The sequence below is a fragment of the Talpa europaea genome, assembly GCF_964194135.1.
Source record: "Talpa europaea genome assembly, chromosome: 1".
In the NCBI taxonomy this organism is placed as follows: domain Eukaryota; kingdom Metazoa; phylum Chordata; class Mammalia; order Eulipotyphla; family Talpidae; genus Talpa; species Talpa europaea.
The window spans coordinates 24,034,561-24,322,918 of record NC_140073.1 but is presented as its reverse complement, the minus strand read 5'-3'; the positions used below and the strand labels follow the sequence as shown (position 1 = coordinate 24,322,918).

At 40.2% G+C, this 288,358-nt stretch overlaps 1 protein-coding gene across 1 annotated transcript; it reads right to left on the bottom strand.

Annotated features, from left to right (window-relative positions):
• Positions 1-67,379: 67,379 nt before the first annotated feature.
• MPPED2 (metallophosphoesterase domain containing 2) lies at positions 67,380-232,375 on the bottom strand (the record flags this gene model as incomplete). Its single annotated transcript, XM_084249079.1, has 6 exons — positions 232,156-232,375; positions 187,353-187,534; positions 147,450-147,675; positions 73,868-73,983; positions 70,516-70,629; positions 67,380-67,498 (listed from the first exon to the last, which is right to left on the bottom strand). The coding sequence occupies exons 1-6, from the start codon at positions 232,281-232,283 to the stop codon at positions 67,380-67,382; spliced, it is 885 nt and encodes a 294-aa protein (XP_084105205.1). The 5' UTR covers positions 232,284-232,375.
• Positions 232,376-288,358: the final 55,983 nt, after the last annotated feature.

Genomic DNA, 288,358 nt, shown 5'->3' with positions numbered 1-288,358 from the left:
AAATGTAAATACTAGCTCTGATTATCCCTTGTTAGCTGTTAGCAACAACCAATCAGTTATGCTGGGAAGTTTGAGAAATCCAAATTAAATTTTGGTTATTATCTTATATCCAAATTTATGATTTAGACTTAAAGGTAGTATTTCCTTAATTATTTTAAAACTTAAATTGCTTATTGGGTGACATAAATGATAATGGCAGTACTGGTACCACGTAGATGGATTCTACAAGGTTCTGGATAAAGTACAAATTTAATTTTGATACTAAAATGTCTCAAGTTTGTTCAAATGAATTATGGCATTAAATAACCACCGCATGCCTCTCCAAAGGTGAACCTTTTGATTTGAAATGGGCTTTTTCTGTTTTTCAGTTCATTTTAGTATATATAGTGAGATCAGTTTAGTTATTATATGGGTGCTTTAGCACACCAAACTGAAATGGTCTAGAGAAAAATCACTTGAACAATTTTTTTTTGTAAATGAGCTTTTTAAAAAAGCCAACAAGCTGCTTCTAGTCATGGCTTAGTGAACCATACTATGTAAACAGAATCTCTACATACAATATAGTTCCTACAATCTGGTACATCTAGGTAATGATATTTTTTTTCCAAAATAATATGGCTCATGACATTCCTACATTGGTAGACAAAAAGTTTCCTATAGAAAATGTTTAAAGGGAAATATTTCCAAATATTTTTTGGTAAAAGTTTGCAACTCAGTCCTAAAGGGTGTAATTAAACAAATGCTTAACTTCTCCTTGATGTCCTTTTGTGTCAAAAAACTACACATGGATTTAAGGGTCAGGAAATGGCTCGACACCACTCACAGGCCAAGCCTCACACTTTGTGACATACCCACAACCCAGGCTAGGAGGCTCTTCAGACCTTTTAAGAGAAATGGTCCTAGGAAAATCTTAACTGAAATCTGCATTTCATTTTGGTTCCAACTTTTTGGGGTTGGCAGAAACCTGACCAAAGCAAAACCAATCTTTATCTTGGTCAGAAGAGTTTATAAGTTAGGCAAATGTTAAGGAAACACTGCCCAAATGATGAAGTGATTAAGCGGGCCAATCAGATTATCTCAGGAATTTAAACAGAAGATAAAGAAAGTTTGTATAAGCAGAAATGAAATGACAGAATAGCTAAGGGATGACATGGAACAGTAGGGTTCTCTGCCTACACACTTGGGAGGCAAAAACTGCCTAATGCTTCATCAAAACTGCTGTCCAGATTAGTACCTCTTGAAAACACCCAGTCTCTACGAAGCCTGTACATGTCATTAAGATGCCTGTTATTCTGCTATGCATTCTTGCAAAAAAAAAAAAAATACTCCCTTATCTCAAACCTTAATTAGGACTTTTCACCCAAAGAGCCTGACTAATCCATCTATCCTCCTACTGAAGAGACAGGCAATAATCCACCCCATGCGTTTGCACTGCATCCTCACAGAGGCCTAGGCATATGGCCTCAAATTTGAACATCCATCAGAATCTCCTGAAAAACTTATTAAATCACAGACTGCAGGGTCAGGGTTTAACCCAGGCTTTCTGACTTAGTAGGTCTGGAGTAGGAGTGTTAGCAGGCAAAATGAGGAGCACCCCAGACTCCCATACCTGCCTATTCTAAATGGGTTCAGCCACCCACTGCCTAAAGATAAAACACACTTGGTGTCTAAGACCTTCAATAAAAGAACTTTCAATACAATTAGTGTGAGAAAGAGAGAAGAGAAAGAATATAGTTAAAAATAGTTTCCAATTAAATACACAAAGTTACTCATTCCCTCATGGATAAATGCCAGCCAAACAGAATTGGCCCAAAGCAGGGTCACTGAGGCGCAAAAGCTTGCCACAAGACTAAGGCACCTTCTGGTGGGCACCCATAGGAAAGAGGCAGTAGGGGACAGGCAAGGTAAAGAACAAAATCAAATTACAAATCAAGATAAAGGCTGCCATCATCAGACCCTCAAGGGTCTCTCACTCACATCTGTCTTTCAAGTGTCTCCTTCCATACGCCCCAAGTTCCTGGTGCAAGTCCTCGGCCAAGAAACAAGCATAGATTCCTCTTCGCAGATCTCTTTGCTCCAAGTGCCTGGTCCAGTTCTTTTCTCCTTCCTTCCTTCTCCTTTCACAAGTCCCTCGCACAGTCTTTTCCTCACTACTCAGCTCCACCCTTCTTTGGGTGAAGCAGGAAACCTGCATTGTCTCCTTTCTATGGATATCACACCATTAAAGGAGGGGAGAATTTGCATTTTTAACAAGCTTGCAGGTGAGGTTGAAGTGGCTGATTGGAAACAACATTAAAAAACCAATGCTCTTCACAGAGGTTCTCAATCTTGGGGCACACTGGAAAAACCTGTGGGACATTAATAACACCTTGACCTGGGCCTCACCCCCAGATATTTGATTTAACTGGTCTTGGGTTTGGCCTGAGCACTAGAAAGTTACCTCCCTTTGAGCTCAACATAGGGATCACTCAGAACTCAAGTGCTTGATGTCACCTTAGGTGGACCATGGCATCCAATCAAATATTACTCTAGACGTGCTAGAAAGGTGATTAGATGATTTAGATGAGAGTCACATTTGTATCAGTAGACTGGACCGAGTTAAGGAGATTACCTCCACAATGTGAGTGGAACTCATTCAATCAATTGAAGGGTTAAAGAGATTAAGATACCCCAAGGGAGAAGAAATCCTGCCTCAGCTGCCTTCCTAGTCAAGCTGCAAATAAACTTCCAGGTTCCCAAACCGCCTGCAAGTTTGGAAGTTGCCAGCCCCCTCAATCCTGTCAGCCAACTCCTAACTCTAAATCAAAAGCGCATAAACCATTCAGTAGGCTTTGGGAGTTTGTTTTTGTTTGTTTTTGCAATTTCTGGTCTTAGGTGAGTCAATAAATATATAGCTCATCCATTCTTAATTCCCTTCTCTTGTTCCTATTATTAAATCTATTTTATTCTTCCGTGGTATCTTCTTGTATCTGCCTGGGTGTTTTGTTCTCTCTCTCTTTCTCTGTGTGTGTGTGTTGTTTCCATTCCTCATTTTGATGGTAGCACTGAAATTTGCCTTTGAGCAACCACCCTCATAATCTTAGCCAGTGTGGGGCATTGACTTCCCTTGGTATTTACAGGGGTGGAGACATCACCTGATCCTGGCCTTTGTGGTGTAGCATCTCACTTAGTGAATGTTTCAGGGAAGACACTTACTTGTCAAGTCAATCAAAACCAAAAACATCAAAAAAAAAAAAAACCCAAAAACATCAGCTCTGCTAGGACTAGAGGAAAAGCGATGTTCTTTTCATGAGAATTGCAAGGCTTATAGATTTAAGGTTAGACATATTGGTGGCTCATATGGACACTCACCTCAGTGTGGCCAAAGGCATTCTGCACCAGACAGTCCTTCAGTGGGCCTGGGTGAAACACTGTAAAGGGACCCAGTGAGGTCTCAATGCTCCTCCCTGAGCACGAGCTGCTTCTAGCACAGGGCAACCTTGCCTCTGCAGCCCCAGTGGAGCTGCATGCCCTAGGGCAGTGTGGGGAGGACACTACCAACACCACCACCATCCACTCCGAGCCAGAGCCATCAGGGCTGGCCTCTGCCGGCAGCCTGAGCCCCAGTGAGCCACTGGAGGTGGGCATAAAACGCCTGCCCACAAGCAGCTTCTGGGCCTGGCACAGGAGTCCCGAGGGCTTCTATGTTTATAATTATGATTTTACAGATAAAGAAACTAACACACAAAGAGTTTGATGACTTGCCTCAGAGCACATAGTTTATGAATGGAAGAGAAGAAATTTAGTTGAGATCCATGTGACCCCAAAATGTAAATATTGACATACTCCACACTCTTTTTCTTTTTCTATTTATCTTACACATGGGGAGAACTTCCTGTGCAGAAGTCACTGGAGCTGTTTGATTCTGATGACTTGGGCATTATTACCATTAGGAATTATTACTATTCAGGTTTTATTACTATTTGGTTACTTAAGATATGTCCTCTAGTTAGAGGTTTTATCTGTTTCTTATCTCCAGCACTCAGTCACCTCCACAAATGTATGAAAATTGTTGCTCATCCAGTTCCAAAAAATCTTTTTACTTCCACCAGGCAGAGTCACTTTGAAGAATAAAGCATATACTTGAAAGTGATAACGACAACTTTTATTGCTTCCCTAGGCACATAATTGAACTGTGCTTTTGTTCTAACTTAAAAATTCTTTATCTCCCTCTCCATTGTACGATGTCCATCCTTCCAGAAGAGGGCGATATTTCACTACAAACGTCAACCTGCTTTGGTTAGGTATTTGAGAACCAGATTTCTAAAGGCAGAGTTTGAGTGCTATTTTCTTAAAAACTTGGGGGGGGGGGGGCGTGGAGGCAATGTTTCTTCTAAATATTATGTGGAGAAAACGAAAATTTCCTTTCTCACTCATTTTTATATAATTTTTTCTTTCACTGGACATACAATATTCTGTTGAACTATAGAAGGTAGCGGAATATTACAGAATCAGTCTATACATTCATCTGAAATTCATATTTAACCAGGTGTCATGTATCTTTATCTGATAAACCTGACAACTGAAACAGAACTTCGGCCCAAAGGGGAAAAGATAAGATTAAAATGACTAGAGACTTGAAACTCTATTAGTAAAGGACTTGGCATTTCTAGCATGTGGAAAAATTAAGAGAGGCAATATTCTCCATTTTTCAGAGAATGGAGAACTGCAGAAAAGTTATAGGAAATGTTCCTTAAAATGAGCCTTGGTCATTTACATTCTCCACTCTATTAAGCACAGTGCTTGGCACATAGTACACAGTCCATAAACTTTGGTGAATAAAATATTTTAAAATATGAAAAAAGTATACCTTTTTTATCCTTAGGGAAGAAACTATGAAACCAGAGATAAAACTGGTAGCCTAGCAGGTAAAACTACCTTCTTCCCATTTTTTTCTTTCTCCCTTTCCATAATAAAAGAAGTCAGTCTTCATTGAATGGAGAACATGGGTCCGAACAAGTAAGACTGTGGAGACGAAGGGAGGGGGACAGGAATAAAAGGAGGTGTCTTGCTTGCTGTCCTCTGTTGTCTCTTCGGTGGGGAGGAGGTTACTGCAGCTGCAAAGCTAAGGCTCAGGGCCCCAGAAAGGCAGTGACCCCTGCTTAAGCCCCACCAGTAAGTGCCATGGTGAGCTGGCTCCGGGCAGCCAGCATGAACTCTGCGAGGTGCCGACAGCCTCTGAACTTGTTGGCTGTTCTCTCTACTCAGCTCGTCCCTGCTTCCTCTGAGAAGTCCTCCTGGGGCAGCAGCCTATGGGCAGTAGCTGCAAGATTTGTGATTCTGCCTTGTTGCCCTTTGGTCTGGGCACTCACTCCCCAGGACTGCTGCCTCGGCTCCCAGCCAGGGCCTGGATCAGCCCCATCAACCCATGGTGTGGACTTGATGACTCTTCTTATCTAAAGAAAGTCACCTCTCATGAAAATATGGCCACCATCAGGGCTTAAAAATAGACATTTTCTAGCATGATGTCAGTCATGTCACAGCAGTATTTGCAAACTAATTTTCTTTCTTTTTCTTTTTTAAAGATTTATTTTATTTTTATGCATACAAGAGCTGGGGTACAAGCCAAAGGTGTGGGGGGTGAGAGGATTCACACCAGAGACAGAGTGGGGAACAGAACAGGCAGATTGACTGAAATAACTGCCAAGGGGAGCAGCGGGCGAGTCAGGAGAGGTCTGCTGCACCATGTGGGTAGCTTCCTGCTCGGGGATCGAACTCGTGCTTGCAGTGGCTGCGGATTGTTTCATAGGTTACGTCTTAACCCCTTGCACCACCAGGGAGGCCCTTGCAAACTAATTTTCTAACAAGAGGAAAATCGTTGCATAATTACCTTGTACTAGCCCTGGTTTCTTTGAGTTTTCCTTCTTTCCACCCTCACTTTCTTTATTTCTCCCCTCTCCTGCCCTCCCTCCTTCCATTTCATCCCTCTTTCCTTTCTTCCTTTAAGTCAAACATGTCCATATTGGCAATTTCGTAAAAGTTGATTTGCTTCTTGTTTCACCCAATCTCAAAAATTTGGAGCAAGAAAATGCTCCATCAGACCCTAGTGGGAAATGGATTTCCAATGCTATAAAGACAAAGGAAGGAAAGTGTGATCTTTGGAAATGGGAGAAAGGGGTAGATTTTTGACTGGCACAGAGAGAGAGAGAGATACTGAACCTGAGTCATGCACCAAGGAGGCCAGCGCATGGACTGTGGGTCCTGGGGCATGACAGAGACGCCCAAGAGAGCACAGATACCCAGATGGGGCAGGATGAGACTTTCTGGGTTGGTCAGCATACAACTCAGTCCTTTTCACTAAACCTTGGAGGGCAAGAGGAAAGGAAATGAGTGGGAGCCATGAATATCAGGGATTTAGGTTAAATGCTTTATTTGAAACTTTGCAAAAATGTTCTCATCACACTGAAACTCTAGAGGTAAAATACTATAAGCAGGATCCTTTCAGTATAAAACTGGAAATGAAGCTCTCTTGTGACTGTACCAACGCCACCTTGCCAACTCTGGTTACTTCTGGGTTTACAATGCTTCAAGCTCTCCGCCCCCCCTCATGCCACACCTCCCACCTAAATGGCCTGAAACACCAGAAACTATTGATCAGACTCTCTAGGCCCCACCAAGGGGAGTCCCTCAAGAAATTTCTGAAAAACAGGGCTTGGAGAAGCTCAAAATACAGATAAATGGACAATCTTGAGTTGTTGTAATTGTTTTGTTAAATCTAGAATCCAGGTAAAGATTGTTTTATTATTTTTCATAGCAATAAATATGAGCCAGGTCCCCTGCTGAGTTGTAATCCTTCAGTAACCTTATGAGCTAGGTGCTGCAATTGTTTCCATTTGTAGACAAACAGAAACTTCAGAGGTAGCATTGTTTCCTACACTCCTTTGTCTCAGCACTGACAGGCATTTAGTTAAGTCCTCAGTAAATATTTGTTGAATGAATTAAAGCACAGAGCATAACCCCCACAGTCTGGGTCATACCCAGACTGGCCTAACACTGACACTGAGTTCTCCACTGCTGCCTCTGTTTACCTTTTTCTCCCTGACTGCTTAAGCCTTGGAAAGAAAACAAGGGTTGGCTGGGCGAGGCCTTTCTCGGCATGTCACTCAGAAGTTGCCATGTCCTTGGAAATGACCAGACATACAGGGATTTCTTCAAGGTCAGTATGTTGAATTTACTAATAATCCAGAGCCTCTCTGGTTTGGGACTGTGTTTACTTATCAACTGTGAAAGCTGGACCTTCTTTATTACATAATTCACTAGGCTCTCTTTAATGCAGTGATACATTATAGGCTACTTACTGAAAATCTCTAGATACAGGCAAATGTATTTCTAGTATCACTTAGCAGTTGCTTGAGGGCTTTGAAAGTCTCTTGAAGACAAGCAGTTGAAGAAGTTTCCCTAAAAATTCTCAAAATTAGGGCCTGGGAGTTAAATGCAATTCCTATACCTTTTAGGCTTTATCTATTTGAGAGTGAGCAGATTGAGCTTACATTTTTCTGTGTGATTAACATCAAGCACCCTGTGTTGGTTGAAAAGTCCATTATCTGGAGAAGAATTGAAGAGGCAGGGTGGACAACTTCAATTTAGATAATTGTTGGATGTGATGGAGTGCTCTTCAAATGGTTCTGCATGGGGTGGGGGTGGGGGGCATCACGAAATACAGATAAATGAAGCTCCAGGAAGGCTCTTGGAATCCCCAAGTTGCAAATATCTGAGAGGAGGAGCCATGACATATGGGATCAGAAGCCCTGAGTTTCTGCAACTCCATCACTGACTAGCTGGGTGGCCTTCAACAAAATTGCTCAGTCTTTTTAGGGTTAGCTTTGTCATCCATAAAAGTGGTGCTGGCCATGACTGACTTTCAGGTTATAAAGGTCCCATCGAGAAAGACTTGTAATGTTCTAAACATGGCTTGCAATCATTATCATCATCGTCGTCATTAACACTAAACAAGACTTTGAATTTCATCCCAGTTTTATAAAACCTGAAGTTATTACAATCTTGATGACCTCTTTAAGGAAGCGAATACAAAATGATAAGTAAAAATTAAGTGCAAGGCTTTAGAAAGGGCTACATGATAATTCACGTCTGCCTGCATAGATAGCGGTGTAATAATCATGAGGGGCATGAGCTCAGAAAGGAGCATACTTGCGTTTGAATCCTGGTGTAGCTGTGTGCAATTGGATCAGTTACTAAACCTCCCTGTGCTCCAACTTTTCATCTTGTAGAAAAGGGCTATGAGGATTAAACAACTTGAAATACATCATGATATAGGCACACAGAAAGAAATATATGCATTTACCACCGCCATTTATTTAACCTCCTTTCAAGGATCTTTTCATCTGTAAGATCATATTCTAACGAATGCAACTATTAAGACAGAGGACAGTGTTGTAAGGAAGTACAAACTGAGTTTTGGGGGTCAGAGGAGGAAAAGTCATATCTAACAGGGGAAATCAGGAACGACTTCATAAGGGACAAATTGGGAAGTCTGCAGAAGACCCTCCTTCCAGACAGGAAAGAACCCACACACAGGCATGGAGATGACACTAGTGGGACACATTTGGGGGTAACAAAGTGCATATTTATACAGTAGCGAGAGATAGGCCTAAAAAGACAGATCAGGCCCCTAGTGTGCAAGGCCGTGGGCTCTAGATGAGGAATCACAGGCAGTGGAGAGAGGATGAGAGTATGTGGGCTTGAGGAAGATGGACCCAGCAGTGGCTGGCAGGCGGATGGGTTGGATTCAAGGCCACACAATCATCCCAGCAGTGACTGAGGTGATGAAGTCTTTCTACATTAACAGCACAGATGGTTCTAAATATGCTGCCAATCACATTGGAAAGGGCAATCTTTTCTTTGAAAAATGAAGAGAGAACTCTCAGTTTGTAGTTTTCCCATTTATGTTAGTGGCTGCAACAGGTATCCCATGCCACTCCATCAATATAAGAAATTGAAGGGCTTTTGCTTAAGAGAGAATTGTCACCTTTCTCTCCATGCAAAGCCTTGCACTCACAGGCTCTGACCAAAGGACTGAGAAATGCTTCTCTGGTGTGGGGCTAGTCTTTTGCACAGCAGAAACTTTTCCTAGCCCTTCTCACTAGGACTCACGTTTGGTAAGACTGTTTTTGCGGCCACTTTGGGGGTCTATTTCCTTTGAGAAATAAAGTGCTTTCCTGTGGACGCTGACATTTCATTCCCTTCTCCAGCAGGTGGAGCTGCTGAGTTCAGCACACTGCACAACCTAACAACCAGAGGAGGCCGTCCAGCCTGGAGCTCAGGCCTTTTGCGGAGGACAGTGTTTCCCAAGTGTCTCCTTTTCTATGGGAAAGGCCGTTGCCGAGTGTCCCCCCCAGTAATTCTACCTCACTGGCCTCTCGTTAGCCCATGAGAACATCTCACCTAAACCAAACCAATCAGCATCGTTTTCTGGCTGTTTAAAACTAAACCTAAATAGGGCCTCCCTGGTGGTGCAAAGGGTTAAGCACCACACTATGTAGCAATCCTCAGCCTCTGCAGCATGAGTTCGATCCCCAGCCTGCCAGGAAGCAACCCACATGGCGCAGCAGACTTCTCCTGACTCGCCTGCTGCTCCCCTCAGCAGTGTATTTCAGTTGATCTGCCTGTTCTGTTCCCCATTCTGTCACTGGTGAATCCTCTCACCTCCTGCACCTCTGGCCTATACCCCAGCTCTTGTATGCATAAATAAATAAATCTTTAAAAAAAAACAAAACATAAAACATAAAAGATTAGCTAAATAAAAGATCAGCTCTCATGGGTGATGAGATTGATAGGATCTGACTTTTGGGAGCTCCCACTATCCAGGTTCCTAGAACATGGGAGAAGGCAGGCTACATGGAAGAGGACTTCTCCCAGGAAAAAAAAAGTGACATTCTGGTTGAATTGCAGTCCCTTTTTTCACTTTTCCCTGAGGAACAACTCCACCCTTGTCCTCTTGATTAATTAAGTGTGATGCCTGTTCAGAAAGTAACTTCATTTCCTTCTTTTCCAACTTTTTCTAGTTGGATTTCTTTCACTTTTGATCAGAGGGTCCTGATTCATACATCCATGGTCTCACCCCAGGCTCATCAGTCAAATCTTACTAAATCCATTTCCCTTCTTTTACCCGTGTGTCCTCAGGGTTGAATAGATAACCTCAACAGTGCTAATCCAGAGACCTAAGTATTAACTGTAATCATCACAGCAAGCACTTATATGCGGTTTTAAAATTTCAAAATATCTTTTCAATTAGTGTTTTACTTCATCTAAAATACATAAACAATGCAGAAAGACAAAACAGATGGGTTCTTTCTACTTTTACTTAGAAGACAAGCTAGATAATTAAATTATTATCTAGATAAATTAATCAACTTGTCCAAGTTCCCCTCTGCCAGAAGCTGAATCCCAACCCTTATCTTTTACTTCCAAAAATTTTTCCCAATACCTTCTTGCTTTAGGAAATGGCCATTGCTTATACTTTGGGGTATTGGTAAGTCAATTAGGAAGGCGGTATTGTCAAAAGGAGCTTCATAGGATACCCAGAGCTCTCTAGCTAGACAACTTTGCAGGACACACACATGAGAGTAGTGTTGGTGTTTATGTTTGATGGGACCAAGTGAAAAAATACAGGACCAGTACTAGGGTGAGGGGAATGAGTTGCCAAGGAAAGCAATTTAAGGAGATACTTATTCTTAGAGTTTGTGCAAGGTTTTGCCCTGGTCCTGTATAACAGCATGAAGGTTATAACTACAAAATTCAGACACTAGGGGTATGTGAAATACCTCTTGAAATAAAATACTTCTTCTAGGTTATGTTTTAGGAGATATATTTGGTGGAAGAACCCAACACAGGCACTAGTATTCTAACATCACTGTCTCAATACCTTTGCTCAGGGCCTTTATGTATAATTGATTCATGTGGCTAATGATGCTCTTAATAAACATATTTTTTCATCTACCCTGACACACAAATGCCTTTAAAAATAGACGCTTAAGTGAAAAAAAATTACAATCAGATTCTGGTGGAAAAAGTAGTAGAAGCCAAACAAATACTAAACAGCAATGCTTTATGACCTAAAGTAGATCCTAGAAATAATCTATTTCAAGTTGGAATTCTGTCACTTCTCACCAAAGAGCCCCAATTACTATACTTATACTCTTAGGCTATTCTCATTGATCAAAACTTATTTGTCCAATTTCCTTTCTTCTTGGTGTCCTAAAGGTTTATCAGATCAGTAAATTGAAACAGATAGTGCTTAAGCAGCTTTCTCACCAGTTTGGATCAGAACCCAGGTCTGTAGGCCTATTCCTTCCTCTACAGCGTGAGCCCTACACTGAGCAGTGGGTTGAGGGGGTTATGGTCCAAGATATAAGAAATATTTAATACTAAGCACTTCATATATGTGTAATACCTTGAACTTTTCTGAATCTTTTTGTATCTGTGATTGCATTTACAACTCACAAAAATTTGGCATAAATTATAGCTAAGGTAAGACACACAGAAAGATGATCAGACTTTTCTGAGGAAACTCCTAGGGGATGGTATAGATCTTGTTGCCCCCCGACCACTGTACCCACTTTGGTGGGTTTCCCTACCAAAGTACATGACAAATCACACATACCTAAAATTATTTTTTGAATAACCACTCTCTCTTGCTCTGTATTGTTATTGATGGTCCATAAGAAATTACCATCATGCATTAATTAACAACATTGGGGTTAACAATAGACCACAGACATGGCAGTGATCCCAAGAGTCTATGTCACTTAGTCTAGGTGTGTGGTCAGCCATATCATCTAGGTCTGTGTAGTTCTACTCTTGAGTGCATAACAGCAAAATTGCCTAGTGATGTATTTCTCATAACATATCCTTGTCATTAAGCAATGCATGACTGGATCCCAAAACTTAGCAGCTTAAAAAAACAAACATATTTCCTCACATTTTTTGGTTACTCAGGAGTCCAGGGGTGTTTAGTTGGATGACCCTGTTGTAAGGTCATTCCTCAGGTTATGACCAGGCTTTACCTGAAGTCCCATCTGAAGCACAACAGAGGGGTGATTTGCTCCCAAACTATTGACAATATTGGCATAAGGCCCTCAGTTCTTTGTTGACTATTGGCTAGGGGTCTCCCTCAGTCACCACTCAGCCTCTCCATAGGACAGGTCACAATATGGCAGCCAGCTTCCCTCAGAGTAAGCACATGAGAGGCCAAGCCAGGGAAGCCTAAGGCAGAAGCCTCAGTACTTTGTGTAACCTAATCTTGAAAGTGACATCCCATTATTTTTGCCATGTTCTATTCATTAGGAGCAAGTCAAAAGGTCCAGCCCATGCTCAGGGAGAGATTACAAGAAGGTGTGACTATCAGGAGACTGGAATCACTGGAGCCATTTTAGAGGCTGCCTGTAACATATCACACCAAATGAAAATTACAACTTCAAGATGCTTAAGGTGAAATAAGTATAAAGTTTATTACCCTTCAGTTTTTAAGGAAAAAACATTTTTCATTGTAAGGCCAAAAAAAATTATTCATCCCCAAATTATAGCTAGCAGCTCGTTTGATATTTTAAAGCCATCGTGCAAGTGGACACATATCCCAAAGGGATGGATCTGTGATTCGCCATCCATCTCTCCCTCTCCTCAGAGCATGCTAATTTCATAGTTTGATTTTTTTTCCCATCTGAACGGAAAGTCTTGCCTTCCAGACAGCACAAGTGAATGACACTGCCTGCATGTCAGAAATTGCTACTGACATTTCAATTTTGCTTAATTTTTTTTCTTTCTTTGATAGTATTATGGAGAAAATTTACATTTGAATAAAAAGCAAATAGTGCATGTCAGAGTAAGCATCAGGGAATGTCAAATTGTTTTTTTCCAATTACAACTCTATTTCAAATAGGGTAATGCAATTAAAGGATAATTACTAGAAGCACAAAGCCAAGGTTATGATCAGAAATGGTTACCCTTTCACTTTAAGTCCTGTCTTGCTAAATAAAATATTCCTGAGGGGCAAGTTACTATTTGAAAATAGAATACACTCATCCAGGAACAACCAAACACTTGGCACTATTGACCAAAACATGTATTTGTGCATAAATACAAGTGTTTAAGGAGATGAAAAGATGCTAAAGGTGAGTTGCATTTTCCATGGCTTTATCACTCTGATTAATAATGTGATAAATTAGCTGTAGGATGCAATATTAATTAACAGTATATTAGTTGCATTTTATTGCCAATAACATAACAAGCTCTGAAATAGTAGTCAGACTAAACTGCTGATGTGGGCTTTTCTGCAAACTGAGCTGTAGTTTGATTTCTCATTTGTCCAAGTGAAGCATCAGCAACTGAGTAAAACCAATTACCTCAAAACCCACCAAGCCCTCGGCAGCAACTTAGTGCATCTGAGCTTTGCCCAAATGTTATTACTTTCAAATTAGAGCCTGGTCTGAGATAGGGCACCGAAGAATTTCTACTGCAGAAATAATTCAATATGGCAGTCTAGTTGTATAACACTTTACAGAGCCAAGAAAAGAAAGCAGACTCCCTCCAACTTCATAACACCTTGAAGGCATGTCTGGACATACAAAAGTCCACCACAAAAAGAGAGGAATTGTCCTGATTGCCTCAAGGAAAAATGTGGTAGGAAAATGTCCGTGTTGGAGTGTTCATTTCTGAGGCAATCTTTGGGTTTGGGCGGAGGAAATTTGAGGAAAAGAGCAGCAGGCAATGTGGGTCTGCTAGACTTAAGCGGCCTGTTCAGCCACCATTATGGTTACCTGCAGTTCTGCATTCCTATACAAAGGTCAGAACTTTCCAGTCACAGGCATATGAGCCAAACCTTACAAGGTGCCTTTCATATCAATCCAGAACAGAAAGCTTGATCATTCTGGGAAGGGTATGCATCAAGAGGTATGACCGGGAATGCCCGGGGAGCCGAGGACCAATGTATGACAAGGGACTCCAGAAGCTGATCAGTGGAATGCCTTGTTGATAAGATTAGGACCTTGGCTGGGGGTCTGGGGTCTAGTTTTGATGACAACACTTGGTTATCTGACATGGTCAGCAGACTCATGTCCCCCAAGCCCTAGATAACATTCCTGAGTTTCACCCATCCTATTCCCTTGTCCTCCTAATGCACATAGATGATGCTCTGTGATTATTCTATCAATAAAAATGGCCAGGATCTTGCTCTCAGCAGCATCCTGCTTGTGCAGCCTGCTCCACAACTCCTGTGTCTTTATCAGTGTGGTGTTGCACGACACAACAAGTGGCGCCCGAACCATGCATAATGAGAGTGACCCCACTGTATAGTGAGAAACTTTATAGAAGAAAATATTCATCAGTAAAGAGAGAAGTTATTGAGCTAACTTGGTGAGAGAAATTAAAACAAACTGAGAAAGGAAATTATAGGTACCTGGAGAAATCCCTGATCATTTATTTATTTGCCTGTCTCTTTAATGTCCCCTCACATTTCAGATCTCACTTTCTCTCTCTCTATCTCTCTGTTTCTATCTCTTTCTCTCTCTCTCTCTCTCTCACACACACACACAAACACACACACACAATCATTTTCTCTCCCTTTATTGCCTTTGTCTTAGTAAATTCTTCCACAGCACTTATCACTATTCTAAATTATGTTTCAGATAGTACATCCATTCATTTTCTTATCTACTGCCTGTATCCCCACAAAACTATAAACTCCATGAGGTCAGGGATGCATCTTTCTGTCCACTGCAGACTAGTGTGTGGCACAGAGTAAGCACAAAAGTACTTTAATCAAAGAATGACCCCATTCACTGGACTTTCATTTACCTAATGCCCAATAAGAGCAAAATGTTTATAAAAAATGATAATCACAACTACCATTCACTGGAGGCTTACTATGTGCTCTCAATGAGCTAAAAGCTTTATCTGCAGTATCTTATTTATGTCACAACAAACTTACAAAGCATGTGTTCAATTATCTGGGTTTTTGTTGTTGTTATTGTTCTGCAAAGGAAGACATAGACGTTCAGAGAGCATGATCTGCTTAATGGCACACAGCTAGAAAGAGGCAGTGCCATGAATTAAATGGAATTTGTCATTCTAACTCCAGATATCATCATAGTCAAAGATGAATAAGATAGACTACACATAGTCTCCTGAGACTCTCACAGCCTCAGTTTGAGTTTGAAGGACCATGTCTCAGAGTGTCATCTTTGCCTTGCTTGGCCAGAGGAAGAATCTACAATGACTCCTGGAGAACTGGAAGCAGAAATTTTACCACCCCTGGAATGATAGGAGTGTCCTCCCTCCTTGCAGGATCCGGTGTGCCAGGCAGGCTGTTGTGCCACTGGGCGAGGTCAGATTGTGCTAGAGGTTTATGAGAAGGGACTATATTCTAACAGCCCTGGTTCTGGGTGCATGTTTGAGTATAGCAGCTATCAGGGATCCTGTTTGCTTTTAATAAATCTAAAAAATGGACACTAAATAAATGATGAATCTTCTGCCTCAGACAATCTAGCAAGGGCAGGGTCCAGTCAGGGGCACCGGGAGCCAAACTCCTTTCCAGCCTTGATAACCGAATTCTAAACATCAGACACGACTCCACACTCAGGTCAGACCACAGTGTTTCTGTGTATTTTACAGGAAACAAAAGTATTCCTCTCTTTCGTCCTCCTGTATAAAGTTCCTCAGGGTATTCATTCCATGAACTTAAAAAAAGGGGGATTAAAAATAGGTCTCCCTTGGTTACAATGCCGTTCATGTCCTTTGACCAGAGAGAGTTAGCGAAAAACTTCAAGATTGAAAGGAGGGATGCGGAGCCCAGGTTCCATTAAAGTGTATTAATGCCAAGGTCTGGGCAATTAGTGGAAAGTCAATTCCCATTACTAGTTAACACTATTGAATATCTGCTTTCTTTAATAAAAAGCCATGTCCAGTACAAAGAGAATAAATCAATAGGTTGGCTGCATTTAGATCTATTCTGTCTTCTAAAATGCACAGAGAAACTCCCTGTCAGAGCTCCACTGTCTGTCTGCCAAACTCAGTCTGTGAGCTGGCAGCCAGCCCTGACGTTGTTGCCTAGAACCGTTCATTAGCTCTCTTGCTTTACCTCTCATTTCTCTCATCAGAAGATTTGAGTTTTACCCTGAGACCAAAAATTCTCTGTTTGCACTTGATCTTGAGCTGCCTCTGATTTGGACTTGTTCAGCAAAGAAGCCATGAAGCAGCCATGGACATACTTGTAAACCCTGGTGCTGGCATCAGCTCTCCTTCAGGTGAAGAGAGCATGGGCTGGATCTAGCCCATGAAAAGAGGCCAAGGAATCCCTAGGGCTGAAGAGTCTGTTCCTTCAGATACACCCTTTCCATTCTTTTACAGCTGGTTAATTCTACTTGCAGCCAATTTTGGAGGTACCTGGAATGTTGCAGATTTTTTACTGTGAAGAGCAAAAAGAAGGACCTGTCCTTTAAGTTTACACACACTCTTGGCTCTCATCACCTTCCTAAAGGAAAGACACATCCACCTCCCTACCAAGGAGGCTGTTTCTCTATAGCAAAACTGGGTAATATATCTTCTTTGGTGTGGCCCACCAGAAGGATTAAGCTGTTGAGACACTACTCTCATTATAATGCTTGGGTTAGTACAGAGCAGAAAGCTTGATCACTCTGGGTAGGGTATGCATCAAGAAGTGTGACCGGGAATGCCCAGGGGGCTGAGGTCAGATGCATAAACTTACTCCTGACTCATGCACTTTGAATGCCACAGTCTCTTAAGTACTTGTAATTTTTTTTTTTTTTTGCATACAAGAACTGGGGTATAACCAGAAGTGCAGTGGGGGACAGGGGATGTATATGAGAGGATTCACCAGAGACAGAAAGGGGAGCATAACAAGCATATTTACTGAAATACACTGCTAAGAGTAGCAGTGGGTGAGACAGGAGAGGTCTGCTGCACCATATGTGGGTTAGCTCCCTGGCTAGGGATCCAACTCTGGCCCTAGGGGTGATAGTGCTAAGACTTAACCCTAGTCCACCAGGGAGGGCCTGACATGTAAGTTATTCTTAAATTGGGTATTGCACTTGCATTCATGTATATTACTTTTCCATCAATCATTTCATTTTATTCACCAGAATGCTCAGTCCTTGATTGAAGAAAGAAGATTGATAATATTTTGCTTTAGTTCAGGTTTACTGGGCAGAATTATTGGACCAAAATATTGCCCTCTGGTCCTTATCTTTATTTGTTCCATTTTTCACTGGTTCAATATTTCTCTACCCTCTCTCTCTACCCAGGATATGTGTGGTAGGGTGGGTGGGATTGGTGGTGATATAGATTTGGGTCATGGTTTCAGTGGAAGAAATATTTAAATTCTATTCTTGTCAGGATTCAGCAAATTAGTGTAGACTGTTCTGTGATTTTTCAATTGGTTTGAGTCTAACACAGCGGGTCTTCAGATACTGTAATTTTGTTCAATGTTAGTTCATTATAATGTTCATGAGAGAAAAAAAATCATGTTGGCATCGAAGGAAGCAACTCCAGAACCTAAAATAGCAGTTTCCAAGAGTCTGTCAACTATGTTAAATGAGGATTTACTGTATTTCCCCACTCAAGAATACACACATATCCAGAGACACGCAATACAGTTGTACCCTATCTGCTTATTTCTGTTTCAGGGATTCTTTCATACTGCTTGCCATGATCCCACTCTGGGTCCTGAGGTTTGCTCTGCCATTGCAGAAAATCACAAACCACATCCTACACTGTGAAACTGAAGAATGGCATCCCCCCTCCCCCAACTGTTATGGGTGCTTCTTGAAGTCTGAAATCAGCCACTGTAGTGGGAATTTCCTGCACCACTTCATAGAGCATATTTTGGGGTGACTGAAACTGAAGCAAATGGTGGAAATTTACACATCTTAATACAACAGTGGGAAGTGCTGTGCAGGACCTTATGGCTACACAGATTCTCTTCACATTCAAGGTTATAGATTTTGAAAAGACAGTTTCATTAGGTGATAAGGAAAGGCTTAAAAGTCATCTGACAGGCTGGCAGAGGCATATTAGTTCAGATGTCTCTGATGAAAAAGCATGATTAAGGAACAGGTGATTGCATCAAGGAACAGCAGATCTTTGTCCCAAGAAGATGAAGGCTGCCTATTTGGCCAGAGGCAGTGACTGAATTCCATTTTGGGATGAAGCTCTCATAGCTGGCATTGTCAAGAAATTAATCCAAGATGAAGTATGGTAATGAATTTTGGGAAATGAATGAATGTGGTCCCAAGCAATCTGCCTGCGTGACGTTTATACAGGAAATCTGCTTTTAAAGGATTGGCAGTTGTCTTTGGTCCTTTAGCAAATCCTGCTGTGATAATCCTGAAATGAATAGCAGGAGACAGAATTGGATTAAACAATTTTACTTTTACAAAATAGAAAGAGATGTTTTAAAAGCTTGAGATTCACAGAATTGCCTCAATTACTACAAGCCTTTGAAGCACCAACCCCTCTGCCTCTTCATGACTTCAAGAAAGGGGTTGGGGTCAAAGATGTTCCCCACTCTGCAGGCACTCCTGAGAACCATCTTTTGCAGAATCAAGTTGTCAAGTGAGAGCTGGCAAGAGAGTTGTTCCATAAAATAAGAATGGAATGGAATGCACTCTCACCTTGGAATACAAGTGCATGTTGAGATTTTTATCTGAAATGAATTCTGATTAATATTAACTTGATCTAAAGGAGAAAAAACATTCAAGCATGTGTTTATACTTGTTGACATGCATAAAGGATACACCTAAGTCTGAGTCAGAATATTGGAAGAAGACTGTTGAGAAATGCATACTGTTGATAGAGTCTCACCAAGAAAGTCAACATTTCAAATCCCCCAAGAGACAGGAAAATTGGTTTCAATGATTTATCCAATCACTCTATAGACATAAGAATAAGTTATGCCTGAGTGCACTCAATGCTCCCTGACAACTTTGCTCTTTTTAGTTATTGTATGAGTTCTTATCAAATACTTTAATTTCTAGTCATTTTAGGGAGAAAGAAAAAATGGATATGCCTTCCATGAAGTGATGCTTTAAAGTGATGCTTTAAAACTTTGCCACTGGTACAGAAATAGGTGAGTGGGTTGAGTTCCATATTCTGGAGAATTGTATCCATGACAATGGACATCACACAAACAAGAAAATAAAACAAGTTCATCTTCTTTCAAAATGATGCCAAGTTTACATACCCTCTCTCCTTTTTGAGCCTGACCCTTGCTTTCGGCCAAGTTAGGTCTCTTATGGAGACTTGGAGCTTAGCTTGATAAGCCAGATCAACAAGAAGCAGGATTTTTGGTCATTTTTTTTTAAATTCTCTACTCTCGGTTTAGAGTCTACACCCCTGATTTGAAACTTGTATATTTTCTATTCCTTTGTCAATAATTTCTTATCAGAAAATTACTTTAAAGTGTATAAAACAGTGATAGCTAATGGCTTTCCATATCACTCAGAGTTAAAGCAAAATCTCTACAAGCTCCTCATCATTAAACAGTCATCCAACCACTCAGCCATCTTCAGTCCTTCTCCAGTTTTCTCCAGGCATCGGTGCCTCTGTGTTAGTCCTTAAATACTTTTGCCATGTTACTTCTTCAGGACCTTTGTACTGACTATGACTGTGGATTACTCTTTCTGCAGTGCATACCTGGTGAAATCTGATCTGAACTCAAATACTGTTTTGTCAATAGAGACTTCCTGAGCTACTATACCAGAAATTTTAACCTTCCTCACCTTCCAAACAATTCCTCTTCCCTTTCCTAACATACACTATCCTTTACTTTTCCAATCTTATTTAGCCTGTCTTCCTACTTGAATGTAAGTTCCATGAGGACAGTGTTTTATTCATGGCTGAGTCTTTGGAATCTAAGACAATGCCTGGTATGCAGTACCAGGCTCGACAAATACTTATTGAATGAATAAACGAATGAATGAATATCAGTGATTTATCAAGGGAGACAACCATCTCTCCTTCCTTCACTTTCTTTCATTGGGCACTAGAAACATTAATACCATGATCATCATTGCAAATGACTAATAAATCTTGCCATATTCTAAGCATGATGGGAAATGACATACATGCCTTATATTATTTACTCTATATTGTATACTCAAACCAGCTGAATGTGATCATTCTTGATTTGCAATGAATAAATAATAAGCCAAAGATATCAAGTAACCCTGCCTCATATTAGCATAAGGTAGAGCTTGACTACAAGTTGAAGTCTGGCTAACAGAGTGGGTCTCAATGAAGGGGTGATCTTCTCCCCCAAGGGGACATTTGACATTTCATTGCCACAACTGGGGATTGCTGATAGCATCTAGTGAGTAGATATCAGAGATGCTGTTAATATCCTGTAATACATAGGCCAGTTCCCCACAATAAGAATTATCCAGCCCTAAAGGTCAATTGTGCTGAGGTTGAGAAACCCTAGTCTAACTCTATAAACTGTTATTAGTCACTTTTCAGTTTTGCTTGACTAGTTACTAGTGGTGGTAAAAGCTGCATCAACCCTTTTGTAAACCAATACAATATTTCTCAAGAGTGTGAAATGTTTTCATACCTCTTGATCCTGTGATCTTACTTCTATAAATCTGGGCTTGGGAAATCATCTGAAATGTGGAAAATGTCTCCAAATACTTATCCAGACATTATTTGTAATAGCAAAAAAAAATTGGAAACCACTTAAGGTCTGTAATGAAGGGATCATTAGGTCAGTTCTGGAATATCCACTTGTTTGGACATTAAGCAGTCAGTAAAATGATATTTATTGAGTTTATAAAGAGATGAGAAAAATGCTTTCCTAGAAATTTTAAATTAAAATACTAGGCTTCAAAATTATAGTATGACAAAATTTATACACATAAAAGATGTGAAACAGAAATATACTAAAATATTATTAGTGTGGTAGGACTATGGCTAGTTAATTTATTTTATCTTGCCATATTTCCAAAATGTTCTCTAATAGCAGTACCTTCACTTAAAATAGGGAAAATATAATTTTGAAAAATATGACTTTTTTACTTGTAAAAAGAAGGAATAGACACTAAGGTGTAGTGTCACTAAGGTAAACCTCATCTGTTGTGGTGGGTTTGTCTCCAGTGTGGATTTATGGATCCTGTATTTATTATTATTCCTTTTCAGTAGCTGTCCTTATAGGCAGAAAGACATAGCGAGTTATACATAGTGGTAGCTAGGACTATCAATAGCACCATCTTTGCCAGATTATAGCTACCAAAAACATTTTACTTACTCTTCTTAAATTTGTTTTCTAATGTTTTAAAATCACTGATTCCCTTAGATCAAAAATTTCCACCCTTTATACCAGGACTGCTGTCAAGACAGCTGTGGCCCTGAGGGCCTGGGGAGGGTGAATATGCTTCACCTCCTTCACATGAACATCCAAAATCAGGCAATGAAGCTTGGGCTGTGAGCTTTAGAATACAACTCACCTGGATTCCAATCCTAGCTCCACATCTCCCATTTGTCTTATCCTTTATGTGTGCCCACTGGATCCCAAACCTGTGTTTAAAACCACTGCAAAATGCTGTTAATATTTAACAGACTCCACACTCTTTAGATAATATGACCTGTGACCACCCGCTTGTGAAAACTGGTTACACTTTGTATTACAGTGTTGTTCCTCATCATCAAACTTTGCCCCACTTTTCAGGTGCCTTTAATCTCAGAAAAACGTGAAATTTAATCCACAGATGTTGACACCACTGCGAAAGCCTCATCTAAGATGTTCTCTCATTGGATTTAGTTTTATTTTTTTCCCTATTTTTCCTTTATTTTATTTTATATATTTTTTACATCATTTTTCATTATTGCACAATGTATGCATTTTCATCTTGGTTATTGTCCCCATACAATTCCCACCCCCCACCCTTGTTTTGATCCTATTCCCTTCTCTCCCTTACCCCCAGTGTATCTCTGGTTTACAGTTGTTTGTTGATTTTGATTTTTTTTTGTTAATTCTTTTTTTTTTTAATTTCATTTTTATATTCCCTATACAATTGCAACCCCCTTATTTTGACCCCAATCCCTCCTTCCCCCCCCCCCATAGTGTGTCTCTGGTTCATAGTTGTTTGTTGATTTTGATTTTTACTTTATTATAATTAGGATTTAGTTTTAAATTAAACCTGCCTTTGCCCTGTGGACTGCTAGGGGTAAGGATTGAAGTCTTCCTGGTCAACCTTAGGCTGTGGTCTCAAATAAGTAAGAGCTGCAAGCCTGGCATCCTCACACATTCAGACACTATTTGGGAAATGTAAGAACAGAGAACTCAGTTATTTAATTAACCCTCAGAGTGTCTGGAATGTAAACGTTTTCTTTGTAAAGCTCTGAGACCTCTCTTGTTTCCAGCCAGCATGCCTTTATTTCTCCCTCTCCTTCTTTTCTCTCTGCTCTTGACCCCCCTGTAATGTATTGTTGATGACTTGTTTGCACAGAGGGGCAAGATTTTTTTTCCAAATTCTTGAGGCGTTAGGAATTTTCTCCCTTATCAATTTTCCACGGACTGGCCCTCTATTCCCTAATGGCGCTGGATTGGTACACACTGCAGACACTGGCTCAAAAACAAAAGGAAAAGCAAGAAGATAGAGATACACACAGCCAGCCTTGCTGGCTATTCCCAGAGTGTCCCACTGACAATGCTGTGTGGAAGGGAAATTGTTCTATCAGCGACTGTGTTAGATTCATGACCCCACCACAACCTTGAATTGGCCTTTAGTTGTCGCTGATGGGAACTGAAGAACAGCGCCTGTCGACATGATTGCTACTCTCCAATGAATCAGAACATACAGGGCGAGGAGCAGCACATTAAACCAGCAACAGAAATACATCACTGTACTTTTATATAGATGTATTGCTTTTGCCCAGGCATATAAATGATTGGGCCAGCCACTTATTTTTTTTTTCAAGGACTATAAATTAAAAATAAGCTAAGGGTTTTAAAATGATGTTCTTTTTTAAAAATCAGGGTAGCTATTTTAAGGCAACAGTCAAATATTTAAAGATCATCTTCTATGGATATGTCAGCCACTGTCAGTGGGAGGAAAGTTAGCCCCTGCCACCTGCCCCTGCCAACCCAGGTTGCTTAACACATAAGCCCAGCTCTATCATTGTGTTGTCATTTGCTAATTGATTTTTTTTAAGTAAATGTTTCTCATATTTATTTCCCTGCTGCTTATTGAGGAAAGGAGAGTTCACAAATTTAAGTTGTGGTTTAAATAGATAGCAAGCATATTCATCAGTCTAAAACAAGGGTCAAGCTGTTCAAAGAGAGCTAAGAGCAGGGATCGATGAGTCTTAAATTTAGAGGTTATGGGACTCCGTTGAGAAGATGCTGAAGCCAATAAACCCTCTCCCTAGAGCACACAAGCATGCTCTCATAAGTAGAATTTTGATTCACTTCAAGAGCTCACAAACTCTCTGACACCCTTTTCCAGAGCCCAGTTTGAAATCCTCTACCTTTGAGGTCATCTAATAAAGTTATAAGGTGTGACATAGTGGAATTTGATGATCTGCCATGAAATGTGGCTCAAGTCATTAATTATAACAGGGTGGTCCCCAGGAAAGGGGGAGGTTTCAGGTTCCCTGCCCCACCCAAATTGAGGGTGGAGCTGAGCAGAGAAAGAAGAAGCTGCAAAGGAGACTGAGGAAGGAAGCAGGATGGAGCTAGAAGGAGACCTGGAGGAGGCACATGGAGCCTAGAGACATGTGAAGAAACTGCACTTGTCTTTTGGTCATGGACGGGGTGACACAGATGTGGGTGAGACCCATGGGGAGGTGACAATGGCAGCTTTTATCTTAATCTTGATTTTGCTCTTTTCCTTCGGGCTTGTTTGGTTGTTTCTGACCCTTTTCTGTGAGTCCCCACTGGAAGATGCTTTAGTCTTGTGGCAGGCTTTGGGGACTTGCTCTGGGCCAATCCCATTTGTATGGAGTTTTACCCATGAGGGGATGGGTAACTTTGGGTGCTTGATTTAGAAACTAGATTCTTTGCCTTTCTTGTATTGTTTCCTAATTGTATTAAAGTTCCTCCCATTAAAGTCTCATGTTTTGTGTTAATGCGGCAGATGGCAGAACCCTATATGGAATAGGCAGGTTTGCGGGGTTTGGGCTGCCCCTCTCCCTGTCCTGCAACAGATTTGGTGCCCAACGTGGGGCTGACTAACCACGGATGGCTCTGTCCTAAATCACATTGGACATAATGACTAATACTAGGTAGAGTATGTATGTTTGCAGATGCTTCAATTTTTAGAAGTGTATACAACAGAGAAGATTCAAAGGCTTTCCTCACTCTAACTTATCACCACAGCCAGTAAGACCTCATGTGATCTAGCCACTGCCTATCTTTCTGGTATCACCTCTCATTATTTTTCCCCCCACCCAACAAGTTTCAGTGACAGAGCTTACTTTCTGGTTTATAGCCTTCTAGTTCTTCCCTGCCTTAGGGAAGGTTAAATGCTAGGCAATGTCTAGGCACAGTCTGAAAGAGATTACAAACTGTGGCTATTTTGTGGTGGAATCAGGCGAAAGTCACAAGAATAAATCTATTAAGTTTGATCATTTCAAAGGTTATGAAATAAATAAAATTAAGATAATGATGGGATAGAGAGTGACGGATGAGTGGTTAGGTAAGACCTCTCTCAGGAGAACATAGCTGAGATTTTCACTGAAATGGGAGAAATGAGAAATGAATGCAGGTTAAAGGAAACATTTTGCAGTAGCAAGTGCCCTGAGGCTGAAAAGAACTCAGTGGTTTGGAAGGTCAGAATGGAGGCCTTGAGACATCTGGTTTGCCTTCTCAAGAAGAAGCATAAATGATCTATGCTGCTCAACTCATTCTCACTTCCCAAGTAGTTGTGGTCATTACATGTTAAGCGCTTTATTTCTCTGCAATAATTTTAGGTTTTTGTCAAAATGTGGGCATGGAAAGCAAGGTAATTCAAGATCTAATTGGAGAGATAGTAACAGAAGGTCCAGAGTGGTTAACTACATTACCCAAGGATACACAGTTGGTTGATAAGTTAGCTTAGTGGAAGACACCAAAGGAAAGCCCTGACTTCTGCATTTGTAGTGCAGTCTTCTTGCACCATACTGCTCAGTTTTCCTAGGATTTTCATAGTTTGCCAAAACCTGGTGTCTGGTTCTAAATACAATTGTGGGCTACAGATATAACACCAGTATTTGATTTTTTTAGCTTTTATGAACTTATGTTAAAAATCTAGCTCATGGGGCCTCCCTGGTAGCGCAGGGGTTAAAGACAGCACTATCAAGTTATCGCCAGCCTCTGTAGCACGAGTTTGATTCCCGGTCAGTTGTGGAGCTAACACACATGAAGCCCCAGACTTCTCCTGCCTCACCATCTGCTCCCTTCAGCAGTGTATTTCAGTAGATCTGCCTGTTCTGTTTCCTACTCTCTCTGGTGTATCCTCTCACCCCTGTACCTCTGGATTACACCCCAGTTCTTATAAGCATAAATAAAGCTTTAAAAAAAAATCTAACTCATGGTTCCTGATATCTTAGATTTAATTGTAGCCAAAGGTGAGTTAAAAATCTCTCCTAAAAGACACAAAACTTGACCATACCTACTGGGCCAAGCATTGAGATCAGTGAGACGATTTCATGTTTTTGGTTCTTATCTACCTTTGTTTGGGCTGGCAGTGAGGACAGATGGCCTCCCAGGATTGGATGTCCATTCAAGGAAGAAAACCATGTCCCCAGCCCCCTCTGTCCATCTGGGCCCCAAACAGTAACTAAATTGACAGAAGCTCCTATTCTGAGGAAGTGTGAAATTCTCTGATCTAATGAAATCAAATGTTTTTAAACATTAGAAAAATATTGGAGAAGGGTGAGTGAAATATTTTTGGTAGTAGTAACTGGCAAAGATTGAGCTAGTTCCATTTACTACTTTACCAGTATTGAACTGTCTCATGAAAAAAATTTTTAAGACAGAGTCTAACCTCATCTGATATTGAAATTAAAAAAAAATCAGAACATTCAAAAATTTCAGAAAAATAACCTATCTCCTTTTCTACTACTTCTGATAAAATTCAGGTCCACAGTTTTCTTTTAACATCTGAAATATATCCTGTTTCTAGTAACATTCTCTCTCCTTCCTTATACTCCTGAAAGGAATGCAAACAAACCATCCTTCGTGAACACAATTTGGCTCTTGAGTATCAAGAAACTCTAAAATGTTGACCCAACAATTGTGCTTCTAGGATTTGATCACAAGGAAATCAGTGATACCTATGGAATTATATAGAAAGATATATTATGTATGACTAGTCACAGCACTTTCATTTATGATGGTAAAACATTGAAAATAATGTAAAGGAGATTGTAATCCCCCAAAATAGGTTCTGTAAAAAACTGGTTTCATAATATTCTCTAAACACCCATGCACACATATAAACACACACACACACACACACATTGTATGAGTAAATTGTTTAAGATACACATGCTATCATCTCTCCTCTGAGGAGTCAAAGTTTTATATTTAAATAGCTATGATGGAGGACAAGAATAGAAAAACTGGAAAGGAGGCCTCACAAGACTAAAACCTGACTCACATAAGGAGGTGGGGGTCGAGAGGAATAACATGACCATTAATCCAGCTGTAGAGGTCGTGACCCTTAGGCGCCAGCGCCTTATCACAAGGCATGAGACCCAAGCAGGATCAGACTGCTATAAGGAGTGGTGCACAGGCCTGAGGGCAGAGATATGGAGATTGGGCCCACCCTGGAATCTCTGGTCCCTTTCTAGTTTTGCATGTTACCCAACATCAACAAGAAGCAGGCCACTCCACAGAGGAATGACCCCTCCCAAAGAGAAAAAGACTGTATAAGTGCAGGTTCCACACAGGCTGGGGCAGCACTCCCACTGCCCACCTGTGACTATGCAGGTGCCTCTTTCTACCAACTCTGTCCCACTGCAGGGCAGCAGCTTCCTGCCTGCCTGTGACTGCCTGCCTGCTAGGCCGCCTGCCTGCAACCATGCAGGCCTCTCTTTAGCAAAACCTGTCCCTTTTCCCTTTCCCTAATAAACCTGCTCTTTAAATATAACAAACGTCTCTGTCTCATGGAGAAACTTGCCTGGGGAACTCGCCACACCCCGCTGAAACGGGAGCTTTCGTGAAACCTTTCCCAGAGTGAACCCAAGGAGCCCGCAACTCCACAAAATTCCATCAGCTATACTCAGAGAAATGTCATTTTCCCTCATCTCTGTTCCCTTTTTCTCATTTTTTTCTATCCTATTCCCACCTACAACCTCTCAGTAACTAATTTCATTGGGTTTCAGTTTTCCCTGTCTTTATTTCTTTTGCACCAATGAACAGAAAACTATGTATTTCCTTATATCTCTTTTCTTACATGAAGGGTGATGTATTACAAATACCCTTTACAATTTGCTTTTTTATATTTAATAGTATGTTCCAGAAATTACTGCAACTCTTATTTTTTAAGTACTGGTTAGCATTTAATGAAATTTCCTCCAAGTGGCTTCAAGTTACCAGGACACAGTCCACCCCTCCCTGACCCAGCTCCCACCCCTGCCTCCAACCCTCATCCCCCTACAAGCACCCTTAATCTTCCTCTCAGCATGTCTACTGAAGAATTTGGCTTTCAGATCATGGGCTGCTTTGGGGGCTGGTCCTTCCCTGGAACTTTGTAGTAGCCTGATAGGACTACATCAGTAACAGGAACAGCTCCAGTCTTGTTTTAGGCAGCATTTGCCCAAGTCTGCTCAGTGACCGAGGGCCACAGTTTATCAAGGTTGACTGTTGGGAAGAAGCTGATTTTCTTGAAACCGTAATGCCTCATTCCTACTTCAGCTATTCAGAGTCTTGTGATTACTTTTTGATATGATTGTAAGTGGAATTGTTTTCTTATTTTTTTCTTCTTGCTCATTATTTGCATGTAACGATGCAGCAGATTTTTGTGTATTAATTATACAGCCTACTACTTTACTATACTCATTGTTTCTAGTAGCTTTGGGTGTGGTCTTTAGGTTTTTCTCTCTGTATTTTCACAATGTCTACAAATAATGATAAGTTGAATTGTTAGGGGGAAATGATGTCCTGAGCTAATCCCATACAGGCTTTGTGGACTCCACCCCCACTCCAGACTAAAGCCATCAAGACATTGGGAAAGACAAATCCCATCACCACCAAAGGGAGGGTGGCTGGGACCTGAGAGTGGAGTTGGGCAGCAAGGTTGGATATAAAAACCAAACACGTGGGCCTTGGGCTGGCTCGCTATGGCTTGCCTCCTGGCTTCACGGCTCCTGGCTCGCGGCCAGCTCTCAGAGCGCCATTTTTGGGATTCCTAATCGGCGGATCGGGTAGGACTCATTTAAACTTTATCTCCCACTTTTCTCCCTGAGCTGTACATTTTCTCATTCCCCTTCCCTTGTAAATAAACCTTTTATGAACCTTTTGCGTGTGCCTGCAGTAGAGCATTGATAAGTCCTTTCAAGAGCGCGGGTGAGGACCCACAGTCAGGCACCCCGTTTTGTATCGGGGTTGCTCTACAACATACTCTCTCTTTTCCAATCTGGATTCCTTTTATTTTTTGGCGTTTAATTACTGTGGCAAAGACCTCTCATAGTAAGTCAAATTGAAGTGGAAAAAGTGCACATCCTTGCCTTGTTCCTGACCTTAAAGGAAAAGCTTTTGATTTTTCACCTTTGAATATGATATGGGCTGTAGGTTTATAGTATAAGACCCTTATTATGTTGAGATATGTTTCTTCTATGCTCATTTTTGTTGTGAGTTTTTATCATAAATGGGTGTTGTGACTTTTCAAATGCTTTCTCTCTATCTATTGGTATTGACGGAGGACAGAAATAGAAAAAACTGAAAAGGAGGCACCACAAGACTAGAAACCTGGCTCACAAAATGCCAAGAGCTGGAGGTGGGGGTATTGACATTGACACAGCCATTGACACAGCTATGGAAACCAAGATCCTTAGGTGCCAAAGCCTAAATTACAAAGTCTAAAATCCAAGCAGGTATCAGACTACCATAGGAAGTGTCTAGAGCACAGGCCAAGGGTAAAGATATGGAGATTGAGCCTATTGTGAAATCTCCTGTCCCTTCCAGATGCTGCATAGTTATCCAAAATCAGCAACTAACCCAAAGGCTCACTAGGAGTGAGCCCCTCCCAAACAGAAGACTACTATATATCAGTGCAGACTCTGCGCAGGCTCCGGCAGCTCTCCCTCTGCCCACCTGTGACTATGCAGGTACTTCTTTTCACCAACGCTCCTGCAGGGCAGCAGCCTTCCTGCCTGCCCGTGACCTGTGCCATGCCAGGACTTCTTTTTACTGACCTCCCTCAGATGAGGTAGATCTCCTCAAGGCTGCCCTCCTGCAACCATGCAGGCCTCTCTTAGCAAACCTGTCCCTTTATGGCAGCTTTTCCTGCCCACTTGTGTCTATGCAAGTGTCCTTTACTCTTCTGTCCCTTTCCCTAATAAACCTGCCCTTTTGATATAACTAACATCTCTGTCTCGAGGAGAAACTCACCTGGGAAACTCGCCGCGTGTCACTGAAACAGGAGCTCTGGTGAGACATTTCCCAGACTGAACCCAAGGACCTCGCTCTCCAAACCTACTGACTCCAAAAATGACAATAGTAGGATCATATGATTTTTTTCCCTTCTTTTGTTGGTGTAGTTTTAATGATTACATATCTTTAAATGTGCACCCATCCCACAGATGAATGACAGGCACTATGTCAATGTGAAGAAAAATAAGAACTTATTCTAGGATAGTTTAAATCTGAAAGAGGACAGGGAAGTAGAAAATCAAGGGCTCTGTTGCCGGATTGTTTTCTTTTTCACTTTTTTAGCTGCGGGAAATTTTGCAAAGTTTTTAACTTCTCAGAACCTAGTTTCTCTTATTGGTAAAACAGAATGTTAGACATTACCTTGTATTGCTATGAGAAATTGAATTGCTTGTTTCAATACTTGACACTAAGGTCACATTTTATTAAAATTATTATATTGATGATACATGTAATTTTAAGTGATAATTTAATAAAACCCATAAGAGATGTATGTGATATTTTTTGTCAAAATTATCTCAAGACTTCACCACTTGTATAAGAGCAGAGAATCTGAGAAATTTCTACCAATTCACTTCTATTTTCCTCAAATTTTCTCTATTTGCCTTCTGAAATACTTTATTCTTTGAAATGCTATCATATCTTTGTTCTTCAATGAATTCAGAGAAATATTATGAGGATGAAAGAGTTAAACTTCCATAAGGCCCACTGAGCTAGCAGATAAAAGCATCAAAAATGAGTTCCAGAAAGAATTCTAATTAACCCAATTTATTATCACCTTATCTCTCCAAAGTCCTTTCCTGCCCTCAGCCCCAAGTTCAAAGTCTTGTGGTCACTCCCGAAGGACACATATTCTGTAGAACCAGGAATCTTCAACTGACACTGGTTATTGTCAGTACCACAAAGGTACTCATTGGAATTTCTGTTACCAATGTGCTCTTCCCTTAACAGGCAATCCTTTTTTAGTCTCCCTGTGAAAGGAAACAGATGCCCAGAGGGAAGTCTGATGTCATCTTTGTTTTCAATACCTTTCAAAGCAAACACAACCAAGACTATTGGCAGCTGCTTCCAAATTATTTGAACATGATAAAGTTCCCATTTACCAATAAGTTAGTTAGGTGGATGTGATGTCTTGCAGGGCAAAAAAATGTCTAAAGGCTTCATGGATGGGAATGGATTTTCTTCTAGTTAACTGATGTTTGTTTTTCTCATTGCCTTATCCCCAAAGGGATGATTTGGACATAGCTGTCCTCCCACACTTTTGCAATGCTGCTGCTTCAGGACACATGCAACTGATGGAGGGAAAAAGCCTAAAAGGGACAAATGAAAGGCATCTAATTTTGGTTGCACCTCTATTATAATCTGGGAACTGGCTGAATACTTAAAGGTACATTATTTCAGTTGTTCTTAGACAAGGGGACACCACCACTCCCAATGGCATTTAAAAAATTTGTAAAGACACTTTTTAGTATCATAACAATTAAAGAGTACTACTGACATTTGTGGGATGGTGTGATTCAATAAATAAATACTTGTTCTTTGCTTAAGATTCCTGGCACAGAGCTCCTAAAACTCTTAGAATCTCCTGAGTGATGAAAGTGGTTTTTTTAAATTATAATGGGATGACTTTGGTAGGGAGTGGGGGATGAAATGGGGGGTGCCCTAAATAGCATCAAGATGGGGGTTGATCACCAGAAATTTAAGATATTATTATAAAGCTAGAACTTTCTGCCTCACTCCCTGACCTCTAGGAAGGAGAGAAGGGGTTAGAGATTGAGTTCAATCACCAATGGCCAATGACTAAATTAATCATGTCTATATTGTAACACTTCCATAAAAAAAATCCCTAAGTAATGTGATTTAGAGAGTTTCTGAATTGGTGAACAAATACTGAAGAGTGGGTAAGTTCTGTGCCTTCTACTGCCTCCTGCTCCATACCTTGCCCTAAGTGTCTCTTCCATTTGACTGACTGTTCCTAAGTTGCATCTTTATAATAATAAATATGTGCTAGTAAGTGTGGCGCTATGCTGAGTTCTGTGTGTCATTCTAGGGAATTACTTAACTTAGGGTAGAGAATGTTGAAGTCTCACAAATTTCTAATCAGAAAGGCAGATGTGTAGGCAATCAACATTTCTCCACTCCAAGTTCAATAATTACAATTATCTGATACTGAAATCTGATTTTATTTACCAGGTATGTTTATATTGTTTTTATATACATATAATGCTCTAGAAATGGAACTGTTATGTAAACTGAAGGAAGCAACTGCACTCTATTTTGTACTCCATGGTATTTAAGTTGCTAATGGAACATATGGACATTGGTCTCTGTACTTGACATTTACACTGTAAAAAAAAATGTAGGTGCAAACATCAGACCATTTTATTATATTGTCTAGTGTAGTTTTTCTTGAGCATTTATAAATTACTTTATTATAAATTCCTTTCATATCTTCTTTTTATCACATATGGGCATTACATTGATTTTTCATATAAGCATAAAGGTAATATTATTTATGAATTTTGTTACAAAATCATAGAGGAGACATTGAAAAATATTTGCAATAAAATTGCAGGATTTTTTTTTTAAAGGGTGAGACTCACCAACTCTTCACAGTGATTTTGAAAGGATCTCTTATTAGCCTCATTTTGTTAATGAGCTAAGAACTTTATCCCAAATCACAAGCCAGTAAGTGGCAAAGTGAGAATTCAAGCTATTTCTGTCTACTTCTGAAGCCCCAAATTTGGTTGAAATAAGATAACATAGAACAGAAGGATGAATTAAGAAAGAATGATAAAGAAAGCAAGAGACAGAGGAATAAATGGCAGAGAAAAAAGGCAAATGCATTTTTGTTTCCATTGTTACATTCTGATATGTAATCTAAATATACCTAAAAGGTTCTCAGTGATAAATATTACTTAATATCTGCTACATATAGCACATAGTTTAAACAAACACTGGGACACAAAAATAATTCCAGTGTATGACGTGACTTTAAGAAGCTTTTAACTATGAAGATAGAATACAATTTATTTTAAATAAATAAGCAATCTGGTCTCATTAAATGCAAAAGGAGGGGTACAACAGCATCTCTTCATCTAAATGCAGGCCTAGTCTGGGGCCACAGTAAAGGGAGGGGTTGCAATAGGGCTACATATGCCCACTGAAAACTTAGGACAGGCACACAAGTTTTCTCCTAATATAAACCTGATTTTCGAGTCTGAGGTTGATTCTAACTTTTAAAGATTTATTTACTTATGCATACAAGAACTGGAGTACAGGCCAGAGGTATGGGGGGAATGGTTGAGAGGATTCACCAGAGACAGAGTGGGGAGCAGAACTGGCAGATTGACTGAAATACACTGCTGAGGGGAACAGCAGGTGAGACAGGAGGTATCTGAGCCATGCGGGTAGCTCCCTGACTGGCCTGAGATCAAACTCATGCTGCAGAGGCTGCAGATAGCTTCACAGTGCTGTGCTTAACCCCTTTCGCCAACAGGGAGGCCCTGATTCTAACTTTGAAAGACACAATTTACTGCCAGATTTCCCTTTCCATAGCTGGTTACTTGGTGGGCTTTTATTGGAGGAAACTACAACAGCCCAAAAGAGCGAGGGCCAGGTAGGTCGTTAGTAAGTGCATCGTGCTTTGGGCCAAGGCAAAAAGCCACAGCTGCCACAGGGCAGATAATCCGCTCACTTCCTGACCCTTTGTGATGCTTCAGGTTTCTGCCATTCTCACTCCTACCTCACCCTTGAACTGATCTTTTTTTTTCAATGTCTGTTCTTATTTGTTACTTTTTGAAAATCTCATTTTTGACTGGACTCTGAGGTGGAGGTGGAAGCTCTCAAGAAGACAGCCTCCTTCTTTTGGCAAACTGTTCCTGGTGTTTTGGTTTTTGTTATGTGAAGGTTTTTTTGGCCTCCTCATTCTCTTGGCTAAAAGTTTAGCATGCTCTGCAGCTTCTTCCTTATTTTTCTCAGTATGTGTTTCTTCAGGGTATACGCTGACATTTGTGTTGGGGACATGTGGAGTAAGAAGAAGCTGGATCTTGGGTACTTTCGTCCTGGGTTTCTTAACCTTCTTTGTTTAGGGCTTTTGCACAATATATTGGCAGACATCATCTGTTTTATTTTATTTATTTATTTTTTTAATTTATTATTTATACAAGCACTGGGTACAGTCAGAAGCGCGGGAGGGTGAGAGAATTCACCAGAGCCAGAGAGGGGAGCAGAGCAGGCAGAAGGACCGAAGCGGGTGGCAGGAGAGGTCTTTGCGCCATGTGGGACCCTCTTCCGGTGGCCGGGGAGCAGCCGGGGATCGAACCGGGGCTGCAGAGGCTGTGGGCAGCTTCGCAACCCAGCGCTCAACCGCTGCGCCACCAGGGAGGCCCAGACATCATCTGTTTTAAATAGACTGAAAAGTTTTCAGATTCTGCTAGCACTTTTGGGCCCCAGGTGACAGGGAAAGTGGTATCAGTAACTCCAGGAATATCCTTCTCCCCATTTTTCACAATAACCAAATTGGCAACTCAGATTGGCATCCACAATGCAACCCCAAAGAGATTCCTATTTTCTTTCAGTAGCCCTCCTTGGCCTGTGACAGGAATGCCCCTTACTCATTAGCATGTGAACTTGACCATTTGCAAAGGTAAACTATCACAATTACAATTGGTTGAGGCCACTATCTCTTTGCTTTCAGGATTCCCCTCCCTTCTATTCCCCTTTAGGTGAGGAGAGCACTGAGAATTGTGATGGGTATTTTCAGCTCCAGCTAAAGAAGCACTTGTCTTGTGACATACTTAATTTGGGCGTAGCAATATATATTTTTGTGGGTCACACTCACATTTATTTAAACCTGGTTGTGTGTCTTTGTCCTTTATCCTTTTATTAACTATTAAGATATAATTGACAGGTAATATTATATTTGTTTCAAATACCCAATAAAATGATTCGACAGATGTATACATCACTAAGCATTTGCTCACTTCTAAAGCACAGTTAAGAATGGCTAGTGATAAGAATGGCTTCCAGGAACATTCCTTTCCCTAATTATGTTGGCTCACCCATTGCGGAGCATGTCACAAAGATACAAGCATGGGCTGTGTGACACCCTACCAAATTGTTACAGCGCTTGGCATCACGTTTGTAGGTATTGTGGAGATGCAAGGTATGAAGTGCTTTGAACCAGAAGCTGGTCTGTGGAAAATTCTTCAAAATCTTAGAGTTCATAAATAAAAGAAACATATGGAGTCTTTCCCAAATTTGACAACAGTCCTAAAACCTTATTGATGTTACCCTTCGCAGCTGGTGTAGCTGAAAAAGAAACATCATTTTAATCAATCAAAAATAAGGCACAGCTTGATGACAGAGGAAAGATTGAATTATTTTTCTCTTCTTTTCCGAGAAAATATTACTAAATCATTTCATACACAGTTATTCAGAATATTGATCCAAGACGTGTAAGAAATGAAAGCGTATCAGAAGGTCAAGGTTCTGATCTTCCAATCCAACATGTGGTATTTTCCCACATCACCAAGCAATTCATGGTTCCAGTTGGGTGTCCTCAAATTCAGTTCAATGCTGACATTATTTACCCAGAAAGAACCTCAGATACCATAGGTTAAGAGTTCAGTTCCACAAGACTGCAGCCCACCCCCGAGATGCCAGTCTCGAGCTCAGCTAGTCACCTGGGCTTCTGACTGAGAGGTGTGGATAAGAGGCATCACAACTCCTTCCTCAGCTTCATTCACTTTGGTAAGAGGGTTTCACAGAACTCAGAGAAACATTTTACTTACGAGATTACTGATTCATTACACAATGATAAAACTCAGAAACAGCCCGACAGAAGAGATGCAAGGTATGGGAAAAGGGTGAATGATTTAATATAATTTTCCTCAAAGGGCAACACTCCAATTGCATAAGCTTCAGGTCTCACACAACTTCAATTCATCCCATGAGGCCTGGGTTAGCTATTTTCAAAGTATTGTTATGCAGAGAAAGTTTGTCTTATATGGTATCAAGGGCTGGGACTATAATTAATGATGGGAGTTACAAGAGGACAGACTTGAGGCCAACTTAAGAAAATTATTTTAATATTCTGAGTCTTGCAGGGATAAAGAGGGAAACTGTGGCGAGTAACACAGTCTATGACCATGGAGCTCTATAAGTAAGAGTGGCAATCATCAGCCATGGCCCAAATTGGCAAGTTTGCTGATTGGGTGTATACTTTGAAGCAGAGAGGTGCAGCTGCTGCTCCTGTCTCTGGTATCCCCAGACCCTCTTTGTGCCTCCAACATTGCTCTCACAGTGGAATCTTAGGGAGAAGGGTTGAGATAGGTAGAATAATGAGGGCAGAAAACAGGGGACACAACAGTCTTTTTATGAACAAGAACTGAGGGCTCAGAAGAGAGATTAATAGCTTGGCAAGTTCAACAGTTGAGAGGGAATCCACAGCAGACCATTTCTAGAAACACCTTCTACCAGCTTTCCAAAGACCTAATCATGTCCTAAGGGAAAGGCCCAGCTCCTCACTAACGGTGGAGGTCCATTAACCTTTTCAAGGGGTCACTTCCACATCATGAGCCCAACATGCCACCCAGAAAATGTAACTGAACATCAGTTTTGCCTTTCCTCTTGCTTAACTGTTTTAAATGTCCTTGAATTGCATTTCTCCACTAGGCTTAATTTTATGGATTGTGGATTACATTTACTGCTCAGCACTTCTTGCTCAACCCTGGACAATCGCAGAACCTACCGAGTTGTTAACTCACATGGTCAGCACTAATGTCTGAGACTAGTTTCACCAAATGACTGTAGCACAGTGCGATTAACACTCGGCCTGAGAGTGTCCCTATGAAATCAGCACATTGGTGCTTCTTTTTACCCAGCAAAAACCCAGGAGGAATATACAAGTAATGACTTGGGTTAACGGTGCTTATCTTCCAAAGAGTTCAAATTGCTACCTCAGTCTTACAAGTTGCCTTATTTTGGAAAATTATATTTGAAAACTAAAAATGATTACTTTCCCCATTTTATAGGTGGGTGATAGAATTCCAAAGAGACTGTGACTTCTTAAGGTAACACAGAAAGTCAATAGGTTATCCTGCCCCCAATTTTTTTTTTTTTGTTTGACCTAGCTCAAGTCACTTGGTTAGGACAATTCAAAAATGTGATGTGGAAGCTATAAAATCTTTGGAATCACAGAATCTGAAAGTTGAAAGAGGCCTTCGAAGTTATTTATTATTTACATCTCTACAGAACCTGCCTAGGTGTCACCTCCAGCCAAAGCCACTGGATCTAGTGGTCAGTGCAAACGCTACTCCCAGCAGCTGAATGAACCCAGGAGAGTGGAGCATAATGAATATACATAACCAGCCACAGAAAGGCACTTGAAGTCATTTCTAAAGGGGTCCAGTTCACTGCTAATAACTTTGTCAACTTTCCTGGGTCTTTTTCTTATTTTGTCAGCCCCATTCAGCATAGATTGTTGTTCTGTGAAAGTCTGACACGTGTCGGGCTGCTCAGGTTAAGAATGTCAGCAATTCTATTCAGGAAGAGGATGAACGCAGCTGCTGAGAGTGGAGAGAAAATTCTGAAATGTCCTCTCCTGATTTCCTCTACCATCCCTCCCGTCGCTCCTGTGAAAGGGAGGTTGACAAATTCCCAATATCAAAACCAGCTGTCAGAACAACATAGGGTAATAGCTGTCCTTGTCAAATGCAGCAATTAATTTACCTGACTGTCAATGCTGTGATAATTGATAGACTCCACAATCTGGCTGAGTAATGAAAGTTGAAGGCATTAGTGAGTCCATTTCACCTCCTAACTGGTTTTATAGTAGAACTGGAGTTAGACAATATCAATAAACCTCTGCAAAAATTAAAGCTAGATTTTTTTAAAGTGCTTGTGTAGGCAGACGGAGGGAGGGAAGATCCCTACTTAACTATCTACCACGATGTGAAAAATTCCCAAGAATATTACCAGGAAAATGCTCAAAGGAAAACATGGCAGGTAAGTAAACATTCTACTAGGTTATTTTGAGGTTTGTCTGCATGGAGGCATCTCACTGCTTGGATCCCATTTAAGACTGCAGTAGTCTGGACCTTTCTGCACTCCTTACTTACTTACTTACTTTGAAGTATAAAGTTAGAAGTCTGGATCAACCGAAGTCTAGCTGTTACCTATTCCTTATTCTCTGACAGGTCTGGCTACCCTGCAGTGAGAATGCTCCCATGCTAGAGATCTTTGGTGATCAGATGATGATATACAGAAGATGCCAAGGAAGTCAGCTGAGAAGGAACAAGTAGATACAATAGGTCTAGACAGGCAGAAAGTGAAATATAAGGGTCATAAGGTCTATACCTGGTATGTCATGGAAATGTAATCTACAGCATGGTGACTATAGTTAATAAATGTATTCCATATCTGAAAGTTGCTAAAAGAGTAGATTTTAAAATTCCTCATCACAAGAAAAAAATGTGTAGCTATGTTTGGTGGCAGATATTAACTATATTTATTGTAGTGATTATTTTGTAATGTATATAAATATTGGATCATTATTTTGTACCTCTGAGAATAATATGTCAATTGTACCTCAATTTAAAAATTAAGTGTTAAAGACTAAAACAAAGACCTATGCTTGTGACAAAGGTTGAACTCTGGTCTGTGAATTCTAACTTTTCTGCTTGTTTCTAATACTAATTTGTATTATTTGGTGAGAGGGCAACCTTCTCAGCCCAAAGGTAATAGTGATCATAATAATACAATTATGGAGCAATTTCTGTGTTCAGACACTTTGCTTAAATTTTATATATGCTATCTCATTTAATTCTCACAACGCCCTTATGAGGTACATGTATGTGAATAAACATTTTAAAAGTTTACAGCATCTAATCTAGCAAAAAGACCCCAGTATTCACCACTTGAATTTATCCCTATTTCTCCCTCCTAAAGAGAAGACTTAATTCTTGCTGGAAGAATTCCATGTTGATGGTGATAGGAGAAGTTTTCATTTATCAGGAATATTTGAGGAGAGAGACTTGGAGCAGTAACAGGTAGTAAATTAAGAGGGCGGGAGTGTTTAAAGATGGAATAAATATTTCTTGGAAACAAGTATAAATCCTTCATAAATGCCTTTGAGAGATGCCAGCAAAAATTGGAATATCTCTTCAATTACTTTTGAGATGTTGAAATCAGTGTTTATTATATGTGATATTACTCTGAGCTAAAACTACATGATCTCTGAGTCCTTTAGGATTAGGATAAAAACACTATTCATTCAAAGGCAAGGCTATTGGGACTCTCAGAAATTATGCAATTCACCCAAAGCTTTCAGTACCTTTGTGGAACTGTGATTTTAAGGCAAGGCAGAAAATACCTATATTTATATTCTTCCCCATGCCTTTCTGAAGCAGTTCCATACACAAGGATTTTTGTTGGCCAATTATACCAATATCCCTCAAAGCCTCAGCTCAAAACTTAAATACTTATCCCTCAGTAAAAATAATGATATTACTTTAAAACATTGAGTGCTTACTATGGAACCAGTAATGTCAAACAGTTGACCTGTATTTTCTCATTTAACCCTCTCATAATCCCCTCAAATAGGTATCATTATCTCCAATCTACAGAAGAGAAAAATTGAGGCTTCAGGAAATTAGTTAATTTGCCCAAGGTTGTTCTACTAGCATCCAGCAAGACTAAAGCTGACTCGGGCGCTGAATAACTGTAACTTTGCCTCCCCTTTCTCTTTAGGCTCTTTTTGATGCTCTAGGTAAATGCAAATTGTTACTTTTGGGAGCAGAAGAATCTTGAATCTTGCTCAGAAACACTGGAGGCTTCCTGTTCCCCTTGGTCTCTTTTCTTTCTGATTGTTTGGGATGCCTGTTGGTCTAAAATAGCCACATCATTTGAATAACCTGCCTACTCAAAGAAATGTCCAGCAAAAGAGTGAGTATTGAATTCTGGGGAGCCTGGGGTTCAGGGGATCCAGTGTTGGGGATTAGCTTGCTTGGAGGAGCTGGTTGATACGCTGGGATTTGTCTAGGCAGGCAGTCCTCAATTTGGATTTGTCAGGATCAGGAAGATTTGTTTTCTTCTGTGGTAATGTGAGGTTCAGAGTGAGTTCAGTGAAATGTTTGTTCACCTTGACTATGATCTTTAAAATCTTGACCACAGTTCTCAAGCCGCTCGCCTAGGAAAACACCAGCAGATTGGCGCAGTGTCTGGGTGGAAACAGTTTCTCTTGAAAAGTTTTTCCTTTCTATATTACATTTGAGTGAAATTCTTTTTTTTAGATTTACTTATTTATGCATACAAGAGTTGGGGTGCAGGCCACAGATGCGGGGGGTTAGAAGATTCACCAGAGACAAAATGGGGAGCAGAACAGGCAGACTGGCTGAAATACACTGCTGAGGGGAGCAGCAGGCGAGACAGGAGAGGTCTGCTGTGCCATGTGGGTAGCTCCCAGGCCGGTTGGGGATTGAACTCAGTGCTGCAGAGGCTGTGGATAGCTTCATAGTGCTGTGCTTAATCCCTTGCACCACCAGGAAGGCCCTTGAGTGAAATTCTTCAATGAGAAAAAAGGTACAAAAGAAGGAAGAAAAACAAGTGGAAAAGTCCTTTCTTGATTTTTTTTTGCCACAATGATCATGACCAAGAGATCTAATTGGACCAAGGTTTTGTATTAATGATAATTATACCTAGTAAAATCATTCCTCCTCTTCTCTCCCATCACCCCAATTCCTTCCTTTTATTTTATTTTTACATTAGCAAACTGAAGCTGTCATGTTGAGGAGCTAAATGTGTTGTCCTGCGTGGGCATCACATCTATCAATTAACATTTCTGCCTTCTGTGCTGAAGGAATGATCTCCGAGTTCATCTTGATGAATTTTTCTCTCTACCTCATTACCCAAGCTAGATACAGCAGAGACTTCTCACGTTTAATGACAACCATCTTACACACATTCTGATTCTTTTGAATGCACACATGACTATTTATAGAGACCCATGAACAGCCATGAACTATTTTTGCATTAAAAACACCTATATTGCCACAGCTATACAAAAGCCCTTTGTAAAATAAAATTGAAGATTATAGAAGTGTTTTTAAAAGTGAAAGTGAAAGTCCTTGAATAGAATTTTTTTTCTATATATAATCAAGAGTCAATTCACATACCTTATACACTACTGGGATTTGATTTTTTTTATCACTTTTTTCAAATCTGAATGGACATTAATAACTGACCTTTTATAGTTTTAATTTCCTATAAAACTTGCATTTTTAGTGTACACAGTTTTACAGCATATCCACATTTAATTTCTTAATTATTCCTCCCATAGACCTTTGAGGTTTTACCTGGGGAGGCCCTCTGTCAATAAGATTTCTGAAATAAATTCCTTATATACCTCTCTGTGTTTATTTGCTTTGTTTCTTACTTTCTCAATTGAATGAATCTTCTTGAGGGCAAAGGCCTGTGCCAGGGCTGTTTCCCCTGGCACATGGTAAGTAGTCAATAAATATTTGTGTATAAATAGACAAGAAATATTTTATTCTAAAAGTTACATTTTTTGACAGTTTATTATACTCTATTCAACTGACAGTTTTTATTGAGAAAATGGATTTATTGTTGAGATGTATAAAAGTCTTTCTTGCCTTTTTAAATAGAACATATTGCTCATAATCTAAATATTTCTTGGGAATGCAATATCATTGTCGAATAATTGCCAATTACTTTGCTATATATTTTACCATCATGATTTTAGGGTTCAAAATATATAGACTTTTTGCCTTTACCCTCAATGACCTAAATATTCGTTCTGCTTGAATCTGAGTTTTAATCAATGATAGTGATGAGAGCATCAGTTTTCTTTTCAGCAGACATCTGTATTGCATGCCCATTATTTGTTAGATAGTATAATGATTACAGTAGACATAGCTGCAATGCACAAGGATCATGTAATCATTTCCCTGAGGTCAATGCACAGGAATCCTCCTTTTGGATTTGCTATGTAAAGTTAGGTAGTGAGTTAAGAATCAATAATCAATAAATCTTAAAAAAATCAATAATCAGTGGGTTAGTAATATGTGACAACAGGTATAAAAATAAAGTGTGTTCTATTTGTACTGCTAGGAGGGTTTGTGTTTAGATTGAATAATATCTAACCTGATATTTATGGAGGACTTCTTCAAATACAAATTTGATTCCCAACCATGTTTAGGAAACTTCAGTTCATTTTAGAGGAGGTATTTCTTTATGACCATATGATAGAAATAAAACTGAGAAATGAAAGAGTAAATAACTTATCTAAGTTTGCTTTGCTATTTAGAAGCAGAACTAGACCCAAATTTCATCTTTCTTGGTGGCTAATTCTTTGTACTTCCCACCAGACCAGAGACTGGTAAGAATTTGTTACAGCATGGCAAGGCATAAAAGTAAGTCTTACATGTATCTCTGGATAAAATTCTCTGTAGTTTTCCAGAACAGGAAAGAGAGTCCCTTATATTATTCCCTATAAAAAAGGTGATTTATGTGAATCTGTTAATATCAAATCATATGAGAGTGATGAATTGAGGCAATTTTTGCATTGGTTATGTAAGAGACAAGGACTTAGGAAAGACAGCAACAGACAGGATAGCCAATTCAGAATTTAATCGACAACAATTGCTTACTATTTTCCAGCCTTAAACTTTTATAGTTTCCCTCTGTGTTAGTTTAGGACGAGCAAAAGCCCAAGCCTGTAGAAAATGCATTGTCAATATAACTTCATGTGAGCTTATCCTCAACACAGGCTTTTCTTCATAGTATTTGTATTAGTTTCTAGATCAGAGTCTCTTGTGGCTCAGTTCTCCTGTTGTCCTGGCTTCATGAATTCATTTTCACGATAGGTGGTGGCATTTGTATTGACTGATGCCACAGTGACTCTTCATGCAAGTGCCCTGCTCCCGAGCACAGTAGCCAGAAGGACCTTCCCTACATATAAATCAAATTATGTCATTCCATGACATCAAATCTTCTACTGTCTTTCTGTGGAAACTAGAATGTAATCTGAAATTTGCTAAGAGTACAAATTAAATATTCTCACCAAAAAATGTGTATACACACACATACATAATATATAGTGATGAAATAGGAGTTATTTTCTTCATAGGGCTTAACACAATTTGCAATTATTATTTTTTTTTAATTTATATTCATGTCTTTCTATGAGTTCAATAGGAGTAAGGGCTTCTCCATCCTCATTTACTGCTGTTTATCCAACCCTGGAACAGTGCCCAGCACATAGCCCATAATTTTCCTTCCTGAACTTGGCCTGTGGCTGCTGTGAACTGCTTGCACACACGCACATCAATTCTGTGCTTTTGTTGTTCCCACTACCTAGAATATAACTTTACCCTGATATTCAAAACACTCCTACTTCTCCACACCTGGTTTCCTTATTTTTCAAGACCCAGTTGTCAGGTCAGCCTCTTTCTATAACTTCGTCCCTACAAGTTTGCAGAAATCTCCAGTAAAGCTTTGTACACACTGCAGTGCATTCACCTGTTTGAGGTCTGGCCCTCCCCTTCACTCTTAGCTCCATATTGAATGAATTGACCCAGTGGTTGGTTTCTATATTCCTAACCCCTAACACAGTGCCCACAGGGTTGTACTCAATGAATATTTGCTGCCTGGAAGTTGAACCTAATGAGATAAAAAATTAGAGACTAAATATCATTCAACGCAATTTATGTTATACAGTGCCCCAAAACATTAAAAAATTCTGGCTTTGAAAAATAAGTGGAGTGTCAACATTTGGCTGTTGCATAAATGAGTGAACCGAACACAGATTCATGAACTTCATTAACTCTCATCACTGCTTAGTGCTGCCCTCAAACTCAAAATCCTTTAGAATAGCCAAGCCTCTCTGGTTGAATGTGCTGGATTTATAGTCAATAATTCTGGTCCACACTTATGCCAGTAGGATCATTATAATAAATGATACAGAGGCCATATTAATAAATGTGCTTACAGGTCACATATAACAACAGCAAAAGCAATAATAATAATAATAACAACACTTATTGAATATATGCCATATGCTAAACACACCTGTTTCACTTTTATTTCTAACCCTCACCAGAGTCCTACAAAATAAGTGGTAGAATCTGTGTCTTGCAGAACATGAAAACAAGGCTACACATTTATTATGTCTCAAACTTTCAGATACCCATATTCCTCTCAGCATGTTTATCAATGCTTATTAATAAACTCTTATGCTGAACTGATATTCTGCGAGGGACTGAGGACAAAAGAGAAACCCAGGGAGGCCCAGAAAATGTGAGTGTCCGTGTTGCTGACCACATGGGCCTGGACTGACACTGCTCCCGTCAGAAAAGAACTCAACAGTGGGCATGGGAGGATATCGGTGACCCCCATAACAACCCAGGATTAATAAGTTTCCCATTTGGGGAACAGCACCCCGTAGCTTGCTAAACTTGCCATCTTCCTTAGGATTCTTTGGTGCACAGTTCCATCCTGTTCTTGTTTCTAGTGAACAGTTCTTGCAGCAGCCCCAGCTGTAACAGAGATTTCCCCCTCCACTACTCTCCACTCCATTGCACTCCACTCCGTGACAGTGAAGCCCTGACAGCAAGCAAATACCCTGACCTGGTCCTTTCAGAGTCCAGAGGTGTGGACCGACACGGGAGGGGCAGGCACATCTCATCCTGGCAGATGCCCGACATTGACATGGGCAGCGGGCTTTGTGGGAGGAAGGCTGGAGCTGGGAGTGCCCAGCTGGAAGCCGCCCATAATTTAACACTCGCAGATGGAGACTGAGGGTGATATGATACCCCCAGCTGTCTGCCACTGCCGCCTTCAAGGCCCCCCTTGGCTGCCTGGAACTCAGGATGCTTTGGGAAGGGCCCGGTGCGGGTGGGGGCGGCCTAATAAAGCAGCTGGTCTATTAGAAGATAAGCTTTGTGGAGAATCACACAATCATTCCGAATCCCCCTAATCCCAAACTTTATTGCCCTAGATAATAAGCTTTGGTGGCGACGCTGAATTGAAATATGGAATTGTCTGCAGGCTGGAGGCACCTGCTGTGTCACTCAGTGCAGGGCTGGCAACTGCTGTGCACAATTCAAGGGCAGGTGCATGCCGCCTGGGCTCCCAGAGGGAAGGAGGTCAGACAAGGGGGCCGGGCCTCACTCCCACAGAGGACTCCAAATACTCTGTGCCCAGGAGGCCTCACTTAGGCCTGAGAATGTGTTCTCTTTGCCACTTATGAATTAAACTGTTTTGGGGGACTTGGGAGAAAAAGAGCAGGAGGATGCGATTGTCCTTTGGGGAGGCTAAGGCTTAGGGAGGGAACCCATTTTGTCTGCAGATCATTGTGGTCAATGTTATATCAGCCTCTCCTTTCCTCCTGTAACCCCTTCTTATGCTTGCCTGGCACTGCCTTGAAACAAGCTGTGTCCTCTTAAGGCAGAGACCTTGCCACCCCCTGATATTACAGGCCTACCCAGTACGCCTCCCTGTCCCTCCTCAATGATGCCGTGTCTGCACCAAGAAGATTTATGCGTCTTCTCCTATGTGAGTCTCTAGTTCATGATTCATGTCAGGATTATAACCCACACAACATTAATTAATTAAATTATCTATTAATTGCTTCTATGCTTTTCTTCCCCACTAGATGAGAAAGTCTTTGAGGGCAGGGACCATGTCTCCTCTTTTTTGTCCCTTGTATCTTGGAGATGCTACGAAGGTTTACCAAATACAAAACAAGCAAAAAGAGGAGACAAACTAAAGGCACATAAAATTATACGTGGACATTGAACAAAATGAGGTCAATCTACATCACTCACAAGGATTGACATCCAAATCCTACTGTTAAGTGAAGACAATGCAAGGTGCTAATGAGTGTCAAGAATGTTATCTTAAGTGAAAAACATACTGGTGGTCATGGTTGCCTGCTGGGAAGGATAATGGTAAGGTGGTTACAATGGGAGGAAGGGAGACTTATTTTACAGTTCAAACCCCTTTGCAATACTGAGCTTTTTTTTTTAAAGATTTATTTATTTATACAAGCACTGGGGTACAGGCCAGAGGAGCCAGAGGATGACAGAATCCATCAGAGACAGAGCAGGGAGCAGAACAGGCAGAAGGACCGAAATACACTGCTGAGGGGAGCAGCGGGCGAGACAAAAGCGGGCTGTTGTGCCATGTGGGAATCTCCCTGAGCCGGGCAGGAATCGAACCGATGCCGCGGAGGCTGTGGACAGCTTCACAGTGGTGTGCTCAACCCGCTGCGCCACCACGGAGGCCCGCAAAACTGAACATTTTAACTTGTGTGAATATCACCCTTTAAATGAACACTAATACTTGTAAGTGAATAGTAACTTTCATTTGCACATGTAGAAAGGTATTCGTCAAATGCAGTAATAAATGAAAGGCTTATGCACAGATTGGTCTCACTCTTCTTACTCCTTGTTACATATGTGATCTGGAATAGGGGATAAGTCTGCCCAAAGGCATTTGCATCAGATAAAGGAAATAATGTACAACACGAGTTCTCTCAATGCAACTGAACATTTTGGGCTGGAACAGGAATTTGTCAGTCCCTGTCAATGAGCTTAGAAGCTATAGTTGAGAAGTTTGGAGGGTGCAATGCAGGAATTCACTGACTACTCCAGAATTTTTAACTCTGGGTGTGAAGAAACCAATGTGGCATTTCATGCACCTCTGAGGAATAATAAATCTGGCAAGATTCACTTCCAAAGAAATCTGTCAACTTTTCCCTATTATTCTGATAAAAACCACGCTGCTCAAATTTTCCTTATTAATACATTCTTCCTCCATTTTCCCTTCTTCGCCTTCTCTCTCCCTCAACTATGTTATAGGTGCCCTTCCTAGAAGGTTTGCCCTCTCTCAGATGAACATGACCTAAATTATTTTGTTCCCTCTTGATGGTGTATTGATTATTTCCCCAGTCCCATAAACAACACCTCAGCACCTCTCCAGGGGGCTGACTGCACAGATTAAATTAGGAGCAATCTTGACTTTTAATAGGGCCTCTCCACCAAACAGTTGCCTTGCAGGAGTGATTCATGAGTTTAGTTTATCATTCCAATAGCCTTTGGTAAGGCTGACTCCTTCCTCCAACACAGCCTTTGGATATTTAGCCTGAATGTAGGAAATCTTGATTAAGGTTGGGTATATTCCCAAATACAAGACAGAGAAAATAAGACTACAGTATGTGTGGTCACCCACAGAACATATGTGTGAGCTCCATTCAGGTGGAAGGGGCCAATATTCATCTTTGAAAATGGTGTCTTGGGGATTGCCTATTCTTGGTAGGTTCAAGAGGCAGTAAGAGTATTTGGTGGTCCCCTTGCTAAACTGCCATACCAATTTTTGCTTTTATGTTTTCATAAAATATGTGGCTGCATTCTAATGGACTGAATTTTAGGGACTCCCTGCTTCCTTTTCTGAAGTGGGGTTTGGGTTTAAATAATTCTCAGTAAACCAATAAAGAATTCCATATGCCTTAATGGCTTCATTTGGGTATCCCATCATGCACTGTGCCCCCACAATCCTCTCCTTCTCTAGAAAAGACTATTGATTTTCTGTGGCATCCTTGATGAGTTTAGTCACCCTGACCTGCCTCAAGGAGGTTCTGAGAGGCTGAGGCACTTGTTTTTGGCAATTGCCTTAGTTTTAGAAACTCCACAACTAGCCTTCTTCCCAAGAGCAGCAAGATTTGGGGGCATCAGAGTAGAATTTACTGGCCCAAAGCATAGTTCCAGGGTCCATTAGTAGACAATATGCTCCAGTTACTCAAGTTCTTCAGGGACCGCAGATGATGTAAGTTTTGGAAAAAGCAGCCTGTGCTATTGATTCAAACATACTAGTCTACATTACATATATTTTGTACGTAAGTGTTGAAATGCAGACAACTGGTTGGCAAGTTATTACATTTGCAGACATTCAACTAAATATTTTTTAGTTTTGATTTTCAGCTTAAAAAATGTTGAAATGAGATTTTTTTCCCAATATCTCGAATATTATCAGTCTATTAGTTTGGGCTCCCTGTGTATGTTCAGAGAATAAATAAGTCTGAAAACCTGCCATTATTCTCAGGAGTAGTTTATGGGAATGGAAGCACAATTCTGTACAGCATCATTTTCAATAACTGAGCAGTAGCACCCTTGGAAATGCTCAGAGAAATGTGTTATCCATGTATGCACCCTTACATTGTTCTAATTTCAAGGGGATAGTTACAGTTAGCATTTGCTATGTAACAAACCACCCCCAAATTGGGAAAAAACGGATTTATTCTTTTTCAAGATTATATGAATGGGCTGCTAGATTGTACTGCTGGTTTTGCCTGGAGCTGCTCTAGCAAATACAGTCAATAAGAGGATCAGCAGGTTCCAAGTAGAGATGGTATGTCACCTTGTATGTTGTGTGTTTGGTGGCGGGTGCTGGCCATTGGCTGGGATGTTTCTCTTCTCTCCCAGTTGGCCTCTCACCTTCAGATAGTCTAGATTTGCTCCCTAAAATGCAGGTGCCAGGGCTGCTTTCCAAGAAGATGCAGGTGGATGGACCAGAGCAGGTCACAATGCCAGTTCAGAGTCAGGGGCAGAGAAATAAACTCTCCCCCCTGGATGGGAAGCAAAGTTATAGAGCAAAGGGGCCTGAACTCTGGAATGGAAGGAAATCACAGCCATTAAACAACAAACCACATTCATGCCACAGATGACCTGCAGGTCCAGAAGCAAGGAGAAGGGACTGCCCTTTCCTTCAACTAAGCTGGGGTATTGGATCTGAACCACCGTTGCTGTGAATTTGGACCCCTTTCCTTTCATAAAGTGAATTTCCAGTCATCGGAGGGTAAAATAAAATTTAAAAAGCCCATGGCCCCTGAATGAAATAGTAGATAAGAGCAGGCTCTCAAATCAAAACAAGTGGGTTTGACTCCTTTGATCTACCACATACTGGCTGTGATGTGAATAAGAGAAAACTTTATCCTCCTCTTCTGTAAAATGGGATGATTATTGTATCTTTTCAAGTTTTTTAATCTTGTGTGCATGTAACATGTTTATGTGTGGGCTTAATGAAAAGTCATTTTTTTGCTTCAATGTGTGGCATGTGTGCCATAAATTTCCATTATTGTCCAAAGACACAGAAGTCAAACCGAAAGAGTAGCCGAAATTACTATCGTAATATATATTTATAAAGTCCAAAGTCAATACAAAGGAGTAAAGAAAAAATCAACCTCCCCAATTATCCTGCACGTTAAACACTAACCTTGTGTTTTAATGTGGTTCAGAGAGTAAAAAGGGTTTGCATTTTGCACTCAAGCCAAGCTGGTTTCTAATCCAGCCTCTGCCGTTTACTGTGTAATCATGAGCCCCACCGGCTCTCTCGATTGCAGATTTCTGGTCTGCAAAGGATGTACAGTAACAGCACACACAGTCACATCAAAGGGGTGGATGTGAGAAGTAAAGGGCTTATGTGAAGTGCCTGGTACATAGTAGGTACTCAAAATATACATGTGTTTTTCACTTCACTTTTTGAATTTCTAATTTCTTACTTGAGCTCAAAAAAATTGAATGACATTGTTTGAGGAATGGCATGTAGAAAATGGTGATTGACATTCCTCTAACGTTCTTTTTTGTTTGTTTGATTTTGAGGTTTGTGCCAGGAGTCACAAAAAGAAGCCTCCCCTCTCTTGAAACATCGAATGTGTTTTTTGTCCGTATTGACTGTTCTCACTGTTCTGTCTCTTTAAAAAAAAGAACCTGAACAGGCTGCTCACCCCATTAAAAGGAAAGACTGTGAGTTTTTCAGTTCTACTGAACTCTGCATGACCCTCACAGACAATAATTGCTTTAACATAGGGTTAGGCAACGGCAACAAACTTGTCTAAAAATAAGCCAAGGCTTAAAATACAACTTAACCTGGGAGATTTAAGTAGGTAAAGAAGATGGCTTCTCTCCGGAATTGCTTCTTGATTAATCACCCCATCTGAGGCCGCTGGAAAAATGACACTTTTCAAACAGGGCTTTAAATGTCTCCTGCTCCACTTTTCCACACTGGCAGGAAGCCAGTCCCGGAAAGCCATTGGTTCTTAAAGGGGACCAGTTCCCTTGGATTTTCCTGAGCTCCAGCTCAGGAAGGAAGTAGGATACTAGTGAAAAGACTGATGAGAGGGAATTTTCATGCCCTTCCCATAAGGTTTGCCTATCTAGAAGATAAACTCAGTGAGTAGTCATTAAGCTTGGAGGACACAAGCAGCCATATCTGGAAGAAGTACACGTTTTCAACTGTGCTCTGAGCTTAGACAAATGGACTCCAATATATTCACTAGTTGCTTTCTAGTTATGTCATCTTGTCATCAACACCTGGGTTCTGGCATTTTATTGACTTGCCTTTAACGTGCCTTCAGTCCCTTGTGCTGAGCTCTGTCAACCCTGGGGTTCTTCCCAGACACTTCCTTGGACATCTGTGCCTTGCATTTGGGAAACTTCCATTTGTCTGCTGTCTGATGACTATCTCCCATCTACAGTTGTTTTCTCTTTTTCAAATTAATTCTGATTCATCTGAGTTAGAGTCTTGCCTCTCCACCAAACTTGCTGGGCACTGCCAGCATCACTGAAAGATGTCAAGTCCTTGTTAATAAACAAATCGATTTCTGCTCTTACTACATCCTGGACATAGTCTCTGTGGTATTCAAGTGACTCTGGTTTTATCACCTAGGCCGAAAACATGCCTCCACCTGATGGGATTTTTCAACCAGAGTTTCATCTTGGATTTGGGTGAGGCACTTTTTGTAACCAAGAGAAATTCTTCTTGATCTCAGACTAACAAGCCATGGGTTGGCTTAGTGGTTTTCATAGTATATTGCTCATCAAAACCCTAGGATTCTTCAAATGGTTCTCTGGGGCTCTCGCAATTTATTTCAATGACAGTGGTTCCATTCTGATCAATTTTGTATACTGTATCGGAGTTCTACCTAAGATTGCCCCTTGTCTGCAAATTCATCCCCAAGATATTTCATATTTCTTCCTCTCTTCCTCTGTGTCTATGATTAGTTTTCTATAACAACCCTATATAAAACAGTAACATTACTTCCCCCAATTTCCTGTTCCCTTTTCATAAGTATTTATACCCTTTAACATACTATGTAGTTATTACTTATAGTGATTCAAGCTCCCATGAGTTTTTGTTATGTGTAGTACACCACCCTCTGTACCTAAAGCAATATGGAAACATAGGAGACGTTCAATAAATATTTGTCCAATACATGCAATACATGAATAAACAACACTTAGAGAAAGAGTCCTAAGTTCTAGGGTATTCCATCTGTCTGTCACTAAGTCAGAATGACTTCTTGATTATATAGTTTTCTTTTTATTTTATTCTATTAAAATTAACATACAATTTGACATTTGGGGGAGCATGCAATTCCAATGCAAGTATAGATATGCTTTACCACCACTAGGGTACAAAGCAGTTTCTCCAGCTCCTAAAAACTCCCCCGTACTGCCTCTTTGGGTACTTCAAGGCTAACCCCAGGCAACATGTGACAGCAATTGTTTTATCTTTTATCTTTTTGAAACCCTCTTTTTTTGCTCAGCTAATGCCCTTGAGAATCACCATACTATTGTGTATATTAGGGGTTTTCTCCTTTGCTTTTTTTTTTTTTTTTTTTTTTTTACTGCCAAGTTGTATTCCACTGCATGGCGATTGTTTATCCATTTGCCTGCTGAAGGACATTTGAATTGTTTCCATTTTTTAATGATTATGAAAAAAGATACTATAAACAATTATCTGCAAAATTCCCTGTGAACCTATTGTCATTGTTGTAGGATTAAAAATTTAACAGCGGGATTGCCAGGACACCTGGCATATATTTAAGTTCATAAGAAACTACCAAACTGTGGTATTGGAACAAAAACAGACACACAGACCAATCGAACCAAATAGAAAGCCCAGAAATAAAACCACAATTATATGGACAACTGATCTTTGACAAAGGAGCAAAGAACATGCAATGGAACATGGACAGTTTGTTCAATAAATGATGCTGGGAAAACTGGACACCACATGCAAAAAAAAAAAAAAAATGAAACTAGACCCCTACCTCTCACCGTGCGCAAAAATCAACTCAAAATGGATGAGAACTGTACATAAAACCTGAAACCATAAAATATATAGAAGAAAATATAGGTAAAACACTACAAGACATACATTGCAATAACATCTTTAAAGACTCACCACCCAAAGCAAAGAAAGTCAAGGAAAAGATAAACACCTGGGATTACATCAAACTGAAAAGTTTCTGTACAGCAAAACAGACATTAATCAAAACAGAGAGACACCCACTGATTGGGAAAAAATCTTTGCACTCCAGTCAACTGGTAAGGGACTGATCACAAAGAACTCACAAGACTCAACAAAACAAAAATAAACAATCCAGTCAAGAAATGGGCAGAAGAACTTAAAAGACATTTCTCCAAAGAAGAAGTGCAAACGGCCAACAAGCATATGATAAAATGTTCAACATCCATTATAATCAGGGAATGCAAATCAAAACCACATTGAGATACCACCTTACATCAGTAAGAATGGCACATACCAAAAAAACAAGCAACAACAAATGTTGGCGAGGAAGTGGTGAAAAAGAAACTCTTTGACATTGCTGGTGGTGGGAGTGCAAACTGGTCCAACCACTATGGAAAGCTGTCTGGAGGTTCCTCAGTCTACTAAAAATGGAGCTACCATAGGACCTGGCAATTCCACCCCTAGGGATCTACCCAAAGGACACAAAAACAATGATTCAAAAGACTACCTGCACCACTATGTTTATTGCAGCACTATTTACAATAGGTAAAACCTGGAAACAATACAAATGCCCCAAAATAGATGACTGGATCAAGAAGATGTGGTATAGATACACAAAGGAATATTATTCAGCAGTCAAAAAAGATAAACTCATGCCATTCGCAGCAATGTAGATGGAGATAGAAGGAATTATGCTCAGTGAAATAAGCCAGAAGGAAAAAAAAAATATTGGATGGTTTCATTTATAGCAGGAATATAGGGGAACCAAATAAGACATCAGTGTAAAAAAATAATAACAGTACAAAACACAACAAAGCATAAAACAGACAATTATAAATCAGACACATTCTGCAGGAGAGGAGGAGGGAGAGGGATCAAAGGGAGGGAGGGAGGGGCACAGGGGACTGAGGTGATGTTGCACGGGTGCATTGGTGAAGGAAACTCTATGGGACTACACCTGAGGGGGTGGGGGGAGCAAATAATGTTTAAAAATGAACAATAATGTAAAAAAAAATTTTTTTAAAAAAGAAACTACCAAACTGTTTTCCAGGTGGTTGTACCATTTTGCATTCTTCTTAGAAGAATATGAGAATTCTAGTTGTTCTACCTCCTTGGCAGTACTTGGCTATTAGCAGACTTTCATTTTTTGAAATTTTGTTTTGTTTTTAGCTATTTTAATGAGTATGTTGTAGTAGCTCATTGTGGTCTTAATTTGCAAATACAATAGTGCTATCTCAATTCCCTAGTGACTAACGATGTTGAACATCTTGTGCTTATTTGCCACCTATACAGCCTCTTTGGTAAGTTCTTCTTTTACCCATTTTTAATTTCATTGAATTTTAAGACTTAAAAAATAAATTCTAATTATATGACATAATGTGGTATGCAAGTATTTTATCCCTGCTGTTAGCTTTCCAAATAGTGTTTTGACAAAGCAAAATTTTTAAATTTCAATAAAGTCCAGTTTGCCATTTTTTTTCTTTCATGGACTGTGTTTTTGCTGCCCTATCTAAAACTCTCTATTTCAAGTTATGAATATTTTCTCCATTGTTTCCTTCTGAAAGTTTTAAAGATTTATGGTTAATATTTAGATCAATGATCTAATTTTATAGGCTATGAGGTTTAAGTCAAAGTTTAATTTTATTTTTGCATATAAGTAAATTGTTTTGACAACACTTATTAAAAAGCCTATTTTATTTTCATTGACATCTTTGTACCTGTATAAACATTAGTTGGTCATGATTGCGAGGTCTATTTATGGACTTCTATTGCACTGAAATATCTATCCCTTCACTAGTATCACAGTCTTGATTACTATATCTTCATAGTAATGACTAATATAAGAAATTATGAATCATCCAACTTTATGCTGGGATAATTTTCTATCTGCTGTTGTCCTGTGCTACAGTATAAGGAAAAAAGTAAAGAGGAAAGCTTTTTGAGTCCTATCTATTTGATGGGCAGTGAACCATGGGAATTTACAGTATTTAAAAATTTTTAAAGCAGTGCATTCCAGGTGGGTATTATTTGCCCATTTATGAAGATGAGAGAACTGAACCTCAACGAATTTTAATACTATGCCCAAGGTTATAAAGTTAATATGAGACAGAGTCATGATTTAACTCCAAGTTAGACCTACCTTCAAGTACACACTCTTTCTAATACACAATAGTTCATGTCAACTTTTCTGGATTCTGGAGGCGTGGAATTTCCCTTAGAACACCTTGGCTGCTCTGTTGGATAATTTTTGAAAGTCATTTACACTAAGTAAAAATATCTCTGAGGCTTCCCAAAAGCTCTTTTGTTAGCATGGTTGAGATGCAAACTTATACAGTCAGAATAGAAGGTTTAGTTTGGACTCCTGAAAAACAGTGTTGAGTTAATCATCTAGCAGTAGATTGTCACAATGGCTACAGGAAGATAAATAATCAAGGATTATAAGTCTTTAATTTAATATAACTTATTCTCATTAATTAAATACCAATTACCTGCATGTCTTTCCTGGGAACTGGCCTTTGCAATCAATCTTTTCAGAAATGTTGTACACACACGCTCACAAAGGTATTAATATCATTCTTAAGATTTACAGGCACTGGACTCTTTGGCTTAAACCATCTTCAAACACTCTACACTGTAACAGCAGATAATCGTCATAAATTTCCTGATCTTTGACCTAAGCGGTTCTTAAATTTCCATTCCCTAAGGGCTCGAGGAGTTCGTATTTATCATACTGAGCCGCTTACTTCTAAGGATCAACGTGTTCCAGCAAGACTCTGAATTTCAGATCTCTGACCCAGCCTCCTACTTGGAGATTTTGCTAGTCACAACAGATGAGAATCCTTAGGGACTAAGAAAGTATTCTGTCCTATGACTTCCCTGTGTAAGATCATTCATTCGTGGACAGTGTAACCTTACAAAGTACCTGGAGCAAATTTGACCCTCAGAAATCTTTTGAATATCCCAGTTGCTCTGACTTAAGTATTCAGTGGCGCATACATCTACTGCTGAAAATACTCCCATTTCAGCCTTTAGCAGCTGGCTATGTTTATCTGCAATTTTTATTAAATTTCTTATCCTCAAGACAGCTTATTCCTTATGCTTGTACCTAACTATACATTTTATGGTTGCTATAAATTTAAGTTTTGAAAGTGGCTGGTGGTTTGCTTAAAGGAGCTGGTGTGAATATGTGCCTTCTGATTCCATATTTCAGTTCAACAAAACAAGGCAGAGGAGGAAACCAAATTTAAGGAAGGATTTACATACAAGCTCAGAGTCACAGCTTCCTACATCTGATCAGCTTCCACTCTTTGTTAACACTTTGAGTGACCATAATAGAATTACCTCCTCAATCATTAGTAGAGTGTTCTTTTTTATTTAAAAAACCTAAATGCATACACATGTGAAGTAGAATTTAAAGAGTGTAAAAAACTGAAAGGGAACACGCATACAGCCATTGACATGTACAAAAGGTCTAGTTAATTGATTTGATAATGGTAGGACACAGGTGCCATGTTAAACTCTGCTTCCATTTTCTCGCTGGCTGCTCTCAAAAATCCTGACATCAAATTCTCAGTTCCAAAGAAAATACTAAATATTTGTGCTATTCATCACATTATCATCTCATGTTCATCCTTTCAACTCTGTGACTTAGTCATATGGTTAAAAATGGCCCTATTATGGGTATTTAACGTGGGCAGGGACAAACATACTGTAAAAGATGCCTCATGGCTTAGCCCTATCAAGTCATTTCTTGAGTTTGACCAATTCACTCCTCCAATTTGTAAAACACAAGAGAAACAGGACTGGGAATTTCTTAACTCAGTATTCTTATTAGTAAACTAAACACTACTAATTTCAATTAGTACTCATCCAGGACTATGAATTATTGCAGTTTTTCCCCTTCAGTAGCAGAGATAGAGTTCTCTAAATTCACTTGTATTCTTTCAGCCAATATCTATGGTCATGCTCATGAGTTACTAGTAAGATGACAGAACTGAAATTGTTTGGGGCCTAGAAAATGAGTAATATTTGTAAGGCTCACACCCCAAATTTGTTCTGATTAACACACTGCAAATACCTAATCTCAGTCTATTCCACTCATTACCAAAAGAGTGTAACTCTAGATTTTACACGATACTGTTGGATAGATCTGTGGATACTGTTGGATAGATCAGGTGTAAGTATATGATCTTGGGTACCAATTCATTGACTAGGAAGAAGATGACCAGCTGTATTAGAAAGAAAAGTTCATGAACATATTCAACTGAGGGGCCTGGAGATTCTTGCTTTGTTTCCTACCTGTTTTGTTTGTTTCTTGCTATTGACTACACCCACATTCTATAACAAATCTCTTTTTTCTTGAGTGAAATGGAGTGCATTTTGGTTCTTTGAAATTTATGACCAGTCAGCCAAAAGAGAGTTTTAAGCTTTCTTTAATATCTTAGAAGGCCAAATGGGTAAAGGTTCATCAGTTAAAGCATTTATGATGGTGTTTTCAGATTTGAATGAGTCAACTCACCCACAAATTACTAAAGGGCTGACCCCCTTTTCTTCTGTTGGGCCCAGATTAATTTTGGTTGGTTATAAATGGTGTTTTTATTCACAAGGCATGGGACATATGTGATAAATGTGAAGACTATCATACGTCTTATAAAGAGCTAATTGTTTGTGAAAGATGTTCTCCCAGTGACACATACAAGTCTGATGTTCTCTGGCTGCTGGCTTTTCTATAACAATTTCATTAAATGATCAACCCTTATACCAGAACATAATGTGACAAAGCAGAGATTGTCTTCCTTGACCTTGGCAGGATCTGGAAACATTAAAAAGAGATCAAATACTTTTTTTTTTAATAAACAACTTTATGAAGACCTAATCACCCTGCATACTAAATTCAAGCACAGGACTTAAAGGCCTACCATTTTCTCATTAACACTGTTGTTAATTTTTCATGCTGTATCCAATTTTCTCCATGTCTCAGACTAACCACTTACTCTAATTTATTAGCTTAAGAATTGCCAAATTACAAAGGTAAGAAAAAATTATGTTTTGCCTTTCCCCCAGAATTAGATTCTCATTCCAAGGAACCAGAATTCTTCACTCAAGGAATTTCTTCCCATCCCTTAAGTTGGTATTTTATCAAATCTCTAGCCTCTGGAATGTTGGCAGGAATTACTCAGAGTAGAATGTAATGTACTGTTTTGTGTCTTTGTAAAAGTCATTTGGTATTTATCTTCAGAATTATTTTATCATTTTTTCAAATAGCCTAACATACTTCCTCATGTATAAATGGACAATGTGTGGATATTAGAAAGGCTTCATTTGCAGTGAAAACCTCAACAGAATCTCAAAAAAAATATGTTTGAACACTAGCTAGAGATTATAAATTATGGACATCAATTTATGACAAGAATTTCTAACCTTTAAGATACTGCTTTTAAACAGGACTTAACTTTACTGAAAAAGAAATGCATACATTAAATAGACATCTATCTTTATCCTACATATGTATGTATGTATATGTATGATATATGTAGATTTGTCACCCAGATATGATAGATCTATACCAGCTAGACAAAGAGAGTTCTGAAACTCAACACAGTATTGGAGAAATATTTAACATCCTAGAGTTTGTAGCTAATTCTTTAACAGTAATTAAAGTGACATACTTGTGGAGAGAAACATTTAAAATTAATTACTTAGAAGAAAAGAGACACACCTTAAAATTGTAGGAAACTTTCATAATTGCCCAAAAGCTTTGAAGTGGTCCAGGCTCTGAGCTGGGAAATATATTTCATTCTTCATTTTTGGGGGGTCCTTTTCAACATCACTTTGCAGATGTCAATGCTAGTATAAGTCAAAGAAGTTCTAAACCCTTGAAGAACAGAGAGCACATTATTAGTCTGTTATAAGGTGTGTTATCTGAACAAGGAAAGTTTGAAAGCCCAAAACTTTACTTACATCGATTTAACATTAGCCAGATGTGTCTTACATAGACATATGCTCCTCTCTATGTGAATAACAGATCTGTTACTTTTTATTCTTTTCTTTTTCCAATATAACATATTTATCATCAAATGTTTTTCAATGAATTTATGGATAACTTTTCCTGTTTACATATAAATCATGGCCAAAACTAAGTTATATAAATATAAGTCACCATCTGCAAAAACCACTAGAGAAGCCTGAAAGTGAGTTTTACAGGACAGCCTGTGAAGACAAGGGGGTAGAACCACTGATTTTCATACAAGTCATTTGCAGCAAACTGGGTTCACTGACCCTGGTGTTTGACTACTTGGTTAAGGCTAGTAGTTAAAGCTTTGGTTGGAGCCTTTCTTTGGTCTAACTCTGGACTGAATGTTCTGCTGCTAAGCAGAGTGTCTGTCACAGGGTAGTCTGCATGATAAATACTGATTACCTGTTGCCTGGCTATCAAGGAACAGATTTGCATACCTGACCGCAAATCTAACATCTCCCAGGTGCATGCTTGCTGGCATTAGAAATGCTGGGAAAGATACCTGTTGGGTATGCTATCCCAAGTCCAAACTTAATTCTTACATTTAGAACTAAGACGGAATCTCTTTTCCTCTAGGTAAGTAGCAGAAACATCTTCTGGCAAATTTAAAGAACTGTATATAGATCAAACTAAAGAATGGCAATTATAATTTTACAAAACTTTTAGATGAAAAGAAACTGCGTAAGAGAAAAAAATGGCCAACATACATCTCCCTTCAGGATATTTCTAGGTCAGCAATAATTATTTGAGGGGTTACGAAAGGAGAATGCCTCTACTGAATTGCTTTTAACATTGGTCCAAAGTGGTGGTGATGAAGGGGTTCTTTAAATAGATTTGAGAATGCTGAGCTTTAAAAACAGTAGGTGATGTCCTTAACATCCGAGCCAAGCTATTCACTGCAAATCCTACCAACAACCACAGCACTACTGGCATGGATATAAATATTCATATCAATAAATGGGATACTGCTGAATCCGCAAATATAGCTGGAATGGCCCTCATATTGTCACTTCACTGGAGATACATAATTTATTTCTTGAGAAGTCCTCTTTAAGAATCACATATTCGCAAAACAGTCTTCCATGTGCCACTATGTTGTGTTGAAAAAACCCATCACAGATAGATTGTGATAGGGCTACAATTTTCCTGGTTTCCTACAAAAGTCAACAGATTGCATATGAATGAAATACCAGAATGCCCTTTGTTCAAGGGTGTCTTGTCATCAGAGAAGATATGTCTATCATTTCACATTTAGAGAGAGAAAGCGATCAAAAGACAAATATAAGTCACAACTATCTCTTGCTTTCCTTCCTATTCTCATTCCCCCTCACCTTTTTACTAAGTACATTTCAATCCACAGTCTTTGAGCTCAAATACATTTTACATGTGTTACTGTATGCTCTACCATACACCCTATTCTTTGGGACAGTAATTTATTAAATAAAATGCAAGAGAAATATACCAATCTACCATTGTTTCTGAATCTTCTCAGAACATAGAAAGTCCATTCGTAAGATGTGAGGCCACATTATGTTCCACTGAAACAGAGGTCTTTTGACTAGCTTCCGATTTTTATTTTTATTTATTTATTTTATGAGAGTTTTATTTAATTTTTTTTTTTTTTTTTTTTGTGGGACCCTCGCCGGCGGCCGGGAACGAACCAGCGCTGAAGAGGCTGCGGGCAGCCTCGCAGCCCAGTGCTCAACCGCTGCGCCACCAGGGGAGGCCCAGCTTCCGATTTTTAATTTTGGTTCTCTAGCCCTTTAGAAAACAATGTAAGGCAAGTTCTTATACTTCAGTACACTTTGTTTCAATTCCATTAATACTGAGAATATAGTCAGCCAAGGAAAATGGTTAATTTATTATATACTGGACATAGTAATGTTGAAGTAGACCCCCCAAAGCATACATACACACTGACCAGAGATACTGTAGTAGAAACAAAGTGTGATGAGTATCATCAAATTGATTTTTACAAATTTGCTCAGAGAAAACTGAGTCATATTTTTTAACTTTTTGAAATAAGAACTAAGAAGGTAAGCACATTATTTCAAATTTTGTCACGGTTTATTTATGCTGCTGAAAGAGTGCTGCTTAACTTTCCAGGATTGCTGCACTATTTGATGCATCCAATCTTTTCTTTTCCTATCACCATTAGCTAGTAAGACAAACACTAAATGGACTGGTCCTTCCTGATGTTTGAGTCAGTACCAGACCTTACTTAGAGAACGCGTAGTCTGCCTTTTCTCAAGGAAGTTTCTTCAGATATTTATCTTGGTGCTCTGATTTATCTTTGATTATGATCTATTGATCTATGCAAAACTCTGAGGCGGTGGGGGGTTGGATATGTCCAGCAAGGTGAGATGATGTGCAAGGAAGTGTAAGAAAGAGGAAGAGAAATGCTCTCATGCAGATAATGCCTGTTCTGTTCTTGGTGACTGAGAATTCAAAAAGGTTCGTGTTGGAATCTCAGTGCTTACTCAAATGCCCATTCACAGCTGCAAAGGCCAAAGTCTTGCATTCCATGCATCATAATCAATCCTAATGGCCACTCCCATAGGAACACCACTCTCACATCCCAGACTTACAGACTGCAATGGACATGTGGACCAGTTCCATGGGAAACACTGGTCAGGAGAGTATCCGTGCAGCCTAGACCAAAGTGACCCTTTGGTACAAGTTCAGAGCAGCATAAAGGAACACGTGGTCACAGCAACATTTCTCCAGAGAGCTATTTCAGATTCCACATAAGAGTAACTGGTGGCCTTGGATAAATCAACCCTCTCATTTATGTGCTGAATAGGAGAAAACAAGTCAACAACTGATGCATGCAAAAGCATTTGGAGGTGATGGATGGAGACATTATGGTGCATTTTGTCAATGGTATGCCATTAGAGAAAACTATTTCATAGAGCAAATTAAGAAAACACACCAGCTACGTGATATACTTGGAATTGCCACTGGCCAGACGGATTTTTCTCCTCTAGGAATGAAGCTGCATGGGATTGACATCATTATCAAGCAGACTCCCTTTCCTGGGTTAGCAGCCTGTGCTAGTCTTAGACCCCCCACCTCGCATTACCCCATAATGATGACCACTGATATACTGGAGATAACAAAATCATGGACTCTAATTTTTTTGCTATCTTAAACTATTATTTAAATCTCTTATTGCTCTGTAACTTCATGTGTTAATGTCTTGTTTTCTCCTCCATGTTATAAGGCCCTTCTCTTCATGCCAATAATCTTACAAGTAACTGATATTTACTAGCACAGCACTGGGCTTAGTGTTCAGTAAATATATGTTGATTTCACCAGTGATTAGTTTCTCCCATCTTTCTACCTGGCTATTGTCTGCTAAACACTGATTGATTCATAAGAAAGCATTTCTTTGGACCTTGACATTGGGACTGCAGAGATGGACGACTTGGCAGGTGACCTCCATGAGCTCACAGACAGACATGCAATTAGAACGCGGTGCAGGGAAAGGTACATATAGGAGGTTATGGCAGCACTGGAGGGGGATGTTCTGGGTAGAGTGGGATTCAGGGATGATTCTAGGAAGATATTACCCTTAAGGATTCAGCGGTTGTTAACCCAAGCCTTTTGCAAGGGCATGTTGGTGAGACCAAGCATGGAGCATTGGCTTCCAAGTATTGCTGTTTCAGGAGCTTCTACTGAAAACTATTTGCAAGGTCACCCACGAAGGGCAGGACAGAAATGGGCTATGAATCTCAGGCCCTTTCCCTTGGTAAGTGGGCTCTGAGCACATTCAGATGCACCTCATGGTAACTGTGGCTTCGTAAAAAATCAAAGCAGATTGATGGGAGCAGGCTCTCTGCGTGCGTGTGTTTAGTCTGCTCGAGCTTTTAGTACTGCTGTGGCCATGCTTCCTAATGGAAATGCATTTCTCACTCTCACCATCACCCAGATATAGAAGCTCTCGGCTATGAAAGGCCTTTTACCTCAAGATTTTTGTCTTGTAAGCCATCCTAATTCAGGAAGAAAACAGAGTCCAAAAGAACCCACCACAGATGTTTGGTCAGAGAGTTCAAAGAGAGAGACAGGCATTTAAGAGCTCAAATGATGTAAGGTGTGGGTTTGAGCCCAGTTGGAAGAATTTGCTTTCTCTTTTGAAGGACACTGACTGATATAGAAAAATAAGCTAAATATTTTATTTTGCCCTTTTTTTCACTTTAAGAAATCATGACTGACAGAACAATGAGGGCTTCCATTTATTGTAATATCTCTCAGCCTCTGTTACTATCATATTGACTCTGACAAATCGTGAAGCAGCATTATCCCCATTTTCCAGGTATGGCATCTGAAGTAACAGAAGTAAAAGTAGCACAGCCAAGACCACCCAGATGGGCAATGGTGTAGCTGGGATTTGAAAACAAGCACATCTGATTCCAAAGTTGGGGGCTCTTATCAATGGTCAATATCTCCCAGAATGGAATGTACATGTACATGAGCACACATGACAAAGAGCTGTCAGAGCTCCAAAGCAGGCAAAGTAGAAACCATGCGCCCATCTCTGTCCTACGAGGGAAAGTGGATGCTCATCAGAGTTGTAGGTGAGCTGGTTGACTCTATAGCAAACCCCGAGGGAAACACTTAGAGTCCACATTGGGAGGTTTCTTTTTAATAGTCTAGTCTAACAATAATATACCACAGAGAGGTGGCTTGCTACAAAAATCACATCATGCCCAGTGAAATCAACCTCCTCGCCTTTAATTATTCCTGAAGATCAAAGTGAAAAAACACCTCAGGCTCAACATCCGGAGCCTAAATGCCAAAGTGGGGCTATCTCTTCGATTGTGTGGCAACGGTGGTGACATTGACCCTCCTTGGGCCTGTCATGAGCTGCAGAAGGGACTTTATATGGGCACCAGGGGAGAGAGGGGGGCTTCTCAGAGAGGCTTTTGAATCAAGGGTGGTTTTTTTCTTGCAAGGAAAAGCAGGATCAGAGAGGAAAGGTAGATGGATGAAAATCCACATTAGAGAGCTGGTGTACACACAGCAATTCTGCTACTTTACCATGAATGAGGAGAAAAAATATTTTGCACTTGAGAAGCTGATATGAAGAAGTGGGCCTGGAGCCTTCTGTGAAACCAGCCATTAAGATAATCTAGTCCTGGAACCTTCCCCACATCCAACTGCCTCCTGCATGAGCCCAGCAGTGTTTCCAAATGCCTCAGTTCATGGCCAAATTCTTCAAACAAAGAAGACCTTAATTCACTTTAGTTAAATAAACAAAAAATACCTTAAGACTCTTAGGAAAGTGGGGAGAGGGCATGAGGGAAATCCAAATAATATATGGACGTCAATTCCTCCCAAGCAACGCATCCTTGCTGATGAGGGTGGGGGCGGGGCATTATTCTGGGCACAGCAAGTGTTTTATCTGCAACCGACAAATCTCAAATCCTCCCAGCTTCTGTTTCTCCCTTCTTAAGATCTCAGTCACAGTATTTATTTACGTACGCAATGGAGGTGAAGGCAGGCTTAATGCTGGCCACCTGTCAGAGTAACAGTGACCTGCCTCTTAAGGGGATTTCAGCAACTTCCCCCACTCCATCTTTATAACGCACATGGGAATTGGGAGAAAATGTCCAGGAGAAAATACACTAATTGAGCTAGGAGGTGGTGAGATGCAATGGAAAGACGCCAAGGGGAGAGATGTTGAGAGAACCTTGGGTGGCATTTAAAGCAATTTGAAAGTGTACAGGCCACTTCCTATTCTGAGATTAAAAGGAATTTTGCACAACTATGTTACCCAAATGGAAAAGCCAAGCTCCCTTATGTGTCTCTGGCACATGCCCTTGGGGCTCTTCATGTTCTTATAAGGAGAGCTTCCTTAGTTTCCAAAGAAGGCAGATGAAGTCGCTTTCTTGGAAATAACATCTCTGCTCTGGAGAGTGAAGAGTCAATAGACAGGTTTGTCACCTGGACAATTCCAAAGCAATCTGGTTGACCATAGTTAACAAATACCTGTGCACTACTTACTAGATGCCAGGCAGTGCTCTCCAAATATTAACTTATATATAGCAACTTGCAACTTCATCAACATCATCACCCACCCAGCCAAAGGCTTCGGTGCTAGTCCGAGATGCAACAAAATTGCTCACTCAGGCAGACTCTGTCCCATGAGGCTGTGCCACACCTCAAGGAGCAAAGAGTGGTCCAAGAAGGTGTTGTCATAGAGTCACATTTCAGGAGATTCCAGCACTCTTATATGAGAGACAGAAAATTACCCCAGGACCACGTGAGTTTTTTATCAGTTTTGTGGAGTTCCATCAACCTTTCTGATCCAGAGGCAGGGAGATGAGGACACAGATTATGGGGTCAGACAGACTTGGTTTTGCCCTCCTTTATTCTGGTGAAAGTGATTTTCACTTTAGGAAACTTTGTTTCCTATCTACAAAGTGGGGCTTCTGTGATTTCTCCCAGGGTTTTATGAGGATTAGAAACAAAACACAAGAACTGCTCAGCAGAATACTGGTGATAGAAGAATAGAAAGTGCCTCATGTTTCCTTATTGTAAGGTCCAGTGGAGAAAGTTTCAAGCCTATGAACATTCATGCTTCCCGCCCTCCCCCCCAACCCCACCCCCATCTCCATGACCCCCCACCCCAAGTAGTTCATCACCTGGAAAGGCGAACTTGTGGGACTGGCTGAAGGAAGCTCTGCCCATGAGCCAGTCTGCCCTGCAGATTTAGCAGACTGGATTGTTTTCTGCTCCTGCACAATGGAAAGCAATTTTAGTAAGTGCTTAGCTTAATTAGTTTGTGTCCAGACGTGCTCTCAAGGGTTGTGCACACTTGTCATCATGATCACCACCTGTCTCGAAAGCCAACTTTCCCAGCAGTCTCCACCTTGCTCCATGTACAGAAACCACATGAAGTTTCCATTCAGTCCACCTTTCACTCCAGCTCTGCAGAAAGGGGCCTGGAGTCAACACCCTCTTCTATGAATGAGTTCAGGCTTCTCACAGTACCTCTTTTGCCCATTTTAGCTACTGTAGTCATGGACCAGCTCTGGCTGGGCAGCTGCAGCACCTGATCGTCCACCACAAAGTCTGGATGGCATTTGAGACACTGACTAAATATTAACAACTACAAAGGATTATTTCATCTGGATTAGAAGCTGGAATTCTGGCCTAGAATGTTCTGTTTACTCTGTTCGTATTGAAATCAAAAATTCCTTTCAGGGATTACACCAAAGGGTGGGAAGGAAGAAAAAGATAGATCAGAAGACAACCCAACAGGCATTGGAATGTGGATTCTGGGAGACACTGCAGATTTAAGATCACACTACTTTACTTCAATGGTTCTTCCAGAGAACGTTACAAAAAACATAGTTTCCCCCCTCCTTACCACCTGCTGTTTCTTGGCTGCCACAGCAGGCATTTTTTAGTGGCGGGCATCATTAAAAAAACAGTGGGGGGGCCTCCCGGGTGGCTCAAGGGGTTGAGATGCAACCTATGAGGCTATCCGCAGCCACTGCGGCATGAGTGCGATCCCTGGCCAGGGAGCTACCCACATGGCGCAGCAGACCTCTCCTGACTTGCTTGCTGCTCCCCTCAGCAGTGTATTTCAGTCAGTCTGCCTGTTCTGTTCCCCACTCTGTCTCTGGTGAATGCTCTCAGCCCGCCCCCCTCCGCCTCGCACCTCTGGCCTGTACCCCAGTTCTTGTGTGCATAAATAGATATCTTTAAAAAAAAACAGTGGGGAGGGGGAGATGATAACTGTTCTTGTGGACAAATAACAACGTGAAGTAGTTACTCTAGGATTCACTGGTTCCCGCTCTCTCAAACACACATGCCCTCAGTAGCATCTCCAACCTCCACCTCGAGGTCACGTTGTTCTGTAGAAATTACAATGGGAAAAGACAAAATCTTCACCTTTTGAAATCTACAGGAAGATAGATGAGGGCACAGTGGAAGGAAAGAGTAACAGAGTGCCTGATCGATCTACCTGTCAGCCCAGGAGTGGTGGGTAATAAAAATTTATTGAAAATTAGAAAAAAAAGCCACTTATTTCAATTCTTCTGAAAGGGAATACAGATGTTGCAGATGAATCCCTACCCCTTTTCCCCAGGATTAAAGCACCATCCTCCCACCCACCAGCCAACCTTCCAAAAGCACAGATTTAAAAATCTTGCAATTTTATTTGCATATAAAGGCCGCTAGATATAGAATATCACAATAAATTTAAAGAAACAACTGCTTTCCTAAATTTCATTAACAAGATAACATAAAATAGAATAAAGCTCAACAGCATTTACAATGGGAAAACAGAAATGACTATTAGCGACAATATTTTGTGCTAGCGAAGATTGCATCGACACACAGTGCAAAATGAGGGGAGGGAGAGGAAGTAAGAAGACAATTCGGGGTATTTAAATATAAAGGACAACTAAGCCTTATTTTAGTTAGCTTCCATTGCATCCATTTAAGTCTATACACGCCTGTAACTGTACCTAGATTGAACTCAAGCTCTTTGAGACCGTGAGTTCTCAGAACATGTGTCAGCTCCTTCGGACTTCAGATGCCCTGATATATAAAGCATCCTTCTGTAGTTTACTGTCCTTGGCAACACCCAACTCTGAACTGTCAAAGTACACAGAAAATATTCATATATATAAATCCATATTGAAAAGGAGTCTGCACTTTTAGTTTTAACTGCATGAAATACCTGCTCTTAACAGATTCCATATTTTTAAAGCTAAAATAAGTTAAAAGAAACAAACATACAAGGAGAGACCTCATCTAACCACACTATGGATCTCACTAACTAAGCCATCCTTCAAAACGATGCCGTTTTCTTCCCTTGACACTGCTTTCTTTATAGTGAGAGTGTGAAGAGAAGTCTTTTCCACGCCTACTTGCGCTGAGAAGATTGCTATAAATCCGGGCCATGTCTGCGAAACAGAAGCATTATCGGGAAAACAACAACAACAACAAAACATCAAAAAATAAAATACTTCAAACAATACTCAACAGTTGTGCAAATCTGGGTGGTTTTTTAAAACACTGCCTACCTGTTTCTTTTCCTCTTTTTCTTCCAGCTTAAAGCATATCAAAATAAGATTTTTATCACCTTTTAAAAAGAAAGCTTGGCTGTCCTTTGGCGAACGCTAACAATTTACAATGGCGTGGCCTTTAAGAAAACAGAAGTCATTTTACAAATTCACAAGGCTCCTTTGATTTCAAATGGATGCTCCATTTAAAAAAAAAAAATAAAGAAGCACAACCTCTAGCATCATTTGTGTTCCAGCAATTTACAAAAAGAACTCACAGGATTTGGAAATCAACAAGTAAGAGAATGTAAGTTTATAATTAGAAAAATGGCAGTTTATAGACCTTCCCTCACATTCCAATTGAGTGTTCAGAGCTTTAGGAACCCTGTGGGTTTGGAAGGTCAAATATAATTGGAGGGTTGGTCGGTTGAAAGCTGACTGTACACGTTGAGGCGTTGATGTACGTTGTGTAACCGTCGGTCATAATGCCATAACCTGCAGGGAGAGAAGGTCACGCTTACTGTGATATATACAAATGATATGACTTGAGGCAGGGCTGTCAGGCAAGGAAAACAAGAAAAACTCTTTGCCAGGGGACAGTGAGATGAAATCCAGTTGAGCTAATCCAGATATAGCAGCTTTCAGAAGCTGCCTTCCAATTTTATTCTATTTTCTTGAAAGGGAGAATTCCTGACTTCAAAGAAAAATAATTCTTTTTTTCCCTATTTAAATACTGGATTTGTCAGGAGAGGCTGTGATTTCTTTATTAGTGAGACTAAAGAAAAATTTTGCCTCTTCTTAAAATATGATTTTCATTTCAAAGCCCTGTATTAACTATTGAGGGCAAGGGAATGAAAGGAGTGACATAAGGAACTGCTTAGGGGCACAGAAATGCAAACCCCACAGGGCTTCAGGACAGATGAAGAGAGAAGAATGTTGCATATGGAGATGGGGGGTGTGGTCGCTTGCTTAGCTTCTTGATCAATGAAATCATTTTTAAACTGCCCTAATGAAAATGAATATCAAGTGATCTGAGCTTGCTTGAATTGTGTGGTTTTGACGCTGAGTTCCATTTCATTCAAAAGAGTCAATACTCTGTTGTATACTTGACATTTGCTTACAGGGTAGATTTTAAGTGTTCTCATCCCCCAAAATGATAACTATATCAGTGATGAATATGTTCATTAGCTCAACTATGCTGATTATTTCACAATGTATACAGATGTCAAAATATCAAGTTGTACACCTTAAATATGTATTGTTTTGTCAATCATGCCTCAGTAAAGCTGAAATCAAACTGTTTCACTTTAAAAAAAAATCAAGAGTCAAATAATCAAATGTCCAAGTAATTTGCAGAAATCACAGCACCCTGCTTCCTAAGCTTACCTGGACACAGGCTCAAATAAAAACACTCCCCTTATACAATATAAATCACTTGTAACCTGTTAGAAGAAGCCAAGAAAGGTTCTCAGGGCCTCTGGTATGCCTGTTTCTTTTATAATTTTTAATATGTTGTAATTTGTAGCATGTATATAAATTTACACATTTTCCTAAATAGGTTAGTCTTACAGCCTCTGCAATTAAGTTTGTAATTCTATGATGAGACCAAGCTCTTCGGGCATTAAAAAAGATGCCCATGAGAAAATAAAATTACCGTTACTTATAGAAATAACTGAGAAGGTTTTTCTCCTCTTTTGTTAAAATTTCTCCAAGTAAGTCTGTGGAGCACTTAATGAGGGTCAGTGGAAAAATCTCTTAAGAAAAGAAAAGAGGCATTTAAAATGTGCACTGTTTAGTTCTGGGGTCATAAAGTCTTGTTATCTCTCTCATCAAGAGGTTGGTATGTGCCCTTTCTCTGCCCTCTTCAGCTGTCTTAAGCGAATAAAAAACAGACAAGTTTATTTGAATATGATCTCCTACCTTTTAAGCAAGTTTATTATTTTGGGACTTCAGTGGAATTCTCCAATTGTCAAGCTAGTTTGAAGCTAATTAATGGTTTTTTAAATGAAATGCAAGCTCACAGGCAGGCCTTAGGAATTCAGATCTTCTATCTGCCCCCCAGAAATGTTAGATATGATCTCCCATCACTCTCCCCTTCAGTACAGATCAGGCCTTAAAGAAGTGCCCTCCTTGTCAAGGAATAAGCATACAGTTGGGACAGGATATAGGGCGCTGCACCTCTGCTTTCCATTCTGTCAGCTGGTGCCTGTATTTGGAGCAAACCAAATGTTCTCTGGCTTCAGCAGGATGCTTTCTCAGTATGCACTCTATGACATACATGCAGACCAGGAAGTCGCTAGATTTGTGGGCTTCGAAAAGCGAACTGTGTTCTTTCGTTCTTTGTCCAGGCACATAGGCCTGAACACTTCAGCTGCAGATTTGCCAGTAATTCAGGAGAATAGCTGCAATCAGGGGCTGGAGTGAATACGGCAGCCGGCAGTGGGAAAATGCACCCACTACATCAAGTGTACATAACCAGGAGAGTCTAGGAGGGATAGAAAAATCAAAGCACTGCTTGCTGAAAGAAGCCTTCATGTCTGTAAAGACTTGGACAACCCAGGTTTTAAAAAGGCAGGACAGACAAAACCTAGAGCCCTGAAGTTTCCAGGAGGCTTTCAGGTTCTGTGAACTTGACTTCAGTTTACCTTGAAAGGCAGAGAAGGGCAACTGGACCAATTCCCATTTAGAAAAGATTTAATTACTCTGTTAAACCTCAGCCTGATTTTACAGCACTGATGGCTTCTGAGAAGTCTGAAATGGTCTGCTGAGGTCAGTAAGGAAACATCTACCGGCAAATGGGCAGGTTCCTGCCATTTCTGTTATATATCTTTCATTGAGTGTTCAAAGTTGTATTTCCGAGAACATCTTGTCTTCCTGGGTGTGTGTATGCATTCCATCAGAAACACAATATTTACAGACAGGAAAGAGCCATAGAAACTATGTTGGTTAATATATAAGTCATTGTTTCTAACTTTGGAAGAGAAAATTTGTCTCTTTTTTTTGGGGGGGTGGGTGGGTTGCTCCATAGAGCGGTTATCAAGCATACCTCATCAGAGCCCTGGAATTCCAGAGGGTCCCTGAGGGATAGGGTGAAGGTGGGCTTTCCATCAGATGGGTCAGACCTGGGTCTTACTCTCTGCTTAAAAGAGCAGCTCCAGGGCCTCCCCGGTGGTGCAGCGGTTGAGCGCTGGGTTGCGAGGCTGCCCGCAGCCTCTGCAGCGCCAGTTCATTCCCCAGCCGCCGGCGAGAGTCCCACCAAAAAAAAAAAAAAAAAAAAAAAAAAACCCCAAAAAAAACCCCAAACAAACAAAAGAGCAGCTCCATGTAAAATATTTCTCCACTTTATATGCAGAGGTTTCTCCTAACAATCCATCTCATGAAAGGGTTCCACTGGCAAAAAGAATTTGAAAGCCACTGCTGCTATTATCGTAGTTATTTTTATAGCTAAAGTCTCCAGGGTGGAAGGAGATCACGGATAACACAACACACGAAGTCCTTTCTTCAGGTCTTACCTTCATGGATTCCACCAAACACATGGAGTTTGGGGCGGACTCGCCTCTGGACTGTGTTTAAAAGCTCCACACAACCCACTCTTTGAAGCTCCTTTGGAACCCAGTCTCGAAAACCTAAAGGCAAAATGCAATCAATACTCTTAATTTTCTTTCTTCAGGTAAGGTTTCATTTAGACTTTCAGGAAACCATAACTCACAGAAGGTTTATTACATTATCTGTAATCCTAGCGTCTCCATTAAAGCACACAATGGCTTTTAAGGAACTTTTCACTCATCACTTTGTCTTCTTTAGGGTCTTGAAAAATTTTTTTGGTTTCTATTTTTTTTCTTCCTGTTAATTAATATTTTTTTTTTCTGTAAGGGATTTGATTTATTCAGCCACGGGTTTCAAATCTTCTTCACAGGCTCAGTGACACTTATTCCCGGCAGTCCCATAATAACTCCCTCTTGATTCAGTTACTTCCTCTCTTTAAAATTGTATTTAAAATAGTAGTTTACTTCCAAGATAGCTAAAAGAGAAGGACAGAGAGGGGCAGCTGGTAAGCTGGTCACAAGACCCCTGGCTCTCCTTAGATACATCAACTCTCTACCCTTGGTGGTTCAAGAGGACCAAAACTCGGACATTCCAGCTTCCTCCTACTCCCCGTGTCCTCTCTAGCAAAAGGCAACAATGGGACCTCACCGGGGCATCCAGCAAGCTTGGGCTAATTGACTACTTTTAAAATAAAAGCCACTTAGTTCTAACACTTAATGCAGAAAATCCATAAAACTGACATCAATTAGAGCAAAAGTCAGCTATCAGCATGATTATGGTTGAAATGGAATCCATATGCCTTAGCGCGATGGATAGTAAGAAGGCATGTGGAACAAAGGGTTCCATCGTTATAGGTGGGAATCCATTCCATAGCGTCATTAGGTTATTTAGAAATGATCAGGCAGAAGGAGCCAGTGAGCTTATTCCACTTTGTTTGGCAAAACTGTAAACACGAAGATTTAGCATCTCAGATAAGTCATGTTGGCCAGACTGTAGGGAGTGTCTAGAGAGTGGGAAGAACAGATGAAAGAGATAAAAGTGGGGACCCGGGCAAAAATCCAACCAGAACGAGAGGTCTCAAAACTCAATTAGCAATCCATAGTAACTAGCATAGTCCCTCAAGGACAAGTTCTTCTCAAAGAGGTGGGGGGAAATAACCTCATTTCAGATACAATCACCTGAAAAGCTTCTTGCTCATATCACAATAGTAAATAGTGGTTTCCACTCCCAGCAGGAGAGAATTCAAGGTCAAGCCCCACCATACTCTTCATTCCAATCAGCATTTTCACACGCTCCCAATAACTGTATTGATTAAGGTTCAAGTTTACCTTATGAAAACCTAGCCTGACTTTTACTTTTGGAGATTCTTTATGTAGATATCACTGTTCCCTATGCATAGTCACTCTCTGAATTATTCCATCTTTACTATGAAGAGAGGAATGAACTTTACTATGAACTCCGCGAAGCTGAGGAATTCCTAGGATGTCTGAATTTCCTTGTAGGCTAGAATTCAGACTTATTACTGCCACTCATTTCTGTACCAAAATTAATGACTTGATGAAGTCTATGAATTAAATGTTCTGTTCAAACAATACTTCGATGTTTCTACACTGAGGATGTCCAGGTTTCAGAAAAATCATGCCTGCAGCTAACAGGATTCTCAAGGACCACATAGGCTGTGGTGCAATTTCTGCAGGGTCTCACCAAGTAACTCATGCTGATCAGAATATTTAACGAGCAATTTAATGATTTAATCTTTAGTGACAGCAAATCGGGGAAATTTATTATGGCATGAGATTGTTGATAGGCATAATCTCTTTAAAACAAGGTATGGGGGAGTGTGGGATTAGGGAAGAAAGCTTGGAGATGACGATTCTAAAGACCTGAAAGTGAGGGGCTGCTGGTCTTATGTAAATCTCTATAATTTCAGTGACTGCAATAGAACTGGCCCTCTTTTCTTGTTTCCCCCTTATTAAAATTTGTTACCATGGCTCCCTTCCTGGTGCTCTCTTTTGCTGTTTCTATGTGAAACACAGACTACTTCCCTGGAAAGGGAGGGAAAACAGTACCATGTGAATTGGAGGGGAACTATCTACAAAGTTCATTTAGGAGAGGCATGGTAGATTTTTAATTTTTTTTTCAGGCTGTCCAGGGAGGGAAAATGGCATGGACAACAACCCAAGCCACAGGGAAAAAATCATGAAAATCTTTTTTTTTTTTAATTGAGTTCAACCCTCTCCCCACCCCTCCCTGCCCACCCCACCCCCACCCCCACACATCAAGATAATCAAGAAAATTCTTCCAGTACTGTGAATTAAAAACCTCTTGAGGATAGATTTCATTTTACATGTTTTTCACCACACACACAAAAAGATTGTGTGTGGAACTCTCCTACTAAGGGTGTATTTCCTTAAACACACCTTTGTTTAACAAGAAGGGTCCTGGCATAATATATATACCAAGCAGATTTGGTGGTGGTGGTGGGTCATACTGGTAGCTTGGTTTGGAAAATGTTATAGGGCTCAGTGAAACAGTTAATGAACCCATGAACAATTAGAAGAGAATTATATAAGTTTAGTAATGAGCTTCTGAGCCTTCATCCTGCCAACGAAAGGGATTTTTCAAGCAATAATGGCTGTGTGCTTGGCTCTGTCACTTAGGTGACACTGGGCAATTATTTAGCTTCTGTGAGTTTTGATTTTCTACTCTTAAAAAATAAAATAAATAAAGCATTATGGCAATCTAAACCTGGATGTAAGTGCAATATATCTTTAGGATGAACATCTTTAAGTAAGCCTTCAACATAAGACCTTAACACTTTTGCTGAAAAAAAAAATTCTTTTCTCATATAATCTGTTCAAATGTTAAACTTTAAAGAGCTCCAAGGTTCCACTATTATATGGAAAAGGAAAATGATCTCCTTTGAAGGAAAGTTTCCATCATTTCATTGCCATTCAAAAGCCCTGTGATTGGAAGGACTGTGTCTTCCTTGCTTCCCTCACCCCACCTCCCCTACTCCAAAGTGAATACAGTTCTTAAAATAAATTATCCAGCTCAAAAGACTGTGGTATTCCATACGCATTTGATTTTCCCTGACTTGACTAAATCAAAAAATTTAATTTCAAGAACACCTGTAAGCCCAGCAGAACTGCTGAGTTTAATTATCATACTGGGTATCTTTAAAGACACGGACTTTTCTTTTTGTATTCACTTTTCTTGGAGGGGAGGGGGAAGATTATGTTCCTGAAGCATTATCCATGATGCTTGGGGGAGAAAAGGCATCTGGCAGGACGAAAGGACAACCTTTGCTGCACTTACCCAGAGGAGGTCCGTGTGTCATGAGTATGTCGATGCCCTCAGGGATGAGGTTCCACTTGTCCAGCAGAGACTGACCTCTGGGTAGGTTAAAGCCCCATCCATTAAACCACGGGGTCCTTTGGGGGAGACAATGCACATGGTCTGAGGCCAGCGCAGTCACGTTTCCATTCTGCAATATTTCTCTCTCGCACATTCGCCCACGGTTTGCATTGCTCTCTTTTCTCTTTGTGCTGGTTGGCCCTGGCAGCAGGATGCTTTTTTGTTGACTGCTTCAAAACCCATCCACTTGAAAGCAAGTGTGGAGCCTATGACTTGTTCAACTAGAAAGGGGCACACGAACCTTTGCAGTGAGACTCTCCCAGCAGACCTCTATCAAAATCCTAACAATGCTTTGTCTTCTCCCAAATCTCAGTCCTCCCTAAGATGCCCCGCCCAGATCTAAAGCATTCCCATCCCCCTTGTCGTGCTTCAGAGCTAGAGAACTCCCTCATCACACCTTCCTCCCCATCACCGCGGGGCTGCTGTATGAGGAAGATCCTTACTCCAGTCCCCGAGTAAAGGACAAGTGCTCTGAGGCAGAAGCCTCTGTCCGTGGAGATGTTTTAAATACACAGGTCTGAGAAAGCTGAAGAAATGTGAGGGAGGGACTGGAAATTTGGGAAGGGAAAGAGAACAAGAAGTGAATGTGGAATTTTTCTCCTGTCACCAATGGGACAAGTGGGGCACATCCTGCTCGCCCTAGGACCCACTCTCCTGGCAGTGAACGTGAGCATCCCACCCTCACAGGCACTTCCGCTCCAGGAATGAGCATTCGCTTGCTGATGGACGTCCCTGGTCAAGATATGAGTGACAATCGATGCCAGATGGAGACATGAATGGGGCCTCTGTCCATCCAATGAGCATTTCCCATTTACAGTGGGAGAAGGTCAATGTTTCTCTAGAAACACTACAGATTACACCATATCAGAACAAAGCAGTTCCTGGTGTTGTCCTAGCCCCAAACATCTAGACAGAACCATTACTTTTGGAAACTAACTCTTTTTTGTGAGGTGGGGGTGGGGAGAGCATGAACACAGTCCCCCACTACATCAAATTATGCAACTGAGTTTCCCACATTTGGGGAAATCACAGGGGTCAGCACACCTAGAGTGCAATGTATATACCTCACCCTGGGAAAACCTTTGTGATTAGAGTATCCCCTCTGCCAGGTGAGTGTAAAATAGACTCTCCTTTGCTCTGTAGAAAAATTACAGTTTGTAGGCACATGTAAAAGACAAGTTGGTCAACTCTTCAGTTAATCCCAATGTCCCTCTTTGGCTTAAGCTGCCCCTTCCGTGCTTACAGAAAGAGGAAACCTGGTGTAATGGGACACTGAACAGTGGATCAGTCAAAGCTAATCAAAAGACTACACTCTATTTAAGCCAATTACATATCAGGACCAGACTAATCAGATTTTCCCAAGACTCTGAAGTCAGATACACATACCCAACATTCATTAGGTGATTGACAATGCTTCCAAGAGCATTGGAAGTGAACATAAATAGTAGAATCAGAGTGATTTTGAAAACCATGTAAAAATCCACCTTATTGGTAAGAACCTCAGTCCCCACTGAGATAATAGAGTGTTCCATAGATAAGAGACTGGCCCCCGCTAGAAAAAAAGAAATCAAGAAACTATATGACTTAGCTCCTATAATCACCTTCTAAGCCCCTACACCATCCTCAGGGGATTTATTTGTAATTATAATGACAATAATAATTAGTAAAACTGTTATTTATTGAGTGTTTACTCTGTGTCAAGTGCTATTCTAAGACCTTTATTTTTACTAATGCATTTCAATCTCACAACAGGCTCCTGAAGTAACTACTATAAGTTCATTTTACAGATGTGGAAACCGAGACACAGGTATCAGGTAAACTCAACGAATAAATTGGACATAAACCTCTGATCCCAAAACCCATACTCTTAACTTCTGTGCCACTCCTCTTCTTAAATACAAGTTGAATTAGCCTATTACTTGCCCTTGAGGAGCTATTTCAAGATCGAGTGCCTTGCTGCTTGTAGCCAAGTGAGTTAATATATCAAGTACATGGTCCTAAAATTCAGCAATAACATGGAATAGAAACCAATGGTTCCTGTCCAGCTCTTTACCCCTTCTTCCATTTGGGAAACTCTCCCCTACTCAGCACTGTGCTCTGGGAAAGCCGATATTTCCTGCTCTTGGATGAGGCTTGCATCTCCGTGAACAGAGACTGGTCTAGAGGCCTGTATAGGACTCAAGCTGGGCCAATGAGAGTCATCTTTATGATTTTGCTGGTATAAATTGAAGAGGTCATAACTTTCTTTCTGGGATCCTGAGTCTTAAAAACTGAATATGCCTAGAATTGCCTGGGAGCTCTCTTAGCCACCATATAGGTAGCCTGTGCTTGAGAATCAAACCACACAAAGAAAAAAACAAGCTGAAAACCTTGCTGATGACCTTACTGGACATGTGGACCCAGCGATACCTAAAGATACTTTTCCTTCAAGGGTATAAGCCAATAAAATCCTTTTCTTTTTACTGGCTTGAATTAGGTCCTGTTTCTACAATCAAGAGTCCTAATAAAAACAATATTCAGCTTAACAGTGACCTGTGTACTTATGGTAGGAAATATAGTTTGCCATCCCCTAAATATGTCTATAGCCTATTCCCCACAACCTGTGACTATTGCCCTAAATGGCAAAGGGGGATTAAGAATGCCTGTGGGGTTCCCTGGCCTTAAAATAGGGATATCATCCTGGATTAGCTAGGTGGGTCCAGTGTAATCACCTGAATCCCTGACAGGGATGGAGGGAGGCAAGAGAGATCAGAGGAATGAAATGTAGGGACTCCACCTGCTGTTTCTGGCTTTGAAGATGAAAGAAAAGGCGTGCAAGCCAAGGAATGTGGGCAGTCTGTAGAAACTGGAAAAGGTAAAGACAGTCAATGAATTATCCCAGAGGGTCTCCAGAAAGGAACTCATCTCTGTCAACACCTGGATTTCAACTCAGTGAAACCTTTGACAGATTTTTGACCAACAGGTTATAAGATAATAAATCTGTGTTTTTGTGAGCCACTGAATTTGTGAACTTGTGGTGACTTGCTACAGTAGCAAGAGAAAACTAATATAGTATGCAAAACATCTGACCTGTTTATTCAGTGCATGAACTATGAGTGCCCTGGACCTCACCTAGTACAGGAGTGGATCTACATAACCCTCCCACAGTCATACTGCCCTGCTCAGCTCCAGGCAATGCTTTTGATTTCCTCTGAGGAAAAGGCAGTGCTTGCTTTCTGGTTTCTAGTCTTCTAGAAGCCCGTGACTTGAGGATCTTAAACATTTTCATCAGAGTCTAAAATATAGCACTTTCCCCATTTGGGATGTGCATCCTTCCCCTTCATCTTTCATTGACCCTTTTCCAAGATTTGTCTTAAAAGTAAAAAGGGAAAAAAATCAGCAAGTTCAGAACCCCAGGAAAACTCAGTGAGCATTTTGGCATGAGAGAGAAAAATAAACAAAAGCAGCTGTTTTCCTAGATTTTGAAAATAAGCTTCTGGGCCTATGGTTCCTGTCTGAATGGCAAATGAAGAAAAGTCTGAACGAATCCCAAGCACACCCAAGTGGTTGGTACAATAAGGGGCTCTGAGTAAGTTGCCAAGGTCTGTCCAAGGGCAGTCAGACTCTGAACCTCCAGGACATCCCAGGGGCTTTCTGAGTCAAAGAACAGGACTTAATTTTTTCAGTCTCTCCAGTTTTCCCTCATAGAATTTTCTCGTAGAAAACCACAGCCCTATTCCCCCAGGAAATGCTCCGTTTTACAAGCATTCTGTAAAAGATTAAGACACGTTCATGGATTACAGATACTCCAACTTACATTTCATTAATGTTAGTCTTGTGACAAAATCCAGAAGTTTCCAAGTTATGGGTAAACTTAAAATATGTCTGGCTTTTATTTTGACCTAAACCCATATGGGTATGGAGAGTTAAGTTAGAGAAAAGGGGCCATTGATCAAGTCCCCAATATGCTTTTCCTAGAGATTTTATATAGACTGTTACATTTAATTCCTTGTGACAACTGCTGAGGTTTTTTGGGTTTTTTTTTTTTTTGATAAAAAGCCTTAATATCAGTAATATCAAGTAACTTGTTCATGGTCCCAGGACTGGTAAGTAGAGGGTGCCATGGAATTGTAACTGAGGTGGTCCTTCGTGAGTATAGAGTGTGACTTCAACAAAGTCCTTATAGCTTTTCTGGGATGCTTTCCACCCCTCTAAGTCCTCCAGATAAGGTCTTTCCCACAGACAGTGGCCAGGAAATGGGAAATATAGCCTAGCAATGGGTTCCAGAATTATCCTAGCTTGGGGAAATGAATAGGGCATACAGAAGTTGTGAGCTTATGTTCTAATTCTCATTCAGGTATTAATTCCCTAATTCATGTGGACTTTAGATAAGAGAACGAACCTCAGTGGGCCAGTTCCTTCATCTAAAAAAATTAATGAGTGGGTGGATTCAATTAGTGGATTTCTAGACTGCTTTCAAATGCAGAAATTTTATATGGGAGCCCCATACCCAAAGTGGTAAATGCAAGGTTACTTGCGGGGGGAATGAGAAGAAGGGTTTCCAATCTCCTCACTCAGGCCCTGTCTCCTTTCTTACTTGTGCCTTTGAGCACGGCTGGAACTTGATGATCTTTCTATGATCAAGAAATCCTAATATTCCATAACTGTGCAGACTATCAATGTTCTGAGTAAATGCCATGAATTGCTTTCAATACCTAAATTGCCTCTGTGGGACCAAGTCCAATGTGGGAGAAATACGTACACAGAGCAGAGACCAAATAGAGCAGAGACCAAACGTGTCAGCATCAATGAATAATGCTTTCTCCAGTTGAGTTTCAACCTGAAACATGAAACCCCAGCAGTAAGCCCATCAGGGGTTCACTGGAAAATATGTGCACAGCCAACCTCCTAAGCCCCACAATGGGTTTTGTTCTGCAGCCATCGGGGGGTGAGGAGGGGAAGGAGGAGGGAGAAATCCAAGGGAACAATGTCTATTGCCTGGGCCAAGGACTTAATAATTAGCTGTGACTAACAAATACCACATGGGAACTGACTTGTAAGAAAATGTCCCACAAAGCACCCTATTGCCAGTGGGTCGATCCAAGCCCACAACCTATGCCCTCATGGAGAGGGATTAACAAACCCTGGAAGGAAGGGGGGCCCTTCAGCTCCTTCAGCTGCCTAAAGCCACTGGACTGAAGACTCAGATGGATGGGATGTGGGGAGGCTTTTAAGCACCCTCCCCCCTTGCTTTTGGAAATAGAGGCACTTGGCCTCTCCGGGTTGAAAGTCCAGGGGCAGGCGCTAGGGGAGTTAACGTAGGCAGAACTTGTTCCAACCAATGTCAATACAAAACTGGTTTTCTATATGGAAGCAGGTTGAGATGAAATGGCTGCAAAGGTCATCTGTGTTTGCAGTACATGGTGCTACAGTGTGGACAGAAGGGAGCTGCCGGACTATAAATCTGAGGTTTGGACAGGTGAATGGCTGTTTACTCCTCCACCAACTTCAGCAGGGCTGGCTGTGCCCCAGGAAAGCGGGATTTGGAAATGAATAGCTAGGACTTGTTTGGCTCAGAGGGTCTACTCAGGTTCACAGCCCCGGTCAGTCCTGGTCAGTGTCAACAAATACCCCAAGGGCAGACAGTCCCCGGGCAAGCAGCTTCGCATTAATATAGTGGACACTAGGTCCTAGGTATCTCCTGCAGAGGTGAGGGTGTGGAAGCCCAGCCTTCACTGGGTTTCTGCATGGAAGCTGTGCAGAAGGGGCACATGCAAGGTTCACATACCATCCAGACTTGACAGCTTGTGGCTTAGCCATGCCACTTAGAGCAACAGAACTGGGGTGTTCTGTAAAAGCTAGCCATTCTTGTTTTGGAGATAGTTTTGGGTATGAGCCTGGATGATGAAGTCAAACAGACCTATGTTCAAGTCCCAGGCCTGCTACTTACTGGTTTCTTTGAGCTTCAGTCTTGTCACCTTTCAAACAGAAACAACATCTATCTGCTTAGATGGATAAAGTGAGATGATTTAGGTAAAGTGTTGGCACAGTCCTGGCACTATGTGTTCATATGTGGCTTTTGACTTATATGTGATTTATAGCAGCAATGTGCACATTTGCATATTTACCCATGCACATGCAGAGTTGTTCGTGTTACTTTTTCTGTCTAGAATCTCATCAAGTCACTGAGCCTCCTGCTCAAGACTTTGGAAAAGTCCCCAGTGAATAGACAAGCATGATGAGAGGGCTAGGTGGACCTGATTTCCTCTGGCTGATTACTTATTCAAAGGCACTTCTTCAGCTCACTTCTAAGTGGAAGTTTTTCAGAAAGGCGCTCACATGCTCCCTGGCTCGCTGCTCCATCTTGCATAAGGGATCCGTGGAATGTGAGTGCACAGGGCAGGCAGTTAGTCAAGGCTGCTTAGCTGGCTAGCACAGGTGGTTAGATTTTGACAGGATCTTAAATTGGGGACGTTCGAGGAAAGGGGTTATTCTAGGTCCTTGGAATATTTGTAATCAGGCTCTCAGAGAGAGAGGATCCCTGGAGGAATCCACAAGCTACTAGTTAATGCCATCAACCAGCACCTGGCGCCTCTATGAAGCAAATTCAGAAACGAGAGTCATTTCCACACATACTTTTTCCCCTAAATGGTGGTGCCTCAGAAGTGCAACCTTCTTAAGCCTGGTGCTCGCAACTTCTCCCACTGTACTTCACATCAGGTTTGAGAAAAGCTAATTTAACCACCACTGGTTAACTTGCACCGCACGTCACAGAGCCTCTCACATGCCATGAAGCTGTCATGATAACTCTTGATCTCCAGCTCACCTGACAGCTCAGTCCTCCCTGGACTGCAAAGCTTGCCATCAGTTAAGAACAGCAGTTTTTCTGGCACCGGCTGTGTCTTCCTGAATATCCAGATGAAAGGCAATCCGTGCCCAGCTCTCCTCAGTACCTCATTTTCTCTTCTGAGTTCTGGATTTTGTTTAAGAAGCCAGCTTTTTTTGCCTCAAGTCCCTGCACTTGGCAGCCTGAAAGTCACTCTTGCATGCAATTAATAAGATGTCTCGCATTAGCCTAGTAGGAGCTTCGCACCTTGTGCAGCAAAGATACACACGTACCAATTGGCATCACTAGAAGAGAGGAAAAGCTTAATTCCAGGGCATGATTTACACCCTGTGCAGCTGCCTAGGTAGCCCATCTAGCCCAGACTGTGGGCTCAGGTACCTCTAAAGGGCAGCATGACTTCGGTGCATCAGCTGGCCAGTCCTATCTTTTCATGAGGACTCTGTAGCTTGGTCTTTTGTTACAAGGATCTTGGGATGAAAAGATGCTGCTGCCTGGATAAGGGGACGCCTGGGTGAACAATGTGGCCTCTGGGCCAGGGACAGGACAGGAGCAAATCATACCTGAGTCAGTCACCCGAGGCCCATGAGCTATGAACAGGGAGCTTCGTAAAACACACACCAGTCTCTGCAAACATGCCAACGGTGTCCCCTTCTCATAATAAGAAACCAGTGTCAGAATGTTACTCATTTTTTTTTCCCCAGATGGAAAGGAGATAGTGTGAGCAGAGTTTGCTTAGGAACCAAGAAAAAAATAATGAAACATTGTGACCTGTTTTCAAACTTGACATGTCTTGAATTATTAAAAATAAAGTTAGACAGGGTCTATCTGGCCCTCCCAAGAATACCTGCTTTTAATCTTATAAATAAGTTCATGTGGGGAGAGAAAGATTTTCAATCCCTTCCCTTCCCAGGGGGATTTTCAATTCCCTTCCCAATGCCCACCCATTTTGCAAAGAGAGTGACAAGCAGAGGAAAGACTGTGGCAGGATTTCAGAGTTGGTGGGCAAGGTACAGTGGATTTGGGTCGTGTCCTGGAGCGTCCAGAAAAGGTTCTTTGTTTTTTGGTTGAGGAGATCAGAGAACCAGTACCAGGACACCCTGATCAGACAATGGGTGCTGAAATGAGCAGCCCTGTAGTTTTCCCACTGATATCTAATCCCTTGCAGGGGGAATTCCTCAAAGAGGGACATCATTGCTCAGCTTTGAAAGAAAAATGGATACTCAATGACTGGACAGAAGTAGAAAAAGTAAAGCAACATTCATCCACTTTAATTTTTTTTTATTGTGGTAAAATAAGTGGAACAAAATTTAACACTCTAACCATCTTTAAGCATATGTATCAGTGGCATTAAGTACATTCCCAAAGCTGTGCAGCCATCATCATTCTCCATCTGCAGGATTTTTTTTTATCATCCCAAATGGAAGCTGTGTACTCATGGAATAATCACTTCCCCAGATCCCAGCTCCTGGTAATCACCATTTTATTACCTTCTATCTCTGTGAATTTGACTGTTCTAGGTACCTCTTATAAGTGGAATCATACCTTGATTGTCCCCTCTACCTGGCTTATTTTGCTCAGCATAATGTGTTCAAGGTTCATCAGTGTCGTTACATGTATCAAATTTATTACTTTTTAATGGCTGAAAAATATTCCATTGTATGGGTACACAACATTCATTTTTCATCTAAGGTTTCTGGAAGCGTAATACATGCCAGGTGTTAAGTTTGGTAGTAGTAAAACAGGAGGGATGAGTCTGAGCCCCTTTCTTTCTAAAGGGCACAATTACTGGGTTGAAAATTTAGTGAGGCTTGGCTTACTACGGTACCTGTGGGGCATTTACTCATTCAACAAGACCTGGGTGCCTGTTATGAGTCAGGTTCTGGCAAGGATATTGCTGGGAAAACCAAACTGAACAGCTTCCAGAATAAACCACAGTTCACCATTTTGTGGGTAAAAGTGCTCTGGACAGAAGACTTTAAACTCTGGCCTTCATTGCTAAGTCATCTAATTTCAGAGGTGCTTGGGGAACCTCTGAATGATCTGAGAATTAATCCTCCATTTCCAAGAACAGACCATTTCCCAGGCCAGGAGGTGACCTAGCATACCTAGTAGGACTTCTGGCTCAAGGTCTTCTTCCATTTCCTTCTGCATAGTCACTAGTAAGATTCTGTAGCTGAAATCAGGGCCACAAAACACAAAACCACATCCCACCGGAGACTAAGTCACAGGCCTGGCTGGTTCCAACACTCAGGACAAACAGGACAGGAAAGGCAGGAAGACTGTCAAGTACTCAGGCGACAGGGAGAGGGCACCTTACCTCCTTACCCCCATCCCTGTCCCGTAGGTATGTCACTGAAACCTAGTGTGTGGACATGTTTTTCTAACATAGACAGCCCACAAGAATAAGAACACAGGAAGGAGTCCAGGATTAGCTGGACTTTTATCTTGTTACACAGTGAACTCTTAAGAATTGATGTTAATGACAGGGATGGACTGATCAAAGCTCTGCCCCTCAACAGAAGATACTACAATATTTTATTATGCTTGGATTAGTTCAGAAAGTGTCTGTATGAGTGTGCTGTCATACATCTATATTGCTGGCGCTGGTTTCTTGTTATACTATTTCAGCTTCAGGGCACTGGGGGATATATAGCTGAGGAGGACTATATGGGTAAGAAAGTCTGTCACCTGAAAACTAGACCCAGGGAGAGTAAGTGATAAATGGACAACAAAATACTATGCAGCCAGTCATTAAACACAACAAGGAAAGAAGGAAGCTCAATGACTTCAGTCTGTGTGCTTTGCACCTGGCACAGAGCAGATGCTGGAGTGTCAATTAGATTAAGAATGAGTGTTCATGGAGAAGATATCTGCATCCTTATGTTCATAACGGCATTATTCACAATAGCCCAGACATGGAAACAACGTAAGTGTCCACTGACAACTGACTGGATAAAAAAAAAGTTGTGAGGTATATGCATGCATATATATATATATATATATATATATATATATATATATATATCTCCACAACTGAGTACTACTCAGCTATTAAAAAAAAGATGAAACCCTGTCATTTGCAGCAACATGGTGGAACTTGAGGTAATTCTGCTAAGCAAAATGAGTCAGAAAGTGAACGATGAATACCAGTTATGTGGAGTATAAATAAGCAAAGCAAATGAGCTAACAAAATGCAACAAAATAATTCTCAGACTCTGAGAAAAATAAGGTGGTGATTAGAGGGGCAGGGCAAGTGGGGGTGGGAGAGAAAGGTAGAAAGGTGCATCTGACAGCGAGAATGGCACTAGAACACGCACTTTCTACAAGTGCGGTGTGGTATACACACTTGTCCAAGTGTGAAGCTGTGCTCCAAACACTTACCTAGTGTTGTGAACCAATAGTAAGTTTATTTTAAAGTGATGAAATCAGTGTTTATGAATAATTTGCCTTTTCATGAGAAAATCAGATTGTGGGAAAGGAAAATATTAGTTTGCAAATGAATGTGAATTCAAGTATGTACAAATGTTTAGAAAGAAGAAATGGAGAAAGATGCTGAATGATTCTCTTATGGTGAGAAGAGGATTAAGAGTGATCTTTTCTCCCTTCTTCCTTTCATATATCTTTTTCTATACTGATTTTCATTTAGAAAGAAAAAAATCATTGTGTAAAAATGTCCATATGGCCAAATAGCTAGGTTAGGTATGGATCAAGAGATCAAAGGATTCGTTGTCTACTTAGATACTTCTCATCAGCTATCAGGCCGTTTCCCCAAAGGGTGAAGGAAGTGGTGGATTTGGGGGACTTTTGCTCAGGATGCTGATGTAGAACTTGCCTTCTTTCTCTTCCCTTCCTTACCATTCACAGGAATAGAAAACCTGAAGATGCTTTTGGCTACTGAAATAGTTTCTTCTTTCAAATAATTCATTACACTTTACTGAGCAACTATTATGTGGCAGGTACTTCTCTCTTGGTGGTTCATCTATCATTATACTAAGGAAATTTCAGTTAAAATGTATATATCTGCATAATACTTACTACAAATCATTTTCACATTTACTTGTTCACAAAAAATCCCAAGTGATGGGCAAGATGTTATTAGAGAAAACAATATACAGAAATACGAATTTTAGTGACTTTGCCAAGGTCACCAGCAGCTGAGGTGACATCAGCATAACTTTTTAGTGCTCTGATTACATTACATAGGGTTATTAATATTAATTAATTAGACAGTCAAGGTTCAGTTTATGATTGCCTTCTACTTAGCAATGTGACTTTGGGCAAGTTCACACATCTGATTTTATTTTCCTATAAAGCAGGGATAATACTACTAACCACATAGGTTTGTTGGTAGGATTAAATGAGGCAATATATGTAATGCATTGAGCAGAATGCTTATTCTGTATCAAGAATTAAATGTACACTCTTGTAGTTATCCTCATTATGAATGATCAACCCTTTGGTTCTGGTTTCCAAATATATCTTCTTCACATTACAGAGTATACCTTTTCTCCATTTCTCAGGTGGATGTATCTCAAAGCCATGAGCGAGGGCATCAGGTGCGGGGGGTGCGGGTCAGCAATGGATAGTGGGACAGCACTGACTTGGAATTAGAAGACATGGGTTGGGTTCCAGTCCTGGTTCATCCAGTGTCCTTGGTATATGACCTTGAGCACAGCCCTTCTGATCTTGTTTCCTCAACTTGCATTGGGGATAACAATTCTTATGAAACTTGCAAGATTGTCAAACAAATGCCAATTTAAGTGAGTTTTGACTAAAAGGCAAGTGCCTTCTGGAGTCTCCTAATTCCACATTATTGGCTGTTCAGCTTGCCTGCTTGTGCTGTGTGAAAAGCTCAGAGGAACTGACAGTAATAAGTGACAATAAGTGACAAGTAGGTCAAATGTAAGTTAAAGTGTGGGCCCCCATTTATCTACCATTTTGGCTCTCAACGACTAGTTTCAGTCCAGACTGATTTAGTAAAGTGCAAAAACAGGGACCGCAAACTGGCAGCACACACAATGAGAGGAATGAGCGAAAAGCTTAAGCTGCCCCTTCAATTCAGAGGTTAAAGCAAGTAGACAGACCCCGTGTCTCCCTCGCTGTGTGCCAGCCATCCATATATTATTAATTGGGCTCAGCAGACATTACTGAGCACCTTCCACGAAAAGGCACTGGCCAGGCGCTCCAGGGAGATCTAAACACAAGGTGAGACCACCCCAACGTGTCATCTGCTTTGGATAACATGATAGTCACAGGCAAAACTTCTCCCCTCTCTCTGCCCATTAAAATTCAACTGAGCCCTTCAGGATCCACTCCCATTTTCTTGAAGAAACTTTCCTAATGCTCTGAGCACTTTATTTAAACCTCACTCGTAGAATTTATCATATTCCATATTACCTCTGTGTGTCTCTGTGTATTTTCCCTCCTCATTCTAAACAGCATTTGAGTTAATGCTGTGTTACAGGTATGTCTATCTTACCCAATGGATTGTGAGTCATGTCCTGTTTATATTGGTGTTCCTAAGATCTAGCACAGTGCTTGATACGTAATGAATGTCAAGAAAATATTCATTCTAATAAGACCTGAAACCATAAAATACATAGAAGGAAATATAGGCGAAACACTACGGGATTTGCACATCAAAGACATCTTTACAGACACATCACCCAAAGCAGTGATAGTGAAGACAAAGATAAACAGCTGGGACTACATCAAATTAAAGAGCTTCTGCACAGCAAAAGAGACAATAACAAAAACAAAGAGAAACCCCACCAACTGGGAGAACATTTTTGCACCCAACACTAATGATAAAGGACTGATCACAAAAATCTGCAAAGAGCTGATGAGACCCAGCAACAACAAAGAAAATAATCCAGTCAAAAAATGGGCAGAAGAGCTAAAAAGAAACTTCTCTGAAGAGGAAATGCAAATGGCCAACAGGCATATGAAAAAATGTTCAACATCACTTGTAATCAGGGAAATGCAAATCAAAACTACCATGAGGTACCATCTCACACCAGTGAGAATGGCACATATTAAAAAAACTAGCAACAACAAATGTTGGCGAGGGTGTGGAGAAAAAGGAACTCTTCTGCACTGTTGGTGGGAGTGCAAACTGGTCCAACCACTATGGAGAGCTGTGTGGAGATTTCTGGACCTACTAAACATAGAGCTTCCATATGATCCAGCAATTCCACTCCTAGGTATTTACCCAAAGGACACAGAAACATCAATTCCAAAGAACACCTGCACCCCTATGTTTATAGCAGCACTGTTTACAATAGCTAAGCTTTGGAAACAGCCCAAATGCCCAAAAATAGATGACTGGATCAAGAAGATGTGGTACATATATACCATGGAATATTACTCAGCATTCAAAAAAGAAAAACACATGCAATTTGCAGCAACATGGATGGCGCTGGAAGGGATCATGCTCAGCGAAATAAGCCAAAAAGAAAAAGAAAAATACCGGATGGTCTCACTCATAGCAGGAATCTAGAAAACTTAAATAAGGGACCAGGAAAATGAATATAAGAAAGTGAAAATCAAAATCAACAAAAAACTATGAACCAGAGACACTTTTGGGGGGGTGGGGGGCGGGAGGGGAAGGATTGGGGTCAGAATGGGGCGTTTGCAATTGTATGGGGGAATATAAAAATAAAATTTAATATTAAAAAAAAATATTCATTCTAATGAAAAAAGCAAGCGACTTTAGAAAAGTGCCCAAGGGAGGAATCCACATAAGATGTGACTGGAGGTTAGACTGGGGAAAGGCAGATTAATATTTGGGTTTTTTAAAAAGCAAAGATGATTTAAAAATACTGGATTATATATGTCATAGTCTGTTCTGCAAAATATAACCATTTTGTGGCTACCAAGCACGAGAAAGGTGAGACATACTACATATGCGAAAAATACACTATTCTGGATACTTCAAACAAAAAGTAATATAAAATATCTTAATCTTTACATTGATTACATATTTAAATGATAATATTTTGGATATACTGAATTAAATAAAGTATATTATTAAAATGAATTTTCACTTTTTTTTTTGTTAAAGATTTATTTATTTATACAAGCACTGGGTACAGTCAAAAGCGCGGGAGGGTGAGAGAATTCACCAGAGCCAGAGGGGAGAGCAGAGCAGGCAGAATGATGAAGTACACTGCTGAGGGGAGCAGCGGGCAGCAGGGGAGGTCTGCGCGCCATGTGGTACCCTCGCCCTGTGGCCGGGGATCGAACCTGCTCTGCAGAGGCTGCGGGCAGCTTTGCAGCCCAGCGCTCTACTGCTGCGCCACTGGGGAGGCCCAATTTTCACTTTTTAATTTAACTCTTTCACTGTTTAATTTAACTCTTTCACTTTTCAATTTAACTAGGAAATTTAAAATTGCATATATAGTTCCTGCCATATTTATGTGGCACAGCTCACACAGATGTCTGTACTATGATTCAGTTTGTACTATGATTATATCCTAATGAAATAATCCAAAAGCAAGTAAAAATGCTGAGCAAAAAGGTCTTCACTACAGTATTATTCATAAAAACAAAATATATCCTAAATTCTGTATACAAAGAATAGTTAGGAAATTTATTATTGGATAGCCAATAAAATGTGTATTACGCAAGCATTAATTATGGAAACTAGGTAGCAACACAGAAAACTCTTAAGACATAGTACTGATTGAAAAGTCAGCCCACAGGAACTCCCCAGTGGCACAGCAGTTGAGCGCTGGGTTTTGAAGCTGCCCACAGCCTCTGCAGCGCTGGTTCGATCCCCGGCTGCTCCCCGGTCACCGGAGGAGGGTCCCACATGGCACGCAGACCTCTCCTGCCGCCTGCTGCTCCCCTCAGCAATGTACTTCGGTCCTTCTGCCTGCTCTGCTCCCCTCTCTGGCTCTGGTGAATTCTCTCACCCTCCCGCGCTTCTGACTATACCCAGTGCTTGTATTAAAAAATAAAAAATAAAAATAAATCTTTTTTTTAAAAAAAGTCAGCCCACAGTTCATAGCATGCAAATTACACACAATCTACATGTAGTCATGTTCTTTCATTCACACATCATACTTTGGATGAATGATTACTATACATGGTATCAACACAAGACTAGAACAGGGGATGAAAGGGAATAAGGATAACCAGGTAAACAGGTACCTATGTATGCAAATGGAGATATATACCAGGCGAGATGGCCATCTAGCAGAGGTCACACTGAAGATTTCCTGGGATGAGTAGTGATCAGGAAAAATGGAAAGGAAAACTTCAAGAAAGGTATTCTTTCTAGTTGGCAATGATAGGGGTTTTTCCTCAGATTTCCAAGCTTTCCTTCATATTTACCATAAAACAAAAACCAGAGTGGGGATCAGTATCCAACTCCACATCAAGCATCTAGCACTGAGCATAAGTGTACTGTTGGCTCAAAGAGGAACCAGGTAGCCCATGACAGCTGAGTTCCTGGGTCAGACCTGCTTTTGAGCCAAGACTAACCCTTCCCTCTGCATAGCTCAACCTCAGTTTGCCCATATGTAAAATGGAGACAATTATAGTATCTACTTCATTGATACACTGTTGAGAAAATTAAGTGAAATAATGCATGTGAAATTTTTAGCAGGTGCTTCGCACTTAATAAGCTCTAAATAGATGTTGACTTTTTGTTATTATTAGAAAGATCAGAAGAACATTACTATATAATTGATCAGGATGATAAAGTTGATGGCTGGAGCCGGTCTGCTCCCAGCACCACATTCTCGTTGTACTGGGTCACTTGCTTTCAGTTTTTAGATTCTCTTATAGCCATTGAATTTACTCAACTGAGGTTTCTTCTTCATTTTCTTAATGCCTTGAAGGATGATGAAATTATAAATGTTCTGTATAATGTGATCGCGAAATAATTTAAGCACAGAAATATTTAGGTCTGCTAGTCTCACTTAGCAGTGTAACTCATAAAAGTCAGGCTGTACCCTCATTTCAAATTCCACTCTCTCTTCCTCAACATGCTTTCATTCATTTCGATTCTAACCGGTCAGAATGTTAAACACAATTTATCAATCTCCAGGTGACCTCCTAAAAAGCTAAATCAGGTCAATTGTTTCGTTGTTTCTTGAAGAGTTGTTGATGAATTCAAGAAATCTTGAAAAAGAAACATTTCACTTTTCTGATGCTCAGTTCTGCTCTTTTCTCTAATGAGAGCCTACCGCAAGTTTGTGTGAAAACAGACTCTTTGTTTTATAAATAGAACACCATTCAAGGTTTTTAAGAGGTGTCTGCTAAAAATAAAGAGGTTAGAGCTAACTTCTTCACAGCTTTCAAAACAAAACACAACAAAACAAAAAAGCCTGACTTAACTAAATGTGCTATATTTCTATTTTGAAAGGTATCTTTCTGTGTGTCAGACCTGGTTTCTTGAAGTGAAATTTCCCAGAAATGAGATTTCCTGTGTTTATAGTAGGTGTACATATCTAAAGAAATGACACCAGAGTGGTTTTTGTTGTTGTCTGACCCCACGGTGTTTGTTTCATTTTTTAAAAACAAATGCCCCAGAATCAACATAATATTGTACTTCCTTGGCTGGAAGTGTTTACACAATTCTTCTTTGAAAACTGTTTACTTTGAGAATTCCAATAACCATTTCAATGTATAAGTTATAGGTTATTTGCTCACAAATCTACAGCATTCCTTTGAAACTGAACCCATTTGTCCCCAAATTGTGAACGGACTGTGTTTCAAAATGTTTCAAGGTTGTCTGGCTAGACTTCGTTCAGTGTCATATTGTAGAAACGATTGCCAGGTCCCCCAGAATCCCAGGAGGCAAGTTCGTTCCTCTGATTACTAACACCTGAGACAGTGATTGTGCTAGAGCCAAGCTTCTGCCTAGAACTTGGGAACTCCGGGAAAAGACCTTCTTTTCAGGAGCAGAGACTTTGCTTTGAACAGAGGTAAACTAAAGTTTCCTGGTATCACTTCCAGGCAGTATTTTTCTTTTAAAAGATTTACTTATGCATACAAATACTGAGATATAGGCCAGAGGTTTGGAGGGGTGGGTGAGAGTACTCACCAGAGACAAAGTGGGGAGCAGAACAGGCAGATACACTGAAATACACTGGTGAGGGGAGCAGCGGGCAAGACAGGAGAGGTCTGCTGTGCCATGTGGGTTCTCTCCCTGCCCGGGGATCGAACTCATGTTATAGTGGCTGGTGACAGCTTGACAGCACAGTGTCTTTAACCCCTGAGCCACCAGGAAGGCCTCACTTTCAGGCAGTGTTTACCACACTTTGTCCAGTAGATCTGATCTGCTGAGGTTGTTCTGGATCACAGTGAGTTCTATAGTTACATAAGTTTGAGAAATCCTATTGCATTTCTTATTCATCTTGGGGTATGTAGTAAACATCACCACAATAAAGACTGTGAGAAATCTTGCAGAAAAGAAATCTATTTAACCTGATAGAGCTGAAATACTGCAAACACAAGGCCCCAGTGAATTCTGGCCCCTTTTTTCCACAATGCCTGTTAACAATTGCTAGCATTTATATAAAACGTATGCTATGGCAGGGACTGTTCCAAGCACTTTCTTACATGAAATCGTGTAATGCTCACAGTAGTCTTTGGAGATAAAGGTTAGAATTAACCTTATTTTACAGATGTGGAAACTGAGGCAAAAAGAGGTTAAAGATTTCAAAGTTACATAGTGACTAATGTTTAATCATCAGGGTAAAACAAACCCTGGAAACCAATCACCCCCAGAAAGTCACTTTAGGAAATACTGTCCAATGGGCAGGTGCAGATGGCCCATCACCCCTTTCTTTTCTTACCTGCTCCCCCCATCTCCCATCCATGAGTTTTTTGAAGTTGAATTTTGACATTTTCTAAGGGTTCCAAGTTTCCCTCTTTTGCAACAGAGGGGGTTGTTTTGCACACACTCACACAACCCTAAAAAGAGGGTCATCTATACTTCAGAAGAAAACCGGTGTACTTTATCCTGCTGTAATAGTTTGCTGCTATAACTACCCCACTCTTAGAGGCAAAAAGCAATATAAATGTATTATCTTACAGTTCAATCAGTCTCACTTAACTAAAATCAATTAAAGGCAGAATTGGTTCCTTTTAGAGGCTGGCAGGGAGAATCCATTTCCTTGCTTCATCCAGCTTCTTCGGCTTCTGGTCCTGCATCACTCTGCTCAGCTATGTAGTCATCGCTCTCACTCAGACCCTCCTGCCTCTCTATTACTAGGACCCTTGTGATTACAGTGGACCCACCCAGATAATCCAGGATTATCTTTCCATCTCAAGGCGCTTAGTATAATCACACCTGCAAAGTCAAATTTGCTATGTAAGGTAGCATTCACAGCTTTGGGGGATTAGGATGTAGACCTTTTGGAGGAGCTGTTATTTTGCCTGCCACATTGACACTGCACTGGTTGTGAGCTGAAGAGAACAGGGATCTGGAGTTGGAAGGCAGAGGGAATAAGGTGAAATCTATCACCTCTTGGGCTGCCAGCGGCACTGCAGGGGAAAAGGGCAGAGACAAGATGATAGCTTCTCTCTTCTCACCTGTCCCTTTCACTTGTTCAGCCACCATGATCCCTGAAAAGGAGGGCTAGACTTCTCAAACAGGTGTGTGTGTCTATCCCCAGGGGCATGGCTCTAACTGGAGACACCTGAATCCATAGAGCATCCTGGAGCAATAATTTCCCTTACAGGTATTAAACTAAAATTTTCTAAGATTACAAACACAGCTATATTTCTAGGCCTGCTTTTAAATCTCCCCGGTGGTCAAGTGCAGGGTACACAGGTTCACTGTTAATTCAGGCAAATGGAAAAGGAATCTTGGAACCCTCGATAGATTTGATAGGCCTTTAATGCTGAATCAGGGAACCACATAGAGGCAGACTAGCAGGCAGAGAGGCTGGCATGAAGGACGCTGGCATGAGGGAGGCAGGCAGCAAGGGAGCCTCCAGCCCCCTCAATCTCCACACTCTGGCTTTTCCTCCCTCTCTATCTGCCCTGTAATGATCTCCCCACCCTGGGTATCTGCACTTATAGGTATGTGAGCCCTGTGCTCGCTGGCTTCTTGGCCCGGGTGTCTGTGATTATAGGCTCATGTGCCCTTTTTGCAATAACAAGTTATCACGTGTGGGCAACAAAACCCAAGAGGAAAGCAAAGCTGCAGGTGGTGGCCGTAGAGGCTAGCAACAGGAGACAAAAAGAGCCTACAAGTAACTTCATTTTCCCTGTTTAAGGGAACTCCATTTTTCGATGTTTAAGTAAATTACTATCAAGTGCTCAGCTCTGGCTGGCACATGGGAAGCTCTCAGTGTTACCACTCAATTTGGTTGTTACTCCACCAAAATGTCCAAATAATTATATAGTTACCTGCTAGGTGCTTTCAATACATTAGCTCTTCTAATCTCACAACAAACATAATAGGACTGCTCTCTTCATTTTTCAGATGAATCTAATGAGGTTGAGTGTTTAAACCATGTCTGATTAGTAAAATTGAGACCCACAGGCAGATGTGTTTGCCTCCAGAGTCCACAGCTTTGGCATTTTCCATTTCTCCTTCAAGTGTACTACCCCCATTCCTGTGGGGCCAGCTGAGTGTGTCCTCACGGTGAGTTAAATCAGAGTTAGCAAAGCTTCTGAGCAAGTTGTTTATAGCCTCCCTGAATGATTAATTCTGCAATGAACCTATTTCTGCTTACTTCTTCATCGATGCCAGGGTTTTAGAAAGTAAGGGGCCAGAATCTGTATCTCCCACCCTGCCCCAATCACCTTTCCACTATCTGTGTGAAATGGCCCCAGCCTCGAGCTAGTCAGATACCTTCTTCTCAAAGCCTTTTAATGATCTCTGCATATCAGTAGCAGCGTTACATGACTTTGTCAGTAATTGGAAATTTCTAGGAGTCAGATTTTTGCTGGCTTTCCCTAGAATGGAAAACTCTGAACCTGTAGTCACAGTGACATTCAATCACAGTGGCTCTCCATTTGGAAGACTATCTAGGATACACAAGCTTGCTCCCACTTCTGGGGATCCTGGCTGAGCATACCACAGGGACAAAGAGAGAAAACATATTTCCCAAAACCTTCAGAAAGCGGAAGAACAGGAAGCTTTGCAAGCCCACGAACAGGGACATTCAGCTGACAAAGGCTCACCATTCATCATTTCTATCTTTTCCCTTCACTGGAATGTCTCCTAGCTTTGTAAGCTAGGAGTAGCTGGGGGCTTAGGTTTCCAGCTCAGCCTCTCCCTACAACTGTCAAGACCTCTTTGATAATCCACATGGGATAACCCTCAGTGGCAGAGCAGAGACTTGGCTTTAGGTCAGCCTGTCTGTAAATGACATATATCCCCCCTGACAAGACAGAGAGTGAAGGCGCGCGGGAAAGAGTATTCAGCATAGCTCAGTAGAAAGAGTATGGTCAGGAATCAACAGACCTCAGTTTTAAGCCTGTCTCAGATTATAAACACTTGTGTGCACAAGAAATGGCTGCAAACTCCTTTATGCAGCTGTTCCTTCTTCTGCTCATCAGCGGGCAGAATGCTGGGCTTCAGTCTATTTCTTTTCACTAACTGACAATATAACCTGCCAACCAGAGATAACAGAGCTTGGTAGATAACATTACTTCATTTTCTGTCTCACTCTTTAAACTGTGAACTCCATGAGGGGAGGCATTTTTGTCTTGGTTCTATATCCCATAGTGCCGGTCTTTTATTAGGTACTTGATAAGTATTTATGGAATTCAGGAAAAATTCTGGAAAGGTAGTTTGATATAGAGGTTTCAGAGTAAAAGGTCCACTCCAAAGGTCAGTAGGTCCAGGGGGCCTGAGAATATGCATTTTCTATCAAGGCTCCAGGTACTGGTGGTGACGTGGGCCGTGGGCACCAGCATTTGAGAAACACTGGCACTGTGATAAAGAGGGGGCTTCTGATGTAGACTTCTTAGTTCCAATCCTGATGGTTAGCTCACTTTCTCTCTCCATGCACCAACACCTTCATCTGTAACAAAAACTACCCTTGAGATTCCTGTATGTAAATCACTTCCAACATTTGCTACGATTACTATTGGGGGGATCTTTCCTCCTTTGATGTTTTAGTCTGTATTTATGTTAGTTCTTCAAACAACAAAATGACAGTGGATAAACTGGACATCCTGGAGCTCACCCCGATTGTTACTCTGAATACCACTGGGGCTCACATTTTTTTCACATCAGAATCTGTGTATTTGGGCCTTTGTTGAGGAACAAAGAGCTTCTGACTTAGCTTTAGACTTTTAAGTGATTACCTGTATTTCCCAAATCAGACAATACCTATGTTCCAGTAATAAGGAACAAAGTCACCTCCTGTCAAGAGTGTGGCCACTGGGCCTACCTCGTGGGCGCAGGGGTTAAGTCTTAGTGCCATCAAGGTATTGCTAGCCACTGCAATCCCCAGCCAGGGAGTTAACCCACATGGTGCAGCAGACCTCTCCTGTTTCACCCGCTGTTCCCTTCAGCAGTATATCTCAGTAGATCTGCCTGTTCTGCTCCCCACTCTCTCTCTCTGGTGAATCCTCTCACTCCCTACACCACTGGTCTATACCACAGTTCTTGAATGCATAAATATAAAAAAATTAATCAAAGAAAAATAAGAGTGTGGCCACTATGGTCATCTCAGATGGTCAAAGGCGTGATGGCTTTCAAGTCTAAGAGACAGCCTGGACTGGTCGAATGAGGGGTAGAGAGCTTCTTCTATTTAAACTGAAGGAAATTACCAGTGAAACAAATTAAAACAACAATCAGATTTAAGTGGCCTCTATCAGGAAATTAACTTTAATGGATATTGTCATCACCAGGCCTACCTCAGAGTGGCTGGGCTCACAGCATTGGGATGCAATAAAAATCGGGGGCCTAAACACTGAGTTACCCACCCACAACTCAGAATGGATTTTCTTTTTACTACCTTATGTTTGCTTTAATATGTTCCTTTCCCTGTTCATTCAAGCTTTTCTTTGATTCTATTAAACTGATTACACACCTTTGCAAATGATTACACACCTTACCTGAGACAGCTCAAATGGGGGTTGGGAGATGGATTCCCTTGTTTTGTCACTTTCTTGTAAGATCTGGGGCTTCTCTTTTCTCCATCAAATTCCAAACCTCGGCTTGGAAGGGACTGCTCTCAGTTTCTAAGTAAGTCCTCTCCTTGCAAGAGTAGAAGAACCTGTCTTGCTATCTTGGTATGGCTACATGATCAGGGGGCTCATGTGGAACATTTATTTCAGTTCTAGGCTGAATCTCGTCTCCAGCTTTCCTCTACTTAGCTGGTCTATGAAAGCAAGCTTCCATCTTCATTCAAAACACCTTAGATTCTGAATTGGAATTCAGGCATGGGATTCCACTGTCATCGTTACTTGCTGCAGCAGAATCTAGAGATCAAGATGAAAAGGCAAAGAGCAAAGCAAGGGAGGCAGATAGAAGGAATCTGACTTCATGGGAGAATCCTCTGACTTATTAACAAATGAGCCTCTGGGGCTCAGGAATCTCGGAAACAGAGCTGATGGGCCTGTCCACCCAGGCCAACTGAAAGCAGCACAGACTAAGAACATAAACTCCGGAGCCAGTCAACTGGGTTTAAATATTTACTCCATAGTTTATGAGCTGGGTGAAATCTGCTGAACCTTCCAGGGCCTCAGTTTCCTCATCTGTGTAATTGGAATAATAATAGTTCTTCTACTTCAAGGAATTATTATGAAACTTAAATGACACGGGCAGATACAATGGTGCTGGCACATTGAGTGTTAGGATTTTGCTAAATGAATGAAATGCATTAAGCCCTATTATATTTCAGAGATGACAAAGACCTGGCTCTTATTCTCATGAAGTTGCCGGTCAGGTAAAGGAGACTGACTTAAGAAGCAGTAAGTGACATGAGCGTGTATGGAGGGATGAACCGTAGCAGGAGGATAATTATAACAAGTTCCGTTTATTGTACACCTATTAGGCACTTTCCCCATCTGCCCTCTATCTAATCCCTGTGAGTTCTGCAGGATATTACCATCTCAAATTATCTATGAAGAATAAGACTAAGAAAGCATGTTACTAACCTGAGTCTCAGCCAGGTGGCTGAGCTGAGATTTGGATGCAGAATTGCTGCCTGAGTTCAAAGTTCACAGTCTTTACCCAGAAGAGACAAAGGGATGAGCTACTTGGGAAGCCAGGTGCTGTGCATCCCAGTTTAAACGGGTGGGACCAGAAGGCAAGAGACCAGTTTTTTTTTTTAAGCCCAGAAATAATTGTGTGACCTTTGACCTTTGAGAAGTTACCAAACTCCCCAGTGCTTCAGCTTCCTGAGGTGTGAGACTGTTCTAATATGAATCCCACCCATACTGCCTCGCAGTTACTGGGAGATCAAGGAGGAAAACCAGGGCAGCCCAAGAAAACAGGAGCTTAAATGCCAAACCTTAAATTCTCCAGCCAGCACGGAACCACCTGTCTGTAACCCTATCTCGTTTGGGTTGTTACCACATCCCAAACTCTAGGGGCAGTGTCCTCCTTTATTTTTGTATCACTGGAGCATTTGGTGTGGTGTTAGTCACAGAGAAGGATTACACTAAATAGTTAGGAAACAGGACGCCAGCGAGGGAGAAAGACTGAAGGAGAAAATGAAAAAAATGTGTCCAAGGAACGCATGGAAGGGTATGGGATTTGGTGGAACAGACAAATGGGGACTAAAACAAATGACCTGGGAAAGGACTGTTGTCTGGTTCTGAATTATCTGGGCTTCAGATGAACTCAGGTTAGGCCCTTGTACTTCCAGATTCAGGAAAGAACAAACCCTCCAAATCTCTAAAGGTTTGCCAATCACTAATTATATGGCAATTATTCTATTTTGGGCTTTTGCTAATGAGATCTGGGAAGTGTCTTAATTACCCAAAATTATGAAAATAATTTCAAACTTGACTCTAGGGCTAGTTTTACTCCACTTAGGATGAAAAAATATAAATGAATGTACACGGGGTTATTTTTTATTAAGAAATAGTCTAAACTCCAGCCTCCTATTGTAAAGCCATGTCAGTGAGATCCTATACTTAAGTGTGGGAAATCTGAGCCACATTATGTTCATTTACTAGACTGCTGGTAGATTTTGGCAATTTCCAGAAAAAAAACAATCTCTTTAAATTTCCAGGCATTGCTGAAAAGGAGATGAATAAGGTGAGTCCCCAGGAAATAGCACAGAAACAGGAGTAGAGAGGACGAGAGGGATGTAGTGCTTACTAAATGATACATGGATTTCCCTAGGAATTGCCTCCTACCATCCCAGTCAAAGAGAATTTCCTCAGATAACACTAAATCCTATTTGTATATCCAAGCATACGTTGGAGAAATTGTGGGTTTGTTTTCAGACCACCCCAATAAAGCCAGCATCATCATAAACTGAGTGATATGTTTTCCCAGTGTATGTTATGTTTATGCTATACTGTCACCTATTAAGAATCTGACTGCATTAGGTATTTAGATATATATATATAAATATATATAAACTTTCATTAAAAATACTTTATTGAGGGCCTCCCTGGTGGCGCAGCGGTTGAGCGCTGGTTTGCGAACCTGCCCGCAGCCTTTGCGGCACCGGTTCGATCCCCGGCTGCTCCCCGGCCACCAGAGGAGGGTCCCACATGGCGCGCAGACCTCTCCTGCGGCCCGCTGCTCCCCTCGGCAGTGTGCTTCGGTCCTTCTGCCTGCTCTGCTCCCTGCTCTGGCTCTGGTGAGTTCTCTCGCCCTCCCGTGCTTCTGACTGTGCCCAGTGCATGTATGGACAAAACAGGCAAAGCAAATAAATAAATACATAAATAAATAAACATGCCTCTAAAAAAAAAAAAAATACTTTATTGCAAAAAATGCTACCCATCCTCTGAGCTTTCAGTATGTTATCACCTTTTTGCTGTCACAGGGTCTTGTAAAAAAACAGTATCTGCAAAGTGTAATAAAATGAGGTATACCTCTGTACCTTTGTTATTTTTGACTTGTTCCTTATGACCTGTGAGGTCATATGGGAGTATTGTTTAGAAGATAAGAGCACACTTCTTCCTCCTGCTTATTTACTGTATTGCCTTAAGCAAGTTACTTAACATCTCTGTGCCTCAGTTTCTTTGACTATCAATGGGGGTATTAACCATATCGCCACACCGGGTTAATCAGAGATAATATTGTTAAGTCCTCGACAAACTCTAAAACAAGAGGTCAGTAAATGAGAGCCTGCGGGCCAAATCTGGCTGGGTGACTGCTTTTATACATAATGTTTCCACTGGGACACAGTCACAGACTGCTCCCATGCTGAAATGGCAGAGAAGCAATGATCTCCAAAATCTAAGAGATTTACTCCATGGTCCTTTACAGAAAAGTTTTCCTACCCCCGTCCTGGACATTGGAGCACTGTATGAATGGTGGTTAATAAGGCAGTTGTAGAGTGGGTACTGTAGGGCGCTTTACAGATCAAAGAAGAGAAATTCTCCAGGGTTCTGTTTCTTAGCAAGACAGCAACGCTAGTAGGTGCCAGACCAAGATGAGGCCCCCATTACTTGACTGCAAGTCCAATAATTATTGCCCTATCCTACAGTGACATGCTCCTTTCACTCAACAATCAGGGCTGAGCTGGCACTGCAGCAAACTAGTGCCTAAGGTCGAGGCTTTGACTTCTATATGAGGTGCAGCTCCTTATATAAGTTCACAGGATGCATCCAGAGGATGTTCAGAAGCTGCATTACAGTCATGCTTTCCACAATGTGTCCTGTGGAGTAATAATAGGTCTTTGGTTGAAAACAGGGTGCCTAGGTCCAACACATTTATTAAACCTGAGTTAAAGTGGCCAGTTCCCTGTAGTACTTCTCAGAGCCTCTAGCCCATCAGCACGTACTACAAATTGTCTCCGGGAGGACCCAGGGAGCACCATGTGCCAGGTCAATGTATCCTGTTCCCTTCTCTCCCACGAGTTCTCCACCAGGACCCAGGGGGTCTTCAGATCACTCTGGGAAATGCTGCTTCTTAATCTCAGAAATAGCATTCCCCCATTTGAGGAAAGGATGATACCTTCCTATGCCCTGATGATATATTTTTTAATTAATTAAAAGAAATGAAAATGAAGGAAATGCCCTTTTAATTACAGCTGAAGCATTTACTGACCAAATAGTTCCCAGGAGCTATTACTAGAAACACATGCTTTCCAATGCTGCCCAGAAAGGATTTAAGTAGCAGTTTAAGCTCATTCTAATCTTTCCAGAATTTCGTAATTCTGGGTTGACCAAGAGATCGTTCCATGTGGAAAATCAAAAATGGAACAAGTGAGAGAGCATATTTTCATACAACATTTGCCACAATCCCCCTTCCATGAAACCAATCACTAGTAGAAACATCTGTAATGTATGAAATACAACTGAATACAATCTTGTGGTCATAGCTTAATTATGCCTCTGAAAGATGCCCCCTGATTCCAGGAGCCTGGCAACAGATCTATGATTCTGTGGTTCAGTCTCATATTTCTTTTCCACTTTGTCTTTGAATTCAATCCCAACTCTGAAAGTGGGCAACAGTTCTAAAGCTTTGGTCCCCAAAAGTTCCAGCCAGTAATGAGGGCTGCATTTTCTGGGTTGCCCATTTTTTTCACATTATGCCCCATTCTGAGACCCCATGGGGCACTGGGGCTGTGTTCTTCATCATAGTCTGCAGAGCCCCTCCCTTGAGCTAGTTTAAGCAGTCCTCTTAGTCCCCGCTTACCACTCTGACATGCTTGTGACCCTTGAATTTCTCCTTTATAGGGCTAAGTCCCATGAGCAAGTCTTTTTTAGCCCTGGACCCTTCTAGTCTACCCAGTGGCTGGAACCCAGCTGTTGTAAAACAAAAATTGTTTGTTGATCTCTAGTTCACTGGAATAACTGACTGAAAGAGAGAAAAAAGCAAGCATTTTATGTATGTCAGGGTCTCTAGTTTAGGTAGCAATGTAAGAAATGCTGGAAAATTATGGAAAGAGGTGAAAAGAATCTGAAACAGACAAGACCCTCAAGCAAGGCAGTTTAAGAAAATCCTGAGACTCTGGGAGGTGATAAAGATAGAAGAGTGGTCTCCAGACAGATAGATAGAGGGGATTTTAAAGAAACAAGAAACAGAGTCCAACTAATTAATACCTGCCATGTGGGTACTTAAATAAAACCTGCAAGTGTTTGGAGAGCTGTCTGAGACAGAAGCAACAGGGAAACATTTGCAAATTGCCTACTATGTGCAAAGAAGCATGTCAGGGCAGCAGAGGAAAAGGCGAAGAACCTAGACACCATCCCGGAATGGACCCATCTTGTGATCTGGGAAGGGAACCACACAAGAAGCTTTTTGAAAATAATGTGTAAGTGTTGCTAATTATTCATTACTTCACTTAGCCACATAACAGATGTTACTGAGCACTCACTGTGTATCAGTCAAACAAAGGCTCGAGTGACGGGGCAAATCCCCAGTATCACATGCAAGGTGACATTTCAGCTGCCTATCCATCCTGACTCTTTTTAGTTATCACTATTAAGATTTTATTCTAATCTGCTCCGGATCAATCACATGAGAAATTCCTGAGAAGCAATATTAAAATTATGCCTGTGCATGAAGAAACACTAACTACTAAAATCTCCATACCCGCATCCTCAGCCATTCTGCTGGTGACCTAGTAGGAAATTATTTCTTTTTAAAAAACAAAATAGAAACAGCATTTATGATAAGATGATTGTAAAAATAACAGCAGTGAACAGTAGTGAAGTTTCCTCTGTGTCAGGGACAGTGCTGGAGCTTATGACTACTGCTTTGAAGAACCGTGTCATCTCTGTTGTCAGGGGTGGCGTCTGAAATTCAGCAACATCAAATACCCTGTTCTGGAGGGAGGGAGAGGGTGGAAACAAAAAGGGAGGGAGCCCTAAGGTCAAAGATAAAGGACTTGCAGGTGCTCTGGTGGTGTGGTGTGGTGACATTCATCTGAGGAAGTGTCAACTTATGCCCCTGAATCATATGCAGTTTGTAAACCAATGTTGCTTCAATTTTAAAAAAGTAATTAAAAATACCTTGTCCAAGGTCACCCAGCACAGATGGGTCAAATTCTGATCTGCCTGACTTCAGGGTCAGTGTCCTGTCTACTGAACTCCTTTCACACTGCAGGAGGACAGGGAGGTAGAAGGAAAGGTAAGAGGTGGAGAGGGAAAGAAAGAAGGTAGAGGAGAGATGAAATAAAAGACACAGTCAGAGAGAGACCAAACATTTGCAAAAGGTAGTAAGGGAGAAAGTACACAGACTTTGCAGCCAGACAGATCTGGACTCAAATCTTAGCTCTGCAGAATAAATTTAGAGATAGGCAATATTTTGTATGCACGTGGGGGTAATATAGCAGACCCTTTCTCCAGCACTTCTGTCTCAAGTGAGTGACCAGTAACTAGTTTGATGGATTTCTGTCTACTTGAACACAGTATGAATCAGTGACATTTCTCATCAGGAGGAAGATTGCCTAGCTCAAAAGCAAACTAGTCCACAGCAGAGACAGGCCTAGTTCATGCTTCCCCCAGAACCTAGAGGTTCAGAACTAGGCACTCCCTACAACTCACATCTGGTAAATGGATGAACGCAAATTTCTAAGGGACACAAGATTTTCTGGGAAAAAGCTCTACTTTCCAAGAATACATATCTGGTTTTCGCTATCTCATGAGTATTAAAGAAAAAGCAATTTGAAAGAAAATTGATGAAAGCTTTTTGTTATGTATGCAACTACAAATTATCCAAAAAAAAGTGATCATATACAGGGGAAGTCAAAAGGAAACCAAACAGGATGGAATCCCAGTGTTAGGTGAAATGTCTGCTCTCAGCACAGACGGTAGAATATAGAAAACTGAGAGAGGCCACCAAAGAAGCCTGATTTGCGTTCCACCTGCTCCTTGAAGTAATGAAAATAAAACCACGAGCTTGGGACAGAGCTGTCACTTTCAATTGTTCCAAATTGTTGTGCTTGTCTCACAAAGTACTTCAAGCATATCAGACGTACTGGCCTTTTTGAAGAAGTGGCCCATAACAAGACTGGAAATTAATAGTGGTTTCTGAATGACTCAAATACACAAATGTCGCCCCCCCCTTTTTTAAAGATGTAATTTTCTAAGATGACTTAACTCCATGATGTCTAAATCCATTTAAAATCAACATTCCAAATAAACTCCCTCCAGAGCTGACAGGAGAAATGAAATGTGCATATGTCTGTGATCCCAAATAATATTACAAGGAAGACCAGAGATCTTAAAAAGAATAAACAAATTAATTCACTTAGAAAAAGACATTTATTGTAATCTTGCCCCATTTCATGTTTCCTTTCAGATTTATGTCTGACTTTTGGGACTGCATTGGGTTCTGGGGATTTTTTTCTACTTGTCTAATTTATTCTCATTAAAGAATGTTTAACTTATTCAGTATTGCCCCAAAACATTAAAAAAAATTATAACATAGTCACGACAGCATCAATTTCTTAAGTCCTCATAACTGTGTGAGACGTGGAGCCAGTCCCTCCTGTACTACCTTAATTAAATACATTTCAGCTTGTCCTCTGATTTCATTTGTCAGAATTTCTGGGAGTCAGTGATGAACCACACCAGGATGAAAGACAGGACACACAGCAATTTCTTAACAGCAACTACATTAATTTCATTCCTCGTTGGGAATTGTGAAATTAAGTTTGGGGGAGATGAACAGTTCCTTTAAACTCAATCTTCTCTTGCACGTTCCCACCAATCATCCCCTCCAATCCCCATCCAGACATCACCTACTCCAAGTTTGAGTCATTGCCTGAATGATCTGGGGCAAAGAGAAAACAGAGAGAAAAAAAAAAAAGGTGGGGGGTGGCCTCATTAAATGTCCAGGGGTAACTCAGTGGATGAAAAAGCGCACTGTGGGTAAAGCTGGCAAAAAGGGACACTATCCAACCTCTCATGCCATCCCCATTGGAAATGGTCTCAAAGGGTTGATGTGATTTTTGGAAGATAGTGGACTAACATATGGGCCTAGATTCCAGTCTTTCTGAATCCTGGATTAAAGATCTTTTCATTCCACTAACAGATTGAACTAGAACTCAGGTCTCCTGAGTCTCAATCAATTTCTCATTGGTATCAGCTTTTCAAATTATGGAAAAATAAACATAAGATCCAATTAATCATTTTAACCATTTTTATAAGTGTACAGTTCGGTATTGCTGTGCAAACTCCCCCTTTTTATCTTTCCCAAATGAAAGTCTCTACATTTTTTTTTAATTTTATGTTTTTTATATCATTTTTCATTTTTGCACAATGTATGCATTTTCATCTTGGTTATATTCCTCATACGATTCCCACCCCCCTTATTTTGACCCTTCTCCCCTCCACCCCCCCATAGTGTATCTCTGCTTTATAGTTGCTTGTTGATTTTGATTTTGAGTCTCTACAAATTAAATAATAACTCCTCATTCTTTCCTTACCCCACCCTAGACAGCCATCACCCTACTTTCCATCATGATGAATTGATTTCTCTAAGTATTTTATATCAATAGAATCATATAATCCTTGTCCTTTTATGTCTAGCTTATTCATTTAGCATGCTTTCAAGTTCATCTATGTTGTAGCATCTGTTCCTCTCAAAGGCTGGATAATATTCCACTGTGTGTGTACATATATGTATGTATGTTTCAACTTTGATGGACACTTTAGTTGCCTCCACACTTGGTTATTTTGAACAATGCTGCTATGAACATGAATGTATAAATAACTGTTTGAGCCACATTAACTTTCAATCAATCAATTTCTCCCTTCCCTAGGGTACTATTATCATTTCAAGAATGACGGTAGAGGAGTATATACCTTCTTGAGGACCCAATTTTCTACTGTAGGATAATTTCTCCATGGGCTACTAAATATTGCACTAATTTGTTTGCAGAAAGCCACTAACCTAGCCCAAATTTAGACTGATACAGAGTGAACAGCTTTGCAGTCAAGGTGAAAGGTTGTGAGTTCCTTCTGGCCCTAGGAATTCCAACTGTGTACAGAAAATAGTGTTTGCTCAAGGACACTGGCATGTTCCCTCTCCAGTCCTCTCCTGGTATTTCACCCACTGGGAATGCATCCTGCGCAAACTCTTGATGCAGCTCACCCCAACAAGCATTCATTGAGCACCGTGAGCACAGAGCTCTGTGCTAAGTTCTCACTGGCTTGTTCTTGGCTTAACTAAAACTATATTTCTTTGAAAGACATTGTGATGGAATGGCACATTTTTAGAAGTGTTAGCTGTTATGTGGTGTGATTTAAGATTAACTCTCTGCAAAGGAAGGGAAAAAAAAAAAACAGTATATGTCAGCAGAAGAAACAAACATCCTTCCATCTCTTGGCACCTTTGTCCATGTTTGCTTGCCTGCTGAAGCTTCCCACACTCTGCCCGGCTCCTCCATTCTTCCTTGCAGGCAGGATTTAAAATATCTACAAAGCCGGCTCCACAGAGCAATTAGAGAACCCCTTGTATATTTCAATCTGGCTAATGGCTTCCCAAGCTATTCCCTTGCTCAAGAAGTGCCTAACAGCAAAGGCAGCCGAGGAGCAGCCCTCCAATTCCACACTCACTCCCCATAATGGAAAACAAGCAGCCCAATTTGTTTGCCAAGACTGTGGGAGCCCCCAACAACGAGTTTGAGTCTAAAATGACTTTTTATGTCCAAGTTACTGATTTCCCTGAAAACAGCAATTTATAATGGAAATGTGGACATTTAACTCAAGTGCTCTTTTATAATGGCTCTGCATTAGTGTTCCAAGAGGCAAAGCAGCCACAAAGTTAACATATTGTCTTTTCTAGCAGGGAGGGAGGAAAGAAGGAAAAGAAAGGCTGTTGAAAACAAAAGGTCATTTTATTTGATAACGTTAACAGAACATTAGATTTGTACTCTATGAACTGGGCTGCGTAAACAAAGGGTCATTCTAGACAGGCTGCTGTGATCAGGTGGGCTCTGCCTGCCCTGGGGCGCCTGGCAGCCCTGTCCTATCTGTAAGTGCCCCAGCCCACAGGACCAGAAGCCAGAGTCCTGGGCGGCTGGACACCATGGAATTTCACACAAGTTCGGAACTTCTGACAGTCGTATTTGATAAAAATCCCAAGCCCACAGTAACCCATTATGTGGGCAAACTATTCATTTTATATTCACCTCCTTGTCGTGTTAGTGCAGAGGTCATCTAAAGAGGAGGCCCAATTAATCAAACTGTCAGAGGCAATGAGGAGGAGCATGTTAATAGGACTTTTATATCACCCAGGAAAGCGGCAGCCTGACAGGGACCAGAAAATATGGCCTTGGTGTTGCTGTTTATTAGCAATGCTGAGATCAGTGGTAATAGGAGCCAAGCAGTGTGTGGTTGATAAAGTGCGGGATGTCAAGCAGCAGCAGCAACTCGAAATTAGACTGACAAGAGCCAGCACTCGTGGGATATTGATAGCTGATACATGGGAAGTGCAGCGCAGAAGGGCATAGAGAGGAGGTGGCACAGCTAAGAAGGGTTTGCGTTGTTAGGCGGGGCCATGGCAGAGTTTGGGGGTCTGTCCTTAATGATAGCCATGAAATGAATCTTCATTCAACCAGCACATCCTCAGAGGCAGCGGCACACCTGTCCCGGTACTAGGTGTCTAGGTGGAAAGCAGGAGAGGCCACCCCTTGGGCTTATTATTTTGGGGAGCAGTCCCCTTAAGAATGTTAAGAAAGCTGTCAACTGAGAGAAAATTTGTATTTACATCAAAGAAACAGAATTACCTCACAATTTCACAAATTGATGTACAACTTCAGTGGGTGTCAGGACTGAAGCCCACTCAGGAAAGTTTTCAGAGGGAAACCCTTGTTAAGAGCCCCTCATCTGCCACCATCGTTTATGATTGAGAGGGTGATTTTTTTCCATGCGTGAATGCACATCATGTGGGAAGAGAATGAGATATCACAGGGCACCATTTTTCATAGCAGGGTTTGCATGGAAGAGAATGTCTTCATGTCACTCATACTGAACCCAAGAATTCCATCTTAAGATTCTGCAGGAACATCCCTGTGGCTGAGGAGGGAGCTTGAATGTTCAGAGGTATCATACAGCAAGGAATCAACAGTCCCTAGAGGACGTGTGACTCCCAGATATGAGGGTGCAGCAGGAACACCTGAGGAGTTCCATAAGCCTGGCACAATGCTGGGTGCCCACCTGGGCCTCATTCTCTACTTCTGGGCAGAGGCCCAGGCTCTGATCATTTCAAGGTTCTGCAGATGAGCATGAAGTGCACTGAAATTTTATAGCTTTCTACACTGATTCTTACAACAGCCTCTGGGAAGGCTACTGGTGTGTGTCCAATTTGAACTAGAAAGAAATGGACTTTGAAGGCTAGGCTTGCCCAAGACAGGCCTCCCCACTTTGCCATGTGGATTATTTCAAGCTGAGGTCAACTAAGGCCCTGCAGGCACCTGAGAAACTTTTACCACTCCCTTCACTACCTAGAAGAATAAAAAAGGGAAGTCTTACCCAGAAAAGGGGTTATTTTCAGAAATGACCTTTCCATCAGAGACACCTATCTAAATGGATCATAAACCACCTCCTTGTCATGTGAGACTCCCTCCTTTCTTCTGGAAGTCCCAGATTTCTACCTCATTCCTTAATTCAGGATATATATCTCCATTTTCCCCCACTGGCTTTGGAATCTATTAGGTAATTAAACTTTTTCTCTCCTACGAATCTGTCTCATGTTAATTTGTTTATTCAACCAACCCAAGAACCCAGAGGAGTAGGGAGAAATTTCTTCTCCTCCCAGACAACTAAACCATTTTAGACAACTTTCTTCAACAGTGATGAAATGCAAAGGATTAACTTTTGTTTGTTTGTTTGTTTGTTTTCAGAAGGCATTCCCTGTAAGCCCTGAGGAACATTCCTTCACTGTTAAAATTTTCTCTGTTTCTTTCATAGCACTTACTCTACTACATAATTTGATTTGTTTTACTCATCTGTTTACTTGTTTGTTCTTCAGTCTCCCTACTAGATTTTAAGATAAACAGAGCAGGCACTGTGTCTATTTTATGCCCAATATATCCACTGCCAAGCACAGAGCCTGGCATGTAGTAGGTACTCAATAAATACATGTGGAATGAATGAATGAATGTTCCTAAGTACAGCCAAAAATGACATTTATCAGGATACAGTGACAAAGTTCTGTTTAAAGTGTTTGAAAACGAATTCATTACTTTGCTCCAAAATATTCATTGAGCATGTATTACTGCCAGACCTGTCAGAACTGGGTTTCAGTTAACCTAAGAGTCTTGACCTTGCCTTTATCTCCAAAGAGCCTCACTCCTTGTCTAAATCAAAATAAATAATGACTGAAGCAATATGAGTCATCACAGGAATTAAGTCATTCCTATATTTTGACTGCATTCCTATATTTAGTTGACACTACTGGCTCCGTATTACAGATGAGAGCTGGTGAAATAAGCTGACAATGACTAGCAATGGGCAAATGGGGGATATGACAATAGCTAGATATGATTTCAAAGCGAGCATTTGTAGGATCAGCAATAGGGCTGTACCCAATGCTTCCAAAATACCAAGGAAACAGCCACAGAAAAATTAAAGCCACAAAGGTGAATGTTCTTCGGTCCCAGTCTGTACCCAAGTTTTGTTTCCAAGAGCTTAAAAATGGCATATGTCTTGATGAAGTTTTCCAGTTTGCAAAGAATGTCCACATAAAATGCCACATAACAGCCTCAGAGAAACTCTATAAAAGAGAAGAGAGACAATATTGGCCCCTTTTTTCATAAGAGGTAAAGGCTCAGAGAAGGTCAGCTCAGGGACAGACAGCTGGTACGCAGCAGAGTGTATGAAGCTTTCTAGCTTCCCAGCATCATTTTAATTTTACATTTAAGGAATTTATAAATTATCCCAGTGGATCCCAGGAACACGATCGGTGGCTACTATAGTTTCAAGAGACAGGAGAGCAGCAGTGAGGGGTGATAGCAAAAACTACCTGGGTTCTTTGTCCCCGTCTCACCACTAACCAGCTGTGGGAGTCTGAGCATTAGATGTAACCAAGCTAGCTCCCTCAAAGCTTGACTAGACTGTCAGCTTCCAAACTCCCACTGCTGACCTGACCCACGTGAGTCTGCAGTAGGGGTCCAGAGAGAGGGAGGTGGTGTTCGCCCACCACCAGCACTTGTTTATGGTGGATAATGGAGACTCCAAATGCCCAATGTCCTCGTATTAAATGGGCTTAAACTGGGCTGATCTGGAGACTTTGCTACTGAGGGATCTTTATCTTCGGGCCAGAGATTTAGTCTATTTAGATCAGGCATCCCCACCACTCCGAGGGAGATGTTATTTTAATGCGAAAAGAAGTCTGTACCCCCAAATGTCCATTTAACTTTTACTTTTTTTCATGTGTGTTCCAGCTATGTTGAAGGTACTTTCAAAAGAACACAACTGCTTTGTGCAGTGGGCCTCATTATCACAGAATTTAATGAGGTGGGGTGGGCTATTTTAAAATCTGTAGCGGGGTTCCCAGTTGGAGGCTTGGGGACAGGAGATCTGTGCCTTAGTTCTGGCTCTCCATGTAACTCGGTATAACTGTGGGCAAGTTGTTTAACCTTGATTCCTTATTGAGAATGGAATCACACCAATCAAGCTGCCTCAAAGGAACGTGGGGAGCAGAAAATGGTTCCCATTTCCTGCCTCTTCCCATTGTGCCCTTTCTACTCATTTAATGCTGCCTAAAACCACCTCAATTGATTACTATAGAATAAGAGCTAAAGTCAGATTATTTCACTCCTCTACTTAAAAATATTAAGGGCTCTTGCTACCTGAGAATAAAACCCAAATTCTTTTTTTTTTTTAAGATTTATTTATTTATACATACAAGAGCTGGGGCACAGGCCAGAGATGCAGGGGGTGAGAGGATTCATCAGAGACAGAGTGGGGAGCAGAACAGGCAGACTGACTGCAATATACTGCTGAGGGGAGCAGTGGATGAGTCAGGAGAGGTCTGCTGTGCCATGTGGGTCACCTCCCTGGCCGGGGATCAAGCTCACGCTGCAGTGACTGCAGACAGCTTCATAGTGCTGTGACTTAACTCCTTGAGCCACCAGGGAGGCCCCATAAACCCAAATTCTTGAGCTACACACCCAGTCCTTCCCAGCACCCATTGCTCTGGTTGCTTTGGCACCTATAGCCCTTCACCATTTTGCCCCAATCTCCTGGACCTTGCTGTTTCCTGTTCTGAAAGGCTTATTCCTAGTACTGCCAAGTGGCTATGGTTGGGTCATCCTTGAAGATCTGGCTTAAACATGATCTTGTCTATGGGTCTATGCACTGCCCATTCCCAACTCCCACTGTTAGGGGAAAAGGATGTCCCAAAGCAAATTCCATATAGGCTTTGTGGACTCCACCCCCACCCCAGGTCAAAGCCAAAGACACTGGGAACTCCAAATCCCAGCCACCTCCTGGAGTGGAGGACTTTTTGCTTTCCACAATGGACAAATACCCGGAGAGACTGGTTTTCTTTCACACTGGAACCTGACAAAATGTTCATCTGAGACTGCATCCCAACCTCCATATATTCGATCTTCATCACCATGGAAATGGTGGCAACAAGTGAAAGGGGGGAATTGTTAGGGGAAAAGGATGTCCCAAAGCAAATTCCATATAGGCTTTGTGGACTCCACCCCCACCCCAGGTCAAAGCCAAAGACACTGGGAACTCCAAATCCCATCACCACCAAAGGGAAGGTGGCTGGGACCTGAGGGTGGGGTTAAGCAGCCAGGTGGATACAAAAGGCAGACACGTGGGCTTTGGGGGCTCTCCATTTTTGGGCTCTCCACCAGCTCGCAGCGTCCGGTCAGCTCTGAGGGTGACTTTGGGTTTCCAGGTCGGCGGATCGGGTAGGACGCATTAAAGACTTTATTTCCCTATTTTCTCCCTGAGTTGGACATTTTCCTTATTTCCTTTCCTCTGTAAATAAACCTTTTATTAACCTTTTGTGTGTGTCTGTAGTAGAGTATTCATAAGTCCCTTTAAAGCGCGCGGGTGAGGACCCACAGCCAGGAACCCATTTAATATCGGGGTTGCTCTATAACACCACCACAAATATTTTCTCCTCTGTTCCTCCAGCGTGGACCTTCACTCAGGCAGTTCTGCAGTTTTGCAAGTAATGATGTCTCCATACCCTCCCCGCGGGTGATGAGTGTTTCTTTTGCGGCCCTTGCATCAGAACTACCTACGGTGCTTGTTAGAAATGACCACTGCTGGGTCCCACCCACTCACATCCCCCAGATCACTACCTCTGGGTTGGGGTACGTCTTGAGTACATTAATTTCAAGAATCACATAAGCATGTGAGCTCTCCAGGGGTAGCAATCATGTCTGATTCACCGTGTGCCTCTGAGCTTAGTACAGTTTGGGAAAATGCTAGGCCTTCCTAGACATTTGTGGCTGGATAAGTAACACATGTTTCTAGGACACAGGCATGCAGAGATCTTGTTCTGAGGGTATGACTTGAAGCTATCTCTATAAACACATTTTATCTTGCATTACGGGACTATAAAATCCACTGTCGGATGAAAGAGCATTGCTACATTTCTTTGTCAACATTACACTATGCGGACCAACAAAATGATGGGGACAAACAACAAAAGTGGGGTCTGAGAAAGACAGACTAGGGGAGTGTCTGCAGATGGAGACACTGCAGAGAGACCCTCCCGGCTAAGGATGCACAGCAGGTCCTGGATCTTGTCCAACATGACTTCCCGGTAAAGCCAGCGAAGGCATCCCCTGCAAGGTTTTATAATTCACTTATGTGCTGTGGGTGCTCATGAACACCACCTTTTGAGTTTTTCTTCAATATTTACATTAAATAAATATAAAAGGCTATACTGCGAGCAGCTAAAATTTGTGGAGACCACCAAAAAAGATGCCATGGATTCCCTAGGACATTTTCATTGAGAAGAGAATTCGGGGTCTAATCCTATAACGGAGTCCACTGACAGATGAAACCACAGCCTCAGTCTGGGAAGTTTTCCACACTTTTAACTCATTTCAGGTCCTAAAAAATCTACGGGGAAACTGCAGAGGTGGAAAAGCTGCCTCTGTGTTGTCCGTGGCCCTCAGGCATCCCTTAATTCAGTCTTCTTCAAAACCGATCTCTTTGATTTGAGGCTTTGTGGGGTCCCTAGCAAAATGAAGATGGAGACCACTTTATTTCATTTCTGGGACAATCAAGTTTTTCTCCAATAGGGCAATTTCCAGGCTGACTATTTTTGAAAATAGCGGACTGCTGCTGCAAGACTAACACCGCAGCCGATACACTTGCTTCTGGCTCGTAGGGTGCCATTCCCACCGAAGTTGTTTCCTTAGACATTAGGAAAATAACTGAGTTTCCCATCCCATGGGGAAAATTGAGTGCACCCAAATTTCCAATCATTTTCTACAGTTTGCTCTGCGATGTCAAAATAGCAGATTTCACGAGTTACTGAAAAGACGAAGCGGAGAAGCTGTTTCTTCCACCCTGAGCTTCTCCACTTGGCTTGAAAGTGCAGACACCCTCCAATGCCATCTAACTCAATAACTCCCTTCAAAGGCTCCCAGGACTCTCGGACATGGTCTCTCTGGGGCTGGTTTAGCCTCCCCGAGGAGGGACAGGGACAGCATCTGAAAAGCATCTGCACGGAGCAGGAGCCACCAAGGAAACTCGTGGTGCCCTCTAACGGCTGCACACACAAAAGAGGTCAGGGGAGTGTTCTTTTTTCCCAAAGAGGTCATCCCAATCTTGTCTCTATGCCACGCACCTTTGTTTCAGGCATTTCTCTGAGCAAGCAACTACTACTTCAAAAGATTCCTTTAAAAGAGAAGAGGGTGCTTTTCACCTTGGCAAGACTATTGTTGCTTGAAAACAAAAGGAATCTGCACCTTAAACCCGATGACATTGCTATAGGAACCTTATTTACAGTATGACAAAAACCGGTTCCATTCTTACAGCCTCATTAAATCTAAGCCTCATTTAACTAGTAGGACATTTTTACAATGGGTTTACTGGCGCACTGTGATAAATGGCTGTCTAACAACCTTCCACAATAGCCGGGCTCCAGCCACAACCACCATGTGTGTAAACACAGAATCTAGTGAACAATGCACAGTGCTGAATAGCAGGAAGTGAAGGCAAACATTTTCCCTGAGCGTTTTTTTGTATGTGTGGGGCAAAAAAAAAAAAAGAAAGAAAAGAAAAAATTCACCAGAGAAAAAAAAATATATACATATATATATTTTTTTTTCACAAGTTAAATGTTTCTGCTTTGGACAGTAAAATGACCTGCTTAAAAAAAGTTTCCTGAGGCCTCTCAGGTGGAGCAAGGAGTTAAGCACCGCACTATGAAGCTGTCTGCAGCCTCTGCAGCACGAATTCGATCCCTGGCTGGCCAGAGAGAAACCCACATGGTGCAGCAGACCTTTTCCTATCTCATCCGCTGTTCCCCTCAGCAATGTACTTCAATTGGTCTGCCTGTTCTGTTCCCCACTCTGTCTCTGGTGAATCCTCTCACCCCCCACTTCTCTGGACTGTACCCCAGCTCTTGTATGCATAAATAAATAAATCTTAAAAAAAAAGTTTCCTGAAATTTGATAATTTGTTCTCTGAAAGATAAAAAGGTTTGGTAATAGATTGAAAATGTTTGTTTCTTTCTCCTTTAAAAAAATACCCCATCGCTGAAAAATGAATAGAATGTCTTGTAAATATATGGAATATATGCAGTTCTCCCTTCTAGAAGGTGAAACCCTGCTTGTTTATTCAAGAATATGGGTTAGGTTGCTGAACAAATCAAAACCACCAGTGGTAGATCCTGAAAAGCAGAGAACTTCTGAAAAATTTAAACCAGAGGGTCTATCAATTCTGCATTTTTTCCACTAACAAAAATCTAACCTTCACATTCACAATCAAGACTTTTGGGGTCTCTAACTGCAGGCACTAAAAGGAAGAGAAGCCAAGGTTTACTAAATTAGAGGAAAAACTAAAATGCACTCAACACATTTAGATCCTAGCTGGATTTTCACTGGCCTCTGATTTAATTTCACACCAAATACTATTGCATAACTGGACAGAGCAAAGCCTCTAGTATTTACACTGAGTTTAAGGTCTGACATTCTGTTTAAATGAAATTTCCCAGTTGTCCCAAGCAGTTTTTACCTTGTTTCCACGCTAGCAGCTTGAAATGTCACTACATATTGCTGTAATGACAGGTGAACGAAAGCCAAACCTGACTTGGCTGGTGCTCAGAGCAAACAGGCTTGGAGATCAGGTTAGTGTGTCCTGTCCACTCCCCTCGAGGGCACTGGCCCGTGCTCTGTTCCACCAGGACGCACTGCTAAAAGGGCCCCCAAAGCTCTGCCAATGACTTTCTCAAAAGGCTAATTAGGTGGGACCAGAGACAGTCACCACTGTAAAAAGAGAACATGATCTCTCTCTCTCTCTCTCTCTCTACCCCCCTTCTCTCTGCTTTAAGATAAAAGACTGGTTTGGGAGTGAGTTTTGTCAATAGCTCTATTATAGCTAGATAAGCTAGATAAGCTAGATATACATTTAAAACAAAACAAAACAAAAACCTAGCTCTCCATAAAACAAATTTTCATAGTGCTAAAAAAATTTAAAAACTAAGTATATACCCTTAGGTCACGCCAATGTCTTTTTTCTTCTTTTTAATACCAAAAGGCAGCTTCTACAACCTACGTCTTCCTCCCCATGTGGGATGGCAGGTAATCAGAAGGCATGTGTGTGCTTCATCAACAGTGTAAATCAATTAAGCATTGTGATTCCCCCCCAGGAAACCATTCCTTTGCAGATCAGCCAGGTTTAATATGATGAGATATGGGAGCTCCCCATTCACAAAGGTAAAGATTCCTCACCTGGACAGTTCTGCAAAGATCAGAACAGCCTTTGGGCACATCCAGGATTCATTAACCTGACAGCCCTTCTGCTCTTCTAGACTTACTTACTGATGCTCCAGACAACAGACTCTGTGACTCAGTTGCCCCACTCTAATATGCACTGGTAAAATAGCAGCACATTCTGAATTCAACACCTTTATGCCTTACTTTCGAAGTACAGCATATTTTTTAAGAATTTAAAACCCTGTCCAGACATGACTTTACATGTTCTTCACATATATTGTTTTCTCTATAGAAAACCTGCGCAAGTAGGAAGGATGAAGGAAAGCTTCTAATAATTCCTTCAGTATTTGCTTGCCGTCCCCAATAAAGAGGAACAAATGAAGAATCTGGAAGAAATTCACCTGGAGAAGGGAAAACCAATGGAAACACCAAATTTCTTTCTTTCCTGAGTATCTGAGGAGCTGACATGTGGATGAAGGTGCAGATGGATAAGGGCTCAACCAAAGAGGGGTTGGAAAGCAAAGCCTTGCCTGATGAGTGGTCCTCATGAGAGGAACAAAGTGCAAGAGGAAGGGGGGCCTGTACTCAGTGAAAAATCACCTGAAAAATGACCATACATGGGGTAACAGGTGTCCTGGTCACACGCTATGTTTTACTTGATTTTACATGAGCGGTTAAACAGAGTGGATAAATTCATTCATACTCTCTTGTTCTCTTTTATATTAATAGGCTGTGGTAGAGGCAAAGGATGGCTAGATAAATGTGAAGGTATGAGGCAATCATAGAGTCTATAATCCTAAAAATCAAAATGAAAAGAAATGGCCTACCCTCCACTTCCTATTTTTTTGGTCACCCCCAGCCTCCCTTTTCATAGGTACATTCCTATGTACATTTCATAGAGGTACTTTGGCCCTTTCCAATAAAAGACTTATTTTTATTTATTTATGCATACAAGAACTGGGGTACAGGCCAGAGGTGCTGGGGGTGAGAGGATTCACTAGAGACAGAGTGGGGAGCTGAACAGGTGGATTGACTGTAATACACTGTGAAGGGGAGCAGTGGGTGAGACCGGAGAGGTCTGCTGCGTCGTGTGGGTAGCTCTCTGGCTGGGGATCGGGAATCGCAGTGGCTAGCGATAGCTTGATGGCGCTGACTTTAACCCCTGTACCACTAGGGAGACCTCCTTTCCAATTTCTTAAACAGTGCCGTCAGGGCTTCCCATGTAAGAGCTTTTACACCAGCATGGTCTTTCCAGTGCTTTTTAAAGCACGAGATGAACACCAATACTACACCACACAGATAGCAATATAGCACAAACTGTAGACTGACAATGCACAGCAACTGACCTGATTCACACCTGGAAAAAAGTGATCTATCCTCCTGTTAAAAATTAATGCCTCATGGAGGGAAGAGCACAAGGGACTGTGGTGATGGATCATGGGTGTTGTGGTGCTGGGAGAACTACAGGGACTTCACCTGATGGGAGGAATCAAATATTGTTCAAAATGAATGATGATATAAGAAAATAAATTTAATCAAATAAAAATAATTAATGCATTATGGAGAGAATAAGTGATAGAAAGGAGATTCAGTTCCTGGCAGAGGTCAATCTTCTTGGTTTTTGTTTGATAAATTTTCTTCTCTTTCTTTTACCAGGGAGTTCACGCATATGGTTTTAGCATTTGGGCAATAGAGGCATGTGCTGTGAGCATGCACCCCATTGCTGCTCCCTAGACAAATTCTGAAGGAACTCTGGAAACCAGAAAAAGAGGGTGAGGTTTCTGGTCTGTGGTAGGGTTCTCTGAAGCTGGATCCATAAAGATGACATAAACCCACAATAAGAAAGCTCAAAAAGGAGTTTTTCATTCATATGTTAGTCTGGCATTTCAACTATCTCATTTTTCAAAACGGTCTTTTCTTTTTAAATTGTTGAAAGTGGATATTCTCTTGAGTCACTTGAGAAGCATAAAATGACCCCCTGGCATTTTCAAATTGTGATATGTACCTCACGTTTATAAAGTTTCAGACCCTAATAATATCAAAAAGTAAATAATGGCCCCTGGAAGCAGACTAGCATTTACTCGGTGCTCACTAAATGCCAGGAATCTTTATATCTATGATCGAACTTAATCTGCAAACTATTTTACAATCTTTATGTTGAAGAGACTGAGAGAGGTAAAGAAAGTATACCTCTGTAAGTGACCCTGGATTCAAATAACCAGGGTTCAAACCGTTCTAAGTACAAATTCAAGCTCTTTCCATAACACTAGACTGTCGCAATCAAGTGTGCAGTGTGTGTTGTTCTGATATGACAAAGAGTCACCTTCAGTTTCTTGTGTACCGACACATTCAGATTAGGAGCTTAATTCATGTTTAGTCTCCCCAGAATCTGTTCCCAGAGTAAAGATACAGTTTGATGAACCAATGAACCAATCTGCATTAAATTTCAATTTTCCAATTAGATGCTGCAGTACCTAATTCTGGGTATTCCCGGAGTGAGAAGTGGAGCCCCTCATGTGACATGGAGTTCATGTCACCAAAGGAGGAGCCTGAAATTGATAGCTGTAATCCCTGGGCTCTTGCTCTGACTCTTCCAACCAGCACCCCCATCTGCTTCTTCATCTGCTTTCTCTTATGCTAAATGAGAGGTTCAGATTAGAGGATCTCAAAGCCCTTTCCAGTCCCCTGCATGAGAAAATGTTTTGAGGTTGGGAGAGAAGAAGTTTAAAAATAGAAAAAAAAAAACACATAAAATGTCAGAGATGGAAAGAAACTAAGAGTCCAGTTAGTACAATATTATTTTATATGTGGTGAAAGAAGGGCCGAAAAGATAAGGGGACATCCAATATCACAGGACTAATGAGTGAATCATGGGCTTTCCTTTACACCTCCTTCTCCAACACAGAGCACAAGGAGCTTGAAATGAAACACAGAATCAAGGGAAAGATATTAGAAAAAAAATCATTAAAAATCACAATTATCTATATTCCAAGCAACCCAGACCCTGATTTAACTGGATTTTAATTTCTTTTGCCCTCCACTTTAACCACAAAGATACAAAAACATGTCTTCATTGGGAGTCTATTTACAAGGAGAGTTTTTGGAATAAATGGACAGCCAACTTGCACACGTATAGCTTCAAAGCCAGGGTTTCTCACATTTTAGTGTACATAAAGAGCACCTTGGTGTGAAAGTGCAGATTTCCAAGGTTCTCATTCATGTCGAGGCAGCACCGAGGCAGCAGGTTAATAAAAAGTGAGGTGAAGCTGAGACCTGTACTAGAGAACCACGTGTTCTAAATCTAGATGAATAGAGCCAATAAAATTTATGATCACCTTGAGATCCTAGAAGACCCTGACTTAAAATTCCTAGGGTAATTTTGAACAGTTATTAAATGTTCTTTGTTTAATCCTCAGAAATGTAAACTTACCCACACTCCATGGACCAAAGATGCCTGTGCACCAGTGCTATGCTACTCTCTAGTACAAAGCTAGCATAGCCATAAATAAAGTCATTTTCCTAAAGTTGAACTTTCATGGGGCTGCGGCGCATCTGGTTTAAAACAGACAAAGTCACTATTAACAACTCTAATTTTAGAATAAGAAAACCCAGATACACTCCAGCAGAGAAAATAAAAACTAAACTCTGGCTGTCGAAAGGCTGCATCTCTTGAGGTTTTTCCACACTTGGAAATGGCCAAGGCTTCATAAGAAAGCTGTGGCTGAGTTTTTCAGTCACATTATGGTGAGAGCCCTTGACAAAGAGATCATAAAATATTCAGCAGAGTTGTTTTCAAATCCACGAAGTTGCATACAGAAGCTCTTTCTCTGGGTCATATTCTTCCAAGATGTATCTCAAGTCATATGAAAGTTGAGATAGTGTTGCTGGGTATCCTCCGTGCCACCCAAACCTGCCATGCAAGTGGTTGGGCTGGCTTACACACGCCATTAGCAAGCATTTCTTTCTCTTTGTGAGTCCTGAGCAGAGCATGTGGATTGTGAAAATGAGTTTTGCCCAAGGCTGGCAACTCATTTCAGAAAGCCAAAACAGCACTCTCTTTTTCCAGAAATGAAAGGACATGGCTTGAACTATCTGGAGGCAAATAACAGCAAGGAGTATACTTGAGAATCAGTCCCATGTCTGCCCCTCTTTGTAGCCTGCATGGACACTTGTGAGGAAAGAAAAACACAGGGGGCTCCACAGCTCTGAAGCCCCTGGGGCATTTTGTGCCCGGCACAACCAAGTCCAGGGGTGCCTGATGGTGAAACAGTTTTGGACAGAACAGCACTCATATACCTGCCCTGCAGCACTGTCTATTGAAATCCAAAGGATCCTATGTTCTTTATGAAAGTTGATTTTTCTTCACTGTATTGCTTTGCCAGAGTTTTTATTTACTTTTTATTCTTATTCTTTAAAAAAAAAATACATTTCCACCTCCTTTGGTCACTATATAAGTGTGAGTGCACACACACACACATGCACACACACACACCCAGAGAGAGAGAGAGAGAGAGAGAGAGAGAGAGAGAGAGAGAGAACGAGAGCAAAATGGAGAAAACCTTTAGTGACGAGAATCAGTAGTCTACCAGTCACACATTTTGGGAGATAGAATAGGGGAGGAATTATAGCTTCTAAAAAGCATCTCAGAGATTGCTAGTGGGAAAATAAAATGGTGCAGGCGCTGTGCAAAATGATATGGCAATTCCTCAAGAAATTAAACACTGAATTATACAATCCAGCAATCCACTTCTGCCTACATACCCCAAAAGAAATGAGAGACTCAACTAATCTGTACACCCCATGTCCACAGAGCATTATTCATGATATCCAATGGGTGGAAGCAACCCAAGTGCTGTTAACAGATAAACAGACAAAATGTGGTATGTGTGCACATGTCCTATTAGTCATACAAAGGAGGGAAATTCTCATACACGCTACAACATGGACGAACCTTGAAGATATTCTATTAAGTGAAATAAGCCAGACACAAAAGGACAAATCTTCTATGATTCCACTTATGTGAAGAACCTCAAGTGGTCAAATTCATAGAGATAGAAAGTAGAATGGTGACAGCCAGGGACTGTGGGGCAGGAGAAACGGCAGTTAATCTTCAAGGTTATAGATGTGCTTCCAGTTTGGGGTGACGACCAAGTGCAGGAATTGGGGGTGGTGATGGCTACACAAGATTGCATGCACTTAATGTCACTGAACTGTACAAAAATCATTAAAACTGTACATTGCATGCTATGTATGTTTTACACAGTTGAAAAACAAATCTGCTAGGAAATACCCATTAATGGGACTCAGTTAGTATTTCATTTGTGCTGTAACCAAGTCGAGCCAGCAAGTCTATCCCTGCGGGAGTGAAATGGATGGTCTACCTTCTGCAACTCACATCTCGATGTCTATAGCATAAGAGCCCCAAATACTACCAGGGTTGCTACTGGATGAAGAGAGGGAGACACATGATTCTACAGTACAAAGTCATTCACTCTGAGGCAGGCATCTGATAAAAAGGACCTTAAAAAACCATTGTTCCCTGGAAGCTGAGTACAATGGCTAGAACTTCTTTAAGAATAGTGAATGTTCTTTTGGCCTTTACATATTTTAAGTAAAAATAATCCTGATGATTTAATCTCTAGAATTTTTTCTCCAGCTCTTATTTCAGCTTCTGAACCATGCATCTAGTTCCTCTCACATATAGAAATTTAGTTACACTTCAGCAGATTATCTCCGGTAAACACTCAGGCGGAGATACTGGACATTCACTGTCTTGCATAAATTCACCTAATCAACCTATCAGTTGTAATTCAACAACTTTTCATGCCTCTTTCAAGTGTTGCCAAACCTGGAAAATGGGGAAATGGCTCAGTTACTAATACGACAACCTGCACTTAAGAAGGCAAACACTTTGCGCTGGTTCTGGGCACATTTTGAGAACATAAAACTTCAAGTTCACATTCAACACCTGTTCTTCATTACCCCCTGCTTTCCAGGGTAAAGATGTCCCCAGTACCTGGGAGTAATCAAAGATATAAACATTCCTTTAACTTAAGAATAAACGGAAAGCAGCAAAAAGCAGTATGCAAACAAAACAAATTCTACCATCACCAACCCCCAGGATGAACTCATTTTCGTTATTCTATGACCCACCTGGAAAGAGAGGGGAAAAAAATCACACACAACCTACAGCTTGAACTTGGCTATGAAGGGATTATAAGACTTCAGTCTATCCTGTGCATAAGAAACCACTGCCTAAATAATGCCAATACTTTCTAATAATATAAAGATACTAAAGAGTTTTAAAACCATGTTCAGAAATAGTCTTTAAAAAAACTGGGAAATTAGTCTCGTGTAAGTATTTTTTTTTAAAAAAACAATGACTCCCTTCATTTAGGAGGGAAAAAATCCTGTTTCTATTTCTGGTCCTCCATCTATTTTCCTGGACTGCATCGCCAAGAGAAGTTTACTAATGTACTAGCAAACAAGTTGTTCAAGAATAGCCCATTCCCATCCATTCTAACTCTCACATAACTGATTAAATAAAAAAGCCACTGTAGTAAGTTTAATTGATGGAAACTGAAGTAAATAGATGTATTTATTACCCACATGGCAAAAAGGATGGAAAAGGGCACAGTCCCTATCATCTGGTATTTATTTGATGGATGGAAAGTTTAATAAGAGGCCTAAAATGGCACATATGACGAGATTTTAAATCTGGAAAGAAAAGGGTCAGACAGAAGGGGGGCCAGTTGGGGAAAAGAATATTAACTATTGGAGGGAGGAAAGCATGGCCTTTCCTAAAGACTTGTGGTTTAGAAAATAAGAAAGGACAATAATAGTTGGGTGTCTATGGAATTCAATCTGTTCATTTTCACTCAAATGATAAGCAGAAATAGGAAAACAGGTAAAAATTCCTAGCATTTTTTCTTTGCACAGATTTATGTCCTTGAGAAAGGTTTTTCTGCCATCTGATTCTGAAATAGCAGTTATAATGTTGAGAACCTCAAATAATTGTAATTATGTCATATATTATTGTATATTATGAAAATACGCACCAGAGAATTGTAATTATATAAAGGAAATGGGTGTCAAAAAGGAGCCGTGCACTGCTTATTCCCAGTAAGCAGTTCAGAGTAGACATTTGTTTTCGTATGTTCATACATCCTTTCTGGCTCCCCTAAGCCAGGCTTTCATTTGGAGATCAACGACAAGCTGACTGCCCTTCTACCAGCAAGGCAGAGCTTGTAACCCAGACTAAGACCAGTAATATATTCCAACCCCTTGACCCTGACAATGAGTCCAACCCTTAAAACCAAGTTAGCCAGTAAGGTCGGTTTCAGGATTTTGCTGGGCCTGGCAACCCCCTACATGCAGTCTCCTTTTTTCTCTTAGTTCCTCAAAGCCACTGACAGTCACTGTGAAAGCATGAGCAGACATTATGCCTGAAAATTGATTCAATGTGTAAGACATGGAAATGGAGAAACGGTGTGCCAGTCACATGTTCCAAGCCACATGAAACCTCCTCTAAAGTTGTATGTATCATAAATCTTTTAAACACTTAAGTCAGTACATTCCAATGGTTCAAGCCAGATTTGGTTTTCTGTCACTTGCAACATTGAAATTATACCACTGATAGGGTATAATGCCTAAACTATTGTTCTAGTGAATTTTAGAAAATACAAGTCTGGGAAAGGCTAGGTTGAAATTGACCCAAGCAATTCTTTAAAAAAAAAAAAAAGATTCAAAAAGAACACTTAAATTATTAGATTATAAAGTGACATAGAGTAAGCATTCAATTAAAATTTGATTAATAGAGCTTCCATATGATCCAGCAATTCCACTCCTAAGTATTTACCCAAATGACACAGAAACATCAACTCCAAAGAGCACCTGCAACTCCAAAGAGCACCTGCACTCCTATGTTTATAGCAGCACTATTTACAATAGCTAAGCTTTGGAATCAACCCAAATGCCCAAAAATATATGACTGGATCAAGAAGATGTGGTACATATACACCATGGAATATTACTCAGCATACAAAAAAGATAAACACATGCAATTTGCAGCAACATGGATGGCGCTGGAAGGGATCATGCTCAGCAAAATAAGCCAGAAAGAAAAAGAAAAATATCGGATGATATCACTCATAGCAGGAATCTAGAAAACTTAAATAAGGGACCAGGAAAATGAATATCTATAAGAAAGTGAAAATCATAATCAACAAACAACTATGAACCAGAGACACTTTATGAGGGGTAGGGGCCGGAGGGGAGGGATTGGGGTCAAAATAAAGGGGTTGCAATTGTTTGGGGAATATAAAAATAAAATAAAAAAAACCATTAGATGCCAAAAATAAATAAATAAATAAATAAAATTTGATTAATTATATTCCTATATGATACCATAACCACAGTGCAAACACCAATACAAGTGAAATGGTAAACACATATCAACCTGTTGACTTGATATTTATCAGAGCCAGAGGCTACCAGATTTTTATTGGTGCACAAGTAAAATTCCAAGGAATGTTTTAGACATGAATAAATTTTAATTATTATCTGCCAAGAAAGAATACTAAAACACACACACACACAACCCCATGCCAATCATCTAATACAGTTCATATTTCATTAAAAATATAATTGGGCCAAAATGCGGGGTGAACATAATTTCAGAATAAAGGACAGATTTTCTCAAAAAAGGAAACTGATAATATGCAATGAAAATAACCCACATATACATATTATCTTTTTCCCCCTTACTTCATTATGGTAATACTGTGAATGTTTACCTTCAGTTTCTTGATATACCTATGATTAAAAAAACTGGCTTTTCACCAAGTCACACTGGCTATTTCTCAATCATCTGGATGAATAGTTGGCATTTCAGGCATCTGCTGTGTGGTCCTGGGCAGAAAGTTGGTAATTTGAGGCTATTAAGCCTATAAGAAGAGTGTCTGATAAAGTTCGGAGAGAAATCTAGAAATATACAATAATTTGTTGCTCATCTTTAATAAATTTGCTTTTATAATTTTGTAACTTATGTCTTAGTTTCCCATTGTTAAGATGCAAGGATTTAAACAAGAACGTCCTCATGGAATGGACAGGACTAGGAAGTCAAATCTCATGTCAGCTCATCCACGAGACACCTGGATTAACTCCCAGGTTCTCTGGTAAAATCCAAACTCAGCTAAGAGCTCAGCTTTGGTAGAAATCGGTCTCAGTCTGTTGCCTACTTTGATTACTCAGTAGCTATAAGATCTGAGGTAAGTCACCTCCAGGTCTTGGCTGGGTGCATGAGGGTTAATATACCTTCCTCTCAAGAACGGTTTTGAAGATGAAATAAAATATTCAGCACAGTGTCTGCTGCATGGCAAGTTCTCAAACAGAAAGTGTGACATTATGCAAATTAAAAGGATTCAAGTGGCCAAGGCTGGAACTGCATTTAGAGTTCATGTAGGTTAAGCAGGTACAGTTGAAGTATCAAACTGAAACTTGTGAGGGTTCTATGGCAAACCAGAGATTATGTAGACCACATGAAAACTTTAAAGCTTATGTTAATTTATTTGCTTACCAAGATACAGTCCATGGAAAGTGACACATCTGAAGTTCAAATGTAGACCTAACTCCTAATGTGTGGCTTTTAGGTAGAAGAAATTAAAGAGACAGAAAAAACAGTAGAGATTTCAGAGCATGACATATCACTAAAAGCTCCAAGTTTTAGCCACTCTTGAACAATACACTCTATTTTATTCCTGGCAAGCACGTAAAGATTTTCAATTTTGGTCTGGCAATTTTACTCCTAGAATGGAAGTTCCATGAGAGCAAAGACTTGGATTAAGCCCAGCAAAAGATCGTGTCCCACAAATATTTGCTGAATGACTAACTGAAAGTATCATTTGGTTGGTATTACTTGGTTCTGAGATTTCTACACAGAATCATTACTTTAACATTGGGGCTTTTATGAAATTCAACAGATTCGTCTTCCCCTTTTAGATGAGGACCCAGGTAGGAGAGCAATATGTAATAACTATAAAATTCAAAAAGGACACTGATGTTAATGTGGAAAATAATACACATGTTGCTTAAAAATGGGATGCATTCTGAAATACATTGTGAGGTGATTCTGTTGTGCGAATGTTACAGTATATATTTACACAAACCTTGATGGTATAGCTTACTACATACTTAGATTATATGGTGTAGGACTGTAACAGGGTGGTCCCCAGGAAAGGGGGAGGTTCCCTTCCCCACCCAAGGGAGGGTGGAGCTGAGCAGGGAGAGGAGAAGCTGCAGAAGAGACTGAGGAAGGAAGCAGGATGGAGCCAGAAGGAGCCCTGGAGGAGGCGCATGGAGCCTAGAGACACGTGAAGAAACTGCTCTTGTCTTTTGGTCGTGGACCGGGTAACACAGATGTGGGTGAGACCCGTGGGGAGGTGACAATGGCAGCTTTTATCTTGATGTTGATTTTGCTCTTTTCCTTCCGGGCTTGTCCAGTTGTTTGTGACCCTTTTCTGTGGGTCCCCAATGGAAGATGCTTTAGACTTGTAGCAGGCTTTGGGGCCTTGTTCTGGGCCAATCCCATTTGGATGGACTTTTACCCACGAGGGGACGCGTAACTTTGGGTGCTTCATTTAGAAACTAGACTCTTTGCCTTTCCTGTATTGTTTCCTAGTTGTATTAAAGTTCCTTCCCATTAAAGTCTCATATGTTTTGTGTTGATGCGGCGGATGGCAGAACCCATTTAGAATAGGCAGGTTTGCGGGGTTTGGGGTGCCCCTCTCCCTGTCCTATAACAGGACCTCCAAGGTGTAGCCTATTAGGATCTCTGAAGTATGCGTGGTCAGCTATTGACCAAAACATCATTAAGTGACATGTGATTATAGTTTCAAAGGTGTTAGAAGAGGAACTTGGATTTAGCTATTCTTGGGTCCCACTAGGGGATGGGTGACAGGGGACAGAGAGGCTATTGCTGGGATCATAAAGGCCCAATCAGCAAAAGTTAGGTCCCTCGAGGAAAGCGCTCCCAGGGAAGCCGGGCTGCAGAGCCCTACTGAAGCCTGATAATGCAAGTGACACTGATCGCTCTACCCGTGATGCAGAGAGGATCAGAGCAAGGGCAAGGGGATGGATGTGAATGAATTAGCAAAGGGTCAGTGCAGCCCCTGAGTTTTAGAAGGTTAATACTGGGGGGCAATGATGTAGTATGTGGTTTTCCTAGGCCAGGGAATGAGCTGGTTTTCTGCTATCAACCTCCATTTTAAATGCTTTTGTGAATTTAACAGAAATAGTACCTTTTGGCCCCAGATACCTACTGAATTCTTGGGATAAAATTCATTTGAAAGAGATCATTATTAAGGCCTATACAACCGTGACATTCTCACCACAAGACCAATTCTATTTGGTGAGAGGGGGACATCATGTTTAATATTCTATTAACTTGAACACACGTCTGAGCCTCTGAGTTGAAAAGTGTGTGTGTGATATAACACATTCTTTAAGCATATATGCATTTTTCAAAATTTTACCTTCACACATGATAATAGTTAACAGAAATATTAATCCAAGAAGCTTTTGCCTCAGGAGAGTTTGTAAATCACAGTTAAAGCAGAAGTTGACAGAAACACCCCCTCCCCCTACCTCTTCCTGGCTTTTGTTTGTCCTGAAGGCATGAAGCTAGGTTAACACACTGGGGAGGACAGCTAGGAGAGAACCCTTGGGACAGAGGTCAGGACAGAGGTTCCTAGAAACAGTCCAGATGAGCAGGAGGGGGAACTCCTTTAGAGTGAAACGGATGGTCTACCAGAGTTCTGAGGGCTGGGCCGGAATTCCTGGCAAGAGGGCAGGGGGTTGGGGCAGTAACAGCTCTCCATGAAAGAGCTGTGTGATGTCCTCCCTACCAGCTTGGGCACAGAGGACTCCCAGCCAAGACCCTAGATTGGGGTTCGGGGCAGAGGGAGTCTCAATGATAAATGAGATCTAATTTCTCCCTACACTTGGCGGGGTGAGGGCTCAGATTTAGATTTATCTCAATTTGAAAAGCAAACAAACAAGTAAGTTTATGTGAAATGTTTTGCATCATTACATCATAGTGGGCCAACATTTAACACCTATAACACATGTCTAAATGCTTAAAAACTTAAGTTGCTGGTGCAGTTATTGCTCACCTTGGGTTTTCGTCAGTAGATGTAGTTATTGGGTGCAGGAGAATTGTACTTGGAGAGAATCTCACTAATATGACACAGCTACAATAAGATGGCCTGGGTGTCTCCTAGAGTGGATTAATTCTCACATTCTGCAGAGAAGGCAACAGCACTCCCCAAGTTGAAGCAAAAGCTGTCACATATTACAATAGTGTTTGCCAAGCTTCAGTCGCCATGTACCCGTCATGACTCATGTGCCACATCTGTGTACCACCTGTACTAATATTTACTAAAAATTTCTCTACATATGGACCTACTTTTATTACTTAAATAAATTTATCCTCACCCAAAACAACAATGTCCATGAAATCACAAGTTTGGTGTTTGACACACACAGACACACATTTTTCAATAAGCAAGCAATAAATACAAAATCACTAAAGGGCAACTATTTGTGTGTCCACTGCTTAGGATGATATCATGCTTCATTAAGTGGCACCACCTAACAGTCTGGAAAACAGCATCACGTGCATGTCTATAAAAACTGGTTCTGGAAAATCTGATCCCATTTCCTCTTCTCTTTGATCCCAGTTTCCTACTTTGATAACCTTCTGATGGTGATTGGCCTGAATATAAAATGATAACTGAGAGGCAGAAAGGGGAAAGGGTACAGTCAGAGTGGGCAGGGGGAGGAAGAAGAGATAAAACAACAAGAGAAGCAGAAAGAAAGAGACAGAAGAGAATGTACAGATGCCAAGGCAGGAGCACTCTGTGCATGGGTGTGTGTGTGTGTGTGCGCATGCGTGTGTGTGTGTGAGTGTGTGTATGAGTAATGCGATCACACCAGAAAGGCTGTGTACAACAGTTCCTTCATGAAGGGGCAGTTATGCATATTGGCCCCAAGCATAAATTTGAAAATAGGAAGCACTTATGTTCTAACTCTCCAGATTTTCCCAAAACCACTTGTAATTCACCCTAGCACTTGATCTATGCCTTTTTCACTCTGCAGAGCCGCCCTACTTGCACCCAGCCAGCCTTCCCCTATACCTTCCTCACTTACCTTCCTTATCAACTCAGGAAGAAATTTCTGCAAAACTCTTCCTCTGGTCACTGATATCTCTGGGAACCAAACCCATTAAGATATTTTTGATCCTTACTCATGCTATTTTGAATGTCTGGTGTACAGGAAGGAACCGATAAAAATAGAATTACAATGCCCTTACAGCCAAAGTAGCAAAGAGGCTGATTAAGATTGATGTCTGAATAAATATACAATAGCAGTTCCTACATTGTAATAGCCTTTGATGGAAGCTGAAAAGGAGTGCAGTTTTTATTCACTGTAGGTATGTACATTCCTGCTCCCTTGCCATGTAACTCATTTCTTAAAATACATCCCTTCTTGTTTTTAAATGTTCAAGGTTATGTACAATAATAATCAAAATATAAAATAATGGAAAGTATTCATTAAGCGCTTACTAGATGACAGGTATGGTTCTCAGAAGTTTACATTTACTCATCCAACCCTCATAACAAACAACCTAATAAAGGTGCAAATTGCCAGAAGGACTAAAGGAGGGTTATGTAAAGTACTTCAATGTGCCTCAAACACAATGTGGTACCAGCAATACCACCATCATCACCATGATCAGCAGCAGCAGAAGCAGCAATGATGGTCCTTCAATATCCCCCATTGATTAGGAGAGAAATTTCCCCCCAACCCCATGAATCTGATGATATAAAATAAGTACATTTCAATGAAAGGAAAATGGTTCTAATCCCTAATGCTCTCTCCAAGGAAAGGATCTGGAGCTCACTGTCACTGAGTCCTGGATGGTATCCAGAGAATGCCATGGGGCATACATGCAGCCCAACTTGCAACACATCCTTTGACCAGTAACATACAATTGATTGTTTGCAGTCACTTTAGCTCAAAGAGCCTGGCCTTTTCTGTGGCTGGTTGCATGTGTGTTTCTTTTATCCATCCGTCTTAATCATTCCATATACTTTTATTTTAGCATATTCTTTCATGTAATTTTATCTTTTAATTTCATTTAACATTTTGCGTATATATATATATATCTATATATAATGGCCCATCATGAAGTAGATAGCTGGGTAGACAGCTCATAATTCAAATATCAGAGATTTTGGAAAACTTCACATATCCCCTCCCTAGTGATCAAGCATGGTGGTCCTTTAAGCAAAAAAGCTGCCTGATATAAGCAGGCACCACTTAAAACTAGACTTCTCCCATCTTCATATCATTTACAATCTTAATTAAATCACTGTGCCCCTAGCTACTTATATTTATACTCCAAAAATCTTTGGTCTTTTCAAAAAACGAATTTTAGCTTCATTATTTTCTGTTTCATTGGTTTCTGCTTAACTTTGTAAATTTCTTCATTAAAAACAGTGTTTGCTTGAAACAGTCATATTTTGAAAAAAATTGGGAAAAATAGGCTTATATATTCACCCAGATATTAAGCATTTCTGATGTTCTTCACTCACTCCTAAAGATCTGAATTCCACTCTACAAATCTTTTCCCTTCAGCCTGAAGACTGTCCTTTAGCATTCCCCGTGGCGTGGATTTGGTAGCAATAATTTTTTTTTTATTTCCTGTATCTGAAAATGTTATTTTGCTGTTGTCCTTCAAGGATATTTTCATTGAATGTAGAATCCTGGGTTCACCTTTTTTTTTTTTTCGTTTTCATAAGTTGTTGCACTGTTTTTGGATCTCCATGGTTTCTAATGAGAAGTCTGATGCCTATATGTGGAATGTTTTGTTTTTTAATCTGATTCCCATAACTACTTTCTTGAGTCATCAACATTTTATGATATTCCTAGGCACCGTTTTCTTTTTATTTCTCTGTTAGTGGTACCCTGAATTTATTTCTTTCACCAAATTTGGGTACTTATGGGGTAACATTATATAATAATTTTTTTGGTTCTATTCACTATCCTCTCTTATGGGTCTCAGATTTCATGTATATTGGAGTTTTAATAATGTCCCATAGATTCACTAAGGTTGTTTATTTTCAATAATTTTTCTTTCTCTTTTTAGACTGTATAATTTCTATTAATTTACCATCAAGTTCACTCATTCTACTTTCTGTTTGTTCAACTGCTATTAAGCCCAGGTAGTGAAGGATGTATTCAGCTACTGTATTTTTTCAGTTCCAAAATTTCCATTTGGCTTATTATTTCTTATGACACTTCTTATTTCCAAACTTTGTAACTATTCACTATAAGCATATTGTTTTTATCCTTACATGGCATCATGATAATAACTGATTTTGTGTTCTTATCTGGTAATTCTAATATGTGATTCCTTTCAAACTTGGCCTCTGTTGATTGTCTTTTCACTTAACAATGGGGTCACTTTATCCTGGCTCTTCACACGTTAAGTAATATTGGAGATTTTGACTGTTATGAAGACTCTGGATTCTGTTATATTCCTTCAAAGAATGTTAATGACTCGTTTCATCAGGCAACTCACTTGGCTAGGATCACATTGCAAATGCTGTCATTCTGTGGCACTCTAATCTTAGTAGAGACGGCTTTCATCTTTCCGTCTGATTTGAAAACAAGCCAGAGACTTGGGCAGGTTTATAAAGAATTGCGTATTCCTCTTAATTTGGCTCTCTATTTTCTGGAACCCCCCTTGTTCCCCATGCTGGTGACTGGGTACTCTAAACTCATGTTAATTGTTCCTCCTGTCAAAAAGAGTGCAGGTCTTCTGTTGGAATTTTAGACACCCCATGTCATAACTCTATCCTAGTATAGCCCCCTTAGGCCAAAGCCATAGAAATGGAAAACTCTATGCCAATTGCTCCCACTAAGGTTTAACACCCCTCCCAAAAGTTACCTTCTTATTTTTTGAAGCCATAGGTGATTTTTAATTTTTCCAGAGTTGACAGTTTTTTTGGTGGACAGTTAAATCTGTTAGAAGACTATCCCTCCATAACTAAAGGAAAACCTCCTAATATCTTTTTTAAATGAAGTTCAAAACCTGTTACAGTTTAGGAATATATGTGTGTATGTATACATGGGTACATGCACATATACATGTTAAAACAGATCTAAATAAGTAAAGGGATCAGAGAAAGGAAAACATGTAGAGAAATACAAGTTACTGCCAGTGTTCTAGTTCTTTGGCTATGTGTGGGCTAATGGGTGTTCACTCCATTATTCATAAATGAATAAATGACATGCTACCAAAGTCTTCATATAGACCAATAATGATAGTGTGTCATGAAACAAGGGCTTGGATTAACTTAAATCTGTCCAACTGAAAACAAATATTCATAGTCCTCATCTTGCTCCTAGACTCCTGAAAAGTCTTCATGCTAAAAAGATACTGAGAAGTTCTAGTAATAGTGTTAGGGGGAAAGGATGTCCTGAGATAATCTCATACAGGCTTTGTGGACTCCACCCCCACTCCAGACTAAAGCCATCAGGACATTGGGAAAGACAAATCCCATCACCACCAAGGGGAGGGTGGCTGGGACCTGAGGGTGGAGTTGGGCAGCCAGGTTGGATATAAAAACCAAACACGTGGGCCTTGCTCGCTCTCTGGCTCGCGATCGCTCGCCTCCTGGCTTCACGGCTCCTGGCTGGCGGCCAACTCTGAGAGCGCCATTTTGGGATTCCTGATCGGCGGATCGGGTAGGACTCATTTAAAACTTTGTCTCCCACTTTTCTCCCAGAGCTGTACATTCCCTCATTTCCCCTTCCCTTGTAAATAAACCTTTTATTAACCTTTCACGTGTGCCTGCAGTAGAGCATTGATAAGTCCTTTTAAGCGCGCGGGTGAGGACCCACAGTCAGGCACCCTGTTTTGTATCGGGGTTGCTCTACAACAATAGGACATATGAAATGACTAAAGTTTTATAAAATTCATTTGCAGTTAATATTTAGAGACCATTCAATGTAGGCACATCTTAGACACAGGGTTAATAATGAGAAAACCTCCTCAATAATGCTGTCATTTTGAGTGAGACAGATTAAAAGACAAAAAAAAATGTGTATTGTTTCTTTATTCACAATATATATGGGCTATTTGGCTGAGATAGGAAAAGTTCCTGAAGGTTCAGAAGCAAGAAAAAAGAAGAGGCTGAATGGAAGAATGTTGAAACATTCGCAACAGAGGAGAAAACTTCAGCTTGCATGTCTAAAAGCATATCTACATGTCAAGGACTGCAGGACATTTTCCCAGAGGGGACTGAACTAGAAACCTCTCTGGCCTTGGTATCCTAAACTAGGCTGAATGGAACACCAGGGAATATGTTGGAGGGAGGGAGGGAGATCACCAAAGGGGTGCAAACAGTGATGCAATCAGAGAACTCTTTCCCATCTCTAATTTTGACTCTCTGTAAAAAGGAAGAAGAATTTAAACCACTTCAAAATAAGATTACTGGAGACCTGACTTGGAGGACTGGATCTGATGAGAAAGGGGTTTATAAAGATTTATTTTTTCTGGTTGATATCACATACCATGCCAAAAATATCTCCCTATGACAACTGCTTCATAGACACTATGAGATAAATTTTTAAATTAATGCAGAATAATTTCTTGGGAAATTGGTAATAGGAGGGGAGAATCTACAAACACTATCACTGAAAAGTAAAGGTTTTCCCTCCTAGCAATCAAAAGCTCTGCAAATCATGCTCAATGTTTTATTTCTCTGGATATTTAAAAAAGAACAACAAACAAGATGCTCTCCTCACCTGCTCACTCTCTGGTTTAAGTCTAAGGAGAACGTGCTTCTCAAAAACAAACTTCTGAAGAAAAAAAAGTCACTAGATTTCCTTTTCTTTTTTTGTTACTTGATATCATTAATAATAAACTGTATGCATTTTCCCATGCCAAGGGAAAGCAAACTACTTTTTACTGCTTTCACTGAAACAGCCATAAAAATTTATTTTAAAAGCTATTCCTGATAAAAGCACACTTTTAAAAAGACAAATTCGCTAACTCTTCTAAAATTCAGATCTCATATCAACTGAATAACACCCCCCACACACACACACACACACAAAGGGTGTGAGGAAGTAGGGCCTCTTTGGGGGAAGATAATCCTAATTATGTGGCATGCTACAGAGGCACCCCAGTTTATGTCAGGAGCAGATTCTGATAAAGATATGCACCAAAGATATGCCCAAATCACATCTGGGCTATTTCAACTGGCAGGGTGTTGGTGTAATGTTGGTATTTAGCTGTGATCTCCAGGCCAGCAAAGGTCAGGTTGGACAAAGCACAGCCTAATGAAGCCGCTAGTGTCTGGGGTGAAAGAGCCACAAAGCCTTTCAAATTAGCAGCTGAATCCTGACACTCATTAGTGATTATATATGCAAGGGCTGCAACTTAAGCCCCAACCACTAAAACAGCCCAGACGCCCGCATACACACAAAGGAAATGAAGTATGTACAAAAATAAAGAACTAGAACCTTTTAAATGGCTTCCTTTCACATTTTGACATTTTTTCTTCTTCTTTTCTTTCTTTCTTTTTATATTAATGACAGAACTGCAGTGTGCTTACCTTCCAATTTAGTTCAAAAATAATTACCACCACGACTAAAATGAGACTTTCATTTTTTTTTAATCAAGGAAGGTCTAGTCAGAAATTGCTTCTGCTAAGTTCTGTACAAGACATAATATACTCTTGTTAACTAACAAAACCAATAAATCACGCTGAAGCACTTATTAAAGTATCTTACAGCACTAAATTTATCACTGATGACAAATTTAATTTGGGACTGACAGTGTGCTCCTTGCATATACTTCAACAGATTTCTTCATTTTGGGGGAGTTATTTCACAAGTAGAGAATGCTGAAATTTACTAGAAATATTTAGAGCTATAAAAGATGACTTCCAATAGAAAAATGGTTTCCCAACAGTGCCACTATAGCTGGGAAAACTTAGGCATTAAAATTCTTTCCAGAGATTCCATCCATCGCACATTAGAGTTAGCAGATTTTTTTTTTAATAGTGATAATGAACATTTTACAAAGCGATTTATAATCATCACTCAGTTAACCCACACTCTATCTCCACAGTTAGGTCAGTGCTTGTCCCTTGATAATGAAGATAAGAAAATTGAGATACAGTTCCCCTAACAGGTAGAATAATTTTAATCTGTGGCAAGGTCATTCAGCACAACGGAGGGTAGACAGAAAAAAAAGGAAGGAAATTCACAAAATTGTGTTGGGTTTCTTCTGATAATTACTCCATACTGTGGCGAAAAAGATGATATTTCCACTTTAAAAAGGAGTTACATTTCAAATACACATAAAATTATTTTTAATACACAACCTTTGCTCCACACCATCCACTTAGACTATGTAGGATGAATAATGCCTTACTTTCTGTTTCATTCAACTACATGATACAGTTGATTGTACAATACAAATGATATTACACAAGTTATGTATTCTATAAACTTTCCCTCCTCCTAAACCACAGTGCTACAATTCTACATTAGCATTTTCCTGTTGCCTTTTCAAAGGATATTTTCTTTCTTGACAATGTAATCAGCATATAAAAACCAAATTTCACTGCCTGGTCCCGTTTAAGGCAACAGAGCAGCCTGCACCACAGCCTGACAAGGAGAACGCATTAAGCTCTGGAACAAAAGCATCCAAGTCGACCTGTTTTGCAGACTGATTAATAGAAACAAGCTCCAAGGACTAATCACAAGTCGAGCCCTGTTTTGCAGATTAATAGAACAAAGACACAGGAGAGGAGGGGAGGTTACAGCACTGGAATACAAATAAGCAAAGGTAGGCACCAGGTTTTCCTTCACTGAAGTCACATCCTGTAAAGTCAGACCCACAGACCCAAGCCCCAGGGTGTCCCGACCGGGGATGAATCAAAATGCAGCATTTAGTGGTCTGGCTTCTATCAGTCACCCCAGTACTAAATGAGTCATTTAGATTTCACCTTCTTTGGAGATTCTGACTTAAAAGAGAAAACAAAATTAGGGGCAGAATGAGACAAGGTTCTGGGGGCTTTCGGGAGATCTTTCCAGTTGAGCTGGGCAAACCACAGACAACACTTGTTGATTCAGAAATCCTTCCACCTCCCCATCTTATGCAACGGCCTGTCACACAGGTAACACACAGGGACGCACGAATGTGCAGGCTGCCAAATAAGCAGGCGTGATAGAGGCAATGATGATATAAAGTTAGAGTAAGACAGTCAATTTCCAAATTGCCCTTGGACATGTATTTTACAAGAGAATATGGCCTTTTTTCTAGAGTGTAAAAATAAAATGTACCCACTCTAAGAAGACACAAAATTCCAGGAATGAAACCAAAGAGAAGAGAACATTCCTAAGGGCAAGCTGCTGTTGTCCTGTGGTATATTCCTTCTCCATTTTCACTTTCTCTATATATCGATCTACATTTCTAATCGTATTATGATCTTTCTGTATATTCTGGGGGGTAAGGCTTTTGAAATGCTTGCTGCTAAATATAAGAAAAAAAATACTGTCATTTCTTTCTCATGTCTGATGCTAATTCTTGAATTGCTAAAACCAGGTGAATGCATGTGTGAATTTTTACTGGAATTATAAAATCTCCCCTTGTGTGAGTATTTGGTAAACTGAAGAGAGTTTACATAATGTGGGGAGATCATTTTTAGGAATTGAGATGTCTCCTTTTTGCATGATTTCTGTTCTCGAAGATTTTCTGCAGTAACTATTTTCCTTTCAACCTTCTTTTCTAATCTTACTTGCAGAAACCTAGAAAGACAAAGGCTTTTTTGATTTTCTTCAGAAGAATATAGACAAAGAATGAATTTTCTCTTTGCACTGTTTTATTAATAATCCAATTGTTCCATTTATTACAAAATGCACTGCAACATGTTGCAATCAACAAAGTAAAAACACACTCATCGTGAAAATCATAAATATCAACAGTTACAAAATCCCAGAACTGACTTTTTGCACGGTTCAGTCTTAAGCCTGTGCTTTATAGGCTAGCCAAACTTCAAAATTTCCAAAGATGTTGTTTCTCTCAGGCTTTCCAGAAGAGAGTTCAAATTCTACAGAATGTAATTCCTATAGCAAATAACCTTCAAAAGCAATGTTGAAGGTTATCAGATTTTCCCTTTAGTAGTAACACTGCACACACATAGTGTGTTTGAAAGTAGGGAGCACACTATACCCTGAAAGTCCCTTCACTTTTCTTGGACTTGCACAGCAGCTCTGAAGTCACCATGTCCCCAGCAACCACACAAAATTCACCTCCATAAAAGCTACTTAAATGCACAAAGGTCAGCATTATACACACACTTAGGTTTCCCATTTTTTCCAATATATTCTGCTGGACCAACAGGCAAGTACTTCTTACAGAATTATATCTTGTTAAGAGAGAGGCTGAAGTGGTATAAGTAAAGGAAGTCGTGTTTGCTGTATTATTAGAAAAAATGAAATCACTATGGAATATTTATAGACATATCAGAAGATAACCTAAAATCCTCATTCTGAGCTGATTCCTACATATTAATTAATTTAAATAATTTAAAGCAATACCCATAGGTGAACTCTATGACTGTACTAATTCTCTCTCCACATTTTTTGCCCCTACTTCTTAACACTGAAGGAAAAGAGTAGGGACATAACTAATCACAGGTCAACTGCATATTGCCAACTAATCTTGTCATCAACAATTTCTGATTAGGTTTTAGTCCAGCATCTTTTTTATTAAGTTCTGAGAAGATCAAGGCAAAAAGATTTTTTTCCAATGATTTCTGATTCAAAATAAACATAAGCCCCAATGATGACTAGTGATTTGTGGGTTTTCAAATCATGAAGACAAAACAAATTTTTTTTCTAGTTTCTGTTTTTGATAATCCTCTTTCCAAAATTATGGTACTCCCTGCTACCTCCCATTCCTTGTGAATCCTCCTATGACTTGGAAAGTCAAAACATTTTCTTGGATTCAGTGTTAAGAACTGATATGTCCCACAGTTTCAATATGTACAATAGCTTGAAAAATGGAGAAAAGAACAAAAGCACTAATTTCCAGTTACTAAGACAGACAGGCATCAGAGGCTCTTAGTTTTCATGTATGATCATTTTGTATATACTATATAAAAGAAATGCATAACCAATATTAGGAAATAATGGAAAATCAGTGTCTCACCTTTGACCTTTCCTTTTCCCTTATAAACTTAGCATTGGTTTCACTTAGTCTTCAATATTGATTTACATCGGTGCACATGAAATCTTAGCACCATGTTTTTTAAAACATGATGTATCCTAAACCACCATGCTGAAACATTGGACCTGGAAGTCTCTAAATTACCTAATAAATATCACCAGCACCTTCAGATGCTGACTTGGGAATTTTTATCCTGGGAAGAATCTTATTTAAGCTAATTCTGAACCACTTCCTCTAAATTGCTGTTAAGTGCCAGCTGCTTCTCTTTGTAGTCTTTTCATTTTTTACTGCCAATTTCATACTTGGACATTATTAGTCATAGTAACTATATTTGCACTTTAACCAAGGTGATCTTTTTAATATTTGAGCAAAACAGCCTTTCTAGATCCCCTGAGTTAATGCAGATTGTAATTCATCTTTTCTGTGCTTTACAGAATACACACACATTCTCCTAACCCACAGGCTTTCAAGTTTGTCACTAACTTTCTGTTTGAGTAGCCCTCGTGGAACATTCCACATTCAATTTATAGTCACCATCCAAGACTACCTTTATTTTTCCTGGGTGAAAATGCACTACCAAGCATTATGAATACATTTAAAATGATATTCCATCTAAGTGACCTTAAAAATACCCATATGTCTTCATTTAACAGACATCTACTCACTCTTCCATGTCTTCTGACCAAATGCAGCCAATATATAAGGTTCCTTTCCTAAATGGTTTCCACTTATCCAGATCATAAGCAGCTTGCCATGCAAAGAAACTGCACAAATTTGCTTTTAAAATCTCTCTCTCTCTCTTTTTCTTCCCTCCTCTCCTCTCAGATACATACAGATAATCATTTTCCTACATTAAGTTTCCGATTCCCCTTATTTCTGCCTCTTTTTGTTTCTCCTTGTTACCCTGGGGTAATAGTCTAAACACACACACACACACACACACACACACACACACAATTAAAGTCAAAGCAAAAACAATACAAACTAACAGCATTTTAAAAACTACACAATATCTATTAAGCATTTAGTGTATGTCAGAAGTATAACATCCATGGATCACATTGCACTCCCAGGAAAATTATACTGACTGAAAATAATAAAGGCTTTAGGGTTGATCCAGTTCTGCTACTTAGGAAATGAGTGTCCTTGGGTGAGTTACTTAACTTCTCTAACCTTCAATTTTTATTATCTCCCAAATGGGCATAATATTACTTTCCTAATGGGTTGCTGTCAGGTTTAAAAATATTATATAAGCTACTTGTGTGGGGGTGATGCTCAATAAGTAGTAGTTGTCATTATTTCCAGATCCAGTTTCAGTGGAACTGCAGCTCAGAGATGGAGGCACTTGCTAAAGAAGATAAGAGATTCTAAATAGTAAGAGACTGAAGCTCACTGCAGACCATCGTTAACCCAACCAAAGCTTGCGGCCTCTGGGCCACACTGCCCCTCTCCTTCTGCAGGTGGGACAGGCTGTAGCTGTTTAAGCTGTGTCCAGCTTGGGGATCAGGAGTTTCAAGGGATGTCCTCGTGCTGGGGAGTCCTGTCAGAAATGTTACTCTGAGGAACTAGTGATCAAAAGGAGGGAGAATCATCAAGAAGTGCTCAGTCCAGTTTCATCAAAGCCTCTAGTGGCAGAGAGGGGTCCCTGAGCCTGTTCCCTAACAAGTCTCCCATGGGTTTATAGGCAAATATGTGAGAGAATGAGAGGACATCCTCAGAGGGCAGCTTTCCTGGTGAGCCCCGAACACAGCACGGCTCTGACGACCGTGACTCAATTGTGAAGAACCCTGGCTGCACGAAGCCTCATCAGACAGGGTAGGAGCAGTGTCCTGAGTCTATGCAAAGGGGGTACCTGGTAAGAGGGGAGCATTCAGGGTAGTGGCAACCTCCTGTGTGTGCCAGAGCCCAACTCACTTTCCTCGCAGGTCATGAGGAAGATTAAAGGAACTGTGTAGTTACCTGGACTGAAATCTGAGCATATCTGCCTACATGAGAGAAGAGTCCGCAGGAAGGAGAAGCAGCAGCAGTGACTGGAACCAGGCAAACATGGGGCAAGACTATCAAGAGGGGGCCTCCGTGGTGGTACAAGGGGTTAAGCACAGCACTAAAGCTATCTGCAGCCTCTGCAGATAGCTTGGGCTGATCAGGGAGCTACCCACATGGCACAGCAGACCTCTCCTGACTCGCCCGCTGCTCCCCTCAGCAGTGTATTTCAGTAGATCCACCTGTTCTGCTCCCCATCTGTGTCTGGTGAATCCTCTCACCCCCCGCAACTCTGGCCTATACCCCAGTTCTTATATGCATAAATAAATAAATCTTAAAAAAAATTATCAAGAGGACCACACTGGACTACTATCTTGTGAGACCTGAAAAAATTCATAGCACAGGGGCCTCCCTGGTGGTGCAGGGGTTAACCACAACACTTATGAAGCAATCCACAGCCTCTGCAGCACGAGTTCGATACTCGGCCGGCCAGGGAGCAACAACCCACATGGCACAGCAGACCTCTCCTGCCTTGCCCGTTGCTCTCCTCAGCAGTGTGTTTCAGTCAGTCTGACTGTTCTGTTCTCCACTCTGTCTTGAGTGAATCCTCTCACCCCCTGCACCTCTGGCCTGTACCCCAGCTCTTGCATGCATAAATAAATAAATCTTAAAAAAAATTCATAGTACACTTTCCATTTGGAAGGACATTCTGAAGGCCCACCTGGTCTAGGTCACCTACCAAACTCACACTTTACACTGGTTTCTTTGCAGACTGAAGAGATAGTCTTGAGATCTAGAGCTGTTCACAGTATGGGGATAAGGCACCTGAGGTAAAGAGGTAACAATAAAGATACTAAGAATAGCAGTAAAGCCTTTCTTTGAAAATTCTCACTGCCTTTAAATCAGGTTGGTCCAAGTACTCTCATTCTTATCTTTACTTTACCATGCCCAGCGGGAAAGGTAACATGCTATCTCTCCACCTCAATGTTCAGGAAGGATCTAGATCTGTTCACAAAGCTCACAGACACAGCTCAGGGCTTTCATTCCACTCTACTCTATCATCTCTAGTCCTCCTTGTAGAGTCATGGCTGTGTGTGCCCTGGCATCGGAAATACTTTACTTCCTTTTGTAACTGAGTGTCTCACCCATGAAAACCTTCAGCCCATCCACCACAGACATATCTCTGCCACCACCATCCTTACTCACTCATTCATCTCATTGAGCAGATACAGACAGAGCACCCACTTTGGGTCAGGTGATGAGCCAATCTAGGGTGTTTACAAAGAATAAAGATGTCAGGGCCCCTGCCCTCATGGAGATTATAGTTGTTTATAATCTCCCACATGTAAGATGAGACAATGAAAGAACACATAAGAAATAAGGAAGAAAATGAATGAAAGAAGCTGCTAGCCAATTGGATTTCAACATGAAGGCCCAGGTCTTCTTTGGAGCACAGTGTATGGACCATGCTAGGCTGACTATTCAGCCTGGGGGCACACTGACCTTGGTGCATGTGCCCAAGGCTGCTGTCACTCTGCACTGCTGCTTGGTGCTTCAGAGAGAATGAGCCACATGCAACCAATAATGTGTTGCACACCTCTAAGGTGTGTGCAAAGAAACTGGAAGTTGTCTCTGCAGCAAAGATCCAGAAGTTGCTGATCCACATCGTATAACCCAATGAGACATAGATGTTTCATCTTTATCCCCTGGGTTCTGGAACATCCCATGCAAAAGACGCTAGATCTTTCCTTTGCTCTGTTCCCGCAACATCCTCCACAAGCACCTTACAATTTAATCATGAGAGCCTCTAAGAGTGTTGGTCTGGATTTCTGAATGCCCTTTTTGCAACTAGATGGAAAGTCTTCTAAGTGGCTACTTCCTGAGTTGCCTCAAGTCAAGGAGCAGCGGGACATCACTGGTTATTAGGATATCCTGGTTCAATGTAAAGAGCTCAGCAAAGGAAGGCTGGATTCTAGTCTGTAAATCCCCAAACAACTGTAACTTGGTGATAAGTCACCTTCTCTATCAAAAACTGTATTGGCCTCCTCTATCAAAAGAAGACAATCATGCTCAGCAAAATAAGCCAGAAAGAAAAACAAAAATACCAGATGGTCTCACTCATAACGGGAATCTAGAAAACCTAAATAAGGGACCAGGAAAAAGAATAACTATAAGAAAGAAAAAAATCAAAATCAACAACTATGAACCAGAGACACATTTGGTGGGGAGGGGGGTGGCGGGGAAAGGAGGAATTGGGGTCAAAATCAGGGGGTTGCAATTGTATGGGGAATATAAAAAAATAAAAAAAAAAAAGAACAACAATGTAAGAAAATTAAAAAAAAAACAAAAGAAGACAAGACTGAACAGCATCTGACATATTAGCGCTCGTAGATACTGGCTATTAATGATTATTATGAATATATCCTCTGCTTATTTTAATTGTTTAATGTTGTTTTAATTTTAATTATTTGGATCTAAAGTTAATATTTAATTCTTTCAAATTGCTGTGAAGCCCAAATGAGATAGCACATGCGAAAGTTCTCTGAGTGCACAGCACTATCCAAATGTAAGTTTTTTATTATTAGCTAGTTAAATTCGTCCCTCAGTGAAAATTTAAATGATGCCAACGTTTGTTTTAAGCATTACAGAAAAGTACAAGAAAACGTCTCCACCTCCCTCCACATTCTTCTATACGACCAGCAGCAACGCATCAGAGAAAGCACCACAACAGGCGGGAAAAGCTGGGCTGAAGGAACCTGGCAGAATGGTAGGAGCTGAATCCAACCACACAAGTTCTGCATAAACGGGCTTTCAAAATGGTATTTAATGATACACCTATAATGGGAGGTAGGAAGCAAAATGATCGGTTTTGCTTTCTCCTTTTTCAAATAAACAGGGCAGTTGTTAAATCAGAAGTGAATCTGATCCCTGGTGGCTTTAAGAGCAGTCAGCTGCATTCTGAAACAGGCAAAAATGTAAACAGGGCCTGTAACTCAAGAGCAGGCAGAACAGCCATAGGTTTCATAATGGGAGAGTCGGTGGGCCCCCGGCCAAGAAAAATGAAATGTTAGCCTGGGCCTTTAAACAGAATCATGTAAGAGCAGAGTGCATATTTGTTTAACACACACACACACACACACACACACACACACACACCCCACCCCACCCCCACCCCTGTGCCAATACCTTTCTGAACCCTCCTGAATACAAGCCGGAATCCCTGAAAGCATGATACACACAGAACCAATATTGTTTATACAGTCACGTTTGTTAGCATGACAGGACTTTCCTGGTCAAGTGGAGATGTTTCCCTTTTCTTTCTTTTATTTTTAGTTTTATTTTTTGGCCCAAGTTAATTACAAAGTATGACTGTGGAAATAAAATAAACGAGCCCATTCCCCACCCCATATCTGAATTCTAGCCTAAGAGCTGCCAATTGGTTTTCTAATCCTCTTACTCAGTATCTGCTGTTAATTTGTTGGCTATTTCAAGAACTTGAAGACTGTCAGCAAAATACATGATGCATTACAAAACTTATAATTGGAAATAAAAACATCTGAAGCTTTCCTGACAGGATAAACATAAAGGACCACGGCCTGATCAGAACAAGGACACAAGCAACTTTGGGGCTCTTTGTGTGCAAACACCATCCTAACTGCTGCAGAGAGAGGAAGCAACACTTAACTCCCACTTTGAAAGAGGCTGAGAAAATTACGTCTAAATCAATGAATGAACTCAACATGTTTATGATCTGAAATGAGCGGAGGAGAGGAAATATCCTACTCACGCTTTCTTTGAAAATGCAACTCAGGGAGCTTTCTCTTGCTATTTCAGCCATTTTAGAATTACGCAGCCTGGGCCTGATCTCATTTTCCTGCTGCAGAAGTTAAGACACTTCCTAAATTACTAAATCTGACAAATTACGCCTGGGTCCACTCTAATGTGAAAAACTATGTTCTTTGTTCCTGACCCCTCGGTCAGCATTAGAGATCAAATTCCTGGACATAGGAAGGCCCCACTCATATTCATTAAAAGCCACAGGAGCCCAGCTCTGCCTACTGTCTTAACTGGGGCAAGCTGCAGGCTACTGCTGACCACACAAGTGCTTGCTCAAATCAGAGCAACATGGACTTCTAGTTTGGATTTTTTTTCTACACAGCATCTTGCTTTCAAAAGAGCAACTGAAATCATAAAGAGAGAGAGAGAGAGAGAAGAGAATAGAAGAGAGAAGAGAAGTAGAAGGGAAGAGTTTAGTTGACTTTTAAATGCCAAGTCCCACAACTGAGTTTATTGAAACCTGCTTACACTAAAATGCAGGCAACAGATCCAGTCACCAAAGCTACAAAGATGATTTCCAAGTTCCACCTCTCTTCCACCCTGGTCAGACAAGTAGTTACCACAGTAGCAAATATTTAACAGATTATTTTCTAACCATATTCAACCTTTGGGAAAAACACTGCAGATCTCAGAATGATCACAAAGAGGAAACCAGCAGCCATCTTATCTTGGTGGAGGGGAATACAAGAAACCTAGGCACTCTCCCGAAGTGACAGCCAAAGCCCAGCCTGACCTAGCTCCTATCTCCCAAAGAAGCAGAGGGAAAAATAACATGGAGAAGTTAAGCAATCATATGACTGAATTGTTCCTCACAAAGATGACAATACACTATGTATTGACAATACATTCCTTTCTTCAAGACTCTTACAAGAAGGAGTTGGTGAAGGAAGCCACAGAATCTGCCATGTAGCCTTGCTGAGGAAGTAGCATCCCTGTGAATTTGTCCTTTCTTGCCCTCCTTCTGAAGAAGGAGCTTTCCTTCCAGACCAAGGCATCCCACTTAGAACTTCCTTAGTGTAGACCACTGATTTTGCCCAGACCCATCATAATGCTTCCAAATCCTCTTCCTTAGGGATCTAACAAGCACCACAGGCCACTCCATTGCAACATACACAAATGTTCTGGAATGTAGCACACTGTCTCCCATATAAATTTCTGCTAAATTGTAAAAACTAGGAAACACAGCTTTCATTGTCTCTGGTCTTTAGGACACTTTTCACAGGGCTGTAAGTTATAAACATGCAATGAACACACCAATATTCCTGTTTTGTAATGAAACCAAATGACAAACATTCCTTTTTAAATACATGAGTTATAGCTATCTTCCTGATCTGATGAAAATGACTTCTGAGAAATCTATGACAGGATGAAAATCCTTAGTGTAGGGGTTCATATTTGGATTTCTGCTTTTATATTAAAATCACTAACAATATCAACAAATTGGAAACTTAGTATTTCTTCCATACAAGTCACTGGAAAGCAAGAAAATCAAACTTAACCAGTTTATATTAATTTATGTTTTGAATATTTACTGGATTATGAAGTAGCATTCACCACAAGTTGACTGTCAGGAATGAAAAAACACTAATTTCTGAGGGGAGAAAAGTGATCACTCTGCTATATATGCCCTCATACTTTGCTTCTAGTCAAATGTTTAACAGTGAAAGAATGTAAAAAACTGTACAAGGTATTAAAATAATCAAGAATGGTGGGCAAATACGTATCCTCTTAAGATTCTAACTTTTAAATGAATGGCAGGTGAGAGAGACAAAGGTAGATCTCATTGGTCCAAAGAAACAAATTGATTCCCCTGTGTCAGTCAGCAAAGACCATAGTAGGGCTAGATCCCACCCCAGCCAAGTCCTAGTGCAATCAATAGTCTTCATGTGAAGGTGGACAAAGGTACAGAGTAGATCGGATCAAATGCTTACTCTATGCCAAGAAGTCTTCTACATGTTGCAGATACATTATATCATTTTTCCTCCTAACAGTCATGTGAGGGAAATTGTTATCTCCCACCTTCCAGATGCAAAAGGAGGCATGCGTATTTTCCAAAACTTTCCCAAGGCCCCAGGGCTCAATAAATGGTAAAGCTGGGAACATCTGTCTTCTTGCATAGAAATTCTAATGTGGGTATTCTTAAATCAATTTTGAAATTATCAGCAGTCCTGGGAATATTGGTTTTAACAAATATCTTCACCGTGAGATATAAACTACTGCTGCTTCCAAAATATATGACGAAACCAAAAGTTCCCCTTTGCCAACTTCTGTATTCTTGGCCACAAGACAAAATGCCAATAATTCCTATGGGTGAGAAATTCCACTTTAGGATGTCCCTCACCATGAAGCGCTACTTTCTGGAAACCCCAATAAATTATATGTGACAACAACTTCAGGATAACATTTCATAAGACTAATACTTCCTATTTCTTGAATTTACCACCCTCTTTTATATATATATATATATACATATATATAAATGATATCAATATATAGATATCAATGATCTCTCTCTCTCTCTCTCTCTATATATATATATAAAATGATATCAATCCAATTTGGATATAAACTGTTTAAAACTTGTATCAGAAACATCACAAATTTGAATGACTTTTTTTATTTCTTGAGATATTGCAAGATCTGCCTCAGGACCCACCGCCATTCCCTCATCCATCACAGCCATCATCTGAGTTAGCCTATGCCTGTCCTAAACAGAATTGTATCTGCTCAGATAATGCAAGAAATTAGTTTGCTGCCATCATTTCAGCAACTATCAATTTGGTGATCTCTGAAAGTCCTGCTTGTTCACGAATTGCCCTAAAATGTCCTGCGCTCTGAAGATTTTTCAGAAGTCATCGTTAAGTTACCAAAAAAAAAAAAAAAAAGATCTTAACTCTGTGTGAAGCCTCTCTGTCAGAGGACATCTGTCCACCTCTGCAGAGTAATGAAGAAGTGGGTGGAGGCTGGAAAAGCTCGCTATCTCCTGCTCTTTACTCAGAAATGCTAATTTGGATTACAGTTTGGCACAATGAATTTATGCTGTTTATTCTCTTACCCTTGACCACCTCTTGGAAGTAAAAAATATTAATTGACATATATTCATAAAGTTGGCTACATCCACTGCAGATTATCACCACCAATGACCACATTGCCACTGCCACGACTGCTCAGTCACACCTTCTACCCTGAGTCCGACTCAAAATCGGAAGCTACCATTTATTAGCTATGTGATTCTTGAGCAGTTACTTAACCTTTCTATGACAAATTTTCCAAATGCCAAATGAGGGTCATAATTCTCTCTCAATCAAAATACCACCTCTTAAAAATATTTTGAAGTTATTGTGATGAAGATGTGAGGACTTAGATTAGCGCCTGGCATCCATTGAGTGTTCACTAGCATTGCCAGGTTGATTTTAAACAGAAATATACATCTTATATCCACTCATCAGTCCTTCTGGAGATCAACTAGGAAAGCCAAAAAAAAAAAAAAAAAAAAGAATTACAAAAAGTAATTTTGACAACCAAACAGTGGGGTGGGTATGGCAAATTTGAATTTGCTCTACTTGTCCTTTTCCAGTCCTGCATGCAACTCCTAAAGCAGGAATGAAGTACTTTTCCAGACTGGGAGAATAAAAGTTAGTTCTTCTGCTTTCTATATAGAATAGAGCTCTTAGAAAATAAATACACAAGCACACAAATGAATATCCAAGCCATTTCTAAAGGGGGGGTGCTTTAGAGGTAAAGTGACCATTTCAAGTTCACATAAATACTTAGTGGCAGAGCCAAAGCTAGAAAAATGATGATGATGAGGAGGAAACCATAGGTACTCTTCCAAATCCACTCTAAAATGGGTATTACTCTTACCCTCTCAGAGATGCAGAAACTGAGATTCAAGTTCTGTGAGGTAACTGCTTCAGAATCAGGCTGACAACTGGTGGGGCCAAGATCAAAATGCTTTTGGTCTGGCCCCTCCAATATGGACCTGCTGTGACTTTTCCAGAGCTCGGCAATAAGAATTCTCATCCTGAGCGCTCAGTGGTAACTTTCACACTGTGCACACATCAACCTCATCTGGGGTACTTAAAAAAATACAGATTGCTGGGTTCCACCTCAGGAAGGAGAATCAGGGATCTCAGGGGTTCAGAATCTGTATTATCTGTATTTCTTCAGAGTAGGTCAGGTGACTGTGATGTGCAGCGAGACCCAATCTAAGTAAGCTATTTTGTGGCTGCCTCCAGTGTAGAATGAGAGGAAAATGAGTTACCAAGGCTGATGGAATGTTCGAAGTAACAGAATCTGGTGTGAAGGATAAGCTGGTGCCTTCCTCCATAGCCGCAGATGCAGCCTCCAGGCACACAAACACAGACATAGTTACCCAAGTCCCACCCCCACTAGTCTTGCCTAAAGAAATCTGCATCACAATGCAGAACACAAGCCCTGAATGGCCCAGCAGTGCCAGATTATGTGTTATGTTGGAGATACAGCAATAAGGTTTCCTTCCACCCTAATCCTTTCCCCTCAAGGCACCCTACAACTGTGCCCAGCTTTCTTAGTGTTGAAGAAAAAAAAAAGGGAGGGGGTAAATGAATGAGCACTTACCAAGGTGCACCGTATATCCTGAATCCCTTCACTGTTACCTCCGAGTCTTGTAAGTAAATACTGTTTGTCAGGAGGGACTGAACGTTGTCAAAGTCCTCTGGTTTCAATTTGGACACAGAGGGGAAACGGTAGTAGTCCTGTTTAACAAGGTCTGCCATGAATTCCTTATCAAATGTCAGTTCATGATTCCCAGCAATCACTATTTTATATTCATATGGCAGGTTTCCTGAAATAAGAAAAAAGAGCGCCAATTAGCACGTTCATTTCCCATCACAAAGTACAACAGTTGAGACTGTGTGATTAACAGACAGTATACCCAAATGAAATAGCTCACAGAGCCCTTTATATTTCCATGGGAACCGAAATTTATGACTACTCCTTTATGCTAACAAAAATGACAATAAACCAGAGATAGAAAGCTGCTAAGAAGCTAAAAAGCTACTAAGAAGACATTAAGTTCTAGAGTTTCATTTCCCTTTTCTGTATGCTACACATTTACTGTGATGAATCCATACTTCATAATTACCCAGTGAAAAAGGACTTTAATCACAACCCTTAAAAAAAAGTCTGGACTTAGTTTGGTCCTCAAAAAATAAGCCAACCACCTATTAGCAACTCAGACAAAGGCTTGATTTTAGTAAAGTGCTCATACAAAAGACAGGGCACAGCCAAATCCTCCACATTTACATGAACGAAGGGAATTCTATAGTATAATTTCATATTACAAGTTACAGTTTACCTTCTGGTTTGTGAATAAAAAGACATTATTAATGGTTCCCCAGATTAGAAGGCCAACTTTCCTCCCATTGCAATGGGAGTAGAAACTGTAAAGCTTAACCCCCTTTTAATATTTATGGTATGGAAATTTGTGTTCTCCGTGTGTGCTTTTTATGCAAAAGTTTCCTGATCAAAATGAGATAATTCTGGGAAGAAGAATGAAAGCTATAAAGGCAAACCCAAACACCAGACTTCTGCATAGATTTATAATGTTTGAATAAAGTGCAGATCATACATATTAATAACTCACCGTGATGTTATAAGAACTAAAATCCAAAGGGAGATAGCACTGGGCAGCTGTCCCCACCTGAAATTAATGCCCTTTTCTCTTCTTTTGTCATCACCCATCCCTCAAGCCTCACTGCAGGGCTGCTGCTCATTTCATTTCATTTTGAAGGGAGATAGAGTGGGAAAACAGTGTCTATGATTCCAGCTTCCTAAGACTCCTGAGTCCAAGATGAAATTGTTTCCTGCTATTCCAGGAAGAATAAAGTTACTACTTCCACTTGTTATAATAATTGGTCTTTACCAGCAAGTCAAAGTCCCTGATTTCATTAATAAAGCTTAAGAAGGAAGAAAATAATTTTGGAGGAGGTGGGATTTGTCATAGGTCAGTGTGAATTTCAGCCCTGCAGAGAGTACAAGGTGAAATCCACAATTTCAGCCACACAGTGTAAATGTATCTCCTGATATTGAAGAAGTTTTCAGGATTGGCCTAATATGTTTTATAATGCTACTGATTTTCCTGTAGCTTTCAATTTCTATATTTCTAACTGTAGTATAATTGCATATAGAGAAAGTGTGTTAATGTTGAAGCTTAAGAGAGAAAAGAAAGCAATCAGAAATAACACTGCAGAAAGATGAAACAAAAACAGCATGGCCAAGTGTCAGTGGCTCTCCTAGGCTACTCCCAGCCTGTGAGAGATGCCTTTGGCCTCCGTTATTTGCAAGGCTGTGGTGAAGAGCTTATAGAAAATAGGAAGCCCCCTCTCAAATATGTGTTTCTGTTGAGTTCATCACCTGAACAAGCATAAGGCAACAGGAGTGTGACGTGTGCTGCAAACAACATGCATAGAATGATGGCAATTTGCACAATTCCCTACGCGTACAGTACAGATGACAAGCTGTATTGGAAGGGCTGTAAATTCCCAGCATTGCACACACTGTGCCCCTCAACTCTAGTAATATGGCTTTGTGATCCCCTAGGCCTGATACTGTGTCCCAGATTCACCTGTGCTTCTGAGGCCAGACTGGGATAACATGTCTTCCTGGGTGGTAATCTGTTCAAAGGTGGGTCTTGCCTGTGTGAATCTCTGAGCAACTCTATTTGTCCAAGTCATGCTGTAGCTGCTGGCTGCCCTTTAATCATTCATGATGATGGACTCTTCATGCGCCACTGCTCCTGCAAGGGGAGCCTGACTGCTCACTGGTCCATTTTACAGCTTTGGTTCTGGGATGGCAGAGGCAAGACAGGAAATGGGGCAAAGTAAATACATTTACCCTCTTTGGACCATTTTTTTAAAAAAATTTTTTATAAGATTTTATTTAGTTTTGCAAGGAAGAACTGGGGTGTAGGCCAGAGGTACCGGGGTGAGAGGATTCACCAGAGACATAGTAGGGAGTACAGCAGGCACATGTACTAAAGTACTACTGCTAAGGTGAGCAGTGGGCTAGATAGGAGAGGTCTGCTGCGCCATAGGTGGGCTAGCTCCCTGGCCAGGGATGGAACTCAGGCATTTGCAAAGATAACAGTGCTGAGACTTAACCCCAAAACCACCAGGGAAGCCCCTGTTGTGTTTTGTTTGTTTGATTGCTTGTCTTTTAAAGGCAAAACTGGCAAAGTAAATCTCCCTTTGCAAGACTGACCTCTTCCATATGTTTGAATCAAATTTTGGAGATTCAGCATAAAGTAGTAACCAGGAAAATGAACAGCCACAGAAACATGGTGATATTTACACACTGCGAACAAACTCATCTCTTTCTGAGACTCTAGTAGTTTTCAACTTCCACCCGCTTTTAACTATGTTATGAAATTGTCTGACATATTTTCCTTTTTGTGAACTGACCTTTCATCTCTAATCTGCCAACCTTTATATTTTATATGAAAAGTGTAAGCAGGGCAGCTGACAAATCTCCTGTTACTTGATGGCATTTTAGTTTTTTCCCAGACTAGATTAATTTGGAAGGTTCTGCAGTTAAGCTCCAAACTTCTTGGTATTCAAACCGCATAATTTAAATATTGTCAGACAAGGAGGTGCCTGCCTTTATCCATTTTATTCAGATCAGGCCACTGAAGCTGACCTGTTTGAATAAAAACCAAGGCCATTTACAGTTATTCTAACATGAAAAACCCTTGCTCAAAATGACCTAAAGAACTCAACTAATTAACCAGTTCCATCTTTTTCAACCCATTGTAGGTGTTCTACTGATAATATACAAGATGATTTTATAGGTCAAATCGAAATGAACTTTTGACAAAAATGTCAAGCTGTTTGTGTATTTTAAAAATACGCATTTGGAAAAACTACAATATAACCACATAAGTAATGATATAGAGCTTCCTTTTTTTATTTCTCATTTATCTGTCTTTATATATGAGATGATTTAAAGAAAAGTATTGAGTAAATAATTTAACATAGCAATAAATCACCGATATGGCAAAGTGACAGCTGTAACAAGTGAATGAATGGACATGTGGAACCCAGCGCATGGGTGAGGCTAGAGTTTACAGCCCCTAAGGGAGACCATAAGTTCTAGGTGGTGGCAAGCCAGTCTTACTCAAGTCCGTACCTTCTGTGCCTAGTGGCGTCACATAATTAGATGCTCACTTAGAAACAAAAGGAAAATGAAAATCAGCTGGGCCCCCACTGCTCGTCCATAGTTCTCATTATCCCACACTCTCACTATTACCAAGTCCTGAAGCAGTCCTTAACAGAATTTTTCTAGGTTCCTCAATCTCTCAGGGTGCTTTAGACATCCCATGTGGCATCTACCATGTCCTCTATACCTGAATGGAAAAGAGGAAGTAAGCTTACTTCCCCTCTTCACTTTCCAATCACTCTACTTGTGTCTTCTCTTCTAATAACTGGCCTCTTGTGCCAGTTAATCCCTGGTGGCCTGGGGATTAAGTCTCAGTGCTATCACCTTGATGGCATGAGTCTGATCCCCAGCCAAGGAGCTAATCCACATGGCACAGCAGACCTCTCCTGTCTCGCCCGCTGCTCCCCTCAGCAGTGTATTTCAATCACTCTGCCTGTTCTGCTCTCCACTCTGTGTCTGGTGAATCCTCTCACCCCCTGCACCTCTGGCCTACACTCCAACTCTTCTACACAAAAATAAATAAATAAAATAACTGGCCTCTTAATCCTATTCCTCCCTCCCTCTCCAACTGGTATTTTGGTATTTGGACCTTTCTCTGTTGAAAGCGCCTCCTGTGTGAGTTTGTGTTTACCAGCCCAAGGAAACAGAAACAAGCAGATCTTCACACTCACACAAACACACACACACACACAGAGCAGATCTTCTCACACACACACACACACACTCTCACTCACACACAATCCAAGACCATCCCAATCTTGCTTCTTCTTTGAGATGCTTCCTCATTTCACTTCTATATATCTGCTAAAAGATTCTAAGAGCTCATGGTTGTTAAGCTGAGTTCAGTCCACAGAAATATTAGTCTCAACTGCATATTATTATTTTTTAATTAGACTAACATTTAGAGATCAGGAGACAGCACACCAAAAAAATAGGGATTTGGGGTTTTTTTTGGAAATCAAAAGATCAGGCACTACTGACCTCCCGTCTGCCACAGACCTCCTCACTCCCTATTACTTCTCATGCCTGGTTCACTTATTTCACTGTGTTGCCCAATTGGCTGCTCTATTACTAGAATTAGCAACTTAGAGACAATGGTTACTCATAATTTCCCCAATGCACTCTGATTTTTGTATCTATTTTCTTCCAGAGGCTTCCATGGAATGTTGATGATAAGCCCCCCTCCCCCCATAACCAAACCCAAGACTTTTTCTCAATTCTCATCTCTCTTGTTCACACTACAGTGACACTGTTGCCCCTGAAAATATCTATTCCCTTGATTCCTAATTTGCACTATGCAGTCTCCTATTCCCTCTCAGATATTTCCTTTCCTCTCCCCTCCTTGTCTTCTGCTCTCCTGGCATCCTCTCATACTCAACTAGCTCCATTAGACTCTCTTCACTTCTACTTGTATGGATATTATTTAGTATTTTCTTGTTGTACCGCTCACATTTCTATTCTTCGTGATTCAATTTTTAAACTCTTACAATTTAAATTGTGGAGGCAGCATTTGGTTAAGGCAGCAGGTCTCTGCAGGGCCTGCTATGCATTAGCTGCGTGACCATGGACAGAGTAGTTATATTTACTAAAGGGCACTAACAAAATGGAGACAGTGCTTTATTCACTTTCATACGTTGTGATCAAGATGGCATAGAGCTTCTATAGCACAGACATGGTATAATTAATCTTCATGTTAATTCGTCATACTGTAGATTTTGGGGTTTTTTTTTGCATGGGAGTTTTCTCTCCTTATACTTCAAGGTCCTTGAAAGCATAGATCATGGCATGTGCTTCCTGACACAACCCAAAGGAAGCAGTTTAATACCTTCCAAATGGCAGGTGCACAACCAGTATTTACTGACTAAGCGGAGGAGGGATGGTTGTATCTCCAGAAGATTCCCCAAGAGAGTCCAGATAGGAATTTTAGAAACTAAGCTAATCATCTCTGGTTATGATGAGGTGATTAAACCATGTTACATTTTCCTCAGCATTAAGACCTTCCTGAAGTGTCCTATTCTCAACTCCTGAACCAGTCTAGCCAGAGAATTTCCAATGAACTGTCTTTAAACCTCAAATATAAAGGGAGAATAAAGGATAATAATACCCCCTATTATTATAGATAATCAACAAAATACTGTATATACAGAAGTTGCGCAGTGTCTCACACTTCATAATCATTCAATACATATTACCTGCATTATGATGATTTTTTTTTAAAACCATAGAAAGTAAACAAGTTTCCTCCAAAATTCAATGGATTTTCTAGTGGTATGTTAATCGATGAAAGTTATTCAAAACTTGTGCAGGACCTGGTAAACATTTACGCATTGTCTGCAACTAAGATTTCTTCAAATTTTTTTTAAAGATTTATTTATTTATTTATACAAGCACTGGGTACAGTCAGAAGCTTGGGAGGGTGAGAGAATTCACCAGAACCAGAGCGGGGAACAAAACAGGCAGACTGATGAAATACACTGCTGAGGGGAGCAGTGGACGCGGCAGGAGAGGTCTGCGTGCCATGTGGGATCCTCACCTGGTGGCCAGGGACCGAACTGGCGCTACAGAGGCTGCGGGCAGCTTTGCAGCCCAGCGCTCAACCGCTGCACCACCAGGGAAGGCCCACAATGATTATTATTATGAATACTCCTTTCAGTTGTCATCCAATTGGTCATTAGTTTATCCACAAGTTGAATGACCTCTACATGCCAGTCACAAAGTCATTACTCTCAAAGAAGAGCATTTGAAAACAGAAAAAGAAAAGTTCAATTTTTCCAAAGGCAGAAATCGACAAGGACAGAAGTGTCCTTCATGTGAACTAAAGTATTATTAGTGTCATTTGAGCATCTGGAGGTGATTAGGGTCGGCTATGAGGCCTTCAAGCTATATGCAAGGCAAATCCCACCACCTCTGTCAAGAAGATTCTGATCTTGCAAAATGAACTTCTCTGTCATCCAGATACCCATCTTGCAGTAATTACTTAACATGAAAAAATGCACCATGACCAGCTACTCATTTACAAATACACAGTATAATCTGTGCTAGGTAACATCTAGTTCTATTTCCCCCAAGAGTGACTGCTCATTTAGGATACCCCTGGTATCTTCACAGAAGCAGGTGAGAGTACTCCTCCATGAGTGTGTAGGGAGGACTAAAGTCTAAGATCTTCATCTATGCACATGCCTGAAAAATCCCTAACAACTTTAAAGTGGATATACAGAGAACTGTGTCCAGGTCAGTCTCCCTTCCTTATCAAACTCAAGATATTTAATGTGCCACTTAAAGTGGATCCCATGAATCACAGCACACAAATCTAGAAGGAAAGATGCTGAGACAGCCCGATGTGATGATGTGAAGTTGTACTTCATGAGCCTCCCTGGAGCTGGGATAGGTCAACATGAAGAAAACAAGGGTATAGGGGAGAGACCTACTCCTATGTTCACCAGAGCAGCTTCATTTTTCTTTTATTTTATAATTTGGGGAAAGGTTTCATTTGAAGAAAGTTATCCCTGAATTAAAATTAAAAAGAAAAGCAATTTATTTATCTGATTCCATTCCACTGTATAGAAATTTAGTGCCACACAACTGCCACCACTTGGCAAGCTAAGTCACAGTTCATGTTGGTGGCAAGAGAGGGACAAGAATAGCTCTTTGACTTCTATGCTAGGATTCTTTCAGGTGACTCCAAAGTTGTAACAGCCCGATAAAGTCTGGCCTTACACCCACTGTTCACATGGGGCCTCCTCATACCATTATTTCATCTGCAAGTGATCTTTTCTCTGGTTCTAGGCAGTTATGGCCCTTTTTGTTTATATCTGAAATAGAACTCCCCATTCTAGATGCTTTTCTGGCTCTATCAGGGACTACTCCTCCAGGGGACATGAAGTAGTGTCAGCCTTCCACTATGACAACATAATTTCTGGCTCAACGAACACATTCTCCAAATGCTACTGCAGCTGTGGGTGTCATTTCTTACCAGCTAGCTCTCAGGAGAATTTGGGACCCTACCCAAGGAAGAGAAGGTCATAGAATCAGGAAGGAGAGGGGAGAAAAGCTCCTTTACCCAACTTCATGCAGAGATCCAAAATTAAAAAACTTATCATCTATAGTATAAGAATGAAGATGAGAGTTTGACAGAGAATAGAAATCCAACATAAACCAAAATTCCTAAAGAGACCGGGAAGGTACACAACAACATGAACTGGAGTGGGAAGATAAGAGAGGGGATGGTTTGGACACATGTGTGTTGCCATTTTCAAAATACACATGTAAGATTGCTCTAGCATGTAAGATTCCTTGCTAGCGTGTCCCCACCCCACCACCACTGTAAGCTAATGTGCCAGAAAATTAACTATCATACAATTGCAACCTATTCTTTTCTATCAGTCATTATTAAGCATATTCCTCTAGAAAAGTCAAGTTCAGGTCAAATCAAACTCCAAGGTCAATTCCAGAATAGAATTTTTCCAGAATAGAATTTTTCCAATTTTTCCTGGGAATCTGTCAGCCACCTGCTATTCCACTCCTAGAAATCTACCCAAAGGACACAAAAACATTAATTCAAAAGGATACCTCCAGGGCTTCCCTGGTGGCACAGCGGTTGAGCACTGGGTTGCGCCAGTTCAATCCCCAGCTGCTCCCCGGCCACCGGAGGAGGGTCCCGCATGGCGCGCAGACCTCTCCTGCCGCCCGCTGCTCCCCTCAGCAGTGTACTTCGGTCCTTCTGCCTGCTCTGCTCCCTGCTCTGGCTCTGGTGAATTCTCTCACCCTCCCATGCTTCTGACTGTACCCAGTGCTTGTATAAATAAAAAATAATAAAAAAAATTTAAAAAAGGATACCTGCACCCCTATGTTTATTGCAGGACTATTTACAATAGGTAAACTATAGAAATGACCCAAATGCTTCAAAATAGATGACTGGATCAAGAAGATGTGGTATATATATACAACGGAATATTACTCAGCAATCAAAAAAGATAAACTTGTGCCATTCACAGCAACAAGGCTGGAGCTGGAAGGGATTGTGTTCAGTGAAATAATCCAGAAAGAAAAATATCTGATGGTTTCACTTATAGGAGGAATGTAGAGGAACCAAATAAGTGATCAAGAAAAAAAATAATTATAATAAATTAAAAATCAAAATCAACGGGCAACTAAAAATCAGAGACATTGTGCAGGGGAGGAAGAGAGAGAAGGATCAAAACAGGAGAGGGAAGAGCACAAGGGACTACAGTGATGGTGCCTGGGTGAACTGGTGGTAGGAATTTTACAGGGACTGCACCTGAGAGGATAAACCATATATTGCACAAAAAATGAAGAATGATGTAAAATATATATAAAATAAACAAAACAAAAGATGGCTCCTGCCCCCTATTCTTCATTCTTCATGAATAAAAGTACAGAAATTATGGCAAACAGAGTAGTCCAGCAGATCAAGCAAATGCCAGAGACTACATTTTTCATGTTGTTTTTTTAGCAAGGATCTAATAAGCAAGGTTATTGACTATTATCTTCTATTTCTTTTTCTTAAAGTCAAGGGGGGAGTTGGTAAACACAGAGTAGAGCACTACTTCTTAATGAAGAGAACACTGCAAAGCTAACATGGTTTGCTGGGGTTTGGGAGTAAAAGAAAAGCTACTTCTATAAAGATGACAAATGTTAAGGTCTCCAATTCTTATACCCACCCCCACCATACTCCTAAATAAAACACTTGAAAATATATATGAGGAAACCACTTGTATTAGGTAGAGCTCACTAAGTAGCAAGAAGAAAACACAGAGACAGAGATGACAGGACAGGACAGGGCAACCCATTACGGCTCCAAGATGCTCAGGAAAAGCAAACTCACATGGGACTATCTTCAGGCTCATGTACTCTTGCCAATGTGGTAGGGAAAAAACTTTCTAAGATTAAAAGGATCAAAACAGATATGTAGTCAAATCTGTCATCCTAGGACTGCCTCTAAACAAGAGATTTATTATAATTCAATCATATTTTTGAAGCTTTTAACCTGAGTGGGATGATGCCAGCAGCCTTTCAAAACACTGTGCTTTAATACTGCTATCATAAAAGGACACTGTTATACTCCCACAATGGATAGAGTACCGCTTTTTATGTTTAAAATTATTATTACATTTTTAATATTGTGAATACAGCAGAGAGGGAAAATGTTCAAACTCTTGAAGTCTCTCTATTCCACTGAGAAATGAGTAAAAAAAACTTGGACTTGAAAACTGGCCAAGCAGAAAATTCTGTAGAAGGAAGAATAGAAAAAAATAATACTAGTGACTATGGGATAGAAGAGATATGAGGCCCCAGAACAGACTAGGGAGATATGCCACCTAAATTCCTTGGAAGGAATTTTTGGAAGCTGACAGCAAACAAGAGCTGAATCTAACCTGGAAGCAAGGAGAGGGCTGTGTCAGTCATGAGGAGACCACCTTTCTTTTTCTTTTTCTTTCTTTTTTTTAACTCTTTTTTGTTGTTTTTGTTTTTGGGGTTTTTTTGTTTGTTTGTTTTTTAGATTTATTTATTTATTTATACAAGCACTGGATACAGTCAGAAGCGCGGGAGGGTGAGAGAATTCACCAGAGCTAGAGCGGAGAACAGAACAGGCAGACTGATGAAATACACTGCTGAGGGGAGCAGCGGGCATGGCTGAAGAGGTCTGCGCGCCATGTGGGACCCTTGCCCGGTGGCCAGGGATGGAACGGGCGCTGCAGAGGCTGCGGGCAGCTTCGCAACCCAGCGCTCAATTCAACCGCTGCGCCACCGAGGAGGCTCCACCTTTCTTTTTCTGTTGTACCCCCAGCACCTAGAAAAATGTTTGGTACTTAGTTGTTGCGCTCTGCCTACTAGCTGAGTGAATGACGGGACCTCTAGAAATCCCTTTCAGCTCTATAGTTTGTACTCACTTGCCTCGGCTGCAAAGCCATCAGAAACATTCAATCAGAGCAAGCTCCGTCTCTGACCTCAGTCTGTCCCCCGTCAGGCTCCATTAATTTTCACAAGTCCTGACAGCTCTAACGTTAATACTCACACTTGCTGATGGAGCCACACAGCAGGTTCAGACTGCTACGTTCTCCTCTGAAACTCATGCATTAGGGTTTCTTCCATGCTTGCAATGGGAAACCAAGTCTAAGAAATATTAAACACAGAAAACTATATTACAATAATGTCAGGGCTGAGTTGGAAACCCAGGAGACAGTAAGGAATGCTGAGTGCAAGTCCAGTGGGCCACTGCAGGAATGAAGGCCACAAGAAGCCACAGCTGAAACACTCCCTTCTCTTCTTCAGCCTCCTCCATAAAAAGAATCCCAAGGCACCAAAAGGGATCAGGACACTAGCACCCATACACATTAGGGATCTGAAAATGGTTCAGAGATTTCTCAGCAGCTTCTTTTTTGCATGAATCCCTGTCTCAATGATAGCCTTTTATCAATTAACTTTTTATGATTTTTATGACTTACACACCTCTCTCTCTCTCTCATTCAAACATACATTTTTAATGACAACTACAATGTCGTAAAAACAAATGACAGTCTCCTCTGTCTTCCAACTGAGTATCTCTAATTTGCTACCCAAACCATGGCATGTTCTACATGTGAAGTTGAGGTAGTAACTGAAGTGCAACTCCAATTATACTCAAGTATTACCATCTGGCTAGACAGCTGGAACCACGGGTTATCTCTCCACTGTTAAGTTTTTCCAACTTCTTTCTCACAAATGAGGACATTGGTTTATTTATATTTTTAAGATTTATTATTTATGCTTACAAGAACTGATGTCCAGGCCAGAGGGGGTAAGAGGATTCACCAGAGACAGAGTTGGGAGCAGAACAGGCAGACTGACTGAAATACACTGCTGAGGGGAGCAGCAGGCGAGACAGGAGAGGTCTGCAATGCCATGTGGGTCAGCTCCCTGGCCTGGGATCAAACTCTGCAGTGGCTGTGGATAGCTTCATAGTGCTGACACTTAACCCCTTGGGCCACCAGGGAGGCCCAGGACCTTGGCTTATTGAGGAACATTTACCCACATACCAAAAATCTGATCTAAATAATGAAACCAGCTTTTAAAGACCCAGCACTCTACCTATTTATGCTTCAGAAATCTGGATCCAAATCTAGGTTCCACTGGATATTCATAAGATGAATCAGCAAAGACACTGTCAACTCCACCAGCTGTGGGTATGCTTCTATCACTGGGAGGTATGAGAATGCAGGGATATACAGAATGATGATTAAGAGCATGGGTTCTGGAATCAGGCAGATTTGGGACTGTATGTCTGGTTCTGTCACTTATTACCTGCCAAACTCAAACTCAAAACATACTATTTAACCTTCCTGTTATTCATCAGGAAAGAAATGGGTAACTGGATAACCTATATTACAGAGCATATAGACAGACTGTATGAGCTCAGTAAAGGATCCAATACAAATCTGACATACACAAGCTGATTTTCATTACTATCATCACTACCTTCATTACTTTTATCCTGTATTGTCTTTTGCATTTAGCTTCCTCCAGGATAAGAGGTTCATCTCCTACTTCTTACTACCTTAGAAGAATATTCAACAAATATCTTTAATAAATAGCAGTGTTAACTGACAAGGTCTATGGTGAGCTGAGGAATAATATGTTGCTGTTTTTATCCCCACAAAGTCTTTAAAAAAACAACTGAGAAAAAGGTGTTGCTTCCAGCAATAATTATAAAACAAGTGGCAATTATTCTACTGAATAATTAGAAGAACAAATGCAAATCCTGTGTGTATGCATTTTAAACGATTAAGTATGGGTGAAAATCAAATTAAATAAAAATAACACAAGATATAAAGGCCACGTTCTTTAAGAGAAATACAATTTTAGTGGCTTTTTAGATTCTCTTCCCACCTGAACCTTACAAATAACAATAAAAAAAAATCTTTCTGTAATAACTACTATTATTTTTGTAAGCTGAAACAATACCAGGGCATGTGATGTAGGATTTCACTGTGCAGTGATTCGGGAGGGGCTGGGCCACAGAAGCCAGAAAGGAGGGTTGACAGTGGAAATAAAATCTCTGCCTTAACAGCACCACTGGGGTTAGATGAAAATGGTCTTCTAGAACTTGATTAAAACTAAATTGAAAAAGAACATATTTGGCTAATATTACATTAGACTAAAATATAGAAATGAACCCTAATACTCTCGAAATCTAATAAGAAAAAGCCATCTCAATTTCCAAACTTTCACAAGCATCTCCTTTAAATGCATCACAGATCAATTTACATGGTACTTTTGCCAATAAGCAAAACTGAATCACAGGTTCCAATTGGCTTATATTGGAAAGTGTGAGAGCAAATGCTAGAAAATGCAATTACTGCAAACAAACTCCATTTTCTCCCCTCTGAAGGGAATTTCAGAGAATATTTTATTGCCATCAAATAATATTTCTGAAGGCATCAATACACAATTCTATTTTCTTTTCAGAGTCCCCATTCACTCTATAATCTAATCCATTCTACAGAATATCTTGAAATTTAGAGAAGAGCCTATGAAAGGGGATATTTCTTGCACACACATCCAATGTCAATTTTAATAATCTGCACTCTGGACAGGAAGTCACAGTGGGCAACATGTAGAGTCCAATATTTCCCATTCTATAACTCAAAATTCTAATGAAGCATTTCAAAGATAAAATTTCAAGAGGAATCTCTCAAGGAAGATTATTTTGATCCATAGTAACAATGATGAGGTGTATGCAGTATAATTCCTTAGGAAGAAAGGATTTCTGGAAAGCCTGCCATGGCATGTGAGGCTGACGGTTCCAGGAATAGGAGTTGGAGGTTTATTTCATTTTCTTCATTTTATTCCATACTCACATCTATGGTCTGGTGTTTCTGTTGCCCCCAAAGTCGTGTGGAAATCCTAACCCCCAAGGTGATGGTGTTAGGAAGTGGGGCCTGTGGAAGGTGATCATCCGAGTGGAGACCCATGGCAACAGAGACCTCTGGGAACAGAGACCTTGCTTCTTCCACCATGTGAGGACACAGCAAGAACACAACCTCAATAAACCAGGACGAGGACCCTCACCAAAACACTTAGACTGTTGCCTTGAGCTTGAACTTCCCAATCTCCAGATTGATGAGAAAAAAACATCTGTTATACATAAGCCATCCAGATTGTGGTATTTTGTTATAGCAGCCCCAAAGGACTGAGACACCACAGTGATCTAGTTTCTAAAGATCGAGTCCCCACCATATAAAGCCAAAGTTCAAGACATGAATTTGCACTGTTTTACTGAGTTCATATTTTCTCATAAATAGTGTGTGTAAAGCATAAAAGGTGTTTCATAAAGCTCCCTTTTAAATAATTCAATTAAATGTTTTAAGGAATCTAGGTAACCAGGCCACAGTTGGAAGAACTATCTCCAACTCTATTTGCTGAAAACTATTGTTTCCAGCAACATGATAAATGAAAAAAGAGCAGAAGCAATCTTCCGAAGTTCCCTGTTCTTGAACACTTGAAGTCAGGAGAATACATACTACTTTAGCCCAAACTGTTTGTTAAAATACATATCTATTTCTCTCTCTTATTGTCCACATCCATACCTTCTTCTGGGGCAAGGATTTCCTCTACCTTTTACTTTCTTTTTTTTTTTTTAAAGATTTATTTATTTATACAAGCACTGGGTACAGTCAGAAGCGCGGGAGGGTGAGAGAATTCACCAGAGTCAGAGCAGGGAGCAGAACAGGCAGAAGGACCAAAGTACACTGCTGAGGGGAGCAGCGGGTGGCAGGAGAGGTCCGCGTGCCATGAGGGACCCTCCTCCGGTGGCCGGGGAATAGCGGGGATCCAACCAGCGCTGAAGTGGCTGCGGGCAGCTTCGCAACCCAGCGCTCAAACGCTGCGCCACCGGGGAGGCCCCCTTTTACTTTCTTGATAGGCTAAATTGTGTCCCCCTAAAACTTATATTGAAGGCTTTATCTCCAGTAGCCCAAATTCTTGACTGTATTTAGAGAAGAACCTTTAAAGTGGTGATTAATTTAGGGTGAGGTCATAAGGAGGGACCCTAATCCAATCTGACTGGTGCCCTTATAATAAGAAAAAGTATGGTCACATACAGCGATACCAAAAATGTTCATGTACAAGAAGAGTGTGAGGACATAGTATGAAGCATCAGGAGGGACCACATCCATGGACACCGTTACCTTGGTTTTCTTTTTTCTTTTTAAAGATTTATTTATTTATTTATTTATTTGTATAAGCACTGGGTACAGTAAGAAGTGTGGGAGGGTGAGAGAATTCACCAGAGCCAGAGCAGGGAGCAGAACAGTCAGAAAGACCGAAGCACACTGCTGAGGGGAGCAGCGGGCGGCAGGAGAGGTCTGCGCGCCGTGCGGGACCCTCCTCCAGTGGCCGGGGAGCAGCCAGGGATCAAACCGGCGCTGCAGAGGCTGCGGGCAGCTTTGCAACCCAGCGCTCAACCGCTGCGCCACCGGGGAGGCCCGTTACCTTGGTTTTCTACTTTTCAGAACTCAATTTCTGTTGTTTAAGCCACCCATTCTATGTTGTAGTGACCCTAGCAAATTAAAATAATTTCCTATAAGACAGACTTTGCTTAATCTATTCTTTCCAATAAAGCTGGGGTGATCTTGCCAAAGTATAAACTGATCATATATATTCCCTTCATACACTTCCAACACTCTTTACAATCCTCCTAGAATCTTCATAAGTGCATACAGAAAAAGCCAAACTCCCTGTGTGGTGTGTCTAGTGTCTGTCAACTATTCCTCTATTCACATCTCAGGTTCTGAGCTTGTCAAGTGCTTGCAGTTACAGAATGAGAATTTATCTACATGACTATCTCCCCCCAGCTCAATTATGGACCTCAAGATGGTTCAGATTATATTCTTTTCATCTTTGCATTCTCAGCAGGCTTTAATCATCATTTATAAAATGACTGTGTGAATTAAGAATTAATGTTATCCTGGGCCTCCCCGGTGGCGCAGCGGTTGAGCGCTGGGTTGCGAAGCCGCCTGTGGCCTCTGCGGCGCTGGCACGATCCCCGGCTGCTCCCCGGCCACATGGCGCACAGACCTCTCCTGCCGCCCGCTGCTCCCCTCGGCAGTGTACTTCGGTCCTTCTGCCTGCTCTGCTCCTCTCACCCTCCTGAGCTCTGACTGTACCCAGTGCATGTATAAACAAGACAAACAAATAAATAAATAAAACATGCCTCTATTAAAAAAAAAAAAAGAATTAATGTTATCCTGGCTGAGAAACATGTGACTGTGAGTAGCCAGAACCTCTGTTTTAGACTTCAGGTAGTTGTAAAGCATTACAAACCCTACTTGAATTTTATCCAGCATATCACCAATTATTTGCATCACAAAGTATACCATTCATTTACTACTGAGAAACCTAATCTGATTTTCAAAATCTTTTTGGGTTGGGGAAGGCAAAAGGGGACAAAGTGATTGGCATACACGAAGTAAGGATTCAACTTATTGAATGAGCAAAAAAATGAGTAGGTAAATAATTGAACAACTGAATTACCTATGTTACACAAATAACACCTTGCAAGTCCAAAAAAGAAAAATACTAGTGTTGCATGGTCAACATTACTCATGAAAAGATTGTTCCAGTCTGTGTTCCAGAATTGGGTAGCTTAAAGGAGATAATTGATAAACAGGGTTAATGGAATAGCCATTTATTACTTGAGAAGGAGCCCATATTTCTTCTTTGTTGTACCCCTTCATCTGAAAGATTTTCTCCTAGGCCTCTGAGGCAAATCACTGATGTTTTGACAGCTGGCTTTTTCAGAGGCTACTCTTTACAAATGAGCCTCCCGCTCAAGCCAAACAGGACATGTGTGTGCATCTTCTCAGGCTCCCAAGTCACTGGGTCAGATGAAAGAATCCACACTAACATAGTTGCAGGGCCAACATATTCCTTTTGCTTCCAACAGAAAAATGAAGCAGCAGCAGGGTGCTCCTGACCTCTTCTCCTCTAATTTCTTGCTCAATGAAATCCCAACCTAAGAGAGTCCTCAGAGATCAAAATCATTGCTTCTATGGAATGGGAAATTAGGACTCAGCAAGACTAAATGCTTTCTTTAAGGTCACCCAAGGAGTTAGCAGCAAGGTAACTCCTCATCCTGCAGAACCCATCTTCACTTCTACCATATCTTACAATTATAGTGTCAGAGGTTTTGAATTGGAGGGAGTTGAAATGATTTGCCTTCCAGATCAGGAAATTTAGGCTTGGAGAAACGGAGATGTACCTCCAACCATGAATCCTGTCTTCTCAAATCAATGTTCCACTACTGCCAGTACCCTACGGTAACCCCATGCCATGTGGTTACTAACTTCCTTCATATCTCAGAGACATTTGGTATTGCTCAAATGTTCACTATTGGCATACTCTTTCCTGTTCTTTTTTAAATCTCTTCTATTATTACTTAAGACCATTTTCTTTCACTTGGTCCACAGAAGGCATCCAAGCAGTCACCTTACCTGTAAGCATAAATCATAGGGTAGTTCAAGACGATAAAATGACCTCTCTGGACCTACCCATTGTCCTTCCAAATTTTTCCCATGTCTGACACTAACACTGAGGCACCATTGATGAAACCCAATGGTAAAGATCTTCCATGTGGCCAAAGGAACAATATACACTTATTTTTTTCCAACAATTGTTAAGGGGTTACATTTGCTTACCATCAGCCAATATGGTACCTCTTTTCTCTATCAAATACCGAGGTGGTTTCTCAAGGCTCTAAGCAAAAGATTTTCTAGATGGGCATGATGTTAAAATGCACAGGTTTATCTCAATCACAATATCTCATTTCTGCATGTTTCTGAAATAACAGTTTTCACTTTTCACTAGGATTATTCTTCTCTGAGTGGAAGGCAAGGCCAGGATCAACTGAATCAGAAATGGTGAAATCATTTGTGGAAAAAACATTTTTATTTCTTTCTAAATTAATTCCTTTGGAAGGTCTTAGCTGCAAGTTGGAGATTAGCTACATTAGTAGGAAGAGTGTATGTTTGCAGGTAATAACCTAATTCTCCACAACTTAAAATTCCAACCATTTCTAGTCAAACCCACCCAACGCCTACACAGTTGATTCCTAGGAAGGTCCGATGGATTTCAATTCTTTGGGTTTTCACTCTTTAACTCTATCATATGGCATTTCACTTTCAATTCCACTGTCTCAGATTCATCTATTTTGTCATTCCCTTTCCCTTTTGGCTCATTTCAAGTCTGTTACAAAATCGGGTCTCAACCTAATTTTCTAATCCATCAGCCTTGGGGAAAAGAAATCCTATTAGGTCCAATTAAATCCCATTAGATCTCTGAGCCTCCCCAAAGTCAGGATGAGATATGATAATAAAATAGCTTCCCAGAATGCCCAGGGAACGATGACAGTCTTTCCACCACAGTCAACAACTATTCCCTGAGGTCTGAGGGTGTGACACACAGTGTATTTAGTGTTAGCTAAGAAATAATGATGCACAAGCAGAAGAGGTTCTCTGCACTGTGGAGCTTATACTCAGCTGGGAGCAACAGACAACAAAGAAGTAAATAGCTATTAACATAACTCAGATTATGATAAGTGCTAGGAAGGGAATTAGGTGCTATGAAAAAGAGTAACAGGACATCTACTAAGATACAGTGATCAAAGAAGATGTCTTTGAAGGCAATCACCCAATATCTTCAGTCTTTCAAGCCCTTTATCACTAATACATTAAGATATACAAGAAACAGATTTCCCTGATCATGTGTAACATAATGTAAGATGGTAAAATCATGTGTGCACAAGGCACACGCACACACGTGCACACACACATACACACCCCCCATAGCTTTACAACACTTTATTATGCACACAGTTCCTTTAGAAGTTCAATCTTTATGAGAACATTCAAATACTTCAATCTTCTATTGTTGATTAGCTGAATATTAACTAGAGAGTATTTTTTTCCAAAACCTACCCTTGTGATTGAAAAGCATTCTAAAATGTGTTTATTCAACTTCCTGCCTCAGTAAAAGAAGCATATTGAGGATCTAAGAACATAGCTATGCAGAAGTTAAAAACACACAACACTGGGCTGATTGTGCACACCCAGAAAATAGCCCTACCCGGTGTTACTTGGATATGGTGTGAAACAGTATAATAGAGCCTATTTGCTTATTTTCTTGGGTATTAAACTATTAAAGATGAATCAAGGGGATAATTTATTTTTATCTGCTTTTGTTTTTGCCAGGTATTGCCTTCCAAGCATGGAGGCATAGCAGGGAATTCTTGCTACCCTAAAATGTTAGGTTCAGGTTCCAACTAGATATCTATTTCTTGATGACAAATTGATGGTGACAACTATTGACTTGGATTGTTAAAAAGGTAATTCCTATGCTATCTTCAAGAATCTCTGCAGGCCATCTCTAGGTGGGTAAGTGAGAAAGAAGGTTAAGCATTTGGAGCAGACAGTCATCCAAAATAATACACAATAATGGTTTCAGCCTCTGAAGCTTTGGAATCTGATTATATAACAGGAATTTGTAACCTTCTCTGTTGACATCATTCCTACTGGAAAGGGACAGAATGAATGGAAGCCTATTCTATCCAGTATTTGCAAACTATGAGATGAGCAAGAGATGATACAGAAGAAAAAAGAAAAAGCAATAAAGGGAAAGAGATGAGTGAAAAATTGCGACATGGAAAATAATAAACAGGAGATAGGCAAGGTAGTTAAAAGTGTCACTAAATGCTGTCTCTGTTACTGGCCACATGGCTGACCCCTGAATTACAACCATACCTAACAGACTTTATTCTAGGACAGCAGGCTGGACTCCATTCTAGAAACAGACTATTCTACTATCCTGAAGGTGCCTGACAAAGACTCATAAAGCACATGCTGTTGACAATCTAACTAAATTCTCACCCCAGCTTTCCAAGATATCAGAGACCCAGGCAAGTGGAGTTTGATTAGCAGGTAATTCTATCTTCCTTGCTGGTGGCTGGGTTAAAGAGGTACATGTCACCCAATACTAGCCAATGAGATAGGAGGAGGCATCTGTTAAATGGTTTCTGGGAATGGTAACCACCTACACAGAGAGACATTGCAGTCAAATGCTCTGCCATCACAGAGAGACATATTGGAGACAATAGCCCTCTTTTCCCTAAACATTTGCTGTGTCTTTGTGCTATGCCTGGAGCAGTCACTTCAACAGTCCAAGCATAGAGGCAAAACTGTATGTGTGAACAGGAGAAAGGAATACTTCAACAATTCTGGGTTCCTGATATCATCATTGGGCCCCTGAATTATTAGAACCTGAAAACCATTTTACTCCCAGCCTTGTTCATATATGAGATAATAGATCCCTGTTGCTTAAGCCAAGTTTTCTTACACCAAAAACCTCCTGATTTAACTTACAATGTTTATACATCCACTGCTTAAGTGATAATGTTCCTCCCAAACAAAATTATTTGTATACCTCTTTAAAACTGCCTGTTAAGAGACCCTGGTTTGTGATTTGCTGCCTCTGTCAAGGATATGCAGAGTCCCTATAAACAAAATCAAATGATGATGACAAGTATGAGGCTTAGAACCAACAGATAGAGTACTTAACCTCCACGGGAATGCCTTGAAACACTGTACATTAAACCACGTAATCCTTAGAACAACCCTATGTAGTAAGAGCTGCTGTCCCTTTTTACAGATGAGGTAACTAAAGTACACAGAGGTCACAATAAAAGAGAACGATAAACTTGACAATCAATACCATGGTAAGAACAAAGACAGTGAACTGGCAGAAGAGCCAATGAAGGGCTCAATAAATTGCCAGTTATTCAGATCCACTAATAGATAATCTGATTCAATAGGCTGGAGGTAGGTTCCAGGAATCTGAATTTTTTAACTATCTGCTTGGGACATTGTGATAAGCACTCAAGTTTAGGAGATGGGAACATGAAACTGGAGAAAAGTGAACTGCCCAAGATTTGTTGACTCTAACAAGTAAATTGAGTTTATCCATTTACTCCTTTTTCATTATTTATGCAGAAAGCTTCAAAAGTTAACTTCCATCAGAGTAGTTACATAACCTTAATTTTTTATAGATTAGGATCATAAACCAAAGCTAGTTTTCTTCCTAAATCTTCATAAAAGGTTGTACATGTTTTCTTGTCTCCTTGACAGCCTTCTTCATGTTCTAGCCCGAACTTCCTCAAAGACATGCCAAGAATCTTCTGCACCAAACACAAACAGCCCACAATGTGAAGGAAATAAAAATTCCACCCTGCCAAAGTCACAGTCAACTTTCTAATAGCAATACTTAAGAGTCTGGATTGGCCAGAGAGTGTTACGATAAAACAGGCATATATTTTCACAATGGTGATGTTCCTACCTACCACAGTCAGAGGGCATAAATGTTGATCCACGATAAATGACACTAAACCAGGGACTGCAAATAATACATGGTATGTGAGCAGTGTCCCACCCCGTATCACGGCAGATATTGTTAATCACAAGATGTTTCCCGCCGAATCTGAATCTGGCATGGAATACATTCTTAACAAAGTGCTTCAGGGTTGAGACTTCCTAAGAACATGGATTAAAAATTAAGATCCACCACTATTAGCAAGAAAAAAAAAAGGTGGGAAAAAAATCTGTGTGTTCATTTCCAAGACGCTGTTCTGGTGCATCCAAGTCTCATTATTGTTATTTCTACAGCTCCTCGTTTCTTGTTCATAAAGAGCATTTGAATAAATGTTTGCTTTATTTAATTTCATTTTTTTCCCGACTACTTTGGCCAGAGGATTTAGCATTTCCTTCACATGAATATTAAACTCAGCAGAGCCCATGAAGTACTAGAACCAAAACAGTTAATTAGCAAGTCACCAAGGCTGGAGCAAGAAGCAGGAGGCACGGCTTAGGAAGCTGCCCATTTTTCTTGTAATAAAGAAAATAAAGACAGTAATTCTAAGAACATTTATTAACCCCCCAGTATGGATAATTGCCATCAGATGTGGGTCTGTCAGTCTTGCATTAACATAAGCTACTGCATCTTGGTTTTCAATGGCACAGTAATGCCCACGATACTGCAGATAAGTGCTAACGCTGGAGTTTTGAGAACCAAGCCCTGTGTCCAGCAAATGCTTTTAAAAGAGTTTCACTCTCAATGGTTGCTTGCCCAGAAGAAATTCATTTTATGTTTAAAAAAAAAAAAAGAAGAAGAAAGAAAACAAGGAGGCATTCAATTGCATAAGCATTTTCTTAATTCATTTTAAGATAATCTCTTACATTCACTAACAATTCTTCAACGGGTGGAACCACAGAAAGAGACTTTGTATGGGTTAGCTGTATGCTCCATTCTATATTGGTGTACGACCTAAAATAATGGAATGGCGATAAAACAAAAAAAGAAAGGCTTTATAACAGTCAGGACACGCCGACAAATTTTAAATTGAATTACACAGCCTGCTAATCTTTATGATGGGATAAAATTTCTTTCAACATTATGCATTAGACTAAAATTTGCAGCACTGCCCCCTCCCCACTTTTTGAGCTGACAGCCCCCCACACATACCACCCCGGTGATAAAGCTTCTCTTGGACCCCAAAAGCGTTGTTCCTACTGACTGGATAGGCAGGGCACGGCTTGTGCAAGATTTCATTTTTATAGCTATTGTTAGTTGGTGTGCATCTCTATTTCACACCAGGATATGCACACAGTATTACAAACACTGGAAGTATTTCCCTAACGGCACCAGGACACATTTTTGAAAAGGGTAAAATTCCAACCTACATATAGGGTAAAAGCAATTTTTATAACCAACAGCATTGAGCTTTGTTACATTATTAAAATGGACATGCAGAAAATGTATGCTGTGAATAGGCACACTTCAGAGAAGCGGAGCTACAAGTCTGGAAGCAGTAGCAGCCTGGCCAGTAGAAGTCTGCACCTGAGCCTGGGCTGTGTCATTTGGTGTGTTTCTCTCACTCCTCAGGTGAGGCAGCAGGGCACTAATGAGAGGAGAAAGGACTTGTTCTAGAAGCACAGACAACCTCAGATTTCACCCTTGCTAACCCTGATGAAGAGAAGTAAGAAAGCACCGCAGATACTGCCTTGGCGAATTTCCTGATCTTTCTTCCTGCTGGCCAGGGGAGTGTCCAAACTCACCTTAGGAAAGCCATGGATAAAACATTTCTAGGAGACACGACCCTTCTTAAGTTTGTTCCTTCTTGATACTTTAGACTATGAAATCTTACTCTGTGATGCATTTTGTTCTTATTTATAATAAAAATGAAAGTCACCACCATACATTTGTGAACAGTTGTGTTCCTTCTCACGAGCTATGACTTTTTCCCAACTTTTGTCAGGCCGGCAAAGAAAGGAAAACATACCTAGACCTGATGATTATTCAAAGAGCTTGGGGAAATTGCAAGCTACAGAAAAACTACCAGAAACTGCAGTTTCTGTTTCAGGGCCTTCTAGATAGACTAGGCACTCTTTAAATTGACACTCTCGCTCTCTCTGAGACACATACTGACAGGTGACAGCCACCCATGTGCAGGAGAGACCATCATGGCTGTCCCTAGTGATACCCATGCACGTCTGCTCCCATCAATGACATCCCAGGGACACTTCCATCTACCCCCAAACTCATCTATACCAGCTGCACTTTTTAACTGCAATTATCGAATTTAATTCCATATTACTTAAAATTACTAAGTATGAACATCAACAGACCATCTGGATTTGCTGGTGCAAGTGGAGTGACATCACTTCAAAAAGTAGGGGGAAAGTGATTGCAGGAATCTAGAAGGATTCTGCACTCAGATTGTTTCACCAGCATCTTTCTGTTTTTACTCACCAATAAATAAACCAAAATGGAAAGATAATAAATATGACGAATTTTAGATCAAGATGAGAATTGTGGATGTACTCAGGAGAGACCATGCTAATCTCCAATAGCAAGTATTCGAAGAAAGGCTCTGATCTCAGAAGACTAGCCAAAGCACTATGTCTGTAGCTTCAAGTTCAAATAAAAATATTCAGCAACAAGTATATTACTAGTTTGTTTTCCTGCTTTAGTTGACTTTTTTTTTTTTTTTTTACTAAGAGAAGAAGGACTTACCTGGAGGAGGAGCTGCTTATTCACATCTGAAGAGAGAAGCCATATACCTTTCACTACCTCTAACCCTCAAGTCATCATTACAGAGAACAAAATTTATGGACGCAAAAGCAGTACCTGCACAGCAAAAGACATACAGGTATTTTTTCATTTCTACCTGTTTTTATAGACTGAATAGCTTCCTCACATTACAGGGCTAAATGCACAAGTTTAAAAAATAGATTGTTAATTCCTATATAAATTACTGTTAGGCTTTGTGGTTACATTGCTTTCTATGAAAAAATGGATTCACAAAATGAAGACTAATCAAAGGAAACATGAAAGCATGAGGTTGGTTTTCTAAATCTCCGAGAAACTCAAAAATTACAGCAAATTAGCCCAGCCCTCCTGCCTATCTCTTCCTCTACCACCGCATCTCCACCTTGAGGGCTAATTCTATATGCTTTTAGTTGATTAGCGATTCCAAATTTAGGTGAATTTGAAAAATGAATTTGAAAAATAAATGCTTTTAGTTGATTAGCGATTCCAAATTTAGGTGAATTTGAAAAATAAATGCACAGGGCTTTGATTTGTCACGGGCAATGGATCACAAATGATTCTGCCATATGAAATAATTTAGTCAGTAAATAAAACACACACCCTCATTCTCAACATTTTACAAAGAAATCAAAGCTCAGAGGCTATCTATTTTGCAATCAGACATGTGTCCTCACAGGCAAAAAGTTAGTCTCCTCAAAAATAAAAAGAAAGCTTACCTCCAGACCTTTTTTTATCTAACAAAGGTTAAAAAATACAAGTGATATTCATGTAAGTGGCAGGGAAAGGAGTGACAACACAGTTTAATTGGACTTTACCCTGAGATTAGAGAGGGAAGAAATGCATAGTTTCTTTCCTTCTAAAATTTGAACAGAATATAAGAAACACTAGAGGAGAAAGAGTGGAAGTGGTTTATTTCAGCTTCATAATGCACAGAAAACTTGCTGCAATAACCTCTAAATCTGGCAAATCAATAATGCATGTTATAGTTAGCTGCTTAATTATTCATTTTGAATGTACTAAATAGAGTTTTAAAACAAATTCCAGATGTGAAAAGAGCTAGGAAAAATACACAGTATAATCAAAAAAAAAAGTCACTTTTCCCTAATGCAATTCTTTTCTGGAACAGTGTAAAAATCTCCCTAATTTTCAGAATTAGAAAGACATTTTGATTAAGCACCTGCCCCCCCCACAATTATGTGTTTTATGGGCTATTACAAATGCTGATATAAAATGCCCTAAATACTCTGCCTCCAAATACTGTTCATAAAAATGGCATATATTACCATATATGGTAATGTCACTAGGGTCAAGTGATTATAGTAGATCCTACTACAAAAACATTAACCAAATATACACAATAAAAAGTGAAATTCAAGCAAACAAAAGAATGTTCATTATTGGGGCAAATCAAAATAGAAGACAACTTGAAGGCTGCTGTGTACAGTCGCAAATGTTGTGGACTGCACAAGAGAGGCAGCCAAGGGCGAGTGGGCTGTATGCCATGCACCAGGCATGTACCCACCAGACCTAAGGGACGCCTCTGCACATTTTGTCCAAAAGAAGCTTATGAACAAGCAACAGCCCTGATCAGGACTAACATACCAGTAAAACTGGAAAAAAAAATAAATGAAAATATGAAACTCCTACTTCCTTTGCCAAGTAATAAATACAAAAACAACAAATGAAAACAAAACCAAGTGCAGGGATCTGTCAGTTTTAAACTGAATTCCTCCTCTTTAAATAGCTGAATTATGAATGCCTCCTATCCAATGGCCTTTGTGGGAACTAATTCACAGTTCTAGAATGTGCTTTCAAGTTTCCACCATAACTAGCCAGCAGAGGCCAGAGACACACACCAAAAATCTGAGTGTGCAAGTTGCCAGTACACTGGCCAGGTTATCAATGCTGATTTCATTACTTCGCACACCCTGGCCAGCAGTCTGAAGCCTCCCATCAGACAAAAACTAGGTAAAAAAAAGGCTAACTTTACATAAGATCCAGTTTTCATTATAACCCCTCACTCCTTAAGGATAAGAAAGGGAGAAATAGTATTTCTATTTAATTTGATTTGGTTTGACATTAAAAACTGATGGCAAGGCATAATTCTGGATTGGATCCCAGAACAGTGGGGAAAAAACTGCTATCAAGGACATTATTAGGATAATTGGTAAAATGTGAAAAAGGTTTGTAAATTATATAACCGAATTTTATCAATTTATATATAATTTTGAAAATTATAATGGGCTAATATAGATGAATAATTACGTACTTAGGTAGGTAGGTAGGTAGGTAGGTAGGTAAATAGATATATGCATACATAGATGATAGATAAAAGAGAGAGAATGTGAAAGAGAGAGAGAGAGAGATAAAGAGGAGATAATTAGACCAACCTAGAGAGAGAATGATAAAGTAGATGTAACAAAACATTAACAACTGTGGAATCTCAGGATATATGGGAGTTCATTGCATTCTTGCAACTTTTCTGAAGCCTGAAATTAGATCCAAAGTAAGAAGTATAAAAATGTTAATTAAAAATGATTAATTGATGCAGATCTTGATTTAAATGATGGGCCCTGGAACTATAGAAAGTCACAATGTAATGCTACTTCAAATTTCAAAATTGTATAAAAAAAAAAACACCACCTGATTAACCCACGGGGCTTCCCATGGTGTGAAGTGTGGTCTGCACATGAGTGGCCCCTGTGTGCTCTCACCAGGACTCCGCGCACTCCCTGCAAGCAGGAGCAGCCGCACTGAACAACCTCAACGGGGCTATGGTCACGTGTAGGGTGAGCTAATAATTCGCCAAGTATCTCTGATGAGTACTCTATTATTTGCATCATAATATTTTCATTTCTTGCTCCTGCACATAAAGCCATGTTGACAGCAAGGTCAGTTAAGTTACTATAAGGGGATTTTTAATGAAAACAATTATAAATTTAAAATAACTGTGTTTAAAGCATTTAACAGTCACTAGGGTCAAGTGATTACAGCGGTTACAAGACCCATGGGACATGTTCACACCAAAACAAAGTGAATAAATTACCTCAGCTGGCGCATGTAATCACTAAGTGACCACAGGGGTCAGGCAGAGTGGAACCCTGAAGACGTTCACGCAAAACCAATAATGAAAATTTATCAGTCAAAATGGGGGGGGAGAGAGGGGGGATGTCAAGAAATAGCGAGTCGAGCGATAGACTGGCGGCAGAACTGACTCTCCCCATGCAGCTTGAAGGGCCAAGAAAATGACATTTAAAAACCCAGGGGACAGTTGGAAACATGACTCCAGGAAACAATATGCAGGCAGGCTGGGAGGAGGTGGGAGAGTTAAAACGGAAGTGATCTACCAGCAAGTTCAAAGCCAGACCCAGGACCACTCAGGTATGAGAATGCCTGTCCTGATGCAGCAACCCATGCTGGGGTCTGGAAATGCATTCGGAGATCACCAAGCTAAGCCCAGGAGGGATGTGATATTAATCAAGTGATCATCTCTTAGCATCCCTTTGGAGTGGGGGAGGGGAATGGGTGTAGGGAGAGGAGGGGAGGGCACTGGCACTGGCGTTTTGGTGGGGGATAAGTAGAAATGTAAACATGTCTACTCTCAAAATCATAGTTATGCAAATGACTGAAAATAAGAGAGAAAAAATTTCACATGGTTCTTGACATCTTCTGAGGATGTTGCTCAATCTTCATCCTCACAAGTCTTTTTTTCTTTGTTGTAAAGAAGAGGTGGCTGAAGGTCAGGGAAGTAACACAGTTTGCTCAGGGAAGCACAACTCAACGTGTATGGAAGAGTCGCTATTTGGTAAAGACTCCACATGGAACGTGTTTTCGGGAAATATATCATCCAGAGAGACCAGAAGCTCTAAGAGTAAAGTGTGTCAGTAGCCTGGACACAGCATGGAGTGAAGGTGGAGATGATCACCAATGGAAAAGGCAGAGCCAGCTTCATAATAAAAATAGCCTTTTTACTGGGTTCATTGTCACATGAATCAGAAGGGGAATGCAGGAGAATGAACAGTACTCGGGGAGATAATGAATGAAGGCTTCAAGAATAATCAGTTCACAGAAGAAAGGGAACAAAACTGGTAGGCAGGCAGTGGGGCCAACATGAGCATATTTTTATTTATTTATTTTTTTAAATTTGAAGGCAAATAAATCTTTTCTTTTTTTTTAAGATTTATTTTTATACAAGAGTTGGGGTACAGGCCAGAGGCATGGGAGGGTGAGAGAATAGCTAGAGACAGAGCGGGAAGCAGAACAGGCAGACTGACGGAATACACTGCTGAGGGGAGCAGCGGGCGAGACAGGAGAGGTCTGCTGCGCCATGTGGGTAGCTCCCTGGCTGGCCGGGAATCAAACCCGTGGTGCAGAGGCTGCAGACAGCCTCACAGTGCTGCGCTCAACCCGCTGTGCCACTGGGGAGGCCCTGAGCATATTTTTATTAAAAATGCATTGAGTGTCTAGATTCAAGACACTGCTTTCGATCTCATCACTGATAATGAGCAAGAAACACAACCCCATAATTATGGAGTCTGCTGTCGTTCAGGTGTCCATTTGCTCAGTGCACCTGTTTTTCGCCGCTCTAGGGGTCAGGCTCTGTGGGTGGGGGGAGCCAGTGGTAAACAAGGCAAGTCTAGCCCTCACGGACTTTTGGCTTCACTGGCAGAAGACTAGTAATAAATACGAAGACACAGAGGTAGAAAAAGTAAGATCTCACCAAAGAGTTATTTGAACAGGGACCCATAGATCAATGATTAAATGGTTAGGTACAAAGGTTCAAGGTGGGAAAAATCTTGGGCCAGAAAGATACTGGGACTCTACAGGGGGTGCGGAGGGGCGAGGAGGGATAGGATCAAAACAAGGGGGGGGGTGGGAATGAAAATGCATACATTGTGCAAAAAATGAAAAATGATGTAAAAATATATAAAATTTAAAAAAAAATGAAAAAAAAAAAAAGGAAAGATACTAGGGTCAGCGAGAGGGAACAAATGCTGAAATGTAAGCCCAAAGAGCCAAGGAGAGGAGGGCAGAGAGAAGTATGGTGGGAGTGAGGGGTAGACTGTACTAGCTCATAAAGAATCTTGAATGCCACAGCAGATTTCATTTCATGATCAATTCATGGTTTCTAAAATATATTCCACAAAATATCAGCCTGTTAGTATGTCCCACAGAAAAAAGATCCTGTGTCTTCATTTCTATATCTATGAAAAAGGTGACAAAATAACCACCAACCTGCGTGTTAGCAGGATTAAATGTATCCTTTTTTTTTTTTTAAATAGACTATGCTTTTATTGGGCTTATCAAGGAGAGTTAGGATTGGGTTTTTCTACAGGTAATTAGTAACCTGTCACCAGTGAGCTCCAATTTTCCTACTGTGCTAATTTAAATGGGATTGATCTGGGGTGGTGCATGGATCTAGTAAAATATCTTCTTTGAAGGTCTTATGTCCAGTTTGTTTATTAATGCTCAAGTTCATTAAAGCTCAACTAACAGGAGATAAAATTTAAAATATAGAACAAGATTACAGCGAGCCTGTTAAAACACCTTGTGTCATTTGCCTTTAAACCTTCTTATTGCAATAAACACGAAGCCACACTTTCACAGGAAGTGAGAAAGGAGGGACTTAGGGGAAAGTGTTAGTAACCACATCACGAGCTGTAGGTGTCTGAGAACATCATATCCTTAAGCTGTAGAAATAGTGAGGGAAAGGGACTTAACCAACCAAATCTATGGCAAAGATAAGAGCTGCCCACAGGTTTTACATATAGTTTAGGTGCTGCTCCCCACTCTGTCTCTGGTGAATCGTCTCACCTCTGGCCTGCACCCTAGGTATTATAAACATAAATAACTAAAAATAAATCTTAAAAAAAAAATGCATCCTTCTTATAAAGGGTCAGATCATAATGAGTATCCAGTATATGTTAGTTGTTATTAAATGATTCCAGGAGAGAGAAACGGCAGGCCAGGCCTTGGCAATTTTTAAAAGAAAACAGAGGCCTGGAAACACTCAAGAAATAAAAGTGACAAAATGTAGTCACAGATAGAGGAGGTTTAAGAGCCTGGGTTAATTGTCACATGAATCAGAAGGGGAATTCGGGAGAATGAACAGTATTTGGAGGAGATAATAAATCAGTTTGAAGTATACTGGTTTTGAGATTTGTATACCTTCTAACATCTATGGTAAAATACCTTATCTCTGGTTGGATGCAAGTATCTGGAAAGATTAAGATGAAATCAGCATTTCGATTCATAAACAAATCCTCAAAGATTGAGCATAATTTCCCAGGTTTTGATAAGCAGAATTAACATACGGTGGTAGGAGGCATCACACTCAAACAGAAACCAAAGTCCCTAGTCCTGGGTCCTGCACTAACAGACCTGTGCAAAACTAGGTAAGGCATTTGAACTCTGAATTCTAGCTGTCTAAGGAAGTAAAACTGACAGAAGCTGGAGCTAAGTGTCATGAGTGTCCTTACTTGTTCCTTTCTGAGTTCTCACTGCCTACAACAAAACAGGACCTACCTGCCCCTGCAAGACACTTAGCACATTTGTAAATACCGTTTGAGGATGAAGTCCCTTCATGGTCTGGGATACAAGGTTACAGCTCCAGGATTTAGAATTACATAGTCTGGGGCTAGTTTCCCTCTTTAACCGAATGATTTGGAAAAGCTGGGGACTTTTTTGTTTCCAAAGAACACCTTTAAAATTTATTTTTCAGGGCCTCCCTAGTGGCACAGGGGTTGTCTCAGCACTACAATGCTGTCACAGCCACTGCAGCACAAGTTCGATCCCCAGCCAGAGAGCTAACCCACATGGGGTAGCAGACCTCTCCTGTCTTGCCAGCTGCTCCCCTCTGCAGTGTTTTCACTTGATCTACTACCTGTTCTGCTCCCCACTCTGTCTCTGGTGAATCCTCTTACAATCCCACCCCCACCGCACTTCGGGCCTGCACCCAGCTCTTATATGCATAAATAAATCTTTAAAAAAAATTATTTTTCATAGTGCTATAATGTTCATGCAATAATATGCAGAAAGACTCACTCTTTTCAGGAAATGGTTTATGTCGATTTTTCTGCTGAAGTTAATGGTTCTAAGGCCTCAACCATGTGCCTTGTTCTTTAGGAGCTATTTCAGAAAAGGATAAAGCAGAAAGCTTTGGAAATGAAGGCTGGAAGACTGGAAACAACACCCAGTGCCTTTAACTCTTGGTCTAGCCCTTATGCTGGCTCACTGCATGACCCCAGTCTGTCCTTCCACCTTTCTGGATCTCCATCCATCCATCAGCAAGACAAGGCTAATACTGCTGCCCATATCAACTTCCCTGAGCCATTATAAGCATTAATGATCTAATATACTCAAGGGGACTTTGAGTCCTTTGGAGAAAGATGTCATATAAATTAGAGGCATCATAATTAATGTAATTTTAGAAAATGGCTGGCCATAACACAGAGGACTAGGTTCACGAAGATTGCAAATGACCCCGTCATGTCCTGGGTCACTAATGATTCTTTCTAATGGAACAAAATCCAATCTCACTTATTTGAGCATATTCAACCATTCACTGTTTGGGTTCATTTTTTTATTCAAGTACTTTACTTAATCATTTATAATAAAGTGAACTGTATTTTAAAGTTCATTTTATCCTTATTGGGAATACATGTAAAATGTATCTATATGAGAATTAGACTATGATGTAATTGTCTTTAGAATATGAGATTTTTCCATGTACGAAAGGACAAATAAATAATAAGCATGAATCAATGGCTACTTGGATTAAGCAAGTGTTCATCCTGTACTGTTACAGGCAAGAAAGAGGATGTTGGTTTCTACACGAATGAATATAGAGCAACCCACTCTGTGAAATCTCTGAATCACACTGAGAACAAAAGTCATAAGTAAACTGCTTGAAATAGAAAGCAAAGCTATTAAACAAGAACTAGGACAGTCATTGGGAAAATCAAATTATGAATCAAAAACTGAAAAGTATAGCATGTCTGATACAGATTTTGTGAGCAAACTAGTGATGAAGAAACTTCTCTGATATTAAACTGAACAATAAAAATCAGGGAATTCTCAGCTCTAAGGGACTCTCTGGCATATTCTCACCTGTCAATCAAGGGAAAAGTCATCGGGTTTGCTCTTCTTAAAGCTGCCTACCTTTACCACTTTATTAAATATGACGATTCAGTGGTCATAAAGTTATAGCGCTATCAGATGGGGAACTGGCATGGGCATTCTGGTGGAGGGTGAGTGGTATATGTACACATGTGGAAGAAGAAAAATGTAATTAAATTATAATTTTTTAATTATAATTAAAATATAATTTTCCGGCCTCCCCAGTGGCGCAGCGGTTGAGCGCTGGGTTGTGAAGATGCCCGCAGCCTCTGCGGCACCGGTTCGATCCCTGGCTGCTCCCCGGCCACTGGAGGAGGGTCCCACATGGCGCGCAGACCTCTCCTGCGGCCCGCTGCTCCCCTCAGCAGTGTACTTCGTCCTTCTGCCTGCTCTGCTCCCTGCTCTGGCTCTGGTGAATTCTCTCACCCTCCAGCGCTTCTGACTGTACCCAGTGCTTGTATAAACAAACCAAACAAACAAATAAATAAAACATGCCTCTATTAAAAAATAATTAAAAAATATATAATTTTCCCACAGAATTTATTCTGCTATAAACATTCCAATGAATCTTCCCTGTGCAAATCCTTTCTCAATCATTTCTCTGGGAATGGCCAAGGACCTTACAAGAAGGAACAGTTGACTTCATGCCACATCATTGTTTTTGATTCAAAATGGTACACTGCAACTTGCCTATGTCACAAACTTCAATTCTCATTCATTTTGTATTGTTTCCAAAAAAAAAAAAAAAAAAAGCATCAGCCTTAAATGAACAAAACATTCCTGGAAAGCATTCTGTATAAGATTAAAAAAAAAACAATTAAAATCTGACTGGTCTGCTGTGCTGGAGTAAGACAGGAGTCAGTGGGCAGGAGTGGTTTCCAGAAGGAGGGGTAGTGAACTGGAGGGGACTGAGTGGGCCAGGTTAAAGATGGGGGCAGAAAGGAGATGACAGGAGAGTAAAGAGGCCACCTGTCCCTCTCAGGTGTATCATTCACAGGTAAATTAGACTCTAGAGAAGCCTGTGTGTGTTGGGTCTGGGTGCTTGGACAGGAGACAGCGTTAGGTTTCTGGTGGCCATGCTGGTGCTCACCCCTTTCTCTGCTCTGCAAGCAGAGTGCAAGTGCTATGGCTCACTGTGGAACAAAAGACTGTAAGGCCACTTTCTCTGAAGTTCTGCCCTCCCAGGAAGTCAGAGAAACTCACCCACAGGGTGGGAAGGAGGAGTCACGCCAGCTTAAACAATAGCAGGTGACATTTCATGAACAGTTACTACCTGTACCTATTGGGGATCCATTATCTTGCTTCACCAAACAAAAATCCTTGCAGTTAAACTACACTAAGCTTTAATAATTTCCTTTCACAGATTAATAAATTGAAGATCATGGCATTAACAATGTTGGAGCCAGGATTTAAACCTCAAACTTTATATGCCTGCCCTTAACCTGACAGCATATGGTCTATTGATACATCAGTACACAAGCAAGCATTTGTACACCACCCAACAATTAACAGCAGTTATCTGTGAATTGTGGGATATACTTGTGAACTTCATTTTTTTTCCTGTGCCATTATTTGCAATTTTCATAATGAATCTGTAAACTTTCACAATTAGAAAGAGTTTGTAGTCATTTTTGCAAATGCCTTAAAGGGGGAAGATATTCTGCCACAGGATATTTAAAAATATGTCACACAAACTGTCAAATACTTCTGTGAGTAGTAGGCAGAAATCACAAGCTTTAGGGAAGGAAATCTGATAATAGATAATAAAACTTTTTTTAAGCACATATTGTTTGGATCAACAGTTCTACTTCCAGGAAATTATTCTATGAATAGAACTAAGGGTATTTATAAAGAGAAAGTAAAAAGGATTCATTACAGCAATACCAATAATAATAAAAGAATGAAAACATCGGTGTCCAGTAACAGGGCTCTGGATAATGGAATTAATATTCCCCCTTACAACAGAATACTACAGACCATAAAAAATAGTCAGTAGACAAGAAGTTTTTAAAGGATGAAGATCTACTGCTATTGAGGATACTCAAAATAGAAAATAAAAACATTTCCCAAATATGGCACACCAAATATCCTGAAAATAGGATTATGCACGAATGTGTAAGTTCTGCTTTGCACACATTGTATGTTTCTTATTGATACTGAAAATATTCCTTTACAAGAAAAAGTATTTTAGCCTTATTTAATGATGTGGAAAGGTGTGTTTGTGATATATTTTTTAAAAAAGATTTATTTATTTATGCATACAAGAGCTAGGGTACAGGCCAGAGGTATGGGGGGTAAGAGGATTCACCAGAGAGAGTGGGGAGCAGAACAGGCAGATCTACTGAAATACACTGCTGAGGGGAGCAGCGGGTGAGTCAGGAGAGGTCTGCTGCACCATGTGGGCTGTTCCCTGGCTGGCCGGGATCGAACTCGTGCTGCAGTGGCTGTGGACAGCTTTATAGGTTGCGTCTTAACCCCTTGCACCACCAGGGAGGCCCTGTTTGTGATATATTGTTAAGATCAAAAACAGACTACAGAACGGTTCCACTGTGAGATCTCTATATTTGGCAAAATATGTGTGTGTGGACATATGTACCAGGAGAAAATATTTCAGAGATTCAGGCTAAAATGTTAGCAGTTGTTATCTCACCCACGGGTAATTTTGTTTTCTGCTTTTTTTGTTATCTCTATTTCTAACTTCAAGAATGAACATGTATGACATGTATTCTAAGGGTAAAAAAATAGCTCAGAATATGAAAGCGTTTCCTAAAGACCAGCTCCAAAACTTTGAGCCAATAGCAAGATGACTGGAAAAGGAACACTATCTCCCACGATGATAATTCTGAAAGGGGGAAAACTGACTTGTATGTCTACAATCTGGAATGTTTGTTACAGTCACACTCTGTTATACCCATGCCTAAGACAACACTCCTACAAATACAAATGACCCTCTTCTTGAGACTTTTCTTGGAAGAAGAAACTGAAGGAACTGAAGCTCAGAGCTATTAAATGACAACTGAGACCAAAGGAAAGTCATAATTAAAGGCTCATGGTATTGGTGCTGTGTTAAAAGGGACTTTGACTGACTAGATTTTTTATATATAGACTTCTGACTGAAAGAATAGGCCACCCAAGAAATGTCTTTCTAATTATAAGAGACAAAACAACAAACTCTTTTTAAGTATTTCTGCACATAGGCATCATTATAGACAACTGGATGTCACAAATACTTAGAGGAGAAAAGGAAAAGGAAGGGAAGAAGATATTTTATATTCAATGCTACACAATCTTAAAATCTGGGCCAGAGGTGCAGGCAGAAAAATTGTTGTATCTTTGGGTTCATTTATTCACTCATTATTCATTCAACAACCAGTGTGTATTCTGTGTTTCAGACCTATACTCAGAAGTAGGTATACAAGAGCACTGGTTAGACACCTACCAGTCAAGTAGGAGAGAGGGAAATAACAACTACACAGTAGCCATGAGTAGGCTGCAGAAGCCTGACCAACATGTTAAAGGAAGCAATCAACTCTGAAAGAGAATCAGTCACAAAGGATGAATGGACTGTCCTGGCAATCCCTTAGCAAACCCTGTTCCCACTTCTTGTACTCTAGTCACGTCAAGGACTAAAATGAAGGTGGTGAAATGCTAATGTCGCAATGTAATTTAGATGACACCCCTTGGAGTTTAGGCAACTGGCTGTGTCTTCCATAACGTTTATGGGTATTTGTTTTAATTTACCACCATGGCAATGGTTTATGACAAATGCGTCCCCACCTCCCAGGCCTTCCCATAGGTCAACTCATGTGCAGGAGCTGTGTCACAAAATCGATTTAGCGTGACACAAATCCACCTAAGACCCATGTGTGGGAATGTGTGAGTGTGCACTAAGGAAGGTGGTTATTCCAAGGGCCACAGTTTAACCCAGGATATGGTCCCTCCAGCTGGGATCCTAAGCACTAGCTTGGGAATCGAAAAACATAGAATACATCTAGGTATTGGAATCTTATGGGTCCAAATTCAAATCCTGAGGTTACCTCCTAGTTATATGATAACCTTAAATCCATTAATTTCATCAAGCCTAAGTTTCCTCATATGTAAGAAAGAAGCTATGTATTACACAAGTTATTCTGAGGATTGCATGAAATGTGAATTGGGGGTGTGGGAGAGAGTAGTGTCTAGACCCTCCCCCACAGACACCACATGTTAGTTCAACTGCCCTCCTTGTTTAAGCTGTTAATTCCCTAAGTGATTCTGGGAAATTCATTTCATCACTCCAGCCTCAGTTTTTTATTCTACCAACTTAGGAGGTGGGACCTCCAAGGTCTCTTACAATCCGAACATGCTGTCCATTTGATGTTATTATTAGGAAAGAGGCTTGTTTACAGTCTCAATTTTATACCATCTGGCATTCGCTCTTACACTCTAAGCCCCCCTTTTAAATTCATGGTGCTAGTCCCTCTCGGTTTCTGCTTTCTGGATTCTATCCCACTGGCTCTGCTGAAAGTTGTTCATAGGCCAGCGGCTGTGTTAAGAATGGCACAACCTTTATCACAGAGCATATCCTCACAACCACCATGGGGTATATAATCAGTATTTTTCTATCCATTTTACAATTGAGGAAAGCAAGGCTCAGGAGTTTCAGCAACTTGTTAAAAGTGGAGGATTCAAAGCTGGCTCTGCCTTCTGCTGGTTACATGACACTTCCTTTGCATTCTCAGACTGTACCTAGTTTGAGTTCTTCCTTCTTACGACCCTGTAATGTGCTCACTTATCTCATAAATTACTTCATGTTCCTAACTGTGTGTTACATCTGCTAAGTGACAAAGGTACCTATGCCTGGACCCATCATCTCTGAACCCACAGAGAACTCATGATGGGATTCTCAGATCCTGAAGCTGATGGGTCAGGGTGGGCATCAAGATGGGCATCTTTCAAACAATTGTACATGGTCAAGCAGCTACTCAGCTACCAAAAGCTACATTTTAGCTCAAGCTTAAAATCTGTGAGCTCTCCAGCTGCCATAAACCCTCTCATAATATCACAGAATAGTAATGGCAAAAGGTTCACAGTCGGGGGTCAGACAACTCCAGGGTTGTTAGCCAAGGCAACTTGGGTGGATTATTAGCCTCTCTGAGCTTTTTAATCTGCTAAGTGGCCTTAAGTATATTCACACCATGGAGCTTCAGGTTCCTCAACTGTAAAATAAGGATATCATCGGGAACCTTGGAGGGATGACACTGGAATGAGAATGCCTGGTCCACAGAAACAGGAACAGGAAAGGAGTTTGGGGAAAGGTTGGGTTGTTTCCAATAATCAGGGGATTCTAGACAAGAGCAGAAAGATGGAAATCAAATAGAGGTTCACTGGCCTCTAAGTGCCTGCTGAATCTGTGAGGAGTCTGACCGGTGAAAGAATGCCCTGCATCGGCTGCCCTATTAATGGCAAAAGCCATAGACTATAAGACTCCTGACCCACTTGCTAGGTCACCTGGTAGTTGTTGCTGGGAGGGCTCTTACCAGGTGAGAGGTTCCTGACTGAGCCAAGTGGTCAAATGTAATCACACACCATCTCTCCCCTCTCCCCTTTGGGAGCACCAGGTGGCCCCAATAATGGTTGGGCTATTCTGGGCTATTCTGGGCTCACCAATAGGACTTATTCTCTGTGCATATTCCAGGGTTCCCTTCAGCCTCATGTTCTGCATCTCCTGCCGAGACCTTTTCCTCCTGCCTCACAGGATCAGTGGGGAAAGGGGACGAGGAGGAACTGACCACACAACTGAACCTTAGCATTTTTCTCTCCTTATCATTTTATTTCTTTAGTTATGGTACATTTCCATTTATGGAGTACTTTCCCTTATAAAATCTACCAGTTTTTACTTCTAATCTACTAAGTAATTCCTCTGACCTCTTCTTGTTTTTACCCTTTAAATATCTGTTGATGGTTCATTCACCACATTCCCCATTCGGTTATTAATGGCCCACAAAAACTTAGTAGCAGCAATCATTTACTGATTAATCTGCACAACAATCCGGAAAGACAGGTAGTATTAATCCTTAGTTCTTCAGAGGGAATCCAAGGGGAAAAGAGAGGTTAACTCAGTTGCCCAAGGTCAGTGGCTAAACAAGATTAGATCCAAGATCCAGCAGATCTTGAATTTCTGTGAACACTTCCCAACACATTGGTCCCTTTCTCTACAAACCCACATTTCAATACAACTAGATCCTTTCTGTGTTGAGATCCAGTTGTTACAGAATGGTTTAAAACTGCCAAAATTCAATTTCCAGTAATTTCAGACCTAAGAAAAAAATTGCTAAACCGAATAAAAACTAGAAACTGAAAACAAATTTTACAGAGGCAAAAGTAAAAAGGTCTGGACAATGGTCTGGCTCCATCACAGGGAGACTCTAAGAAAGTCACTGAACTTCTTTGCATCTGAGTGGTTTGGAAAAATGAGACAATGCGACTTACCATATCTTGTTTTAAATGACATGACTGAATGCCTACTAAACAGCGCAAAACATAAAACCTCCAATATTCAATGCTGTCAAGATCACGGTAAAATTGGTATATTCATTCACTGTTAAAAAATACACAGCAACAAGCCCCTTGGAAAACAGCCAATAAATAGCAGGAATCATAAAGAATTTTACATCCTTTGACTTAATAATTTAACTTGTACATGGTTTTGTACCCTAAGAAATAAGTCAATGGAGGCAAATAGACATAAGCAAAAGTGCACATTTCAGTGCTAAGCATCAGAGAAAAAATTGACATCAATGCAAATGTTTACTTTGTAGAGGTATGTCTTATTAAAGAAAAACAGAACAATTTGAGTGTCAAGCTGCTATTAAAAAGAATTCATGTGAAAATTATTTTAAAAATCACTTCAAGTCGTACCAACACTATCAAATAAACACCCAAAACTACAAGAACAGATATGTCCTCTAATGTCAACCATCAACGTGTCGACATCTGTGCAAGATCACATGAAAACTCAAAATTACTCTGATATTGGTTAGGCTTATTATTTTTTTTCTTAGTATTGATATTTTTAACTTTTTAATGAAAACTTTTTCTGTTACCATATTTCCTTAATCAATAATCTTAACATCTCAAACTCTGCTTTAGTCTAATGGAAACAAATTTCAAGTCTCTACCTAAATCTCCACAGTAATATTTATTGGCTGACACATTCACATTATTCTTCCAGAGTGACTTCTGCCCTTTCCTACGTAATTTTTTACTTTAGAGTGTCTTCAGAGATTCCAAAATCTCAGAACACTTGCTTCTTTCCCTCACCTAAGAAGGCTCTTCACAAGCTGTTATCTAAACTAGCTATGAATAGCCCCACGATTGTCTGGTAATGTTAATATTTGGCAACTGCCTGACCCAAGAGCCAATATTTTTATATCACCTCGAGCCATGGGTGTCCCAATAGCAACCACAAAGTTGCCATTATCCTTTCACAGAGTATAAGGTGACTTCATGCCCCAAGGTTTGGGAGCAATACAGCAGGATAGCTTGTCTTTATAGGGGTCGTAGGAATCCCTTCTGGTTCACTTAGGAAAGCCACCCACAAGCAGCACTGGGTTAGGATCTCCCCTGTATAGAGATCTTTACCTCCCCCCTCATCTCCTAGAAATGTTCGCTTCCTAGTAGGTCATTTGTACATCTTTGCTCACAATATCTGGGAAAGACTGCAGAGCCAATGAATTAAAAATATGATTCTAGGTCTCATGTGTGCCAATGAATGCCCTCATTAAAGCAGAATGAGTGAGATGAGATCGGTTTCAAAGCTTTCCATCCCTTTGCCCCAGAGCCGCCGAGGCCAGGCACTGAAAGGATGCACAGTAAAATTAAATATCTAAAAATTCATCTTTAATTAACAGAATTGGATTAAAGCTAGACACCACTGCATATCATACGAGAAATGGCTGAGCTGGCTTCCAAGTGCTCTAATTCAATTAGGACGCAGTGAGTGACACTCGGACGGGAAAGGTTAATTGGGGGCGCCAGAACGCAATCATTCCTTACCTAACCAGTCATTAAACTTCTTAACCTCTGAGGGCAGTCCCAGCTCGGTGAAATCGCCTGTGTGGAGAAGGATGTCCCCATAAGGCATCTGGATACCATCTGTTCTGGAGTGTGTGTCTGAGATGCAGACAAACCGCGTGTGGCCCGCTGGTTTTGGAGTATCATATGGGATGGGGTCGACCCTAAAGTAGACATAACAGATCCCATAACAGTTAAATATATTAGAACCCTCGTATTTGTCATCGCACATACATATCCATTGTTATCCACGAACGCACACAAACTGATGCACAGGCAGAAGGGCCCCTGGTGACAAGGGACACTTTGGGGTGCAAAGGAGACAACATCGCCCATCGACAACCCCACTGGACAAACTCACAGTCTTACTTACCTGGAAGGAAAAATAAAAAGGAAAGAATAATTTATATGTACAGCCAGAAATAACCCAGGAAACTGATAGAGTGATTAATGGTGAAATTTAGCGATATTGAACCCCAACTGGGAAAGCAAAATTATGCTATTTTCTCTCTCATCATGCTCCAATTGATCCCACTACTCATTAGGAAATGGATAACTAATTTATTCCTTCTTAAACATGCATAACTTAAGCAATGAACTAATTTACAGAGAGCAGTCTATAAATGCTTTGCCAACTGAGATGTGGAGCTACAGAGATGGCACTTAGATTTAATTTCCTTTCCACAACTATTCACACCTGTATCTTCATGCTTTTGTGAAGACATCAGCAAATCAATTGTGGGGAGAAAAGGTGATGCCAAAATAGGAGGACTTTAAAAAAGAAAAAGATATTAAAAGAACTTTGTCAAACTCCTTCTTTACCACCATGAATTATCTGCAGACCCAGTTCCTCCTTGGGTTACCAGGAATGCTCAAATGCCTTGGGCATTTCTACTCAGTACAAATAGTAAGCCTTTTAATGGGCATGTATAGATTTACATATGCATTAATATATGTATAGTTTTAGAGACTTAAGCACTGTGAAATTACACTAGGGCATAAGAATCAAAAGGCAAAATGATCAACCCGAAGCAAAGAAAATGAAACAGAACATTCTCATTTAATTGAGTGTAACAAAGTGTACTAAATAAACTTGGTAAAGAAATGCAAATCTAACTCTTCAAGCATACAGTTTTAATTATTTAAAGGGTTTGTAGCAGAGTTAAGGATGCTTTAACTATATTAACTCTACACTGACAGCTTCCTTTAGTTTTTCCACAGGAATGTACACTTATTTTGGATTATGGGTGAAAGAAGCAGTTATAAATCCAAAGAGAAGGTCATCAGAGAAGCAAATATGCACTGTAAAGACTAGAGGGTGAAACATTAAATAAGGACAGATATTTTATATCACAGCCCCACCCTTGATAGTAAACAAACAGCAGAGAACACACTGGAAGCTCAACCCAAGGTTCCCCTTGCTTGTTGCCTCTACAAGCTTTGTTTAATTTTTCTCTCATTTTTCCACTTTTTAAAAAAGAAACAATCTGAACAAGAGCAATTTTATTGTGCGAACAAAGACAACGGTGTGCAATCTGGGTAGCCCAGCAATTCTTTAATAGTTAATCTTTTTATTTTCTCTTTACCAGAGAGGAAGGAGTGTCAGGAAGAAGAAAGGAGAGCTAGAAGAGATAGAAGGCAGGAGGGAGGAACCGTGAAGTGCCTAACACAGTGGGTCCAACAGGAAATCCAAAAAGAAAGTTTAACTTCTGCGGAAAAAAAATGAATGGATTTTTCCTGTACCCTTTAGAAATCAACAATGCTGTTACCATGGAGAAAATTCATGAATCCACTGAAATCTCATGAGTAACCTGGGGACCCTCCTGGTTACATAAAACATGTTGTTTTTGTACATATACATTTGGTGTCTTCCTTCCCATTACTGAGACTCCCTTTCACTCAATCTCAGAGGTTCCCATTATTTCTTGTGTTCTGAAAGTAGTTTTCTCAGAGAATAAATGTTCCATGATGCAGCAGATTGTGACCCTGAGAGCAACAGGTAATATTCCGAAAGTTGAGATGCTCACAAGAATGGGACTGTGCATGTTAATACTTAATCCACCAACATCTGACTGAAAAATTAAAACATAAACTACTAGACTTCTATATATATGAATGACTACAATAAACGACTTGTATATAGACATAAACATGAACATATAAAGATATACATATCTTTATTTTCCATGTCTCATCCTAATGTTAATGTGTAACTCAGCTCAGGGTATAACTACTGTATCAAAATCCTTTATGACAGGGGCTCCCTGATAGCATAAGCAGTGAAGTCTCAGCACTATCAAGCTATTGGCAGCCACTGTAGCACGAGTTCGATTCCCGGTGAGGGAGCTAACCTACATGGCGCAACAGACCTCTCCTGTCTCACCTGCTGCTCCCCTCAGCAGTATTTTTCAGTCGATCCGCCTGTTCTACTCCCCACTCTGTCTCTGGTGGATCCTCTCACCACCCGCACCTCTGGCCTATACCCCAGCTCCTGTATGCATAAATAAATAAAATAAATCTTCAAAATCCTTTATGACATTACCTGAACTTTTCAGAGGGACATTATAGCTATCATTTTGCATTTATTATATAGAAGGTCACACAGACATAAACCTTTCACTGTGAATAGACACTGTTTCATGAGTCTACTCAGTTTGGAAAAGTGAATCATCACTTAGTACATACTTTGTTCTCCATCTAGTTCTATACTCTGCAATAACTTTCTTATACTTTTGGAATACCGGGCAGTTTCTGAACTGCTTCAACTTCCTTCCCCAACCTGCCACTTTTTTTTTTTAAATAAGATTTATCTCATTTTATTTATTATTTTTATTTATACAATAGCTGGGGTACAGGCCAGAGGCATGGGAGGGTGAGAGGATTCACCAGAGACAGAGTGGGGAGCAGAAGAGGCAGAAGGACCGAAATACGCTGCTGAGGGGAGCAGTGGGCACGACAAGAGAGGTCTGTCGCACCATGGGGGAATCTCCCCGGCTGGCCAGGAATCGAACCCACGCTGCAGAGGCTGCGGACAGCTTCACAGCGCTGTGCTCAACCTGCTGTGCTCAACCCGCCACCGGGGAGGCCCCCAACCTGCCACTTTCTCCAAAGAACCATTTAAATGTCCAGCAGAATTAACAAAGAAATAAAGACCAAGGAACGGAAAAACAGAAAGGATGGGAAGAGGAGAAAATGTACCTCTCAGCATTGAGCTGAAATAAAATAACGACTTGGAAGTACGCAGGAAGATTGACAGAGAAGGTTCACCCATCAACACCTCCAACTTGATGTCACTGAAGACAAATAATTAGTAGACCTTTGGGAGAACATAAGGACTGATTCAAGGTAGATGATTGGGGGAGGGGCAGGTATAATGACACAAATGCAACATGTATGTATTTCCCCTCGCCCAAGAACTAAGCAGCAGGCAAGAGACAGCTTCAAAAGGCAAGAGAGCATGTCTGAATCAGGCTGAAGCATGACAAACACCACCTAGGGGTGTTAAGAAGGAAGACATTCTCATCCAAAGACATTCAGTGTTAAAAATAAGACATCTAGTATAGGAGGCAAGTTGCAGTGGCTATGATTAAAGTTGAGACAACCCTAGGGAAATTACTTCCAAATTGGGCATTTGGTAAACACATTGAAAAAAAAGTCAAGATGGTCAAACATTTTTGCTGTAAAAGCATATCTAAGGAAGACCAATCCTGACTGTTATTAGAAGCTCTACCTGTTCATATTAGGCGAAGACCCTCATGCTACATTTTCCCTCTTAGTACCTTTATTGCTTACTGTTTATACTGCTGGCTTCTCAAACGACCTAACATTTCCCCAAAGGCATCTTGTCAAATATCCTAGGAAGTGAGTCTCATACCAAAGCAATCTAACCCCCAGGTTCAGATTCAAATATCAGAGTGAGATTTGCACGTATCCTTGAATACACCCAGGGGAAAACAAGATGACATGGGAAGATGAGAAGAAAACATAGCATCATAAAATCCCAGAGCTGGACAAAACCTGAGGGGGCATCAAGTTCAATGCTTATGTGAAGCTTGAGTCCCCTAAATCCCTTGCCTGCCCAGCTGACATAAATTTTCTTTGCAGTTTCCCAAGAAGGTGAGTTCATGAAGCCCTCTTGTCTCCCATGCAGCACATTCTGGTCTTGGAGAACTTGGTTTGCTAGAAGGTTTTTGATCCAGAGCCTACACCTCTGAGAAAGCTCAGCATGGTCCAAAAAGACTTGGCCTGGAGCCTAAAAACTTTTGGCTGACTTTTGGCTGAGTCACTCGCTTTGGGTTATGTCATTCTTTTGGGCTTCATCTCTTTCTAATCTGTAAAATGGGAATAATGATGCCTAATCTGTGTTGTTCTGAGGATACACAATATCAAGTACATACAGCACATCAAGAATCACAGCCATGTAAGAATGAAGCATGTTTGACAATAAAAGTCAGACTATGTAGCTCTGATTACCACTCCACATTTATTACCTGTGACACTAAGCAAAGCCCTTAACTCCTATGCCTTGGTTTCCTCATCAGTAAAACAAACATAAAAATAGCACCTATCTCATAGGCTCACTTTAAGAATGAAAAGGGATAACGTGTTCAAAGCATTTAGAACAGTGTCCTTCAGACAGTCAACATTCAATAAAAGTTTTTTTTTTACTAGTTATTCATTACTAAACACTGTAAAATACTTTTTTAAATTATGAAATTTTTTTTTTTAAAACTGATCTACCAGTTAGTTTCACTGCTATCAGTTATAGTATCCTTTAACTTCTTTGACTTTCATCTCTTTTTCTACGAAAAGAGATTCTAAGAGCTACCACTGGGACAGAGAGAGAATTAAAGATCACCTGTGCAACTTCTAGCACAGTACCAGACACATAACCTACAATCAACAAATACTTTTAGTTTCTTCCTGCCACTTTCTTTTTATGTGTAGTTTTGCACTCTGTAGTAACAGAAAATAAAAATTCAGTCCTGGGCCTCCCTGGTGCACGGGGTTAAAGTCTCAGTGCTATGAAACTTATCACCAGCCATTGCAGCATGAGTTCTATCCCTAGCCAGGGAGCTAACCCACATGGCATAGCAGACCTCTCCTGTTGCTCCTGCTGCTCCCCTCAGCAGTGTATTTCAGTTGATCTGCCTTTTCTGCTCCCCACTCTGTCTCTGTTGAATCCTCTCATCCCCCCGCACACTTCTAGCCTACACCCCAGTTCTTGTATGCATAAATAAGTCTTTAAAAAAAAAGAATTCAATCCCTATACTAGTCATAGTTCTTGCAGTATTTGAGGACATGTATTCTAATCCCCTGAAATTTTCTCTACTCTAGTTGAGTAGCGACAGTTTCTTCAATCTTTCCTTGTGTGACAAGGAATTCAAGTGCCCTAGAATTCTGGTGATCTCCTTCTAGAGACAGAACGATAGGTCAGAACCCAGCCATCTGTACTGTTGGAATTCAGGGGCCATGTAAATTCACGCACCAGTGGGCTGTTGAGCAGATACAAAAGCTAATTCAGGCAAGGAGAGATTACAGTGGACAGAGCTGGCCTTCCCTAGAGAAGAACTGAGTTAGCATCTTAACTTGTTCTCTAGTTGTCTCCATCTTATGTACCAAGACTCAAATCTTGTTTTGTTTTAAGATTTATTTATTTATGCATACAAGAACTGAGGAGTAGGCTAGAGGTGTCGGGACTGAGAGGATTCATCAGAGACAGAGTGGGGAGCAGAACAGGCAGACTGACTAAAATACACTGCTGATGGGAGCAGTGGGCAAGACAGGAGAGGTCTGCTGTGCCACGTGTGTCTGCTCCCTGGCCAGGGATCATACTCATGCTGCAGTGGCTGGCGATAGCTTGATAGCACTGTGTCTTTAACCCCTGCACCACCAGGGAGGCCCTCAAATCTTGTTTTTGAAGTTTTATTGGTAAAAGTTTATATATCTCCCTGCATATTAAAATACATAAAAAGTTCTAATTTCTTCATTCTTGACACACTGGAATCTCTTACCCATTAAAAACATATGTTATTATTGCTTCCACTGTGGAATCCTCTCTGGCCATATCTGTTTTGTTTTTTTTTTTTTTCTTTCAACAACAAAGTCATAGAATGTTACAGGACCCATTGATAAATCTTCACAAAGCTGTTATCATGTGTTTTGTCATGGCATGGATTTTTTCGTTAGCCCATGAATGCAGTAAAAGCCTTGTGTACACAATTAGCCTATAACTCAGTGTGAGTATAGATTATTGCTCTTACAAAGCATTTTAACAGGATTTCAACATCATTTAAATGGGTTTCAGAGTATTTACCATCCCCCTTTTCAACTTGAAAATCCTGACTTTGTGCTTATGCATTCCACTGACTTTAATCTCTAAAAAGTTTTACAATGTGACATTAAAGCTTTCATTTTTACTCAGAAATTTAAATGGCATGAAAGCTAAAATTATGCTTGTGATCATACATCACCCGCCCTAGACATGCTGTTTGGTAAAGATAGGTAAAACTTAAGAGCAAATAATAAATAAATACCAGGCTTAACTTTGTACAAATACATAATTATACAATCACATTTCATTTTTTGAGATCCTGTTCTAGGCTTTTGCCATAATCATGTTTACTATTATACCATCTTTGTTAAGTGTCTTACAGCTTTTACACAATTTTTTTTAGTTTCGCCTTAAACAATGTCTTCTATGAAGTCTTCATTTGGATATGCTGCCTTTATTTTTCCACTCCACATTAAATTAAATACATAACTATTAAAATTGTGTTTAAGGCTTGTCCACAATAAAGAACTAGAAAGAGCTTTCCTAACTTCTAATTCTTTTCTCTTTCTCCTCTCTTAATTCTGGAAGTTAAAAATATGCCTGCACTTGGAAAATAAAAATTATGAAAAACACAAAATGCCAGCAAATCAATTTCCTAAGCTCTGCTAACCATTAATAATCAGTCTGTTCAAAAATATTGGAATTCACTGTTAAAAATATTCAAGTTGTAGTGCTTTACATTATGGCTCCTTATTTCTCACATTAAGTCATCCAGTTAAATGTTGTCTCTTAAAACCTAAAAAAACCCAAAACAATTTTATAATTTACTGAAGGAGTGAGAAATATAAAAGTCTGACTTTTAGAAGACTGGTAAAGATTACAAGTGATCCTCATTCTCAGGGACATGAAGTCACAAGTGCAAAATGATGGATTCTGGGATCTCATTACATTGTCATCAAATTGCTATGAGACCTTAGATAGGTCATTTCCTCTCTCACCTCTATTCCTCAAGTGTGAAAAGGACAGGACCAAATGGTCCTCAAGGTTTCCCGATAAGCTGCCTCTTTTTAGGCCAGTAACAACCAGTAACAACCTGTGGAAAATTTCAGAAACAAGTCTTTCTCTTAAGCAGCTTATTTTTTTTTCTCTTTGCACTTTTGTTTTTGGCTTTACAGACAATGTAGCATTAAACATACTCAAGCAGATCCATTCACATAATGATCAGAATCGCAAGATTTTACATAGAAAGAGAAGTGAAGTTGCAATTTAGGGCTGTAGACAGAGCCTCCAGGTATCTCTTGTGTCAAAGAGAACAAGGACACCAGGAATCCAGTTACGCCAGCAAAACAAAAACTAAAGGATATTTGATTTAACTAGGTGCTTCAGAAATGGAGTTGTTGCTGTTTTTTCAAAAAGTACAAGCTGGTGAAATTCTTCTAGGTTAGCCATCACCCCCCAAACAGCAATGGTGCTGAAACAGAGTAGACATAACCGAAGCAGATGTATAAATATATTCACATTTGTACCAAGGGCACTGCTTTCCTTTAACTGCTGAACTGCTGTATCAACACTGTTCTATCACCAACTAATTATAGCTAACAAAGCCCACTGCACAGAGTGTGTCTCATCTATTTTTTCCTAGTAAAGTACAGTGCTGACATTCAATGAATATTAAGTGGCAACAATTTAATTCTTTGAGCACTGCATACTATATGAATTCACAGTCCTTCTATTAGTACCATTCCAGGTGTATTTTAGTGTTGAGCAAGCTAGCTACAATTTAAGCCACAGAGGGCTCTCAGATGGCATACTGTTGGGTCATAAATATTCCACTAGAGATGTATCATCCAGGGTTAAATGTTTTCCCCTCTTTTAGCCTAAGAACTAAGTTAATCAGTTTACAACTCTGGGTACTGACCTTGAACTAGAGAAAAGAAGACCATATGATACTCTACCGAATGCCTGGTATTCTACACAGTTGGTCTAGCAGTCAATCAACAATCATTTCTTTTTAAAAAAATATTTTATATAATTCTTACATCATTTTTCATTTTTGCACAATGTATGCATTTTCATTTTGGTTATATTCCCCATACAACTGCACACTTCCCTTATTTTGACCCTAGTCCTTCCTCTCCCCCTCCCCCCCAGTGTGTATCTGGTTTATAGCTGCTCAACAATCATTTCTTAAGCATCTACCTATGAGCAGGAAATTGGTAGGTTCTGAGATGGCAAAGAAACAATAGATGTGGTTCCCTCCAGGATTCAGAAGTCATTTCATTAATCAACAACTACTTATGATATGCCTGGTGTCTGTTCTGTTACTTAGTCATTTCACAAGCATTGATTGAGCACCTTCTATGCGCCACAGATTATACCAGGTGCTGGGAAGACAGCACACAGGTGATTTATGAAACAACATGCAAGCGTTATAATTAAGGGTATGTCAGGGTTTTGTGGGTAAAGATGATGCCTGATGCTGCAGAAGGGATAGGAAGGACAGGGGTCTGTACCGTGTGCATAGAAGACAAGGCATTATGTCAGTTTCAAACAGCTGAGACAAAGGATCTTAGGCTCAGAAAAAAGGCTTAAGAGTGGCTTGAAGCTGGGAATTGAACTGGGCTTTAGACAAGCACTGGACTTGGAAAATCAGGCAGAAAGAAGGGCTGTCCAGACAACAGCAGGAGCAGTATGGAAGCACTTAGCACGTTCAGGCACTTGTGAGTGAAGAGGCCAGGCGGGAGGAGAGTGGCTGTGACCGCAAGCAGAGGAAGGTTTGAGAAGCTGGTAGGATTGGAGGCCAGACTACAGACATCCAGACTGTGGGGCCTAAAGAGCCCTGGGGGCATGGAAAATATTCTCCTCCCCTCACAAGGAGAGGTGCAGGGCTTTTAGGAAACTGATATGGCTCCAGGCAGGATGGGTGGGTGGGGACAGGTGGCCCTGAGGAGCAGTGTATACAAGGAGACTGGCTCAAAATTAACTACAAATCCAGGTATATGATAATAAAGCCAAATCCATTTGAAATAAAAACAGTAAGAATAGGAAGGAAAAACAGGAGAAACCTGTAAATGAGGAAAGGACAAGGAATCAAGAATGAACGACAACAATCTACACTAAGTTCCCTGTAGCTCCAGTCTGGTCCCATTTTTAAAAAAGATTTATTTAATTTAAACATACAAGAACTGGGGTACAGGGCAGAGATGTGGGGAGGGGGATGAGAGGATTCACCAGAGACATAGTGGGGAGCAGAACAGGCAGATCTACTGAAATAAACTGCTGAGGGGAGCAGCGGGCGCAACAGGAGAGTCTGCTGCACCATGTGGGTAGCTCCCTGGCAGGGGTTTGAACTCGTGCTGCAGTGGCTGCAGATAGCTGCACAGGGCTGTGCTTAACCCCTTGTGCCACCAGGGAGGACACCCTGGCCCCGTTTTGATTACATGTGGAGCTATAAATTGGATGTTTATGTCCTTTCCTAAAATTCCAATGTTGAAGCAAGTCCTAATCCTCAGTTTGGTAGTACGAGGCGGGGGGTAGTCTTTGGGATGGAATTCAATCATGAAGGTGGAGCCCTCATGAATGGGATTTGTGCCCTTTTCAGAAGACAAAGGTAGAGGCTTTCTCTCTTCCCCTTTCCCTCCCTCTTGATATGAGAATAGAGCAAGAAGTCTCCTCTACTGAAGGACAAACTTCCCTGAGATATCCAGAACAGACCTTTCTAAGACATGTCATTTTGGCATGTGGATTTTTTCAACTTACTTTCAATCGAGGCTCTCAGGCTCACAAGAAACTTTTATCACTCCCCTGACAACAGGAATAACTGGGGGTATCGACCGGAATCAGGGTTTTTACCAAAAATAACTTTTCTTTCAAAGAAACCCATATATGGCAGGACAAACATCTCCCTATGAATCACACTGTCCCCATCTTGATACGCCTCCTCTCTCTCGGAAACCCCAGGACCTTATCCCATTCCTTAATTCAAGGTATAGGTAGCTTCATTTTGCCCCATTTGCTTTAGAATCGGGATCTATCTAGAGTCTTCATATATGTATGATTAAATTTGTTGTTTCCTGCTAATGATATGATGATTTGCACCCCATGTTGAACAGAACTCAGGAGGGTCAGGAAAAATGTCCTCTCATCGCCTACACTACAACTCAGGAAGTGGGTCTTTCCCAGGAACTGGCTCTAGTTAGCACCTTGATCTTGGACTTCCATTATCTCCACAATTGTGAGAAATGCATGCTTGCTGCTGAAGCTGTTATAGGACAGGGAGAGGGGCAGCCCAAACCCCACAAACCTGCCTATTCTAAATGGGTTCTGCCATTCGCCGCATCAACACAAAACATATGAGACTTTAATGGGAAGGAACTTTAATACAACTAGGAAACAATACAGGTAAGGCAAAGAATCTAGTTTCTAAATGACCACCCTGTTACAAAGCCACCCAGTCTACAGTATTTTTACTAGTCAGCTCAAACTGACTAAGACATCTGAATACTGACAGAGTTTTTTGACTGAAAATCACAATAAAGTGGAGGAAGAACAGCAATAGCTTGCATGTAGAATCCAGGCACTGTGCAATGTACCTTACTGCAAGTTGGTCTAGTCTTTTCCCCCATTTTACAAATGAGGAAACAAATGCTTAGAAAAATGAGGCAATTTGGTAAAGGTTCAGAGTGAGTAGGCAGCCTTGCCCCCGGCTCACTGCCCAGGATCCACTGTCTCTACCATTCTCTGGCTAAACTCCTCTTATACAACACACCCAGATCTAAAAGCTGTCCTGTCCTAAACTGGGGCACACAGATTATAAGCCAATAATTACAATTACAACTTCCAGTACAAGAATTTCCAAACAATGGTCACTTGAAAATATGTTCCATCTGGCTCAGTCTGCTAAAAAGAACTTTAATGGCCATCAAATACATAAGCACTTAGGTTTTAAAATGTTGGGGGTAGGTGATATTCACAGGAGTGAGTAACTGATCACAAGGTGCCTTTTTTTGCTGTTTTATATTAACTCTGCCAAAGGGAAAGGAAAGCTACTCATACTTTACCTTTCTAACTTATCAAAGCCAAGGTTTCCAACATTTGATGTCCAAGATTTAATGTCTTACCAGCATTTATTAAGAGGATTCATTGTTAATTGTGCTTATCAAAAGTGCAGATAACTTCATATTTGCATGGTTAATGGCCCTCCTTGAAAGTGGGTGGTCATTTCAGTTGGGTTTTAATCACCTCAAACTTATGTTTATTTGTTTGTTTTCCAACCTGAGGTTGAGTTGACTTACTTTCAAATCATCAGTCATGCCTAAGGCAGAAAGACCACATTTAGCTACAAATGGGACATCATATAAGTACATCTCAAGACACATATTATTTGGAAGGCCATTTCCATCATTCAACAACCTATCAAAATTAATCTAATACAATAGTTTTCAGACTCGGTATATACTCTGGAGACTGTTCCACAAAAATAAAGAGAACCATTGTAACCTACATGTTTATCCTTTGCTGAAATAACCATATCCAACCATAAAAATTATATAATCCCCACAAAGCAGAAGAAACCATTGAAAATTAGTTTATTCCCTTTCTGGGAATACAGTTACTACCTCAGTAGAGTATTTCCTAGTTTTCCTGTCTCATCATGACTGCAGTGGGTAGTGTATCCACGGCACAGACCTACTAGGTGACTTGCCCATTATCATCCAGTTAGTATGTGGTTGAGAAGAAAATCAAACTTAGCTCTGGTTGCAATTCCAGTAGTAGATTCTTTGAACAATAACAAACAATATCCTCTACCTCATTATATCTTCTCCTTAGCATTGGCCAAAATCTGCCCTGGTTCCCCTGTTGAATGACACTAGCGAGCTCCACCAATAGATAAGAAATTAGTCTTCCACCCTAAAGCTTTTGAAATAACAATTTTATTCATTCAGTCGAGGTGTCAGCAAACTACAGCCCATAGGCTAAATCCAGCCCAATGCATGTTTTATAAAGAATGTTTTACTGGAACACAACCACATTCATTTGTTTAATTATTGTCCATGGCTGCTTTGTACTACAACAGAATTTCATAGTTGTGACAGATGCCATATGGCCTACAAAGCCAAAAATATTTACTATCTGAACCTTTACAGGAAAATTTGCCCACTCCTGATTTTTGTCACTCAACACTAATTATACATTTATAAACAACTGTATGTTAGACATTTGATTAGCAAAAAATAATACCTAATATTTAGCAGGATCTACTTTGTGCCAGGGGTTTTCTTTCCTGTATTACATTTAATCCCCTCAAGATTTCTGCATGATGTGTGTGTGCAAGAGCACTGTCCATTCTCCAAATATTACTTGAAGTCCTATTAAGTGGGAGTTTGGATTTGGAGACTGTCTAAATAGTTTTTGCCCTTTGTTACACAATACTCTTTCTCAGAGGTATTAGGAAAAATTTAAGACTTTGGAATGAGTATCTTACTAATGAAATGCTGAAGTGCCCAGTCACTATCTGTTCCCACCGGGCTATTGGCCTTACTCTTTCACTGGGTCATTTTACAGATATGTTACTTGTAAATAAATGAAGGCCATGCAAACACTACTTGTCTATAGCTGCAAATAAATTCTGTTCAGTGTAGGTCCAATTAGTTTCCACTAGTTTTGCATCCATTTGGAAATTCATGATTTATTTCATATAAATTTGTGGTTCTCCTATGAACTTGTTATAATAACTTCCTTGGTTTCCTCATTAACTAGTAACATAAATAAAAATTTTGACAATGATAGCAACAATTTTTTACCATAAGTTATATATACCTATGCAGGATGGGAGGGGGAGAATGAGAGAGAACAAAGTAATGAAGAGATCATGACAGGGGTCATTTACATCACTTCGAACCATCAACAAGACGTTGGACTAGAGCGCAGTTCTTGCACTGCCTAGCTGTAAGTTCCTAGACAAGTTACTATACTTCCCTGAGGCTCAGTTGTCGCCCTTAGCAACTGGGGATAACAATATTACCTAGCATACAGTTAAATAACTGTTGCTTCTAATGGGGTTGGTCACTAATTAAGTGCTCACTAATTATTAGGCCTCATTACTGATTCTTGTATGAAAAATAATTAATGAAAGGAAGTAGTTCTATCTGGGGATGGGAGGGCTTCACAAAGTGAGTATATTTCACCTGGGTGTTGAAGAGTTGGTAGAAGTGCACCAAAGAGCTAAGATAATGTCATTTGACATAAAAACAACAGTATATTTTTTTTTAAAAAAGGAGAAGTCTAAAAGGGTAAAATAAAGGGGTCAGAATGCCAAATTTGCAATGACTCCCCCATAGATGGTGTATCTGTAATATGACGTGAATTCTCCTAAAATTGTTAAAGCTTAGACTGTTGTACTTTACAGTTGGATAACGATTGCTAAAGCCTTGTAGGAATGTATTATACAGATACCAGACTTTCAGGAAATCCAGATACTAACTCATCATGACTACAGTTATGATGGTACATGGTACATAGTACATCTCATTCAGGTACCATCTCCCTCAAACTTAACAAAAACTATTAGCCAGGAATGAGGGAGGGCAAAGTCTAGATCACATTTTTTATCAAGCTCTACAAAATGCACTTTTACAGTCAGCTTAATACACATACACACACACACACACACGAGACTTGTGCATACACACACTGCCCTATACACCCACAAAAATAACACAAAAATAACACACAATATATCCTGATTCTCATCTGGGGCAGATCCGATTTCCTTCAGTGCCTCATTTTAGGGCATTTCTGTATTTTTTTATTGGTCTCATGATTATTCACATATAAAATTACCCCATTTCATTTCAAGTCAGCCACTTTCCTGGAAAAGGGGACTAAACTTCAGATAATTTCAGTTCACTATCAACATTTGCTAAAAGTCAGTAGAAAGTCCTGATCCATCAGGTCTGCATAATTCTGTTTGCTCCTTTTTACTCCCACATACACCCACTTGAATGCTAAACTAAGTAGGTCCCACTATTGTAAGAAGGAATTGTGCAAAAGTGTCAACCTTAATGACCTCCAGGTCTACTAAGACTCAGGCATGCCAACTATCGCTTTCTGTTAGAGTACTGATGGAGAAGATGAAAAGGCGACGGGACCACCTCAAAAAGTCTTCTTTCAGAAAAAAAAGATATCATCCCGGGCCTCCCCTGGTGGCGCAGGGGTTGAGCACTGGGCTACGAAGCTGCCCGCAGCCTCTGCAGCGCCGGTTCGATCCCCGGTCACAGGCGAGGGTCCCGCATGGCATACAGACCTCTCCTGCTGCACCCGCTGCTCCCTGCAGCAGTGTATTTCATTGGTCTACCTATTCTGTTCCTCACTCTGGCTCTGGTGAATTCTCTCACCCTCCCACGCTTCTGACTGTACCCAGTGCTTGTATAAATAAATAAATAAATCTTTAAAAAAAATCATCCTACCCTCAGTCCCTCAGTCTCCTGAGATTCTGCTGTGCAACTGTTTTGAGCACTCTTCCTGATGAAGCAAACACGTGACCACCTCCATCCATAAAGGCTGAAGCGTGTGTACTTAGCTAAAGGGCATTGCAATAATTTTTCTCTTCCACGTGAGAAAGTTAGCCTTAAAAATTCTCTGGCTCACTGACTGTTTTTAAATCATCTTTTAGGGAGGGGTGGCCAAGGGGGCATATTAATTTGAACCAGTTCCTTTCCCACTCCCATATCAATTGCTCTTTAAAATAACAACAACAGTAGAAAGGGGGTGCCCCTATCAAGCCTCCAGTTTGTCTTTCCAGGCAGTGCTCAAGTCTCAACATTTTAATAGGCAATGCCTCCAGCTACCCTCCATAGAGAAGCGGCCCTCACTTGATTAGCATCAGGGCTGAAGCTGTTCAGCACAGACGTGATCTGTTAGAATTTAGGGTGAATGGTGGTCTGAGAAAGTCACTGATAAGATTTATAATTCCCAACTACAAATCATTCTCTGATTGCAAAGAAATTATCGTGTCTTTCCCTCTCATGTTGTAGCATGTTACAGTACTAGGAAACTCAGTGAGGATCATAAACCCATGTCAATAAGTGCAGCAGGACTAGAATATCATTTCTCATTTCTCTTTGTCCTGACTCTTAAATGTTTGCTGCAGGATCCAAAATGAGGAAGTATTCCCAGTACAGTCTGGCAGAGGGGAGGTGAGAATAGCCAGGAATTTTGATGTGAGTTTGCCAAAGCAACTTCATGGAGCACTGGTGGCAATTTAGCACATGGACCATTTTCATAAGCACTTGGCGGGCAGGGTATAGAGTTCACACACATCTACACCTGCTGCTTCCACAGCTTACAGAGCAAAGAAATGGACTCCTTGGTTCTTCTTCTCATTCAAGTGAAAGGGGAAACCTCATCCAGACCCCCCTGTCAGGGGTGTCCCTAAGAGCCAAAGGCACAGCCCTCCCTGAGAAAAGACACAGTAAGACTTCCCTCTCACAAGGTCCAGCTCAGGGCTGGTGCTGTCTTGACAAAAGGCTACAAAATCAGGCGAATCTGTGAATCGTGCTGCAAGGTTTCTGGGCTAAAGATTCTTTTTCCACAGGAGATGAGTATAACTCACTACTTTTCTCCACAAACTCAGTTCCAACTGAAACTCAAGAAAGGTGAACGGCTGTGCCCGTTGTGACCTGCCCACTGTTGCCTCCACCTTTAACTTGTCGACGGGTTGAATCCTTCATCCTTTTTCAAAAGGCTGCCTCAGATATAATCTGATTTCATCCTCACCTTATAGGTCAAAAGGACAGTGTTATTACTCCCATTGCCTCTAAGATCCCAAGGGGCTGAGTGACTGGCTCATGTGTCAATGTGAATGGCAGAACAGGATCCAGGCTCATGCTTTCTGACTCCCAGCAATAAAAATCATGGCTCTCATCAATGTACGCGATTTGCCATGCATCAGGCACTGTGCCAAGCATTTTATGAACATTACCTCATCTCGTCCTTGCCAGAACCCTACAACATGGGTATTATTAATCCCATTTTACAGATAAGAAATACTGGGTTTATGAGGTTAAATAATTTCCCCAAGGCCAGAGATGTCATAAATGGTGAAGCCTCAATTACCAGGGGAGTCTGTCAGACTCCTGGCGTATTCTTTTAAGAGTCCAGTACTTTTTGCTATGAAAAGCCAAAGTTAATTAAGTCTTCTCCAGTTCTGAAGATTTCAAATATGTACCTAACAAACTTTTGAAATGCAAATCTTATCCACTTTGATACTGTTCAACTGAAATCATTCTAAGAAACGATAAAGTGCTATCTCTTGTCAGGTGTTTTTACTGGCCCAAATATCGTTTGCTTACATCTCCTGCTTCATTTAAAAGAAAACCAGATGGTTCAATATAAATTCCTGCATGAAATTTACTACAATCCCCCAGAAAACTTTATGAGCATACTAAGTTCTCAAGACAAACAGGAGGATTCAAATCCCAAATTCACAAACTGAGAAGCTCTGGAATGTGGGTGAGTTACTGAACTTCATGCTTCAGTTTTCTCTCATTTACATTAGGGGTAAAAATACCTCGCAGAGATGTTGTGAGGACGTAATGAGAATGCACTGAGCGCAGCGTAAAGGACCAATAATTATGTAAATTATTACTGTTTCGTTGTTATTTCTGTCTCTGCAAAATTTCTCAGGATTGCCCTAATTCCAGGAGGTTTGACAGAACCTGAAGACTCCCTTAACGGCTTTCCAAATACGGCTCTTACAGATAAAAAAGCACCCTGCACCCTATCGGAGAAAGAACATACCATTTTGTAATTCATAATTCTACTCTGTCTCTTAAAATTATTATCCACCGGTTACTATTAAAAATGTCAAGTCTTTTATATCACCTTAGTGCTCTGTCAAATAGGTGTTATTTTACACAAAGTAATGTGTTAATTCAGTCAAGTAAGGGTCACCTGAGAAACCAGAATCACAAAGGATAAGTGAATTTCCTTAAACTTCCCCCCAAAGATGAGAAATTATTATTTTACTGTTTAAAAAAAAGCTTTTTTGCTCCTAATTATAAAAATATATGCTTTACTAGGGTTAGGAATAGCTAGCATTAGTAAAATTAAGAATGTGTATATAAATGCAAAGAAAGGCCCACATTCAGCTACACGGCGATACCTACTAACCACTAACATTTTGGTATCTTTCCATTTTTGTCTTTGCGCTATGCATTTTTAAAACATAATTGGGATCATTCTGCATTCAAAATGTTATATTCTGGGATTTTTTTCTCCACTGAAACCATTATAACATCAGCATTTTCGATGTTACTGCAGACTCTTCATAAACGTTTTCACTGGCTGCAGGGTATTTCACGTTACTTTTGTCATAATTTTCTAAACCGTTTCCCATTGCTGAACTCCCCCCAAAGGCTTTTAAGCTGTCAAGCCCAGACAAGATTTCTAGACACACAGCCCTAACAATGGGGCCTGCCTGTGGTCATGAATTGAGCCATTTGGGTAACTAGCAACATAACTTCTCCCCCTAAGTGAGAGGTGCTGTGGGTCCTAGTCTTCAAATACCAATAGTCCAAGAGTTCAGTGATGTGTAAACCCCAAATGCCCAGAGTTCTGGGCAACAATTACAACAGCTCCTCTAAGATAAATAAAATAAGGTTCTGTGTGGTCCTGGTCACCCTCAGTGAGCCCAGGAAAGAGCACAAGCCTCCCCCACCTTTGCAGCCTGCACTCAAAACAAACTGGGCAGGGCCTCCCCAGTGGCGCAGCAGTTGAGCGCTGGGTTGCGGGTCTGCCTGAGGCCTCTGCAGTGCCAGTTCGATCCCTGGCTGCCAGCGAGGGTCCCACATGGCACGCAGAACTCTCCTGCTGCCCGCTGCTCCCCTCAGCAGTGTACTTCGTCAGTCTGTCTGTCCTGCTCCCCGTTCTGGTGAATTCTCTCACTCTCCCATGCTTCTGACTGTGCCCAATGCTTGTATAGATAAATAAATAAATCTTTAAAAAAAAAAAAAACTGGGCCTATACAGTGTCTCCTTTCTCCTCAGCTCCTACATCATTTACTTGCAAACATCGCTGTTCAACACCACTCAACACCATTTGCTGCCAACTGCATCATAAAACCAACTTTTTACAGTAATCTACCATGTTTATTGTATTTTCTTGGGGGCGGGGGTAAGAGGAGGGAGGCAGAAGGGTAAGGGTTAACATAGGAAAAAAAAAACAATGGTGATCTTGCTTCTTCTAGTTACAGACTGTGTCTCCGAGGTCAGAAAACACAACTGTTAATGCTTACTCCTTACCCTCATGTTCAGGCATGGCTGTGGGCTTAAGATCTAGAATTTAAGGGCCTCCCTGGTGGCACAAGGGGTTAAGACACAGCACTGTGAAGCTCTCTGCAGTCACTACAGCAGGAGTTCTATCCCTGGCCAGGAAGGTGACCCACATGGCACAGCAGACCTCTCCTGTCTCGCCCGCTGCTCCCCTCAGCAGTTATTTCAGTTATCTGCCTGTTCTGCTCCCCACCCTGTCTCTGGAGAATCCTCTTGCCTCCCCTTCCCCCACCTCTGGCCTATATCCCAGTTTTTTGTATGCATAAATAAATAAACCTTTAAAAAAAAAAGATCTAGGATTCAGTACCATACCTTTCAATTTAGGAAGGATGGTGTGGTCTCAAGAACATGTGAGTTACATCTGCATTCCCCCAAGTTAAAACAAGCAAGCAAGCATGGAGTTTTGTTTTAAGCAGCTAAAGGTTAAGTCAAGAAAGGACAACGTTCATGAACTTCAAAGCACAGTAGCTGCAATTTTGAAAATAATCATTGTTCCTGTTAAAAACCAGATTAGGAATAGAGAAGAATTAACATCAAGTCCAAAGTCAGAATAAGATAAAAGAAAAGAATGGGTTTTGTGACAAGAACTGGGTTTGAGTTCTCACTCAAGCCCCATGACCTAAAATGGCCACTTCAAAGGGTTCTTCAAGTATTACATACAGCATCTTCAACTTCCAAGGATCATCAGTGGCACAGAGCTTGTGTTTCTGATGTTGTGAGAAGTTCAGTATTATTGACACTAAGAAAAGCCTATACTGCAAGAGCTGTCAGGTAGTCAGATTACACTGACAATACATGAGTGCCAATAATTATAAACATAAGGTCCACAATAAAAAATTAAGAAATTTTGGCCTATTTTTTTTGTTTGTTTTTTTTGTTTTTTTCACTTCATGAAGCAAACTAGGAACTAGGGAGACAAACATTACCCTTCTAGACTTCTTAGTTTGTAATAGGGCAGTTTGTCCAATGTAGGATCTATCTCCTAGGAACTGTGTGAGTTTCAGGAAGCACAGAGCACATTGCCTGTTCCAGGCCAGTCCCCAGGCAAGACCATGGCAGTTTTATGTCCTCCACTCAGCTGAGTCCCAGGCCAGATATCTGAGCCAACCCAGCCCAGCCCTGACTGCAGAGGGCATTCAGAAAACACTAATCCAAGGTGTTCCTGGTAGCTCAGGGGTTAAAGTCTCAGCACTATCAAGGTATCAATGCCAAGGCCTGAGTTCAAGCCCAGGCCAGGGAGGTGACCCACATGGCGCAGCAGACCTTTCCTGTCTCACCCGCTGCTCTCCTCGGCAGTGTATTTCAGCCAGTCCTCCTGTTCTGCTCCCCACTCTGTTTCTGGTGAATCCTCTCACCCACCCCCTGCACCTCTGGCCTCCACCGCAGTTCTTGTATGCATAATAAAGATAAATCTTTAAACAAAAATAAAGCCCTAATCCATGTCCCAGCAGCTTAGAGGCAGGCTATTCTGACATCACCCTCTGCTTTGCCTTTCACTTTAGTTCTAGTTAATGGCTCTCTCCCTCTTTCCTCATTCCTGTTACTAATCTTTATAACCGACACAATTCCAGCACAGCAATGACTATGTCCTTGCCCTAACCTAAGACTAGACTCCTATTTTTAAATTTCTGCCTCCAAAAGCAAGAATATCCACTAGAGGTCTGCCATCTACTGCCACACCTTCTTGGGGTTAGAAGATTCCCCCACATTTGCCTGCACTGAGGCTGACACTAAGACGGGGTTGAGGTGGGGATGGGGTATAACCACCAATGACAGCGCCAGGGGAGGACAGGTCACTGTGGGTTCTTCAGCTGCAAGACCACTTAGCCTCACAGAACAACTAACAGGGGAAACAAAAGTCTCTAAGGCCACGAGGGCTGGTGATCTCACCCCAGGTAATATCCACAGTATCCAAAAGTCCTAACTAAAAAGCCACTCATCCAAGATGGCGCCCGGTCAATGAAGTCCTGGAGCTCGTGACAATAGCAGGCCAGGGGCTAACTCACCACAGCTGGAGGTGATCATAGACAGGGCCAAGGAGATGATGCCGCAGCAGCCCACAGCCACAGTCTGAAGGTCAGATGGATAGCACCAGGCGTTGGACCAGACAGCAATGGAGACAGCACTATCAGGAGATGCTGCCACATGATCAACAGCTCTCAGAGGTGACCCAGACACAGAGTGCCTGTCACCCATTAACAGAGCTGGACAGCACTGGCCACCAGCATCACAGCTTCCCGTGAGCCACACCAACAACAAACAGCTCTTCGAGACCCCAGGCCCAAGACCTGCTGCTCCTTTCAAGGAGTGTCTGAGACAAGTCAGAGGCAAGTGCGGCCATCCCAGCCTCTGCGAAGCTCTTTGACTTCTCCCTTTGGAAGTCGGCTGCTGGATGTGTCTGGGAGCATCCAGTCTGAGGGAGCAATTGTCCAGCCCAAGCCAGTAAGCCCAAGCAAGCAAGTCCAAGTACCCCAGAGTGAGATGTACAAGCAAGCCTTGTCCAGGAGAGAGAGTGAGTATGTTTATCCCAAGCTGGCTTCCCTCCCGCCCTATTACCCCTTTCAGGGTCCTCCCACTTACCCAACTGATTAGACCCACTTCAATCTTATGGCTGATTGGACCATTTACTAACCAGCTCATAGCTAACACCTGATCAGTCCATCCCAAGATCCAGACACCAAATGCACAGGCCCCTCTACTGCCTGCAGCTGGAGACTGCCCTGTGCGGCGACCTGGTAGGGGAACCACTGCCATCTAACATCACTGTTGGACACTGTTGAGGATAGCAGCCTGAGCCCCAGTGGTGACAGTGAAATGCCCACTACCTGCTGCCACTTGCACTGCCCTCAAGCAGTGCTCTGGGGCTAAGCACTGGAGCCCCAGGGGGCAAAAGGGGTTCCTGGTTTCAACATCATGTGCTGGCCTCCCTGACACCAGTTCACTAGTAAACAGGTCTGCACAGTCATCTCCAGACCTGACCTCACACCTCCCGTAAATGTGGACAGTCCCCAGAAAACCACAGCATGCGGGGCTATCTGGCCTGCTCCCCCTACTTCTAGACACCACTCAGTAACAGTTATCATCACCTGTTTAATTCATCCCAGAGGACAAACTATACCCACTAAGCTGCAAATTATTGTGTTTATGTTGGACTTTTCTTCTTCTTCCCCAAAGGAACAACTTCGGTCCTGGCCCTCTGAACTGGTCACTCAGTCGTAACTCACACCACTTGGAGTACAATCGCTCCAGACACTACCTCACTCTCTTGCCTTACCAGTTTAAAACATAGACTGATTCACTAATTTCTAGCAGAAAGCAATTTGAGGAACTTACTTTACATCTGACAGATAAGGAAAGGAGGCTCAGACCCTGAGAGGCTTGTGTCGTATCATAGCGTGAGTCAGCGGAAATTCTGAAACTAGAGGCTCCCAGACAGGATAACTCATGCCACTGGCCAACTCTTATATGGATATGTCTATGAACTAGTGGAAGAAATAAACCCTCATCACACTTCCCTGGAATCTCAAATTCTTCATTCCTGCCAATAAAGGGCCCAGTCTTCACAGTATTATTTAATACTTCCATATGAGAATGTTCCTTGAAGGAAGTTATTTCTTCCATAGGTTTCCAAATAACCTCAATGTAGAGAAAATCTCTTTCTTCTTAAATTTTTACACTCATCTGTTGGTGTTTAATTGACTGGGTTAATAGTTTCGAGGGTTCCCTCTGGAATTCCATGTCCTGTGAGTGTGATGTTTCCATTTGTAATTCTTTCCTGCATTATCTTCCAATCCCAGCGCCCCTTCAGTGGAAAATCCAGCAACTAAAACAGGAATTCCAAGTAAATTTGGCCTAAAATCTTAAGAGTGTTTGAAATGCAAGGTTCCTTGGAGACCATCTGTCTTAACCCGTCAGTATCAGATTTATTTTACAATGAAGAAACTGAGGTCTACTCCACCTCAATCCAATGTGCTTTTCGCAATATAGTTCCCTCAGCCTTCTAGAAATGAACTCTTCCATATTTGTGATTCCATCAGAGTGAAAAAGTCATCCCAGGTCATGCTTCTGTACAGAGCCTCAATCAGTGGAACTATTCCAGAAATGTTTGTGGATCTGGATTGTATTTATTTCTTGTTTCTTCATGACTTCAGTTCCACATGGTCATGAGCATTGTTTTATAAAAGTAAAGATCCAAGGCTTTAACCATGGATCTGTGGCTGCCTCACTGACAAACCAGCCAGATCCACACGCTCAGGCAAACTTTTGTTTCCTGACCAACTACGAAACCATGACACTCTGGGCAATCTCATTTAACCTTGATTTTCTCATCTGCAAAATGGGAATTCCACCACCTAATTTTGAAGGTTATGGTGAAAATTAAATTAGCTGATATATCAAGAAAATTAGCACTTAGTTTGGTACACAATAAGGACTCATTAAATGGTAGCTAGTGTCTTATTGTGATTAACCAATGTAGGACAATAAGATAAGGAAAACATCGTCAGAATGGAAAACTAATCAATTAATAATGCTTAGTTTTATATTTTAGGCTGTGACAAATTTTGTATCAAGGATAATGTAAATGATCAGTGGGCATTATATTGAATCACTCTTCCCTATAATGAATTTATGAGATTATCATTTTACTTTGTTAAGCAGTCCCAGACTTAGGCAGTTTGTTTGCATAGAACATAGCAGGGATTCAATAAATATTTAAATAAGTGAATGAATAAAAATCTCACTATGCCAAATAAGCAAATACATATCAAAACTCTGGGACAACTGTATTCACCATTCTATTTACAAGACTTAGTTTTATAATATTGCTATCTAAACTAGAGGTATTAGCCCAAACATTTTTTTGAAGACAATGTATAATTTTGTATAAGACAAAATATAATAATACAATTGTATTTTTTTGAAATTCATGTATATTTTAATTTGAGATCCTCCCAAAAGCAGCCAATGTGTCAAGACAAATTATTAACATTCATAATAGTGTAATAAACAGAACTATAATTCATGTTCATTTAGAAATGATCTTGCCTAGTTGTTGTGAGATTTAACACACATTCATTGTCAGATAATCTGTTATGATCACTGGTTTTCTTTAAAAAACAACAACAATGGCTTCTTGTTAAGTAACAAGTCAGCAAACATTTAATCAGCCATCTTGGTCTCCAGAATGAAAGAAATGCAATTATTTTAATCTCTAAGCTGATGATTCCCATAAGATCACTTTGGTCAGCTGTTGGATCAGCTTTCCAGTAGTGAGTCTAGTTCCTTTGCCGATCAGTAGAAGCTGCTGTAGTAACATGTACATGAGAACTTTTAATGGCAATGGCCAACAGGGGTCCAACTGAAGGCATTTAGCCACTAGGTCTAAAGAGTACTGTAGTCAGAGGAAGAAATCAATGGTGAGAACTCACGAATGAATATTATTCCTTGGGTAGATTGAACAGGATCTATAGGAGCCTTGCCAAGAAGGTATGAATGATTATGAGTGAAGATGATTTCTGTAGCTGGAGATGTAGAGGGCTCTGTATATAAACAGTCTCCAAACAGAGCCCCTAAAAAGATGGTTTCATAACTGTTATCAGCAATGCAGATATTGCAAGGGCAGATGAAAACAACACCACAATAGAACACACACTTGCACACACATGTACACATACATATTACATGTATTTTGTTATTTTGCTTTAATACTTATTCTGGTGAATTTGTTTCTAAAAAACGGGGAAAAAATGAGTCAGTTTATCATCGCGTTTCAAGTCTAATAGTCTTTCTCAGGTTAAACTTCTGGGACCATCCTCTCTCTCCGTCCTCCAAATCCAGTGTCAAGCTATTTCTAGGTAAGAGCTGCCTTGCTGATAGGTGCTTTGTAAATTGTTTCCCTTCTATTTCTTATGTTGCCTTCTTTCCTCCTACCCTTCTTCCTTGTTTTCTTTCCTTTTTATAGCTTGGGAACACACCAAAATTTGCAGAGAAAAAATTCGAAAGCATGAAAATGTTTCACAGTCACAACCAATTCTTTTCAAATAGTTAGCAAACCTGGTCTTCCTCATTTGGACAATTACAGCCAAAAGAAGGATCTAGTTTCAAAGTGCAGCTGCTCATTTGAAGTGGGATAAGCATGGTTAATTTTTTCAATGAGAAAATGGTGATGAATGGAATAGAAAATAAGGATATCTTAAAGCTAGACTAAAAAAAAAATATTTCAACTCAAGCAGGTCATCAATTTGGAAATATTATCCAGACAATGTTTCAATTCACAGAGATGAGTTTTCAGGAAATCTTAAGTGACTACAAATGAAAGTATGCCTTGGAGACCACTTTAAATAAGTCACAGTAGTCACACAGGCAACTCTAAACCCTGCAACATCCAGCTGCAGTGGAATCTACAGGAGGCCACTGGGATCCCCAAGCACACAATTATCTCCTTTGTAAACCACACAGCAATAGTAACAAAGGTCTCTACAATTTTCATTAATAAAAGTTCATTGCAGATTGCAATAATAGTTATTCTTATGACCTCAGAATATTAGTTTGCAGACTAAAACAAACAAATGATCTTTAAAACTACCTCCTAAGACACCAGTCATACAAGTATATTCCCTTTGTGAAAATTCACTGTTAAATACTATTAGTTTATACATTTCTCTGTATGTATGCTATACTTCAATTAAAAGTTTACTAATTAAAAAGAAGCTGTATACAAGCCTCTCCTTCCTTCCATGTGAAATGTTATTGCCAGACACACTTTTTTTTTTTTTTCCGATAATTTGAGAACACAAAACTGCACCTCTCCTTCAAAGTCTTATTGGGAAAGTTAGCTACTTTACAATGTTAGTTTTCCTTAGGTCTTTTAATAAAAAAAAATCTACTTTCTCATATTTTAATTTCCCACACATCACATTTAATTTTTCCTATTTCTCTCTACTATTTATTCTATGTGAAGCATGTTAAATTTAATACCTTTCCAAATAGCCAAAGTTCATCATTTATTATCAAGCACCTTTGCTGTGTTGGTGAGTTACTATAACTAGCATGCTCTTTCTTTTTGAAAGCAGCCTCCACATTTAACAAAGGGCATAATCAGCACTACAGCCTTGTGGGGTTTTATCAATAATGGAGTTGATAAACAGAGGTTTGTGGATAACCACACTGTGCTATAGGTTATCTAAGCAGTCATACCTTTCCTTGGACTTCTATGTTAAAAATTCATGCATTAAGAAAACCCCAGGGGAAGGGGGTGATGATTTGTGGAACAGGACTTTCTCATTTGTCACTGAAATCATTAATGTTCAAGTCAGTGATTATTATTGTTATGTTAAATTATTTATTTTCAAGGAAATAAGCTGGGGAATCTCCAAAATACTTCTCGGTCATCGGCCTTAAGGATACTTTTGAAATAGTCAATTAAGATATGTATGGGCATACTGGTCAAGAAAAGAACAATGACTGACTCAAAGAAAATTTTTTTAAAATGTAAACCATTTTCTGTAGCCAACTGCCTGAAAATCTTCAGATTGCTTTATGCTTCCAACCAAGACTGACTGGCATTTACTCTTAGTAAGCAGAAGTTGTCACAAATGACAGAAAGTGATTAGCAATCACTTGCTACACAATGTGAGATAGTCTTAAAACTCCCATTTACCCCCTACTGAACCAATATCTTAGCTCATTCTAGAGGACACAGAACAAGTATTTCGCTAGCAACTACCATAAGTGAAAATATGAGCCCCACTCTGTAGAAGGCAACAAATTTGGTCACAAAGGAAAATGAAAGCGAGCACCCTAATACCAACTCAAGACACTTTAGCTGGAGAAAAACAGCCTGCATCCCATAACATTTTATGATACCAAATGAGATGCAGGCAATGTAATTTCACTTATGTGATTCACTTACAAGCAATGCAAATGCAATCTTGCTGATTACATTTAAAACAAAAGACTGAATCTGCTTATTTATAGAGCAGACCCATAGTCATGCAAAAATCATGCTACACCCCACCCAGTGTGAACAAAAAGAAAACAATCTGGATGCAAACCTTTTCATCTTCACCAAAAGAAAAAAACGTTAACGTGAACCCCAGGTTGATCGAATATGCTTAATAATGTGGTTTTTCAGGTGCTCTCAACAGATACAAGGTCAATTGTGTGAGTAATCTTAGCTGAGGCATTCAGCCCACATGCAAACAATGTCCAATGCAATGTTTTATTTTTTAGAGTCATCAGAAGTGTTCAGGACGCACTCTCACCTGTGTTTAATTTTAAACCTTCATTTATCTGTGGGTGTGTGTGCATGTGTATATACACATGTGTTTGCCTATAAACAATAAAGATTATAATTTTTAAAGTGAAATGTGGAGTGCTACAACCAATATAAATTCACAAGCTGGACTCCTCACAATGCGTATTTTTTTAACTTGTGTTAAGTTGGGGTCTTGAACATTCCAGAACAATCAATTTTAATCCTCCCCCAAACCCGGAGTGTTTACAGCTAATTTTCCTATTATAAAGTTCAGTTGTTAGAGCTGAATATGAAAGTTGCCGCCAAAGGTCATCTCTGAACTTCCCAGAAAAGGAAGCTGGAAGAATTCTACCTTCTGTGATGCTCAATTTACAATAATCTAACAGGTCCTTCTGTCCCAATCAGTTAGACCAATGTCCTGCTGCCAGTCATCTCACCTATATCCTAAGCATTTGGCTATGCTATAGATAGCTAGTTCTGCAGCACCCTAGGCAAAGAGGATCATAGCCAAAGCCAACGTGGGCCCAGCTGTGGCTTTAACATAAATAAGTGTCATGCCACCAAGCACCTGCCATGGAGCATCTTCCAAAAGGGAAATTGCATGTGACTGGATATGTTTCTGTGGAGTGACTTGTGGCCACAAGGTTTCTCAATCTAAATGAAGACACACTTCAATGGTCTACCGATTGATGCCAAAACCAATTATGGACGACAGATGAAATTTTCTATGCAGTAACACTAGCTCTTTTTAGCCAGAGACATCATTTCCAAATAATCACCTCTGAGAACTTCTCAAACAAGGAAGTGCTTTTGAAATTAACTCTTGATCTTTTGATATTTGCCCTAATCAGGTTTCAAATTGTACTCAAACCGAAACTTTGTAAAATTTATTCTGTGGAAGCAGTCAACCTTCCATCTTCCTGTCTCCAAATGGAAAGGACCTAGGAGCTGCTTTCTACACAGTGCAAGCAGTGGGCCAGAAACCATTTAACTTGTTAGGAATGTGAGCCATTATCTGATCCCACGGCATATGGTTGCACACATCTCAACTCCCACATCCCAGCAAAAATGCAATTGCTGTCCAAGTGTGCACAGTCTCTAAGTAGGAAACAGCAGTGGTTTCAAAGGTTCAGAAGATGCTGCCAGACTGGAGAAGAAGTAAGGGACACAAGACTGGTAAGAGAGGAAGAGACATTATGACATGAAAGCAAAGTATGATCCTGTAAGGCATTTTATTTCAACTGCTCTTGATCATAAGGTGCCTCCTCTATCTAGGGACTCTATCTTCTTTTAAAAGAATCAGAGGGCCTCCCCGGTGGCGCAGCCTCTGCAGCGCTGGTTCAATCCCCGGCTGCTCCCCCAGCCACCGGAGGAGGGTCCCACATGGTGCGCAGACCTCTCCTGCCGCCAGCTGCTCCCCTCAGCAGTGTACTTCGGTCCTTCTGCCTGCTCTGCTCCCCGCTCTGGCTCTGGTGAATTCTCTCACTTTCCCGCACTTCTGACTATACCCAGTGCTTCTATAAAAAAATAAAAAGAAATCTTTAAAAAAAAAAAAAAAGAATCAGACCTCAAAATACTTTGACTATCCTGAGGTCTGTCTACTTGGGAAAAATAGGAAATAAAAATGGAAAGCAATTTAATAGATCTAAGTTAATTCCATGTTGTTGAAAATGACTCTTTGCAGTTATGTTCTTGAAAAATTTGCCCTCATTTCTCCTCAGGTAGGATTTATTGCCTGTCCCAAACTGTAAGTTCCTTAAACACCTTCCGCTCACTGTCATAAAGACACATAATGTACTGGAAACCAACAGTCCTCTGTGACCTTGATCAAGTCATTTGACCTCTCTGGGCTGCCAACTAGCCATAAGTAAAATTCTCTAAATGTGTTCCCTCAGAGTGAAAATAGTACAGAAGTATGCAAAAATATACCCTGATATTCTATGACTAATAATATACACAATTATTTTATCAAATATTACTTCATTCAGACATATTTGCATTTGAGGGTAACTCTGAATAAGTAAAACAGCCCTAGAAGACAAGGACTGGGTAGTTTATAGTTCTACACTATTCTGATTTCTAGACCCAAGAAGATATTCATCTATGCACTGATAATTTTTATTTATTGTCCAGGCACTGTGCTCTGCCCTAGGAATAAAACAACAGGCAAAACAGTCACAATCTTTGTCCCCCTACACTAGCTCCAATAAATACTTACTGATTCATTGATTGGAACATTTTCAATGACACCCTACTTCTCCCCCAAATACCTACTCATTGTGCTGTCCTATAGGTGGCTTCCAAGATGTCCATCAAGTCAAACAACTCTTTCTTTTATTTAAATATTTCAGAAGGTCTCATTTCCAAGTAGAAGTATTAGAGGACAGTAGAACTGCAAAGGAGGCCTCAACCTCTTAATTCCAAAATAGGAGAGCTACCAAAATGCCACCCTTCAGATACTGATGAGTGACAGAAGGTGGCAGGGGCTTGTTCAGCAAATGAGAGGAGGAAACTGAAAAAGTAAGGCTGGCAATAACTAGTACTTGGGTTGGCGTTATAATACCAGGGATGACTCGCTGAAGAAGATGGGAAGATTCTTAAGTTTAGAGAGACTTTATCAGAGGACAAAATGACAAAAGCAATACATATTGAAGACTGCTGGTTGACTTATCAAAGATGTATTTTATACCTGAGCTCCCAGGCACTACAGAGGACTTGTGATCAGCTAGCATCAGTCCTGACCTCACAGATCTTCCAGTCTAGCAAGGCAAACACTGACAGGCATGACTACCCCCTTATACTAGAAGATGTAATTTTCAAAATGGTGGTTAACTGGTGCTGAAGTGTTTGTGGATTTAAGTCACATAATAAAATGGAAGGCCTGTTGTTCTAGGAACTAGGTTCTAGGCACAACTGGGATGGAGATATGATAGATACTTACTTTGGAGAAAGGAAGGCTGACTCTCTCTTGCTATTTCTTACCAGGTCCCTGGGCTCTAATGGTTATTTCCCTAGTTATTTGGATACATCTACCATTTTCTATTTTTGGTGGTTTCTCCCAATAGACCCCAAGGTAATTGTTCCCCGACTTGCCTGCCCTCAGGCCTTATGGGTACATGCTCACATATATCCCTATGAATGCAATTTCTGGTGTGTCACACCTCATCTGCCCCATACCTTGACCTTGAGGATCTTCTACTTCTGAGATACAGATGCTAACATCAGTCCAAGCAAACACTTCGATAAGATTTACTGTGTCCAACAAAATGTCCTAAGAACTACATACAAATCAACTAATTTAGCCCTCATAATAACCCCATGAAGTAGGTTCTACTTCCCCCCCCCCTTTTACAAATGAGAACACAGAGAGGTTAAGTAACTTGTCCAAGGTCACACAGGTAGTAAGAGGCAAAGCAGGACTCAAACTCTGGTGATCTGATGCTACAGTGCATCTTCCCAGTCACCGCATTCTGCTGCTTCTCCTCACACAGTGAGGCTCAGAGGTACTTTCCAAACCTGGAGCCATTTACTGCAAAAGTACTTACTAAAGCCTACCTGTTAAACTTGACTACATTTTCTTAATTTCCTGAGCATTCGCTTATTTTTTTCAATCTAACCAAGAGACCAAAAAGGGGGAAAGAAGCAAGGAAACAGATGCGACCAATTCGAAGAGCATCAAATGCATTCACAGCCCCCCTAATCTGACTTCATATGTGAACAAACAAGATACATAAATCTGAGTAGATTGGTTGTTCATATAAACAATTCAGAACCTTATCGTGCCTTTCTGCACTGACTCCAATTCATCAAAAATGTAGGAGCAGGTTATATATGGCAGCCTCCATTAACTGAAACACACCAATAAATTTCCAAAATGTAGGACTCAGCACCAAAAACATATATATATAAATGTGGGTGGAGAAATCCCCACATATATTGTGAACTCCGTACAGCCGGTGCCTCCTCTGTGCAGTCTGGAATCATGCATAATGCAACACCACAACTGCTAACAGCAGGCGCGCACCAGATAATTTACACTTGTTTTTATGGACACGAGGAACTGATCTTTGAAGCTGTCCCTAATGAGATTCCGCTTGGCCCTAACAGCATCCTGAGAGAGGGTTCCGGTTTTCTACTTGGCATCCGGCGCATATTTATAATGCAGAATACAAGCTCATTTAAATTGCACATGTGGATTTTGGTGTCTTCCCTATTCTAAAGAAAGATGTTCATATACTAAGGAGCACTGACTCCTCAATTACTAAACCATACTTTACCTAAACAATGTCACTGCCAGTCACTACAGGTACTTATCAAAGAGGCAGGTGGATCAAAAGGCTTCTACCCGCTGGGCAAAAAGCTCCCCAACTCTAGCCCAGCATGCAAGTCCAGAAAACTCAATTAGGTCCTCAGCCAAAGGGCAGCCCCAGAAAACCTGATTAGGCAACATGTCCCTTAGCAGACCTAGTTATGGGGGCAGCTTGAGAGAAAACCTAAAGTCAGTTACCTAAATTAACTTCCTGTCCCCAAGAACTTGCAGCACAAACCTCGCTTTCTTTTAATCTGCCTCCTTTAAGTTGGGCCCCATGTAAAATTCTCTCTTTAGCTTGGCACTTTATAGCATGACTTTTGTTGATCATTTGGTTTAAGAGATTTATGGCTTTGTCACCCATAATTAGAACTCCATGACATAAACTAATTTTGAATTTCATTTGTTTTACCTTTAAATCAAATATTTAGAAGGTTTTCAATGGTTATATGTAACACTAATATTGTTATGATGGCATTTTCTGGATTGTACTCAAATCACAAATTTCTATCAAAATGGTTATTAGTTATTCTGCAAGAACTTGAAAAGTATACTAATTAAAAAAAAAGTAAAATTGTTAAAGAAAACATAGGAGTGCAGAATAAAACTGGTTCAAAATGCACTACTCCCCTAGTAACCGATGGCCTTGTTTTCATGGTCTTCATTTCAGGTAAACTCCATATGTTAGGGGCAACAGTCAGTCAGAATGCTGCACTCAGGTTAAAATATCCTAATTAACTTCACGCTTCTAATTAATAATTGTCGATGCCAAGTAGTATTAATGAATGAGCATTTTACTAGGAGTTAAAACAATATACTTTCCACTGACTCAATTTTTAAATTAGAGAACAATACAGGAAACCCACATCTTTCGGGTCAAGTTGAAAGTGAAGCTTTGATATTTTTCCTATGTTAGAAATGAGAGTTTACTACTGTTCAACAATCAACTGAAGGCAGGATAGATGACAGTATTAGTGTACGAGTATCAGAAATACTCACTCTGAGCTTCATCCAGCTCCATCCTGAAAAAAACACGGGAGACTTAAATAAGTTACCCTTTTTCAAGCCAAGTATACCATCAAGAGTAAATACATGCTCTCAAAATGAATGAATGATTACCAGGGAGCACACACTTCTTGGGGAAAGCACAGAGCAAGAGAACATGGAATCCCTGCACACTCAACTTTCACTCACTCACCAAGTATTTGACAGTGCCTGGAATGTGCCTAGCACCGTGAAAGTTTCTGTGGATACAGGCAAAAAAAAAAAAAAATCATACAAAAAGACAGAATTGCTGTCTTTATAGAACTGATAACCTAGCAGAAGACAGTCATTTCACAATCAGAAACAATCTGTGATAAATTGGACCATGGGAAGCATCACTTGTAGGTACTGAGTGCACAGAAAGGGCTTCTCTGATTCAAAGGGAGGAGGCTCGCAAAGAAGTGATGAAGGTGGAAGTCAGAAGGAGCATCCAGGGAGGAGTCCTCGCAACATCATTCAGAGCTTCAAAGCTCAGGGAACGAAGTGGACCTTCCGGTAGCCTTCCCTCCACCTCCCAGTGCCCCTTCACTTGGAAAAATTAACAGTAAAAAATTCAAGAGGTGTGTGCCCAGAAAGATGAATTTACAGTATACTATCCCTTCCGTGTCAGCACGGAATGCAGACAAGATTGAGGACCTTGGGAAAAATCGGTGGACAGATCACCAAAGTTGGCATTAACGACTGCCAAATGTCTGGCTGGCACCAATGTACGGGCTAAATTGGCCATAAAAACCTCACTGTAGTCTTGCTCCTCTCAAAGGAAATCACTTTGCAATCCACAGTGAGGCTTACCCAGAGGCCAGGGCTGGGGGGAGGCCTTGAATTTTTAGCTTAACTCAATTGCACGGTTTAGGGCAAGAGTTTCATGTTTCAGTTGTGCAGTCAGGTAATCTGATCTCATCAGAGTTTCAATGGCTTCTAAAAAATCCAAAGTGTTAAATCCTTTCCCAGCCTCCCCCAGAGCAGTCTAAGGGTGGTTTTTTCCAACCTCCATTCTCCTCCTTCCAGTCTTTCAGTCTCATAGTCAAGCTGTTACTAAGTCTCAGACACTAATTTAATACTCATTTCTTAATACTAAAGTCTAATTGCAATCTGTGTTCTAAAATAATGCATGCTCACCTCCCCTACTCCCTTTAAAAACAGGGAGGGAGAGGTGAGGAAAGGATAATGAAACTAGAATATGCAGAATCGGTGCTTTATTTCAGGGACAATTCCATTATCATAAGTCCTTATAAGCCTGGGAAGAACATTTTCTGGTTCTGTGGAATCGAAGGCAGCAGACCCAAGCAAATTTCACAACTGCAGTAAAAGGCCCATCTCTGAGAGTTACACTGTCCCAGGCAGCATGCAGGGAGCTGAGATAAGTGTTTATTAAGTCTGTGCCCCTGGCTATCAGTAGGTTAACTGTAGACTCAGTCTCTCCCTCCCATATGGGAATCCCTTAGGAGACAGCACTACCCTAAAAACTTTAAAAGCAGGAGAGGGAAAAAGAAACTAAAATAAAATCCCAACCTCTCAGTATGAATAAATCAGACACACCAAACGGAATGACAACAACAAAAAAATGTAAGAGGGATGGCGGGCCAAGCGCTACTGTTAAAACTCAGCTGAGGCTCACATGTTAATGTTGTGACACAACAAAGATACTAATAATGCATTAAGCATTTAGTCACTGTGTGAAGTGCGTTCCTTCCTAAGTGCACCCGTTTTCAGCATTACCTATGAAAGAGATATTTATTATGATGCCCACAGTAAAGATGAAACACTAGTTGCAGAGACAGACTGGCTTCTGGAACTTTTCAAATGATTACACTGTTCATATTTTTAAATGGGCCTAGATATCTGCTTAGCAGCAGCCACTCCCTCCAAAACACATGCATTCTTCGACTGCTCATGTTCTCCACTTGGTGAAGATATTAAGTCCAGCAGGGGTTCCCACAGCCCGTGGTCCAGCGGCTCGCAAAGCGGGCGCTGTTTGTTTATAAGGTGACACAACCTTCCTGCAGAGTGTGGGGGCATGACTGAAACCCACTCATGGCCAGCAAGCCCATTTTAATTCTACGCTTGACAAAATAAACACCTCATAAAAGCAGGTAAGCAGAAGCTACTTTCACTCTGGACTGCTTTGTCTGAAACACCTTTAACAGGGAAGAACTGACTGGAGGGAGCAAACTCTCACCTAACACAATTAAGGCACAAAGAGATGGTAATAAAGGATAAAAAAATCTCTTCCATAAAGCTAAATGATTTTGTTCTTCAAAGGAGGGTGCTGCTCACAGATACAGACAATTGCTGAGTTGCAAAGGTTCTTTCACTGCCAAGAATAGGCTGCAGGAGCAGGATCTAACCGGGCTTGCGTGAAAAACCAGGGCATTTGATTTGCCTGAAACCTGTCCCCAAAAAGGCTCCTTTTCTCCCCCTCTTTTGTCCACAGAAAATGAAGCTCCAGTTACATGTCGGAGGAAATATTTCAAAACACTCCCTTTTTTCTCTCAAAGTGCAGAATTTATGGTAACAGATAATTAACAACAAATGACAAATAATCTGAGCAGTGAAGGTCCCAGTTTGGTTGCCAAAATGATGGTATCAAATTCCAAGACAAATAGTGGAGCGTGCGGCCTGCCATTATCATGGCTGAGGGGTCGCGATGGAGAGACTCAAAACAGAGGCGCCCTCCATCACCAAGGGGCACACCGCATGCAGCCAAAAGCCTCCTCTGGGTTATTGTTTCTCTTCTGCAACCTCAAGGGTGTCACTGGGTCAGGGTAGAGTTGGGACACTCACTCCCCTGTACTGAACGGGATCCCCAAGTCTTCCCATTTCACCTAGGAAGAACACTAGATTCTTCTTTGCCATGCATTAGGGAAAAAGAAGGAATTAATATCCTTTAGGAGGAACACCTCCTTCTTAGTCTGATTGTTCATCTCAAAGATGCCCCCCAACCCCGCCCCATTCTTTCCTCTAAGTTCATCTAGTCAAAGAGGTTGCAGAGCTACCAACTGTGTCCAGAATGTAAGGGTTAAGAACAAAGTGAAAACAAGTTAACCTGCGAAAGTCAGAATCTGGGCACAACATATGGTAAGTCTCCCAGAGACTAACAGATGGTGAAATTTGGGAAATCACAATTTCAGATATTCTTACATTTCTCAAAAGCCAGTTCATAGTTCACTATTTATCAAAGGTATTTTTTTTTTTAAATATTGCAACACAAACCTAAAGTTTTGTGTTACCTAAAAAGGCCTAACAGGGCCTCCCTGGTGGCTCAAGGGGTTAAGCACCGCACTATGAAGCAATCGGCAGCCTCTGCAGCACGAGTTCAATCCCTGGCCCGCCAGGGAGCAACCCACATGGCGCAGCAGACCTCTCCTGACTCGCCCACTCTGCCCCTCAGCAGTATACTTCAGTCAGTCTACCTGTTCTGTTCCCCACTCTGTCTCTGGTCAATCCTCTTACCTCCCTGCACCTCTGGCCTGTACCGCCCAGCTCTAGGATGCATAAATAAATAAATCTTTAAAAAAATAAAAAATAAAAAGGCCTAACAAATTGTTCCTTTTCAGGGACCAGAGTAGGTCAATGTTGCTACTCTGATTCTTTCTTTCACATGCCGGCTTCATTGGTATGTAGAAATGGTCTGCATACCCCAGAAAGCAAAGTGTAATTTGTCTTATCTCCCTGTTGACTGATGTCTAGGGATGCTGGCACTCTCCTGGTGTTACAGTCAGGCGAAGGCCAGGGACATCATAATTGCAAGAAAGAGTTATGATCCACTGAATAGCACTTCTATTCCCCCTCTCTCTCCCCTTCACACATACCCACCTGGGCTCCCAACCCCATTTTTCTTCTTGTAAAACATGCATCTTCTCATCACAATCCCTGCCTGCCCAAGCAAGACCAGAACAAGAAAGAATTGGTCATTTTTTTTTTAGTGAAGTATATTACATATAAGGTGAAACCAAGAGGAATGGGTATGATATTTGTGATTGAAAAAATGTCTAACACCATCTGATGGGCTTCTGTGCTTCTCTTTGAAGTCTTTAAGGCAAAGCAAAATAAAACAAAAGGGAGAATATTTTCCAAATTCAGAACTAAAATAAAGCTGGCAAAATGTCTCTCTCATAGTAAAAGGCTAAGTCTTTCAGGAAATTAGGGAAACATGCTGAGGTTTTTTATCAGGTAGGAGACTAAATGTTTTCAGTTTTAAGTCTTTGTGCAAAAAAACATTTTAAACTATGTACAATACAATACAATACATTTTGATCTATGGGTACAACACATAAAAGGTTTGAAATCTGCTCCAACTACTTAAAACCAAATACTTCAAACAAGCTGCTTTTCTTAGCCAATCAGTATTAAATGCCAAATAGCCCACCGCAAGATGGGAAAAGCTATTTTCCAATTCAAGAGTGACCGAATTTTTTGGAGACTGCTCACACAGAAACAAATGGATCTGAGATGGGGAGTGCCCAGGCATCTTTAAAGGAAGCCAGTACCGACAGAGGAACCTCAAGAATGGTTTTTCAAAGCTCAATAATATCAAGTCCTGAAAATCCACTTGTTTGCTTTGTTAAATGGTGATGTTAGTTTTCCTTTCAAACTAACATCCAGAGCATTACTATGTACTATAAAAACTGCACCAAAAAAAATTAAACCAAAAAGGGGGGCTTAAAAAAGGGGAGCTTATATTCTTGATTTGCAGCAAAAAAAAAAAAAGGAAAAAGGAAAAGCCTGCAAAAATGCATTTTCTTATTTGCATACATTTTACCCTTCTACAGGGACAGAAAAAAATTGAAGGAAAAAAAATCTTCAAAGCAAAATAGCACAAAAAATATGCAGACCTAAATACTACAAGGGCCAATAAATCCAACAGTTTCCTCTGCAGAGTTAGTGTTTCTATATAGACAAAGACTCCAAGTGTATTTTTTGCATAAAGGGGAAAAAAAAAAAGCAGACGAACATGGTGGTCTGCAAAAGTGGGGCAGTTTTGTGTGTGTTGATATTGAAATAAAGCCTAACCTTGCCAGGATAGCTACTGAAACACCTAATTTCCAGCCTGCTCTGAAAACCTAAAAGGAACATACACATGGGAAGGAGAGAGCTGAAGAAATGCAAAAAGGAAGCAAAACAAGCTGATTGAGCAGATCTTCTGAGACTCAATGAGCTTTTTCTCCTTTCTGGAAATAGTTCAGAAGTATCTAGAGCTTGTCGTACAAGATGTGGTAGAGTCAGTGCACTAGCTTTTATATTTTAAAATCTACATCTTGGTGAGCTCTAAAATCTCAGAATTGAATTAAATATCTCAAACACAAACTAACATTGCATTACTTCCTGTTTAGTTGGTTTTACAATTTTGTCTATTTTCATCAAAACATCTCCATAAAAGAAGTTTAAAAAAATATCAAAACTGTGTTTAGAACAGGGATAGACTGAGTTCATAAAGAGAGGGGAACTAATGGTTTACCACGTTCAGGCTATGTCTCTGTGTACGATAGACACACTTTGCCTATGAATCTTTTTTTCTCTCTATAAATGTGGCAGTAATTTCAGAATTTGAAGTGTGGGTGTACCTCGGTACATGGGATCTACTTGCTTTGTCAAAATTCTGTACAACAATGTCAGAGTCAAGTAACCCAAAATCAAACAAACAAAAAAATACTACCAGTTATGTAACATACAGCGACGATTCTAAGAACAAATCCAGATGGACAAAATAAAAAAAAATCTAATTTTAGATGGCCTTCTTAATGCTCGAACGCAAACAAAGAAATTCACAGGATAGGAAAAAAGTCAGCTCTAAAATGAAGTGGAGCTGTCACGGACCACAAGACCAGTCCCCTCAGGGAATGTAGAGGAAAAAAGTGTATTTTAAAAAGAAATGGGAGAGGAAAAGAAAAATACCCGATGTTTATATATGAGTGGAAACTAAAAGGGCCATTCAGCATCTCCACGATGAATTTCAGATTGAAAACATTAACAAAAATTATGGCCATGCTAATGTGCAGGCCAGTGATAAATTTGTAATGAGGACAAGAAAGTGGCTTACCAAGAGAAAAATGTTTAGAATTTTTGTGAAGCAGCTAATGCAGCCCAGCTCTGTAGCAAAAGATGAATTTCTAGCTTGTTAGTGAAGTGCAATTTCACAGAGCTCCAGACATTCATTCATTGATATTACTCTTCCTTGGTGTGAGAATTGGGGGTCATTTCTCTTCTCCTTGCACTCCAACTCCAAGATGTCTCACGATTATATTCTTTCCCTACAAAATACTACTAATGGTGTGGGATTTGTGTTCTTAACTTTAAGTAGATAAAGTAAAATGTGAGAACAAAAGAGAAATCCTAGACTGTCAGAATGGGAAAAGTTGACACTGAGTTTCATCAAACCCAATCATCACTGAGAAACCCGAAATCCAGAGAGGTCAGCTTGCTAAAGATCATACAGCTAGTCAGTGTGATCACACAGATCAAGAAGGGACTAGAACACACTTTCCCTGAAATACTGTTAAGTCATGTACTATAGCAGGCTTTTTTTTTTTCCCATTCATTTTTTACTGATACCACACAGTCTTCTGGCTTCCAAAAATGAATTTGAAGATACTTTAAAAAAAATGTCCATTCAACGATAAGACAAAGAAGTAGGCAGCATCCTTGGCATTGTTCTCTCCCTATGCATGAGCAAGCTGAATTCTATTCAACCAATGGACAGTTGTTCTATTTCTTGATTGCAAAGTAAAATAGAAGAAGGTACCATCTGGGGCCTCCCTGGTGGCGCAAGGGGTTAAGATGTAGTCCTATGAAGCTATCCACAGCCACTGTAGCACAAATTCGATCCCCAGCCAGGGAGCTGATCCACATAGCACAACAGACCTCTCCTGTCTCACCTGCTGCTCCCCTCAGCAGTGTATTTCAGTCAATCTGCCTGTTCTGTTCCCCACTCTGTCTCTGGTGAATCCTCTCACCCCCTGCATCTCTGGCCTGTGCCCCCGCTTTTGTATGCATAAATAAATAAATCTTTAAAAAAAGAAGCAGCAGCAGCTACCATTCGTGAAGGCCAGGTCCAGATAAAGTAGATCTGCATTAGAGGGGTGCTTAATGTAAATCTTGCAGACAAAGTGGGCCTTACACTTTCATCATTCTTTAAAGAACATTTTATCATAAAAGTGATATGTAGTGTTGTAAAAATTAATTCGAATTATACAAAAGCACATAAAAAGTGAAAGGGCTTGACCCCACATTCCCTCCCCTACATTCATCTGCAAATTTATTCTCTAAATAATTACCACTGATGCTAGTATTTATCTTTCCACATGTTTTTATATATTTTAAAACCAAATAGCACCTTTCTATAATACTTTTCTGTAACTTTGTTTCTAAACAAAGATACCTAATACAGACCTGAAATAAACATTTACGAAACCTCAGCTGCAGATAAATAAAATCCTGTAAGAATCTGGCATGGAATGATCACTTAAATACCTTGAAAACTTCAGATCATTTTTGATTAGCAATGCCCAAGCAACAGGGACAGATGCTACACAATTCAACAAAGCAACAACAACACAGACTGAACTTGTCAGGTTTCATACAGCTAAGCAGTTTAGAAAAGAAAGATGTTAACACATATGTTCATCAGCTACTAGACAAAATCATAAATCACATCCTATAACATTTATAGGACGCTATCTTTCAAGCACTATATGTCACAAATGTCATTTCACTTGATGCTCATCACCATCCTGAAGGGGTCATTAAACCCATTTTACAGATGAGAAGACAGTGTCAGTAAACTATCATCACCAAGCTAAGGCAGTAACTGGTAGGATTGGCATTTGTATAGAGATCTCTGATTGCAGACCATGCGCTTAGCTTCCATGGGAATATTGTCCTCAATCTCCAAACCAACCTGTACCCTTTGTACTCGATCATGGTTATTTATGCTTCTGTTTTAGCCAGAGTAACAGTTCGAGGAACTTATGACACCAATAGATGTGCATGGGCCTGAGTCCAGTCCAAGTGGCAGAAGGCCCTGGGACTTTGCAAAGAACAACCTGTGAATACTCAGTTTCTGGGATTCCATCCTTGCCTGGGATTGCCACTCCCACAGAGTAGGTGAAGTTAATTGAGATGCTCCTAGGCTTTTGATGATCCTAACAGGCACTAAAAAGTCAGGACACCTGCAAACCCTAACAGCCAAAAAATGTACCCAGAAAAAGTATGTTCATAATGTTACTTTCAGAGGAAAACAGGACAAAACTTAGCAATGATTTTATGTATTCATTTATTTATACTCCACTATTTTTCAAAACAAATTGAAAAGACTTAAAAAAGATGATCAATAAAACAATCATTAATGACATTACCAACATTTTTTGAGACTCGACTATATACGGAACATTCCACCAAAAACTTCACAAGTAATACTGATGCTAACTTTTGCCACACCTTTCTAAACTAGGCACTACTACTGTTTGCTAGTCACAGATGCACATAGAAAACACATAGAAGTTAATACATTTCTCCATGGTGGAGTACGCAGTTCATAAGTGATGCACCCAGGTTTTAAATCCAACAATCTAATTTCACTGGTGCTGTCAACCACTACTCTATCTGCTTCTCCAAATATGTTGGAAGACCAAGAGTTAAGTAGGATTTCAGAGGTGTTGATAACCAAAGATGCAGACAAACAAAGGGATTAAACTGGAAATAAAATTTGATCTGAGCTTCCTAGCAACCAATCCTTAAAGTAAAAGCTGAGGAATGAACCTCAATATGGTGACCAACGCCTTCTGGTTAGAATGGAACTGGGGTGGGGGGTATCTCCCAAAACACAGGAATTTCAGTGAAAAAAAATGAGATGGTTGGAAACCCTACTAAAAAAGGTTTTATAATATTTGATTAGGCCTTAGATAATTAAAAACATACAAAATCTTTATGATGTTTTCAGAATTACATTGGTGCCTTCAGCATTCCACCCACCATCATTAAAAATACAAAATCACTTTCTCAACATTTGGCTTGGGATAGATGAAGCTCTGTTAATTGTTGGTTTTCAATCAACACATCTATTATTATATTCAAGGGTAAGAGAGGGACACAAATTCTGGGTTAAATTCTGCCCTGCCAACTCCAGCTGTGTTTTAATTTTCTCTCCCAAGGTCACACAGGATTGCTTTCTTTTAAAAGAAATCTTCCCTACATCACAGGCAAAGCTGCAAGTCAGTGGTTCTTAGAAAGCCTGGTGGCAGCTCGTCAGCCTCATCGGGTCTCATGGATGAACCCTCACCAAGACCATAGAGCAAACTTATTAAAGGCAGTTGAGATGACAGCTCTGAAATCAGTGTCAAGCTGCATGAAGATGGGGACCAGCTTGCATGTGTCTGTGCTTCCCCAAACAGCCACACTTGGCAAGTAAATATTGCTTTAGCTGCAATCTTAACCTTGGTACATCAAAGCTAAAACTTAGATGCTGAACTACTGTTTGATGCCAATGTCTACAGGTGAGTAGCTGAAGGCCAGAGAAGGGAAGTAAAGTGCCAAAAGTGGGTCACAAAGCTGAGGTGACCCTACCTGAGCTGGGTAAGAAGTGAGCTATTCCTTAACTGTGGAGAAAAACCTCCAATTGGGTGAAAGAGAATAACAGATCACTTAAGGGACTGGGATTGCAAGTCCAATCCCACTGATCTTTCACGGGTCTTCAGACCTCAGGTAGAAGTGAAAAAAGAAAACAAATATTTTAAGAACCCCAAGCAAAAGAAATGAGCAGCAATTCAAGTGGAAAAGGCAACTATCTTTGGGGAGAAAAGCAAAGCTCTGTCATGACATTGGAAATTTCAGAAAAACTGAAGGAACTTTAGACTAAATAGTTTATAGATATTTTCTAATTAGTTTTTCAATTAGTTTTTATTTAGATTAAGGGCAATCTCTCCTGTTTTTCCAGTATAACAGAAACAGAACATGACAGCATCCAACCAATATATCTGAACACCTAGTATGGGCCATCCCCTGTGCAAAGGCACAAAGTTCAGAGAAATAAGGTCAAAATAAAGGTGAGCCAGCATCCAGACAACACACACCTTCACACCAACACAAAATACAGGGACAGGGAGACACAATCCAGTGAAAAATCTCCACATTCCAATCACAATTTCTCATCTCAATGCATAATCAAACTCAAAAGATCAATCAATTCATCAACATTTCTGAGCAATTGTTGCCTGCTCAGAAGCACAATCCCTGCCTTCAAGCAATGTTTGATGTCACTGAGAGGATAAGGCAGGTGACAGAGATAGACAGAGATACATGCTTATAGATATATTGCCCATCTATGTACATATATCTATATCGATATAGATATTTATAATTGCAAGGGAGAGAGAGAGAGGAGGGAGAGAGAGAGAGAAAAATTATATGAAGGTGGTTTGGTTTAAAGTCAATGCCAAATGAGCAGGGACATCATGTTGGAGGGCAGGACGCAGTCCAGTTGGATTTGGACACAGACCACTCCCGTACATGGAGGGGCCGAAGTGGCTCTGAGGCATCTGATGAACAGAGCATGAACACTCTGAGAAACAGTGAAGGCACTGCCACCGACATGGGAAGGCCTACAGCGTGCTCCAACAGGGAGCCAATCTGTGTGGCCAGAGCAAAGATGCAGGTGGGGTGAGAAGCTGGACCTAGAGAGAGGAAGAATTTCAAGACAGGAAGTCTGGGAAAAGGGCTAGACAGCTATCCAGGCTGCCACTGCAAACTCCATTTTTCAAGTCTTTTTTTTTTTTTTTTTGACAAAAGGATCTAATTTGATTTTTTGAGATTTTTCATGGCTAAGTGTCGGCAGACCAGTTCTTAGGTTGCGTGATTTTTAAAAACCTCTCTGTGCATGCACAGTTTATCAGTGAAATTTTATGGCCACAAATAAGTGAAGACGAGGCTGACATTCCCCATCAGTGATTTTCCAAGAAATCAGAGGCAAAACATACTTAATTTTGCCTGAATAGAAAGAGAATCCACAAAGTTCTTTGCTAATACAAAATACTGTTTTCACAAAACAGAGCTAAAGGTGCCCTCTGGCCATTTGCACAAATTCTACAATAGAGTTGAAGAAAAAGAAATCAACAGAAGCAGATTAAAAGGAGAATTTGAAATGAGCAGTTATTTTTCAGAAAAGACATTTTAACAAAGAAAAATTATATTTGCCATAACAACTTTTTCTTAAAATCACCCTAGCAATCTTTCATAATTGTAAATATAGTCTAATGTAAAGAAATTACAAAATTTTGAGAAATAACCTAGCAGTAACCATCTGCAGAAATTTCTTTCTCTTTTCTTCTTTCTTTTTTCCCCACTAACCAGTACTGCTATTGATGTGTTGCCACTGTATACAAGTCCCATCAGAGGTAGCTCCACAGAACATACTTGCACAGTAACATCCTGGTATTTACACTAATACCCAAGCACCAACAGATTTTTTGTTGATTAATGTTTCTAAATTTGAGGGTGTGAGGGTGTGAGGGTGTGAGGGGGTGTGTGTGTGTGTGTGTGTGTGTGTGTGTTTTGCCAGAAGGTAGCGAGGTCATCCTATTTTTTAAATGCCCAAATAAAACAAATACTGAAAAAGAAGCTTGTGACTTGTACATGCCCCGAGTTTAGTTTCTCCAGGAATGGCAAAAACAGTCAACAGAGCCCCAACCTCCTTTCTCTCTTGATTATACAATAGTTTTCAAAGAGGTTTAGTCCTACTATGAAAGACTTGTGTTAGACATTGGAAGGGTCTAATAGAGAATAAGCACCAGGCCTTGAATAAACAAGGGAGATGCTGACCTTTTGCTCCCTTCTGCTGAAAGCCCAGCACATCCTGTAGCAGAGAAGCAGAAAAAAGATGGTGTGCATCCAGGTGCTGCAAAATCCTTGCCTCTGGATTTCTCCCACACTTTTGTTCCTTAAGTTGCAACAGGACTTAAATAGTATTAGGGAGTGAGAGAAAAGTACAATTCCTGGAACCAACTGTTCCAGTGCCCCTTAATCCTTTGCTCCCCACATTGTTTGAATCCTGTAGCATGCAGCACATGTTCCACTAGCAACAGGAAGACAATGGATTTAGCAGTGGCTGACAATTAGTTTCAATTAGGCCTATTTCCCAACTGAACAAAAAGGGGTGCTGGGGTGACACGCATGTATGTGAGGGGGAAACGATAGAAATTTTACAGAAATTTTCATCACGGAGGCAAGCAACACTATGTAAGATAAATCGGACTAGGGGTCAGGAGATTCTATCGAAATTTACTGTGTGACAATAGACAAGTATCTTAACTTCTCTGTTGCTATTCACAAAATGTGAATAACCTACTACCTCAGATGCTGTGAAAATCTCATGTCAGGTATGGTTGAAAGTATTTGGAAAATGAAAATGTTACCCAGATGTAGGGGGAGCCCTCCGAGCTGTACTTGGATCCACAAATACCCACGTTTTCCAAATTATGTACCTTTTATTCTCCCTGACATATAAGACATTAGTGACTCTCTCATTTCATTACAATTTCCGGATTGTTAGTTCTTTTAAACTGATGAGCCATACTTACATGTGGACATGTGGCGGCTGGAATCTGCTCTGGTTGATGTTGTAGTGCGTGAATGCCTGGGTGGGATTTGAGCTGTACTCATCCACCGTTATGGTAACTTTGCCTTGAGAAGGAATCCCATGTGCCATCCTTCCTCCCTATAGGCATGAGCAATTCACAACTTTCCGGAGCGAATAATAGAAGCAGGCATGGTGTGTTTCAGCCAACCTCTGAGCCCAAGGATCTACTCATCAATACCGCTGGGCGTTTCTGGAAAAAAAAATTATAAAATGAAAACAAGGAAAGAGAAGCCCTTCTAAAAGACATCAAATAGAATGGACGGACATGATATTGGTTCAGGAAAAATCTTAACATGTGTTCTTGCCTCGTAGCTACCACCTTCCTGAATCCACCCTGCAAGCACTTCACACTGGACATCACACACCACATGACACCACTGGCTGCTAGCAAATCATCTCAATGTTGTTTAAACCAAGATTTTTTTCTTTAATTATAATTATTGCACTTAACATGAATTACGGAGGGGCATATCCACAGTTGCCATGGTGTCTAGCTATAAATGGTTTTTACTCAAATTGGAGAATCCTCCAAACCTTCCATGCTAATTGGAATGTTTGGTCTGCACAAAGTTGGCATCATATAATAATGTGAAGTCTCAATGCTTAACACAGTCATATAACACAACGACAAATGTAAATTTTCAATGCTGTGCTCAGAACAGATATCTGTGTGTGACCATCATGTACACACGACACATTTTTTTCTTTCACAAGCAGGTAAATCCATAGGTACTCGGTGCTTCATTTGTGGATGGATGGATGGATGGATGGATGGATGGATAGATATGTATTCCTACTCAGGACAAGAACTTTATGGCAAGGCAAATCCATGTTGCTAAATGCAGCATAATTTCTATAAACACTCCAGTCACCCTGGGAAAAGTCAAAGACATCCAGGCTTGCACCCACACTTTAGATCATTCATTACTTCCCCTCTTTCTTTGAGCCCAGACAGAGTAGAAAAAGCAAGGCAGCCATTGCATCAGCTACCACATTCTTTTTTGATGCTGTATAGTTCTCAGTAGTAGGCTTCATCCTTTCTTTTTTTTAATTTTCCATTAGTTCTGATTCTTTTTATATATGTCAATGTATTATTTGCTGCACTGGGTTCAGATATGATGATGTTTATTTTCATAACAGATGTGCAAAGACTGAGGAAAGCAAACCCATGCAACAAAGCTGTTGCAACTGATCAACACAGCAGAGGAGAAGCAGGCAGCAAACTCCTTGGGTAACCCTTGGGTAACCCACCATCTTATTTTAAGTGTTCACATAAGAACACACTTGTCATGTGCGCCATTAAACTCCGAGAATCTTAGCTGTTATCTCAAATAAAAATATTTAGAATAATAAGATTAGATTTAAATCTGGCATGAAACACCTTAAACATCGAGCAAAAGGCAGATGGCCTGCCATAGGCCATTTATTTTATTATTTTACAACCCGGGGCTTGTGTACTCCTCCATATGCTAGCGAAGCTAAGAAATTCCAGGGTTCTACTCAAATCATTGCTTTTTCATATTAGCAAAGCAAGCTCAATAATACCCACCTTGCCTGAGTTCCCAAAGTACAACAGCACTGCCAGGAGAGGAATCCCTGGTGCTCTGGCATTTTAAACAAAGTATCACTTTGGGTTCTGTTTCTTCTTCCTAACTTCATGGGAAGTATGAGTCCTTTTAGCACCAGTTGATAGACACCCAGGCTGGTAGGATTAACTAAATTAAAATCTTTCTCTGCTCCTCTGATGTAAGATATTGCTAAGAACTGCTTACAAATCATAATGTAGCAGTTTTCATACCAAGTTTGCAGCTGTTTCCTTAATTTCCCCCACAATTATATTTTACTGTTATTTTGCATAACAGTAAAACACAACACCTGCTTCAAATTGCAGTCCTGTTCTAAGTACTGTAATTCTCTTTTGAGATACAAAGTACCGAGACACTACTGAAGCGCAAAACTGCATAATTGCGCTGCGCTGAAAAGTAAATACAAATGAAAACATCTTCCTGTTATAGAAATGACTGTCATTAAAAAGAATGTTAGCCATCAAAGCACAGAGGGGGAAAAAATACACATTTTCAGACTGCAAGAACTTACTGTTTGCATAAATTAGACAGTGGAGTAAAAATTACATGGCAATTCTTATGCTCCTGCCATCAATGTCTATTGTGTGAAATACAGAACATTAAGAAGCAAAGGAAACAAAATTCATGTCTAGACCATTGTGACCTCCCAGTCACCATCTCTGGACCCTCTGCCAGAAACTGGTTAAATGTTTCTGGAGTTAACTCGCTAATTAAACTAAGTAAGAAGGTCTAACAATAAAACATGCACACTTAATATGCAAATACCTATGCAAAGACTTACAGTAGTTAGCATTAGCCCCTCCTATTTGATGCCCAGAAGACAGAGGATTTAGGAGGTGATCAAGTCACACTCTTAGAAGGTCCACAGTATCCTGAAGTCAAGGTAAAACTGCCTTTCCATTAAGTGAACATCGGAGCCTGTTCACACCTTTGCCCGCAAGACAAACAGAACATCGTTTCATCAGCAGGCACAGGCCCCTGTAACTCTGCAGGACTAAACGGGTGGCTGGCACCTCATTTGAATTCATCTTTACCATGTTCTCTTTCAAATGTTTTATCGAAACAGTGCACCTGCAGCGTCTAATCTTCTTTAATCTGGAGTCCTTTGAAGAAAATGTCAGACTGAGGCAGAGAGCTTCAAAACTTTTGCGGAAACCTTTACAGACATGTCAAGAAAAGGCTGATTTTTTAAAAACACTATATTCACTCACTCACATCTCAAAATGAACATACCCTGAGACTATTACAGACAAACCTAGGGCAATACTGTCAGAGACAGAGGACTATGTTCCCCTCCTGAAGCGTGAGAAATTTTGAGAAAGCTTGAAAGGAGACAGAATGATAAACTTAATGCCCAAAACTGTCAGGAAGCTGCATCACCTTGTTCCTGGATTTAGGCAGTAAAACCTGCCAATTGATCAGCTGTGGGAGTGTCTCACCCTCATCACACGTACATTACTTTTCATATAAAATATTGAAACAGACTCGTGCTTCTTTTTTTTTTAATTTTCCTTTTATACTTCAACACATTTGCTCCACAGAAGAAAGGAACCAAGTAATATATGCCAGGAATCCCAGAAGAAAAATCTAAAAGGATCTGACACTGCCAACCATTCATGCTGGTGCTAGTTTTTCTCTTAAAAAAAAATCATGTGTTCACATTTTGCATTTCCTAGACAGCAATCACTTCTTGTATTCCTTAAGCTGTGCAACGAGCAATGTTCTTTTCCAGGAATCCAATTTGGAAAACATTTTAAACTCGGCTGGCAATGAAAGGATTAAAAACTGAAGGATTAAATAACTGTCTCCACCTCCTAGACACTAGAAGTCCAATTTACCAAAAGTTTCAAAGCTACAACTCACGACCTTTCTAACCCATGCACCGCACCGCATAGCCTATGAGAAAGAAGCTCGCGATTTCCTCTTGAAACAAGCATGTTCATTTTAATCGCTCGCCCTTAGACTGCCTGACAACCTGGCTAGACTGTGGAACTCCTTGGCACCAACTCCCCCAAATTTCGCTCTCTCACCCCTCTGCCGAACTAACCCAGCGCTTTCTCAACGCACGCGCCTAAGCAACCACCTCCGGTGGCTCATCCCTGCATCACCGAGGGATGCCCGCACGACTTCGAGGCGGCCAACCCGCCTGGGTTTTAACAGGGAGACAAAGTTCCACGTGCCTCTGCCCTCCCTCCCGCTGCACTTACACCTGAACTTGTCTCCAGCACTGCGGACACCGGCCTGGCACATTCTTTCAAAGAGGACGGGCAGGACTTTTCTCCCGCGCCTCTGGCAAGGAGTAGAGTCTATATATGGTGGGGCGGGGGGCGCGGAATTCTCTACTTTGGATTGGTTTGTTTGTTTTAAATCTAGGGTGAGCAGTTGGGAGGGTGGCTCGGCGGCTACTACTACTACTACTACTACTACACATGCACACACGCACATGCACACACGCACATGCACACACGCACATGCACACACACGCACACGCACACGCGCACACTCGCCCTGCCTTCCGAGCTCACGGCCCCGAACCGTCCGGGAGACAGCTCCCCCTTCCTTCCTGCAGCACCAGCTCGCCTTACTCGCTCAGTCCCCGGCTGCCACCACCGTTGCCTTGGCCGCTGCTGCTGCTGCTGCTGCTGCTGCTGCTGCTGCTGCTGCTGCTGCTGCTGCTGCTGCTGCTGCTGGCGCTGCTGGCACTGCTGGCGTTGGCGCTCGCGGCCCCGGGCTCCGCCGGGCGCCTGTCTTTCTTTCTCTCTCTCTCTCTTTCCCCCAGCCCTGAATTGATTGATGACCACCGGCGGCCAATGGCTCTGACACCGCGCCATCCTCGCTGGAGCATCACAGCCCCACGCCCCCGACGTCAGCCTCCGGGGCTGGCATCCCCGAACCCTCAGAGCTGAGCCCGTGCCCGGAGCTGCGGCCGCCGCCCGCCTGCACCCTGCCCCGGAGCCGCCGGGCCGCTTCCCAGGAGCGCCGAAGAGAGGAAGGCAGGGGGTCAGGGAGCTTTGGAAAGGGGGTGTGGAGACCACAGAATTTCCTCCTCTTGGAAATCTTTTCTTTCACTTAAAGTTTTGTTTGTTTTTTCCTCCCCGATCTGTTTGTGTGTGTGTTTGCAGCCTCTCAAATCAATTACACATTTTTCATGACCCCCATTTGCACTTACTCTGGGGCGCGTGGAGGAGGTAAATGTGCTATGTAAATCTGCCTCGCTAGGGCATCCTGAATTTCTTTTATTGCTGGTGGAGTCCAGCCCCCTCCCCCATCTCCAGAAAAATGCCCCCTTCACCTCTTAGGCCTTCAAAGCCCGGAATTCGAGGCTTTACAAAGAGCCCGGGCGCACGTAAATAGCCAAGAAACTCAAGCCTCTGCCGGGAAGGAATCGGCGGCAAAGGTTACTTTTCCCAGCTGCCCGTCGCCGGCCGCCCGGCCCTGCCTGGCTCCCGCCGGAGTCGCCGGCTCACTCCCCGGATCGCGCCCGCGGAGACCCGGGGCGCGGCGGGGACCAGGTTGGGGCGCGGGGCCACCGCGAGGCGCGCGCGCGGCGCTCCCGGGGGGGTGGCCGGCGAGCGCAGCAGCCGGAGCACAAAGCTGAGCGGCGCCTCCCCGGGCCCCGCACCTCGCTCGGGCCGCCGCGGGCAGCCCGGGGCTCGCGCCAACACAATGCACCGGGCCTAGGCCGGGGAGGCTCGAACACACAACCCCAGGACTTTCGAGTAAACACATCGCGGCGCCCGCGTCCCCACCCCCCGCCCAGCCGCTCTCGCTCTCGCTCTCCCCGACACCCCCTGCTCCCCACCGAAGAAATCCCAGCGGAGGAGGGGGTGGGGAGGTGAGAACCCCAAAGGTCGGGGGCCGAGGTCTGGGGGGGATGGGAAGGAGGAGGAAGACAGCTCCTAAAAAAGAATTCGCTTTCTCCTGGAGATGGAAAACATGCCCTCCCTGGGTTCCGAATTGCCCGGCGAGCGCCCGCTCGCGCAATGTCAGGGGCACCCGGCAGCCGCCGTCCGCAGCCGCCGAGCCCCCCGCACGCGCCTCTGACAAGGCACCTCTCACCCCGGCTCCGCTTTGTGTGTGCATTTTTTTCCCTTCCTCTCGCGCTCGGCACCGGGCGCCCGGCAGCCTCCTCCCCCCTCCCCCGCCCTCCGCCTCATTCCCGGGGCGGATTACCTTTCCCGGGCTGCGCTCCGGGTCCCGGGGATGCCTTCAGCGCGGGGCTCGCCGGCGATCCATCGCGGAGCTGCGGGGGCCGGCGGGAGGCGCGCAGGGGGCGCGCGGGGGCGGCGCGGGGCGCCGGCGGGCCAGAACCTTCGACCCCGGAGGTCCCAACGCGGGTTGGGGCGGGGGACTCGGGGGCGCGGCGCGAGCGGTGGGGGGGAGAAAGGACGGGAGCAGCCTCGATCTGGGGAGAGAGCAGCGAGGGGGCGAGGAGAGGCGGCGAGGGCGCGGCGAGCCGGAGGGAGCGAGAGCGGTGCAGTGACAGGGACTGCCACTGGGGTCAAAGGAGCACCAGCTCCAGGAAGCAGGGCGGCCGAGACGCCGCTCCGTGCGCGCTCCCCGGTGGGACCCCGCGCCCCTGCGCGCCCCTCCTGCAGACCTGGTGCGCTCGAGCCCCCACCGGCGCCCCAAGGCCCCGGGGTTGCGAGAGGAAGGGAGAGCTGAGGCCGAGGCCGGCAGCCTGCTGGTGCTCCCAGGTCAAGCGGGAGGCAGGAAGCTGAGCTGCAAGTTCATCATCATGAGTGTGATCAGCGTAAAAATGATAGGGGACAAGAGTGGGGGCGGGGGGCGGCTTCGAAGCCCCAGGAAAATAAAGGGAGTTTTCCCTCCAAATGGGCGTCTTCTGCCAAGAGAACACCGAGGCCCTCCACCCACCGACCTGCCAGGCGCGGTCTGGAGTCCTGGCACCACTCCAGGACGCAGAGCTTGCTGCAGGGGCAAAAGGAAAGGCTGGGGCACTGGCTCAGACCGAGGGAGGCGACCCTAGGTCCCCTCCCATCTGCTGAACTGAGGCTTTCCTGGGGGAGAGCTGTGCGCCTTTTCCTCTAGCCTTTCTCTCTCTCTCTCTCTCTCTCTCTCTCACACACACACACACACACACACACACTTCTATCTGCAATGTTGTTCCTAAGAAAGGAGAGGCCAACCCGGCTGATAATTTTTTACACCTCCATGCAGTAATGCAGATTCAGGATAGGGAGGTGAGAAGAGGCAGAGACTCTTAATTGTTTCCATTTTGTCTTTGGGACATATTTGCCCCCAAAGATCAGCACTTCAAAAACGTTTCAGAAATCAAAGTTAGTCCATTTCTGGATAATGGAAGGGAAGGTTTTGAGAATTTTTATGCACACGGCATAAAGAAAGGAGAAGCTGCGAAATGCTAGCAGAGGACAAGGAAGAGAAGGCTCTTTAAAAACTTGGTTGTCGGGGCTGTCTGTGAGAAATGAGGTGGCCCTGTGATGTTATTCCATTGTCAGAGCTGAAGGATTTGGACGACAACCAGATCTAATTCCTTTCCAGGAGTCAGACTCAAAGATCCAGGCATTCTCCAAAGGGAAATCTAATGTATGTGTGCGTGAGAGAGAAGTGTGCTAAGTATACTATGTGACAACTGACTAGTCTCCTGGCTGACATTATATCCCCTAAAAATAAAAAGGGGCCATTTCAACCTGGTCTGTGGCCTCTGTGCTGAGACTAATTGGTTTCCAGGGTCTGGGGAGGAAGGGAGAGAAGCTAGTTGGAGCCCCTATAAAAAAAAGATCAAACGGAACTCGCTTGAAAATATTTCCCTTTTACAATGCACTTTCCTGGCACTTGAATTTTAAGTAACCTGTCTCTTATGCCTAGGCTGAAATGAAGGGGGACATGGTCTTGTTAATGTATTTATTTGTTGTACAGTATGCCCGGAGTGCTGGTACTTGTCAAATGTGTGGGGACAGAGGACAGTGACTCTCCATGCCAACAAAATCACCATGATGTTGATGTTGAAGAATGCCAAAGATGAAGTTGGGGGGAGGGAGAAGCTTTATATTTGGGGTTTTGGTTTTGATTTCCAGGACAATAAAGAACACCGACTGAAATCAGTTTTTTGAAGCAATGTTTGGGTTTTTTTCACTTACTCCGTAAGTTAGCAATATCTAAATAGTTTGAAATTTTAGAGTGATCTGGACTGATTTAATCAGTTCAAAAAAAAAAAAAAGTCATCTCCAGCCAAATAATTTCTGTGGTTTTCTTCCTGTAAAAACAAAAAAGAACTTACTGGTAATCAATCAAAGCAGCCAAACTAGTTTGTACTTGATTCTGAATCTAAATATGTACACAGACAATAAATAATAATGTGTTCTACTTTAGTGGCACATTTTATAGGATATCTGATGCTATAAAAAAATCAAGTGAGTGATCCTCCACAAAGTTGATGAAAATGTTTATATCATTGTACTGAGTGGGGAAAAGGTGAAGCAAAAAAAGGCTTAAAATGATAGCTTTTAATGTAGGAAAAAGATTCCCCCCCCCCCTTCAGTCCCTGCTGATCAATTATCCATCCAGGGAAGCAGTGACCAAGCTGTATTAAGGTTATGAATTTTTATATCCATTAAGCTACCAAAATAAAGAAGCTGGAGGAATGTAAATGAATTTAAATAATAAATCAGGAACAAATAATTCCCATTCCATGAATTTTGGCATGTTGCATTTTGTTAAATCATATTCTCTACCAACAGAGCAAGCTATACTAAAAGCTTGTTTTAAAATGATTGGATGTGAACTGCATCTGTTCCCTCATACCAGTTTTGAAACTCCAGCCTCATTATACCGAATGTTAAATGCTATAGATTGGGTTGTTTGTTGTTGTTGTTTGTTAAATAAGTGAGTCTATAAGCTTCATATTTTATTGTTGTTAAATTAAATTTTTATTGTTATAATGGAAAAACAAAAGAAGGCTAACAATCAAATGTTAAGTTAATGATTGCATCTATGCACATAATACAAATTTTTTTCTTTAATGGAATGTAAATCTGGCCCCTTTCTCCAGTGATTTCCTGTGAGGAGCTGGCAAATATGCTTCCTGATAGCCCACTGCAATATCTTATAAAATACCTTTTCAGAATGCATTTAGGGAAGAAAATGAGAGAGGGGAGCAAGGGAGAACTTTGGGTGGAAGCTTGGAAAGTAAATGCTACTTGCCTTGCAAGCTCAATACTTTATTTGGAGTTGGTTTTAATTCTTCTACAAAAAAACAGGTTTTCCAATACTTTAGAGACACCTGTATAACTTGAAAGTTGGTTTAATCCAGTGATTCTTCTTCAGAAAGGAAATCCACTGAAACTATTGCCTGTCATTGAAATTATACCCACCAAATTTACTCTAGAAATAGAAAGCAACTATTTTACATCTTGTTTTCTTTAAACTGTCTGCATAGTTATCATTTTCCAACAAAACTTAAGAAATTTATTATCAGAAATCAGGGCTTGGTAATAGAACTAGCACTATGATGCAACTAGAAAAAAAATCTGAGCCAACAAACACCTTTATTTTATTCTTAATTCCAACAGTCTACTTTTTTTTGGGGGGGGTGCTTGTTTCAAAGTAGCCACCTCGAATTTAAGAACTATGATTTATATTCCTCTGTGTCCTTCATTCTTATGCACATAGTAGAGACTTGAAAATATTTGTTAAATAACTGGGTGGGTTAATAAATGAGAACATGAATAAGGAAATGCATGACTGAAAATGTAACAGCACAAGAAGGAAATCCACATCAGGTGTACAGGAAGGAAAGTAGAGATTTGATACCTGGAGCATTAGAGCTAAGGACTTTCCATGGAGTTCCTATAGCTACCTTTTTAGGGATTTGCTAATATATTTAGAAATATGAAATAACACAGATGTCTATTTGAGAAATTGATTTTCCCATAGAAAAACTAAAGAATATTATATAGCAGTTCCTTTTAAAGGCAACCTTAAAAAATGCAATTGGAAGCTAAAAACAATTCCTCCATAAAATTAATACCTTAAAACTTAGAGATAATGTACCAAGATATACTTTCAAGAGGAACTTACATAATTAAACTGATTCTTTAGTAGATCCTTTTGTAAGTTCTCACAGTAAATATGTAAATAGTAAATTTTGGCTAACCAACAAAACTGTGACTAAAAAAGATTCAAGAAACATTAGAACTGATGACATTTTATTCCATAAAATACATTTTATAGGCATTATCATAGAAGGGCTAAATTTGATGCAATAAAGCCTGAATAATAAGCATGGAGGCAATGGACATTTTAAAATTTTGCAAAAACACTTGCTAATTCTTATCGTACTTACTAGACAATATCTAGCATGTATCAGCAAATCAGACAAATATTATATATACAATAATAATCTTCATAATTTTAATAATTAATTTTCTTATCTAAGCAAGATACTTAGCATGTATGAATATATTTTCCTTCCTAACAGAATTTGTATGATCTCTGTTATCAATGAATGCTGGGTCCTTCCCCATATTTTGATCCTAATTTTTAAAAAATGGTAGAGGTTAGTGGTGTTTGAGGTAGGTTGGTTATGGTGGAAGAGAACATTCTCATTGAAGTAAAAGTCACAGTAATCTCCTTTGAAAGATGGGCAATGTGCAAAACCCATAAAAACCTGATTAAAGAAAATGTATGTGGGGGTTTTGAAGTTTAACAATTCAATTTGATAAGCTAGAGCAGAGTACAAAATAAATCATCATATCTCTCCTGGGTTCATATCAGGCTAGATGGCTAATCAGAACAGCATCATAAGGGTTAGCAAAAGGAAAAACACAGTGAAGTTAGTAACATACATATGGAGAATTCAAATGGCTATAAATTCTAAAGGAAAACAGACTAGACCAGGAATATTTATCCTGGGTTTAGGACCTGGGGCATCAAGGACAGCAAGGGGGAGACATCACATGATAGATAAGAAGGGGGTGACTACGCAGTGAGAATGGCACATATTAAAAAAACTAGCAGCAACAAATGCTGGCGAGGATGTGGAGAAAAACGAACTCTCCTACACTGCTGGTGGGAGTCCAAACTGGCCCCACCACTATGGAAAGCTGTCCGGAGGTCCTTCAAATTACTAAAAATGAGCTACTATATGACCTAGCAATTCCACTCCTAGGAATCTGCCCAAAGGATACAAAAACATTAATTCAAAAGGATACCTGCACTCTTATGTTTATTGCAGCACTACTGATAATAGGTAAGATATGGAAACAACCCAAATGCCCAAAAATAGATGACTGGATGAAGAAGATGTGGTACATATGCACAATGGAATACTATTCAGTATTCAAAAAAGATAACTCATGCCATTCACAGCAACATGGATGGAGCTGGAAGGGATTATGCTCAATGAAATAAATGAGAGGGAAAAAGAAAAATATCAGATGGTTTCATTTATAGGAGTAATATAGGGGAATCAAATAAGGGATCAGGGGAAAAATAATAAAAAAAGCAAAATAAAACAAAATTAACAAGCAACTATAAATCAGAGATATTATGTAGGGGAGGGGAAAGAGAAGGATCAAAACAGGGGAGAGAAGAGCACAAGGACAATGGCATTGGTGCTGGGGGAGGGAGTGTGAATTGGTCGTGGGTATTCTATGGGGACTACACCCGAGAGAACACAAACATTGTACAAAAATGAACAATGATGTTATATATGTATATATATTATTAGAAAAAAAAGAAGGGGGTGAATTAATCCTTACTCAAGAGTAAGATGAGATTTTTAGAAAGAACATGTTTATTGATAAACCTTGAACTAGATGAGACCTCCCCTCCCCCCCCAACTGCATTCTTTTGGATTCTTTTGGGTTATAGAGATTTATTTTATTTATTTATGCATACACGAGCTGAGGTGTAGGCCAGAGATGTGGAGGGGATGAGAAGATTCACCAGATACAGAGTGGGGAGCAGAACAGTCGGATCTACTGAAATACACTGCTGAGGGGAGCAGTGGGCAAGACAGGAGAGGTCTGCTGCACCATGTGGGTCAGCTCCCTGGCTGGGGATCAAACTTGTACTGCAGCGGCTGTGGATACCTGCATAGTGCTGAGACTTAACGCCTTGCACCATCAGGGAGGTCCTCTTTTGGGTTATAAGGGGTAAATAGTGATAGCTTCTTCAATTACAGTGACAAGGACTTGGGCTAGAACAAAGGCTTCTCCTAACCCTCAGGCCCTCACTGCTCTCAATCCAAAACAATCTGCATTCTTTAAATAATGGCAATAGATCTCCTGAGGCTCATAGAGTCTTGATTGACCTCTAATTCTCATACTAACCTGAAGAAAGGCCTACTTTGGACCTATTAGGAAAAGTCTATTTGATCCTTTTAGGAGGACTGATCCCACACTAGCATAAAAGACTTAGCAATATATATTGTAAGTTCTCTTAGCAAAAATGAGTAAATGAATACACTTTTTAAAAATTGATTTTGAGAGACTAAAAGAATTGAAAAACCCTTTCTCTCAGTATTATTAATATAATAGTCTGATTTTTCAGCAAATAACTTTTAGCTCTGCTCTATGCCAGGCTGTGGGTATGGTCTAATCACACACACATAAAAACCAGTTTCCTCTACAATATGAAATAACTAATCTCCTGGGCCTGGGAAGAGACTGCCATTAAATAATCACACAAAGAAATAAAAATTATGTCTATGAAAAGGAAAGGCAGCTAGTACAAAGAAAACATAACATAGGGAGAACTTTTCTCCTCAGGTTGTGTGAAGACTTCCCTGATGGAGAAAAGGAATACAAAGACATTCCAGAAAAAAGAGAAGCAGGGTGCAGGATGCTAGATGAGAAATTGCATGGCGCATACGCCAGAGGTCTAACTGGCAACTATAGGCAGAGGCCAGAACTGACCAGCCACATTAAAGACATTTGAAGGTCACAGCCTAGGCCCTGTTCAAGATGTTTGACTTTATCCTGAGGGCAACTGGAAGCTGCTTAAGGATCTTAAGTAGAAAGGCTAACATGATTAGATTTGTGTTTTGAAAAGGTCACTCTTTCTCCAGCGTGAAGAATGGATTTTAAGGGGCTAGAGTGAACACAAGGAGGCCGTTAGGAAACTCTGGGGTCACTGGATTGGAGGTGAGGATAGCCTCCACCAGGACAGTGTGGAGATGATATGGAGAGGCCTGAGTGGATTCAAGAGATTGAAATAAATTTTACATAATAAAAACAAAGATTACCAGAATCTTGAAATACTGGCCAAAGGCATAGTAGTATCAAGCCAGAGAGACTGAGGACCAAACTTACCCAACTTCCTTTCTTAAGCCCTTCATTCCACTTACATGTCAGCCTGCCTGTATCTCCACACCACCTTCATTCTCTCCTATAAGCCTATATACCCATGAAATATCACACATTAACTTTTATCTAATATATAAATTGTAAAACTTCACCCCCTATTCAATGCCCCATGCCTATTTTGACCTACATATGAACTTGTTTTTATTTCATATGCAGGATGTAAGTGTATGTCTCTTTTTTTTTTTTAAAGATTTATTTATTTATTATTTATACAAGCACTGGGTACAGTCAGAAGCGCGGGAGGGTGAGAGAATTCACCAGAGCCAGAGCGGGGAGCAGAGCAGGCAGAAGGACCGAAGTACACTGCTGAGGGGAGCAGCGGGCGGCAGGAGAGGTCTGCGCGCCATGTGGGACCCTCCTCTGGTGGCCGGGGAGCAGCTGGGGATCGAACCAGCGCTGCAGAGGCCGCGGGCAGCTTCGCAACCCAGTGCTTAACCGCTGCTCCACCAGGGAGTCCCTGTATGTCTCTTTTTGAAGTTCCTAGATGCAACATCAATTCCATGACTGTCCACATCAGAACTAGTTCACTTATAATTAATATTCCAACCAAGATTCTAAGGGATTCCTGGTAAGTGGTTTTGTTTTTTTGCTTTTGGTTTTTAGTGAAATCTTCAAAGAAGTAGACAGGCTTTCATAATACTGGCTACAAATAAGATTATTGTTTTCAGTGCAGGATTATTCCAGGGGGACGCAATCAGTCTTCACAAACCCGTTGTTAGGAAGATATCCTAGTTATCGGGTTCCTATTCTACACTCTGAGGCACTGTGGCCCTATTTAACCACTCAGATTGCCAAAAACAGATGCAATGGCAATAGATACAAACAGGTTAGGACTTTTATAATGAAAACTATATGTTCTAGCTTTATCCCTTTGTTGGCATTTTTACATTTTGAAAGTTCCCTCAGTTTCTTCTTGTGTTATCATGAATCCCCACAGTGACTTCTATAAACAAAGTAAAATCTGTACACAAGAGAAGAGTTGACTAGCTGGGATCTAGGGCATATGGTTTTACTAAATGCATAAAATAAAAGGAAGTTTACTGGAAGGTAGTTTTTCAAAAAGGCATAATACCATACCAAAATCTTCATTTTGGGCTCAGTGTAGAAGGAATATTAGACAGGTTGTTTTCTGTTTTCTACTCATTGTTTTATAAAACTTGAAAAATATAGCCCAGCAAAAGGAAAAACTAAAATTACCTGAAATTTCATCATTCAGAAACATCTGTCCATATTTTGTCACAACAGTGGAATACAATTAGGAATATAGTTAAGTATATCGTGTAGTAGTTGAGAAGAAAGCAGGGTTGGAATCCCATTTCTGCCTTTCACTACCTGTGTAATCGTGGATAAGTTGCTAAAATTCTCTGTCTCTATTGTATAAAGGAGATATTAAAATTACCTGCAGTTAGCAAACAGAGTTGTTATATGGACCTTAAATGAGTCAGTATTTTTTAAAGAGCTTAGAATAATGCCTGATTATATCAAGCAATTTTACAGTTTTACAGTCCACTTTTAAAGACATATTACAAAGTTAACACACAGTCCTTATAAATAAATTACATACAGAAGTACATTAGGAAGTAAAAGTTTGGGGGGCCACCCTGGTAGCAAATGGGTTAAAATCACAGCACTCTCAAGCTAATTCCTGCCCAGGGAGCTACCCACATGACGTAGCAGACCTCTCCTGTCTCATTTGCTGCTCCCTTTAGCAGTGTTATTTCAGTAGATCTGCCTGTTCTATTCCCCAGTCTGTCTGGTGAATCCTCTTACCCCCTGCACCTCTGACCTGTGCCCCAGTTCTTGTATGCATAAATAAATAAAAATAAATCTTTAAAAGCAAAGAAGTAAAAGTTCTTATTCTCCCTCATATCTCATCACCTATCTAGCCAGTTCTTTCAACTAAAATGAAAAGTGTAAGCATCTTTTCATATCATTAAACATCCATGACTTCATGGGCTAGAACTTTCATGAAAAGAAGTGTTATACACGCTATAATTTCCTAATACCCAACAGTCTGTATTTCACTTCAGGATACTATACATTTTTATCATCACATATTACTTTAAAAGATGTGCTCTTTAAGATTCAGTAATCCTAAAATACATTAAGAAAACCTTTCTGAAATTCATATTCATGACAATGATTGAACTGATCTTTGAAAAATCAAAAGGTTTGCATTTAGTTTATTGTTAGCTTAGCACTGATTATATTAGTCCCCTTTTTATGAAGCAAGAGCAATATTCTAAATAGCAAATTAAGGACTTTTTGTTTTGCTAACTGCAGTCAATTGTAGGTTATTTATACTGTTTAAATTCAGAAGCAAAATAAGCACACTGATAGTTTGTAGGGAAGTGATGATGACTAATTGACATTTAAACTTGACCACCAATTGTTGATACAACAATTATTTGCATACTTTGGAGATTTCTAGAATATAGAATGAGCCCTAACCTGTAGCATTTGTTTGACAACAAGAGGTTTAAAATGTGTTGACAATAACAGGGGAAAGTTGTAGAACTTAAAGGAGGGAGAATTTAAGATTTCTTTGAAACATAGCATTTCTTTATCAAATTGTATGACTGCTGTTTTTATACAAGCTGCAGTATAAGGTATATGGAAGTATATATGACCAGGGCTTATCTTAGTATAAAGTTTACACGTCAACATTAAATAGTCTGTAGTAATCCTCAACCTTCACCATAGACACAGGCTAACATAGTGAAATAAATATGAGTATGTTTGAGTGTCAAAAGGTTGGCCTGGTGGATTCTAAGATTTTCCTTTTAGAAAAGACTGCTAAGAGAGAAATGTACTCTACAGCAGCTATTATCTGGTATCTGAATTTGCTGTTGGCAAACTGGTCTTTGTATGTCTTTGAGGCATATGGAAATTGATGATGAAAGTGTCTAGTGTAACTAGAAATATAATTTGATGAAAACTGAAGCAGTGAACTGTGAGAAACTGTTAAACCAGTGTCATCAAACAGTGCTTCAAAAATAATGAAACAGAACTACTAGCTTTTTATGAGTAATATTGGGTAGAAATAAGAAAACCCCATGAAGTATGCAAAAAGTTTAAATATATGAGGTCATGTTCATTTTAATTACTATTATTACAAAGACCACTCCAAAAGTCGACACCCAGACTCCTTTGCATTTATCTCTAAGTAGACAATGACATCACGTCTCCTCTAAATTATTCAGACTCAGGGGATGGAATTGGCTCAGTCAATAGGGAATGCCATGTTTGATGCTGGCACCGTCCTTAAAGCCTCTCTCTACATTATCCCCAAACTGAAAAACACATTAGATGGTGGCCAAATGATTAAAAAAAAAATCCTCCTGACTTTCAACACTCAGAAAAATCATGAAGAACAAAAATACACCATAAGGTGTAACCATAAAATGTCAGAGGAACAGAAAACTTAAAAAGTAAAAGACACACCAGTCATCCAAAAGCTAGCGTTCATGAAGTCATTACAAGTCATTCCAGACGCACTGAGTTTGAGGAAAAGTCAGAGGTTGCTTTGTTCTTGACTCTAAGTGAAATCAAAACCTACCCAGACTTTAGACAAAGACAACTCCGGTTCACTGTTTTCTTTCTCGCCCTGCCATTAAACACACGCAAGTGACTTATATTCAGAAAAGTCTGTGATTCGGTTCATATTAATCCATGACTCAGGTTGGCAAAATGCCTAAGCACAATCAAAGAAGGGGTAGAAGCCTGTCTTTTTAAACAGGCTAGAAAATTTGTACCAAATGATCACAGAGCCACAGAGACAGCTGGAAAAATTGGAGCTGGGGCTCTGATTTTCATGCCAGTGTTAGACCTAATGCAAGGGAATACAGATGATAGATGGAGGGCTATTTATGTTGTTTAGTTCTGTAGAGCTGCATTTACACAGAGGTAAAAATGCAACATTTTAAAAGTGATATCATACTATAATGCCAAAAAATCTTGCTGTAGAAAATTAATACATCTGAATCTGGCAACAGGTTACTAATAAAATAAGGAAACACGTACAAAGAAAAAGAGTGAAGTGATAAAAACAAAATTAGTCAGTAGAGAGGTGTTTCATTAATGTTCCTTAATATTCATTCTTTGGAAAAAATAGTCCTAGTGAGTATTTTCGTACGTATTGAATTTTCTGAAAGGTGGCTTAAAATTCAGGGGCCACAAGCTGTTTTCAAATCAAAGGTGTTGGGACATTTGTGCTTCTAATTGGAAACTGTATGATTTTTCTTGGGTTTCAGAAGTGAGTTTACTCATAATGGAGAACAACAACACAGGCATTAGTTATAATTCTCTGTAGCATCTTTTTGAACAAACTTTTTCATTCAAGGTGTTTCTCAGTAGAAATTTGTTCTGAGAAGCGTGTCATCCACAAATGAAATATTATGTGTCAAATGGAGATCATGCAAGGTTTTATTGATATGTGCTGAGAATTTCCAGGGGCCATGCTGATTCAGGCTATGTTTTCAGACTTTTGTCACTCTGTGGCCTTTGACAGTATGAAGAAAAGCAAGACCAAACAGTTCTCACAACACAGCCGGTGGTCACAAAAAACAGCTCATGGAGATGTCTGTCACTGCAGAAGAGTGGCTTCTGGAGGAGAACCAGAAGAGGAAGAAAGGTAGAAATAGAATGTGTGTGTGTGTGTGTGTGTGTGTGTTTGTGTGTGTGTGTGAGTGAACAGGGGTGGGAATTGACAGCAGAAGAAAACATAATATTTGAACATTAAAAATAAAATTTAAATCCTGAAAAATTTAGTAGCAGGAAACATAGGAATCTATTTTCCTTCTCTCTTTTATCTCCACCAACCTTATTAATAAAAATAACTTGAAAGAGTAGGTAGCCAATCATCCAAATACAGTTTTGCAAAATCTACAATCTTCTGGAATCTTAGGGAAGTTGACAAGTTTCAGAAGGAGAGCAGGACTATTCTTAGAAACATCAAGCTTTTTCCCTTATTTTATTAATTATGCTAACATTTTCATCTCAGTAGCTTTCATCATATGCTACATGTTAATGATAACATTTGCTATTTTTCTAATTTGCTTTTTGTATTTATGTGCTTATATGTTTAAATTATCTTTTTGGGTCAATGTTTTGATGATTGACTGATTATACTTAGTGAAACATACATATTTATTTAAAAATACGTTCACATCCCTGAAGCATTTTTTTAAAGAGAGAGAATTAAAGTGCTCTAAACATATGTATACATAAACTCATGAGCCTCTCATATGTAAATTCTTCAAACAAGCCTGGTTAAGATAAAATCATAAGCTAATATGTAGCTAGGCTTCCATTCTGCCATTCTCTCTCCACTTTTTTTCTGGTTTTCCAAATAAACAGCAGGCCCTAAGGGCTCTTTGAACTCACTAGAGTGTTTAGGCCAGCAATCACTGGTTCATGTAGCTTATCTTTCCTGGTATTTCTATGTGATTTAATAGTTCCAGCCTGGCTGAGGGAATGAAAACTTCTGGGTCTGTTTCTGGAAGCGTTGCACTCCACATTGCCATCTGTGATAAACCAAATAACCTTTCTCTGCCTCAGCTATTTTCTTATAATCATGTCTGCTTTGCAGCCATGGAGTGAAGCTTAATAAAATAGTTGGAGTTGTTCACCAGTGAAGCAAAGACGTCTGAGTCACACAGGTGTGTCTAGTAATTAATTAATGAAGAAGTACCAACCTCTTGATGGTGATATTAATTAAATATCCCACACTAAAATGACATTTAACTGCCAAGGGATTAATAAAACAGATCCTTATTCTATTAGATTGGGATTCTTCACTTACAAGTAATAGACTCTGATCCAGGATAAGATCAGCAACAAGGAGTTTATTGAAAAGTTACAGGATTACATCCACCAGAAGGTTGAGTGTACTGGGTTAAATTTTCTGTAGATGATTGTCCCAATATTTGTTTGATCCCATGTGTTCTTATGAGGTGATGTCGCCACTAAGAGGTGGAAGGGGTTATTTTCTTTCCTCTTGATGGTAGGTAAATCTCGCTGCTTTATTAAGAGTGCAGAAGTGACACCAAATGACTTCGGAGGGTAGGTCATAAAAAAAAGATAGGAATTCTGTGTGGATCTTTCTCCGAGCTGCCACAGAGAAGTCTGGCCACCCTGAAGCTACCATGCTGGGTAGACCACATAAAGATTTTGAGAGTTGCCCAAGGAACCCCATCTGTTGTGGTCCCCAGCTGTTGCAGTCTTCCCTGACTGGGCGGCAGACATGTGAGCAAGCCTTCAAGTCCTGCCGTTAAGCCACCCCTTACAAAAATGAGTAGAGGACAAACAAGCTGTCCCTGCTGAGACGTCCCTGCTGTGGCCTGCCCAGACAGCAGGACTGAGCAAAATAGATGTTGTTATTGCCATTGTTGAAACCACAAAGTTGGGGGTGGATTCTTAGGCAGCCATAGTAACTAGAACACTTGGGCAGGAAGCAGGAATCAAGAAGAGAAGATGAAGAGAGTTGAGAAGCAGGAACTGGAGAAATATCTTGTAGCGTTAGCAGTGTTCAACCACGATGACACAGTCCAAGTATCTCTTCAATTCTGTGTCACTTGCTTGAAGTCAGAGTCCTGGAATCACATCCACAGATGAGGTAGGACTACAAGTTCACCCCCTGGCTGTAGCTGGGTGATGCAGGAACAATTTGGTTAAAGGAAACCTCACTGGCTGCTTTAAATCCCTTGTAGGAAGGCAAGCACCTGTATTTATCATGCCCACCAAGATCAGGACCTAGAGGCAGGGGGCGAGGAAATTCTCCAAAAAGAAATTAGCCACTTTTTAGAAGGGCAAATGAATGATGTAAATTTGAAAAAAAAAATTCATCAGACCACATTTCATTTTCCTTAAATATACAATTTTCCGTAGTTATGGTGTCTTGAATACAAATGAATTGCAAGTAATATATATTTCTTGTCTGCTAATGGTGTTATTGAGTAGTTATTGAAAGAGTCTTCAACAGAAACTGCATTCATTGCATGTTAGAAATATCAGGCTTTTTGCCCCTTCTTTCTTTCCTTTTTTCTTTCATCTTTAATAATTTAGTATTTAGCACCCAACCTCTGAAATAGTCACAAATAGAAGACAAAAATATGCAAATTTTAAGAAACTGCCCTAAATATTTTTTTGGAACAAGATGGAGAAATATAATAATTCACTAATAAAACACTAAACAATTTTTCCAGAACTGTTGTTTCTCAAACTGTAGTTCTTTTTTCACTTATATTTAATCTGTATCAAGTGCAGTGGCCCAACACACACATACAATTGCCTCCATCATTTTCAATCAAATAAGCTGCTCAATTACTTGAAAATAGTAAGACTCACTGATTGTTCGACTGGATCAGAGGTTTATTTGACTGAATTGAAAGCCCATTGATCCAGTGGCCCCACAGATAGAAAATGTAGAGGATAATTTTCCCTTACTGTCATTATTCATTCAAGTTTTAATTTGCTTTAGTTATTTCATAGGAGACATTGTTCCCTTTTCAATGATAGTGTGTGCACCAGAAAAATGAATCTTCATCATTGAGGCGTCGCTATGATTTTAAACAAGAGATATAAAGTCATTCTTTAAACCCGTATGCCTTCTTTCAGTAGAAAAGACATCTGTCGAAGACTCATTATTTTTCCAAGGATTTAAATCAGATTACATATATTTAGATGCTACATAATGAAACAATACATCATTGCTAAGATAGTTTATTTATCATTTCCTTAGACATGAATAGAATAGACTTGGAAATATGCAAAATATGAAGAATTCAAGCCATACTTGGAAGTCTTTTACAGTTTCAGACTCTATTGATGAAATTATTTTATAGATAATATGAAATCTATTTCCCCCAAAGGGTGAGTTCTCAAAATCCCCCAGAAAAGATCTCTTCCAACAAGGGTTGCCTTGGTACAGGGGACTAAATGTCAGTTCAAGCCTGTGAAACTCAGGAAGTCTAGGAAAATTACTCAAAGAATGCAGATTATTTTAAGTTAAGAACAGTGACAGTCCTACAGGCTGGAAAGGGATCTTTGTCCTTTGCATTTTTTCCTAATCAAAGAACCAATCATGCTCCCTCCTTTTATGATATAAACGAATATAGTTTGGTGGTGGTGGGAGGAGGTATCATCCAGGCATAGATTTATCAGTGAATATGTCTTCTCTGAGAAATGTATCTCTTTACTCTGAGTAAATGGATGAAGTCTTCCTCTCCTTGCTATGTAAAGTCTCCCCATTTCTCTCTCCTTGACACTCCAGGTCATTTAAACACAGGATAGATATTCCTGTTTTGCCCCATTTTTCTTTAGGATTTACAGCCTTGTAAATTTTCCATATATATGGAAATATATATATATATATATATATATATATATATGGAAGTGTGTGTGTATATATATATAATTGGACTTTGGGGCTTTGAGCCACATGTGCCACATGGGATGGTAGGTGGGACTGGAGACTGTGTCACATGGGTAATAATTAGACCAATCCTCCATGCACAAAGAAGCCATGAAGAGAACAGTGGACACTGAAATCAGGTCTTCTTCCTTGGTTGGCAAGACTCTGCATATTGGCATGCAATGGTGTGCTGAGAATGTAACATGAATCCAAAAGACAAGGGAGTTCACACTTGGGACCTTTTCAGACATCATTCTATGTGTATCTCTCTTTTACAGGCCCTGCTTTCTATCCTTTTTCTATAATGAAATCAACATCATTAAGTATAATGCCTTCCTAATTCCTTGAGTTGTTCTTGTGAATTATCAAACTTGAGGAAGTAGTGGGAACTTTGGAATGTGTAGTTAGTCACTAGTTAGCAGTGAGTGTGGCCTGGGGACTCCCAGACTTGTCTGATGTGAGGCAGTCTTGTGGAGAACTATTAAACTGTGGCATTTGAATGAACTCTAGATAGTCACAGTGTCAGAAGTAAGCACAGTCTCTCTGAGGCGCCGTGCAGTGCCATATGGAGCAAAACAGAACTGACTCCAAGTCTCATGAATCTTAGAATAGAAGATATAGAGATCCAGATATAACCAGGAAACCAAACATAGAAATTCTTCTGGGTACACATAAGTTAGGTTTCCAAAGACTATTCATAAGTCTATTTGTTCCTAAATCTAAAACAACACCATGCAAGTGATGGACATCAGTGAACATTTGGTGAATATGCACATTGGTGAATATTTGGTTTCATTTTGTTTCCATCATCATCTCTTGTCTCTGATTTTTAGTTTTCATCATCCTCGCTTCTTATGTTTTCATTGGGCATCATAAGGTTAAAAAGGCTCATTAATACCTCAAAATTAAGCACAAACATAGAAAGCATTACAGAACTTACAAAAATGAAAAACAAGATGACTAAGACTAAAATGAGTGGACATGATCCTTTCTACCTCAGTCATTTGTGAATAGAGCTGACTTGGTTTTTTTTCAGGACAAAGCTTTATTTATTGAAATGTCTATGAATTTCTTAAGTTGAACTTCACAAAGAGAGGATGTAAGTAGATAGATAGATCAATAGACAGAAAAACAAATAAGTGGTTCATTTAGATGAAAGTTTAGGGAAGGTTTATCAGTGACCTGAAGTTTGAAAAAAAAATTAGCAAGCCCATTGAAAAAAGTTTTAATGAACACAAAGATAATAGGATAGGAAACAACTTGGTACATAGGAAGCAAAAGATAATCTATGTAGGTGATGTCTGGGACTAAGGATACAATTAGGTGAAGGAGTCTGCCTTCAAGCTGGCACTAAGACTCATGGATCAAAAGGTGATAATGGATGATTATATGTTTAGGTAAATGGCTAATGCTGGGAAACATGCTAAAGTAGTCACCCCCGCTGGGGTATGAGTCTTCTTGGGAATATAGATGTGTGTGTGCACACTTGCTTGTATGCGTGACTTAGAGCTATGCTATTTGGGGTTAATGATAGGGGACACTTGGCATGAGCTAAATCAGGAGCTGTATGAATACTTTCCAGGAATTATTTTGGCTAATATTAACAGCAACACTATGAGATAGGTATTACTATTGTTAATCTATTTTAAATAAGAGAAAGGAGAAAGGTTAAATGATTAGACCGGGCTTGGAACTCAAGCAGTGTGACTCCAGAGCCCTCTCAATTAATTTTATTCTATAAAATAAATGTCCATGTCAGAGTACTCTGCAGTGCAAGGTGCATATTCTCTTGCCCACTGCATAGAAGGCCAGTTGTGAGAATGAAAAGGCTGATACTGAATTACCACGTAGCCAGCCTCCAATTAACAGAGCTGTGAATTGCTCCCACAATCTGCCCTGAGCCAGATGGGGTAGGTAATGATATATAAGATCTTTAGGGATTAGAAATCTATTTGGGGAATGTGTGTCTTTAAAAGACGAGAATTGGTTAAGTCAAGTAAGGAAAAGTTGACTTGTGGAAGAATATTGGTTATTAATGCAAAGGAAACATGATTTTAAGTCATGGCTGACAAAGTCTGAAACATTCTGGTTCTGGGTCTAGGAAGTTATCCAGCTCATCATCATTCTTAATTTCCATAATGATATTACTACAGTAGTTCCCACCTCGATGCTTCTGTGTGCAAAATAAAGTCATTGATCTCTACACTGATTTCATTTCTCCTCAGTTAGTGTTAGCCTAGCACCAAAACTCTCCAAATTGAACATCGTCAGATTTACATGTTTGTATTTCCCAAAATTCTCCAAAGTCATGTGGGTGATCTTATTGTCCCCTAAATTCCTCATGCCTGCCCACTTAGGTGCACATTTGGTCACAACAGTCTGAGTGATTTAATTCCTCTTTTAAAGCATCTTTCTACATCCTTCCAGAAAGCTAGTCCTTGAAAGTCACTTCTTTATTGTTTTCATAATACAGTTTTTGCACATAGCTGCATTTGTCTTTATTATATGCTGGTTTGGTTTTCCTCTAAATGTTCCTAAAGTGTACAAGGCAAACTACTAGTGGGCATAGAGGAGATTAGAGGTGGTGGTGGGGCCTCCCTGGTGGTGCAAGGGATTAAGCATCAGCACTATGAAGCTATCTGCAGACACTACAGCATGAGTTTGATCCCCGGCCAGGGAGCTAACCCATATGGCGCAGAAGACCTCTCCTGCCTCAACTTCAGCAGTGTATTTCAGTCAATCCACATGTTCTGTTCCCACTCTGTCTCTGGAATCCTCTCACCTCCTCCACACCTCTGGCCTGTACCCCAGTTCTTGTATGCATAAATAAATAAATCTTAAAAAAAGTTATAAGTGGTAGTGATGAATGATGTTGCACCAAATTGTGAGAAACATGTTCTCTCTTTGATTCTTTTCAGTAATTGGGATTAGAACAAGTAAAGTATCTATTTTGTGCTTGTCTGTATTTAGCACCTTATCTCACACACAACCTTTCCTATACAGAAATGAAGATCTCTTAATATCTGGGTAGAAACTAATAAAAGATTTTTGCTTTCATTGTATTTTATTTTATACATATAAATATAGGACAAATAGAGATAAGCCATTTGTTAGAGAAAAATGTTTTATTTTAATAAAGAAATTTAAATAAAAATCTGAGTAAATTTTAAAAATTAAGCGAATACCAGGATGTCTATATGCAGATGTGCCCAAAATCATGGAATAATACATGAAGATCAGAGGCTTGGCAAGTTCTGGTTTCATGAAAGATAGTACCAAGTTGTGATGACCATGTAACTCACCACGGTAAAGAGAGAAGAAGAAATGCTAGGTAAGTGAAAGAACATTGATGTGGATATTGAGATATCTTGGTTATGGCTTTGGCAGTAAGGGCATAAGAGGACAAATTTGACGAGTCACATCACCTAGATTTGGTTGTGGTTCTTCCAACTGTGTTACCTGCAGGTAGATGATGACTAGACTCTAAGGTAGTCCTTTTCGATAGAAATTTCTGTGATGGCTACTTGAACAGTAGCCACTATTGGGCACTTGACATTTGGGCTGTGCAACTGAGGAACTGAATTTTGAAATTGTATTGATGTTAAATTAAGAAAATTCAATTTAAACAGTAAAATGTGGCTAGTAGCTGCTTACTGGACAGTGTGTCTCCAAGACTCAGTTTTCTCATCTATAAATAAGGATGATGGTGATGATATCTGTCACAGTGCATAGTTTGAGAATTAAATGCAGTGAGATTAATGTATCTAAAGTAATTGATTTGGGGGGGTTGCAATTGTATGGGGAATATAAAAATAAAATTTATTATTTAAAAAAATGCATTATATTAAAATTTTATTTTTGTTGCTAAAAAAATAAAATAATTGACTTTGTAAGTAATATAGAAAAAGAACTTCAGAAATAGGTAATTTGATAGGTAATTTGTATCATAGTTGGGAAACTCGGTTGTTACTTTTTTATTTTAATTTGATGGTGTCTAAGATAATGTGAGTGCTAATGTACCTAGTTGAGATCTGTCTTGAGACCTGTATAGGTACATAGGGGGGCTCTAGGACTAGAAGCAAAGAGGGTTTTGGCTGGGGAGGGTTTTCTTGCTTGTTTGTTTCTATCTTATTTGACATCAGTTCCAAATTTCTTAGAGTTGTAAAAGTTCATCTAAGACAATAGAAGGAAATGCATGTGACAAGAAGAAACTTTGAGTACATAAAAATATTACTTTATGCCAAAAGTCAAATAAGTGAGCAAGTTTGTTGGATAGATTCTGTTCTATGTTAAAATTTCTCATATTCTGGTTTGAGTATCAAATAGTCTCTCTCCCTTAAGAATAACAAGTGTTGCCACTTACTGAGAGTTATGGAATATCTAACACCTGCCTGGTGATTATTGCAAATTCTATGACAATCTTACAAGGGGAGATTGCTATTATCCCTATTGTAAAGAATGAATTATCCTGGGTTACCTGAAAGTAGAATCTAGTCTTATCTGATTCCAGGGCTTGCTATCTTTGTAGGATAGCATGTTGCATCTCTGCAGGTACACCCAATAAATTTACATTAGTCGTTTAATTATTTTATGATCCAATTAGCTTATAATTTGGTTCTTCAGAATTCTTTACCAAAGTTGTTGTCAAGGATTATGGTTATATTTCTATGTTTTAGAACATTCTTCTGTTAATTTTATTATTATTATTTAAAGATTTATTTATTTATGCATACAAGAGCTGGGGCACAGGCCAGAGATGTGGGGGTGGGGGAGAGGATTCACCAGAGACAGAGTAGGGAACAGAACAGGCAGAGTGACTAAAATCCACTGCTGAGGGGAGCAGCGGGTGAGACAGGAGAGGTCTGCTTCGCCATGTGGGTTTCTTTCTGGCAGGCCGGGGATCGAACTCATGCTGCAGAGGAAGTGGATTGCTTCATAGTGCCGTGCTTAACTGCTTGTGCTACCAGGGAGGCCCTATTTTATTTTATTTTATTTGTTTTTTTCAAGATTTTATTTATTTATACAAGAACTAGGGTAAGGTCAGAGGTGCAGGAGGGTGAGAGAATTCATCAGAGCAGAGTGGGAAACAGGTGAATTGACTGAAATACACTGCTGAGGGGAGCAGCAGGCCAGACAGGAGATGTCTGCTGCACCATGTGGGTTAGCTCCTTGGATGGCGATAAAACTTGTGCTGCAGTGGCTGTGGATAGCTTCTTAGTGCTCCGCCACCAGGGAGGACCCTGCTGTTAATTTAAAAAAAGTGACTACTAAGATACAGCCATGGCTCTTAGTTGTCAAGTAATTAGAATCAGGATCTAAGTGCTTTACTTGGCATAAACATCACGCTTAATCCTCTTAATCCAATCCTTAAGCCAATGGCCACACATGCCATTTTATGCCCATTTCATTGACAAGTAAACAGGGGCACAGAAGGTAGACAGCTTATTTGAGACTACACAAGTGCAACTACGATTTGGACCTAGGCAGCATGACACCAGCATCCATGTTGTCAGCTACTATCCTGGGCGACCCATTGGTTAACATTGGTGTGAGACTGACTATCTATCATTTCTTGTCTGTGTACCCCGGATACAGCAGCTTCCTTATTGTAACCTGAGTCCTTGTGCTGTCTTCCTCATAACTTTTCTACCTCATGCCTCTTTTTCACCTGGTTGAACTTTTTTTGCTGCTATATGTCAATTATTTCTCTTCTGCTTCTTTGTACTATAGATAATTGTTATTTTTAAATTATTTATTTATTTATTTTATTAATAAAGTGCCATTGTTTTACATCTTTGTTACTATTTTGACAATATAGGATTTCTCCCCTTAGGTGTGGTTGTTTAGCTCTCCTACCACTAAAGCACCCACTGTCATTTGCCAGAGTCTATGGTGATCTCCTTCCTTCAACGCACCCCCACCTCATTATCCCTCTCCCTTCCTCTCCCCCTTCCATCTTGTATGCCCCCGAACTCTGGTTAGTTTTCAAGGGTTGGTTTTAAAGTTTGTCTTTGTTTGACCCTTTGTTTGGTTTCTCTGTATTCCACATATAAGTGACACCATCTGGTATTTATCCTTCTCTTTCTAGCTAATTTCACTTAGTATAATCCCTTCCAGATCCATCCATGTGGCTGCAAATAACATGCATTTTTCTTTTTTGATTGCTGAGTAGTATTCGATTGTGTAAATATACCATATCTTCTTGATCCACTCATCTGTTTATGGGCATTTAGGTTATTTCCGTATCTTTGCGATTGTAAATAGTGTTGCAATAAACTAACATAAGAGTGCAGGTTTCCTTTTGAGTTAGTGTTTTTGTGTTCTTTGATTAGAATTGCTTGGGTCATTTGGCAGACCCATTTTTTTAGTCTTTTGAGGAACCCCTACACTGCTCTCCATAGGGACTCAACCGGTGTACATTCCACCAACAGTGTAAGAATGTTCCTTTTTTCTCCACACCCTCACCAGCAGTTGGTTTTTTCTTTTTTAAATATGGGCTATGCTTACGGGTATGAGGTGATATCTCATTGAGGTTTTGATTTGCATTTTCCTAATGGTAAGTGGTGATGAACATTTGTTTCATATGCCTGTTGACCATCTGTATGCTTTATTTGGAGAAGTGCCTGTTTAGCTCTTCTGTTCATTTTTTGACTGAGTTATTTGTTTTCTTTTTGTTGTATTGTATGATTTCTTTGCAGAACTTCAATATCAGTCTCTTGTCAGATATGGTGTGCAAATATTTTCTCCTATTCAGTGGGGTATCTCTTTGTTTTGGTTAGTGTCTCTTTCACTGTACAGGAGATTGTTATTGGAATAACATTAGAAATTATGAGGATTTTCTGCCAAAAGAGAAAAAAAGTATTTACTGACCACAATAGTGAACTTTCAGAACACCTGGAATGGAAAACTATTATGTGAATTCAGTAAGTAATGAATCTCACATCTCAGCTCCTTCTTCATTTTGCCAGGATTGTTTTGAAGTGGTAATAGAAAGAGCTATGTTCTGTTGAAGTTCCAGTATTTTATGTTCTGTTACAAGAGTTTGGTTAAAAAAACATCTATATAACTTTCTGCTTCTGGGAAAACTGCTGTTCTCTGACTTCCATATTTAGGAATATGAATGAAAATAACCAAGGAAAACACTAATAATTTGAGAGATAAAATGGATTTTCCTGTGACAAGGAACAGATATTCTTGCAGTGTAAGTGGGCCAAATGAGAATTATTCACAGGCTTTTTAAAATAGCACTTACCAGAGCGCTTAGGATAATATATGTTCTATTGCATCATATCTTACTTTCAGGATTTGGCATTTAAGTATGATACATGCTAAATTGAAAATATCCATTTGTTAAAAAGAAAGAGTAAGAGAATTCTATAGGTGGTTTTTCACCTGTCAGAAGGTTATCGGAAGCTGTAATTCAGGGGAAGATGAAAGGAAAAGATGTAGGTTACCCTATAGTTTAATATTACTTCATGAACTTTCAACCTCCTCAATGGGGTTTCCATTTAACAAGCAAGGAAGTGACACTTTAGCATCAACAATTTTGGGAATCCATTGTAAGGGCAGTCAAAAAATTTTAGAATTATGCAAAATTTGTAGAATTTGTGTAGAAGACCTACAGACTGTGCAAAAAAATAAGAAAATTCCAGCTCACCTTAATCAATAGTTTCTTTGCTTCCATTACTTCCAGAGAAGATGGAACAAAATAATGAGTTGAATGTTATACACTGAAAGCTATTATTTGTAAGTTTGTATGGGAATTTAAATTTGTCCTCGCAACTGCTTTGGGCCCATGCTGTGAAGATCTACAAACTGTAAGTATCCATGCTTCTGTATGCTAAGAGCTTTTATTAGGGAGAGGAATACATATAATAAGCAGTAGGTAGATGTCAATATCAGAATGAAAGTTTCGACTTTAGAAGGGTGAACCATATGAAATTACAAATATTTGACTTTTCTTGGTCTACAAAATGTCAATTTTATATGGTTCAACCTAATATTTTAAGATGTGAAAAGACTATAATGTTATTTTTGAATTCTAACAATAACTGCAGTTGCACTGAAATTCCTCCCAGTTTATAGAAGCTATGGTGGTTTGAACATTTTTACTTCATGATTGTATTTTGAAGTGATGGACTGAAAAATAAATAGAATTTAAAGTGTCCTCTGACATTCTTAAATATTATATCATATTTGTCCAACACAACAGACACTTTCAAAATGATCACAGACCCAACAAACAATTCATAAATAGATAATGCAATCCATCCAGTAATTGGGTTGAGTGCTTTCTGTGTTAGTTCACATAGCAACTAAATGGAAAGAGAAGCATATGTAGCTTTTCCATGAGGAAACTGTACAGTCATACAAAGAGTTACTTGCTCACATCATGGGGTTTAGGGGAATTAAAAGAAGAAAAGAAAACCAATTATATTAAGAAAGACTTAAGACTTGGTCACTTATTTAGACATAGCAGATTCACTTTATCATTTAACCTACCAAAGGACTTCTTCAATAGTGAAACTAAAGTGACTTATTAAAATTATCACTGGGCCTCCCCTGGTGGTGCAGGCCTTTGAGCGCAGCGCTGTGAAGCTGTCCGCAGCCTCTGCAGCTTCGGTTCAATCCCAGCTGGCAGGCGGGGGTCCCACATGGCGTGGTAGACCTCTCCTGTCTCGCCCGCTGCTCCCCTCAGCAGTGTATTTCAGTCAGTCTGCCTGTTCTGTTCCCCACTCTGTCTCTGGTGAGAGGAATCTGGCCTGTACCCGGTTCTTGTGTAAATAAATAAATATCTTTTAAAAAAATAATAAAATAAAATTATCACTACTACAATCACAGGTCAGCTACCCCAGAAAGAACAATTAACAAACAAATCAGTTTCCCCATCCATTTAAAAAGTTTGAAGTATATCAAGCCACAGAAAAGTTGCAAAACTCTGCAATGATTACCCATATATCCTTACATTGAGATTCACTCATTGTTCAGCGGTTCTCTTTCTCTTTCATTATCTCTCTCACTCAATCTTTCTTGCTCTTTTTTCTCTTTCTCTTTCTCTCTCCTTCAACTGTTCTGTCTGTCAAAAATAAAAAAAAATACATATTTTAAAGATATTTTCAAGTATCTTAGAATGCCCTTCATGTCAAATATAAAGTGTCCCTTCACCAACATGTCAAAAGGTCAGAGATAGTTTCTGTCTTTGTCAAGCCTCAAGTTACCTCAGGAATTCATTCCTAATCCAGCCAACTCCATACCACAGAGTTCTAAAGTTCATTCCTTCAAGAAAGAGGAAGCAGGGATAGTAATTCTGTAATTTACCCACAGGGCATGTAGGTGACAGCTATACATTCACTTGGTACCCTCAGTAACAAAACAAATCTCCATCAAATCAATTTAAAGGGGAAAAGGATTACATTATCTTCCTTCTATCAAGGCAAGGTCTAACTTTCACAGCAAAATCCTGTGGGGAATTTGCGTTTTCTTATCTGATCTTATGCCTCTTTTGGAATAACCAGCTAATTGATCTCCCTGCCTTCAGTTTATCCCTCCGCTTCCTACTTCATCCTGCAGAAGACCTTTAGTTCCACCTTCTTAGAAACTTTTTCTTTGTGTCATTCTTCTGGCCAGAAATTGTCTAACAGGGGAGACTTCAAACTTCTTCATCTAAGACTATGTTCACGATGTGATCTGGTATGACATGATCTGGTATGTGATCTGGTATCAGTGGTTTTATGTAGGGCTTTAGAAATCATTTTTAGAAACACTTTAGAAATCCTTTCTCTAGAAAGTATTTCCATTTATCTCAGATAGGCATGTGCGCGTTGGCAATTGAAGATCATCCTAATTCAAGTTCCAAGTCTGAAGTTGTGCCATCTGTGGAAGGACTGACTTGCTTCCAGTTTACCTGATGCAACTCATGATGGAGCTCATTGTGGGTGCTAGGCCAAAGTCAAAATGGCTCAGCTGAGATTTCATTCTTGTCAAACTTGGACTCTAGCTTTTATTCCCTAAACCTCTTGAGGATGTTAAAAGTACAACTCAACCTCTGGACCTCCTCTGCTAGATAGTCAAATACAGGATGAAAATAACCTCAACTATTGGGCTTGTTTCTCTGGCTTCCATTCTTTTATTACTTTATTTTTAAAAATTTTTAAAAAGATTTATTTATTTATTTATACATACAAGAACTGGTGTACAGGCCAGAGGTGCAGGGGGTGAGAGGATTCACCAGAGGCAGAGCGGGGAACTGACAGGCAGACTGACTGAAATACACCGCTGTAGGGAGCAGCTGGAAAGACAAGAGAGGTCTGCTGTGCCATGTGGGTAGCTCCCTGGCTGGCCTGGGATCGAACTTGATAGCTTCATAGTGCTGTGCTTAACCCCTTGTGCCACCAGGGAGGCCTCTCATCTTACTTTAGTCTTGATTACTCACTCATTTGTTTTAGCTCTTCAGTTATCTTTTAAAAATTCCTAAAAAACGTATTTCCACTTTTATTAGTTTGCAGCAATAATTTGAATGATCTAATCTTCCATTGCCAAAAATAAAGTCTTGCTCTAGCAGTTTTTCTCTAAACTGTATCTGGAATCCATCCAGTGCTTACCTTCTCTCCACAAAGATCCAAGAGAAAGCACCATCATTTCTTAGCAAACCACTGAAATAGTCACTTTATCTTCTATCCTCCTTGAACCTAAGTCTTCTTAGCCTTACTACTATGGACTTTTGGGGCAGGAAAACTCTTTATTATGGATGTGGGGAAGGGGCTGCTCTGTGCTTTATAGAACATTTAATAGCATCCTTGGCTTCTGCCCACTGGTTACTGGTAAAACCGTTGCCAATTTTGAAAATCCAAAATGTCTTCAGATATTGCTAGATGTTCTCCAGCGTGCAAAACCACTCTATGTGGAGAACCCTTTTCTAATCCATCCATTAGACAGAGGTAAACCTAAAAAACATAACATAAACCTAAAAATCATAAACCCCTCCCCTGCCATCATTGACTGCTCTCTAAAGTCTCTAATGAAATTATTCAAACATCTTGTACAGTTTTTAAGGTGTTAAAGATAAGGGTTTCTGCTTATGTTCCTAACCACACCTCATGCCAATATTCTATTCAGTCTTCATATTGTAGCCACACTGGTTTTGTTTCTCTTCAACACTTTCTACACCTCCAGGGCCTTCTATATTATGTTTCTTTACCTGGAGTGCTTTTACTCTTGTTTTTCAACTTGTCACTTCCTCAAATAGGCATTTTATGGACTGAATGAATAAGGCAATTTTAATTTTAGGTTGGACGCTATTTTCAGGTGAAACACCTTTTTAAAGACACACTTACTAAAACAAGTCAAAATGAAACAAAGTCTAAACTATAAACTATTCTAATTCTTCCCGGAAATGTAACCTATGACTTTCTCCTAATTTGCTGAGTTCCAAAAAGAAGAGTCTCAGAAAACCACTAACCAGTCCTTAAGACTTTTTCTGTTCATCTTTTCCCCTAATACCATCCGTTGGATGGTTTCATGATTAGGCACTTTATGAAACAAATGGTTTAATAAACGGGATTAAAAACAAATCAAATCCCTCCCCCCTGCTTTTGTATTTTCTCTTCCCTTTCTCCAAATTCCTACAAATGCAGTTTTAAATCACACCATGGAATTAAACGGACCATGTTTCTCAAAGAAAATTATATGAGGGCCTCCCCTGGTGGCACAGTGGTTGAGCGCTGGGCTGCGAGGCTGCCCGTAGCCTCTGCAGCACCAGTTCGTTCCCTGGCCGCCGGCGAGGGTCCCACAAAAAAATAAATAAATAAATAAATAAATATATATATATATGTGAAATGTGCTTTACTTCATGCTCTTTTAATAAAAATATTAATTCAACTTCATATTTATTTCTTTTTTGCGTTTAGGTCCAAAAGGATGTTAAGTGACAAGATTTCTATTTAGCTCATTATTTCAAGTTTCAGCATAATGATGCCGCTACCTTAAAGTAGAGGTTAGTTTAACTCTACAAATATCAGTTGAAAGAATTCTGGAGACCTCTATCCAACTCACCAGACATTCACATTAACTGAATTCCTCATGGAAGATAAACTGACTGCAGATGTAGACTGTGGAAGGTAGGGAATAATGCCTATTCACAATATTTTTGCACTATGCCTGCTACAACTGAAATAGGATGTTAACTGCAATAAAAGAGTTTGAATTGACAAGACTTGTAGTAGAAAATATTTTGAAGCAGTACACTGCCTTTTCATATGTACACTTTATCATCATTATTTATATCAGACTATGAGAAACAGATGTAAGATGTCTGTGATTTTCTCAAGGGAGAAATACGTAATACTAATGAAATACAGATTATACTTAAAGAGATAATCAAGAAATTAAAATTTATGACACTGAACAACTCTTGCCATGGAAACGATGTACTCAAAGCTTTTGAAGACAACAATGTACTTTAGAAGAAATAGCAGATATTCAGAAAAGAATAAAAGGGTAATTGGACTATACACTCTTGAAATATTAAGATGAGGCCTTAGAAAAATCCAGAGATACAAATGCATCTAATCCCCATTTTCTCAATATGAATAATACATACAACATTAATCAGGCTATAAATGGAAGAACATTTTGGAAGTTATGATTCACCTGTGATAGAATAATCAGATTCTACAAAATACTTGGAACTTGATGAGTATTTGATCTATTTTTTTCAGGATAAGTAACAAAAATTAAACCTGAAAAATGGGTGGGTGCTGTAATGACAAAATGCTAGACTGAGCAACAGAAGCTGTAGTTTCAAATACTGTTCTGGCCCCGTGACCTTGGATGAGTCATTTACTATTTTACCACAAATAAATAAAGTTTATATTTTAGAAAAATTTTAAGGTTCACAGCAAAGTCAAGCAGAAAACAGAGTTCCCATATACGCCATGAACTAGAGTGGCATATTTGTTATAACCTATTCACCTACATGACACATTATCACTCAGTGTGAATTTTTACAGCTAGTACCCTTCACAGAATTGAATGTGATATGCCCTGATATAGTTTTTTGACAGTTATGCTGCTTAGCATTCTCTGAGCTTCTTGGATATTTGGTTTGGTGTCTGATATTAATTTGGAACAAATTCTCAATCATTCTGCATATATTGCTTCTGTTCTTTTCTTTCTCCTACTGCATTATATGTATGTTACAATTTTATAGTTGTTCCATAGATGTTGGATATTGTGTTCTTTTTTTTATTTTAGTTCATATTCTCTTGCTTTTCAGTTTTTAAAGGTTCTAATGTTATATCTTCAAGCTCAGAGATTCTTTCCTCAAATGATTCCAGTGTACTAATAAATTCATCAAGGACATTCTTCATTTTCATTAACAGTATTTTTGAACTTCAGCATTTCCTTTTTATCCTCTGTAGAATTTTCATTTCTTTGTTTTTATTATTTGTCTGTTCTTGCATATTATCTACATTTTCCATTAAAGCCACCAGCCTATTAATCATAATAAGAATTAGAAAGAATTCTTAGTCTATGGCTCTACTATTTCTGCCACTCCTGACTAGTCCTGATGCTTGTTCGGTTTGTTGAAATTCTGTCTGTGTGTATGTGTGTGTGTATGTTGCCTTTAGTATACCTTTTAACTTTTTTTTCAGACACAAAATCCTGGGGAAAAGTAACTGGCAAGTAGACTTTTAATTATACAGTGAGATGTTTGGGGTGAGGTAGGACAAAGAAAATTTCTACAGTCTATGTTTAGGTGAACCTGCTGTTCTGAACTGTGAACTTTACAAGTGCTTCTCAGTTTTTCCTCCCCTAGCTTAAGTGAGAAAGGATGACTGGAAGAGGCTAAAATTGTCTACTTTCCCTTCCCTATGTGGAGTGTTAGAAGAAGCTGGAGTTGGATATTTTTCTCCTTCCTCGAAGTATCGAATATAAACCCAGCAGTTTATGCTCTGACAAAATAGCTTCTTCTGACAGCATATCTTGTTTGGAAGAAGAGTGTTCTAGAAAGAGTGCCCTTTCCTCTCCTCTTGCCAGAAGCGCAGGGGATTTTTTCTCATTTATTCACTGTGAGAAGCTGTTAGAGTTCCTAGAAGTAAAACTCATAAAAATGTGAGGGTCTCTCTATGTCTGGGTGCTTCTGGAGATTTTCTCTCTCAGTTTTGCCTACACTGGGTCTCCAGAAATTCACCATTATAGTTTGTAATTTCTTACCATGATATTGAGTCCCAAGTAGATTTTTGCTCATAAGTTTCTGCTCTGGTAAGTTAAGATTCTCTATCTATGCTTATAACTCTAATTTGGGGGGGGGGACATCTACCTGTGACCCCACCTTTCAAGCAAATCTAAGAAGACTTGTTGATTGCTTGGTTTGTTCAGTTTATTTTTTTTCTTGTCATTAGGTTGAATTATGGCTTTTAAGCTCATTTGCCAGACCAGAAAGCAAAAGTCATCGACTTTTACAAGATTCAGTTTCATTGTGTATAAATGAATGCGTCTATACCCTCTATGGTAACTAGCTTTTTGAAAAGAAAATGGCCATTCAGAAAAAAAAATCATGTTAAAAATACACTTGTTTTTTATTTAAAATGAAAATTAATTGATTGCTTGTCATGGAAAATGTATATACATTTGTAGTGTTAGGTCATTACTTTTTGAACAGAGTATATCTAACAGAGTATTTGCACTGCCTTTTTGTTACTCTTAATAACTGAACACTAAAAAGCAACAATTATTTTTGCTGAAAGTAGATCTTAGATCTGACAGAGAAGCTGGGCAGGATTAATCCTCGGAGGTCTTTAGCTGTTCACCAAAACACTATGTACATTCAGGTCTAAAATTACATAAATGCTGAAAAATTATATGATCCTTCCATTCATTACAAGATCTTTAAAGTATCAGATTAGTTGTATTTTAGGGATGGGAAAATTATATCGATGGTTCATTCTGTAATAAGTCAAAATGAGAGATTCTTAGAAAACACAGCAAACTGAAATGATGGTTCACTTTGTTTAACCCTTGTATGAGTTTTTAAGAAATAAGAATTTGCCCATGAGCAAAAAGACTAAATGAGACACAAATATTATAAATCTCCAAAGAAACCATGTAAACTGCCGTGCTCATCTGGGGTTCATAACAAACCTGAGAATATCTGAGATCTCCACGGGAACCTTCTGTCAGCATGAGTGAGAAGCTTGGAGAGCTGCTGGGCTTGCAAAGAAGGACATTCACAGGCATGAGATTCATTCTAAGTGTTGAGGAGAGTGAAGGGACAAGGAAGAAAATTATGATTTCACCAGAATAGAACTGAAAGGATTTCCTGAAGCTCATGGGTCAAGAGAATGAAATAGATATGAGGGTTTTGGGATTTATATTGGGATCAGCTACTGAAAAGTTTGCATTTCACACATTGCTTAAATGGACCCAGATTTGCAAAGATGAAATGTTAGCTTGCTAATCTAATGCTGCTCTTAGTATTGGAAGACAAGGGAGTATATCTCTAATTACTATGTGGGGAAGCAGATGGAATTGGTGTGGACAGCCAAGTAATTGGAGTGTTGTATCTTTGACCATTCGAGGAGCACAGATCCTTCATTCTCCCCATCACACTGAGGGTCTATTCTTTCTTCAAAGGAACTGCTTGATTTTCTATCCAATATTTTCCTAATTATTTAGGGGGGAAAAACCCAATTATCTCTATATATTGCATTATATTCTTCATGATCTCAACTCCTCAACTCAAGGAAAATCCTGTCCACAAATTGAAATAGAATAAGGGTTCCTTTTTAATGTCTCCTAATAGGTGCACCTCTGGACCATAGATCTTATGCTGCTATATGATAACAGGTCTCAGCTTTTGGTTTTTGAGCATAGAAACTTTGGCACAACATTTGGAGGCATTAACTCAGATCCATCACTATCATGATACTTATTGGGTAGCCCCTCAGCTCTCAGGCATGATTCACCTGCTGAGAAATAGACTCAGAAGGCAAACTTCTCAGGCTTTTCAGTAGATGCACAATTTCTCAACAACTAGGACAATATCGCATCTTTATTCCTCATGGTTTTTAACCTGCAGTGTGCTACATTGCATGAGCTATTCAGCACCTCATTTGATCTCATTGTATATATCCCAATATGTAATAAATAAAACTTTAAAAGTAAACAAATATTAGCATAGGCTCCTGGAAAGTGGTACCTGAATGTCCCATCATAGTGCTTGAGAACTATTGTTCTATTAAAATGTTTGTTGTGGGTTTTTCTTGGACTATTTATTATCACTGAAAGAATGAAATTGAATATAAAATACTATAAGTATTAAGCCTATATATTACAAATGGAAGAATTGAAGGGACTTTAACATTTGGGTATTTATTTTTTTAAGTCTCACAATTCTTCAACCCAAGCTACCACTCATTTTTAGAACTTTCATGTAAAGATTTTGCAAACACCCTTGCTCTTTCTTTCTTTCAGGATTTATTTATGTATGCATATAATAACTGGGGTACAGGCCAAAGGTATGGGGGGGGGGTGAGAGTGTTCACCAGAGACAGAGCAGGAAACAGAACAGGCAGACTAACTGAAATACACTGTTAAGGGGAGCAGTAGGCAAGACAGGAGAGGTCTGCTACGCCATGTGGATCACCTCCCTGGCTGGTGACCAAACATGTGCTGCAGTGGCCGCAGACAGCTTCACCATGCTGCGTCTTAACCCCTCACGCCACCAGGAAGGCCCCGCTCCTTCTTTCTTTATCCTGATTTTCACTTATCTTTTGCTTGACACAAATATCCCTTGGCCCACCCCTAAAATTTCAGTATAATTCAGAAGTTGTATAAACCTCAGGATGAGAAACTTCAAAACATAAAGCTTCCTTTTCTCTTAAAGCTGAGGAATGTATTTTATGGGGCCTGCCCAGGAGAGTTCATTATTGCAAAGCTGGTTGCGGCACCTAAATAATTAACCTATAACCAATATATGTGTGAAATTACTGCCTTAAGCTCACCTTGGTGACTATTTGCTATTAAATTAGTAGGATAAATAATTTACACCAAAATGCAAGCCTGAGATAACACCATTAAAACTGAAGGGACTTGTTCATTAATTTTAAGGAATTAGATGAAACACGATTCCCTAGGAGCTAGCTATCCTGTGGCATAAACGGTGTGTTGGTTCTATACTCGCATGGAGGAATAAAGGTCTTGAAATGGCTCATCTGACACAATATCAAATTGAATAAGGTGTGTTTAAAGAGAAAAGGTGTCTGTGTAAAGCTCAGAAATGATTAGAAGCAAGAAAATGAAGAAAAAACCTGCTTTTTGGTTGTTTTTAGTTTATGGCAAGGAATCTTGAATATTTGTTGGTTTCAAATCTTCAGGAGTACTATCTCCAGTGAAAATCCAATTCACTTGGTCTAGGATGGAACCCAAGAATAACATTCTTTGAAAACAAGCATGCAGCTAATTCTTATGCAAGTGTTGGTGGACCAAGTTATAAGAAGCACATCTGTGTAATTTGATGGGTTTGTCTACCTTGTCAATAAGGTACCTATGTCCTTCCATGCAGAGCATTGGCATTTAGCTAGAGGCCTTTATTCAAGAAATATCATTTCCCTCAAGAGTACAGGGAGTCTAGCTCCATGCATAGATGTTGATATGGCAGATGGAGCTTTGACAGCTTGGGCAGAGAAAGCAGTTTTTAACACCTTTCAACTTTTGGCACACTCTCTCAATGTAATTCCTTTGTAACAACTTTAAGGTAATATATTAATATGCTGGTGGGAGCTATGATAAAAGGATGTCAAGCAAAGCAGTTGAAATCCAGAATTATACTGTTCAATACACAGTGGAAGCATCAGGGCCCACATGCCATAGGGCCCACATTCTCATAGTTCTCAAGGCTGGATATCAAGATCCGGGCATCAGCATGAATTTCTTCTGGTGAAGGTCCTTTTCCTGGTTCACACCTGGTGCTTTCTTGATGTATTTTCATGTGGTGAAGGGGACAATATAAAGGAAAAACTCCCCCCTCGTGTGCTTCTCCTCTATTCTCACACTGTCCCATGCAACAGATCTGACACCAGATATGTGGGGATTATTTTCTCAATCCAAACAATTCTCTATAACACCAGCTATGTGTCCTATAATTCTATTCAACTCTAACACTCTTGGAGTTTCCACAGATCCTACAGGTTAAGGCCTCAGTCCCAGGCCTCAATTAAGGATATCCCCCCCATTTCAGATGCCAGTCACAAGTAGGTTCTGAGTGCACCCACAATTTTCTGTACCTCTTGGTCACAAATTTCAGTCTCCCATGACCTCCTTCTCACCTTGCATTTGAATCCTTAGAACTCAGGGAAACACATACTTACATTGAGCAGCTTATTACATAATAAAGGATATGCTAAATGATAGAGATAAACAGCAAGGCAAAGAGATGCATAGAACAAGGTCCCAAAGGCAAAAGTTTCTGTCCCTTGAATTTGGTGTGCTCCACCTTCCTGCAAGATGGATGTGTCCATTAACCCATTTCCCTTACTTTGGGGCTACTATAGAGGCTTCTTCACATAGAAATGATGGATCATTAATTCAGTTTCCAGCGCCTCTCTCTGTCCCAAAGGACAGAGAGTGGGACTGAAACTTCAGAACTTCTAATCATAGCCTGACCTTTCTGGCGACCTCATGCCAAAGCCATTCCACCCACCACGTGGCTCATTAGAACAAAAGACACTCCTATCACCCAGGGGATGCCAAGACTTTAGGAGCTCTGTGTCAGAAATCAGGTGACATCAATGACCAAATGTTGTAATAAAAGAGGTTTCCTGTGCTCTTATCAGTTAAGAAATTTTAAGGGCTCCAGCTCTGTGCCAGAAACTGGGGGCAGAAACATGGATATATATTTTATTATTTCACAGGTGGCAAGTTCTTGGGGGTTTCTTTTATAAAGGTTCTAATTCCATTCCTAGGGTTCTACTCTTGTGATCTAAGCACTTCCCTCACACCTCACCTCCAAATACCATCACCCCCAACATTAAGATTTCAACACATAAATTTGGGGGTAGGGGAGGTGGTATTAACACTCAGACCATAAAGGTGAGACACAGTAGAGAATGTATTGCCTTCTTTATTTTGCTGCCCCAAACCTATAAGGCTGACCTCATTTCTTGACCTAGACCCTTCCTGACAATGTTGTCCTATTATTAGGACCAAGGCGTACCTCAATCTAGTAGAGAATGCAACATCAAACAGGTGGCTTTTGATCAGATGTAGGACCTATGCTGATGCCAGAAGAGCACCTATCAGGAGCAGCTAGATCAGCCTGACACAGCCCAGGAAGCACTGAGGCATTGCTGTTTATGTTCAGAATTGAAAAGGCAGAATTTAGTTGTGCTGAGTATGGGATTGGGGTTGGGTAGGGGAGATTTCCATGGAAAGCAAACTGAATGTATGCTAGGGTGACTCTAAGGAAGAAAGCCTAGCATGAAACAAGAGCTGAAAAAACCCAGTAAGGTCAGATCCCTAGAGAGTGATGGGAGATCACCAACAAGATACACAGATTAGACCAAGGGAAACTTGCAAGTCACTGAAGTTTGAACCTCAGTGACTAGGCATTTGATAAATATTGTGATGGACTATTACAATAATCTCAAAGTTCATAAATTGCCTTAAACTTGGATATGGCATTCCATACTCATTTTCTATACCTTTCCCTCCCCTCTCTGGAATGCTAACAAACCTCCACTAAGTTTGAAGCCAGCAACATACCCGGCCTCAGAGGATGAATCTAATACAATTATGTCTATTTTCTTCCTGTTTGCCAGCTACTTATTATCCCAGCTTCCCTTGTGTCCGTAAGTGGCCTAAAGATGTGTGTAAGTATGTGTTAATACCTATCTACTCTCAGCAAATTTCAAGGATGCAATACAGTATTACTATAATCACCACAAGTTAATCATCTGATAATTGAAACTTGGTACTGCTTGATCAGGAACTTTCCATTCTCTTCACTCCCCAATCATTGGCAACCACCATCCTACTCTATGGTTGAGTTTGACTTGTTTTTAGATTCCACATATAAATGCGATCAGATAGTACTTTCCTTTGTTTGGCTCATTCCGCTTAGCATAGTATCCTCCAGGTGTGTCATTGTTGAAGTTTTGATGCCTGGAGCTGCTACAGCCTTTTTATAGCCAGATCGAAACTCCATGCCATAAAGATAGATGCAACCCAGGTTGTTGATAGAATTTTAAATTGTTACACACAACTTCAAATAATACACCTGCAAACTCCCCATTAGGTAAGCTCATTCATTGTCTTTCAGGTTTAATCCATATCCATTTGATATTGCTACATGTCCCTTAATACATTCTTACCGCTCCATTTGACAGATGAAGTTCATGCTATTTGCAGTCAGCAAAATTTTATGGCCAAGACTTTTAATAATAATCTAGAAACAGAGTCTTGCAGGGATCGAGGAGAGTGGAGAGAATATTTGCTTCGATCTCTTTATTTTAAAGATTGTGAATTTGAGGCTTAGACAGTTGGTAGACTTCTGCAAACAGTCCAAGTTAGCTCACACCAGGAGAAAAATTTCGTCTTCTGGCTCAATAATATTTCTCCACCTCATGAAACCTGCAGCAATTAAAATGATAGCTTTGGGTTAAAAAAATAAAGGCAAAGAACAGGCATGTTAAGCTTTCTTTGGGAGGCAGACTTTAACCAGGTTTCAAGTTTTTCTAACATAATATAATTTAATGGAGAGAGCTCTTGACATTAAGAGGCAAATTTTATTTTAAAAGGCTAGGATTGTGACACATTAAAGCACTTTAAGGATGTTGGCAATGAATACCAAGAGTAACTGATGGCTGTTATTATATAAGAACAAAGAAGCTGATTCTCTGGAATGAAAGGTGTCCCAGCATCGTTGTTGCTTGAGGGGAGGAGGAGACACCTGGATTTCTTTTTTTCCCCTCCTCAGGACAGCTTTATCCAAATAAAACACGGTGTGTTGTGTTTCATCACCCATCATGGAAAGTGCCCGTCACTTCTTGAACATCATCATATGGTTGGTGGCCGGTGAATAATGGAGCACTGAGTGTCAAGGTGACTGGCTTTCAATGCACACAAAACTAAAAATTATAGACCTGTCATTCCAGAGGCAGGCCACAATTAGCTGTCTATGCAACTTGAAATTTCCATTTTGCCAGCTGAGTAATCAGTGGACTGGAGTTTCTCATTTTGGATGCATTTCTAAGTCTTTTGTTCACGGTCTTTTAAAATGTGTATTCTGAAGTAAATAAACAGTGCATTTAATCAGATACGTTCTTTTCTGAAACACCCCTTCCCAAACATATGTAAACCCCAATATTGTTATAATAGTAACAATGATAATGTGACAAAACAGTATAAGCCTTGGGTATTTTATTTAGGAATAGTGAAAATTAAAGGTAAAAAATAAGCATCCACATTATCTGGGAGTCTAAGGGTGAGAAAGAGAAATGAGATTTGAGCATCGAGTAACTTGATAAGTCACCACGTGAGAAGTTAAGTCAACACTAGAAGTCAAACCTTGGCAATGTCAGACTTTGCCACACTCAACCCAAAACCACACATTCAGTTCCTGTTTTCTATCTAGATATATCTGAGTTCTATCTTTTCTGTGTCCTCATCTTTTAGAGAAAATGATGTCAAAAGAGGGTCTATTAGAAAATCGTTTAGCAACTTCCATTCAGTAGTTTGGTGCAGTGAAGGCCAGGGTTTTGCCATCTTAGATAAGATCCTAGACCAGCTGTTAAACCTGGATCAGCTCTGCTCACTTTGTCCCTCGTCCCTCCTCCTCACGCCCTCCACCCCATCCACATTTACTCTCTCCCTCACCTGTCTAGATTTAAATTGCCAAGTCTGGAGGATACAAATGAACTTGATAATCAATATGAATTAAGGAAAAGAAGGAAATTTTGAGATCAAAAGTCTTTGAGTGAAATTCTCTCTGCAAGATTTTATTTGACTTTCCATCCTGCTTTCAATTATTGGGAATACTAAGCAAGATTGCACAGAATAGGAAAGATTTGCCCAGCACGGTATAAGAGCAAAATTTATATTGTATTGAAACAGGTCCTAATAAGACTGTGGGTGGTGACATATTGACTATTCTTTTGTTTTGAATGACTGAGTGTCATATTTTACTGGGAATTGATTTGAGCTTCAGTGAAGAAGTGATTGAATTTGCAATTAGAGTCACTCTGTTGTGTAATTCAGATTATGCAAAGATCATTCTGAAACACTCAACGACTGAGATACAACTCAGGATTTGGTATCTAGTTTCTCTTTAATTTCTCATTTATTTTGTGTGCATTTGAATTTTTAAAGGACCAAGACTTTTTTCCATCTCTTTAGCAATAAAAAGGGACATAATCTAGGATTACTGAAATTTGACTATATTCTATGAGTCTAAACTTAGCATTTGGTTAATATTATCTTCCATTTACAAAAATAGTAAGCTTTATCATTGATTCCTAATGATTAGCACAAAAAGGGAAAGACTTTTCAAAACCAAGATAGGATCTCTTTAATTCCAAGTGTCCATTTAAGTAATATAAACTGTGAAGATAAGAAAAGGCTATTTTCTCCAAAGGAAGGCATTTTCAAATGAAAAGAACAAGCAAATGTGGACTTAATTAGGTGGTGTTAGAAGGGTATTAATTATTCACCTTTCTAGATTGAGTATGGGGTTGCTGCTAAAGAAATGAAATAAGGATGATACCGATTACATTCCTTTCCTTTCTTTTGCTGTAGCTCTGATGTGTGCTGGCTGAAGATATGCCAGAGGGAGGACAGAATGAAAATAAGCCCTTCCCTTCACAATTGGGGTTAGATCGTCTTTGGACAGTGTAGTATCTGCCACTGAAATAAAATGTTATTGCCTGCCTTGAGACATTATAAACCTTCTTATGTTTGGAATACACACATATTCATCCTCTTTTTAATACTTAAAAAAAAATAGCTAAATAAAGCCCATCCACATTTGCAGAGTTCCATATATTCTAGACTTGGGGACAATGGTCAAAGTGACCAATAATTCAAATTGATGATAATCACACAAGGACTTGGTCTAGTTACTTTTACACAGATTGATTAAAGAGTGTTAGTTAAGCAGCAGCTCTCTTACCCAAGTAAGATGGAGTGATGCAGATGCGGCCTACCAAGGATATATACTTAATCCACCGCTGTGAAAGATCAGCCCTTATCCAAGTACCAAAAATATGTTAGTTCTGAGGAGCAAAAAGTGGGATCAGAAAAAACTTATGGATAAGATTTAGCAAATTTGGGTTCTAGTCTGATTCTGATGGTGACTTCTTGTTTTCTGCCTCCCAGCAGTCGGCAGCAGTGTGTATGCTGTGTATGAAAGGGTGGGGCTGCCGGGAGTGGAGGCAGAGAGAAGCTCCTTAACGTGAGATAGAGCTTCTAAGAAGAGACACGACTCTGTTGTCACATCTACATTAGAGTTACATTCATAATCTACACACTTTTAATTCTTTAGGTGACTTCCTGTTAACTGCCTTTTATAGCTAGAAAACCAATACCCACGAAGACAAAGTGACTTGGTCCAAATTGCACAGCTTGTCAATAGCAAAACTGGGACCATATTCTGAGCCTTTGATTTCCTAAGTAAGATACATCCCCCCCCCCCCAAGTGAGTTATTTTAACTAGGGAACACTGGACATGAGCAGTCTTTTCAAAGTAGCACTGCATTCCTCTAGACTGATTCAAACATTCTCTGAAACATTTAAACAATGATATCATTTAATAAGTCCTTTATGAATTTTGATCCAGAAGAGAAAAATAGAGAAAAATGAACTATATATGTTAATTAAATCATCTTTTAAATTCCTGGCTATCACTTAAAAAAGAATTATAGATTCTATTTTTTACTTAAAAACATATTTTGTTGGTGTCCTTCTTGGTGGCACAAGGGGTTAAGCACTGTACTATGGGGCAATCCGCAGCCTCTGCAGCATGAGTTCAATCCCCAGCCAGCCAGAGAGAAACCCACATGCCAAAGCAGACCTTTCCTGTCTTGCCCACCGCTCCCCTCAGCACTATGTTTTGGTCAGTCTGCCTGTTCTGTTCCCCACTCTGTCTCTGGTGAATCCTCTCACCCCACTGCGTCTCTGGCCTGTACCCCGACTCTTGTATGCATAAATAAATCTTTTTAAAAAAGATTTATTATTAAACATATTTTGTTGGGAGAGAGGTATGTAAGGTATAGAACAGAATAGGAGTCAAAACCAAGGAATCAGTGTGCATTATGGTTATTTGGGTAAGATTCATGCGTGAAGCCAGAAACTGCTTAGGTGAAGCCAGATACTGCTTAAAGCCAGAAACTGCTTGTAAGCACATGGCAGCTTTGCCTGAAACTTAGTTGATATTGTTTTTAAAAGAATACTCCATTTAGTAAAGTGAAGAAGTCATGTAAGAAAATGTCCCTCTCTTTGTGAGAAGAGTCAAGTTAGACAATAGCTTTCTTAAAGGGTTTATGAAACAAATACTGAGACTCACAACTGGTAAACATTCTTTTTTTTACTGAATAGAACAGATTTTTATTTTTTAAATTATGAAACATTCTAATGTGTTCTGTAAAAATATGTTTTTTTAGTTGCTACATTTGTAAAATGGTAGGTGAGTCAGAAGCAAAAAAAAATACAAGAAAGATTATTAATAGACAAATGTAATGAATAAATTAAACTTCAAATTAGTACAACCCTAATAATGCATTCTACTTCTCTTCCAAATCTGTTACTGCTATTTCATAATGGACTTTCTGGGGGAAAGCACCTTTTTTTTTAAGTGGAATAGAGGTTAATCAAATGTTATAGTTTAAGCTGTTTTTTTGGTTTTTTGCAGATCACCAGAATTATGCCATTACTATAAATTATCTTAAAATTATATGTACATCTAGATTGGTCATTTAATGAAAGTATTATTCTTTGTTAAGATTATGGGTAGGTTTATATCCCACACTAAGGTGGCCATAAATAATATAGTGACTCCTAAGTCAAATACATATTGAAAACAGAGTTTTGTGGTGCATCTTAAATACCAGCATTCACCGTCCTGTAGTTAAACAAACAAACCAAAAAATCCCACAAAAATTCATGTAGCTGTGCTTTGTTTCCCCCTACCCCCATTCTTCTGGCTAAGTTTTGTGGGGCTTTTTCCTTTCATGAGAATTATTCTGTCACATCATGTGCGTGTATCTGTCACCGGGCCTGAATTGCATGGGAATTATACCTTGAATAGATTCCCCAAACTGGAGAAGCGTAAATGTTCCCCTTCTGAATATTTTAGACTTGTTTGAGTTCTCTAATATTTTTGTTTTTGTGCAAGGCCGCTTGTAAGGCGGCCTGGACCCTGAATGCTGACAGCCTCCATTAGCATTAATGCTGTTCTCTTATCTCCCCTCGCTCTCCTCTGCTCCCCCCTGGCTCTTTCTTGTCTGACGGTTCCCTGACATCGTTGACAAGGCTGACACCACCAATCAGCTTCGACTCAGCAAGGTCACTGTTCAGACTTGACTCGTGATTGGCTGCTGCGCTTCAGCGTGTTATTACTGTCTGATTTGATCGGAGGCAGGGGGTGGTCTCCAATCAAACAGAGAAAAGGTCCTAGAGAAGGTAATTAAATCCTGTCAGAGGCAATTATCGGTTCCAGGGCCATGACTCTGGCCCTGAATGCAGATGATCTGAAACTGTATTCTTGTAGAAATTCAAGAGAGCTCCTGGCATGGTTCAGCTAGGCATAAAGGAAGCAGCAGGCTCTCTGCAAACAATGCAGCTCTATATTTTGAACCTTTCTGCCTCTCCCCGGCTTTACTCGAAGACTTCTGTTTTCACTGATCAAAAATATTCCTTCTCAGGTCAAATTCTAATTAATTTAATAGACAAGGCTTTCCTTTCTTGTACATAAATAATGACAAGTTTTGCCAAAGAACTTCTGCCCACAAACATGGGCCTAACAAACAACCTTTATCAAGGCGAATCAAAGCGTTTAGTGGAAGGACACCAATCTACAGTTTAGACCAAGGAGAGAGAAAGCAAGCTCTTGCACTGGATGTTTTTCTTGGGGTGCACCCTGCCTGCCTGTCTGTGGGGTACCTGCCTCATGATGAAGTTTGCTGCTGTGAGGGACCGTGAAGTTTCTCCCAGCTAGTCTCCTGATGGCAGCGCCTATTTAGTGGCTACAGAAAAAAAGCAGCAGCAGATTGCAGTAGGTGAAGAAAACGCCTCTGCCTGCCAGCCAAAAACTATTTAGGAGAGTTAAAATTTTAAACGAAAGCTTGAAAAATAAAAATAGAAACAAAGGAATGTTGTGTTTTTAAGTGGAGAGGGGAAGCAAAGACAAACTCCTTAGGTGCATTTCTGCTGATATGTAAATAGAAGATTTCAATGCTGTTTCCTGTGTGATTTCTCTTCCCCTGCTATTAAATAAAAGCTCTGTGATGTGGTTTTTGCCCAAAAACCCAGCCATAAAACGTAAACCTTTCTCCAGATCCTGAATAATAGTAATTGTTCTCAAAGGTATTAATCAGTTTAGCATGAAAAATGTTTGATTCACTTTGGAGTACACCATACAGTGTCTAGACCTTCACAGAACTGGTTTTAACAGACTTTTTGAATTATTGCACTCAATAAATGTCAACTTTCCCGATGGATAGCCTTGATTTCAACTTTTGTATTTTGTAAGCACGGGTGTTTTTTCAAGAATAAGATGTTCAAAACACCATTAAAATAATCTCTGTATTGCTGCTGATGAAACAGTTTAACCACCAGGGTTTCTCCCAAGGGAACAGTTAACTTTCCTCTAATCTTCGTTGTTTTCTTTGTTTCAGAAGCACCATATTCCTTAATATGTCTGACTTTATTTGTTTTGTTGAAACATAAACAGATGCTTTAAGCAAAACATCTTCAAAAATTAAAAGTAGCCTGCACTACTGGCCCATTCATCAGGATGTGGTATCAGACTGGGAAAGAAATTGGTGGGAGAAGATGCTAATAATAATAAAAACTGCTTTGGATGCTGGATTAAAAGAAAAAAATCTCAAATCCGAATAGGCACACATGACTGTGAAAATGACGTTTAATTCATCCCATATTGTGATTTGGACATCAAAGTGTTCATCAACTTCCTTAATAAAGATAAAGTAGGTATGTAGATAGAAGCAAACTACTCATGGATCTGGCAGCTATTTTAGATCATGAGAGCTAAGGTTCACTGCTATTAGGGAATGCTTTCTCTTTTACTGAGTGACAACTCTGTTTCATTTTGAGCGAGGGTGTTTATTTTTATTTGCACAATCACTGTACATTATTGTGTGGTTAGAGTCCTTGGTTGTTTGTTTTATATTGAAGTGGTAGTTATTTTAAAGAAGATACCTCTTCTGAAAGAAATCTTTTTTTTTTTTTTTTTTTTTTTTTTATAAATTTTATTGTTATATTCCCCATACAATTGCAGCCCCCCATTCTGACCCCAATCCCTCCCCTTCCGCCCCCGCCCCCCTAAAAGTGTCTCTGGTTCATAGTTTTTGTTGATTTTGATTTTCACTTTCTTATAGTTATTCATTTTCCTGGTCCCTTATTTAAGTTTTCTAGATTCCTGCTATGAGTGAGACCATCCGGTATTTTTCTTTTTCTTTTTGGCTTATTTCGCTGAGCATGATCCCTTCCAGCGCCATCCATGTTGCAGCAAATTGCATGTGTTTATCTTTTTTGAATGCTGAGTAATATTCCATGGTATATATGTACCACATCTTCTTGATCCAGTCATCTATTTTTGGGCATTTGGGTTGTTTCCAAAGCTTAGCTATTGTAAACAGTGCTGCTATAAACATAGGGGTGCAGGTGTTCTTTGGAATTGATGTTTCTGTGTCCTTTGGGTAAATACCTAGGAGTGGAATTGCTGGGTCATATGGAAGCTCTATGTTTAGTAGGTCCAGAAATCTCCACACAGCTTTCCACAGTGGTTGGACCAGTTTGCACTCCCACCAACAGTGCAGAAGAGTTCCTTTTTCTCCACACCCTCGCCAACATTTGTTGTTGCTAGTTTTTTTAATATGTGCCATTCTCACTGGTGTAAGATGGTATCTCATGGTAGTTTTGATTTGCATTTCCCTGATGACAAGTGATGTTGAACATTTTTTCATATGCCTGTTGGCCATTTGCATTTCCTCTTCAGAGAAGTTTCTTTTAAGCTCTTCTGCCCATTTTTTGACTGGATTATTTTCTTTGTTGTTGTTGAGACTCATCAGCTCTTTGCAGATTTTTGTGATCAGTCCTTTATCATTAGTGTTGGGTGCAAAAATGTTCTCCCAGTTGGTGGGGTTTCTCTTTGTTTTTGTTATTGTCTCTTTTGCTGTGCAAAAGCTCTTTAATTTGATATAGTCCCAGCTGTTTATCTTTGCCTTCACTATCACAGCTTTGGGTGATGTGTCTGTAAAGATGTCTTTGATGTGCAAATCACGTAGTGTTTCGCCTATATTTCCTTCTATATATTTTATGGTTTCAGGTCTTATGTCTAGTTCTTTAATCCATTTTGAGTTGATTTTTGTGTATGGTGTGAGGTGGTGGTCAAGCTTCTGAAAGAAATCTTAATCTATGAAGAAAGGAAACTTTTTGTCAGTAAAATGAAAGGAAAAGAAATGTCAAAAGAGTTCCCCCTAGGTAAGATCAGTGTTCCTAAAAGAGAAACATAAAGAAAAAGAAAGGTAAAACAAAGGACAGGTACAATTGCCTAATTTAGGGAAGATCCCTCTGTACTCAAGGCACCATGCTCTTGGTCCCAGAAAAATCTTTTAAGTTCCCTCAGTAGGTTAGGAGCTGGTTGAGGGCAGGAATCTAGTCCATCTGGTATGCCAGGTGTAAGACTGCCATGCCACAGACTTTATTATTTTTTAAAGATTTATTTATGCATACAAGAACTGGGGTACAAGCCACAGATGTAGGGTATGAGCACATTCACTAGAGACAGAGTGGGGAGCAGAACAGGTAGATTGACTGAAATACACTGCTGAGGGGAGCAACGGGTGAGACAGGAGAGGTCTGCTGCGCCATGTGGGTTAGCTCCCTGGCCAGGGATTGAACTTGTTCTGCAGTGACTGAGGATAGCTTCATAGTGCTGAGACTTAACCCCTTGCACCACCAAAGAGGTCCACACCATAGACTTTATAGGGCACTCATATGAGCCTCTGTGAGATGGAACCACTCCCCTGTTGGGATTCTGGATATCATCAATAACTTACAATAGCATTTTTTAATCAGAGAAGGAGGTGAGCGGAAATATCTTATTGGATCCTGATCTGTTGGTTATTATCTATGTTGAAGTGTTTAATTGGTGCTTTAAATAGAGATGGGAGTGTCAGTTTACTACTTAATTCTTAATTCTGTGATTATTTAAGCAGCAACCATCAGCACTGCTTTAATGCACAATATCCGAGGTCATAGAAATATAAAGGTGGGCTGGTTGCATGTTGTGTTTTAAAAGGTTTATAAACAGAATTCTCCAGGAGATATTGTATTGTGTTTGATTTTAAAATGTGTTTTCAAGTTTGCAATTTTTATGTAAAACATGGACAGTAATTCACATTTATCTCCTTTGTTCAGTTGCTGTGGTCAGCCTTATTGGGATAGGAAGAGAGGATTTGCCTTTAATTGGTCTTCTCCAGATTTCTGGTGAGATTCCTGCCACCCCTGAGTGCAGGATACACAGCCCAAACAAAGCCCATTGGGGTATGTTTTCAGGATGGTGCAGATGGGGACAATAATTTATGAACAGTAATAGGAGCTGGGTATGCAATTCCCTGCCCAACACCAGAATAAGTATACCCTCTTGATTACACTATGCACTGAAAATACTTTAGTAAATAAGAATAAAAGCCATCTGCAGTTCTTATTTGCAAGTTGGAGTTTCTCAAAAACAGTTGAAAAAAAATAAGGAATTATATGAAAATCACTATTAAGCAATATCTACTAAGAACTATATATTTTTAAAAAGGAGGGTTGGCAGTGAAAAATTAGCTGGCCCTTGCCACATAGGGATGAAAAAATTAACTTGCACTGTTCTTGATGTTGCTGTGAATTTGCTGTTGCAAGCTGCACATTCACCCCTCAAGGGATCTGAAAACTTATCAGATTTTATTAATTTATTGGCTCTGTGCTGAGGTGTATTGTAAACCAATTTTAAGTACTTCATTTTGGTATTTATTCACTGCTTACTAAAAGCAGCAGCCTTTCCTACAAACCCCGAGGGTTTCCATAATCAGTTATATTATGGCTTTCCTCAACCTTAGGATATGAAATCTAAATACATTTAAATATTTTATTTGATGTTTCTTAATGGGTGCCACCTTCATTTCTGATTTGCCAGGTTAGGAACATATTTTTTTCAGCAGCAGCATCAGAGTTGTGGACTGAGGGTGTGAATAGTCGATGCCAATTTTACCTCCTTTTTCTGGAGATAAAGATTTGAAATTAAAGATTATCTATAATTATGGGCTCTCAAATAATCTAATAATTGTGTGATGACAAGAACTGTTTTTTGATTATTAAATAATTGACATCTAAAAGTCTGAGATGAGGAGCCAAGAGATATATTCAGTGGCTTCCAGGGAGCAGTGAGCCTTGAGTGGTGGTAGTTGTAAAAAAAAAAAAAAAAGGAATTAATCTAAAAATGGTGGGAAAGTGCAAGCAAATTTCATGAGCTAGTGAGACTGATGAAGAATAGGCATGACGAGTAGAGGAGGGTGGTGAATGAGAAGGGGCATCATTTGGGTACAATATTAATGAAACAGCAGATCCAACTCTATGGACATTGCTTTTTCTTCTTCATATAATCACTGGGCTGGGGTAAATCTGGGACAGAAAACTTTTGACATTTAAGCACCACTTTTCTAAAACCAGGTCAGACTGTGGTAATTAGTTACAGACCACTGTGTTGTTCAGCGTGGATGTGGCTTCTGTAACTTTCAGTCTAACAATCCACGCAACTCTTTTAAAAATACATCTACTATATGAGCCAGCAATCCCACACATAGATACCTACCTGAAGAATGCATAAACAGTAATTGAAAAAATATATACATTCCTGTGTTCATTGCAGCACTATTTACAAAAGACAAGGTAAGGAATCAACCTAAGTGGCCAACAATTGATGAATGGATAAAGAAGATGTGGTATATGCTCAATCAAATACCACTCAGCTATTAAAAAAAAAAAAGATGAAAGCCTGCCATTTGTGACAATACAAAACAGAATTGGAGGGGATAATGCCAAGCAAAATAAGTCAGAAGGAGAAAGACAAAACACTGGGTGATTTCCCTTATGTGTAGAATATAGACAAACAAAGCAAAGGAAGCGGAAAAAAACAAACTGAAACAGACCCATGAAATCTACTAACCAGGGAGAGGGGACCCAATGAAATATGGTGGTGGGTTATTGGTGTTTTGTGGGTGGGTATGGTGTGGTAACATACATTTGAAGAGGTGTGAACCTGTACCCCTAAAACATATGCTGTGTTGTAAACAAGAATTCCCTCAATAAAATTGATTAAATTAATAAGTAAATAAATCCACACCCCTTCCCATTTTTGCTTGTGGAGATGATACAGACTGGCGAATCACAACCTGACCACCACATCAAATTACTGCAAGTTCCCAGAAAAAGTCGATACAGATATTCTTTTCCTATTTTTCAAAATTCTAAACATAGAAAGCCAAAAAAGACATTTTAATCTAATTTTATCCAGATGAAGGGGAAAATTGATTTTTGACATGCCTAACCACCACCTTATCAGATATATAGATTTTTAAGGAACCAACATTCAATTTTATGAGGAGGTATTTTTCCTTTCCCATATATATCATATTGTAAATCCATTTTGAAGTTACAATGACAGTTTTTGTTGTTTGTTTCATTGGCTCTTTCTTGAGATAGAACCCAAATCTATCTGGGGAAGAAAAGTCTTCTCAAAACATAAAACCCGGGCCTCCCTGGTGGCATAAGGGGTTAAGCACAGCACTATGAAGCTATTCGCAGCCTCTGAAGCACAAGTTTGATCCCTGGCTGGCCAGGGAGATGCCCACATGGCGCAGCAGACCTCTCCTGTCTCGCCCACTACTCCCTTCGGCAGTGTTTTCAGTTAATTTGCCTATTCTCTTCCCCACTCTGTCTCTGGTGAATCCTGTCACACTCCTGCGCCTCTGGCCTGTATACTAGCTATTGTATGCATAAATAAATAAATATTCAAAAAACATAACCAACCTTTCTCTCAAAGAATATCTTCATTTCTTTGTTCTGACTTCAAGTGCTACTTCCCAGATTATGCATCGTGTTAGAAAATTGTAGAGCTGGGTGACAGCGAGTTTTACAAAAAGCTTATTAACATATGTTGAATCATCTTATCCTCTGCTTATGACACCAGACTTTGAAGAAATGTAGGATAAGTCATGTTTTGAATGTTATTGTACAATGACAATCTTGCATAAAACCAATATTGATTATATATTTTAATTCCATGAAAAATCTGACTTTCTTCCTAAACTCATGCTTTTTGGGGTCATTTTACACTTTTAAAAATGTGTTTTGTTTGCTTCACAAATGTGATCAATGCTTAATGTGGAAAATTTGGAAAACACAGAAAACAGAAGAGGGAAAATGACATATTTCTTCCACCCAAAAGTTGCTAAGTTTATCATATTTTAATTCCCTCCCTCCCTCCTATTATTCATTTCCATCTCTCTGGCATAATGATGCTTCCTTTGTTTTGCATTGTCTCTTTTTTACCTATAGCAAGATACTCTGAAAATGCTTGCACATAATGCACACCCCTTCTCAACATTTCTTTTATTAAGGTAAATCTTGCAATGTGCTATATGTATAGTGCTGAGTTTTACCAATGTATACAACCATGTGACCAACACTATTATCCAGATAGGTAACTCTTCCACATTCTGGTCAATTCCCAATACTAACCATAGGATAACTAATATTTAGTTCTTCCTGTTCTTGAACTTATTTAAATGGAGTCATATAGTGTCTAGTCATTTGGAATTGGGTTAGTTTGCTCAATATAATATTTTTGAGGTTTATTCAAGGTGTTGCACAAAGTAGTTCACAACAAATTTTTTTCTTGCATAGAATTTCACCATGTGAATATACCATAAGTTGATGTAGGTTATCCTTTCTCTTATTGATGAACACTTCAATTATGTCCCGTTTTCAGCTATTTTGAGTAAAGCTGCAAAACATTCTTGCCAAGTGGTTTCCTTCGTTAACATATACAAGATTTTCAGTGGTTGCATAGTACACAACTAAATTGATACACTATATATAGTTTCACTCAATCCCTATTGTTGGGCAGCAAATTATTTCCTGTTTTCACTATCATAAAGGATGCTATAGTATAAATCTGTGGGTTTTTATTTTTTGACCTTCCTTTAATTTATTAAGGTAAAATATGCACAACATAAAATGTACCACTTAACCATTTTTAAGTGTACAATTCTGTGGCTTAAAGTACATTTGTGCAGGCCTCCCCGGTGAGGAGGAGGTAAGAAATATTAGCTATCCTAATAGGTGTGAAGTGATATCATATTGTGATTTTGACTTTGTGAGTTTTTGTATATAACTTTGAATATACTCTGGTTATATATTTAGTTGTACTGTCTATAAGCATAATTTCTATGTACAAGCTTGTCTATAGTATACCCATAATAGCTACATTTCACTTCACAAAGGGTTGCTGATTTATTTTATAAGCAACAATGTGTCCTTTTCTAAATTTTTCATTTCCCTTAAGACAATTCTAAATAATTTAAATTAAAAAAAATCATTTGCTTGAAAGTTTCCAATATCTGGATATTTTGCCTTCATTGTAGTAATTATTCAGTTATTTGGAAATATGTTTATACTTTGCTTTCTGGTGATAATCGATGTTTGTGTTAATGACCACCAACTATTTCCCATCAATAACTGAAACCTATTCTTCATCCATATTTTATAGATTGTGTCTGCCTTGCTCTTCCTGTTCTCAAAGCAATGCTTTCTTTTTTAAAAGGAGATCTTGACAAATAATAGTAACAACAATTATTCCTTGAATTTGCACAAAGAATTTAACTATTTAAATTCTTTCATACACATTATCTTCATGAAACATCTATCTGGAAACAACTATCTGGAAGGGTTAGTTAGGTAGAATAGTTAGGTAGGAAATAAACTCTTGTTCTCATTATAATAGGTAAAGGAATAGATGCTGACAGATTAACTGTAAGATTAACTGGCTTGTTGGTGACATAGGCAGGCATAATGATGAGACTGAGTTTTCCAATTTTTATTCAAAGTCCTCTCTTGGACACTAAAAATATCATTTGTACATACATGTGTATATATATTTGTGTACATGCCCACATACACACATATATACATATATAGAGAATATTTTTAAACACCATATGTATAACACTTAATGTAAAAAATTATAATGAATTCAAATAGAATTTTCCACTTTGTCAGGCTCAACACATATAATTTTGATATGATGCCAGGATCTAATGAGGATAGGCATATAATTTCATCATTACACTGAAAATAGTCATTTTGAAGCAAGCGCAGTGGACAAATTAACTCATCATGGATAGATGATACTTGTTATTTTCAATTACTTTGTGAGTTCTTTTCTGAATATTATTACATAGTTGCAACTGTCTAATGTTATTTGGTGTCTAGTAAGGCATTTAACCCCTAGGGCAGAAA